General features: G+C 46.7%; 8 protein-coding genes across 34 annotated transcripts; 5 read left to right on the top strand and 3 right to left on the bottom strand.

Moving 5' to 3' along the window:
- Positions 1-15,746: 15,746 nt before the first annotated feature.
- Positions 15,747-21,578, bottom strand: UNG (uracil DNA glycosylase). Of its 4 annotated transcripts, XM_028703861.2 has the most exons (7): positions 21,446-21,578; positions 20,690-20,887; positions 19,174-19,269; positions 18,469-18,566; positions 18,203-18,291; positions 17,227-17,405; positions 15,747-16,888 (listed from the first exon to the last, which is right to left on the bottom strand). In XM_028703861.2, the coding sequence occupies exons 1-7, from the start codon at positions 21,533-21,535 to the stop codon at positions 16,748-16,750; spliced, it is 891 nt and encodes a 296-aa protein (XP_028559694.2). In that variant the 5' UTR covers positions 21,536-21,578; the 3' UTR covers positions 15,747-16,747. The 4 variants fall into 4 exon arrangements, with proteins under 4 accessions (XP_028559694.2, XP_028559693.2, XP_077773819.1 ...); XM_028703860.2 differs by lacking the exon at positions 21,446-21,578 and having other exon boundaries at positions 20,690-21,112; XM_077917693.1 differs by lacking the exons at positions 18,203-18,291; positions 21,446-21,578 and having other exon boundaries at positions 16,750-16,888; positions 20,690-21,112.
- On the top strand, positions 21,553-27,795 carry ALKBH2 (alkB homolog 2, alpha-ketoglutarate dependent dioxygenase). Of its 5 annotated transcripts, none has more exons than XM_077917695.1 (5): positions 21,553-21,683; positions 22,170-22,348; positions 22,784-23,116; positions 23,896-24,097; positions 27,317-27,795. In XM_077917695.1, exons 3-5 carry the CDS (start codon positions 22,828-22,830, stop codon positions 27,627-27,629), a joined length of 804 nt encoding a protein of 267 aa, XP_077773821.1. In that variant the 5' UTR covers positions 21,553-21,683; positions 22,170-22,348; positions 22,784-22,827; the 3' UTR covers positions 27,630-27,795. The 5 variants fall into 5 exon arrangements, with proteins under 5 accessions (XP_077773821.1, XP_077773822.1, XP_028559697.2 ...); XM_077917696.1 differs by having other exon boundaries at positions 21,593-21,683; positions 22,173-22,348; XM_028703864.2 differs by lacking the exon at positions 21,553-21,683 and adding an exon at positions 21,775-22,044 and having other exon boundaries at positions 22,173-22,348.
- Positions 27,796-30,141: 2,346 nt separating this feature from the next.
- On the bottom strand, positions 30,142-46,969 carry USP30 (ubiquitin specific peptidase 30). 8 transcript variants are annotated; one of them, XM_077917690.1, is made up of 14 exons: positions 43,646-43,768; positions 42,984-43,230; positions 42,782-42,891; positions 41,393-41,572; positions 39,624-39,727; positions 38,256-38,441; positions 37,721-37,763; positions 37,123-37,220; positions 36,582-36,641; positions 36,375-36,461; positions 35,344-35,421; positions 32,680-32,863; positions 31,551-31,659; positions 30,142-31,184 (listed from the first exon to the last, which is right to left on the bottom strand). In XM_077917690.1, exons 3-14 carry the CDS (start codon positions 42,879-42,881, stop codon positions 30,920-30,922), a joined length of 1,494 nt encoding a protein of 497 aa, XP_077773816.1. In that variant the 5' UTR covers positions 42,882-42,891; positions 42,984-43,230; positions 43,646-43,768; the 3' UTR covers positions 30,142-30,919. The 8 variants fall into 8 exon arrangements, with proteins under 8 accessions (XP_077773816.1, XP_077773815.1, XP_028559689.2 ...); XM_077917689.1 differs by lacking the exons at positions 42,984-43,230; positions 43,646-43,768 and adding an exon at positions 46,882-46,969; XM_028703856.2 differs by lacking the exon at positions 42,984-43,230 and having other exon boundaries at positions 38,343-38,441; positions 43,646-43,824.
- Positions 46,970-47,115: 146 nt separating this feature from the next.
- On the top strand, positions 47,116-70,293 carry SVOP (SV2 related protein). 2 transcript variants are annotated; one of them, XM_077917688.1, is made up of 16 exons: positions 47,116-47,562; positions 53,066-53,226; positions 53,480-53,565; positions 54,140-54,238; positions 56,825-56,896; positions 57,954-58,078; positions 59,461-59,524; positions 60,274-60,399; positions 60,828-60,956; positions 61,769-61,842; positions 63,158-63,234; positions 63,535-63,642; positions 64,436-64,547; positions 65,420-65,501; positions 66,519-66,608; positions 69,204-70,293. In XM_077917688.1, the coding sequence occupies exons 1-16, from the start codon at positions 47,528-47,530 to the stop codon at positions 69,219-69,221; spliced, it is 1,458 nt and encodes a 485-aa protein (XP_077773814.1). In that variant the 5' UTR covers positions 47,116-47,527; the 3' UTR covers positions 69,222-70,293. The 2 variants fall into 2 exon arrangements, with proteins under 2 accessions (XP_077773814.1, XP_028558667.1); XM_028702834.2 differs by having other exon boundaries at positions 67,172-70,293.
- Positions 70,294-72,110: 1,817 nt separating this feature from the next.
- DAO (D-amino acid oxidase) lies at positions 72,111-89,575 on the bottom strand. 3 transcript variants are annotated; one of them, XM_028702988.2, is made up of 12 exons: positions 89,436-89,575; positions 88,006-88,129; positions 86,330-86,545; positions 82,500-82,614; positions 82,002-82,078; positions 81,425-81,490; positions 80,895-80,949; positions 78,004-78,108; positions 77,607-77,689; positions 75,742-75,859; positions 72,795-72,893; positions 72,111-72,473 (listed from the first exon to the last, which is right to left on the bottom strand). In XM_028702988.2, the coding sequence occupies exons 3-12, from the start codon at positions 86,521-86,523 to the stop codon at positions 72,342-72,344; spliced, it is 1,044 nt and encodes a 347-aa protein (XP_028558821.2). In that variant the 5' UTR covers positions 86,524-86,545; positions 88,006-88,129; positions 89,436-89,575; the 3' UTR covers positions 72,111-72,341. The 3 variants fall into 3 exon arrangements, with proteins under 3 accessions (XP_028558821.2, XP_028558822.2, XP_077773820.1); XM_028702989.2 differs by lacking the exon at positions 88,006-88,129 and having other exon boundaries at positions 89,436-89,573; XM_077917694.1 differs by lacking the exon at positions 75,742-75,859 and having other exon boundaries at positions 72,335-72,473.
- Positions 89,576-93,654: 4,079 nt separating this feature from the next.
- SSH1 (slingshot protein phosphatase 1) lies at positions 93,655-140,278 on the top strand. Of its 5 annotated transcripts, none has more exons than XM_077917686.1 (15): positions 93,655-93,904; positions 103,335-103,375; positions 119,740-119,843; positions 121,836-121,900; positions 122,629-122,750; positions 123,328-123,396; positions 123,798-123,863; positions 126,204-126,398; positions 127,141-127,234; positions 128,422-128,550; positions 128,656-128,702; positions 130,083-130,154; positions 131,436-131,636; positions 132,509-133,100; positions 138,046-140,278. In XM_077917686.1, the coding sequence occupies exons 1-15, from the start codon at positions 93,836-93,838 to the stop codon at positions 139,303-139,305; spliced, it is 3,126 nt and encodes a 1,041-aa protein (XP_077773812.1). In that variant the 5' UTR covers positions 93,655-93,835; the 3' UTR covers positions 139,306-140,278. The 5 variants fall into 5 exon arrangements, with proteins under 5 accessions (XP_077773812.1, XP_077773811.1, XP_077773813.1 ...); XM_077917685.1 differs by having other exon boundaries at positions 93,722-93,904; positions 130,008-130,154; XM_077917687.1 differs by lacking the exon at positions 93,655-93,904 and adding an exon at positions 94,092-94,361 and having other exon boundaries at positions 130,008-130,154.
- An 11,535-nt stretch (positions 140,279-151,813) lies between these two features.
- On the top strand, positions 151,814-216,836 carry CORO1C (coronin 1C). 5 transcript variants are annotated; one of them, XM_077917683.1, is made up of 11 exons: positions 151,814-151,925; positions 179,849-180,048; positions 193,243-193,365; positions 206,248-206,377; positions 207,539-207,720; positions 208,525-208,644; positions 210,090-210,194; positions 211,848-211,993; positions 212,742-212,799; positions 212,894-213,139; positions 213,744-216,836. In XM_077917683.1, exons 2-11 carry the CDS (start codon positions 179,854-179,856, stop codon positions 213,861-213,863), a joined length of 1,425 nt encoding a protein of 474 aa, XP_077773809.1. In that variant the 5' UTR covers positions 151,814-151,925; positions 179,849-179,853; the 3' UTR covers positions 213,864-216,836. The 5 variants fall into 5 exon arrangements, with proteins under 5 accessions (XP_077773809.1, XP_077773808.1, XP_028557509.2 ...); XM_077917682.1 differs by lacking the exon at positions 151,814-151,925 and adding an exon at positions 152,000-153,609; XM_028701676.2 differs by lacking the exon at positions 151,814-151,925 and adding an exon at positions 157,191-157,290.
- A 4,642-nt stretch (positions 216,837-221,478) lies between these two features.
- Positions 221,479-227,463, top strand: SELPLG (selectin P ligand). Of its 2 annotated transcripts, none has more exons than XM_077917684.1 (2): positions 221,479-221,798; positions 223,798-227,463. In XM_077917684.1, exon 2 carries the CDS (start codon positions 223,803-223,805, stop codon positions 225,531-225,533), a length of 1,731 nt encoding a protein of 576 aa, XP_077773810.1. In that variant the 5' UTR covers positions 221,479-221,798; positions 223,798-223,802; the 3' UTR covers positions 225,534-227,463. The 2 variants fall into 2 exon arrangements, with proteins under 2 accessions (XP_077773810.1, XP_028557506.2); XM_028701673.2 differs by having other exon boundaries at positions 221,493-221,602.
- Positions 227,464-235,064: the final 7,601 nt, after the last annotated feature.

Here is a 235,064-nt window from a genome sequence, read left to right as displayed (position 1 = left end):
CACACATCGATGGGATGCTTGTAAATTGGTTGGGCAAAAATATCTTTCTTCTGCTGTATTTTATTGAAGATGATCAGAGCTACATTCATCCTATGTCACACTCTATCGTGTTTGTTTCCATTCACTGATGTTTTTACAGTGGTACCTCAGGTTACAGATGCTTCAGGTTACAGATGCTTCAGGTTACAGACTCCACTAACCCAGACATAGTACCTCAGGTTAAGAACTTTGCTTCAGGATGAGAACAGAAATCGTGCGGCGGCAGCGGGAGGCCCCATTAGCTAAAGTGGTACCTCTAGTTAAGAACAGTTTCAGGTTAAGAATGGACCTCCGGAACGAATTAAGTTCTTAACCCGAGGTACCACTGCATAACATGTTGCTCTGCTATGTGGTATCTCTGTGTGTAAGACATTTGTGCATAGCAAACACAGGTGCTGAGTGCCAACAGGACTGTAAAAACAAGGTTGGGCCACTGAGAAGCAAGAGGGGAAGTCAGCGCATGTTCAGAGGAACAACTGAGGTTTGCAGCAGTGCAAGAAAACTGCAGGTTCAGGGCTCGGGGTTCTTATGCTCGAATCCTGCCTGTGGGTTCCCCACAGGCACCTGTCTGGTTTGCCACTGTGAGAGCAGGATGCTGGATTAGATGGGCCTGATCCTGCACAGCTGTCCTTAACCCTTTCCTGTAGCCCTGCAGGGCAGCTCCCAGGATCTTCCTTGCCACAGCTGCTAGTTCCTGGGATGGGCCTCTGTCCTGGACTGCATGGAACTGGGCAGGCCAAAAAATGTAGTACAAACACCGACAACTGGGAAACACTGGCCTGCGAGTGCTCCAATTGGAGAACGGCCTTTACCAAAGGTGCCATGGGTTTTGAAGACGCTCAAACTCCAGACACAAGGGAGAAACGTGCTAAGAGGAAGGCACGCTTGGCAAACCCTCACCAAGATCAACACCCACCCGGAAACCTACGGTATGTCCCCACTGTGGAAGGACGTGTGGATCCAGAACTGGCCTCCACAGTCATGGACTCCCTGTTCAGACCATGTTCATGGAAGACCATCTTACTTGGCTCTGAAGGATCGCCAAAGAAGGAGGAGGAACTGGGCATGGCTGCATACGATACCTCTGGGAGAGTGACCCATGTGCTAGGACCACTGTGGGTGAAGGCAGAGGGAAGGGAAACTGACAAGCGGTGGGAGGGAGCAGCCAACAGTGGACAGGTGTTCCATGTCTCTGTAGGCGAGACTTCCCCAACCTGGTGCCCTCCATATGCTTTGGACTACAATTCCTATCAGCCTCAGCACTGTGCAGTAGGGTTCCCACCTGCCACGCTGATGGAAGTAGATGAGAGTTGTAGTCCAAAGCATCTGGAGGGCACCAGGTTGAGGGAGTCTGCTGTTGGCTTTGATTGAGTGGAGGATGAGACCCAAGGGGTGAGGCCAAAGGTGACTATCCAGGATGGGGTGGGAGGTCACAACCAGACTATATTTTGCCCCCTCTGTAGCCCCCAAGAACAATAATTCTTGTAGCTTGAAGTCTGTGAGAAAAAACATCTTACACAAGTTTAGTATAATCCACCTGGAAACTTGTGAAACTGCTACAGGGGTTTTACCCGTTATTCTGTGTTAGGTGGGTGCAGCCATATCATGACTCAGTTTTCTGCTATTTCCACTAACACTCACATGCCCAAGTAGCCAAGCTTTGCTTTAGTGTGGAGAAAAGGGCTTCCTGGGACAACACCCAAGCTCAGCATTTAACCACCTCCAGTGGCCCTGAAGGAAGAACTCCTTGTGTAACGGGGGCTAGGCCTGTGCCTGCCTTCCAGCCCCTCCGTTTTGGAAAGAAGAAGGCAGGCAGGCAAGAGAGGGAGGCTGGGCGTTGCTATGTGGGCGTCTTTATCAAGCGGATCTAACAGGGTAGGGCAAATGCAGGGGCTCATTAAGCCATCCTATCTGTATTAAAAATTTAGCAACATTCAATAATTCATGCCAGCTGGATGACAACACTTCTCAACGGACCTGGGAAGGGAATCACTGTTCCAAAAGGGAAGGAGGGATGGATGGACATTTGCTGGGGTTCGGGAAGTAGGGGGCAGTTTGACCTAATCCCCCTGATGATTCTGATTAAGTGGTATACATGCATTGCCAAAATAAAATACAAATTATCAGAAATTTATCAGAAATTGGCTAATTGCCTTTATGTATTTATTTTTCCAATTTCTGATAATTTGTATTTTATTTTGGCAATGCATGTATACCACTTAATCAGAATCATATTTAACCAGTGTGCAGTCAGCTTAACAAATATGACAGCGTTTTGTTTTGTCTTTTTAAAAAGCCTAACTATATAATCAGGACTGTCTTAAAATGCCTGCTAGGCACCAGAAGTTCAACAGAGAGAGGATCCTGTCTGATCTCAGCTCAGAGGGAGTTCCGCAGGGTTGGGCCCATGCTCCTGAACCTGCTGAATATGAGCTGTGAAGGACCACACACAGAGAGACTCCCCCTGAGACCTCAGGGATCAGGCAGAGGTCTAAGAAATCAGGTGGTCCTTAAGGCATCCTGGACCCAAGTTGTTAAGGGCCTTGAAAATCAATGCAAATACTTTGGGTTGGACTTAGCTATACAGTCGCCATAGTGGGGGCCAACACAAAGAGTCCCACAAGCACCACTGGGACTTTGTCTCCTCTTCTGCCCCACCCCAAAGTGGCTCAGGGGAGGGACCCAGGAGAGCACCCAGAACAGTGCAAGGGGGGTGGGGGAGAGATGATTCCATCAGGCGAGCGGAAATGCTTGCCCCAATGCAGCAAGTGTAATAGTGCGACATGGAGTTCTGCTCTTCCCCTGGCTGGCCCTGTAAGTGTCTGGGCAAGCTTTTAAGCTCAGGATAGTATTTCTCCATCAACTGTCTGGCCGCAGAGTTTTGCTCCAGCTGGAGCCTCCAGCCCAGGTGTGAGGGCAGTCCCACCTAGAGCTCATTCAACAACTCAAGGTTACTAAATAAAGAAATTGTCCAGTAGCACCTTGGAGACCAACTAAGTTTGTTCTGGGTATAAGCTTTCACTTTTTCAGATACACTGAAGCAAAAGCCACCAGACCCTTAGTGGGAGGGTTGGGAGGGGAAGGTTTTTCTCAGGAAAACACCACCTCACTGTCCCACTATATATAAGGGTCTGGTGGCTTCTCTTTCACTGTATCTGAAGAAGTGTGCCTGCACACGAAAGCTCATGCCAATAACTAACTTAGTTGATCTCTAAGGTGCTACTGGACTATTTATTTTTATGTTTATTTTGACTGCGTCAGACCAACACGGTTACCTACCTGAATCTAGAATCAAGGTGACTAGTGCATGAATCGTTGTGGCCTGACTACCCCCCTCCAAGAACAGCCACCATTGCTGGTACACCAGCCATATCTAGTAAAAGGCACTCAGCCACTGAGGCTGCCGGAGCCTCCAGCAACAAGGCCACCCCAAACTACAAAGCTGCTCTTTCACATGGAGGCAACTGACCAACCTCCCAGACATGAGAACCACCCACCCAGAGTGTCTCCATCTTCGCAGTCCAGCTCATTTATCCTCATCCTGTCCATTCTCGTGCTAAGACAGTGGTCCAGGTCATGCGCAGCCTCTCTTGACTCAGATGTCATGGAGAAGTATAGATGTGTGTCTTTGGCATGCTGGTGGCACGTTGCCCAAAACCTCTTAACACTGCACAACAACCATATCAAATACTGTAAAAGTATAAAACATGCCTAAGCCTGCAACTCTTTGCCCAGTTTCCTGGCAGTCTGCCACAGTGAACTTTGTGGGACTTACTTCTGAGCTGACATGTATAAGATGAACAACAAAGAATCTTAAGGCACTTTAAAAACAAAAAGATGTATTATGGTGTAAGCTTTGGTGGATTACAGCCCACTTCATCAAATGCATGGAGTGTTGTGTGGTTATCTTTTTGCGGGGGTTGCAAACAATGAGGTCAGATGAAGATAATATGTAGTATAGATAGCGATAATTGCATAATTCTCTGCTGTATTTCACACACAAAAAGATGATGGTAATGCAGCCGTCCTGGCATTTATATGCCAATCAACACATATAATGTGCCAAAGACCCTTTCTGTGTACATACAGCTTTGTGTTATATCATAACAATGGAAGTCTTGAAACACAAAAAGTAGTAAGCAAGACAGGAGTACCTCTAGGCATGTGCAGAATACCCTTTTCACACCACAACACTGAGGAACTGCTCTAGGGCAGAGGATATAAGCTGAAGTCTCAGCACCCCTCGTTTCCGGAGTTAAGTGTTCTTCTGCATTTGGGTCAGAATCAGATTCTTAACAAGGCCTGGTCTAGGGGTGTAGAAGAAATTTTTTACGTGTGGATAAACATACCAAAGCCCTTAATTGAGATGGCTTTAATTCCAGGGCAATGAATGGGACTTAATAATTCATGCTGGGGGGTCGACTTACAATGCAGGCGCCGCTCTGGCAGTTATGAGAAATCCAACTTTTGCAAATGCTTCCTCTTGGCAACACTATCCTTCCCCATTAAGCTTATCACTTGCAATGTAATGTTGCCAGGATGAAGGCAACAGTTGAATTCAGGACATTTAAAAAATGGATCTTGCTTGACTTCAGATGACTTTTACAGAAGAGACCTCCAAAACCTCGGTCAAATCACAGATCATATCCATTTCCACTGACTGAACTGTAAAATCTAGACAAAGTTTTTCCTGACATGGGCATTGCACAAAACCACGATTCCAAGTCACAGAGCCTCAAGGATTGCGAAAAGGCAATCGCAGTGAACAAACCCAGGAAGTCAATAGCTAAGAAAAGTCTATGGACTCAAATGCAATCTCCAGTAAACCCTGGTGATGATCAATGGTGTGTTGTCATAAGGAAGGATAAACAAGAAAAATCAAACAGTATTCAGGTTAAGAAGTCTCTCTCCGAGATAATAAAGGAAAGGAAAGCATCATAGAATTTATTTCTGTCAGTTTCATATTTCTTTCTTTTAATAAATAAATAAATTCATTTGCTTTTTTGTTGATACACTGAGAGAAAAGGAAGAAAACCAAAAATACAAATGAAAATAATAACGAACACAAAATTATTTACAGAACAATAAAGCAAGATTTGGTCTTTGAACTATAGACCCAACCTCACGTCTATTCCTTACTTCAATTATATATTACTTGTTGCCGGTACACACGTCTCTCATAATTTAACTAATCCTTAATTTGTCTTAGGTCTCATGTCTTTCTTAAAGCTACTACTGAAATTATTCGAATTATATTTCACTTTACAAGGTTGCCTTAATCCATCAGGCAGCAGCACAGCTGTGCATACACCGTCACAGGAAGGAAGGAAGGAAGGAAGGATCCAAGAGCATTTTGCTGGGGGTCTCAAGAGGGCCCTGTGTGGAATCAGGACCCGCTCCTGGGATCCACGCTTTGCATCACAGCCCGGCTGCTACAGAGCACCAGATCCAGGAAGGTTGCAGTTCAGTCAGCGGAGGCAGATGTGATCTGTGATGTGCTGGCCTTTTGGGGGAGATCTCCTGTGAAAATCACGCAAACCCAAGATGATCCATTTTCTATATCCAGCGTCCCCTTATGCTATGCCCCCCCAGCAGGACTGAGCGGGGTCGCCCAGGACTGCAGCCTGAGAGCCGTTCCAGCGGGAGAGGACTACACTTCCCAGCATGCCTCGGGAGGGAGGCATTTCCGGCAACCTCCCATCGGCATCTGTGTGGAAACCAGCCACTGGGAGGACTATGTTACCCAGCATGCACCGCTGGAAGAAGGGCTGAAGAACAAGCACGGAGCGCGCAAATGTATGCTGGGAGCAGTAGTCGCTGCTGCGCGACATCTTCTCTGGAACCTAGCGGCGCTCGACGTATACTTTTTTCAAAACTGTTACCAAAAATAGGTATTTGATACGGACCCCCGAGGTCCTCTAGCCCAACCCTTTGCAATGCAGGAATCAGAGCTAAAGCATCCAGGACAGAGGGCCGCCCAACCTCTGCTTAGAGACCTCCAAGGGAGGAGAGGCCACCGCCTCCCGAGGGAGTCTCTGCCACTGCCAAGCAGCTCTTACTGCCCGAAAGGTCTTCCGGATGTTTCGTCAAAATATTGCTTGTAACTTGAAGCCATTGTTTGAGTTCTCCCATCCAGAGCAGGAGAAAACAACCCCAACCCTAAGTCAGCCTCCCCTGCCCATGTTCCCGCTTGTCAATCTCCTCCGTAAAGTGTGGTGCCCAGAACTGGACACCGCATTCCAGGTGTCTTCTGACCAAGGCAGAAGAGAGTGGGACTATTCCTGTACTTCCCTTGATCTGCGTTAGATAGTGGGAATGACGCCACACTGACCCCAAACTGCAGCCCCACGGAGAGTGGATCGTCTGGGCCTTGGCAGTGGCGTCATCTACCGGCAGCTGTTGGTATGCCTGAGCAAGGTCGAGTTTCGCAAAAACCTTGCCCTCTCCCAGTGAGCGTAGTAAGTGCTGGATGACAGGGACGGGGTACGCATGCTGTTGGAGCGCCTTGTTTATTGTGCACTTATAGTCAGCACAGATGCGCACTGCTCCGTCAGGCTTGATGGGCGTCACGATGGGAGTCTCCCACTTAGCTTTGTCTACGGGTTCCAGGACTCCCTGTGTGATCAGCTTGTCCAGTTGTTCATCCACCTTAGGCTTGAGTGCAAATGGTACGCGTCAAGGCGTGACTCTGATGGGTTTGATTAGCGGATCAAGGTTAAAGGAGATGGGCGACCCCACGTACTGTCCCAAGGTTTCACCAAACACTTCCAAAAACTCTGTGATGATGGCGTCTATTTCTGACTGCGAAACACTGTGGATGCCTGTAATTTCCAACCCCAGGGACGCAAACCAGTCCAGTCCCAGCAACCTGGGCTGATTTCCATCGACCACAACTAACTTCAGCGGTCCCGAAAATTCCATAAAGGTCACTTTGAACTTGCCCACACCTACAACTGGAATGTTATTTCCCTGATAATCCCTCAAATGCAGGTAGGTGGAGTCCAGTTGTTTCTTAGATAATTTGGGAATCACCCTTTTGATGGTACTCCAAGAGACGATGGACATGGCAGAGCCCCTGTCAACTTCCATGTCACATGGTTTGCCCTCAATAGTCACGGTGACATAAATTTTCCTGTGTTCCGACCCGTCAGCCCGGCCAACTGTCAGCTCGGCTGAGCAACGGCAGTTGGTGACAGCGTGGCAGTCCTTGTTAGCATACCTTGCCGATGCCTTCTTGTTTCCCAGTGCTGGTAGAGTATCTGCTGGCATAGACGAGCAACAAACCCTCGCCATGTTTTCCCAGTGCCGGTTGAATGGTGAGGGATGGACGCTAGCTTGGGCGATATCTCAGCTCTTGAGTGTTCAGCTCAGCAGTTCAGCTCTGGCTGTGTCTTGTTTCATCTGATCCCACCTTCGTCGCCAGTGTTAAATAGTGGGAATGATGGATGAAGGACACAGCTCTTTATTGCAGCTGTTAGAGCTGCTCCTGGAGTCAGACTCGCTGCAGCCTAGCTGGCTGCTTTATATAATACTAAGTAACTTGTAACAGAAACAACTCCCAACTAGCTAACCAATAAGTGAGCAACAGTTCTCAATCCTTCATTTGCATACTGGTGGCCCTGAGTGAGAACTGCAGCTAATCTTAATACAGTGGTACCTCGGGTTACAGACGCTTCAGGTTACAGACTCCGCTAACCCAGAAATAGTACCCTGGGTTAAGAACTTTGCTTCAGGATGAGAACAGAAATCGTGCTCCAGCGGCGCGGCAGCAGCGGGAGGCCCTATTAGCTAAAGTGGTGCTTCAGGTTAAGAACAGTTTCAGGTTAAGAACAGACCTCTGGAACGAATAAAGTACTTAACCCGAGGTACCACTGTACATAACAATCTGGACACTATACTTCTGTTGAGGCAGCCTAGATTAGCAATAGCTTTTTCTTCTTCTTTTTCTGCTGCTGCATCACACTGTTGACTCATGTTGAGATTGTGGTCCTCTGTCCTTTTCACATGTACTGCTAGGTGTCCCCCACCTTATATATGTGCAGCTGGCTCTTCCTGCCCAAGCACAGAACCTGACATCTGCACCCACTGAAATTCATTTTGTTAGCTTGGGCCCAGTACTCCAGTCTGTCATCCACGCTTGTCTTGATGGTGTGGTGGTTGCTCTTTTATTGGCCTTTACAAAAAGCCTAAAAGGGGATAGTAATTGTTTTCCTTCTAGAGATAGTTTCTGATGGTTACAAGCACTGCTTGGGATGTATGTGTTGCAAATTGGGGTCTGCTTCCCCCTCAGCCACAGAAATCATTTTAGCTTCTTAAGGAAGAAGCATAGAGGAAGACAGAATTATTCATAGAAGCAAAACTAACTTAAAAACATTACTTCTTGTAGAAGGGATAGTGGCGATACATTGTAATAAATGTCATTTACAGTGAATATAACCCTGTGGACAGACCAAATTCATAAATAATACTTTGTACATTAACTTTTTGCTGCCATTTTTGTGGATTTTTTTTGTGCTGCTGAAAATTTAACAAATTCGGATGGTCCACCCCCGCCACTTAATGGATCCAAATAGTTTCCAGAGAGTGATGGAGATGTTTTATCCCATGTTGATGATTTTGCAAAGTTTTTTTGCAGATAGTTGCTCAGATTAGGAAGGAGGTAGACTCCACTGTGGGAGCAGGGCCTGGGGGTTCTGTCTAGTCAAGTTGCATGGGATCAATTCCAATCTGTTACCTCTGAGGATATGGACAGGCTGCTTGGACGAGTGAAACCGACCACCTGTCTCCTGGATCCTTGCGATCCTGGCTAATAAAAGCAAGCCTGGAAGGGCTGGGTGATGGGCTCTGCGGGATGGCGAATGTTTCCATCTGTGTCCTGCTGCGTGACATTGCCCTGTATTTCACTGGTAAACATTGCGTCCATAGCCTCATAAAACTTTCCCAAGTCCTGGAAGGCATTGTTTTCAGCTCACCCATTCCCTGGCGCCCCCCTCTAAATGAGCAACCACAAAGGCAACCCTCTCCTTGTCATTTTCAAACTCCCTCCTTTGCAAGTCCAGGGCGTATTTGATCTCAGTCTTAAAGGCAAGGTATTCCTGAGGGTTCCCACTAAATTTGCTCACCAGCGACAGTACCTATCTCCCCACCAGAGTGGCCCTGATTTGCTGGTCCTGCGCTCTGCACTCCTCCAGTCTGGCTCCGAGCCCTTCCAGGTCCGTGTTTCTCTGCCTCAGGGCTGCTACTTGGTGCGCAATTTCTTCATCCATTGTGCTGCTCTGCACTGCTACACGCAAGCAACCACAGTGACTCCCGGAATACTGTCAGGTTTGCAGGTGGTTGCTTGCGAGTAAACAGCCAGGACTCCAACCTGTATTTTACAGGTTTTATTTAGAGCAAACTATGTACAGTGCAGGAACCCAAAGTTCATATCTGTCTCAGTTACTTGCACATTCCGGGAGTGCCCCTTTCCAGTTCCCCCCAACATAAGAACTTGGCCACCCCAAATCTCCGCCTCTCCTCCTCCCGTTTCACCCCTCTGCGAAAACTGGGTGACTGAAGCGGCATGTCTGTTTCCTGACCAGCCTGGCTAAGCAAAGCGCTTGGGCTCACAGTAGCATTGTACTATGAGGCTGCTTATTTGGTATGGATTAGGGACTGGATAAAACTGGAAAAGCAAGAAGCTTTGGATTTGGAAGGCCATGACAACAGATTGGGATGGCACACATACTTATGGTATGGGAAAGGAAAAGTACATAAAAGTTTTTACAATCATATAATTAGGAAATCATTAATGAGAGTTTGGGAGAGATACAAATAGACCAGAAGACCCCTTGGTGGCTTTCACCACTTGAAGCTTTATTGCTCAAGCCACTTGGTAAAAAAGGAAAATGGCTTACATATAGGGATTTGCTAAAGGATCAAGAAGGAAAATGGAAATTAAAAGAGTATGAGGAAATAAAAGACTATTTTCATAGTTGGCTACATTACAGGCAACTACACGAGATATATAAAGAAGACAAGAAAGGATTTAGTTACACTACTTCTAGATTTTAAAAGGAAGTCATAGAAGGGAAAGTGAAGTTGCTGAAGGGTGCATATAGTATTTTGATAGAATGGGAAACAAAAGATGAAAAGGTGAAATCAGTCATGATTAAATGGGCACAAGATATAGATCATAACATACTATTTGAGGACTGGGAAAAATAGTGGAAAACAGATTTAAAACCTACAGATTGCTCTCTTTTGAAAGAAAATTATATGAAAATGATGTATAGATGGTATATAACACCAGTACAGATTGCAAGAATGTATAAAACTGGGTCAAATGCATGTTGGAAATGCAAAGAAAAAGAAGGGACTTTTTACCATATGTGGTGGGAATATAGAGAAATTAATTTTTTGGGGGAAATAATATATAATGAGTTGAAGAAAATGTTTAAACTAACATTTGTAAAAAAAAACAGAAGCATTCTCGTTAGGGATTGTAGGAAAAGACCTGCCGAGGAAATGAAAGAACTTATTTATGTATGTGACAACGGTGGCAAGAGTCTTGATAGCACAAGGATGGAAGAATGAAGAACAGTGGCAAGGGAAATTGATGGACTGTGCGGAACTGGCGAAATTGAAATAAACTGCGAGACAAGGAGAACTGTAGCTTTAAAGAAGAATGGGAACTTTTTACAAATTACTTAAAACAACAACAAAATGAATTGGACTCCTTGGCAGGTTTTGAATAAACATACACAAATTTATTATTGTTAGCATAATAGATAATTTAAGGATCTTTGCAATTTCTAATGGACATTGATTTCCAGGGGTCTCCTCTGAGTAGGACATAGTTGGCTACAACCCATAGTGCTGTACAGCAAGATAAAGGCAAAAGTGGCATCTTAGCTTCAGGCTTACACTCCAGTGATACTGGATAGAGCAGCCTTCCTGGTTCTTTTGGTTGTTAAGGTCCCAGTTATGGAAACAGCCATGGCAGATGACCACAGGCGGGAAAGAAATAGCTTGTTTCCTGCCTGTTACAAAGGTTAATGGAAATATGGTACATGCCACCATAACCAACCCACTCTGGGGAGCCCTTGGGGCAATTTCTGAGCCTCAGAAAAGGGGAGAGGGGTGTGGGTGACTCCTGGATACCTAGTCCTATATTTACTGACTTTGCAAGTCATGAAATAGCCATAGGAAGCTAAGGCTGGGCCTATGACCTCTCAGGGCTGTGCGGCAGAAGTTCACTCTGGCAGCACAAAGGAAACTTCTCATAGCCAAAAGGCAAAAGTTAAAATATGCAGCTCCTTGAAAAGCAGACTGGTAGATTTTCTGCCACATGGTATTGAAATGAGTAGTAAATCCAAGATCCTATTGTGACTAATTGCTGCTGCCCGTGAGAGTCATTGTGCTTGTAAACTACAGCACTTTGAAGGGGAAAGAATAATTGCCACAAATCGTAGCCTGAGAGTTTCTGGCAGACTGTGCTTCCACTACAGGTGCTAAGGCCAGGGATGCAGAGTAGCATAAGGGCAGAGAAGAAGAACCACCGCAGTTGTCAACACTGGGGTGTTCTCTTTAGGGTGCGTGACACACCTGTGTTTATTAGTACCAAGCCAAGGTCCTTTTAACTAGTTTTATGCAGCAACAAGACCAGTTCACATAGACGTGAACAGGTTTTCACTTATACCAACACAAAACTGTTTAAGCAAAAACAGCAGTCTACATTTGGCAGAAACCACCAAACTTAAGACTAGTTGTTTTGTTCTTCAACTAGTAGCCCATATTAATACATACAAATATAAGCATTGCTGAAGCATTTAAGATTACAGTGGTACCTCGGGTTACATACGCTTCAGGTTACAGACTCCACTATCCCAGAAATATTACCTCGGGTTCAGAACTTTCCTTCAGGATGAGAACACCATTTTCTTCATACCCTTCTTACACCTAGTCTGCTGGGCGAACTTGGATCCTCCTAGGTTTTGATCTTGTATAGGAGTGGTCACAGCAAACGGTGCAAGCTGTCACCATGATGGAAAGTACCGTGACTGAAAGGCAGAGAGAGCGCGAGAAAATATTAGCTTCTGGAATTGCTAGCCAGGAGTTAGAGCAACCCAACCTGCTAATACAATGAATAGACTCACCAGAAAGGGACAGATGTGGCTTTTAGATTTGTCTTGTGTCCTCTGGAATTACTTGAGGGCACAAGAGTTGCTAACAACAAGAGCTCTAGAACAAGCATGCCCAAACTATGCTCATTGTTTTTCATTGTTTTGCTTTTGGCACCTACAAAAAAAAAAGTAACCTGCGCTTTCCTGCTCTCCCAGCTGCACCCAGGCTTGGAGTGGAGAGTAGGCAGTCATGATCACTGTCAAGGTAATGGGTTCCTAGAAAATACAGGCAGGCGGAGGGAGTGAAAGGAAGAAGCAGCTGGTTCTCTGAGGCCTGGGAAGTGGAATGGATAAAGGACATAAACAACACTAGGGCTATAGCGGAGACTGGGAAAGGAAATTCTTGTAATAGGTTGGGGAGGGATTTTGCATGGCTTTCAAACTTGCAAACACTAACCCACTCCGCTGTACAATGACTATTACTCCTAGCACATCAGCGAGACAGAAATAATACTGACAGTTCTCAAAGGATGGTGTGAGCTGCACAATGATTATAAACCCCATTGCAAATCAGACAGAATATGAGTGGTAGTAGCTGTTCTTAAAGGTACAGCTGATTTCTAATGTAAAGAACTGGAGTACCAGCAGGTGAAGGGCAAAGGAAATAAAGCTTTAGTTCAGGCTAGCCCAGAGTTCTAGCTGAAAGAAGGCTAGGCTCATCTGGCTCTTTCCCAATTCCAACAGGGGGAGGATTTGTTGCAGTACACAAGCAGGCTTTTCTTCTTTGGAATTCAACAGAGGAAATATTACACGGTTGCTTTTATAGCTACCAGCTTTCTTTGGTATCTGTGGTTGTTAATTACCCCGTCACTTGTTTCAGGAACTGCTCCATGCCACCTGGTGTATCTTTGGACACATGCATGTTAATCACTTGATGACGGTTTCATATTTGAACATCTGTCACAGGCAGAGCTTTCATACTGCTTTGGATATGCTGCTTTGCAATGGATATGCACACTTCCTACATTTATCTCAGAATGCAAGTGATGAGAAGTTATGTGTGAATCGACCCTCATTCTCTTTATGCTGGGAGATTCCGCTGTTAGCTCTAAACTGTACATGCATAATCTTGTAGTACGGTAGCCCAAAGCAACACTACCATTTGACCCAGAGTTAACCATTTCTGTAAATGTTGACTCCCATGTCAAAGTTCAGTTTGAAACTTTAAGTGCTGTAGAACCTAGGGGCTGGCTGCCAGTCCTGATTCTGCCACACAAATATTCTCTCATGTATGTATGTATGTAGCATTTATATTGTATGGTGAAACTTAGCAGCATAGATCTGCACTGAATTATTACAAACCTTTACTTAAAGCCTGTCCTGAGCATCACAATTGCTGAGGAATCAGAAACCATGTAAAGAAAAGCTCAAAAAAAAAAAAGAATAGATTATTCATAGCTCCTGAATGACAAAATAGACCCATCTGACAAGCTCAGAAAGTTGCAAGCATGATTCATATGTACCAATGAACAAGATGATGAAGAAAAAGAACACAATCTCCCAAGGTTCAGCCTTGGGTAGTCCCTCGAGCTTGAGCCATAGCTTGCTACCAAGAGCATAGAGTTCATTCTGAAATGCCTTGGTAGACATCCTGCTTGGGTTAACACACGTTTTGTAACACTGGGGGACAGGACAGGGGGGGAGGGAGTACAAAAGAGAGAATTTGTCAGTTTCTACTGTTAACTTTCATAAACTGAACACCAAGAAGGAACTGCCTGTTCTGTGGTGCTAACTAAATTGAGATCACCAGCAAAACAAGTTTAGCAGGGCTCTGCCCTTGATTTTCTAGTCATGTGCACAGCAGTTCAGAAGGAGGCTTATTAGACACATCCAAACAGAATGTACATTCAGGACAATCAGAAATTGATTTCCCTAATTCTGACTCTCATTGTTTCAGAGGTTACAGCAATAATCTTGCTCTTCTTCCTGAAAAATTACTTCCTCCATCAAAATATTTGCCCATGTCAGGTATTTATTTAAAATATGTATAGCCCATCTTTCCACGGGGCAGACTACAAGTGTGTGTTTGTGTAAGTAAGTAAGTAAATAAGCCTTTTGCACAGACTTGTCCATAACTATTTTGTCCATAATAATTATCAAAGTTTATCAGTTTTTCTTGATCTTCCATCAAAGAAGAAACGGCTTGCGTCTCTACTCCTTTCACCTTCAGAAGAAAGTGTCTGGGTTCCACATGAAGTGCATAATGCTGCAGCATTCCATATTCCACTTTGTCATGTCATGTGTTCTAAAAGGTCAGGGGTCAGAAAACTTTTCCAGCAGGGGGCCGGCACACTGTCCTTCAGACCTTGGGGGGGGGGGACTATATGGGGGGGGGGGAATGAACGAATTCCTATGCTCCACAAATAACCCAGAGTTGCATTTTAAATCAAAGCACACATTCTACGCATGTAAAAACACAGATTCCCGGACCATCCGCAGGCCAGACTGATAAGGCAATTGGGCCGCATCCGGCCCCCGGGCCTTAGTTTGCCTACCTATGTACAGTGGTACCTCGGGTTAAGAACTTAATTCGTTCCGGAGGTCCGTTCTTAACCTGAAGCACCACTTTAGCTAATGGGGCCTCCCACTGTTGCCGGAGCATGATTTCTGTTCTCATCCTGAAGCAAAGTTCTTAACCCGAAGTAATATTTCTGGGTTAGCGGAGTCTGTAACCTGAAGCGTATGTAACCCGAGGTACCACTGCATTGCTGCATCATCTGCATAGATCAGAACAGGGATGCGTCTTCCAGCAAAGAAGGTGCCCAGCTGGGCACCCTACAAATGTTGTGCTATTGGCGATTATTCATAATTTCCTCCCACATCTTTTATAACACTCCAAGTCCTTTACCACTGCCATTATGTCCAGAATTCAACATTAAACTACAAGTGTTATTCCAATCCTACTAACGATTTTAACTATTTACAATCATCTTTAAGATACGTTATACATTTTCCCCATTCCTTATTAAAATTTTGGTCTTCCCGATTACTGATTCTTTTGGTCATTTTAGCCATTTCAGCATAGTTCAGTTTTCTCAGGAATGTGGACAGTAGCATTAATGGAGAAACTCGCCAGTCAAATGCTCCACCCAAGATGCTGGCAACCTCTTAGAAATATGGTATCTTATCCTAACCTTTTCAGTAGATAATACTATCTGGACCCCGCTACGCATGAACAACTCTGGTACAGTGTGTTTCGCTAACAGTCATTCTCATTTCAATAACTAATTGGAAACTTGCTGAGATTTATTGTAATTCAGTAAGTCTGCAGAACTCGGCTGTGGTGCTCCTTTCCCAGAGGTGCATCTGGCTGCCTCACTATAAAGTTTTTGGCGAGTGCTTAAAGTGCATTGCGTTACCCTGGCCTTTGGCGCCTGAAATCTGTGTTTTCAGGATCCACCTTATTCTTGCATATGCAATACATTTTAACTGTTTTTAATTCCCAATTTTAAATTGTTGCAACCCACCCTGGGAACTGCTGGTGAAATGTGGGTAATAAATTTAATAACACATATGCAAAAGAAGCAGTGGGGGGAGCCAACAAACAGCAAATAACAAATATGTTTATTTTTATAACAAATATACAGTGACTGTAAAAAAAATAATAGTTGCATTGTTGTCACCTAGTGGTACAAAGAGTAAAAAAACCACAAGTACAAGTCATAATTTGGTATTTAAAACATACCAGAACAGAATATCTTATTATGCAATTTGCACATAAAAAGGGTATGCCAGACTTTCTTATAATTTACAGAAGTTGATAATGACGGCTCCTACACGCCCAATACCTGCAACAGAAGTTTTGCTGCCAACTGTGGCTGAATAAGATTTTCATGTGTGATATTTTCCCTAACACAACCATCATTAGCACTGGGAACCCCATTTCTCCTATGGGTCAGGCAATGCTTTCCAACATCTGGCTCCATCCTTTCCCTATCCCAATAAGAAGAAAGCAACTGGAATCCTTTGACTTTGCCACAGCTGATCTAATTCCTGCAGACCTCAGAAAACAGTATGAAAACAGGGTCACAGTTCACAGCAACTGATGCAACTTTTAATTGACAACTGATAAAAGGACAAGCTTAGAAGACTAAATAAGACATTGATTTGTACATCATAAACAGTTTGCTAAATGGATACTTCACTGAGTGGGCCAAAAATGAAAAATTAGCTTCTTTGGTGTAAAAATATATATGAAAAGGTGCTTTCATTTCCCTCAACATGAGATGTACAAGATGAGGAGTAAAAACCAACAAGCCCATTTTACAATAGCTAATAACAGAATGGAATGCCTTCCTTGGCACTAGCTAGAGTGAACATAAAAAGGCTAACATCTCAGCCAATCTATTTTTGTCCCAAAATGCACCAAGAATGTGAAAAACACATTTTCAGGATTAATTCCATTAAATTCAAAGCTACTCCAAAATAAGAGATTTGGAGTAGACTCTTTGATCTGGCACATTCAATTAAAACAAATCCAAAGAATTATTCCCAAGTAGTGACTGTACTCTAAGAATCAAACACAGTTGGTTTCAAATTCTGTGTCACAGTGTGCTCCAATCAATGGGCTTCTTCCCAGACTTTTTCAGCAATTCATTTGTTTTAGAGAAATGCTTACAGCCAAAGAAACCCCTGTGCACTGACAGGGGTGAAGGGTGAGCTGTCTGTAGGACGTGGTGCCGTTTCTGCAAGAAATCAGAGATGTTAAGACATTGTAGTCATCCCGCCCCACTGAACTGCCACCACATTTGCAGAATCTTAGGTTTTGTACTGCTGTCCCATGGACCAATATCATTTAACAGAAACACTGACCAAACCTGAGCCCATCCTCTAATAATCCCAGTTCTGCAGTCCCAGAATACCCTTTTAAAACAATGTACTCTAATGGGTGCTGCATGAGGCCATAATCCAAGCTCAGGATTAGATTCCATGCTGCATACCACACAGACCAGCTTCCAGCCTTTTCCCCACTGTCCAGACTAGTGTCACTTCCAGAGGAATGGAAAAGTAACGGTGCACTTACCCTGTCAATAGAGCTGCCTTTCCTCTGAGCATAAGCCCCCCAAAGCATGAAGACCACACCATCCAAGTTGCTGTTTAGCCAGGAGACCACTGCGTCTGTGAACTGCTCCCAGCCCTTCTCTTTGTGGGAGTTGGCTTGGTGTGCTCGGACTGTAAGAACAGCATTGAGTAGCAGTACTCCTAGGTTGAAAATGAAACAGGAAAGGGTGAGCAAGCATGCAGAAAACATTAAATAAAAATATGCTGCTTTTGCTGCTAGGAAGGGCAAATGATCAATACTCTGCACACAAAATATGTTTATCCCAGCCAAATTCTGCAACACCAGAAGAGGTCAACCCCCACCTCCCAGCGTATTTGAGGGCATTTTATTGTAGCTTGTGTGTTTAATTTAATGCTAATGGCTGTATAAACTTATAATAAGCAGCTGTTCTGTAAGGGAGCTGCATGTAGCAGCAAAACTATCCACTGTTCTGTAAAGTCTGTACTGTACAGTCATACCTCGTGTTACGTTTGCTTCATGATACGTTTTTTCAGGTTGCGTCCTGCGGCGACCCGGAAATACTGGAAAGGGTTACTTCCGGGTTTTGCCGCTCGTGCATGCGTGCAAAATGACGTCACGCGCATGCGCAGAAGCGGGTTGCGTTCTGCTCATGTTGCGAACGGGGCTCCGGAACGGATCCCGTTCGCAACCAGAGTACCACTGTATTTGAGCTAAGTTTGCTCTTTTCACCAGGATCTAGCCTCTCTGAAGTAGGAGGAGGCTGGGATTGTGTTGGATGCTCAGGGGCTGTTTCCTTGCTAAAATCTGGGGTGTGCTGAAAGGAATTCTCCATCCACTGCTGCAAGTACTACCACTGGCTGCTGGAAAGAAGCAATCTGTATATCCAGAAGGTGAAACCAACACACATGATAGCAGCTGGGGGAAGCCCACCCACCACAGGGGGGAAAGCGCCCAACAAACTTTGATCCTGCTTCACCTTGTTTAGCCCACCCGGTCAAGTCTCCATGGCCAGGATGAGAAAAGCCTTCTATGTCTTCAGCCAGTTCTTTGTAGATGTTCTCTAGGCTACGATCAAAAATCAGAAAGGCTTTGACAGACTTCCTCTCATGCATTTGTATCATAGGGATTTCATTTATTACATAACAACATATTAGTGATAACTATGCAAATGAAAGACTAATGGAAAGGCAGTATTGCATATCTGGTCCTAATAGGACTACAAAGTTTAAAGCCTAATCTTACCTGGGTGGAGGTGGAACTGGTCTCTGGACGCTGAAACAGAGTCCGTGTGCTTGGTTGGGTCCATGATATGGGTCTTGGCCCAAGATGACAGCTTTTACCTGAACAAAGTTACAAAAGCGGAAATTTGTTCAATACAATCACTCCTGCTGTCATTCATCTCTGCCCAGTTTAATACATCCCTTTGGTAGGACACAGTATGTGGCTGGTTATCCCTTGCTCTTTCTCTCGTGTGTTCCAGAGAAGACCAATGGGACAACTATATAAACACCACAGTTCATGGGCAACCCAGTCAGATGGGGTACAAATAATAAATGATTATAAATTATTATTATGTAGCGTGCTTGATTAAAAGCTCCATGTTCAAATCTCAGAACATGGGTAGTTTTAAGGAAGCCCCACCATTCCATTCCATTCCACCCCTTTCAGCTTCACCTAGCATTTATCCAATTGGATTAACTAATAGTGGCCTCCCTTTACAGTCAGGACAACTTAGATACAGTTGTGTATGCAAAACATTCTGAGGCCAAAATGCAACTAGCAGCACCAAACATTATTGTTACTAGCCCATGGTTTTCAAAACAATGCAGACACAAAGTGCAACGCTTATCTAGAGGCGGAAAAAAGAGAAGATATCACTGACAACTTAGTGACTCCTGAAGGAAAAGGTAGAATAAATGTAGGGCTGATTGTACCAGGTTTACTCACATCACGGATACTGCACATCTGAGTCCAGGTGAAGACTTGATGCACAGCTGGATACACTGTGTAGCGTTTACGCTCTGCAGCAACAAAGTCCATTAGCTGTTTTGGGAAACAGAAGCAGACAGTTTCAAATCCTGGTTAAGGAGGGCCAGCAGGTTAAGTAGGTAGCGGTTTGAGTGCACACAAGCACCTAGGCATCACACACAATATAGTGTTTCAAGCAGTCATTTTAAAATTTCAACTCAGTTAACGCATTAAGCTTTCTTCTGTCAATACATCCCATTAATGCCCAAGGCTTTAAAGAGAGGCCAGCCAGCCAATTGTTTTTAAAGATGTGAAGAGTTTGCTTCACCCAGACTTGAAATTGGATCCCATGATATAAGCCAGGCGGCTGTGTTTTCAGAAAAGTTGTGATGAACTTTCAAGAGATACAGAAACTTGAGAAACATGCTTGAAAGTGAGGGGAACATTCCAAGGTGGAGCCTCCCATTTCAGGACAAGTGATGACCCTGGAGCCCCTCTCCAATTTTTAGCCACAGCTTCTTGCTTAACATCTATGGACTCCAACGTCAGTTGCAGCAAGATACATGCTCAATAATTAACAAAATACTTCTAGCCACCAGGAGCTTCTTGAGACAGGGTAGATCAAATCTAAATATTTTTGCATCTCTCTCGTATATAAAGGCTGATCAATAATGGTTTTGGAGGAACTGTTAATGCCACTTTGGGCCCGCAAGGTAGACAGGAATAACCACTTAATTATTCTGTAAATACAGTATACACAAGGAGAGTAAGACCACATCCTATGTAAATTTCCATGAGTGCTAGCTCCATGAAATATAGAAGGAACCGCTTCCATGCAAACATACAAAAGACCAGGTTGCAGGACTAGAACCCTACACACACAATTTCACCACCGCCCCTCCTCTCCCAAACCTTATACTGTACTCAACAATGTAACTGATCTGTAGAAAAGACTGTACAGCACAACTTGAAAAAAGAGACAAGGTGTTTAAGCCAAGGAAAACTTTAATCATAAATATATAAATAACCCTACACACACTTACTAGGAAGCCCTATTGAACCCAGCGGCACACTTGCGCGAGTAACAAGCATAGAAGTCTGCTACCAAGTACTGAATAAGCTATCGACGTGGCATAAAACAGAAAGGGAAGAAATGCATGTCTGTAAAGGAGGAAAGAGATAGGCACCAAGGCAGGCAAGTGTGCAGATTCTGGTACACTCCATTTAACACAGCACAGCAACAGCAGGTCTGTTTTCGATATAATAAATTAAGGGGGGGGTATCTATTAAAGTGGCCCGGACTGCAGCTCCGTGCGGGAGCACATCCTTTGCTCGCATCAGGTGCGTTGCATCGACCTTCTCTCCAGTTCAAAGGCCGTCAGGCAGGGCAGATGGGCTGAGACCCTTCTCCGCCTGACATCCCGGGGCGGCGCCGCCGCGTCCCCCTTGCCCTGCCCATGGCAGCCCCCCGCCTCCCTCTCCGCCTCTGGCCCACCTGGGCGAAGTAGGGCTTGGCGAACTCCCCGGCGAGCGCGAGCCTCCAGTCCGGCGCGACCTCCGGAGGAGCGAGGCTGCCGAGGCGGGAAGCGAGTCTCTGCAAGGCCGCCTCTTTGTTCCGGCGGATCCGCTCCAGCTGCTCCGGGCTGAGAGGCGGGGACGGAGCGCCAGCCTTCGACCTCTTCGGAGAGCCGGCCTGCGGGCGGAAGAAGCGCGTGAGGGGCGGCCAAGCGGCAGCAGCAGCAGCGAGGCAGCGGCGGAGCGACGCCAGACCACGGCCCGCCCTCCTCGCCGCCGCCATGAGAAAACAAAACACGGGCGACTTTCGCGCCCAATTGGCCAGCGACACCAAAAGCGCCGTGTATCGGCCTATCACCTGCGAGATAGCGCCCCCTTCCTTTCTCATTGGTTACGGGCCATCAAAACAGCTTCCTAATTGGCCGCCGGTCCCGAGCCCTGCAGCCCGCTCGCCCTATCGCAGTTCTGCTTGAAAGCCCCGGCCCTCAGTTGATCTGTGTTGCTAAGGTAGCCCTAGCAGCTCTTCTTGGTTAAGAGCACCGAGTCGGACTTAGTCCCACCCCCGGACGCTTCCCATTGGCTTGAGGGCGGCTAAAGCGCTTCCCATTGGCCGGTACCTCAGGAAGGCGCCTTTTTCTCCCCCGCTGGAAGGAGAAGGCGCCGGTACCTCAGGAAGGCGCCTTTTTCTCCCCCTGGCGCGAGCTCCCCGTCCCCTCTCGCCTGGCTCCCTTTGTACCTCAGCGGCCCCGACTGGCTCCGGGGAGCGGCTCCGCTTCTTGGCCTGCGCCGCCGAGAAGAACGAGAGCAGCGTCTTCTGGCCGATCATGGTGGCTCCGCTGGCAGACGGGCTCCGGCGCTGCAGCTCGGGAGAGAAGGGCGCCGAGGGAAAGGCAGCAGGCGCAGCAGCCGCTGGCTCAGCTCTTCTGCCCCCTCACGGCAAGACCCGCCGCCGCCGCCGCTCGCTCCCGCTTCAGGTAAGCTTTAAATTGGCGCCAAAGCCAGCGCGCATGCGCAGCCGAGGAGCGCCTGGGTCCCGCCCGCCCGCCCGCTCCCTGGGCGCATGCGCAGCGCCTGTTCTCGGAAGGCGGGTCCGCGGCGGCAAACGGAGGCTGGAGGAAATAGCGAGAAGGAGCGTCCTCCTCCTCGCAGCCGGGGCGTGCAGGCCTTCCATTGCACGCTATGTTTGCCGACTTGCGTGATTAACGTGCGCGTTAGGGGGAAAGTACCGTAGGAAGAGAGAGCAGTGTCTCCGCAGATCACCTCAAAGTAGAATCAACCTTACAAACAAAGTGTGATCAAAAATAATATTGGAAACTGCGCCTGTGCTGCTCCTAGGTTATGTTTTGCAATTTTGATTTTACATTCATGAGAAGCTTTTACGATGCTTGGGAAGAACTCGAGATGGAGCGAACAGACTTTGTCTTGTTCTGAATTAACAACACTACCATTTTTCTTTCTAGCAGGCAGGGCTCTCGGTTAGTACCTTTTGCAGGAAGGGAGGAGCTGCAAAGGAGACGAAGGTGGGACCTGGAGACTGGAAAGGAGACGAAGGTGGGACCTGAAACAGGATTCCGGCAGTGAGGCTCCCTGGCCTCGGTTCCAGGAGGAGCCTTGGAGAATATCCTGGGCATTGCAGGAGGTAAGACGGGCATTGGAGGGCAGCCATAGCATAGCATTTTAACCCTAAGGCATGAAAGAGCAGCCTTCCCCTACAATGTATCCCCGGCACCTGATATACAGGGGTACATTGCTTCTGAACTTGGAGGTTCCATTTTGCCAGCCTCCATAATTACAGGTGTCCAAGCCAGTGTTCCCCAGCCAGGTGCCAGCAGATGTTGTTGGACTGTGACCCCCGTTATCCCTGACTGTTGGTCATGCAAGCTAGAATTGATGGGAATTGGAATACAGCACCATCCAGCAGGCCAAAGGCTCCCCATCCCTTGGCTAAAGAGATCCTTTGCAGACACCACAAATAATAGTTTCCAGCTGCTGCAAGTATATTAGTAAAAAGAGCACTCCACAGCCAGGAGCGCCCCACTCCAGGCATATCTAATCTGGTTCTGGTCAATCACAGGCTTGCCCTCCTACAGCCTCGATTGAGGTGCGTAGCAACTGGCGATGGAGAAATTCATTGTCCGGGGGCCTCTTAAGACCACAGCAACAAAGAACAAGAGGAAGTCCCCTGGACCAGAGCGGGAGGAGGCTGACTCTGGTGCAGAAGGCAGTGGAAGAAGCAAGAAGAGGCCCAAGCTGGATGCATCCCACCAAAGCACGACTCCCTTGGTTGGTGCTTCATGGAAACACATCCGGGCAGAAGGGCTAAACTGCGATTATAGGATCCTTTTCAACAAAGCAGAGGCTGACAGGATCTTCCAGGAGCTTGAAAAGGAAGTGGAATATTTTGAAGGTAAACAGATCTGATCTTTGAATCTTTCATGAATTCTCTGTGCGGCAGGGCTATCTGGAGCATACTATAAATAGATTTCCTCATTTTTATGGCTATTATTATTTATTAAACTTATATACCACCCTTCACCAGAAGATCTCTGGGCAGTTCACAAGATAAAAGCACAAAATAACCCCCTCCAACAACACGTTTAAAAGGCTGTAGAATCTTAATTAGCCTGGCTGAAGAGGAATGTTTTTGCCTGGTGCCTAAAAATATATAATGAAGGCACCATGCAAACCTTCCTGGGGAGAGCATTCCACAAACAGCCATTACGTAGCTATTGTGGTCCTGAGCTGTTTAAGGCTTTATAGGTCAAAACCAGCACTTTGAATTGGACCCGGAAACTAACTGGCAGCCAGTGCAGTCAGGCCAGGATCAGTGTGAACGCTCAAACCGTCTTGCCCCAGTGACCAACCTGACTGTCAAATTCTGCACCAGCTGAAGCTTCCAAACCGTCTTCACGGCAAGAGGTTTTCTCCTCTACATCTGTCTCTCCTGCTTTCCCTTTCTCCTTTCCACACAAACACACACGGCATGGAAGGAAAAGCAATTTCTAGAGGGGTGGTGATGCAGGAAGCAGAGCTCAATCGCAGTGTCCAGAGGGCCCCATGAATTGAATCGGGGGGCCACCACAGGTTCCCCACCACTGCTCTCAGGGGAATTTTTTACTTGGTGGCATTTCTTCCCTGCATCTGGTTATGAAAGCCCATCTTGAGTTTGTCATCTTTTTTTCAAAGCAGGAGAGTTCACTAAACTCCACATATTTGGAAAGTGGCACAACATCCCAAGGAAACAAGTGACCTACGGGGATGCTGGCTTGACATACACATACTCAGGTGTCACTTTCTCACCCAAGCCATGGATTCCAGTTCTGGATCACATAAGAGACCAAATCCAGCTAACCACCGGGGACACCTTCAATTTTGTTCTCATTAACAGGTAACGTTGGGCAGGTGGTGGTCGTTAGTATGGCATTGAGCACCAGGGAACCAGTTCTCCATGCCCAGTCCCTTACACTAACTTGTGACTGCTGTTGTGACATACAGAGGGCAGTGCAGGAGGAGCTTGACATCCTACTGCAATTCTACAGGAGCTGCCCTTGACTACGTTTGCCAACTGCTGCTCTCCAGATGTTTTTGGACTACATTTCCCACCAGCCACTGCCAGCAGAGTTACATGATACTGAGTTTATGGGAACAAAAGGACATTCATTTTTGCATTTAACATTTACATTCAAATATCAGTCATAATCATAAAAAATAGGATTCTCTGAGTCCTTGGACTTCCTGCCACCCTTCCATGGGTTCCATTATTAATCTTTTCCCACCTGCATCCTATAAAGTTCTCTATCTTTAATATTCAATTTATACCATTGTTCATGTTACATCGGAAAACAACAGCTGGGCAGAGCTGAGTGGGGAACAGCTAGGAGAAGGAGAGAGAGAGAGAGAGAGAACGGACTCCCCTTTGCTGCAGAGTGTCCAGTTTTTATCTCCAAGGGCAAGTAGAGCTGATAAGCTTGCTATGCAGAAGGCTCAATGGTTGTGAGATGCCGGGGTGGGGGGGAGTAGGAGGGAAGCTTAATTGGGAGCACCTTTATCTCGGGAATGGATGCTTTGTTCTTTTCCTGTGATCATTAAAGACCCTTTAAATGGTAAGGGACTCTTGTCGCTTTGTCCTGCTTATCCGCAAAGGGGGGGGGGAGCCAAGCCCCCAGAGCCTGACAACAATCTTTTCTGCTCCCTTGGTATTTTTGTACCTAAAATTCCTTGAAAAAAAACCTTCTAGTTTTTTCACAAATGTTATTTTAAACATTTTTTTCCAACTCATTATAAATTATTTTCCAATGCTTTTGCTATCTTACACATCCACCACATATAGTAGAAGGTGCCTTCTTTCTCTTTACGCTTCCAACAAATATTTGTAGTAGTTCTATACATTTTGTTAATTTAGTAGGAGTTTAATACCAACAGTACATCATTTTCATAGTTTTCCTTCAATGTACAGCATGCTGTACATTTTAAGTCTTCCCTCCATAATTTTTCCCATGATGACAATTGTATATTATATCCAATATCCCTTGCCCATTGTATCAATACAGATTTAACAGTATACATTTTAGAAAGTATTTTCACTTTATTTTCCAACAAGTCTTTTTCAAACCTTAAAAATTCTTTACTAAAACCATTTATTTTATCCATTCTAAATGCATCTTTTAATTGGTGATACTGTAACCAGTCAGTTAATAAGTCTTATATCCTCAAATTTATCGTTTTCAATTGTTCTTCTTTTGTTAACAGCTCTTTATACGTTGCCTGTTCATTTTTTGCATTTAATTTTTCCACAGATTTCACCTCTAGCAGGGAAAGCAACCAAGGTGTTTTTTGGTCTAATAAATATTTATATTTCTCCCATACTACATAAATTGATTTTCTTACCAAATGGTTTAGGAAACCTTTATGCACTTTTGTCTTATCATACCAGAGATATGCATGCCACCCAAATCTGTTGTCATGACCTTCTAAATCTAGAATGCCTGCATTTTTTAACATTATCCACTCCCGAAGCCAGCAGAGACAGGACGCTTCATAATATAACCTCAAGTCCGGAAAAACCGCCTCTATCCTTTGCATCAGTTAACAATTTATATTTAATCCTTGGCTTCTTTCCTTGCCAGATAAATTCAGAAGTAACTTTTTGCCACTGCTTGAAGTGTCCTGCTCTACTGATAATGGGTACTGATTGAAATAAAAATAGCATTCTTGGCAATACATTCATTTTTATTACTGATATTCTTCCCCATAGTGATAAGCTCATCCTTCCCCATACCTTTAGGTTTTTCTTTTTTTCTTTCCAAGTGGCTATATAGTTGTCAACCATACCTCTAAATATTTCACCTTTTTTTCTATTGTCAATTCTGTTGTTCGATGTAAGTCTCTTTTTTATTGAACGGTCACATTTTTTACCAATACTTTCATTTTATTTTTATTCAACTTGAAAGCTGCTACCTGACCAAATTCAGCAATTATCTCTAAGACCCTTGATATACTTACCATCGGGTCTTCTACTGTTATCACAAGGTCATCCGCAAATGCTTTCAATTTATAAGCTCTGCACCCTACTGTTATACCTTTTATTCTATCACGCCAGGGTTTCTAGAATTGATATAAACAATAATGGTGACAGGAAACATCCCCTTCTTGTCCCTTTTGTTATATTTTTCCGTTATCACATTGTTCACTATCAACATAGCCTGTTGATCTGAATAAGTCGCGTCAATTCTCCAAAGGAATGACTCTCCAAAGTTCATCATTTCTATAGTTTTTTCCCATAAAAATCCATGGCACATTATTAAAGGCCTTCTCTGCATCTGCAGACATTAAAGCCGCTTGCTTTTCATTCATCTGGCGGCCAGGAAGAAAGCCAGCTTGATCTTGATGAATTAAATCTTTTAACACCATCTTCATATGATTTGCCATTATTGGCAAATAGTTTATAACCATTATTTAGCAGAGATACCTGCCTATAATTTTTTACTGATAGTAAATCTGTATCTTGTTTTGGAATTAATGTAATATATGCCTCTTTCCAAGAATCTGATACTTTCCCTGTATTCAAAATCTTATTCATTACATCTTTCAAAGGCTGTGCCAAAAGCTCTTATAGTTTTTATAGTACTTTGCTGATAGACCATCTGACCCCGGCAATTTACCTGTTTTTATCTGGTTAATTAACTGTTGTAATTCCATCACTGTTACTGGTGCATTTAAGTAATTAGTTTTCTCTTCCGAAATACTTAGCGGCCAATAGCCAGTCTAGTCCACCATCCTGTTCTTGCAGTGGCCAAAAAGATGCCTGTAGGAAATCCATATGGTATAGTACAGATTAAGTTGGAAAGGAGGAGAGATGTTGTGGATCTTCCCCTGTGGAACCATTGGGGCAGGACCTTCAGGGCAGAAGTCTAGTCGCTGCCCCCTGAACAGAAGGAGCAGGAGACCAGCACCCCAAACACAGCAGCAGGGCTGGCTTACTGCATTCTGAAGCAAGTGAAATCATGCACATCACTATCTAAAGAGTATAGATCTCCACTCTGCAAGCGCATTTGAGTCCATAGTCTAAAACTACCTCACTGCATCACTCATCTCCCCTCCCTGCCAGGTATAAGGACGGTCACGATCACATGGGGGAGCACAGAGATGATGAGCGAGAGCTGGCCCCTCGCAGCCCCATCGCATCCGTGTCCTTTGGAGCCTGCAGGGACTTTGTCTTCCGGCACAAGGATTCCCGAGGCAAAAACCCTTCGCGCTACATTGAGGCTGTCAAGTTGCAGCTGGAGCATGGGAGCTTGTTGATGATGAACTTCCCCACCAACCGTTACTGGTACCACAGCCTGCCCAGTCGCAAGAAACTCCTGGCTCCGAGAATCAACCTGACATTTCGAAATGTGATGGCGCTGACCCCAGGGCAGTGAGAGCGGGAGAGATGGCTCACTGACTTCCTTCCACACAGTGTTCGTTTGTCTCAAGAGTTTGGCCATCTGGTTTCTTTGTAGGCATGAATAGAGAGTGTTTCCAAGAGTGTTTTTTTGTTCCTTTTAGTGCCTTTGTGGTAAAAATAAAAAGGCATTTGGGGTCAAATACTTGGCTGATCATTGGATTTCAGATGTTAGTATGGCCATGGTTCATATGGTGAATGTCCAGGTGGAGTGGGGTGGGGGGGCTATGCTTGCTTTGTAAAATGCAGGGGGCTTGAGGATTTCCTAGGCGCTTTTGGCGTAAGTGGCTACAGGAAAGGGAGTGACCAGCAGGATGACCAGTAGCCCATGATCATTAGGCAAAAGCTGCTTCTATAATCTTCTCTGAAACAAAGCAGTAATGAAAGATAAACCTCCCCCGCCACCCTGATGTATATTTCCTTTGTAATACAGGGCTGGGGAGCCTGACCATAGGCCCTTCTGGTTGGTGGATCCAGGTCCCACCACACCTGGAGGGCCACAGGTTCCCCCAGCCTTGTATCACCAGAGCAACTCTTTAAAAATGTTAATTGGATTTTATAGCTTTACAAAAGTAAAAAATGAAGACAGTAAGACAAAAAAACCATCCTGTATTCCCCACCCTCCCACTTCCCTAGTCATCATCCAGAGCTATTCTTGAGTTTATAGAAACTGGCATGCAAATAACCAGTGAGTCTTGGTCCCTTGGAACCTACTCAGAGTTTAGTTTGCTTAGTAGTTATTGTAGATAGGTAGTAAAGGTAAAGGGACCCCTGACCATTAGGTCCAGTCGTGGCTGACTCTGGGGTTGCGGCGCTCATCTCGCTTTATTGGCCGAGGGAGCCGGCGTACAGCTTCCAGGTCATGTGGCCAGCATGACTAAGCCGCTTCTGGCGAACCAGAGCAGCGCACGGAAACGCTGTTTACCTTCCCGCCGGAGCGGTACCTATTTATCTACTTGCACTGGCGTGCTTTCAAACTGCTAGGTTGGCAGGAGCAGGGACCGAGCAACGGGAGCTCACCCCATCGTGGGGATTCAAACCGCTGACCTTCTTATCGGCAAGTCCTAGGTTCTGTGGTTTAACCCGCAGCGCCACCCGCGTCCCCTGTAGATGACAGTTAATCAGTTTTCTTGCTCCTATTGGGCTAAAAGTCTTAAGTCTTTAACTGAGGGATTCTTTGGATCTTTCCTTCTGTAGGACCATCCATTTATTTAGTATTTTCCAGACCATAAGGGAGCCAGTCCCCGGCCTCCTAAAAAGCAACCCCGGAAAGAAGCAAGTGGGTGATCAAGGAAGGAGGAGGAGAGGGGTGTTGCAAGAGGCAGTACCAGGCAAGGAGGGCGAAATCTTGCAGATCAATGGCTTTGTTATAGAATATCTCAAGACAGGGAGTTCTGTTCATCATCCACCTGACCTAGGAACAAAGGCTACAAAGGTCAGGTCCTCTTCTAATATTTCTGGTATGACTCCAAAAGCATAAGGGCTGTAGCTGGTGCTATATCTACTTACAGTAGTCCCATTTAAGTTAAAGCTCATGACTAATGGACATTGATTTCCATGGGTCTCCTCTGAGTAGGACATACAGTGGTACCTCGCAAGACGAATGCCTCGCAAGACGGAAAACTCGCAAGACGAAAGGGTTTTTTGTTTTTTGAGCTGCTTCACAAGGCGATTTTCCCTATGGGCTTGCTTCGCAAGACGGAAACGTCTTGCAAGTTTGTTTCCTTTTTCTTAACACCGTTAATACAGTTGCGACTTGACTTCGAGGAGCAACTCATAGAACGCGGTGTGGTAGCCTTTTTTGAGGTTTTTGAAGTCTTTGGTGATTTTTGAAGCTTTTCCAAAACTTTTCCGACACTGTGCTTTGCAAGACGAAAAAAATCGCAAGACGACAAAACTCACGGAACGAATTAATTTCGTCTTGCGAGGCACCACTGTAGTTGGCTGAGGGAGCCGGCGTACAGCTTCCAGGCTGGGCCCATGACCTCTCAGGGCTGTGCGGCAGAAGTTCACTCTGGCAGCACAAAGGAAACTTCTCATAGCCAAAAGGCAAAAGTTAAAATATGCAGCTCCTTGAAAAGCAGACTGGTAGATTTTCTGCCACATGGTATTGAAATGAGTAGTAAATCCAAGATCCTATTGTGACTAATTGCTGCTGCCCGTGAGAGTCATTGTGCTTGTAAACTACAGCACTTTGAAGGGGAAAGAATAATTGCCACAAATCGTAGCCTGAGAGTTTCTGGCAGACTGTGCTTCCACTACAGGTGCTAAGGCCAGGGATGCAGAGTAGCATAAGGGCAGAGAAGAAGAACCACCGCAGTTGTCAACACTGGGGTGTTCTCTTTAGGGTGCGTGACACACCTGTGTTTATTAGTACCAAGCCAAGGTCCTTTTAACTAGTTTTATGCAGCAACAAGACCAAGTTCACATAGACGTGAACAGGTTTTCACTTATACCAACACAAAACTGTTTAAGCAAAAACAGCAGTCTACATTTGGCAGAAACAGGTTTATTCTGTACAAAAGTTTGAAGACTTCAAATCAAGACACAGAGGAGGGTTTTTCCTGGGATGGTGCTAGAACCACCCAGAAACAGGAAAAGCTGTTCCATTCCTTGCCAAGCTGGACTCTCAAGAGAAAATGTGACATAATTATCAGCTCATTGCATCATCGTTTTGACAAAGTCATTAAAACATCACTGAAGGCAGAAAGAAGCTGGACACTTTCTGCTTTTCTCTTGCACACACATACTTGAGGCTGCCACGTGAAGAGTCAGCAGTAGATTCCCAGCTACACAGCCAAGTCACGCATTCTCACACCACCGCCTGCTCCCCCTTGGGAATTTTAGGTAAGCAGCCATGTGGTAAGTCCCCCGTCCCCCCGCTTGACACAGCCAGTTCTGTCTGGATTCAAAATACGATCAAGGCACTTGTAGGTTCTCTTCTTCACTAGGACAAGTTTTTTGCAACTGCTCATCTGACTGATTAGCGCAAAGAAATGCCCTCACAACACAGGAAGTGGGATGCTAGAAGGTCTTTAAGTCTGCTGAGAAGATTATTAACACTTAAAACACACTTTTCTAACGCTGCTGTGCATGGCCACAGGGGGTGAGGGGAGGGCACAATGTTTTGATACCAAGTGCTTGTTCCTGCCACGCAAACACAGACCACTGACCAGGAGTTTATAGGTAGGGGAAGACGTTTGCATGGCAAGACAGAGGGTGTGCCATTGTCCTCAGAAAAGCACACCAGCTGGATCTGCATTCATTTCACTCCTCAGCTCGATGCTCCTGGCTTTGGCGCTGCCGTCTAGAGTGGACACGTTCGTAAAAAAGTAAATAGGCGCTGGACGAAAGGACTTCCTGCAACGTGGTCTTGTGCACCACATCATCTGAAATCCACAACCACTGGTTGCTGGTGGCTAGCATGCTTTTGCAAGTCGGTGGAGATCGGCGATACGTGACAAAGTGTCCTGAGTGCATGTCCCCATGGTGGACCACAACGGCCATCAGGCGGTACAGATATGATGGAGAACTGCCAAATGAAGGAAAAACACAGGAAGGCTGGTTTAGTCCAAGGCAGCAATGGTGCCCTTTGTATTGCCATGAGCAAGAGCATTCTACGGAATGGACTACTAGGGGATCCAGCCTTGTTAAGCAACAACGGCTCCATTTGCTAATTGCTTTCCATGCTCCTGTAGCAGCATCCAGACTTGAGGTAAACCAAGCGGGCAAACGTATGCTGGGCCTGAATAGGTCAGGATTTCACTGCACTTTTGATACGGGAGACCCAGACAGCCAACAGAAAATATCAGTGGCATGATGGAACATTAGAACGACTCTGGAGATTTACTGGTCACTCCGGGAAAAGTTAGAAGTAGTTTCAAATGTTCTTACTTACCTACAGTCAGGTGCTGTCATGTACGGGAAAGCCACTGGGGATGTAAGGAAGGATGGAGAGCAGGTACCATTCATAAAAGAGGATTTGTTGTTGCCCGCCTGTTCCACATCTACGAAAAGACCCCAAAATCACAGTGCATCGTTGTTATTATTAAAACTGGTTGCTTGCTTATTACAGAAGGGGATGCTCCTGTGCCTGGTTTGTACGGTGTCCTTTATTTAAAACTCTGAAAGTTGGTTTGTAAACAGCTACATGGCTGCTTTCCTATGGCGACCAAGAATTGCCTCCAGGCAACTAGGCAGGGAAACTGATCCTTCTGTGGGGGTACAAAATGCTTTTCTGGACTGAGCTGCAAGGCGGCTTTAAACCAGGGGTGGCAACCCTTTAGCCAGAGGGCCACATTCCCTTCTGCTTGCTAGCAATGTGGAGAGCAGATGGCAAAGGGAGTGCAGCAGCAGATGTTCCTTTACCTTTGCACAGCTGGCTCCATTCCAGCCATGGAAAAGTTAGGTTTCTACACATAGCCCTCTCTGTCCAGGCAAGATCACATTCCCTCCAGACACAGAGCAGGGCCAGAAATGGGCCCCACACAAGCCCTCTTAGTTCTAGCTGGAAGAGAATCTTGTCCACACATCTTTCCCAGGCAAGCCACATGGAGGTGGACATTAAACCTTTTCATATCTGAGACTGGCATAAAGCTAGGTCTGGCTGGCCAGCCCAGTTGTCAATTCCAATATAAACACACACGTACGCCTTGACCTGCCCCATAGCTGAGGTTAGATGCCACATCTGGTGGAGGGCAGATGGGTGCAGCCTTGTTGACGTGGTCCTATGTATAGGAAGAGCCTGCTGGATCAGGCCAGTGGCCCATCTAGCCCAGCACCCTCTTCTCACAGTGGATGACCTCCCTCAGCAGAGGTTGGATGGCCATCTGCAGGGGGTTGGACTAGATGGCCCTCAGGGTCTCTTCCAATTCTATGATAAGGAGCCCAGGTGGGCCAATCATATTGACCCACAGTCTTCCACAGTCTTTCACCTCTTAGCTTCTGGAATGAACTGGCTTAGCACAAGGACTAACTCCCCTGCTGGCTCTCTCCCTTCCAAGTCCTCATTCACTTTGCTTGCCTACCGGCTTTTGGGTCCGGTGATGCCTGTGGGCTGCTTGCAGGGTTGGGTTTCTGGGCAGGGAAGCGGTGCTTGTAGACATCCATGATGAGGAACTCGCCAAATTGCACATGCTCGTTTCGTTTCAGGGGCATGCCATGGTTGGACCAGCTCAGCCTTTGTAGGTGGATACAGAGACACTGAGGTAGCTGTGGAGCAAAATGTAAGAAAGGGGTGGAAAGGTGGCTGTCCTAGTTCCAAGATGCGTGGTGGACGCCAGAGGCAGAGGGTTTCCAGCACAGAAGCCACAGAAGGCTTGATTGTTGCCTTCGTCAACCTTGTGCTCTCTAGATGCTTTGGACTACAACTGCCAAATCTTCTGCCTCCTTAGTTTCCGGAATACATGAACTACCCCATTTTCTCCACAACTATCTTGCATGGTAGGCCGCCATAGCTGCATAGGGGTTTGAAGCAAGGTCTTCCCACCCAATGAAACACCAACCGTGCCAAACTGAATCGCTCTTTAAAAGCTTTATTCAAAATCCACCAGTATTTCTAATTTTCCAGACATGGAATGAATGGTGTGCAAATCGATGTATGTGCACACATGGAATCAGAAATCAGGAGTCTAAGCACCACAAGCAGAAAGCTGGTTTTCGCACAAAGCCCAAAGGCAGGTTATGTTCCTCTGGCTATCCATCGCTTCTCACACAGGTGGGGAGGCCCACAGAAACCACTGTTACGCACTACAGATGTGTTTGAAAAACAAATAATTCTATAGGTTTCCAAAACCACCAAACTTAAGACTAGTTGTTTAGTTCTTCAACTAGTAGCCCATATTAATACATACAAATATAAGCATTGCCGAAGCATTTAAGATTACAGTGGTACCTCGGGTTACATACGCTTCAGGTTACAGACTCCACTAACCCAGAAATATTACCTCGGGTTAAGAACTTTGCTTCAGGATGAGAACAGAAATCATGCTCCGGCGGCGCAGCAGCAGCGGGAGGCCCCATTAGCTAAAGTGGTACTTCAGGTTAAGAACAGTTTCAGGTTAAGAACAGACCTCCGGCACGAATTAGGTACTTAACCCGAGGTACCACTGTACATTTATTTATCTGCTGGATCTCTCAGTGGCCTTTGATACCATCGACCATAAGATCCTTCTGGACCGTCTGGAGGGGCTGGGAGCTGGGGGCACTGCCATACAGTGGTTCCACTCCTTTATGCTGGGCAGGGTCCAGAAAGTGGTGTTGGGGGATGAGTGTTCAGACCCCTGGGCTCTCACTTGTGTGGTGCCTCAGTGTTCCACCCTATCCCCCATGCTTTTTAACATCTATATGAAGCTGCTGGGAGAGATCATCAGGGGGGTTGGGCTGGGTGTTCATCAGTATGGAGATGATACCCAGCTCTACCTCTCTTTCAAATCGGAACTAGTGAAGGTGGTGAAGGTCCTGTGTGAGTGCCTGGAGGCGGTTGGAGGATGGGTGGCAGCTAACAGATTGAGGTTGAATCCTGACAAGACAGAAGTACTGTTTTGGGGGGAACAGGAGGTGGGCAGGTGTGGGGGACTCCCTGGTCTTGTATGGGGTAACTGTGCCCCTGAAGGACCAGGTGCACAGCCTGGGAGTCATTAGAGGTGCAGGTCAATTCTGTGTCCAGGGCAGCTGTCTACCAGCTCCATCTGGTATGCAAGCTGAGACCCTCCCTGCCCGCTATCTTGCCAAAATGGTGCATGCTCTAGTTATCTCCCGTTTGGACTACTGCAATGCACTCTATGTGGGGCTACCTTTGAAGGTGGCTCGGAAACTGCAATTAATCCAGAATGTGGCAGCTAGACTGGTGACTGGGAGTAGCCGCCAAGACCATATAAAACCAGTCCTGAGAGACCTGCATCGGCTCCCAGTATGTTTCCGAGCACAGTTCAAAGTGTTGGTGCTGACCTTTAAAGCCCTGAACAGCCTCGGTCCTGTATACCTGAAGGAGTGTCCCCACCCCTATCGTTCAGCCCGGACACGGAGGTCTAGCTCTGAGGGCCTTCTGGAAGTTCCTTCACTGCAAGATGTGAGGTTACAGGGAACCAGCCAGAGGGCCTTCTCGGTGGTGGCCCCTGCCCTGTGGAACGCCATCCCATCAGATGTCAAGGAAATAAGCAACTATCCTACTTTTAAAAGACATTTGAAGGCAGTCCTGTTTAGGGATGTTTTTAATGTTTAATGCTGTATTGTGTTTTTTATATTTGATTGGGAGCCGCCCAGAGTGGCTGGAGATACCCAGCCAGACGGGCGGGGTATAAATAATAAATTATTATTATTATATATTATTATTTTATAATGATTTGAAATTCAAACTTGAACTGACTTGGTAAGTTGAGAATCTTATTTGGTAAACAAAGAAAGGGGGGAACATTTTATTTCTTTTCTTTTTCCCTCTTATATTTTAAAAGGCAAGCTGCATAAAGTGTGATATTGCAGCCGGCTGAATTTATTGACAGCATTTTGCTAATTTGGTGTAGTTTACATACATTATTTTGATTCTTGGTAAAGAAGACAGAAGTGCCTGGCGTGCTCTGGTCCATGGAGTCACGAAGAGTCGGACACGACTAAACGACTAAACAACAACAAAGAAAATAAGAAACTGCTCTTATGGTGATCTTGGAAACTCCATGCTAAGACGGTTTTCTTACCTTCCCCAGTTTTAGCTGTTTGACAAATGTTGTTCTCTGGTTCTCCATGATATGCCCAGTCCCTTCTTTGGCCTGAATCTGGGGGTGGGTGGAGGAAGCCAAAATGAATTATAAACCAACCACGTATGGTACAGGCACAGACCACTCTGAGAAATCTATAGTATGATCACATTTTACCTGTAATTAACTTGCACAATTTCAACCTTGTGCAGTTGAAAGCTGGCCAGCTGAAGTTGCGCAAATAAATTGCACACAAGGCAGAGAGCTTAAAAGGCCCTTTGTGCTGGGTTTTCCCAGCTCATCAAGAGCTTTGAAGCTCTCTGCCTTGCTTATCAGGCAAGTCCTGCTCAGTGTGCAGGCTCTGGGTGCTCTTGCAACATCTCATGGGGCTGCCCAAGTTTTTGCAAGCTCTCGCAAGAGCATCGTAGAGCCCAGGTTCTGTTTGGGGGTGGGTGGGAGTCCTGCCTGGTGCACCAGCTCCATAAGATAAGGATGGTTGCACAGGGGAGGTTTGAGTATACATGTTTTGGCATACATGCACCATCCCTGTGCAAGATGCGACCATACTGTACTACTTATTAAATGTACTACATTTGATGTATCCAGGTATAGCAATCCTGAAGCAGATGGCATAATTCACAAGCACTGTAAATTTTGCATTTTAAGCTTTACTCGGAGGTGGGGGAGAATCCTTTAAGCTGGTCTTTCGAACCATGGGCAGCTTACCCACATCGAAAAACCAGGATGGTGCCTAGAGTAAGACCATGGAAGGGTTGTCAGCCATTCTAAGAGCCGCAGGTGGGTCATAGTTCCTGCAACAGAAAAGGCTCCCCACAAAAACCATGAATGGGGCGCAGCATCTTTTGCAACTTCAAGATCCACAACATCAGCCAGAAACACAAAAAACCCAACCACCCTGTTTCTAAGCCCACAAGAGGACCAGGAAGAGAATGGAGTACCTAGGAAATAAAAGCATCTTTCAGATGTATCAAGGGGCAAGGGGAGGGGGTCACTGCAATCAAGAGGCTTACTTTTGTGCAATTGTCACACAAGACGTCCTTGACTGACTCGGTGGAGATGAAGTGGTGGAGGCACTGGTCCAGGGTCAGTGGGTGGCCCTGTGGAGGAGGGGTGGGGGAGTAAAACAGGAAGTGTTGGCACACGTCCTTAAACCCCGTGAGTCAGAAAAGGGCTGTGCTTGGGCAGCTGCAAGGGATTCCCACAGGAGGGTGCCTTACCCACACGGTGGCAGGGATGCTCAGGGAAAGGCTGTCAAAAGTGTCGTATCTGAGGGGACTCTGGAAGAAAAAGAGCCCAAATGTCTCAACGAAGATTTATAACATAAACACAGATGATGCTCTTTGCCTGCCTGGCCAGAGAATAAAGAGATGGGGGGAGGTCTAGGAAACCCTTTTGAAAAGAACCCTGCCGTACCAAAGAGCAGAGTCACATACACAACTCCACCAAGCTTACCTTCTACACCTTCCCACCACTGGAATGAGCCCCACCAACCCCACCCGAAGTTTAAAGAGTCTCCCCTCTCCTGCACTAAAGCACTACCAAGGACAACAACTCTTCAAAGCAGGCTGCCCACCCTGGAAGCAATAACACCCCCCAAGGAATAGTCTCAGTTGTGGGGAGCAGAGGGTCACCCCCTTGGCAGCTCCTCTTCAGCCCATCTACATGGGAAGTGACTCGGTCCTCCCTGGGTCTTAGCTCCACCCGCCCATTGATTTCCTGCAATCTGTATGCCTCTTTCTCTCACACAGACTTACGGACCTGGTGTTTGCAATGCTTGCAGACCATGTTGCTCGTTAACCTGCCATGAAAAGGATGCTGCAGCTTCCAGTGACTCAACACAGGAGGAGGAGGAGGCCCTACAAACCAAAATAAAGGTTGTTCCGTCTGACTCTTCTATTGTTTTGCCAGGCACTGTGACTGGTGCCCTCCTGATAATCTTGTATCTGGAAACACCAGGATAGGGTTAGGCTAGTTTAAAGACTTTAGGTGCCAGGCAAAAATGTTCCTCTTCAACAAGGCCTTTGGCCAATAGACATGCGATGCCCTTTTAAATGTGTTTGGGGGGGTGTATTGGTTTGTTGTTCTTATTTTTACTAAGTATTTTGTGGTTTTTATATTGCAATTTTATGTTGTGAAGCACACTGAGATCTGCGAATGAAGGGTGCTACACAAATTTAATAATGTCATTAGACAAGGTTAAAGAGTGATTCCAATAGCCAGACACCCTTTCAGCTCCTGTCACAGTCGCCCCATGCAGACAACAAAATCAGGCCATAGCCCAGAGGTGTTTGGGTTTTTATATCAGTAGTACAAATAGTATCTGCTACATTTCACCAAATCAGAAAAGTGTTTTTACCTCTTGTCCTGGAGCATATTTGCTTTTGTAGAATTTCTGGCTTCTATACAGACAAATACAAAATAAAGTTAGTTTTTAAAAAGAAAACACTTTCCACATGGTGATATCTTTACTACTGCACACTTAAGTGACAAGGGTGGTATCCAACTCAGTTATACTCAAGAGTAGATCCATTGACACTGATGTTAATTAACTTCAGTGAGTCCATTCGGAATTATACTTGGCTGAATACCACTCCAGCAGTACAGGGAAGCACAACTTTGAAAAAACAGCTTAAAAGCAGAATCTTACGTAGGTCTCTTCAGCTGGGCAGCCCACCAAATTATAAGAACATAATAGGAGCCTGCTGGATCAGGCCAATGGAGGCTCACCTAGTCCAACACCTTGTTCTCACAGCGGCCAACCAGATGCCTCTTTTGGAAAACCCAAAGGAGCACAAGAGCCCTCTCCCCTTCTGTGGTTTCCAGCAACTGGTATTCAGAAGCCTTGCTGCCTCCAACTAATTTTATAAACTTCCATGTCACCTCTTACTCACCTTTTCTCTAGATGAAAAGTCCCAAATGCTGCAGCCTTGCCTATAGGAAAGGTTGCTTTGCAGCCCCCGTGTCTCTTGAGTGCTCACCTCCAGAGAATGCACATCAAACAGATGCACGACCCGCAGCTGGCGGTCCCATTCATCTTCCAGCGAGGAGGTGAGGACATGGAACAGCTCGTGAGCATCCTACCGAAAGAGCACCAGAAAGCTCAGAATGCCAGGCCAAGCTCACCAGAAAAGTAGACAACAGGGGATAATGTATGTTGCCCTTGAGGTACATTTCTGCAGCTCCCAAGAAAAAAACTGAATCCTGAAAATTCAGCTTGCATTTTTAGATGGACCTTCAGCAAGGCAACATGGAAGATCAAGAGGCCAGGGTTCCTTCACAGCAGGTTAGGGGGAAATCTCTTGAATTTTCAAACATATTTCATGTCTACTGAGCAGATTTGTGTGCAGACGTTCCCAGATTCACACCTTACCATCCCCCATCAAAGGGATCTGAGGTGGCAGATCTGGGAAAGGCCTCCCTCTGACCTCAGAGAACCACTGATTGTCCAAGACAACAATGCAAAGCTGGGCGGTCTAATAGTCTGACTCACTATAAGGCAGCTTCCCACATATCTGCATGCAGGAGAAGAATTTTAAAAAAGGTAACACTAGAGTTGTGCCTCAGACAGAGATGCAGCGGGCAGGCAGTCTCCTTTGTGCACTGCATGGGGATGGTTAGCTTTCACGCAGCCTTCAGCAAGTTTCAAAAGTACTCAAGGAGTGTGTGGAAGAGGGCAGAAGTGGGGTGAGGTGTGGGGAGAGTCCTGAAGGCCAGACATGGGGGTCTTAAGGTCTGCATTCAGACCACAGACCACAGGTTCCCCACCCTTGCAGTGAGTATTCAGGCCTTTTCTCACCCACTTAAAAAGGCAGCGCAAAGCAGTTAAAATAAACTGGGAATGCCGTAAATCAAGGGTGAAGAACCAGTGGCCCTCCAGGGGCTGCTGATTCCAGCTCCCAGCAGTCCCAGCCAGGACAGCCAGCCATCATGGGTGATGCGAGTCATAATCCACTAAAATCTGGAGGGCAGCAGGCTCCCCACATCTGCTGTAAACAAAGCCACAATTCTTTAACAAGAGCCCTGCTGGATCAGACCAAAGGCCCATCTCGTCCAGCAACCTCCTTCCGACAGTGACCAACCAAATGCCTCTGGGAAGTATCTGGAAAGGCTGCAAGTAAGAGATGAGAGAGCAATAGTCTTCTCCCGCTCGTGTCCCCCAGCGACTGGCTTTTGCTTGTTATGTGCCAGATGTCAAGGCTGTAGAAAACAACAGCAACAGAGAAGCATACTCTGGTGCCTTACACCACTTGGGTAGCTACCTGCTCTTCGAAAGAGGAGATCTGCCACCTGTACATCCTCAGGACCTCCAACAAGCAGCTTGCATCCAGGAAGTCATCTTCGGTCACCTCTTGGCAGGATAAAGCTGAATGCATCAAACACAAAATAGTCAATGCAGACCACGCACAGAAATGAATTCACTCATCCTAAACATACGTTCCTCTTATTCTACAGAAAGTTCTCTCCACTTGTGTAAACGGAATTAAGTAAAACCATCTTGCCCAGCATTCTTCTTTCCACAGTGGCCTTTGGGAGGCCTCCAAGTGGGACACCAGCACAACAGCCCTCTCATGCTCCCCAGCAGCCACTACTTGAGGCACACAGCCCCCACCTAAGACTGGAGGCAGAGCAGTCTTCCTGCTTGACTAACAGCCTTATCCTCCATGAATTGCCAAATCCTCCTTTAAAGCTGTGCAATTTGGTGGCCATCACTACAACCAGTGGGAGCAAATTCCAGAAGTTTAACTGTGTGGAGAATCACCTCCTTTTGTCTGTCCTGAATCTTCCAGCATTGAGCTTTATGGGATAACGCCACTGGGTTCTAATATGATGAGATATGTTTTGGGCTCCATAGCACCTTTATAGGAAAGAACAGAGCAGTTCAGATAGATGCTGGCAATGTAATACTTATAATGCCTCTTGTGGGGATGTCCTGTGGTGTCTTCTGTTTGGACAGAAATTGTTGTTCATATTGACTGTTTTGGAAAAATTCTTGATACTTGTGAATGACCATACACAATTATATTCCTATGATGTGAGGACTATCAGATAGGCAACAAAAGTTAATCCTGTGAGCCCTTACAGTTGCAGAGACGTATGCTGGAAGGATAAACACTCACCATGCATTACTCAGTGGTCTGAAGATCTCATTGCCCTTTCTATGATTGGATGTGTATCTTATCTGGTCATTTGGATATCTTGTTGGGACATGTGGTCTACCTATGTTAATATATGTTTTGAAGAGGATTGATTGATTATTCTTATTGTTAATGAGACAGTTCAGGAAAGCGATTGCCAGTATTCTTGGTACAGTGGAACCTCGGGTTAAGTACTTAATTCATTCCGCAGGTCCGTACCTAACCTGAAACTGTTCTTAACCTGAAGACCACTTTAGCTAATGGGGCCTCCTGCTGCCGCCACGCGATTTCTGTTCTCATCCTGAAGCAAAGTTCTTAACCTGAAGCACTATTTCTGGGTTAGCGGAGTTTGTAACCTGAAGCGTATGTAACCCGAGGTATCTCATATAATATTTGTACATCATTTTACAATCTTAGCTTGGAGGTGCTTTTTCCCATAAGGTATGTGATGCTAAGTATTTGTAGGTCCCCTGTACTGTTTACCTTTAGTCTATTGTTCTTTTTTAAACATTGTTTTCTTGTTTTGAGGTTTGCAACTGTTTTCTCTACTTATGTAACAAATTAAATTAAGACATATAGTGGAACCTCGGTTGTCAAACGTAATCCGTTCTGGGAGACCGTTCAACTTCCACAACATTCGACAACTGAGGCACAATGGGAGGTCAGCAAAATCCTTTAAAAAATGGAGAAATGCACATCGGAAGCCATTTGACTTCCAAGGTGCGTTCGAAAACAGCAGCATTCACTTCCGGGTTGTCGGCATTCAAAAGTCAAAATGTTTGACTTCCGAAGTGTTTGACAACTGAGGTTCCACTGTGCTTGATAAAAGGAAAAGAAGTGGCTTGATTTATGCTTTGTGTTATGCACCCAAAATAACACAAAGGGACCTTTACCTTTCAGGAGGTGAAGCAAGGTCAGGGACAAATACTTCCCAGACGTCTCACTCTGGCTGACCTGGTACTGAACTGTGAATCCTTCCAGCCACTTGATGAAGGACGGACAAGCAGACAGCCCCTGGAGAAGTGAGTTCATGAAGCATGTGTTTCCCAGGTTGAGAAGACCTGGCACTAGCCCTGGGGGGGAAATACATCACTGCAATTGCTGCAACCTTCTGAACACAGCCTTCCTGCTTTTACTCTCCAGTACCTCTGCTCTGCCCTGCCCTAAATGCTGCTCCTTGTCCTGTCATTTGCAGAATGCCTTGTCTGACACCATCACCACACAGCTCTAGGCAGGAGACAGAAACACTCCTTTTCCACCAGCCCCTGGGCTCTTAATTATATGTGGTCTCCTGGAGTAGGTGGAATGTTTTAATCCTGCCTTTTAAAAATAGGATTGTCTTTTAGATTTTTCTTTGTTTTTCTTTTATGCTGGTTTTAATGTAAATGTTTCCTTTATTACATTGCAAGTAGTGTTGACTTATCTTGGTAAACAAGCTCCCAATGAATTTAATAAACAATTTTTCTGCATGTTGTTCTGACCTTATTCCTCCATTTGCACTCCCCGCCCTCCCGCTCCCAATTAAACTTCTTGGACTTACTTCCAAACATCTCTGTGGTCTTGCTCTTCCTTATTAATCTTCCCTTCTTTCTCTCTACCAGCAAAGGGAACCCGCAGCCCTCCAGATGTTGCTGTACTCCAACTCCCATCATCCCTGAGTGCTGGCCATGCTTGCTGGAGTTGATTGGAGTTGTGAGTACAAAAACCTTTGGAGGGTTTCAAATTCCCCATCCCTGCAGTTTACACTCCCATCATTCTGCACGTATCAGCTGCATCCTCCTATAGTTCAGGGATGGGGAACATCTGCAGCCCTCTAGGTGCTGTTGGTCTCCAACTGCAATCAGCATGGTCAGTGTCCAGGATGATGGGAGTTGGCAACGACACCAGTTTTCCCCATCGCCGTTTTAGTTGGAAACCCTTCCACCTGACATCAATCTTTCTTCCTGCTTTTGATTCTAGAGTGTCAAAAAGCATTTGTTCACTCTGTTTAGTCCCAATTGCTGTCTTCTTCCATTTTGCTTTCCTTCCTCAGGTTTTTAATTTTAAGACAATCATCCTGCAGACAGGGCCTCAGTTATGTTTTAGTTTTCTGTATGGCCACCACTAGCCATTTTAGGCACAACAACACACCTTCAAAAAAGACAAAAGGGCTCTCCTGTTGGGATTCAGTGGCCAAGGAAGACCCCAATTATTTATATGAGACTCTTTTTGTTGGGATCAGGAGATGCAAGGTGCAAACTCACCTGCCCCACTCACTCCTCCCTAGTCTCTCTTTCATTTACCTTTCCTGCGTTTTTTTCTCTCTGTGATGGGGCCCCATAAGACATAGATGCTCGCAGCAAGAGCAGCTGCAATCCCACCAATCACTCCCCAATTCTTCATTACTTTATACCTAAGAAGAAAAGAGAGGGGGGTGAACCCTATATACATCTGTAAACAAACAGCCCAAAATATTACACTGGAACTCCAGAATACAGCCAGTACCTTGGTCGTCAAATGGAATCCATTCTGGAAGTCCGTTCGACTTCCAAAAATGTTCGAAGACCAAGGCACAGCTTCCGATTGGCTGCAGGAGCTTCTTGCACTCAGTCGGAAGCCGCGGAAGCTACATCAGATGTCTGGCTTCCAAAGAACGTTCACAAACCAGAACACTCACTTCTGGGTTTGCGGTGTTCGGGAGCCAAAACGGACGCGTACCAAGGCATTCAACAACCAAGGTACGACTGCAGAGCTATAATTGGGGGCGGGGAGGATACACATTATTTGAGATTTTGGCAAGGACACTTTTTATATGACATTCCTTTATTGCATATGAAAGGGAACCATCATTTTCAATACAACCCTCATGACAATCCTGGCATATCTGGAACTATACTTGATAATCAGATAATGCTGATATTCTTGACTCGGCCATCATGAAGATCCCCGGGTCACCTAGGAGACCAGTCACGGCCTTCTCTCAGGGGATTAAATGAGGAGGGGGAGACGGGGCCGGGAAAGGTGGGAGATAAACGCAGAAAGCGGCGGCGACGAAGCGGGATGCTGCCCCTGAGCCCCGCGGGGCCTCCTGGATCCAGACCAGCATCGTGCTTCCAATGCCCCCTCCCCAGAAGCCTGCAGGCTCCATGCCGCCCCCGCCGACTGACCTGGCCGCCCCTCCGGCCCGGAAGAGCCGCCTGGCCGCCTTCCTGCCGAGCTCCTCCACCCCGCGGCGGCTCAGCAGCATCCCGCCCTCAAGCGCCCCGGGCGGAACGAAAGGCGTCGGGCGCGCGGGGAAGGGAGACGGCGGCGGGACGGAAGCGGGGCAGCCGGACCTCCCCAGCAACGGGCCCGCCCCGCCGCTCTCCGCGCGCCCGGGTTGCTAAGGCGTGCGCCGCTCTGAGGCTCCCGCCCGCCGCCCGGCCCCGCGCAGAGGGTTCCGGGGCACCAAGACAAGCCAAAGGCTGGCGCCAGGATCAGTGCCGGCTCTACCAATAAGCCAAACAAGCTGTAGCTTAGGGTACACTGTAGCTTGGATGTACACTTCCAAAATATAAGATAAAAAACAAATAAAACCTACATAATAATTATTACACTATTAATATACTTCTTAATTGTATTTCACTATTAATATACTTCTTCTTAATTGTATTTCAGTTCAACAATTACTTTGATAAAATACATATTTTTTTACGTGCAAATGGCTTGTAAAGGTTGTGTCAAGTGGTTGATATTTCTTCCGGCAATCTTAATTCCCGTTTGGGATTCATCCAGTCCAGCCTTTCGCATGATGAATTCTGCATATAAGTTAAATAAGCAGGGAGACAATATACAGCCTTGTCGTACTCCTTTCCCAATTTTGAACCAATCAGTTGTTCCATATCCAGTTCTAACTGTAGCTTCTTGTCCCACATAGAGATTTCTCAGGAGACAGATGAGGTGATCAGGCACTCCCATTTCTTTAAGAACTTGCCATAGTTTGCTGTGGTTGACACAGTCAAAGGCTTTTGCATAGTCAATGAAGCAGAAGTAGATGTCTTTCTGGAACTCTCTAGCTTTCTCCATAATCCAGCACATTGTTTCCAATTTGGTCTCTGGTTCCTCTGCCTCTTCTAAATCCAGCTTGCAATTCTGGGAGTTCTCGGTCCACATACTGCTTAAGCCTGCCTTGTAGAATTTTAAACATAACCTTGCTAGCGTGTGAAATGAGCGCAGTTGTGCGGTAGTTGGAGCATTCTTTGGCACTGCCCTTCTTTGGGATTGGACCACATCAGCAAGGGGGGGGGGATCTGGTCATCTGGGCAGCCCAAGACCTCCATCCACACTGCTCAGGCTTGCACCCCAGGGAGGTCACTTGAGTGCTGCTGACGCAGTGGTTTGACTTCACCCCTGGAGTGAAGTCCAAGACAGGTGCCAACAACTATGTAACAGCCATAACAGACTCACTAACACAGACCTTTCTCGTGCACCTCCAATTCCTCCTGCTCATGCACACACAGCACATGCTCAAACTATTTCCTTTTTTGTCAGCATTCGAAAACTGTCTTTGTTTGCTCTAACGTATCAGGAATGTAGAAGCAGCTGTGAAGTGTGGAGGGGGAGAAGACAAATGATAATTGTGTGCTTCACAACTGCAGCAATGTGCATGCCTTTCTAAAGGGGCCCAGGATGTAAGATTACCTGGCTGCACTCCCACTGCCTCGGTGGGTTCTCTCCCACACCCTGCACCCCCTCATAAGCTCTCAAACACCTGTTCAGCAGACACTCTTCCACAAAGCTAGTGAAGTTCAGCCACAACACCACAAATACCAGAAAGCAGTTTTGAAAGAGCCACCAAGGTCAATCCAGTAATTAGTTCTCAGAGGGCTGGAGAAAATGCATGTCATTCAAGGCCTTTACTCACTAGCAGCTCTTGCCCTCTCAAAACACCCCATAAAGTGCTATGTGTTGCGTATTTCTTTTATATACAAGGTTCCTGCTGCTTCCTTCTGTTGGCTTCTGTTTCACTCTCTGCTGGTTTTTACACCTATTTTCATCCCAGCAGCCAGGATTTTTAACCTAAGGTAGCTTTACCACCAGAAACAGATGAACTCCCCACCACCCTGCAAATCATCTTTTGTTCCCCACAATTTCTGAGGGGATTTGGAATGGACAGGATCTGGCATGTTTGCATTATCCCAGCAATACTTATGTTATCTTAACATTTTAGCAGCTAAAAAGATTCCTAGACACTGGCGGAGGAACGGGGGTGCGTAGGGAGCAGACCGCCCCTGGCACCACTATTCTGGTAGGGTGCCATCGTGATGCCCCCCCAGACACGTGCCGTGCACCCCTGCGCACCAGGCGCCATGCCCCCAGAACGTGTGCCACGCTCCTAGGATGCGCGCCATGCCCCCGCCTGCTCTCCGCCCCCCCCCCATAGCGGAGCATGCGGCTTCGCCACTGCTCCTAGATTGGTTTGCTTATCAATATAAACAGGAGAAGACTGTCTCAGAGCAAAAGGCAAAAAGGGACGGGGAGGGAGGAGATAAAAACAAAAGTAAACTCAGGGCCAAGTTACAGGTTGTTATAATAACTAGCTGGGATGGAAACTGTTCAGATGGTCTGATGGGATGGTTGCTGCTGTGTATTAATTGAGGCACAGCCAAAGGCAACTGGTATCTCAACAGAACATCCCTGTTTCCCTTCCCTCTCTCTACTCTGCAGCCTCATGGAAGGGCTCAACTAGCCACCTTGTAAGGTGCTTGGTATTCTGATCCTATTTTTTGTCAATGGAAAGGGGTAACATAGGCAGCTGCCTCAGATACCAGGTCATGCTATATGTCCATCTCACCCAGTATTGTCTACTTTGACTGACAGCAGCTCTCCATGATCTTAGGCAGGGACCTTCCATGCCACTTCCTACCTGACCCTTTTTAAAGATGCCCAAGTATTGGACTTTCATGCGCCTTCCACAACCACTCTGCTCATCTCTGGACTGTCACAGCAAGCCTATCTCATGGGTGGGGCACTTTTTATTTTACCTTTTTATGGTACTTTTAGAAAGACTTGACACATTTATGGTGGCAGAAGCTTTCAAAGACAGAAGGGTATAACTTCACTGGATATAACTTCATGAAACGAAGTGGACCTGAGCCCCAAAGAGAAAACTCTGATTTCTTCTTCATCAGCATTTCCCCCTACTTCTCTGAGCCTTGCAGGCTGAGCACAGTGACAGAGCAGCCGCTTTCCACATGAAAAAGTCCCAGTCCCAGATGGCACCTCCAGGTAGGGCTGGGAAGGAGTCCTGCCTCAAACCTTGGAGTGCTGCGACCAGTCAGTGTAGACAGTATTGAGCAAGGTGGACCACTGCTGAGGGTTCCCAGTTAAACCAGCCCTGGAGCAACAAGGACTGGACTCTTACCTTATTCTTAAGGGGAAGGACCATAGCTCAGAGGTAGAACACCTGCTTTGCATGCAGAAGTTCCACATTCAATTCCTGGCGACCAGACAAATTCGTGGAGGAGAAGGCCCTCCATAGCTACCAGGCACAAGGGCTCTGCTCCGCCACCACCTTCAAAGGCAGCAACGCGTCTGAATACCAATTGCTGGAAAACCACAAGAGGGCGTTTGGTTGGCCAGTGTGAGAACAGGATGCGGGGCTAGATGGGCCATTGGCCTGATCCAGCAGCTGCCTCTTCTGATGTTCTTACCAGTTTCCTAGCAAAAATTGGTATCGCACCTTGGAGCTTAGGGATAAAGATAAATGGGAAGGGAATTGGCCGATTCCTGTGGTCAGACAGAGGGAGTTGGCTGCTGCTGCAGCTCTCTGCTCTTTGTATTTCCTCCTCGTTTCCCTCCTCCTCCTCCTCTTTTCCCTCTCCTCCCCTTTCTCCTCCTCCTCCTCCTCCCCTCCGCCCCTCTTCGGCCTTCTCCCGGGTCTCCCCAGCTCAGCTCGGCTTGCAGAAACGGGAGCTGTCCAGCACGGAGACCTCCTGAAATCCTCGCGCCTCTCCTTCCTCCCACCATGTAAGAGAAATGAGCGAGGCTTCTCCAGCCCTGGCTTCGCAATGGAGGAAGATTTATTCCAGCTAAGACAGCTGCCGTGAGTAACCCGGGGAGGGAGAAGGGCTAGAGCTCTGCTGGGAAGAGGGAGGGGCGGGAAGAATAACCCAGGACCTCCAGGAGAATCGCAAGGCCCCCCCGCCCCCTCCCTGCAGCGAGGTTTCTCTTTCCAAAGGGGACCATTGGCCTCAAGGTCTCAGGGAAGCCAGCAATTTCCCTTGCTTCCTACGCAAGAGCCTCGCTTTATGAATGACTGTCACACCTTTTAAATCAAAACCAGGGGGTATTTTAAAGATTTCAGAAGGAACCATCCAACCCAGCCGATGCTTTTGCAACTAGGGGTGCTAAATATATTCATTCATTCTGGACACCCCCCCCACCGGCTTTTCCTTCTAACATGATGTCTCCATTCTGGAATGGGGAGGGGATCTTCCCTCCTCTTAAGATGAACTGGGCTCCACCAGGTCTGGTGTTGGACATTCTGAGGCTTGGAGAAGAGGGGCTTTGCATTGCCGCACAGGGTGGGGGTGGGGGAGGGTGCTCACTCCGTGGATATGTGCAGCCAACAGTGACACCCACACAAATGCAGGGGTTAAGGTTTCACTGCCTTCTGCTTCTCTGTGACTGCCTGGCTCTGTTTTTGTGGGGGGAGGGAAGATTATTCTTTTTTGCAGTCCAGGCACAGCTCGTGAGAGCAAATAAGATTTCTTCCTTGGCAGTCAGTGAAGACTTCTTTTAAGTATCTTTCAGGCGTTGGTATAATTAGTTCCATTTCGTGGGAAGCATGCGGTTCTGTAGTACACACAAGAGCACGGCCGTGAAACATTTCAGGAATCAAGACCTCCCTCCCCCACTTCAAGGCAAAGATCAGTAACTGTTCAATCTGATCCATGTCTACTCATAAATAAGTCCTGTTCAATGAATTCAGTGGGGCTGAAGAGCAGATCCACACCTTACATTTAAAGCAAATGACTACCCCTCCAAATCCTGGGAGCCATAGTTCCCCCACTCAGCTATATTGGCAGAAGCCACAAAGACATGGTGTTGCTAAAAACAAAGATCAGTTAGCCAGCTTCTTGCATCATGGACTACAATGCTTATGAAGAACTTGTGGATAAAATATGAATGGGCAAAGGGTGACAACCAATAGTAGAAGGAATGCACTACCAGCCTCCCCAGTTTCTGGATATGTTGACCAAGGACATTCACTCTTCCAAAGCAACACTACTAATTAGGAACACAGGAAGCTGCCTTCTACTGAGTCAGACCTTTGGTCCATCTAGGGCAGTACTGTCAACACTGACTGCCAGCTGCTCTCCGGGGTTTCAGGGCAGGCGATGTCAGGGAATGAACCTGGGATCTTCTGCATGCAAAACATGTGCCCTGCCATTGAGTCATCATCATCATCATCATATATTATTTATGCCCCACCCATCTGGCTGGGTTTCCCCAGCCACTCTGTGCGGCTTCCAACCGAATATTAAAAACAATACAGCATCAGACATTAAAAACGTCCCTAAACAGGGCCGCCTTCAGTTGTCTTTTAAAAGTAAAATAGTTGCTTATTGCCTTGACATCTGCTGGGAGGGCGTTCCACAGGGCAGGCGCCACTACCGAGAAGGCCCTCTGCCTGGTTTCCTGTAGCTTTGCTTCTCGCAATGAGGGAGCCGCCAGAAGGCCCTTGGAGCTGGACCTCAGCGTCTGGGCAGAATGATGGGGGTGGAGACGTGCCTTCATGCCTCTCCCCCCATTGCACTCTGGATAATATTGATACAGTGTTGCATTTCTTTGCAGGGGTAATTCTCAGTTTTAGTTGTGTGCTGGCAACCATGAGAGACAGAGAGATAGAGTCTCTTATGTGGTGGCTCCACACCTTTGGACCTGCCTTCCTCCTCGCAGTGCTGTGGGGGCAGCAACACTTCAGGCATCTTTGGACGGACTTAAAGCCTCATCCCTTTTTATTTGCCTTCCCTGTGTAACCTTTTTGCTCAGCTTGCTGCATGGGGGCTGGAATATTACGATGTCCTGGGAATTCTGAGTCTGTTTTTATTTATTTGAATCAGTTTTTATTCTTGGTTCTAGCTTGCTTTATTAATTATTTATTTTTAAAGACTTGTAGTTTTCCTCCCCCCATAATATTCTTTATTGATTTTCATTTACATACTCCACATACACATTTTGTATTACATTTTACATTTATATATGCTCCTAAGGGCCGACTTCCTTCTTTCCTTCCTTCTTCTGGCTTTTTATATCACATCTAAATTTTTCGCATTGTCTTCATCCTTTTTGTATATTATTGATCTTCTTTTGTATTTGGCCATAGAGTGTCTATAGCCAAATAAATCCTCCTGTATATACAATTCTTATTGTCTGTCTGTATTCATTTACAACTACCATTGGTTACATTAATCACATTATACATTTTACTTTTTATTATTTTCTTTATCCATAAATTTTCTTTGTATTTCACATTATGAGCTTCTACTGGTTTCACTATTTCACCTTATCCTTCCTATGTATGACATAAATTTTCCCCATTCTTTTTTAAATGTTTAATTGCCCTGTTGTCAAATTTCCCCCATTAATCTAGCTATTTCTACATATTCCATTACCTTCTGTCACCATTCTTCTACTGTTGGTAATTGCTGTTGTTTCCAAACCTGGGCTAACAACAACTTCTCTGCTGTTGTTGCATATAAGAACAATTTCTGGTCATTCTTAGTAATGTCTTCTCCTACCATTGCCAACAAGAATGTATCTGGCTTTTTCAAGAACATATGTCTAAATATCTTATTTAATTCATTATATATGTCTTCCCATTGTTGTAAGCAGCTTTGCGTTTTTTTAAACCTTTATAATAAAATAGAATCAAAAGTGGAGTCCGCTAATAACCATTTTCCACTGCATATCATATCGTCCTCTTTTTATCCTTAAAACTCTATTTATATCCATGGTTCTTTTCACATTGCAAGTGTAATTTCAGTCCTACTAATGGTTTTAGCTGCTTACAGTGTTCTCTCAAGTAAAATTTAAAAAAATTCCCAGTCCTTGTTAAAAAAATTAACATCCTGGTTCCTGACTTTTCCAGTCATTTTAGCCATTTAGTCCATAAATTTTGTTGTCCACTCTTCTCTTGTAGGTGTTTTGCCTTTCTTCCATCTTTGGGCTGCCGTCATCGCATACATGAGCAGTCTTTTGAAGTCCCTTGGTATCTCTGCACCTAAAATTCCTAATAAAAAGGGTTTTGGTTTTTTAACAAAGGTTATTTAAAAACTCATTGTATATCATTTCCCAATATGCTTTTATCACCTTACAGGTCCACCACATATGATAAAGGTGACCTCTTTTTCTTTACATTCCCAGCACGTATTTGAACTAGTCTTATACATTTTTGTTAACTTACTGGGAGTCAAATACCATCTATACATCATCTTCATATAATTTCCTTTCAGTGTTCTACATGTTGTAAATTTTAAGTCCTCTCTCAATAGCTTCTCCCAAGAGGAGAGTTGAATATTGTATCCAAAATCTCTTGCCCATTGTATCATTACCAAGTTAACCTCTTCATCCTTAGTATACCATTCTAACAACATCTTTTACATTTTAGACAGTGTTTTTACTTTATTTTCCAACAATTCCTTTTCAAACCTTGAGATTTCATTACTGAATCCATTTCTTTTATCCTTTTTAAATACATCATTTAATTGATGGTATTGTAACCAATCCGTTAAAAACTCTCTTATATCTTCAAAATTCTTTAGTTTCAGTTGGTTCTCTACCTCTGTTAACAGCTCTTTATAAGTTCCCATTTATTTTTCGCATCCAACTTTTTCAGTGGTATCACTTTTAGTGGGGAATGCCACCATGGTGTTTTCTGCACTAACAATTTTTTTATATTTCTCCCATACACCATAAATTGATTTTCTTACCAAATGTGTTAAAAATTATTTATGTACTTTTATCTTTTCATACCATAGATATGCATGCCAACCAAATCTGTTATCATGACCTTCCAAATCTAGAACAACTTGTAAGCAACTTTGGATGGACTTTTCCTGGAAAAACAGCACCAGTCCATTATATAATAATAATAATAAAATGTAGCCTCTCATCAGAACCACCAGTGAAAATTTCAGAACTATCCTGATGTCTTTTATTTTTTGATAAAGGAACTAAATTGGGGGGGTGAGGAAGAGGGGTTTGATATTTTCATATTGTCAAGACATTAGTGCCTCAAATTGCTTGCATTTAACTTTAGCCATAGGAAACAGTTGCAAGGGCCTCAGCACCCAGCTCTAACTAGCGAACAATGAGAAATTTTTCCAGGGCCAGTTTTATGATGAAGCAAAGCAATCACTTTGGGTAGAAAAGATGCTGTTTTCTTGCTTCCTATCTCAAAATGTCAATTTTAAAAAATGAAGTATCGTCCATTGTGTTTGCTGACGTGTTTACAGTATATCTAATGTGATTTTGCCTCTTTTGCTTGTGGGTTGCATTATATACGTGTCTACTCAAAAATAAGTCCCACTGAGTTCCGTGGGACTTGCTTCCAGGTATGTGGGCATAGGATAAAGGTGGGCTGGGTAAAGGTAACCTATCATGGATAGGCATGCAGGAGAAATTCACTTCAGCCGAATCTATGCAATTCACTTTCTGAAACACCATGCAAACTGGGACCATCCTTTGAAATGCAAACTTATCCCAATTTTGCAATGCAGTTCTCTGACCAGACAAGGTTTACAGAAATGCATGTACTGGGGAAAAGTGTACATAAAAACAAATATATTCGTGCCAATACAAGAGTGCATTATATTAGGATAAAATGCTTGCAAAATGTATATGTTGGTCAAAACTGCCTACAAAAATGTGTTTATTTGGAAAAAATTGCACTAAAATGCTGAAGAATTTTCATGTGAATTACAACTATTATTTTTTGCAAATTTCTGCAGAAATGTGAAGAACTAGATTTAAGATTGGAAAAATTAGAAACTGAGAGAAGGAAAATTGACAGTTCCTTCTATCCCTAGCTATTGCAACCTATTAGGTGTCATTCTCTTTTGCAGAAACAAACAGAATTTGGATTCTGTCAGGTGGTCAGGTGTCCTTCACCTTCAAGGAAAATTGCTGTGCATGTTTGTTGTCCAGGAAAATTGCTGTGCACCAGCTACAACTCACAAGGCTGAGCATGAGATCCCTTTTGGATGGGAGATTAATATAAAACTAGGCACAGGTGGAAACATTCACTTCAAGCCTGAAATGCAAGCCCACAAGAAACATTGCTGTGATTTCCAAAGAGAATAAGATGATCTAGGTGTTGCATTATTGGGGATGACACAAGCAGAGCCCCCAGAAGTTGGGCTCTGATTCCCAGCAGCCTCAGCAGCCAGCATGGCCAATGGTTAAGGGTGTTGGGAGCTCTAGTTTAACAACATCCAAAGGGCCACAGGTTCCTCACCCTTGAGGGAAAGCGTTTACGTGATGCACACCTGTTTCTTCTGTACATCCATGCCATGTATTCATTATGGTTCCCACACCACTAGGGTTGTCAAGTTCCGTCGCACAGGGGAAAGTTCACGGTCAGATGAAGATGTCATTTCAGGAGAGCATGAAGTCCAAATTGAGGGTGTCCAGACGCAGTTAGAGGCTGTGGAGCTGGAAGATGGAGGGATGGTGCCAAAGGAGTTTGCAAACCCAACTGATGGTGAGTTGTGTGGACATCTGCCCTCACTCCTGAGGAAGGAGCAAAATGTTAATATGCATTGTGAAAAAAATTAAATACCCCAAAACTTTTCATAGCTTTTCATAACTTCATTTTAACACTGTAAACACTTTTTGGTCTCTTTCAAATGGATTGTGGTTGCTGGCCCAAGGACCCCCCCTTTTGTCTTTTAGTGGGTATTGCTATTTTTTTAGTTATTGTTACATTGTAGTATTATATTGTTTTGTTGTTCTAGATACGTTTATGGTGGAAGATGCGGTGGAAGCCATCGGATTTGGCAGGTTCCAGTGGAAACTCTCCATCCTGACAGGCTTAGCATGGGCAAGTAGAGGTTGCTAGAAACAGCAAAGCCAAGGGAGGCCAGGGACAGGGAATGGTTGGCCCACAAACTGCAACTATTTCCCACCTTAATTTTCCTCAGTTTCCCTGGCCTGGATGACGGGAGGCATTGAGCCAGAAGAGACTGGCTTTGGGATATATGGCTTGATTTTAGGCAACTGCTGAGGCACACAGTTGCTCAAAGCCACCAGTACATGCAGTTGCCTGGCTCATTTAAGACTATACAGAACCTTTATTCTCAATAATGATGGAACTTACAGGTGGAGAATACTTTTATTTTTACATGTTTTTATTATTTGCAAAGGGGATCTTTTTATGAGTTAACACTTTATTATCGCTTTGGGCTGTGCTGTGTCTTTGTACTGTTATCCAGGCTGTGAGACTTTATGATGTACATGGTTGGCTCTTTATTTGCTTTCCTTGGGCTGTGTTTGCACTTTGTTGTTGTTGCTAACAAATCAATTATATATATACATATGAAGGCGAAGAGAAATCTGGTGAACTGTCAGGGCAGCTGGTGCTCTAACTAATGCCTTCTTCCTTCTTGCCCTTCTAGATGGCTGATGCCATGGAAATGATGATTCTGAGCATCCTTGCACCCCAGCTTCACTGTGAGTGGCGATTACCCACCTGGCAGGTTGCATTGCTAACCTCGGTAGGAAAATACCAGACAGCTCTTGTATTCTGTAAGGTTTTCCACTCGTTAACTGTGGGTTGCTCAAAGAGTCAAAAAACCCTTTCTGTCCAGCAAGCTCACCAGTTTGCAGAACTCCCAAGAGTGTTGAAGGAATCTATTTCTCCCACAAAGACACCTGCGTGTTACAGTCCCTCGCACTGTGGCTTGCTTCACGTTCACCGAATTTCAGCTCTAAACTCTAGCATTGCTTAGTGGTGGAGGTTATTCTTCCTTTGGGCAACCTTTTCACTACCCTTGAATTGCAGGAATCTGGGGCTTGGTTAAAGGTGCCTGTTGAGGCTACACACTGTTTTTGCCACGAGGCAAACTCCCTTAGCTTTAATCTCTCTGGAGATAAATCTACAAGGAGTTAGATATGATTGGTAGATTTATTGTCCACCATATTCCAGTGTAGGGTTGTGCTGATGTTTCCTGAACCCAAGTCACACCCACACCATATTTAAAGCACACTGCTTCCCACAAAGCATCATGGGAATTGTAGTTTGTCACCCTGGCTCTTTACCCGGTCCCTTTGACCATTGAGATAGCTAAATATTTTAGGACCTACTCTAGTTGTGATAGTAATTTGTTTTAATGCTTTATTTTATATTTCTGTAACCTGCCCTGAGACCTTCCAGTGAAGGGTGGCTAATGCATCTCATCATAGTAACAATAATAATGGCGCTGGGAATGGCAGCTTCATGAGGGGCGAACTACAGTTCCCAGGATTCTTTGGAGAAAGCCATGCGACTTAAAAAGTGTTTTAGATATATGGTGTGGACATGACCACAATGGTGTCATTAAAAGAAAAATTCTTTTACTCACTTTTCATAGCAAATTCCATTACTTGGTGTGTTACAAATTAAAACAAAACTAGATACCTCACCATTCAGATATGAAAAATAAGGCAGATGATTACAACCAGCCAACTAAAAGAAACCTCAAACATGACCCAAACCATTCACCCAAAGGCTGGCAAATAACGGGGCCTTCAGCTGGTGTCAAAAGGTTTTCAGGGTAGGCACCAGCTGAAATCTCAATGCACAGGGGGTTCCAAAGTTGGGGGGCCCCTGGTGGAAAGCCTCTCCCTCCTCCTGGCCTCAACTAAAGAAGACAGAGAGAGCCTCACAGGCAGATCTTCATAAACAGGCCAGTCTGCGCAGAAGGAGCCTCGCTGGGCTTTGTAAGTCCACAAAGGCGTAGGGTTGTAGAGCTGGAAGGGTCATCAAGTCCAAGCAGTGGTCACAACGGGGTGGTTGGGGGGGGCGGTAAGCCCCGGGTTCCATGACTGCGGGGGTGACAAGAAGTCACCCTGTGGGGGCTTGCTGCGGCGCACGCAGCCATTGCGCTGCTGCAGCTGCATGTGGAGGATCCTCCGTTCACGGCTGCAGCCACGAGCAGAGGATCCCGGCACCGTCCATATGGCGCTGGAGCAGCGCTGGCTGCAAACTGCTGTACAGCACATGTGTGGCATAACTACGTACAGCTCATGTGTGCAACGCTGCACATGCGCTGTACTTGGCGGTTTGCTGCGGCGCTGCTCCAGCGCCGTACGGACAGTGCCAGGATCCTCTGCTCGTTTGCGCTTGTAGCGGCAACAGAGGGCTCCTGGCACCGTCCATACGGCACTGGAGCGGCGCTGGCAGCAAGCCGCTATACAGCACATGTGCGGTGTCACTATATACGGCGCATGCATCGTAAGTAGCGACACCGCACATGCGCCCTCCGTAGTGACGCCCGCCCTGGGTGCCACAGCTCCTTCCTTTGCCCCTGAGTCCAAGGCAGGAATCACAGCTAAAGAATCCCCCGCAGGTGGCCATTCAACCTCCGTTTAAGTGCCTTGAAGCAGGTTCAGCAACCAGGACCATCCTTTCAGGGTTGGTGGTTCATTTCCCCCCAAAGAGCCACCCAGGAGAGACGCCAAGAGCTAGGGGCAGCTTCTGAACCAGCTCAGTGGGCAGCCCCACACAGAGTGCATTGCTGTAGTCCAAGAGTGTGTGGATCACTCTGGGAAGGCTCTCTCTGTCCTGAAATGGCCACAGCTGGCAAACCAGATGTGACTGGTAAAAGACACTCATTGGGCTGTATGACTGATTCCACCATGCAGTTAGCAGATGATTATAACAAAAATCTCTACATAACCCTCCCCATCTAGCCCCAATGTTACCAGGCCAAATGTTAGCAGGCCAAAGCTCTGAGGTCAGATTTCCCGCACCCCTCTCCCCTAAAAACGGAAAGATTGATATGAGGAATTTATGATGGATATATCTGTCTCTTACTCCTCACAATATTGCCGTTTTACTGTCAGCCTCTAAGATGCCGTCAGTCAACCATTATAACAGATCTCCCACACTCTGTGGGATCATCCAAAAACTGGACATTTTGTCAAGTTGTGGCTCAAAATTCAGATGTTTGTCTGCCAAATTCTAGTTCTGAGATCTTGCCAAACTTGGGCTAAGAATGTTTTCTTCTTCTTCTTCTTCGCTTTCTTTTCTAGATGGTTCTCTCAGAACACTCCCAGTTCAGCCTGTGAATTACAAATATCCTTTCTTTCACTTGATGCAGGTGGTGTTTATGGGAATGATGTTCAGTTCCACACTCTGGGGAAACATTTCAGACCAGTATGGCAGAAAAACAGTAAGTCTCCAGCCTTCCCCTGAAGTATTTGCCAGGCAGAAGTAGTTGCTGCCACCAAACTGAGTGCCACGAAGGCCCTCTGTGGTTAGGCAGTGGGGCTTCAAACCGGGTGGTGTACCTCTCTGCCACTACTCGGGACTAATCTTTCCAAGTCTGACTCGGTTTAAATTCAGTTCACTCCTCCCTTCCACATTCTTGGGTTGTAATTACCTTTCTGCTTTTCTTTTGAGTTACAGCAGGGAACCTGGGGCCACCAGATGATCATGGGACTACAACTCCCATCATCCCTCACTGTAGGTCATACTGGCAGGGGCTGCTGGGAATTGGTGTCCAACAATATCTGGAGGGCCACAGATTCATTTTCCTTGCTGTAAGATATAGTGGATATTTATTAATTAATTAATTAATTAATATAGCTATATACTACTAATTATTTTTTTGAAAAAATAATAGAGCAGTTTAGAACAGTTGTACATAAAACCATACAATAAAAACCATTTTTAAAAAATGTTTAAATCAGAAATCAGCTAACTATTGTGGCAAGATGCATTCTTAATCGCTGGTATAGGCCTGGAGGAATATATCCCCCCCCATCATGTTGAAACGGAAGGTGCCTGATGAATTTCTAGTGGCAGGGTGTTCCACAGGGCTGGGCCAATGACACTAAATGCTCAGTTTCTCATTGTTGTCAAATGAGTCTCACCAACTCGGGGAACAACCAACAATGCCCCAAAGTTGTTCAGGGTTTTATAGAGAAACACAAGGGCATGAACCTGGTTTAGTAGTAGATGGGCAGCCAGTGCTGACACTTCAAGAACGGGGTCACATGTTATGTGCCATCTGATAGGCGTATTCTGCGCCAGCTGGAGCTTCTGAACCAGGCCCAAGGGCAGCCCCAGCTAGAGCGCGTTGCAGTAATCCAGGCTTGAGATTGACAACACAGACTTTATGGTTGGCCCTGTAAGAGAAGGAGAATTGCTTTTGAGGTCAGGAAGAAGTTTGTCAGAGAGTATGGCAGTGGTCTTCTTTCAATTTTGTATTTCTTAATCCAATGCAGGGGTTAAAGATCAGTGTGCTCTGGACCTTATACTATGGTATTCTTAGCGGTTTTGCACCCGTTTACAGCTGGATCCTGGTGCTGAGGGGGCTGGTGGGCTTTGGCATCGGAGGAGTCCCTCAGTCGTAAGTCAATATTCCCATTCCTTGCCCCTCCCTTCCTGGTGGTTTTAGTGCTTTAGAGCCAGTGTGGTGTAGTGGTTAAGAGCAGTGGACTCGTAATCTGGGGAACCGGGTTTGCGTCTCCGCTCCTCCACATGCAGCTGCTGGGTGACCCTGGGCCAGTCACACTTCTCTGAAGTCTCTCAGCCCCACTCACCTCACAGAGTGTTTGTGGTGGGGGAGGAAGAGAAAGGAGAATGTTAGCCGCTTTGAGACTCCTTCGGGTAGTGATAAAGCGGGATATCAAATCCAAACTCTTCTTCTTCTTTTTCTTCAGTTGAAAAGCTGAGTATGTCCCAAACGTCTTTTGCATTTAGTAACTGCCTTCCATCTTCCCCACCCCAAAGCATTATGGCCATCTTCAAATATCTAAAGGAGCTCAGCTAAACTGCAAAGCACTTCCGTTTGGGAAGCCCAACCTTTTCAGCTGCTTACATTTAGCAGTGTGGATCCAGGTGCCTCTGGGAAGGCAAATGTGGCCCAGACAAGGGCAGAATTCAGAGATGAAAATGGCAGAAATAATTGGCGGGGCAGGAGAGACCAGTCCTGAATAAGGCATGAGCTCCTGAACTGGGAGGATGAGGCATCCCCAAGAGCTGTGCCCCTGGAATGACTCCAGGCCTGCTTTGCTCTGGTCAGGAGAAGCACTTTGCCTTCCTTCCTTCCTTCCTTCTCCCCATTCATTGGACCTGTGAACATGGATCCTCTGCCCCACAGGTGGGCTGTTTCAAAGCAGGTCTTTAATCAATGGCTAATGGGCTTCCTTCATAGGCACCAGCATCCACTTGAAAATAAAGCCAGCCCCCACCCCCACCCCTCAAGTTTTTTCAAGAGCCAGAACAAAATCAAACCAAAGCTTTCAGAACCATTACAGAGTGATGAATTTCCAAACCACAAATCCATGGGGAAACCACCAGTTTTGGACCCTGGACTCCACTATATCAGCTGCCAAGCACTGAGTTTGCCCAAGTCTGCCAAGCGATCCTTAGCAAGGGAATCTTATTAATGCCATTTGATTCAAACATGTTAGCTCTGCTCCTGGGATACTGTATGTTCCTTTTTCTGAGGATTTGTGTGATATATTTTTCCTTTGCATATTACATTTACTGAAGACATTTTTATATCACATTTAGAAGCCATCTGCCTCCCCAAAATAGATAATTTATATTTATAATATTTTGTGTGGTTGTGGTGTGTAGGTGTATCAGTTGTTTGGCCAGGGGAAATAAAGTTGTATTAAGTTCTTCCCGTGTCAGTTCCAGGAGGAAGGCCATCGGACTTCCAAACACCCCCCCCCCTCTGTGTCTTCCTTGTGACTTTGCCTCCTCTCTTTCCTTTCTCTTCAGGGTGACGCTGTATGCAGAATTCCTCCCAATGAAATCTAGAGCAAAATGCATTTTGTTAATTGAGGTAGGTGGAAAAACAAAGAGGCGTGAGGCTGTTGGCAGGAAAGGCAAGGCCATCCCAGGACAGAGAGCATCCCAAGCGAAGGTTCAGATGTGATCAGGAGATCAGTGGGAGCTCCTTCCTTCAAAGCCTTTCCTGGGGTGGGGGAAGGAGGCAGCTGGCCCTCAACCCATTGCTGCTGTGGTTCATGCTTTCGGCCTTCCCACAACTGGGGCTTTCCAGATGTTTTCGCTTCTAGCCCCATCAGTCGCAGTGAGCACAGTGAACTGCCAGGGATATTTTCAAGATGATTTTTAAAAAATCTATTTATTTTTTTAAACAAGAAATACATTTAAATAGCACACAATAACAAGCCCCTCTTGAAATGCGATGCTCCTCAGTCAAGTGCAAAGACCCTTGGAATCTCTCAGCAGAGATTGGGGTGGGTGGTAAGAAAAGAAAAACTGCAAAACTGAATGAAAGTTAAAATTAAGCATACCTGCAAATGTGGGTTATTTTGTTCACATTCCCTGGAAAAAATAAAAATTAATAATATTGGTGTTGGGGTAGTAACATTTTTTAAAAGGTTATGCTTTATTTATAAATATCAAGATATTGTCTTTGAGGTCTTATGACAGGGCCACTTAAAGCTGAAAGCTTACTAAGTATTCCAAATGCCTGCTCTTCAGGCAATAAACAGAGATTTATTGTTATTCACCTGTTGCGATGGGGCTGACATCTCCAAACCCGCTTCCGTCCTTCCACACGGGCAGGTCTTCTGGGCCATTGGGACCGTCTTTGAGGTTCTCCTGGCGGTCTTCGTGATGCCCACCCTGGGTTGGCGCTGGCTGCTCATCCTTTCGGCGGCCCCCCTTCTGCTCTTTGCCATCTTGTGTTTCGTAGGTATTCCTTCTGGCTTCCCAAAGTCTTGGGGAGGGAGGGGGGGGGACACGGCTTCAGATTAGTCCTGTCCATTTGGTTGGTCTCCTGCCTTTGCACAGAAAGCGATTGTAAGAAATCAATATTTTAGTGTGGCAGCACACACACTTGACATCAGGCAGACGCTTTCACTGTACCTGCCAAAAACATTTTTTGGGCGGGGCAAGACTATCCAGATATATACACTATTGACAAGTGTTTAATCAGGCTTTCAGCTTGTTGGGTTTTTTTTTTTTTAATGTTTTAGATAGTTTTTTTTTAAAAAAAATGAACTGATAATTTCATGTTTTGTTCTTTTTTTGTAAACCATTTTGAGGTGTATTTTTTGCGATCAATCAGTATATAATTTTTATGAAATGAATAAAATAAATTTATCATACCTTTACAGTGGTTACCAGAAAGTGCACGATACGATGTGCTATCTGGGAATCAGGAGAAAGCCTTTGCCACTTTGAAGCGGATAGCGACTGAGAATGGAGCTCCAATGCCTCTGGGGAAACTGATCATCTCCAGGCAGGTGAGTGCAGGCAGGCAGGCACCCCTGGGGGTGGGACTAGATGACCTTTGGGAGGCTTCCAACTCTACCATTCTAGGGTTCTATGAAACAACCACCCCAAAATCCAGCGAGCTTCAACAAAAGTGTGCATGGATCACTTGGCCCAGACCTGGTATTATTTATTTACTTCATTTGTCTGCAAGATTTGTATCTCACTTCATTAAAATGTCTGAGATGTCTTACAATAAATAATATGTACAACATCAGTAAAAAATATTAAAATAACATATGAAAACTAGCTAAAATAAAAGTGTATTTGCTGTAAGCAGGGGAGGGGAGGCAGGCATATTATGGGTGCCACCTCTGAAAAGGCCCCATCTCAGGTACTCAACTGGGCCATATCCACGCCCTGCACATAAAGTGCTATGATACCAAACAGTTATGTCTCCCCGCAAAGAATTATGGGAACTGTAGTTTGTTACAGGTGCTGAGAGTTGTGGAAGCCCCCCTTCCCCTCCCAGAGCCACAATTGCCAGAGTTCCCTGAGAAGAGGGACAGGTTGTTAAACCACTCTGGGAATTGCAGCTCTGAGAGGGGAATCAAGGATTCCTTGGGCAAAGCAACATTGATTTCAAGTGGTATCATAGTGTTTTAAATGTATGGTGTGAATGTGGCGCTGCTAATTTCTGACAGCGAGGAAGCTGCCACAGGGACTCATCAGAAGAATGAGGAATGCCAGGTAAACTCCTAAGAAATCCATGGTGCCCTTTGGCCAATGTTTTCAGACAGCGCCCAGCTTCCCTATCTCTATGTACATGTTTGTTTCCAAACAGGAAGACAGAGGGAAGATGAGGGACCTCTTCACCCCCCAGTTTAGATGGACAACACTCCTGCTTTGGTTTATATGGTAAGAGGAAGATAGAGAAGATTCAGGGTCAGCCTGCCTCTCTGAGATTTATTTATTTTATTTATTAGACCTACTGTATATAACCCCCTTTCATCATGGGATCTGGTGGCCTGAGGGCAAGTTGGCACATCAGTCAGGTGGCCCTGTGGCTTGGTTTGTGCCCTCGGGGCACAGATCTGGCAGCTTTATGGAGTCAGGTGGGATCTCAATTGGCTTCTCAAGCCCCACGATCCCCGCTGGATCTGACCAATGCAGTACCACCACCTGGCCACCTGACGTGGGGGCACTGCAATGCCTGGCTCCTTTTGCCAATATCCCTGATGCAATGAGAGGCTGGGGCAGCCAAGGCGGGGGGGACACTCACATGCAAAAGGGGGAATGCTCTTTAGTAAAAGTGCAAGAGACAAGGCTGTCACCTGATTAAAGACATCCTAGTTCTAGTCAATTAATTGATTAATGCAAATGCTTAAATAGCCAGAGGTGTAAATTAGTGCACCCCACTTATTCTGCTGATTAAAACTTGTGCAGTTAAATTCATATTTATTTAACCGAGCAACAGCCCCACTGCAATAAAAGTGTTTCCCTCTAGTGTGAAAGAGAAAAAAAGGAGAGCCCTTGAAAGCTGATTTTGTAAGTGCTTGTGTTAAAATTGATCAGGACCCCTCTCTATTTTTGGTCAAAAACATTAAAAGTGCAGCCCAAGGAAAAGGGAATTTAGCAGATGCTCTTTGCTAAATGCTGACCTGCAGGTCCCTTCTTCGACATGGTCAATGCGTTAAACAAGAGGCAAAGGGAATGGGACAGATTCACGGAGGAGGGGATCAGTGGCTCCGAGCCACAATGGCTATGCTCTGCCTCCAAAGCCTCTGCAGGCAGCTTTGCTTCTGCATAGCAGCTGCTGGAAGCCACGGGAGGGCGGAGGGCTCTTGTGCTCCTGTTCTGCTCCCTGCTTTCCCACAGGAAACTGGCTGACCACTGCAAGAACAGGATGCCGGACTAAATGGGCCATTGGCCTGATCCAGCAGGCTCTGCTTATGTTCTTATGTTCAGAGGACTAGTGACTGAATTTCTGACACTAAATTTGTACTGTGGCAAGCTAACTGCGAATTATGATGCGGACCAAGGTTGCCCCTGGCCACCCCAGCCGACTGTGAGCTTGAACCTAGCTGCACTATGCGCACACATGCACAATCCCCTTTCCCCCGTTGGATCCTGAGCCTGCAGCCCCTCCCCACCCCAGATTCAGGGCCATGCCATGTTCCTTTTCAATCCACCTGCCTGCCTGCAACACTCTCTCTGCTTCTCTTCACTCCAGGTTCTCCAATGCCTTTTCTTATTACGGCTTAGTTTTACTAACCACGGAGCTCTTTCAAGCAGGAGACCTCTGCAGCCGTGAGTACAACAGGCAGGGAGTTCCAGAGGGCGGCTGCTGCCAGACTAAAATACCATTTTCTTGCAAACGCTGTCACAGTTCCAGCTCCTTTGATCCAAGTGGTCAAGTGGGCATACATAGGGAGAGGGGATCTCGCAGGTGACACTCACAACTCGGCGGTTCACCTCGCAACTTAAAATTGCAGCAGGGGCACACCAGGCCCAAAGGTGCAAGGATGCATGCGCGCGTGGGGGTGTGTGTTGGAACGATTTCTTAAATTATCACATATTCACCCTCCTCCTCCTCTTGCTTCATCTAAGTATCCAGCAAGAGAAAAGCAGTGAAGGCCAAGTGCAGCCTGGCATGTGAATACCTGACTGAAAAGGACTACATCGACCTGCTGTGGACCACTCTCTCCGAGTTCCCAGGTAGACTGCTGGGAAATTAAAGGCTCTGATTAGCCGAGTGGGAAAACTTGTACATTCGTTCAGAATCTAATTAAAACTATGTAGCTTAATTAATTCAACAAAACTGATGAATGTGATCGAGTGACACCAGCTATTCCAAGTCATACCAGCACCCCTGCCTCCTTCTGCTCCCCTAGGAAATCCCACCCTCGCCCCCAGGGGGTGGGCAGCATCACCCACTTAGGGAACTGCTGGTGTCGACCATGCTGAGCAAGTTGGACTCATGATCTGACTCAATATAAGACAAATTCCTTTGTTTCTGGATTTGTGTCTCGTTCTTATGGTTAAAGTCTCAGCAATTCTCTTTCTCTCTCTGTTGCTGTAAACTGCCTTGAACATGTGCCAGAGAAACACCAGTTTTTTAAAGAAAGAAACAAGCAAGCAAGCAAGTGACCCACTAGATTTCATGCCTGTGCGCTAGTCCTATGGATGTTCAGAGCACACACTAACCCCGACCCCAGAATTGCCTCCATGACCCATCTGAATTGGGCGCTGCACAGCAGCCAGAGAGGCAGGGAAGGCTTTGAAAATAAGTTCAGAAAAGTTGCTAGCCAGAACAAACAAATCCACAAGCCCATTACCCCAGAAGAGCTTATGTTAGTCATTTATGGCCTGAACATAAAAAAGCAACAGCTTCCATAACTGCTGCTCTGCCTGCTTGACATGAAGGCTGTGGCCATGCACCACGGACGAGCAGAGAGCTACTCACAAGCCTGCTTCAATCAGTAACCTCCTCCTCCTCCTCCTCCTCCAGGTGTTCTAGTGACCTTGTGGGTTATTGATCGGATTGGGCGTAAGAAGACAATGGCCCTCTGCTTCTTTGTCTTTGCATTTTGCAGCCTCCTACTCTTTCTCTGCGTTGGAAGGTGAGCAAAGTGATCCAGACCGGCTGGTGGGGGGAACCCACCCAACCCTGCAAATGCCCCACCCCCACAAGGAAGGCACTGCAAAGCACTTCTGGGGGGGGGGGGGCTGGGGCATGCTCAAATTGTGCTACAAATGCTTTTACCTAACTGTGTGGAGGTTCTCCATACTGGTGTGAGGAGCAGGTAGTCTGCACACCTGGAAATTCTGAACTTTCAGGCAAACCTGGAGCAAAGTATTTCAGAGGTTCCACATGGGGGATACAGAAAGAGCATTATTCGTGGTAAAGGGAAGGTTGCAGACCAGTACAAAGAATTTAAATGGTAGCTTTAGTGATGCTTCTGCCCTCCACTTCCCATTTTTGGTCTTCCAAGAGACCACAGGAAAGACTAAGGATGGTCCTTAGCCTGGGTGACTAAGTCAGAGGCAGAAATGCTTCTGAATCCCAGTTGCTGGAGGGGAGAGTCCTCCCGTGCTTGGGTCCCGCTTGTGGGTTTCCCGTTGGGGCACCTGGCTGGCCACTGTGATCCAGCAGGAGGCTGTTATTGTTACACACCACCCCCATCTGCACAAATGGTGCAAGATCTCAGGGTTGGAGGCATGCTTACCAGGGGCTGTGTTCCCTTTTGGGACAATGAGGCACAGCAGAGACTGCAGTGTCTTCATGATGTAGGGTTTTATTTACGCTGACATACAACCTGCACCTAGATGCAGTGGCGTAGCTGGGGGGCGGGAACTGGAATTATGGGGAAGGGAATTTAGGGGAATCTGAACCCCAACAAACCCATAACATCATGTTCTTATGATACAGCAGTAGAATGAGTGTGTACCAGCATCTTCTCAAAACAAAAACTCTGTCCTTCTGTCCTTACAGGAAAGTTCTCACTGTGTTACTGTTCATTGCAAGGGCTTTTATTTCGGGAGGATTTCAAGCCGCCTACGTTTACACCCCTGAGGTAAGAAAACGAGAAGCCAAATATTCTGTGAGGAGGGGGCTTGCCCGGGACCAGGATTTGGGGCCGGCCTGAGCAAAGGAGCATCAGTAGCAAGGAGGTCCTGAAGGGGTGGGGCAGGAGCATCATGGTTGGCATGGAAGGGCAAGGCAGAGACTGTGAAGCCAAGCCCCCGTAGGGTCTCTGGGATCTCTCTGCTTCCATGGAGCACATGGGGAAGAGAGGCTTGTGCTGCTGCCTCCAGAGGGCTTGCTGCGGCCGTTGTGTTGTCTCTTTCACAACAATCCCTTGCAGTTCTGTGTAATTTTAGGGTTGTGGGGGGCCCAGAATGCACTACAGATTCTGAGTAAACATTAGGAAAGACTTTCTGATAGTAAGGGCTGTTGGACACCTCAGGAGGTGGTGGACTCTCCTTCCATGGAGGTTTTGAAGGAGAGGTTGGGAGACCATCTGTCAGGGATTCTTGAGCTGTGATTCCTGCATTGCAGGGGGTTGGACTAGATGACCCTTGGGGTCACTTCCAACTCTACAATTCTACAATCCTATGATTCATGAGATCCAGTAAGTACCGCCTCAGTTGGCAGCCGCCTCCACCTTTCCCGCTTGCCCAGTGGAACATGGAATGTGTGTGTGTGGTGATCCCAGGATCTCATGTTGTGTTTATATTAGCATATGGGACCTGCACACCCTTCTCAGCCATTAGCACCAGCTTTGAATGTCTGCTTTTGATCTGGAGGAATCCCTGCCCCCAAATCTCAAATGCTTGAGGGCAGTATGTGTTGGCCCATTGCTTGGGGGCTGCTTTCTGCATATGACCAGAGGCATCCTTTTCCTCCACTGCCCCTTATCACCTTTCTGGTGACTATTCAGAGATCCAGAGAAGTGAGGCATGTAGAATCATAGATTCATAGAGTTGGAAGAGACCCCACGGGTCATCTAGTCCAACCCCTTGCAGTGCAGTGCAGGAATCTCAGCGCAATATGTCCCCATGTGCCAATGCACGTATGAATTTCTCCTTAGGTTTACCCCACGGCCACTCGTGCTCTGGGTCTCGGGACCTGTAGCGGGGTAGCCAGAGTCGGCGCACTCATCACACCATTTATCGCTCAGGTAACAGTGTGTTAAATTCATTCCTTGATCAAGGTGGGTATTTCAGAATGTCCTGGGGTTGCTAGTTAGGGTCCCGGGATGAGGATTTTGGAGGGGAGAAAGAGCTGGGTTGTTGCTATACAGAGGCATAGAGTTTGGACATTAAATTCTGCATTTGCTGGGCCTGTTTTTGCATCCTGAACCTTATTCCTAAGAATTCCAGGTCCCCTGTGTCCTAAAGGGGAACCTGTGCTACTATGTGCAGCTGCCCCCCATCAAGTAAATAAATAAGAATACTTAACTAACTGACCAATTGCATCACAGATAACTCAGTTCTGCCCCCCTAACATAAAGCCTGCCCCCCCAATTAATCCATGCCCACAGGCATTTGGGTGGCCCCTGCGAGAAGATGTTGCTGGGCCAGATGGGCCCTTGGCCCCAACCAGAAGCCTCTTCTTATGCTCTTGAACATTCAGCTCATCTGCTCCAACCCTTAATGGTGAACCCAGGCAACTTGTATGTGCAGAACTCTCAGAGGCCCTTCTGTCTCTGCCTTTGCTGACTCCCCCCCCCCCCACTTCCAGGTGATGCTGGAGTCCTCTGTCTATTTGACGCTGATAGTCTACAGCGGCTGCTGCATCCTGGCCGCTCTCGCTTCTTGCTTGCTGCCCATCGAAACCAAAGGCCGCGGCCTGCAGGAGTCCACCCACAGGGAATGGGGGCAGGAGATGTTTGGGCGCGGAGTCCCACACTCAAACTCTGGGTCTCAGGGGTGATGAGGCGATGCGCTGTCCCAGCCACCAGGTCGTCCAAGGAGTTTCCGCCCCTCCAGCTCTGGCACCCAAAAAGCAGAATGTCTTGTCACTGCCGTGTGTGTCCAAAAGCAAGAACGCTCCACCTGTGTCCTGGGCGCCTTTTTTCACTCGCACCCATCACTGTCCACTTGTGCAAGGAGAGGTATTAAATCTGGAGAGTGAACGTGCGGGAGAGTGTTTCGGGAGAGGAATGTGATGCAGCCAGGGAGGAAGAGAAATGGGAGCCTTTGCCAAACTGTCTGCCCCTTCGTGTGGTTGATGACAAACAAGCTTAGTTTCTTGACGCCAAGTGCTCCATGCCAAGCAGGCAGATCGATGGACAGGATTTGGCTCTGCACAAATGCCCTCAATGCCAGGAAGTGGGCTTGCAGATCTGTGCCCCAGATCCCAGTGCAGCCCTCCATCAGTCTCATGCACTTGTGAATTAATCACTTGCCTTGCACTCCCATCAACATCCACGAACGACCATCAGCCTTTGAGAGCCTCTTTGCCAGAGAGGTTCTGAGTCTTAAAGAGCAGATGGGAACTTCAGCAAATGCTGCTCTGAGAGCTCTTCTACTAACCACAAAGAAACAAAGAAACCCACCACTTTGCTTGCCCTAGAGGTGAGGTCTTCAAACAGGGCCACGCATTTGGGCTGTTGTGCGCAAGCAGTCCTCATGGCAGCGCAGAAAGGGGCAGCTGAAGGACTTAAAGGATGTTCCTAAGAGGAACATTTAAGCATCTGAGGCTTTTTTGTTTAGAAACATGGCAACTTGAGGAGAGGACAGGAGAGAGTTCTATGAGATTATGGGTGGTGTGGATAAATTCAATAGCGAAAAGTTTCTCTCATAATATTTAAACTCAGGATCATCGAGAGAAACTGGGGGGCAGCAGATTCAGCACAGACAAAGGAAATTCATTCCTTAATTTAAAGACTTTGTTGATTTATGGGTTATATGGCTTCTGGCAAATTCATGGAAGAGGCTATTTGTCCTGATGACCTCATAGAACCTCCAGTTTCAGGGACAGTCTATGCCACCCAAAACAATTAGCTGGGGTGAACAAGAGCAGTGGAGAGGCTGTTGGCTTCAAGGCAAGTTTGTGGGCTTCCCAGAGGCATCTGGCTGGCCCCTGTGGAACAAAGGAACACTGGTCTACACAGATCTTTCTGTTCACCCATCAGAACAGGAAGCAGAATTTCATTTTCTTGGAGTTCATTTCCCTGTCAGTAAAGCCAGTGAGAACCTGCTATTGTGATTCCAGGTGTGTATGCATTCAGAAATACATGCTGTGGCTCTCTCTGTTGGGTCCCAGCCCCTGTAACACTTTGCTGGGGCTGTTTCTGCAGTTGTCTGGTCAGTCAGAGTGATCCAAGGAAAGTCAAGGAGCCCATGCATGATGGGGATGGAGTTTGGCCTCTATGCTTAATCCCTCATCTTGGAATTTTGAACAATGAAAAAAGTAGGAGTCCTTGCTCTCCAGGAAATGGGTTCCTCGGCCCAATTCATTTCATACTCCAAGATTTAGAAAACTCCCAAAATGAACAGGGCTGGAAACACATTGAATAAAACTACCCTATAAGGAGAAGCAGGTACAAATAAGAGCCCTGCTCAATTGGGCAAATGTCCATTCAGCCCAGCATCCTGCCTCTGTCAGTGGGCAGCCCATAACTGCTAGGAAGCAGGACATGAAGGCAACTGTTCTCCCTGCTGTTCCCCTCCCTGCTTGATGTTGCAGAGGTAAATTGCCTCCAGACAAGGTGGTGCCATTTAGTTGTCATCCATAGCCATTGATAAGTGTATCCCATGTGAATTTGTAGGTGCTTATTTGCATGTGAAAAGGGCTGTTAAGGATTGCAAGGAACATCCACTGACATCAGGGTCCCTTCCAACTCTACAATTCTATGATCAGATGGACTTCAAGAGGCAGAATCCATGAAGATGGTCTGCATTTGTGCAACTGGGCTGTGCCTGTTTCTGTGTGGGTGGTTCCAATCCTACTAATGGGGTTTTTTTTAAGTCCAAGAGGACTTGTAGGATGGAAACACATTGTGCAGCTTTCCCTTTCCCTGCTGCAGCCAACCTGAAGCTCTTGACCCTCATCTGGTCCCAGAGGCCTTTTGATCTGGGGCTTCTCATTTGGGAGAGAGTCCACCCCCCCAACACACATTAAAAGCTTCCTAGGCCCTTTAACTGCCTGCCTCAGGCAGGACATATGATATCATGGTGGCTGCTGAATTCAAAATATCTGTATGACAAAACCAACCTTCTTTGAATTAGGTATGCTTCTGCTTTATTCAGTCCTATGGAAAAGTATACTGTCACAAATTTTGTTTAACAGAGATGGCCATCAACGTGGGGGTTGTTCTGTTTGAATCCATAAGATTTCACTTCGGTAACAGAAACCAAGATTTAATTTAGTAAAAGCTCTTGACTCTTATGGAAATCTGTGTTGTTGTCTTTTCTGGAAAACTGATTCTCTATATAAAATCTGACATTGATGCCTTAGGGCTACAAACTCCTGGAAACCATTAAAAAATAAAAAAATCACCAATGTAAAAATATCACTTGGAACTGAACTTAATTGTGTGTTCAGAGTTCTGTTGGTTGTCCAGTTTGTTGATGTGCAAAGCTATTGTGGAGGAAAAGTGATTCTTTCCATACTCTGTGATGAATGGTCTTTGTGTATTGCTCAATGCTTGCTGGAATTGGGGTGGGGGGAGAACACTTGAATGTCTCTACTGCGTTATGTACAGTTTCTAAACTAGGTGTGCATTTATGTTGAAAATAAGACTTCTGTAAAACTGCGCTTCTTGTACTCAATTTTTGTTTCTCTGTTAATGATGCAAAATCAGATGATTTGATTCCACACTGGATATTTTATGTTGAATAAATGAATAGTTTCTACAATAGTGAGCTTTATGGGAGCTTTTGTGGCTACTCTGTGCCCAAAATGTGGGCCACCTCTCCTCCCTAGGTTTTCAGGACACACCATTCTCAAAAAGCCTATTTATGTCACCCAACATGGATGGACTTGGACCACAAACCACCCAAGAACTGGTGGTGTAGCCCTTCCTCTCATTTACTAGCTGTTCCTCTTTTTTCCATCCCTCTCAACAATGACCAGACATTTCCTTCTCCTGCCCCATTAAGTGTGGGGTGTCCACAGGCCATGTGCTTTGTGGTTAACTCCCCAGGTTAATTCTCAGCATCTCTAGTTAAAATGACCTCAGGGAGCAGAGTTGGCCAAGAGCTGAGGTCTAGGGGAAGCCCTGTCAGGTTCCATTTTTAACTCCAAGGTTAAGCAGATAGCCCTGGCCTGATGTAGAGAGTAGCCTCATGAGATGATGGAACAACCTGGCAGCTAAGTTTAGGCACAACAAGGTGCTGCTTCAGGAGGACCACATTTAGGGGCTTATCCAGACATGGGCTTGTCCTGTGTCTAGAAAGCAGGGATCCAAGCAGTTTTCTGCATGTCCCGCACTTTCTAGGCACAGGTCCTCATTGTTTTGTCCTTGCCTTGCTGCTTCCCTCCAGAAAACCTGCTCTTTAGCGATAAATTGGACCAAACATCAATCCAGAGAAAGCCTAATTGATGTTTGCTCCAATTCAGCAGTAAATATCAGGTTTCCTTGGGGGAAAGTGCTGGGGCAAGGGTAAGTCTGGATGAGCCCTGAGTTATTCTGCAACTAAGGAAGGCAAAGCAGGTTGTCTCAGGAGTGCATTGAAGTTTTATAGTCTGGGCTAGGTGACCACAGCGACTAAGGCCCTGCTCTCTGGTTACTGTGTCTTCCAGTTATCAGGGTGGTGCCTTTTCCTGCAGCCATTGGCTTTGTCTTGGCCACAGGGCTTCAAGCTGCCAGAGTATCTTTGGAGAAAACTCCTCAGGTCTTTCCTGAGCCTCTGAGGAGCATAAAATCCAGTCATTAGAGTCCAGTGGCAGAAGTGTCTCCTCAGGGTTCAAGGGATGAGATGTGGGGCTCTGGTGCCAGCAGACCCAAATGGTAACAACTGCACGTTTATTCAAAATCTAGTTGTAACTATTTAGTTCAATTAATTTGACAAAATCCAGTAACATGAACCAGTGACACCAGCTTTTCAAAGTCTGGTAGTTATTTACACTGCCAGTGCCCAGCTACTGCCCCCTTGCCTTTTAATACCTCTCTGGTAATCCCACTGACCCCCCAGGGGGTGGTACTGCCCAGTTTGGGAACCACTGCCATACAACATCAAAATGGCCTTGTTTTGTAACCCTCTTAGAACCCTCTTATGGTGGGTTAAATGCTCAGACAAGGCAATGTCCTGTACCCTCTCAAACCACCCATCCCTAGAGAGACCTGCTGCGCATTTCCAATGTTTGGCAATGTTGAGTCTGGCTATTGCAAAGAACAGTCTTAGCAGCTCCTTGTGAACAAGGGTGGGATTTAAGTCACTGTCAATGGCCAGGAGAGCTAATACCAGGACTGGGGTTAGAGACTGGTTTCTTATTGCAGAAAGGTCCATGAATATAGACCACGAATAAGCTGTTAATATTTCACACTGCCACCACATATGAAGGAAGGTGCGCTTGTGACCATAGGCTCTCCAGCATAGCCGTAAAGTATCTTTCAGGATGTGTAACAGTCTAACAAGCATCCAATACCAGCATAGTAAAAGCTTGAGGGATGCTGCCTTTATTTTGGCAGATATTGTCTTAATAGGTAGATAGGATCATACCTTCCGCTTGCTTCCTTGAATACTCTTTAAGAGTATTATTTCTTTATTTCATATAATTTATACACCAATAGATTGTAGGGAGGGGGGACTCCAAGAAGTTTACAAGAAGAACAAAGCAATACAAGAAAAACAAAGCAAAACAATCTATGAAAACAGTTAAAAACTAGGCTCCTTAATCCTGCAAAGGCAGATCCATCCTGCAAGTAAAGGTCAGCGAAGTGGCCTGAACTGTTGCCATGTGCTCAGAGGTTGGCATGGGGTGGCTTGGCCAACCTCTTGTCTTCTAGAATCTTCCCAAACAAATGGGCTACCTCCATGGCACAACCCCAGTGGATGGTGAGCCCAAAACCGCCATGGCCATAGTTGTGGATCACCTGAGAGAGAAGGAAAAGGCAAGAAGAGAGCTACTTCACCAAGGAAAACAGCAGGAAGGAAAACATTACTTCCTACGGCAACTGAATGTCAGGATCGATTAATGCACCATCCACACATCAAACACATTGCAAGAGAATTGCATTTTGTTTCACTAAATTTCAGTAGGGCTAGCTTACTCGTACACAGGACTGCAGCCTTAGAGTAACACCCCCCCCACAAGGATATATGAGAGTCCTAGCCGCAGCATGTGTGAGATACCATGCAAGGGCTGATCCTGTTCCACAAATCAATTCACACCATGCATACGGAAAGTTACCCACCTCTGATTGTAACATCCCATGGCGAACAGCCTGGTGTTCTAATCGGACTCTTGGCCGTACGGGACGATGACCACTCCATTCGTGGATGATTTTGGCTTTCTGGAAGCAGCAACATGCATGGTTATTCAGAGCAGGCAATTGTAAGAAGACATGGGAAGTAGGGACAGCAATCCACTTTGCCAGTGTTTATACTGAATCTTCCTGTGGAAGAGCCATAACACAGTGGTAGAAGACTGGGGTGTTGCATCTCAGCTCAAGGATAGGAAGCTGCAGCAGATGTGGGCCCTCCCCATCAGCACCAGCCAGCCTGCCTGCCATCAAGGGCAGTGATGGCCAAACTTGGCCCTCCAGCTGTTTTGGGACTACAATTCCCATCATCCCTGACCACTGGTCCTGTTGGCTAGGGATGATGGGAGTTGTAGTCCAAAAACAGCTGGAGGGCCAGGTTCGGCCATCACTGGTCAAGGGTGATGGGAGTTGTAGTTCAGCAACATCTGGAGGTCCCCTGCAAGTCCCCCATTTCTGGGCCACAGGGATGGGCACAGCCCTGTCTGAGATCTAGGGATGCCACCTTGGGTTGGGGAAAGTACAGGACGGGGCAGACAAAATAAAGGACAGGTGGGGGGAATGGGGGGGAGCTAAAAATTACTTTACCTGGTGCAGAAATGACTTCAAAGCACTACAATTATCAAATGGAAGCTATCAGTAACTGCAAACACTCCAACAGCAATATTGAAAGGAACTCTTCCCCAGCGGCTGAATTTCTGCCTGCCAGAATCATGATGAATATAGAAACCCAGCCAAAAAAGAAAAAAAGGCGCGCGGGGGGGGGGGGGGAGATAGCAACAAATTCTGCTTCTCTTCCTCATAGAGCTTTGCTTCCAGCATCCTAACAGGGTTCACATAACCCCTCATCCCCCTGAGAGCTCCAATATGATGCTTTAATGCCTAGGGATGGATAAATTATTATTATTATTATTATTATTATTATTATTATTATTATTATTATTATTTATTAAATTTATATACCACCCTTCATCCAGGCAATTTCAGTGACAGAACCCTAAATGTGTAAAGCCCTCCTCTGCAGACTCCATGCGATCTATTCTAGAGGTGGAAATAAGCCAAGAGACCCTTAAACACACAGTGAGACTGAGCTATGAGAATGTTGACCTGTGCTTTAGTTTGCTTTTTGGCTTATTGTTGGTTTTAATTTTTTTAATAACAGTAATAACTGTTTTTACTAACAATTTCATTGTTTTATTCTTTGTGGTTGCTGTATACAAATGTTATGAAACAGGTCTGCCACCGGATAGGCATGTCCTGCCACTGGCCTCCATTTATACATTACTTGTCTGTGCAAACACGGTACAAACTCTTTAAGACGCCAGGAACTCTTTTAACCCAGAGCAAGAGACTTTGGGTATAATATACAGTTTGCAGAATGGGGAAAAAAACAGTGCTTTCTTCTTTAAAATAATGTTTAGGGGTACTCTCATTTTGACTCAAGAATTCACCATTTTATAGTTCAAATCAGGAAAAATAAATACAGTAAATGGACAAAAGTACAAAAATTCACAATATGTTTAGGGGTGTGCATACTATTGCATCCCCCCACAAAAAAGCACTGGGAAAAACTATGGAGAGAGGATTTGAAATTTATGTGTTATACTTTAACAGAAAATGATGTATTGCTGATATTTAACCCCAAGTAAATTAGCAAAAATGTTTAGGACAAGTTCAAATATTTGTTGGAAATGTAAGGAAAAGGAAGGCACCTTTTATCATATGTGGTGGAATTGCAAAGGAATTCTGGGAAATGATATAAAATGAATTTTTAAAAAATTAAAAAAGTTAAAATAACTTTTGTTAAAAAAACAGAAACCTTTTTGTTAGGAATTGTAGGTGCAGAGATACTGAAGAAACTGAAATGACTTTATGTATGCTACAACAGCAGCAAAGATGCTTCTTACCCAGAGTTTGAAAGACGACAAGATATCTACTAGGGTGGACTGGCAGATGAAATTATTGGACTACGCAGAGAGGGCAAGATTAACCAGGGAAAATCAGAACTCAGGAGTGTCAGGGGCTGCCACCAAGGGAGGGGAGAGAGGCAGGAACGTCCAGAGAGCCTCCCCCTTTGTTGAGCAGCTGCACCCCCTTTTGTTGAGGGTCTGGTGAAGGCAAGGCCTCAGGAGAAACGGATGAAGAAAGAAGGGGGGGGGGGTTGCAAAGGCTCACTCAGCCTGAGATGAGCCACGACACGGCTCCCAAGGAGTTGTTTTCGCCAGGGGAATAAACGTAAGTAAAAGAGGCGGAGAGGGGGTTTTCCTGGGCTTTTGTACTGGAAGGCAAACCGGAAGAAACCACTTCTGGAATCTGCTAGTGATTGAGGCAGACGTGGATTTTGGACTTCTGCACTCTACATAATTTGCACTCAATAAAACCTGTAAAAGACAGGTCAGAGTCCTGGCTGTTATCTTTGTGAGCAACCACACACATTCCTCACAAGGAGGATCAAAACTTCAACAAAGAATGGGATAAATATATATTGTACATGAAAGACCACTGTAAACACTTGAACTTTAAATAACTCTTGCAATGATACAAGATTTTGGATACAATGGAGAATGGTAAATTAGATGGACTTGTAATATGCAGTTTAAAAAGTTATTTAAAGAACCCATGGAGGTGACGAGGGAAGACTTGAGATTTGGAAGAATTTTGTGTAAATTTTAATGTCTGTAATAATATTACTTGTGTGAATGAATTTGTACAATCAAATAAAATTATTTCAAAAAATAAAAAAGGAACTCCTTTAACCCAAGGGAAACTCAAAGCAGGTTGTGCTGCACCCGGAACTCCCCCCTGTGTGCAGGGAAGGCTTGGAGAGCAGGACGGCCTGCTCAGTCCCCGCAGCAGCACTGACCCACGCTGGTCACTGTACCTGGAGGCTAGGAAGCAGCTCACAGCACCCTTGCCAAATGCGCTGGTGGTCCTGGGGGCTGTTCTCTTGACTCCAGTTTCCCAGCTGAAATATTCCTCCCAATGTCACTGCGTTGCTCCTACAGCAGAAACAGAAAGGGAAGTGGCAGCGTGTGTGTGTGTGGAATTGGCCCTAACCCAGGTTGGAAGAAATGGTGTCAAGCAAGGGTGGAGGGCCCATGCCCAGGTCACACAAGTGTGCCAGGCTGGCTACTGCCAAGCCACAATGGCAGTCTATTGCATTTGGTATCAGTATCCTGCTCCTGCTCCTTTTGCCTGTGGGAGAAGTGACGCTCTGAGTCTCCCAAGCAATGCTTGTGTGCATCACACCACGAACGTCCCAGGGCTCCAGGATGGCCAGAGGCCCCAAGGAGGTGCTTTTTGGGCCTGTGATCATTTAGGCCACATCCACACCATTTAAAGTACATGGTTTCTTCCAAGGAATCCTGGGAACTGTCCTTTGTATGGGGGTTGTAGCTTCGGGGGGGGACAACTACAGTTCATGATTCTTTAGGGGAAGCCATGGACTTTAAATGCATGGTGTGGATGTGACCCATGATTACTGTCCTACCTGTTACCTGTGTGTGTTGTGGGTTGGGATGGGCAACAGATCCTGAAATGGCCACGTGAACAAGGGTTAAGAAATCACATAAAGCACGGGGGGTGGAAATGTTTCAGCCCAAAGGCCAATCACCCTCATAGGGGCCACATTCCAGTAGTGATTGGAGGCTGGGGATGAGGGAGAATTTCAATTCTGTTTGCATTTAAACTTGAATGTATCAAATCTGCACTTTCTGAAATAATATGAGAACCAGAGCACAGTCATCCTTCGAAATTTGCACTTAACTGAATCTTGCAATGCAGTTCTCCAGCAAATGTTTGCAGAAATGCGCTTATTAGGTGACAGCGTGCATAGAAATGAATATATTGTGAAAATAACATGCAAAAATCCACCACATGAGGGGAAAGAGTTTGCAAAAACGTGTAGTCAAAACTACAGAGAAAAATGTATTTGTTAGCAGAAATATACATGTAAAATGCTGAATAATTTTCATGAAGGGTTTTTTAAAATTGCAAAATGTGAACTGAACTTATGATTAGCAAAACCAGAAAGAGAGAGAACTGAAATGGACAGCTCCTTCTATCCCTAATGAAAAAAGTGTTAATTAGGAGAAATTTGCACATAAAAAGCTGAAGAATTTTTGTGAGAATTAAAAAAATAAATAAAAAATCAGACATTGCTGCAGAAATGTGGACAACTTAATCCAAGGCTGGAAAAATTAGAAACTGAGAGGACTCAGAAGGACAGATCTGTCCATCCCCACAAAGGCAAAAGTGGGCGAGATGCGACACTTATCTTTGTACATTAGGCTACATTCCAGTTGCACAAAAGTCAGAAATCTCTGCACCCGGCACCTCACACGCCCCTCCCTCCCTCCCTCCCTCCCTCCAGGCAAGCAAGCAGCATTGCCCCAGTGGAAGGACACATCCAAGCAGGTGAAAGCGCTTGAGGTGGGTGCCAGCAGGGCCACCGTGGGCAGATGGTGTGAAGTGAGGGTGCAGACCAAGAAGGGTCCTAAGCACCAAAGAGGCCTGGAAGGCTCACCCAGACCCTGGGCTTGAGATTCCCCAACCCTGAGCAAGCATTTATTTGGGTCCACAGCACAAATGCCATTGGGCTTCCCCAACGAGGAGTCCTCCAGATGTTTTGCAGTACAACTCATCAGCACACTGGCAGGGCCTGATGGGAGCTGGAGGAGCAAACATCTGGAAGGCATCCAATTGGGGAAGACGACATTCTGTCATAGTCAGTTGTGTTTTCCTTACCCAGGTATGATGTAAGGTGTGTTATAGATCTCAGTCTCAACATCATGGGTGATGATGAAATGCTTCACCCAGGGGGCCTCGACCTAGAGAGCCAAAACAAGCAGAGGCAACAGCAAGGCTGTATTGCTGCATTCACCCCAGCAGGAATCAGGTGACCTGAGGAACAAATCAAGCCCCATCTTTTTTTATTAGTATTCAAATCAAGCCCCATCTTGCCGTATAAAACTCCTGACTCTGGTCTGGATCCTCAGCTTGAGCATTGTCACGGATTTGCTGACCCATCAACCCCGTCATAAGCCCCACCAGGACTGCAGGTAGATATGTGCTTCTTCAGACACAGGCAGCTTCTTCCCTTCTTGCAAGGTAGCCAAAAGAACCCTAGAAAGCCTGGCCTTACCTTGATGACTTGCCCCCGGCCCGGGCATAACTCAGGGTCAGGTTGTAGCTCCCCAGCACGAACCCCTGTGCAGTTGATTATGATGTCCACGCCTTCAGCCATCAACTAAGCAAAAGACAGATTTGTGGTGTTACTGTCTCTGAAGGCAAATGGGGACTGGAATCCAAAAACATATGGAAGGCCAGAGGTTGGCCACCCTGGTTTTCTGTCCTGCTTAGCCAAAAATGGTTTGGAAAGTCCACCATATCTGCCTAAAGCAGGGCAGGAATTATTGGAGCCATACTCCAGAAATATCTAGAGAGAGGGCAGCTGGTTGGGGATTGTGACGTTAACATATGAGAGTGCTGGAGGTGAAATAGTTAAACAGGTTGCCCAATCAGAACCCAGGGGGTAGAGTCAGAGGAACTATAAAACCAGCTCTGGGAGGGGCAAAGGGAGGAGTTCGTTGGGAGTTGGGTGGTTGGTTGGTTGGTTGGAGTAGGAGTGAATTGGGATAGAGTCTGGGGGTAGGTTGAGTTAGTGTAGTGAAATAAGCTGAGTCAGGAACAGTTAGGGGCTAGGCAGACAGGTAAATATCTGAGAGGTGGTTTAGTGAGTGAGAGCAGGTAGCGGAAGTTATAGGTCTGGATAGGCACCCCATGATTGTAATGGACCGATGCCGTTTATGAAACCACACACTTGTTAAACTGCAATAAATAAACAGAAGTTTATGTTCCAATGTAACCCTGACGGGACTCAGTATTGTACCAGGTAGGGCCTGGGTGGTGGCAGCGAGAAATAAAGTGGTGGCACAGGGATCAATAGACGGTGAAACGTCCAGGGACCCTGTGTGATCGCCACAGGGATGTCTGGGCTTACAGTCACACCAAGCATTTAAAGCACTAGGTTGTCACTTTAAATAATCAAGGTTTCCCACAAGGAATTCTGGGAACTGTAGTGTGTTAAGGATGCTGAGAGTTGTTATGAAACCTCCAGAGCTATACGGTTCCCTGTGAAGAGGGATTGATTGTTATTTCGCTCTGGGAGTCATAGAATCTTAGAATTGTAGAGTTGGAAGGGACCCCAATGTTCATCTAGTCCAACCCCCTGCAATGCAGGAATCTCAGCTAAAGCATCCATGTAGCTCCGGGAGAGGAAGAGAGGCCTCTTCACACGTCTCAGTACCCTTAACAAACCACAGGTCCCATAATTCTTTGGGGGAAGCCGTGTCTGTTTAAAGTGGCATCATAATGTGTGGTGTGTATTGTTGGACTACAGTTCCCATCATCCCTGACTACTGGGCCATGCCGGCTGAGGCTGATGGGAGGAGTTGTAGTCCAACAATAGCTGGGACCCAAGGCTGGTCTAGTGTCTCAAAGTGGTTTCCCAACGCGGTTCCAAAATTTCCAAATATGCCCCGAGGGCTAAAAAAAAGTTTGGGACTCCTAGTCTGGATTATCCTATCATCTTTGATCCTGTGTTGTAGACGACACATTGTCCCTTGGCAATATTGAAGAATTTCAACTTTGTCTTTTGTAAACCTTTGTCAAAGATGCCAAAGTTCCAGAATGGCTTTTTACCAGCAACTGACATATTTCTATCCAAGCGTATTTAAGAAAACTCCAGGAGAGGATTGGAATGACCACTGGAGATGCTAGGGGGAACCTACTCCAGACTGGTGGAAAGGTTTTAAGGCTGGTCCCACCTTCCAGGGTTATGGCTAATCTGAGTAAAGGGAAGCAACTGGGCCACATTAATTCAGAGAAGCATAGAACGGCAGAGCTGGGAGGCAACCAAAGGGTCATCTAATTTTAATCCAAACCTGTGCTGTGCAATGCAAGAATCATAACTAATTTGTTTTTATATTGTGTTATTCAAAAAATTAAATACAGTTCATGTAAACATATATATGGGTGGGTTATTATTATGATTTTTACAATCTTGCAGGAATTCAGAATTTATTTATTGAAATTTTGTACAGTGGTGCCCCGCAAGACAAACGCCTCGCAAGACGGAAAACCCGCTAGACGAAAGGGTTTTCCGTTTTGGAGGCGCTTCCCAAAACGAATTTCCCTATGGGCTTCCTTCGCAATACGAAAGCCCATAGGGAAATCTCTGGGACAGCGGGGAAGCACAGCGCGTCTTCCCCACTGTCCTCGGACCTCCTCCGAAGCCTGGCGGCGGGGCGGGGACACCTCCTCCCGCCGCCCGGCTTCGGAAGGATGCTCCGAAGCCGGGCGGCGGGGGGGGGGGGGGAGAAACACCTCCTCCTGCCGCCCAGCTTCGGAAGGCTGCTCCGAAGCTGGGTGGTGGGGCGGGGACACCGCCTCCCGCCCCCGGCTTCGGAAGGCTGTCCTGAAGACTTGGGGTGGGAGAAGGGTTTTCCTTCCCACCGCCAACATTCAGAATGCTGTTCTGAATGTTGGCGGTGGGGAGGAAAAACCCTCCTCCCACGCAAGCCCCGGGAACAGAGGAAAAGCGCTGCATGCCTTCTCCTCTGTTCCCGTACCTGTCCTGAAGGCTTGCGGTGGGGAGAAAAGCCCTTCTCCACACCGCCAGCCTGGCAAGCGATTTCCATAGGAACGCATTAATTGATTTTCAATGCATTCCTATGGGAAACCGTGCTTCGCAAGACGAAAAACTCGCAAGAAGAAAAAACTTGCGGAACGAATTAATTTCGTCTTGCGAGGCACCACTGTATACCACTGGACTGTGAAAAACCTCAGACCTCAAAGCTTTCTCCTTCCCCCAAATTCCTTGCTCCAGTTCTGCTCAAAATGCAGCCATATTTAAAGCCTAACGATAGACTCCCCCCTCCCCTCCCCCTCTATCTAATCCTGTCCACAGCTGGTGGAGAAAAGAAATGCCTTTATCAATGCCCCTCCCAGAATACATTTAAATTCCCAACTAACCTCCTGGAAGGACTCAATTTTCCGATGAAAGAACTTGACGCTCTGCATCTTTAACCTGTAAGACAAATGTTGCCTTGTAAACAACAGGGCGAGCCACTGTGACTGATGGCTAACATTCTGACACTTCTCCAGTTCTGGTGACATCCCTAGAAAGAGCCCAGTGAGGTCTCCGCATGCTGGCTGACTGTTGGCACTGGATGCTGGGTGACTATTAGGGCAAGAGGAACCCTGAAAAGCCAGTCGGAGTAGGAGAAATGGAATGGAATGGAGTATCTTGACGGGAACCATGGCTGGCTGGCAGCCTCTTCCGGAGAAAGGGCACTTGCAGAGCACCTGCTATGCCTGTGGAAGGTTCCATGTTCCGTTCCCAAGGGCATCTCCGGGTGGGGCTGGGAGGGAACTGAAGAGCCAGTCAGTGTAGAGATAATACCGAGCTTGGCAGACCAATGGTCAAACTCTGACAAGGCACCTTCTCATGGTCAGTATGGATATTGTCAGAACAGAGAGAAGAAAGCAAATATCATACACACCTCTTTGTAAGCCAGGGTAGATATCGTTTGCCCTCCAGCATCAGAGCTGTGTTGAACCAACCATAGCTGAAACCAGGGAAATGAAAGATAAGGACATAGAAATGGGCTACCATCTGAAATACAGGGGTCCCTTCACTTATGCGGGGCTTTTGTTCCTGGGCTACATGCAGACATGTGAAATCACATAAAATGGAGAGGGCGTTGTTGAGAGGCTGGAAAGCAACTCTCTCTTGGTGGACTCCATCCATCCCATCCACCTTCCTCAAGTGGCAATGCACCCTTTCGAGCGCATGTCCTGCTTGCCTCTGGTGACTGGAATGTTGAGCTGGGAGTCAGAGGGTCAGTGGCACTCTCCCTGTTAGTCTTGGGAGGTGCTGGAGGAGGTTTCTGCAAGTCTATGATTCTATAATAACCGTCACATCCAGGGAGTGTCATTTATGCCACTGGAATTTACGTCTCCCCCTCCTCATTTTAGTCCTGCTCTAGATGGCCTCCTAGCCCACCAGAGAGGTCGTGTCAGCCTTATCTCACAAAGCAAACACCCAAAACCTAAAGGGAAGAGAGAATTGATCAATACCTGTAGCCAGGGAAGAGCTCAAGCTCTTTCTGTGACAAGGTCCTAAATCCCAAAACGATATTCTTCCATGATGGGTCCTGCAGAGGAGAAAGTATTGTGCCAGTTATAAGGCAACTGAGGGAAGAGTCCACATGTCTAAGAAGCTCTGGTCCAGTCACCTTGTTCTCTGTGAAAATTGATAATTTGTACCAAATGGCATCATTTAACTTGCACCACTTCTTGAGGAAGTCATTCAAGAAATTAGAATAGATTCCACTAACAAAGATACCGTAGATGCACCTGAGATGCATTTGGCCTCATGTTCCTACACCTATTGGTTGTGGGTTTCCCCCTCTGCTTTGCAGTGATGCAAAAATAGCCATATTGAGTGTCATACAAATAGGCCGTTGAAAGCAATCTCCCATTATCATCTGTCTATGCAATACTCCAGAACTCCTTCTACAAGGAAGACCAAACATCCTTTGAAATAATTGCTCTTATTTAACATCAGTTACTTACCGGAACTGGCTGTGTAAAGAGATTGTATCCAGAGAGCAGAAACAACCCCATCTCCTCAGCTTCTGGTGAATTAATGTGTTGAAGAAGATAATCAAAAGTCTCTTTATTCCAGAGCCTGTCATATTAAATAATACAGTCAGACAATCACACACTCTAGGATTGTACTGTAAATTTTCCTGCAACTTGATGGTCTACCAGAAAACAGAATGGATGAGTCTCTCGATGCAATGCCTCTCCCAAGACAAATATGCCAATACAATGCCTTTCCTGTAATGGTGGATTGTTTATTGTGCCAGGAATTAGTCCAACCCACCCCCACCGAGGCTGGCATGCTTCCCCTCTCCTCCCCTTCTCCAGTATGTCTGCAAGGAGGAGTTGGGAAGTATTTGCTTTTGATTTCAACTACCCACAGTTTAGCAACCCATTAAGACTCTAAACTGTGGTTAACCTTAGCTACAGTATCATGTGTTTCAACCAAATTCATAAAACAGTTTGATTAGCCACAGTTCTTTGTTTTTGGACAGCGTTGACATAGCCATGGTTAATCCAAAATGGCTTCCTGTCTGCTTCTCACAGATGCACTGAGAAAGGAAGGGAAACACATGGATCTGGGAAGAGGCCAGGCTCCTTCCCTTCATTTTCTTCCCTTTTTCTCCTGCCTTTCTTCCATCTGGGATGCCAAAGGGGTGTATGTGTGGGTTCCAGGCCTCCACCTATTCAGGCACTGACCCAACCCAGCTCTGCTTATGTGTCATCCATGGGAAACAATGACCCACTGAAACACTTCCAACTCCCTTCAAAATGGCTGACTGCCTTCAGCTTGAAGCATACTTCTGCTGCCTGCCTGTCTAGGCCTTCACAGAAAGAAGGCCTCACCAACCTCTCCACTGCTCTTATCCTTGGGAAGTTTTTTCTGAATATTTAGTTCAGATTTGCCTCTCTGCAGTTTAGTCCTCACTGAAGAGCCACACAGGCAGAGCAGGGAGACTGAACCAACAAGGCTCAGGGTAAGGACGAGCTACTCAGATGAGAACATATAGAGATGAAATTCCTCAATTATCAGGGAATCCAAAGCTTTTAGTCTTATGTTTGTTTGTTTTTATAAATAAATTGATTTTTATGGAATTTTTCTCAGACAAATAAAAAATATGTAATGGCAGACACAACCTGCTTAACAAAACTTGGCGTAACAAAACTTGTACACCTGTCACTGATGGTGTACAGAAAAAAATGTAAAGCAATCAGAGAGCACTATATTAAGTAAGGTGTAGAAACAGCAGTCTGGAAGGCCAAAGGAAGTAATTTATACATTTTTAAGCTAAAGGCCAAATATGTTTAGATATCATCATCATCATCATCATCATCATCATCATCATCATATTATTTATACCCTGCCTATCTGGCTGGGTTTCCCCAGCCACTCTGCGCGGCTTCCAACCGAATATTAAAAACAATACAGCATCAGACATTAAAAACATCCCTAAACAGGGCCATCTTCAGTTATCTTTTAAAAGTAAAATAGTTGCTTATTGCCTTGACACAGAATGAACTCTAAAGCACAGAATGAACTCAGGCTTGCTAGAGAGGTTAAAAGCAACAAAAAAGGCTTTTATGGGTATGTTCGTAGCAAAAGGAAGAACAAAGAAACAGTGGGGTCACTCAGAGGAGAAGATGGTGAAATGCAAACAGGGGACACAGAAAGGGCTGAACTCCTCAATGCCTTCTTTGCCTCAGTCTTCTCTGATAAAGAAAACAATGCCCGACCTGAAGAATTTGGAGCAAATGATTCAGCAGAGGAAACACAGCCCAGAATAACTAAGGAGATAGTACAAGAATACTTGGCTAGTCTAGATGTATTCAAGTCTCCAGGGCCAGATGAACTGCATCCAAGAGTATTAAAAGAACTGGCAGATGTGATTTCAGAACCACTGGCAGTCATCTTTGAGAATTCCTGGAGAACAGGCGAAGTCCCGGCAGACTGGAGGAGGGCAAATGTTGTCCCTATTTTCAAAAAGGGGAAAAGAGAGGACCCAAATAATTATCGCCCAGTCAATCTGACATCAATACCAGGGAAGATTCTGGAGCAGATCATTAAGCAAACAGTCTGTGAGCACCTAGAAAGGAATGCTGTGATCACCAATAGTCAGCATGGATTTCTGAAAAATAAGTCATGTCAGACTAACCTGATCTCGTTTTTTGACAGAATTACAAGCCTGGTAGATGAAGGGAACGCAGTGGATGTAGCCTACCTTGATTTCAGCAAGGCATTTGACAAGGTGCCCCATGATATTCTTGTAAAGAAGCTGGTAAAATGCGGTCTTGACTATGCTACCACTCAGTGGATTTGTAACTGGCTGACTGACCGAACCCAAAGGGTGCTCATCAATGGTTCCTCTTCATCCTGGAGAAGAGTGACTAGTGGGGTGCCAAAGGGTTCTGTCTTGGGCCCGGTCTTATTCAACATCTTTATCAACGACTTGGATGATGGACTCAAGGGCATCCTGATCAAATTTGCAGATGACACCAAACTGGGAGGGGTGGCTAACACCCCAGAGGACAGGATCACACTTCAAAACGACCTTGACAGATTAGAGAACTGGGCCAAAACAAACAAGATGAACTTTAACAGGGAGAAATGTAAAGTATTGCACTTGGGCAAAAAAAAATGAGAGGCACAAATACAAGATGGGTGACACCTGGCTTGAGAGCAGTACATGTGAAAAGGATCTAGGAGTCTTGGTTGACCACAAACTTGACATGAGCCAACAGTGTGACGCGGCAGCTAAAAAAGCCAATGCAATTCTGGGCTGCATCAATAGGAGTATAGCATCTAGATCAAGGGAAGTAATAGTGCCACTGTATTCTGCTCTGGTCAGACCTCACCTGGAGTACTGTGTCCAGTTCTGGGCACCACAGTTCAAGAAGGACACTGACAAACTGGAACGTGTCCAGAGGAGAGCAACCAAAATGGTCAAAGGCCTGGAAACGATGCCTTATGAGGAATGGCTAAGGGAGCTGTGCATGTTTAGCCTGGAGAAGAGGAGGTTAAGGGGTGATATGATAGTCATGTTCAAATATATAAAAGGATGTCACATAGAGGAGGGAGAAAGGTTGTTTTCTGCTGCTCCAGAGAAGCGGACACAGAGCAATGGATCCAAACTACAAGAAAGATTCCACCTAAACATTAGGAAGAACTTCCTGACAGTAAGAGCTGTTCGACAGTGGAATTTGCTGCCAAGGAGTGTGGTGGAGTCTCCTTCTTTGGAGGTCTTTAAGCAGAGGCTTGACAACCATATGTCAGGAGTGCTCTGATGGTGTTTCCTGCTTGGCAGGGGGTTGGACTCGATGGCCCTTGTGGTCTCTTCCAACTCTATGATTCTATGATTGACATCTGCTGGGAGGACGTTCCACAGGGCAGGCGCCACTACCGAGAAGGCCCTCTGCCTGGTTCCCTGTAAGCTCACTTCTCGCAGGTTAAAACAAAAAAAATTCCTTCCAGTAGCACCTTAAAGACCAACTAAGTTAGTTCTTGGTATGAGCTTTCGTGTGCATGCACACGAAAGCTCATACCAAGAACTAACTTAGTTGGTCTTTAAGGTGCTACTGGAAGGAATTTTTTTTTGTTTTGACTATGGCAGACCAACACGGCTACCTATCTGTAACTTCTCGCAGGTTGTCACAGAACAAATTCAACTAACCAAAACCAACCAACTGAGAATGATGTTTTGTCAAATGCCCCTCTAAGTTGTCTGTTATGTCCCGTGACATTTTCTACCACCGCCAAGTGCCAACCCTGACTCCACCGTCCTGTAGAGTGAAAGGGGTCTTACGTTTCTTGAGTGTTTCCCTTGTCATAGAGATATGGCTGCCAAAGACCCGCTGCCCCGTCGCTGGTGGTGTGAGGCGTAAACTGGTCGGCATAGATCTCTATTTCCAGGGGCTGATCTGCTGAGTGGTATCGGTCACGGATGCAGAGGGCTGTGGACAGTCCAATAATGCCGGCTCCAATCACAGCAACACGCATGGTGAGGGGCTTAAATTCTCTCCTGGGGGAAGAAAATGGCTACAGCTTTGTGCACCTGGCATTAAATCCCAACAAACATAGCAGAGGTCATCCCTGGGTGGCCATACCTAGGCTTGGTAACTCTATTTGCATCCCCTCCAACATTCCTCAGATTAAAATAAGGGCTTTTCTCACTTCCTTGTCCCTCCTTGACCTCCCCATTTTTTTGTCCCCCACTATAGAGCATTTCCTATCAGAAGAAGGGCAAGTGCTGCCACTGCTACACCAACAAGACAAAGCACACACACCATCCCCCATCCCAGGAAAACTCCTTGATCCCAATTTTATTTTATTTTTTGGTAGATTTACCAAAAAGCGCAACAACTTTTGGGGTGTCCTGGTTCTTCCTTTTTGAAATATGGCACCCCTAGGATTGGAAGGCACAAAAGCATGCAGGCTGGTGAGTTTCTAGGTCAGTGTGCCACACTCCGGCCGGGAGAGCCTGGCACACCCTCCAGATGCCGCTCCCTCTGCTTAGGGGTAACAATAGATCCCTCTGTGCACAGGAATGCCGGCATGAAAGGGCTGCTTCCCAGTTCTCAAAACTCTGCACCCACTGGCCAGAGAACTTGGCTTCCCTTGTGGCAGAGTCTTGAATGGCTATTCTGTCAGCACAGCCGCTTCTTTCAGAGAAAGACAGCAGAAAGAAACCCTGAAAGTGGCAGAAAAGCTTATTGCCAGAATAACAAAATGTGAGGGTTTTTTTTTGGGGGGGGGGGACTGTGCTAGCTTTAAAAAAAAGAATCTGCTTTCTTCCATAAGAACAGGAGAAGAGGCTGCTGGATCAGGCCAATGGCCCATCGGGTCCAGCCTCCTGTTCTCACAGGGGCCAAGCAGATGCCCCCAGGGGAAGCCAGCAGGCAGGAGCCAAGCCCAGGACCACTCTCCCCTCCTGCACTTGCCAGCAACTGGGATTCAGGAAGATTGCTGCAGAGCATAGCAGCCTTATCCTCCACCAACCATCAAACGTGAATATTCTTGGTAATGCTGAAGTTTGACACAAACAGAAAATGTGTTGCTCTCTTTTGAAAGATAGACTGGACGGTAGTTTATAACGGACTGCTGCAAACAAACAAACCAGCCAGGGACTGTCCCAGGGACTGGTCAAATGAAGCCTTTTCCCCTATGAGGAAAGGTGCAGCTTTGGGGACTGTGAGTAAGGATGAGTAAGAGGAAACATGATCAATAGTGTTTAAAATCATGCGGAGCAGAAAGACAGTAGATGGAGACCCCCCCCCATAACACTAGAACATGTGGACATCCAGTGAAGCTGAATTCAGGAGATGTCTAACAAGGATTTCTTCATGCAGCACAGAGCTAAACTGTGGAGCACCTTCCCACAGGGATGGCCACCAACTGAGATGGCTTTAAAAGAGGACTGAGAATTTGTGGAGGAGGAGAGGGCTACCTGTGGCTACTAACCACATGGCTCTGCTCCCTCACCTGAAGGATCTTGCTGGTGGGCTTCCAGTAGGCAACTGCTTCAGCACTGTGGGAACAGGATGCTGGGCTCAATGGGTCACTGGCCTGATCCAGCAGGCTCTTATGATTTATACAGGGCACCAGGCTGGGGAGGAAGGCACACATGTAAATTAATGCACATGAACTGTAAGGCATCCGCCCAGAACACAGGCTGCCCAGCCCCCACCCCCACAGCTGCCAAGGTGTATTTTGAACTGCTGACAACACACTGAGAAACAAGTATGGATTTTCTAGTAGATCTTTAACTCAAAGCGCACACACAGTGGAATGTGCACCCATGGGAAGCTGCTGCCAGTCAGTGCAGACAATACTGAGTTAGGTGAACTAATGGTCTGACTTGGGATAAGGCAGCTTCCTGCATTCACCTTTGTGGGTTTGTTCGTTTTTTAAAGTTAACAGAGAACCTCTTTAGTGCAGAGTACATGAGCACAGCATGCAACAAATGACAGCCTTCTTTAATGTGTGATGTAGGGGATGGGTGTCCAGGCAGTTTGGAATAAAGCAATATGAGGAGACAGCCCAGGGAGGCAGGATCCACAGGGGCAGCAGTTCCTGCCTCCAGGGTATGCACTGCCTGCTGCTGCTGCTGCCACCGCAGTTGCATGCTCCTTGGAGGTCAGATCCACCGCCTGCTTTACAACTCCCAGGGTGAATAGGAGGTGCTGCTGGCCTCCCACCCCTAGGGAGGAAATGGTGGAGGGCTGCCCTCTGGCATCTCCTGGGCTCTGCATCTGCCCTGCATGATTCATAGCTCCCCCCTCCCCCAGACCTTGATTCCCAGTTCAACCATTGGGTGAGGTTGATTTGAATGCCCCCCCCCCCCCCCCGTTTCCAGTGCAGATCTTCATGTACCCTTTTCCCTGGCAGCGGGGAGGTGCCATTTTGTGGTTTGACTCAGGTGCCAAAATGTCTTGGACTGACCTTGGGTGAAACTATGGGTATTTCAAGTGTTTCCTCATTTTAATCACTGAAATGCTGAGGTTATGCTGGCATTATCAACCAGATTTCCTCTGTCTTCCAAGGGTTTAGGGGAAACTAGCTTGCCATACACCATCATGTCTTGCTTGACAACTACAAAGACTCAGAAGCAGGGACTTCTAAAATTATTCACAATGGAAGCTGCAATTCTGAAAACTTAACATGTCAGAAGCCACATTTCACCAATTTGCAAAACAGCAGCAGCCCAGGAGATAATTGAATACGGAAAGCCCAGCCTGTTTTCAGTTCCTTTCAAGCCAGTTCTTTGCCAATTCCTACTGCTTTCAAGCCAATCCCCTCGAAGGGCAGAATTCAGAAACAATGAAAGAAAGCAATGTTTTCTGCAAGCACACACAACCACCAGGCAGGCACATTTGTTTTTAGCAAGTCAAAAGAAAGAAAATAAATGTTACCCTCTTGCTGACAAAACACACTTTCCAGAAATGCCTTTTCACCCAACCATGGCCCCAAGTTGTAGGCAGGCAGGCAGTCTCCAGACTGGATCCTGAGAACGACTTGCAAGGTGACTAGTCACAAACCTTATGTATTTCAGGAGCTTGGAAAGAGGGTTCAAAGTTCCCTGTAGAATGAACATGGGGGAGAATGAGGTGGAGTTTAACCTTCTGTGCTGCCAAAGCTGAAGAGTTGGCATTTTCTCGAGAGAACTCCCTGTTTCAAACTGGAACTCTGTGTCAGGCCTTGACAAGGTTCCATGACCTGAATTCAGGAATGGGAAGAGGGAAGAGCTGGCTGTCGGCTGAAGGGGAAGCAGGTGCCATGGTCTACAGTGACAGGAGCAAGTTCCAAAGCAGTACAGGTAGTAACAGACATGATAGCAGCTCGAGAATAGATTCTGTATGGATTTCCAAAGAACTGGAAACAAGAGTCAAAAAAATTGAAATCAATCCCAGAACCTTTCCAGACCACAATTCCCTGACTATGGAACTACAAAAAGAAAGCCAAATCTCTTTTAGATGGAGATTAAATGATGATTTATTAGATGATCAAAAAATTGTTGAAAAAGCAAAAAAGATCTTGACAGATTATTTTGAAATAAACAGTCAAGGGGAAACAAAGTTATAGACGGTCTGGGACGCAAGCAAGGCTGTAATGAGAGGACTCTTTATACAGCAAAACTCATTTAAATGGAAATTGAGAGAGAAAAAGAAAAAAGAAATATTAGAGGAAATTATGAAAAAGGAGAAACAGCTGCCAAACAAGGCAAATAAAGAGGCAGTGAAACAGGTGATCAAAACATTACAAACACAATATTCAATGATTATAAATGAGGAAATTAGCTGGAAAATAAAAAGAGAAAAACAAAAATACTTTGAGCACGCAAATAAACCGGGGAAGCTGTTAGCCTGGCAGTTGAAAAAAAGTGAACAAAGGAACTCCATAAATAAAATTAGCATAAATGGCAGAATTACAGACAAGCTGAAGGAAATAAGAGAAGGATTTGTTAAATATTTTTCTGAGTTGTATAGACAAGGGAAAGAAAAAACATTTAAGATAGAAGAGTACATCAGAAGTAGCAATATGCCATATTTAAAAGAAGAACAAAGGAACATTCTTAACTCCCAGATAACAATGAAAGAATGACTTGAGGCAATAAAAAGCTCTAAAAATGGCAAGTCTCCAGGTTCGGATGGCTTTACAGCAAAATATTACAAGAAATTAAATGAACAATTAGCGAACCCATTGAAAGATGTTATGAATGAAATATTGAACACAGGAGAAATCCCAGAAACATGGAAACAGGCCTATATAACAGTAATTGCAAAACAAGTTGCAGATTTCCTGCAGATTAAAAACTATAGGCCTATCTCCTTGTTAAATAATGATTACAAATTGTTTGCAAATATCCTAGCTAATAGATTTTAAAAAAATACTAAATGAATATATACATCAAGATCAAGCCGGGTTTTTAGCAGGAAGACAAATGAAGGAGAATATAAGGAATATTTTGAATATAATAGAATATTTGGAGGTTAACAATGAAAAGAAAGCGGCAATGATGTTTATAGATGCTGAAAAAGCCTTTGATAATGTTTCTTGGAAGTTCATGATAAAGCTGTTAGAACAAATCAGAAGTGGTTCTAAGTTTTTAAAAGGAATAGCAGTAATCTATTCAGAACAAAAAACCAAACTAATTATAAATCAAGTGATAATGGATGATTGTAAGATCCAAAAAGGAATGAGACTAGGATGCCCATTATCACCATTATTGTTTATCCTGGTCTTGGAAGTACTTGCCAAAAACATAAGAGCAGATAAAGAGACCACAGGTGTAAAAACTGGGAAAAGTGAATTCAAATTAAAAGCGTATGCAGATGACCTAGTGATAACAGTGGAAGAACCTAAAACTTCACTCCCTAAAGTAATAGAAAAAATTCAGAAATTTGGGGAAGTGGCAGGATTTAAGCTAAATAGGAATAAAACTAAATCAGTGGGGTCCTGTGAGGCTGGGGGTGGGGGGAATTTACCACTCCTGATTTAGAGGTATAGCTTATTCAATTCCACTGTGTAGATGACAAATAAATATGGTCAGAGCAATACAGGGTGAAAATCTCATCAGCTTATTATAACTTTTCTTGTATCCAAGAATGAACCAAACAACTATGTATTTTTAAAAATCTGTTCCCAGCATTCTGTCACTGTTCTTTGAGCAGGAAACAGAACCATGAGACCAAATGAGGTCTGTGTGCATGGACAGGGAGGGTGCATAAAGAGTTGTATGTGTTTTAATGTATGTGTTATTTATTTATTGTTGTAAGTTGCTTTGAGTTATACTGGTAAAAAAAGTGGCTAACAAGTTTAATAAATGCTAGGCATTTGGGCTTGTTTGTGGGAAACTCCTCAACCCAACTAGCTGCAATCGCTACAGCCCTTAGAGGTGAATCCCGCAGGTGAGTCTCTGCCATCAGTTATCTCCTTTGGGATGAGGGAGGAAAGTCGGTCACCTGAGGACCTCAGTGGCTAAGGACTTTATGGAGACTCAGCAAAGCCGATTACATTAATTACTCTATTACTTGCCTGTCTCTTGCTTTTAGCATTGCAGGCCCCTCACACTTTCACAGCCCAGCAGCTCCTTTGTATCTGCCTTTGGTGTGCATGCAGCTGTAGATGCCCAGCCCTCTTGGCACGGACGGTGTTGCTGTGGCATTCTGTACAATGTGCACCATCTGTGCAACTACAAACTCATTGTGGGAAGGTTCTTGAGACTAATTACTGTACTGCACTTTAACCTTCTCTGGGTAATCAAGCTGGTTAAAGGGAGCTAACAGTAGTATTCTACTGAGCTTTCTATGCATTTTTTATGTAGAATGTGAACAAATTATATTGACACACCAAGTTAATGTTACCTGGAAAAGAGGAGACTAAGAGGAGATATGATGATGATGATAATAATAATAATAATTTATTATTTATACCCCGCCCATCTGGCTGAGTTTCCCCAGCCACTCTGGGTGGCTCCCAATCAAGTGTTAAAAACAGTACAGCTTTACATATTAAAAGGGCTGCCTTAAGATGTCTTCTGAATGTCAGGTAGTTGTTTATCTCTTTGACATCTGAAGGGAGGGTGTTCCACAGGGCGGGCGCCACTCCAGAGAAGGCCCTCTGTCTGGTTCCCTGTAGCCTCACTTCTCGCAATGAGGGAACCGCCAGAAGGCCGTCGGTGCTGGATCTCAGTGTCCGGGCTGAACGATGGCTATCTTCAAATATCCTGCCACATGCAAGAGGGAACAAGCTTGTTTTTTCCTGCTTTGGAGGGTATGACTCAAACCGATGGATTCAATTTACAAGAAAGGAGATTTTGACTAAACATCAGGAAGAACTTTCTGACAGTAAGAGCTGTTCAACAGTGGAACGGTCTCCTTTGGGAGGCTGTGGACTCTCCTGCCTTGAAGGTCTTTAAGCAGAGGTTGGAGGGCCACCTGCCAGGGATGCTAGAGCTGAGATTCCTGCATTGCAGGGCTTTGACAACCATTGGGGTCCCTTCCAACTCCACAATCCTATGATTGGAATCTGGTGCATTCTTCCTAGCCTTGAAGGATATTTTTTAAAAAGAAACAAGTGGTTGAGGTGGGGATTTTTATTGTTGGGGTAACTTTTGGTGGGTTTATTATTATTATATATTAGTTCCTGTGATGTATGCTTTCCTAATTTTTCTTACTTCAATAAAAAATTCAATAAAAATAACATTAAAATCTTTTCACCTATTCCCATAAAAATTAGAAATAAAATTAAATTCCTTTCACGTTCCCATGAAATAAAAATACTTTCAACTATCCCAGTGAAGCAAAAAATAAAAATGAAATCCTTTCATATATCCCCATAAAGTAAAATATATGTCTATAGCTGTTCAACTGTTCTTATTTTTATCTGTAAACTGTCAGGGGGAAAGGTGGGGTATAAACAAACAAACCTCTTTCCTATTAAAAAAGGACAAAAATAAAACAAAAATCCTCTCGCATATTTTCGGGGGCGGGGCGGAATCCTCTCACAACTTCCCATATACGTAATAAAAATAAAGATCTTTTCACGACTTCGCACTGAAAGAGAAATAAAACGTATTCCCAAGCAAATATCAAATAAAAGCCCTGCGGCATCTCTCCCCCCTCCCGAGTGGCAGTCCTTCTCTCCGCCTCGCGGATCCCGGGCGCCGCCTGCGCTGCTCCGCCCGCCAGAGGAGGAGGAGGAGGCGGCGGCAGGAGGCGGAGGCCTCGCCTGGGAAGCCGCCGCGGGAGGAGCAGGAGGACCAAGAAGAAGAAGAAGAAGAGGAGGAGGAGGAGGCTCCGCCGCCGCCGCCATGGCGCTGGTGACCCTGCAGCGCTCGCCCACCCCCAGCGCCGCCTCCTCCTCGGCCAGCACCAGCGAGGTGAGGGGCTCCTCCTTCGGCCGGCGACGCCAGCCCCGCGGGCCTCGGCCTCTCCGCAGCGCCCGCCCCGCCGGCAGCCCGGCCCCGGCCGCCTTGGCAGGAGCCGCGAGGCCCCGCGCAGCCCCTCCGCGCAGCGTGGCCTGCCTGCCTGCCTCCCGGCCCGGCCTCCCCTCGCTGCCCCTCGCTGCCCTCCTCTCTGCCCCGGCCCGCCTGGCTCTGGCCCCCAGGCCCCCTCCTCTTCCAGGAGACGCTGCAAGGGGCGCCCGAGCCGCTCGCTGGGAAACCATTCGGGGCCGAAGCCCTCGCGGCCGGCAGCCGCCCCTTCCCGCGGCCACGAGGCGCCTTGGCGGGGCTGGGGCGATCTGCTCGGAATGCATTGCAGCCCTTAGAGAAGTTGATCATGTGCGCGAGGGGATGAAGTGGCAGGATGGATCGGGGCGCTTCATGACGAAGCCGGGTGATGTCCTATTTACCGTGACGTTGTGAAATGTTGTTGTTTTTATTTCTAAACACCCTTAAAACTTGCCTGGAAGTAGAAAACAAAGCCAGGAATGGGGAGAGGACTTTCTAGCCTAGAGAGCTCCTTTTCCACTTGTGAGGCTTAGCCCATGCAAGTCGCTGTAGTTAACTGGGCAGCCAAGGGATGCCTTGAACAGCTCAGAACCGAAATTTGGCCCCTGGGAGGCGATGTGGAGTGAGTGGGATAGACAAGAGAAGAGCCTAATCTCACCTGGTTCTCTACAGCAAGTCCACCATCCTGAGACTGAGACCCAAAATGCACCCACCATATTCTACACCATATTCTAGGGTTTATTCACCTGATCTGCCACCTGCCACTATATTGTGTGGGTTGTGGGATATTCTCAGATCCAAGCTTTCAGGTTAAAAAACTCATTTGCCACATCCAGGATCTGGTTGATCTCCTCCCCCACCCCCTGTCTCCAGGTGGCTCCTGAATAGTTGAAATGTTCTTCATGCCCAAAACAGTTTGTATGGTTGCATTCCATGGTTAGCTTTGGTGCTATTCTACCTTCTACAAGGACTTGCCTGGTGGTTGAGCTTGATCTGTGGTTTTCATCAGTGCAATCCGTGCATGTTTCCTCAGAAGTAACTCCCACTGTGTTCAATGGGCCTTACTTTCAGGGTGAGTGTGCATAGGAGTCCATGCTTTGTGTGAGCATTTAAAATGTTTCCACCAGTGTACAGAGCTTCAGTTTTAAATGCCCTACATTTGGCAGTTTTTCTGAGAGAAAAACATGAACTCATTGTGATCCCATTTACCCAGTAGTATATTGGGAATAATCCTGACTGAAGTTATTGGGATTAAATTTCTGTGCTTGTGAGTGGTGTGTTGGGTTTGTTGCATCTCATTCACGTTTCTTCTCTGCTATCTTTAGGTTGCCTGTTGTGTAAGATGGTGGCAGGGGTGGGGGAGCACTGCTCGTGAGCACCTCTTGCCTCTCATCTGTCGTTCAAAGTATCCTAGTGATTGGACTTTATTTAGAGCAGCCTAGTGAGGGGACGCGGGTGGCGCTGTGGGTTAAAGCCTCAGCGCCTAGGGCTTGCCGATCGAAAGGTCGGCGGTTCGAATCCCCGCGGCGGGGTGCGCTCCCATTGCTCGGTCCCAGCGCCTGCCAACCTAGCAGTTCGAAAGCACCCCTGGGTGCAAGTAGATAAATAGGGACCGCTTACTAGCGGGAAGGTAAACGGCGTTCCGTGTGCTGCGCTGGCTCGCCAGATGCAGCTTGTCACGCTGGCCACGTGACCCAGAAGTGTCTGCGGACAGCGCTGGCTCCCGACCTATAGAGTGAGATGAGCGCACAACCCTAGAGTCTGGCAAGACTGGCCCGTACGGGCAGGGGTACTGTGGTGGGATGATGAGCTGCTTGTGCGTAAAATGCAAGTCCCTCAGAGTTTGATCAGGTTTTCAAACCTCTGCCTGTGACGGAGCCCCTCCGGCATGGCTGCGTCAATCGCTAGTAGAATCCGAAAGTGGTTGCTTTCGGAAACGTTTCCAACATAAAAGCTCTTTCACGGAAACACGTCTTCTGGACTCTCTGCGTGACAGTTTCCGGCGAGGCGTGGGTGTCCCTATAGGAGGTCCTGAGACCTCTCCACTGTTTTCGCTGGAAACGTCTCTGAGCCACCCCTCCGACTCACTTTCCCTGGAAGTTCCTGCTCGCCCCCTACTGGTTCCCTCTTCAGCTGCTCCGTCTCTTTCAACCTGAGGGAGCCTTTGCACCTCCTGTCCTTCCGATGGCAGTTCCCTGACATCCACCTCCCCTCCAGGGCCCCCTTCACCCCCTCCCGTCTCCTCCCCTCCGGGCTGGGAGGAAGTAAAACCCCTGAAAGAACCTTCCTCATCGTCCGAAGTTTCGAACACTTCCCTCCACCTGCTACTGTCCCTCGTCTCTCGATACTCCTCGTCTTCGGAGTCTATTCCCTCTTCCAACTCCGACTCCGTGAATCCTTCCATTTCCTGTTCCTCGTCGGTGGTGCCGAAGTACTCCCTCCTAAACCTTTCTACCGGCTGTGGTTTCCTAGGGAATCTTTGGTGGAACGTTTCTGTTAAAACCTCGTCATTGACCTCCCCTGCAGTCACCCAGGTGTTTTCTGACTCCGGTTCCCCTTCCCACGCCACCAAATACTCTACCTGATTTCCCTTCCACCTGGAATCGAGGATTTCCGCTACATGGTTGCTGCGTTCCCTCTCTTCCAAGGCTGGTCCCCTGACGTGCTCCCCTTCACGTCCCCCCCTGTATGGTGACAGTAACGACCTGTGGAACACTGGGTGCAATTTCATGTGGTTGGGTAACCGGAGTTTGAAAGCCACCGGGTTGACCTGCTGAATGACCTCAAAGGGTCCCAATCTTCTGGGCCTCAATTTCTTACAACCCCCTTTGAACGGCAACCCTTGGGTTGACAGCCACACTTGATCCCCCACCCTTATGGTTTCACCTTCCCTTCTGTTCTTGTCTGCCTGCTTCTTATATTGTGCCTTGGCCCTTTCTAAGTTGAGCTGGAGCTGATGATGGATCGCTTCCATCTCTTCTACAAAATGTTCAGCCGCTGGAACGCTCCATCTCTCCCCTCCCTCCCCTGGAAATGCCCTGGGGTGACACCCGTAATTAGCCAAAAAGGGGCTCATCCCTGTGGACACATTCTCCGCATTATTGTAGGCAAATTCTGCCAGCGCCAACTTTTCGACCCAATCGTTCTCTCTGTCATTGACATAACACCTCAGATATTGTTGAAGAATGCCATTTGCTCTTTCCGCCTGCCCGTTGGTTTCAGGGTGCCGGGCCGTTGAAAAATTGACTTCCACGTGCAGCAAGCTCATGAGCTTCCTCCAGAACCTGGAAGTAAATTGTTTGCCGCGGTCTGAGATCACCCTCAAGGGAGCCCCGTGCAACCTAAAGATGTGTTCTACAAACAACTTCGCTGTTTCTTCCGCTGTGACTGCATGTGAGCATGCTACAAAGTGGCACATCTTTGTTAACAGGTCTACTACTACCATGATGGCTGTTTTCCCCTTGGACTTCGGCAGATCCGTCATAAAATCTATTGATACCGCTTCCCAAGGCCGTTCTGGTGTGGGTAATGGTTCTAATAACCCTGCCGGCGCCCGTCTTTCCCCTTTGGCTCGCTGACATTGGTCACACCCTCTTACATACTCCCTTACATCTTCCCTCACCTTGGGCCACCAGAATTCCCTGGTAACCAACCACATGGTCTTGTGTTGCCCAAAATGTCCCGCCGTGGGGCTATCGTGCAACTGCTTGAGTACTCTCCCCCTCAATTCACCTTCGGGTATATACAGTGCCCCTTTGTAATACAATGCCCCATTTCTTTCCTCAAAACCTTCGGGGCTCTCGCCCTCCCCCCTGAGTCCTCTGAGCTTATCCTGGGCATATTCATCATTTTCCGTTTCCTCTACCAGTTCTCGTTGCCCCACCAGCGCCGCCCCACACACCCAGCGGTCCTCAGGGATGACATGTCTCTCTTCAATCGCCCCCTCCCCCTCCCAATACTCTGGTTTGCGTGAGAGAGCGTCCGCCCTGACGTTTTCTGGACCTGGCACATAACAAATTTCAAAGTTGAATTTAGAGAATTCCTGTGCCCATCTCACTTGTCGTTGGTTGAGCACTCGAGCTGTTCTCCAATACTCTAAATTCTTGTGGTCGGTGCACACTTGCACCTTGTGTTGTGCCCCAATTAATAAATGTCTCCACCTCCGGAACGCTTCGTGAATGGCAAGTAGTTCCCTGTCATACACCGTGTAGTTCCTCTCGGATTTATTCAGCTTCCGCGAGAAGAAGGCACACGGTCTCCACTCTGACATACTCCTCCCCGGTTGAAGAAGTACCGCCCCTACCGCCCGGTCGGACGCATCGGTTTCCACTCTCATGGGTTTTCGTAAATCCACATGCAGAAGTTGTTCTTCCGAGGCGAAAGCCCTTTTCAGTTCTTCAAATGCTCGCTCCGCCTCCGCCGTCCAAACAAATTTCTTCTTGCTGCTGAGGCAGTCGGTGATGGGCGCCGTCAAGTGGGCAAAGTTCTTGATGAACTTCCGATAAAAGTTCCCAAACCCCAAGAATCTTTGCACATCCTTCTTGGTCTTCGGTGTCTTCCATTCCAGTACCGCTTGGACCTTGCCTGGATCCATGGCCAATCCCTTGTCTGACAAGCGGTACCCCAGGAATTCCACCTCCTTGGTATGAAACTGGCACTTCTCCAGTTTCACCCACAGCTGGTTGGCTTGCAGCCTGCCCAACACTTCTCGAACGTCCCTCACATGCTGCTCCTCATCCTCCGAATACACCAACACGTCGTCTAAAAAGGCCACACAGTTCTTGTAGAGCAAAGGCCCCAGAACGTGGTTAATAAACGCTTGAAAGCACGCGGAGCCTCCTTGTAGACCGAAGGGCATAACGAGGTATTCAAAGGCTCCCAAAGGGGTGAACATGGTGGTCTTCCATTCATCTCCCTTCCTTATGCGTATCAGATTGTACGCCCCCCGCAGGTCCAGCTTTGTAAAAATCTTTCCCTTCCTTACCCTGGTCAAAATGTCATCAATTCGGGGCATAGGGAAAGCCAGGGGTTCCGACACTGCATTCAAGGCCCTGAAGTCACACACAAGTCTCGGCTTATCTGTGTTTTTTTTGTCCACAAAAAACACTGGGCTGCCCCCCACCGCTCGGGACTCTCTGATGAAACCTCGCTTCAGGTTTTTGTCAATGAACTCCCTCAGCTCCTGCATCTCCCTGTCGGACATGGCGTACAGCTTGCCCACTGGGAGTTGGGCCCCAGGGAGTAGGTTGATTTGACAGTCAAAGGGTCTATGCGGCGGCAGTTTGTCTGCTTCCCTTTCGCTGAATACGTTGCTCAGATCTGCGTATTGCGGGGGCACCTTCCCTCTGCCCATTACTTCCATCCCGGCTAGGGTGACCCTGTCTCCGCCCTGAACCTTCCCCTGCTTGCAGTGTTCTAGGCAATGCGCTGACCCAAAGGAGACCACCCTCTGATGCCAGCCCACTAGCGGATCGTGTAGCGCCAGCCAGCTCATCCCCAAAATGATGGGAGCTCCTCCCAAGGTGGCCACATTAAACGCTATCCGTTCGGTGTGCCTTGCCACCCTCATTATCATCGGGACAGTCTGTTGGCTAACTTCTCCTCCCAACAGCTCTCTGCCATCAATCGTGGTCACCTGCAAGGGATTACTTAAAGGGATGGTCTGTATCTGGTGCTCAGCTGCAAACTCCTTACTCATAAAATTACAGGAGCTGCCTGAATCCAAAAGCGCCTTGACCTGTAGGGGGTGTCCATTTGGCAGCTCTAGTGACACTTCTATCACTAAAGCAGGTCTGGGTGGTTCTGGCGTGGGCACTTTCACTGCTCTTTGGCCTGGCTGCTGTGCCCCGACGGTGGCAGCCAGGCGTTGGCTTTTACTTGCTCCTTGTTTTCCTCCTCCCTTTCCCCCACAGCTCCTGCCATCCCTTGCCATTCCTTTCTTTGTGGGCAGACTCTGGCAAAGTGCCCTGGCTGTTGGCAGAGATAACATTTCTTGGCGCTCTTTCCCTCCTTCTTCCGCCCTTCACTGGGATTTGAAACTGCGCGCGCCCGCGCTGTTCCAACTTCCATCGGCTCTGCCGGCGGGAAAGGTGGCTCTGGAATGTCCGGAATGCGCAGTTCCCTCCAACGTTCTCCTTTCCCTTCCCGCCTTTCCAAAGCTCTCGCTTCCTGGCGCGCTCCTATGGCCAGCGCGGATTTGGTCAGCTGATCCATAGACTCCGCCCTTGGCCCCCGGGAAAGTTCATCTTTAACGGCCGAAGAAAGCCCCTCTTCAAAAAGCATTTGGATGGGTTCCGCCGATAGGTCCCACCCCAATTTATGAATCAGCATAGTAAACTCAGTCCAGTACTCACGGACAGATCGGCTCCCCTGTTTGCAAGCCATTAACTGCCTTCGTACCACCCCCTGCTCAATGTCACTGGAAAACATCAGGTCCATGGCACGAAAAAACTTCCTCGTGTCCTTTAGTATCTCATTATTCACTGCCATCAGGGGTCGAACCCAATCCTTCGCCCCCCCTTCGAGATGGCCAATTACAAAAGCCACTCGCGATTCCTCGTCGGGGAAGTCATCATACTGCAGGTTGAGAGCGTATTGCATCTCAGTTCTAAAGGCATGATAGTTTCTGGGATCTCCCCCGAATTTCTGCACCAATCCTGGCACCTTTCTGGCTATCGAGGTGGTTTTCTCCTTTCCCTTTTCTGCATCCTGAGCCCTCCTCTCCTCAAGCCTCGCCGTTTGCATGGCCAGCTGGATCTCCAACGCCCTGTACCTTTCTTCCAGGCTTGGACCTCCTCCAGCTGCTCCTGCTCCTCCGGTTCCGGCTGGGTCGCTCATGATGCCGCTGCTTGCACAAGCTGGCTTTCAGGGACTTTCGGATTGCTGTGGTGGGATGATGAGCTGCTTGTGCGTAAAATGCAAGTCCCTCAGAGTTTGATCAGGTTTTCAAACCTCTGCCTGTGACGGAGCCCCTCCGGCATGGCTGCGTCAATCGCTAGTAGAATCCGAAAGTGGTTGCTTTCGGAAACGTTTCCAACATAAAAGCTCTTTCACGGAAACACGTCTTCTGGACTCTCTGCGTGACAGTTTCCGGCGAGGCGTGGGTGTCCCTATAGGAGGTCCTGAGACCTCTCCACTGTTTTCGCTGGAAACGTCTCTGAGCCACCCCTCCGACTCACTTTCCCTGGAAGTTCCTGCTCCCCCCCTACTGGTTCCCTCTTCAGCTGCTCCGTCTCTTTCAACCTGAGGGAGCCTTTGCACCTCCTGTCCTTCCGATGGCAGTTCCCTGACAGGTACCTTTACCTTTACCTTAGTGATTGGATTCCAAAAGACAACGTGTATTTTTTTAGACAGCTTGCTTTGATCAGAGGAGGATAAAAACGTAACTGGAATGAAATGATATATACCAGTAGCTGCTTTCTAAAGCTCTTAATTGGTTCATCTGTAAAATTTTAAAGTGCATATAACCAAACGTCCATATAGGTGCCTTTTTGAAATATTAAATGAATATTTCCTTAATAATACATTCATATTGGTTGCATGTGGTTTGCAGGCTCTGACCAGCCCCAGTCCTGTTAACGTCAGCAACTAGCAGCCTCCTGTGCCTTAAGACCATTCCTTGGAAGCAGCTAGGGTTAGGAAACCTATGAAATCAAAACACAGGCTGCCACTTAGGAAAGGCCATCTATATTTGTTTCCTTTTCAGTCCCTATTCCAGTAAGACACCATCATCATAGTAGTAGTAGTATGTATGTATGTAGGTATTTATTTATTTATTTATTTATTTATTTATTATACCCCGCCCATCTGGCTGGATTTCCTCAGTCACTATGGGTGGCTCCCAACTGAATATTAAAAACACAACAAAACGTCAAACATTAAAAACTTCCCTAAACAGGGCTGCCTTCAGATGTCTTCTAAAAGTTAGATAGTTGTTTATTTCCTTGACATCTGATGGGAGGGTGTTCCACAGGCGGGTGCCACCACCGAGAAGGCCCTTTGCCTGGTTCCCTGTAACCTCACTTCTTGCAGTGAGGGAACTGCCAGAAGGCCCTTGGAGCTGGACCTCAATGTCCGGGCAGAACGATGGGGGGTGGGTATGCTCCTTCAGGTATACTGGGCCGAGGCTGTTTAGGGCTTTAAAGGTCAGCACCAACACTTTGAATTGTGCTCGGAAACGTACTGGGAGCCAATGTAGGTCCTTCAAGACCGGTGTTATATGGTCTCGGCGGCCGCCCCCAGTCTAGCTGCCGCATTCTGGATTAGTTGTAGTTTCCGGGTCACCTTCAAAGGTAGTCCCACACAGAGTGTATTGCAGTAGTCAAAGTGAGAGATTACTAGAGCAAGCACCACTCTGGTGAGACAGTCTGTGGGCAGGTAGGGTCTCAGCCTCCGTACCAGGTGGAGCTGGTAGACAGCTGCCCTGGACACAGAATTGACCTGCGCCTCCATGGTCAGCTGTGAGTCCAGAATGACTCCCAGGCTGTGCACCTGGTCCTTTAGGGGCACAGTTACCCCATTCAGGACCAGGGAGTCCTCCACACCTGTCTGCCCCCTGTCCCCCAAAAACAGCACAGTGGTACCTCGGGTTAAGAACTTAATTCATTCTGGAGGTCCTTTAACCTGAAACTGTTCTTAACCGGAGGTACCACTTTAGCTAATGGGGCCTCCCGCTGCTGCCGCGCAATTTCTGTTCTCATCCTGAAGCAAAGTTCTTAACCCAAGACGCTATTTCTGGCTTAGCCGAGTCTGTAACCTGAAGGGTCTGTAATCTGAAGCGTATGTAACCCAAGGTACCACTGTACTTCTGTCTTGTCAAGATTCAACCTCAGTCTGTTAGCCTCTCTCTCTTTTTCCTGTTATCTTCATTAGGTTAATCTGGTGATTAAAGCTTTTTTGGGGGGAAACCAACACATTTTTATTGGGAGTTTTTTACAAATACAATAACCATTAACTTTAAACCATTAGCTTTCAGCCCTAAAAGAGAGGCAAAGATCTAGTCCTTGTCCCCTGAAACCTGTAACATATTATTTCCCTTTTCATATTATTAAATGAAGCAACAAAGCCAGTGTGATGTTGTGCTGAGGTTGTGAACTCGGCACTTCAGTCTGAAGTTTGCTTGGGTGACCTGCCTTCTCTGTCTCCCTAACCTACCTCTCAGGGTTGTTGGGGGGAAATGGGGAAGGGGTGGCATATATGCCCCTCTTAAGCTCCTTGGAGAAAGCATGTGATGATAAGGCAATAAATGTATGCATGCTATTATTTTATTGAAGCTATTTTTAAAACTTGCACGAAAACCTTTTGAATCATATTATTTTGAGCCTTTAATGCTTAATGCTTCTTGCTCTTTCCCCTTCAGTTGGAGGTTGGCAGTGATGACGACCGCAAACTGAACCTGAGGTAAGCAGGAGCTATTTAAACCCTTGCTCCAAAAGTTGTTTCTGGCATCCCCTGCCCCCCTCGCTGGTTTATGTGATCCCATATAAGGTCTTGATTCTGTGTTCCAATTTCCAGGTGGATGGAAACTGCTGCTGGCTGGGTCCCTCTTACCCACCCCATGTTCATTGGTCTATTACTGCCATTTCTTCCATGTGAACCTTGGATACAAGTGTGGCCCAATATTAAATGTGACACAGGGCATTTAGGAAAAACATACCTTGGTGGTTACTACCTTTCAGCCTCAAAAAAAATAAAAAATAAAAATGCAGGTTAGAAGCCCAATGGGCTGATAGAATTTATATGGAGTGCTCCCTGTCTCCTACACTAGTTCACTTTCTTTTTATGTTGGCCAATGTAGGAAGGGCCTTATCTGTGGCCAGCATGGAAATGCAGCTGTTCGGCAGCAGAGGAGCAGATCTCTCTGTCTACCTGCTGCAAGCCTGCCATGATTCAGTGCTGGGTGTACAAAATGTTAGCTTGTCTAGCGCAGAATTTACCTTTAAAGCTCTCCCTGCCTTGGGACTAGCATACTTGAAGGGCCACCTGATTCCATATGTACCTGTACATTAGTGTCTTCAGTTGACAGCCTCTGAGGTAAGGTGATCGGCTTCCTGGTTCTGGTGCCTCAGGTGTTTAGACCATTCTGCAGAGAGGTTCCCTTTGCTGATCCTTTGAGTGCCAAGCAAAGACCTCTTCATTTCCCCCAGATTTTTGGATATAATTTTAATCCTGTTGCCTGTCTTTTGCTGCTTTTATGTTTTTGTGGTACAGTTCACATGACACTTTAATCCATAGTTTAAAATAAGTTGTGGTTTAAGGTGATTTGCTCCCCTCCTTTCTTCCTTCAGCATGTCAGGGAAGAAACAAACCAAAGACTGGCTTTGTGTGATGTGTAAACCAGCGGTTGTGGTTTGTTTCCACCTGAAAGGAACCATGAGCAGTAAGGCAAGGTTTGTTTGGGGAAAACAAATAATGAGCCCTGATTTGCATTTGATGCAAAGCCAGTATTTGGTTTCTTTCTTCCTGGCATGCTGAAGGAGTGGAAAAGGGGTGAAGCACATGTTCAACATGTTTATTATAAACCATAGCTTTAAAGTGATGTGCAAAACAGGCTTGCGGTTCTTAGCCAGTATTTACATTTTAATTGCTTTCTTCTTTGCATAAATGACCCTGGGAATATGATTGAAGGGTGTACGTTTGTGTGTATGTACAGTCGTACCTTGGTTTTTGAACACCTTAATTTTTGAATGTTTTGGCTCCTGAACACCGCACACCCGGAAGTGACTGTTCCAGTTTGCGAACTATTTTTGGAAGCCGAATGTCCGATTGGGCTTCCGCAGCTTCTGATTGGCTACAGGAGCTTCCTGAAGCCAATCAGAAGCTGCGCTTTGGTTTCCAAACGTTTTGGAAGTTGAACAGACTTCTGGAACAGATTCTGTTTGACTTCCAAGGTACGACTGTGTCTATCTATATTAATCTATCAATACAGTTTTCAGGGTGTGGAACAGGAAAACAAAGAAATTTCAGTTCCAAAACTTTCCAGTTTCCTAATGACCTTGTAGAATGACCACTTGTAGATGCCTTATTGAATGGCATTTGGTCATAACTGAGACAACAGAGTGAGCCTTCCATCTTCTTCTGAGGCAGTCAGGTGGAAGAATGGCTGCTGATAAATGAGTACACACAGCTTACAAAGTGAGTTCCCTGGGCTCAGGTTCCAGCCACATGAGGTCCCCATTTCAAACTACAGGATCCCAGTTAGGTTGCTGCCTTGAATGACTCCTCCTCTGCTGGGCAGCAATTGCCTCCTGGCTCCACTTCCGAGACAAGACAGCCAACCAGCTGCACCTTTATTCAGGGAAGATGGCTGGCAGTCCTTGTGCTGTACTGCCAAACAGCAACAAATGATGCTAATTAAGCATAGGAGCAGCCAACCTTCACTGGCAGAATTCAGTAATTACTGGTCCCTGTTGGCATTCAGGTGACTCGAAATTTTGCATCCTGGTTTGTTGTTCACCACCATTATTGGAGACGCTGTCAGATAGGTGGAGGACTCTGTGTCTCTTGAACAGAGAGAACTTAAAGGACAATTTGCTTGAAACTTATTAGTTTAGGGTAAAGACAAGTAAGTGGCATGATAGAAGTTTATAAAATGATGCATGGCATGGAGGAAGTGGACTGGAAAGTTATTCTCCCTCTCTCATAACACTATAACTCATGGACACCAAATGAAGCTGAGTGTTGGAAGCTGCAGGGCACATAAAATGAAGTGCTTCTTTATGTATCACAGAGCTAAACTGTGGAACTCATTCCTACATGAGACAGCCACGGCCACCAACTTGGATGGCTTTAAAGGGGAATTGGGCAGGTTCGTGGAGGAGAGGACTGTCAATGGCTACTAGCCATGATGGCTGTGCACTGAGGGAGAGGGCTCTTGTGCTAGAACCCTGCTTGTGCGCTTCCTGGAAGAGGCACCTGGGTGGCCACTGGGAGAACAGGATGCTGACCTGAAGGGAACATTGACCTGAGCCAGCAGGCTCTTGTTATGTTCCTATAGTTTGGAGTTGCTGTGTTGTGCTGTGAGTCCATTGGGGGGCACTCTCAGTCTGCTTCTTCTGAGATAACGCTCAGGCCCTTGTTTTCTCTGTGATACAGCTTTGTCTAGCTTTTACGTACATCAGAAGGCTGCTGCAGGAAAGATAGGGTCGTTCTAGTAGGCACAGAAGTTGGCTTGAAAGGCAGGCCCTTTCTGCTGCAGAAGTCAAGAGAGCAATTGGAACAGAGCAACACCTGCAGTTGCAAATATAATCTTTAAGACAGGAAAGCTCTGTCCAGGAGAGAGCAGAATAATTTGGGTTTCAGTCTTAATTTGGTGTATTTGTATTTAAAGTAAACCATGCTCACAAGATATAACCATGCAGTTTTCAATCTTTGCCAAGATTAAATCAGGTATGGGGGGAACCTAGATGTTGCTGAACTACAAGTCCCATCATCCTTGGCCATTGGCCATGCTAGCTGGGGCTGATGGGAGCCAAACAGTCTTTCGTCAAACATGGATGAAATTCATGGTGCATACAATTTTCTTTCTAGATTCTATTATTTATTTATTTTTAACTGTTTCTTTTTATGATAAGTCTCAAAGCAACTCATACATTAAAGAAAAAATGCTGCTTGTGTAGCAAGAATTGGAACCAATGATAGCAATGCTAAAAAGGACTAGTTTGTAGCAAAGATACCCTTTCCTTCTCACAACACAAAGGGATCACCAAACCTCCTAGTTAAAATAGCTGCAAAGACCATAGCAGTATTATCACTCTAGTTCCTGGGAGAATAGGAAAATAGGAATGTCTTCACTTTGTGCTGAAAGATGTCTGTGTTTGTGCCCAGCAAACTTCCCTGGGGAGAGCATTCCACAAATAAGGGGCTGCCACTAAAAAGGCCCATTCACTTTCTCTTGGAAGAATCAAAGAATTGTAGAGATGGAAGGGACACCAAGGCTCATCTAGTCCAACCCCCTGCAGAGCCTTGAAGTTTGCTGGGTGATCTTGGCCTGTTACTCACTCTTAGCCTAACCTACCTCACATAGCTGCTATGAGGATAAAATGGGGAGAAGTATGTAAGTCATCTTGAGCTCCTTGGAGGAAAAGTGGGATATAAATGCAATAAGTAAGTAAGGGCATCTGATGGTTTTGAGGTCCCTGACAAAGCAGTGCATGAGGGACTGCTGTCCTGAGCCATGTTTGGACCTGGAGATGAATTGACAGCCAGCATAGCTGGCCCAGAATTGGTACTGTATGTTTGAATCATCTGGTGTCTGTTGATAATCTGTCTGCAGAATTCTACACTAGCCATGGTTTTTGAACTGTCTCCAAAGTCAGCCCAGCATATAACACATTGCTACAATGCAACCTGGGCTTATGAGAGTACAGATCACTGAAGCCAGGATATCTCCACCCAGATATAGACATCAGCTGTAGTTGGTAGAAGGCACCCTTACCGTTGTGCCTGCTGTGCTGACAGTAATGGATCTGTGAGTACTCCCGAGCGGCTAACTTTAATCCTTCGTGGGGAGTGTGGTCACTTCTATATTTCATATACATCAGGTTTTTCATCCCCTTCCACATTACCTATTCACATAGCCAGCATCCCAATACATCTCTTATTGCCGAACTCGCAATTGGTAAGCCAGAGGTGGGAAAATATCCTGCTGGAAGGCAAGATCCAGAAGTGATCCACCCTCCACAGGTCACTTGGACGGTGAGTGGTGCTGGCCACCTGTTAATCACTTGACATATTATTATTTCTTAGCATTTCTATATTTAACGCAAAGGAAGATTCTTCCATGAACTTTGCTACGCTGATAAGCCCAAGAAAGGTAAATGCGGTTACCCCAAAATGGCCTGGCAGGATCAGGCCTGAGGACCACTGCACTAAATACACGTTAGAACTGAAACATAAGGAAATTAAGAATGGTGAAGGGCAAAACCACCTTTTTGCTACTTGCAAATCTTATCTGCATTTTTTAGCCAAAGAACCAGAGAAAAGCATTGGTTGGTTGTTTTGTCCACTGGTAGATGGCATTAGGGATTCAAGGTATGAGGAACAGAATATGGCAACAGCTGAACAGTGTCAAGCTAAATACAATATGTTCGCATCTTTCAACAACACATGGTTGGAGGCAGGCTGGTTGAAATTGCACAAATAAAATCCAAGCAAGGTGGAGAGCCTAGAAGCTCTTTTTGCACTAGGTCCACTTGGGGTTGCCCAGCATGGAAAAAGCTTTTAAGCTCCCCACCTTGCTTGCTGGGCAAGGCCCACTCAGCACACCTGTTCTGGGATGCTCTTGCAAGATCTCACAGGGCCATACGAGTTCCCGCAAGATCTTGCGCAAACATCCTAAGCCTTCCAGAGCCAGTGCCTTACCCTCCAAGCAAGGCAGAGAGCTTAAAAGCTCTTTTCATGCTAGGTCTGCTAGGGTTTCCTGGTGGTCAAGGAGCTTTTAAGCTCTCCGCCTTGCTTGCTGGGTGAGGCCCACATGGCACACGGGTTCTGGGAGTAAGGGGTTCAGACTGAATCATTGGGCAGCTGCACACTAGTGGCACAGGCTTGCTTGAATAAACAGAATTCTACACACTTAAAAGCACTGGAGAAATATTTGTAAGTGTATTATTACATTGCAAACAAAATGGAAAATTAGACCGGGCCATATGCTGTAGCATGAACTGGAGCGTTCCAGGCTACAGGGTGGGGTTGCCTGATCCAGGCCTCATTGCTAATTTACCCTTGCAGAGCAGGAGATTCCACCCCTTCCATTCCGGGTTCCCCTGCCCCCCAGCATTGCACAGAACACAGGCCTTGTGCTGGTTTCCCAGGCCACGCCCACGTGGCAGCCAGTTCCCAACCACTGTCAGGCTAACCAGATTGCCTCCTCCTTGCTCAGAGCACACTACAGTCAGGATACTGCAGCCTTGACAGGATGTGATTCAGCATCCTGTTTTTAAGTATCTGATAGAGTCAGCAGCTTCTGCCTCCACTTCTCCTTGCTGACTTCAGCTGCAAGACAACAAGGGATCACAGCCCGTGGGATGGCACAGCATGGCTATTGTCTTCAGGCGTAGCCCCCCCCCCCCCCCCGCAGGCTGCTAAAGCCTCCATTCACTCTACTTTAAGCACATTCACTCAAAGCCCTGTAATTGTGACTGACCTATAACTGTGACCCGAGTCATGGATTCCACACTATGCAACCCACATTTTCCATAATGTGTTCAGCTTCCTAGATTCAGCCTTGAAATGGAGGCAGTTGTTTTCCTGGAATGCTAGCACGTATTTGTTTGGTGCTTGTGTGGTAGTCTTGAAGGCTATTTTGTGGCTCCTCCTCCTCTTTTTCTCAGCTGTAGCGCTAAGCTGCGTAAATGTGGCTGGCCCTGGTTGTGTGGTGGACAGTGGATGGCATCAGATAGCCCCAGGGATAGGAAACCAGGTAGCGAGAGGCGGAGTTTGCACATACTTTCCCCCAATCTTTGCATGGGAAGATCGCCTAGCCTTTCTCTGGATACACTGTTGTGCCCAGATTACTTGAATTTGCCAGAGTCTTTCTCTTATAAGACTCATTAGAGCTAAATCCGTCTTCCTAAATGTTTGATGGAGTAGTGACTTGCCTCCATCTAGTGAAAACATGTCACTGTCTTGGACCAAGTGAGTTCCAACTGCTCCGACTCACCCCTTTGCCTCAGAGGCCATTGTTGGCCTTTGTTGCCTAGTGGGCAAAGGCCAAAGGGGCAACACCAAGGAGGAGGGCAGGATATGCCACCAGAATAACCCTGTTGCGATAGGGACACATCATGTAATTTCTGTTCCTCTTGAGTGAATGTGATTTTTAAAATTGCAAGCATGTTTTGTAAACAGCTTTGAGAGCCCTTTGAGACTGTAAAATGCAGTATAAGGCCCTTCTTTGTGTGCCTCCTCCGTGAGAGGTTTGGAGGGTGGCAGTACCAGAATGGGACTTTTCTGCAGTGGCTCCCCATGTGTGGAATGCTCTGCTCTCCCCAGGGAGGTTCGCCTGACACTTTCATTATACACCTTTAGGTACCAGATGTTCCTCTTTAACCAAGCCTTTGGTTGATTGACATTCAGTGCCCTTTTAAAATGTGTTGGGGCGTTACTGGGTTGTTCTTGTTTTTATTTTGATTATGTATTTTGTGTTTTCATATTATGATTTTATCCTGTGAACCGCTCTGAGAACTGCAGGTATAGGGTGGTATATAAATTTAATAAATAGAAGTAGTAGTAGTAAAAGTAAAGGTAAAGGTACCCCTGCCTGTACGGGCCAGTCGTGTCCGACTCTAGGGTTGCGCGCCCATCTCACTTAAGAGGCCAGGGGCCAGCGCTGTCCGGAGACACTTCCGGGTCACGTGGCCAGCGTGACATCGCTGCTCTGGCGAGCCAGCACCAGCACAGCACACGGAAACGCCATTTACCTTCCCGCTATAAAGCGATACCTATTTATCTACTTGCACTTAGGGGTGCTTTCGAACTGCTAGGTGGGCAGGAGCTGGGACCGAAAGACGGGAGCTCACCCTGCCATGGGGATTCGAACCGCCGACCATACAGTCAGCAAGTCCTAGGCACTGAGGTTTTACCCACAGCGCCACAAGTAGATAAATAGGTACCGCTCCGGCGGGAAGGTAAAAGGCGTTTCCATGTGCTGCTCTGGTTCGCCAGAAGCGGCTTAGTCATGCTGGCCGCATGACCCGGAAACTGTATGCCAGCTCCCTCGGCCAGTAAAGCGAGATGAGTCCTGCAACCCCAGAGTCGTTTGCAACTGGACCTAATGGCCAGGGGTCCCTTTACCTTTAGTAGTAGTAATAATAATATTCTAAATAAATAATTGGTGATCTCCTCTGCACAGGTAAAATATAGTACTTTTTCGCACAACACATCATTCCCTGGTCCTGAATGGGGTAACTGTGCCCCTGAAGGACCAGGTGCGCAGCCTGGGAGTCATTTTGGACTCACAGCTGTCCATGGAGGCACAGGTTAATTCTGTGTCCAGGGCAGCTGTTTACCAGCTCCACCTGGTACGCAGGCTAAGACCCTACCTGCCCGCAGACTGTCTTGCCAGAGTGGTGCATGCTCTAGTTATCTCCCGCTTAGACTACTGCAACGCGCTCTACGTGGGGCTACCTTTGAAGGTGACCCGGAAACTGCAATTAATGCAGAATGCGGCCGCTAGGCTGGTGACTGGGAGTGGCCGCTGGGACCACATAACACCAGTTCTGAGAGATCTGCATTGGCTCCCAGTACGTTTCCGAGCACAATTCAAAGTGTTGGTGCTGACCTTTAAAGCCCTAAACGGCCTCGGTCCAGTATACCTGAAGGAGCGTCTCCACCCCCATCGTTCAGCCCGGACACTGAGATCCAGCGCCGAGGGCCTTCTGGCGGTTCCCTCATTGCGAGAAGTAAGGTTACAGGGAACCAGGCAGAGGGCCTTCTCGGTAGTGGCTCCTGCCCTGTGGAACGCCCTCCCAGCAGATGTCAAAGCAATAAACAACTATTTTACTTTTAAAAGTCATCTGAAGGCGGCCCTCTTTAGGGAAGTTTTTAATGTTTGATGCTGTACTGTTTTTAATATTCAGTTGGAAGCCGCCCAGAGTGGCTGGGGAAACCCAGCCAGATGGGCGGGGTATAAATAATAAATTATTATTATTATTATTATCATTAACTGATACTGTTTTGTTACTGTAAGATGTTGTAATAGCCACTGGCTTAGATATTGGAAGAGAGGTTTGTCAAAGTAGGGCAGAGAAGTAAGCAGGATGCTTCAATACCATCAAATGAAAAAAATTTCTCTGCTGATGAAAATGAAGAACAAATAGCTGATGCCCAAGATGCAAATTATGGAAGTTATGAATGGACATTAGTGAAACCAAGTACACATTCCACTTCTAATAAAAAGTCAGAGTGTAACACATTATAAAAGAGCATCTGATAGATGATTGGCCTGCATGCCACAACTGCCACTGCTGGCTTGATTACTGAAGAGGACAAGAGGCTTGTAGTTGGATCACATAAAGTCAAGAGGGCCTAAGAAATATTTGTGAAAGCCCTGGATTAGGCATTGGATTATCTATGTCAGAAGGATGAGATGGACTGCATCTTCTTGATAGCCATGAATATACAAATAAAGTTACACTAAAAACAGACAGTTCAGATCAGCAGTTCCCCAGCATCATCATAGAACAGTATTATTTTATGTGCAGTGAACGAGGCGGAAGATAACTCCACCACTACTCTAGAGAAAGACTCGGGGGGGGGGGGACCAGTTGAAGTTATTACTCATAATCTTGTAGATTTTGTGAAGAAGGGCACTGATAAGAGCTTGCAGGCCATTGGAGGCGATACTACAAATGTTAACACTGGCTGTTGGGTAGAGGTCAAGCTTGGTCATAAGCTGATCTGGTTGGTTTGTGCCGTCCACACCAATGAGTTACCCCTGTGACAGCTTGATTACAGCAGTCAATGGGAAGACCTTGTCTATCAGCAAGTGGACAGTTAACATTCAAAATGCTAGATTCTGCTACAGAACTTGAAATTGATCCTTCATTCACCAAACTCTCAACTGAAGAGCCTATTGCTTCACTGAGTGACAGTGTTATAAAGGATATATCTACTGATCAAGCACTGCAAATGCTAAGCATGATCTTAATGTTCATGTTCTGTTGTGCACCCTCTTTTTGGAGTGCTTGTTCTCCTGGGGTGGTTCCACTTGCCCTCAGCAAGGCATAACCAGAAGACATTCCTTGTGGATTGTGCCTACGCTACTTAAGCCTGTCTGCTTGCTTGCATTCAAATGGCCATCCTTGAAAATGGGTCCTTTGTGTTTCTATCTAAGCCTGCTGCATGATGGGAGATGAGAGATTAAGCTCGACTCCCCCCAAGGTGGGCCTGGGACGCTGCACAGTGTGGCTTTTCTCCTTGTGTGGAACCCTCTCCTGTGGTGTGTGTGTGTCTTGCAGCTGACAGAAATGTGCAGATTGCAATCATGATGAAGCAAATCTGTGTCACCATGGCAGAGTTGGCTGGCATTGCTGGCAGTTTGTTCCTGCTGGGAAATCTGCCTTTGTGGGCTCCCTGTTTGATTTCCTCCTTCCTTGCCCTGAAAGAGCTTTTGCATCTGGCACCGTGAATGGCCTGCAGTCTCTGAAAACACTGCTTGGAATTCTTGGGTAGTGAACACAGCCTACGCCCTCTTGCTCAAACAATACCCTGCTCAGAAGATAACTTTTGTTGGCAGAGTGCTGCAAGCATTTGGAGCGAAACTTGCCAGCCGCTCTCGCTCGCCGCCTGCCCTTGTATCTGAAAGGCGCAGCGGAGGCCTCGCCAGATGTTACCTCCAGAAAGGGCGCTCACCCTCCTGGCCAAAGTGTCCGTGTGCTCCATCCTGTAACTGTCTTTGCTCCTTGTTTCAAACATCCCCAGGGAGGCATCAAGAGGCTGTTGGTTCTTCCCACAGAAATTTGACAGCAACTGCCGCTGGTCAGGAGTAAACCAGTGGCAAATTGATGGGTGGAATTGTGCTTCCTTTAAGAGAGGCTATGATGAGAATTCTCTGTGGGGCAGCCTGCCTTTGACACGACACATTCTTAATAAAACTATACTCATTTTGGTATAATCCAGCATTTAATGTTGATCATTTAATTCACACTCTTGAACTGTGTCAGACTACACAAAAAGCAACAAATTTTAGAGCTTGCTAAGCAGCATAAGACTAGGTCAGCTAGATCAGACCAAAGGGGCCTCCCTTGTGCTTGATCTGAAAGCTGCAGTTAGAGCATAATGCTGCAGCATGACTGCTGACAGGAGTGAGACCCCATCAGCATAGAACATCATTTTTGGAGGGGAAAAGTGCGTCCTATAGGGCGAAAAATACGGTAAGTCCTGTTGCTGCCAAAATCACAGCTAGTTGTGGTTTCTCTTTGGAAAGTGCAGGCCCAGCAGAGCTGAGGTTGTGATATGGTCTTGAGCCATGGCACAAGCATGAGCTTGACTTTCTCTCTCAGGTAGTTGATTATAGCACCTGTCTGAAACGCCTCTTGGGTGCCTTGACTCAGAAGACTGCTTCTGGCACTGGACTGCATGCTGCAGAAACACCATCAGGAATGCAAATGCCTTCCTTTCTTAATAGAAGTGTTGGGAATCTGCAGAATGGATATGTTGATTCACCATATCTTTGCTGAATGGATGGCATCTCTCTGAATGACAACGCAAAATCAGCAGCAAGCTTGGGATCCCACAGCAGTTTCTCTGGCAAGCTTAAAGGTGTCACAGCCAAATATGAGCTCTGGTAATTCAATCCTGGTATCTTAATTTCCTCTTGCAATTCCCATTAGATGTGGCCTTCCTTGCTTCCTGCTTCCCAGCTATTTGGGAGCTAGTTCATTGTGTCCTGGACTGGTAACTTCTCTCCAAAGAAAGTGGAGAGGAAGGTGTTTCTAGAAAAATGGACAGACTTTAAGAAAGGGAGCCAGTGACAGCTTCAGGATTTCTGACAATACCAAGGCGCATGTCCAGCTCTTTAGCCCCTCTCTACAAGTTAGGCTGCCTTAATGGGCACAGTCCTGTAAGTTGCCACCATATTTAAGCTCTTTGCCTTGCATGTGTTTAATTTGTGAATTTTCAGCTGGCTGGCTGCCAAGTGTGTAAAGCTGTGATTACACGAGTTAAATGTGTGCAAGTTGTGAGTTGAAGTGCTGTAGCCAAGATGGTGGATAAAAATGGTTTTCTGTTGCTCCAGAAGGTAAAACAAGAAAAATGATTTAGGTCAGGCATAGGCAAACTCGGCCCTCCAGGTTTTTTGGGACTACAACTTCCATCATCCCTAGCTAACAGGACCAGTTGTCAGGGGTGATGGGAATTGTAGTCTCAAAACATCTGGAGGGCCAAGTTTGCCTATCCCTGATTTAGGTTAAACTTATTTATTTAATTTCTTAAACACATTAGTCACCTTTTTTTGCCAATGCACCCCAAAGCAAGTTACAGCAATCTAGTCATCCATCAGTAAAACCACCATAAAACAAAACATAGAACAAATCAAAAGTACATTCTTATTTTTAAAAGGCAGGATTAAAATACCCCACCCACTAAAGGAGCCCACAGATAATTAAAATCCAAAAACTTTGTTTCTGCCTTGCGCCTAAAGATGAGGAGAGCATTTTTCGACAAGCAAGGAGCCACCAGTGAAAAGGCCCACTCTTGTGTGGCCACCCTCTAGAGCCCCTGTGGAGGGGGGCCCACAGAGAAGGGCCTCCAGTGATGATCACAGGGTCTGGGTCAGACTATAGGTTCAACGTCCTGCTTGACAGTGGAGCAGCCTGTGTTGGAAGGTGATGAGCCCTCCTTTGTTAGAGATTTCCAAGCAGAGGCTGGATTGTCACCTCTTTTCAAGGATCCTATAGCAACAGATCTCCTGCATCAGCAGGAGGAGGTTGGACCTTTGAGACCCTATCCAGCTGTACAATTCTAAATTGACTCTCCTTCCTTGGAGGTTTTTAAGCAGGGGTTGAATGACCACCTGTCATGGATGTTTTAGCTGAGATTCCTGCATTGTAGGGGGTTGGATTAGATGACCCTTGGGGTCCCTTCCAACTCTGCAATTCTATGATTCTATAAAATTGACCCAACAAGAAATAACAAGGCTGTTGTTTTCCATACAAAAGCCTAATTGTTTGTTTAAAAACAGCCTTATGTTCACCTATTTGCCCAGCAAGGAAGTATGTGAGGTGAAATCTTAACATAATGAGGCTGTTTCACTCTATATGCAGTGCAGAACTGGGGTTTGGGGGGGGAGAGTTTTACTTACTCATCTGTCAGTGTGACACTTCTTAATCTACTGAGGTTCAAATGAATTTGGAGTTCTTTTGGAGCCCAGCTGTTGGACTGTACTTTTCTTCCGAAAACAAGAGGTGCTGCTGCTGTTTTACAGAGCCTGAAAAGAAGAAAAGCCTGTAGGAGCTTAATGATTTGATGAGCTTCAGCTGGTTTTCTCCCGCCTCCGTTGCCCTTTCTTTTGAAAGGCCCTCTTTCATCAGGATATGTTAGGGCAAGTGCTTTCTGAGCCAGGATATGGTGGGGGGAGCACAGTGTTCCGTAAAAGCCACCCCTTCCTGGGTAGCATCAACAGGCTTGGAGAGTCCTCTCGCCTTCACTCAACAGTTGGTGGCCGTTTTCTCCTCTTCTCTTTTGTCTTGCCAAAAAAATAATAAAATTGAGTAGTGAGAGGATGCTGGTTATGAACCTTTCAGATTTTGCTGACTTCTGCCTCTCTTTTCGACCAGTGCAATGCTTCTGCTGCTCAAAGAAACCCCGTCCAAAATAGTACGTATGGAACGTTACCCCTCCCATTCCCCTCCATGGCTTTGCTTACTTGAGGTTTCTAGGTTCTGTTTAGGTTTCTTCTCCTTAAGTGAAATCTTCTGTGTCGTTGTGTTTATTTCAGATCTGATGTTTTGGTAACTAAAATGCAAATATGTAAGGTTTCTTTTTGTGTGTTGTTTGCAAAATTGCTAACACTTGCATTTTAAGGGAGCTGTATAGAAGCAAGCCTGATTTAAGTCGGTTGGGGGTTCATCTTTGCTTGTGCTGTCTTGGGGCAACAGCCAGAGAAGATACTTTGCAGGCAACTAGTGTGAGCGGAATATGGTTTGTGTGTGTGTTTGGGATGGGTGCTCAACACAGATGCTAGTGTGGTCCTTGAAAAGATGTTCATTTCCTCCTAAAAACAGTCATTGCAATACAGATTTGCTGGATTGCCCGATATTGCCATATTTGAGGGCAACTTTTATGATGTTTATGTCTGTGGCAGTGAAAATGCCATGTCATTTGCTTGTGAGGCAGCTGCTGAAATCCGGGAAGCACGCCTATTTTATTTTACATTTTTCGCTATCAACAAGCTTTTTGAAACATCTTGAGCGCCTTTGCCCTGTCCAGTGGTGACCGCATGGCCGCAGAATCAAGGCATCGTCTGTGGACTTCGCTTTCATTAGGCCTAGCTGTAGAATGATCTCATCAATGCTTTATAAAGCTGCTTGGAGTTTGCGGGCAGTTGGCAATTTCTCTCTCCTCTTTATCATAAACAGGAATTGTGTATTGCTGAGCTTAGAATGGCAGGAAATGTTAGGAGAGATTGCCTGTCGGGATTTGTGGCTAATGGGAGAAAGCACTCTTCATCGCTTGGCTTTTCTGACTTCAGCCTTTTTTTTATTTAAAAAACTGCCATTGTGCACCAACATATCTCCTTATGTGCTGTCCAGTTATTTTCCACAATTTTTTTTTTCATTGTTGGCCTGTCAATGAGATCATATTGGTGGGAGGTTGTTAGTTTCTGAGGCTGATCTTGAAGAATGAATTATAAATTTGGGGTGGGGACCTAAGTTCTTCCGGAATAAAAAAGATTGTGTGCTTATTTTTATTTTTATTGTGTTGCAAGTGTTGTCTGCTGAAATGCCCTCTTTTCTCATAAATCCCAGCTGTTTCCATTGAGGCTTCATTAGGGAAGTTCCCAGTCAATTAGAAATCTGTTTTTTTAAGAGGGAAGGAGTTGAATGTCCCCTCTATATTTGAAGGACCCCGGTTCAGTTCCTGGCATTTCCAACTTAAAAGATCTCAAAGTTGGGTAAACCCTTGTCAGAATAACACATTAGAACAGGGTTTCCTAAACTTGGGTCTCCAGCTGTTTTTGAACTACAATTCCCATAATCTCTGGTTTTGCTAGCTGGGGATGTCCAAAAACAGTTGGAGGCCCAAGTTTGGGAAATCCTGAATTAGAGGAACCTAAACGCTGGAGGTGTTTGAGAAAGGCTGCACTAGAGAGCTGCTACTAAGCACAGCAAGCCAGTCTAGGTTAGGCAGACCTCCTTTTTGTCTTGAGATCTTGAGATAGGACCATTCTTTTACAGCCTTTTAAAATGCAGAATCTCTCACACATGTGCAGTTTTGGCTAGCCAAGTCTGGCGAAATGAATGAGAAATGCACAACAGAACCAGCCTGCCCTTGCCGGCGTCCCAGTTTCTCTCAGTCGCAAAATTTGGGTTGTCCAAGCTTTATTTTTGTTCTTCCCTTTCATCCCATAATTTTTTTCAAAACGTGCTGTTGGAAGATGGCATGAAAAGGGGGTGGTAGCTTCCTCTCTAAATCCCAAAGAATCACCTGCAGTTGAAGTTTTTAAAGAGCAGCTTGAAACTGCATGCTAAGAAACAGATACAGTGGTACCTCAGGTTAAGTACTTAATTCGTTCCGGAGGTCCGTACTTAACCTGAAACTGTTCTTAACCTGAAGCACCACTTTAGCTAATGGGGCCTCCGCGCCGCCGGAGCACGATTTCTGTTCTTATCCTGAAGCAAAGTGCTTAACCTGAAGCACTATTTCTGGGTTAGTGTAGTGTGTAACCTGAAGCGTATGTAACCAAGTGTTGTTGAGTCACTGAATTGGAGGGTCACACGAAATTAAAAGACGCCTGCTCCTTGGGAGAAAGGCGATGGCAAACCTGGACAGCTTCTTAAAAAGCAAAGACATCACCTTGCCAACAAAGGTCCGTATAGTTAAAGCCATGGTTTTCCTAGTAGTGATGTATGGAAGTGAGAGCTGGACCATAAAGAAGGCCGATCGCCGAAGAATTGATGCTTTTGAATTATGGTGCTGGAGGAGACTCTTGAGAATCCCATGGACTGCAAGAAGATCAAACCTATCCATTCTTAAGGAGATCAGCCCTGAGTGCTCACTGGAAGGACAGATCGTGATGCTGAGGCTCCAAGACTTTGGCCACCTCATGAGAAGAGAAGACTCCCTGGAAAAGACCCTGATGTTGGGAAAGATTGAGGGCACAAGGAGAAGGGGGCGACAGAGGACGAGATGGTGGGACAGTGTTCTCGAAGCTACAAACATGAGTCTGACCAAACTGCGGGAGGCAGTGGGAGACAGGAGTGCCTGGCGTGCTCTGGTCCATGGGGTCACGAAGAGTCAGACACGACTAAACGACTAAACAACAACAACAACAACAATCCTCCCCTACAAAACAGCAGCCAAAGATGAAACCCAGTTGGAAAGTTACATAGAAGGCCCACACCTGCAGCCCTGCTGCCTTTAAAGTCCTCTGCCAGCAGCAAAGCATCACCAGCCCATTATGACAGCCAGCCGTTTAAAGCCTGGGACTTTGCTGCTGACTCTCTGGTCTAACAAGGGCTCAAGTGTTTTGAAGAACACAAGGCACAGTCCTTTCGTCACGGTAATTGTCTTGAGATTTCCAGAAACACTGGAAGCGCATGACACTCACTTTTTCCTCAAGGGGAGAGGAACTTTTTTGAGGAAAACAGATAAAAATATTTCCAATGTTTACTTGACTATTGGTATGTCATTTACTTGCTTTGTAGCCTTTGACTTGAGAAATGAATATATGAAATAAGCTTGTTACATATGTTATAGAAAGAAATTGGGAAAATGAAATCATCTTGGTTTATTCTCTCCCCAAGTATCCCCAAACAGGGCACAAATGAAATAATTATGCCATATTTCTAATACAAGAATTGGAATGGGGCTTTATTGTGAAGTCTGTAAATGATTTTCATTGCAATTCTGACAGTGTTTTACAAACCGGTGGGATTGGAGTTTTGGGACTGCCCCCCAGGCCAGTTTAGGTGGAGAACACGTGTGTTGCATGGATTTCGCCCTTGCTAGCATTACTGAGATAATCCAGACTTGCTATTTACCCTCATAGCCCTCCCTGTTGCACCTCCCTCCCCGAGCCTGATCTCCTGCATCTGTTTGTGTTCCAGCTTGAGTGAGAGTTTTTTTATGGTGAAAGGTGCTGCATTATTCCTCCAGCAAGGAAACAGCCCTCAAGGTCCACGAAGTCTTACTCACCTTCACAAACATGCTGGTAAGCATTGTCACAGCAAAATGTTTTTTTCTTGGGCAGTCCTCATGACTTGGGCATGATAACCTAGGAAAAATAAACCGGGGGGGGGGTACTAACTTAAGGCAGTGGTTTTCTGTAGCCTGATATGTTAAAAATGTTTCTCTCTGGGAGCCAGGGAAGGAGAGCTGGGTCCTGTTTAGGGGCAAACAGCCTGTAGGACAGGGCACCCCATGGTCGGTCCTGTGTGGCTGGGAGCTGAGACTTGTATTTCTCCAGATGTCAGCAGTTTCACAGACCCAGCTACCATCCCACAGTGTATCTTACTGCGCTTGCACCATCAAATCATTAAGCTGGGACTTGTATCCTTGGCTACATGCATCCATTTGCCTTCCTCATACACACTATAAGACCTCTCTGACTCTCAGTGCAAAATGCAAAATGGACCGTGGTGCAAATCTTAGGTCTGAGTTACAAGATTATGGTGTGAGTAATCATGCTTTGGGCCTGCCAAAGGGTCCAGAGACTATTCTGGGTGACATATCTTGTTTGTTTCACTTGGAAGCAGGGAAACTAGGCCAACCAGCAATTGACCTGAGGCCAAACTATTGGAACAGCTGGGTCATTTAGCCACCTAGAGTGAGCAGCATTTGGCAGCAAGTGAATTGTGGTTAGAGAGTAGACTTTACCTGTTGTAATCACACACTGAGATACGCTTGTGGAATAAGAAAATAACAAAAGTTGTTTATTATAGGAAGTAAATGACTTGCATAGAAAAGTTCCTAGTTCTAACCTAACATGCTATTCTAGAAATGACAAAGGCAATCATGCTTGCTGCTTTGCTCTCATAGTTCCAAGGTGACCCCTCAGCTTGAGGTCTGAGAGAGAAGTGTCAGGAGCAGGAGGAAGGTGTAAAACAGGATGCATCCTATCAGTCTAAAGTTAAACAACAAGGAGGTAAAGAAGTAAGCCAATAGGTTAAAGCAGTGGTTTTCAACCCGCTTGCCGTGGCACCCTGGGGTGCCTTGAATGATGGTCAGGGCTGCCGCAGGTAACACTGGCCTCCATCCCCCTTTCCTTCCCTCTCTCCTCTGATGCCCTCTTGCATCTCTGCCTCCCAAAGGCTTGCTCAGCTGTTTGTTGCACCAGCCGTAGCTACAAGCTCCATGGGCAAATGGTTCCTCTGGGGCTGGCCAGGGGGTGCTGGTTGCCAGGAGTTGAGGCGGCCTCTGAGTAAGCAAGCAAGCGGGCCGGGGAGCCTAGCCAGGCAGTCCGCCAGCCCTTGCTGTTGGGAGTGGACAGACAGGTCCCAGGCCCCTGTGGGGCAGTGTGAGGGAGGCCCCTCTCTTTGGGGCGGGGGGGGGGGCAGCTCAGAGACCAGGGGACTCCTAAGGAGAGGAGAGGAGGCCGAGGGAATACTCCACAAAGGAGGGTGTTCCCAAAAGGGTGAGAGGCTGCCAGCTCTGGAGGAAGGGGTTACATAACTGGGCTCCTGAGCCCCACAGGGGTGCCGCCGAAACAATGTAGTTGGTAAAGGGAGCTGGGGACTCAAAAAGGTTGGAAACCTCTGGGTTAAAGGTACAGCGATAGTCTGGGAATGTGGAGGTCCTTCACTTTTCCTGTCTACTCCATGCAAACCACTCTTCTGCAAGTTGAGTTGTACCCAAATGTCCAACACAAACCAACTCAGTGGTGGAACAGGGCAAGCATCCACCATGGAAAAGGATTCCGGCTGTTGGGCTGGAACAACGCCCCTTGGAGAGCAGTCGCTTCTCAGAGCAGTTGACGTGGTGTACAGTTGACCAGTGGTTTGCAGGGGCGGATCTAATATGAAGCTAACGAAGCTATGTTCTGCCATCTCTTAAACTCTCTGAGGCAGACTGGGGAAGTCTAAAGGAATGGGAAGCAAAACCAACGTAGTTTTATGCATACCATTCTTGAACCATGTGGACTTGACGTGGAATATCACACAGTTCAAAGCATCAGGCTAATCCATATCTACTTCTGGATCTGCAGGTGATTTGCCCCAACATCTTCAGGTGATGATCAACCTCCTTCGCTGTGAGGACAGGATCAAATTGGTAAGAGGCCTTGCTCATTCCGCAACCCCCATGTGTCTGGACCACAATCTCTGTGTGGTGCTTGATAAAGGACTCGTGAGAGAGTATGGCAGATCTGCAGATGGTGCTTAAAATCCAGGATGGTGAAGGCAGCATTTGAAGAAGAGCAGCCTTTGGAATCATTTTACTGGCACAGTAATCCAGCTTGAGCCACAAGCCAGCTCAAAGATGAGGGCAGTTTCTCCCATTGAAATCCAAGGGTGCTGCCTTGTTTGAGTTGTGGTTTGAGCACCTGCACTGGCTTCCTACTGTCTCTTGGGCTGCTTCCTAAAAGGCCCCAAGGAGCCTATTTCAGAGCAGGGGTGGGGAAGGTGTGGCCCTCCAGAGTTTGCTGAGCTCCCATCAGCCCCAGGCCAGTATGGCCAGTGGTTAGGAATGATGGGAGTTGTAGTCCAGCAGCAGTTGGCGGGCCACCACAGGTCTTCCACTGCTCCTTTAGAGAACATTTCCTCACTTCATTAACAGAGCAGGGCAATAGTATCAACCGCTTGGTGGGGTGCAAATCCATTTAAGTCACCCTCCCTTTTATCTCCTCAGAAACATACTTAGGTAAGCCAATACAGAGCTTGTGCAAAATCTGAGACATTGACTTGAAGAGGAACACCTGTAACTTTAATAGAACAGAATATGGGCCCTCAGAGGCTGGTGTGAAGGAAGTGGTCACTGAGAACTGTCTTGCTGGTTTTTAGGCTGTGCGTCTGGAAAGTGTCTGGACAGACCGGGTGAGGTACATGGTGGTTGTCTATAGCACCGGACGCCAAGACACGGAGGAGAATATCCTGCTGGGAGTAGACTTTTCAAGCAAGGAGAGGTGAGTGCAGGTTTGGGGGAAAAATGCCACCAGCCTGTTGTTTTCTGTGGGGGTCAGCGATCGTCCAAAAGAATTGCAGTAGAAACCACACACTTAAACATAGTCTTATTTTAATGCAAAGGCTTAGGGTGTCAATGACACTTGAGTTGACAATAAAATATAAAAGATGTTCAGGTGTCATGTGTAGGGGCAAACTCTGGATACCTACTCCCACCCACAGCAAGAACACTCACCAGAAATCTGTGGCTGTTTGCTAAGGTGTCCTTCTCTAGAACACCAGCCCGGGATGTTTGTGTGGGAATTGAAAGGCATCTTGAAGATGTTAAACAATTGTGAGAGGCCCGGAGTTTTGGACTTGAACCAGAGCCCCTAGTCTGCCAGCCAGTCACTTTTCTCCGCTTAACCTGCTTCACAAGGGAAAATAAAATGGAGGCATTGTGGCAGGAGAGAGGACCATATATGCCACCCCGACAGAATAAAAATGTAATTAACAAATGCATGAAATCTGGCCGTTGTTTTGTTGAGGTCCACCTGTGTTTGAAGCCTGTCAAACATGGTCATTTCTCTTTCTTGGTAGCAAAAGCTGCACCATCGGGATGGTTCTGCGCCTGTGGAGTGACACAAAGATCCATCTAGATGGTGATGGGTAAGAAACAAGAGCATTTTGGCGGCTAGCAAAACGAAGGCGATGTTAGACAGAGCAGGTCTGCTGGGAAAGGCCACTTCATTAAACTCCGAGTGTTTTGTATAGATATATTTTAGCTACTGTTAAGGGTGTGTCTTTTTGGTACGCGACCAAACCCTCAACTTCTTATTGAATATACAGCTCTGTAGTTAGCAAGACAACATTATATATACTTTATGAGAGCTTTGGTTATAAAGCAGTTTAAGAATGAATAGTATTACTAACAGCAACTTGTGATGCATATCCCGAAGAGTGTGAATGATTTCTTCTTCATAATAGTGATAACCGCAGCAACAATAGCTTGCTATGCATGGCCTCAGGAGCATAGAGTGATTTCTTCTCTCTGTTGGTCTCCTTGCTAGCGGGTTCAGCGTCAGCACTGCAGGGAGGATGCATATCTTCAAGCCCGTTTCAGTTCAAGCAATGTGGTGAGTAACTTTTTTCTTTGTCTTCAGCAGTTGACTCTTCTCATTCCCTTCTAGACAACAAAACGTAGCCTTTCACCTGCACTCCAGAGTGCCCCTGCCTGGCAAACAATCCCTGCCTTCCACCCCCCAGAACAACTCAATCACTCAGTTGGTGGAGGGGGAGGGGGGTCCTAGAAGGCTAGGCCAACTCTTGACCATCAATTATGATATAACTTAGCTCCTCCCTCTTTAGAAAAAGCACCAGAGGGAAACTAGATGGTTGAGATGAATAAATTGGAGCCATTCTTCCTTGTCCATCAAAACTGCCAGGCTGCAAACCCACCCTTACATTTTAGGTTTCTAAAGACAGGCTGGGAAATTGAATTTCTGTCCCATGGGAGAGTCTCAACACTCTTGGTGTCTTGCTGAACCAGAGCATGAAGTTGGACTGGTAAATGATTTAGGAAGGCTAATAATGTGAGGAACGGGAGTACCCAGCATGACGAAAAAGGTATATAAATTGTGCAGAAGCTTTGCAGTTGTAGAACACCAAGAAATGAAATCCATCCTTAAAACCTTTTCATAGAACTTCGCAGCTTCACCTTTCCCTAGAACCCTCTCCTTCACTCAGTCTTTTACAAAGCCTTCGTAGGATACAGCCTAGGGCAGAGGAGGGATCTCAAGTTATACCAACCCTAATGATGAAGAACATAGGAAGCACACTTTCTCAGGTCTGCATAGCCCAGCATTGCCTCTTCTGGCTGGCAGTGGCTCTCCTGGGCCTCAGGCAAAGAAGAGTCTTCCTGGAAAGTCTAGAGATTGAACCCAGCCCCTTCTGCCTGCAAGGGAGGCCCTTTCTAGCTTCTGTACCTCCCCATCTCTTCTTTTCACCTCTGCTCATGCATGTGTCCCTGGCTGCTTGCTAATGTATAATTGCCATGGGGGAGCAGAGGCCCTGATCTATGATGACTTGAGAACAGTTTTCACACTTTCAGGTTATTGAGTGATAACTGCAGCTGTCCTGTGAACGACTTGCTGTTTGACCCTACATGTTAATATCCTACACCCAGTCAAGTGTTTTGCCTGAGGCCAAGTGGAGCAGGGCCATCTTTAGCCATCTGTTATCTTGTCACCTAACAAGCTTCCACGGTGCTCACAGGGGACTTTTGCACATTGGCTTACTTTCTGTTGTGCTTCCAGTCCAGCTCAGCATGGCCTGTGCCTGTATTGCTCACATGCAAAAAGAGTGCCCAGAGGAGGCCTGGAGAGGGCACCCTCCCCCTTAGAATATTAAGGGCTGGCGCAGGCATGGGCCCAGCCACCAGTGGATTATGTTCTTGCCCTGCACTTAATCGCTTTTGCATGTTACCAAGGCCCAGTTTATAGACACAAACTATGTGGTGGTCCTGCTTGAAATGCAGGGGTGTGGAAACGGCTCTTTGTGGTGAAAGACTGGTGGGAAGGGCCTCCTGAAATTTCAACCCCACCAGTGCAGACAGCAGGGGGTGGGGCCAGCCATTGCCGCCATGTGGATGGTGTTTCTGGGAAGCATCCTTCCTGCCACCTGACGAAGGCACATGAAGCAGTAGTTCTTGCACAGGGATCCCCAGGAATGCCTCCTTGGGTTCCATGGTGCTACAGAGGAGAGAAATGTAATCAACAAATAACTCACTGTTCCTGCTACTTGGCCTCTGTCGTCCTGTGCCAGTGACAGGGATGGCACAACTCCTGTACCTTTATGGGATGGGAGAAAATTCAAAGTGTGAAACTTCTTCCACAATTATATCCCACTTCTGGGAAAGCATCACCTAATACTCTGCTTCAGATGCCTTAAACTGTTCATCTTGCATCTTAATTCAGTAAAACCAGTTAGCATGGATTCTGATTTCAAACCCATCTTTTTTTTGTTTCTTTTCGTTTTTGGTATTCTAGTTGTATTTATCATATGCTTGTAAACTGCATTGAGACTTATGTGAAGGTAATTAGAGGTTTTGACAAATTCATGGGGGAGATTAAGGATATCATTGGCTGTTAGCCAGGATTGCTATGCTCTGCCATCCACAGCTGGAGGCAGTAGATGCTTCTGAACATTAGTTGCTGGAAACTGCAGGAAGAAAGAGTGCTGTTGTGCTTGGGTTTCCATGGGAATCTGGCTGGCCACTGTGAGAACAGGGTGCTGGACTAGTTGGGCTCCCTTTTGTCTGATCTGGCAGGCTCTTTTATGTTCATAATTTATAAATTCAACAGCTCAACCGTAGTGAAACTTTGCCGCTGTTAATGTTTGTTCCTCTGCCTTCCCCCATTCCTGTGTTCTTGGCGCTTGGGCAATTTTTCTCTCTCTTTGGGTTTCCATGCTTGCAGGTCCGCCTTGCAGATCCTCCACAAGGCTTGTGAGGTGGCTCGGAGGCACAATTACTTCCCTGGCGGGATGGCGCTCGTCTGGGCCACGTACTACGAGAGCTGCATCGCCTCCGAGCAAAGCTGCATCAATGAGTGGAACGCCATGCAGGACTTGGAGTCCACACGCCCTGACTCGCCAGCTCTATATGTGGACACGTGAGTCCTCCCCTTTGGGTTTTGGTCTGAGGTGTTCTGACTAGAGAAATCCCACAAATAGAAGGGTTCTTATATTCATTGGGGAGAGCATATCTGTTACTGTTAGCCCCGTGAGCTATGCTCTGCCTTCACAGTCAGAATACCAGTTTCTCGAAGCCACAGAAGGGGAGAGGGCTCTTGTGCTGAGGTCCTGCTCGCATAATGGGCACCTAGTTGGCCACTGTGAGAAGAGGAGGCTGGACTAGATGGGCCATTCGCCTGATCCAGTGGGCTCTCCTCCTCAGAGTTAAATGTGAAAACCAATCCTGGGCATAAATTGTGCTTGGTGCTCTACAGTTCTGGGGGAAATTATGTGTTCTTTCCCCTCCCCCAGGATGGAACCGTGGAAAGCAAGAAGGGGATAGTATATGTAGGATTTTGATAGGTACTTGGGTGTATTTGGGGAAATACTGGGATGCTTCTCTATGGAGGAACAAGATGGTGGCCAAAGGGTATTTTCACTGCTTAGCTACTGAGAGCACCACGCATCCAGTCTGCTTGAATCTTCAGTAAACACTGACTTTGGAGCCTTAGTTTAGCTTTTCTTTCACATGAGCACTAGTAACTTGATTGCTTTTGCAATGAAAGCAGAAGTTCCTGGGTTCCCAGGGAACAGCTCTTCATTGGGAGTCAGGCTCCGTGGTTCGCAGCCTCACAGATTTCTTTGCTGGGAAACTCCCATCTCCCTTTCTTGCCTTTCCAGACCAACTGAGAGGGAGCGGGCAGAACGCCACATCAAGGCCAAACTCCGAAGTATTATGATGAGCAAAGATCTGGAGAACGTAACCTCTAAAGAAGTAAGCAGAGCCTCTGGTGGCCTGTCCTGAGACTGCCTTGCTTCCTTCGCTGCCTAGCAAACAAAATCGAAGGCCCTATATTGTTGTTGTTGTTGTTACTACTATTGTTGCAGTGTGATGCAGTGGTAGGAATGTCTGACTAGGACCTGGGAGAGACCAGGGTTCAAATCCCCATGTAGCCATGAAGTTCTCTGGCTGACCTTGGTCCAGTCACTGCCTCTCTCTCCAACCCACCTGAGGAGGTGGAGAACCATGGACACCTCCTTGTGCTCCCCCCCTCCCTTGCAGATAATTATGTTTAGATAGTTTGAACCTTGAGGATGACTCCGTGACTTACTCCCCCCCCCATGGCATTCTAACCTAGTTGTGTTGGTGATCCATTCCCACAGCTGAGGGGCTTCCCAGGATCTTGACCTTGGGGGGCCCTCCCTTTGGTATCAACTGTAAGGTGCCACCTCACTAATTGAAGGGTGTTCTGCTCCAGTAGCTCCGAGAACAGTTGCTCTCTCTGTGCAGGCCCCAGACTGCTGATGGGGGTCCTGGCTGAGAACCCATGACACCATAGTTGAGCATCTGCACTGACTGCCCATCTACAACAGCTTAAGTCCAGGGTACATCAGGGAGTGCCTGAACCCTGACATCCCAGTACGATCACTGGGAGCATCTGCAGGAGCAACGTCACTGGTCGTTCCCCAAGTTGGCGAGGCTCTTTTGACAACAAGAGGAAACTGAGTCTTTGGTGTCATTGGCCCAGCTGTGGGGAACACTAGAGATTCAGCCGGCGCTTTTCTATTCCATCAGGTCTATGCAGGCAATTAAGAAGACTTATTTCCATGATAGCCAGCTGATTTCTTATTTTAATTTTTTAATATCTCTTTTATGGTATGGTTTTTTGTACAATAGTTGTAAACTGCTTTTTATGAACAGCAGTATATAAATGTTTTTAAATAAATAAGTAAATGTGGTACATAAGAAGCTGCTCTTGTCCATCTAGCCCAGGTTCTCTCCTGAGGCCTCAGGAAGAGAAATGGCCTTTCTTGACTCATGGTGCCTGATCCTCTTAACAGGAGGTGCCAAAGGCTGGACCCGGGGCTTCCTTCACGCTGAGCAGTGACTCCCTTCATGGCCAGTCCGTGTTCGGGTGGATTGGCCACCTTCCTCACTCTGCTACTCTCTCGCCCGTCTAGATACGGAATGAGCTGGAGAAGCACATGAACTGCAACTTGAAGGAGTTCAAAGAGTTCATTGACAATGAGATGCTGCTAATCCTGGGGCAGATGGACAAGCCCTCTCTCATTTTTGACCATCTGTACCTGGTAAGTTGCCAAGCAGGTGAGCCCAGTCATTTGAAAGCCTTTGCCACGAACGCCTCTGTGGTGCTGCTTTTGTTGTGTGTCTTGACTCTAGTGTGGTTCTTCCAGGGTTCCGAGTGGAATGCCTCCAACCTGGAGGAGCTACGGGGCTCTGGGTGAGTACCATGTTTTCCAGCTCCTCAGTTAGCTGGTAATCCCTGGTCACTGAGGCTCTTCTTTTGAAACATCCGGGGAGGGGGGCAGGGAGGACATGTTGGCTCTGTGCCAAAGCCAGCTGCTGTGCATTTCATGCTGACTTGTCAAGGTTTGGTGCTGGTGTCTCCACCCTAACTTCGGATTGCAACTTAATACTCCAAGGTATGAACGCTGAGGCTCAACCAGGTTAATCTTTGTGTCTTCATCTAACTTTCACAATTGGTTCTAATCAAAACATTTTGAGTTCTGCTGCATTTTAAGGCAGCACAAAGGAGGCCTTGGCTAAGTCGAGGAGAGGTGGCAAATTGGCCAGTTTGATTTTTAACAGGTGGTTTATGAGAGAGAATTTCATCAAGTGCAGGTTCTCCTGTTGTGGTGTGGCAGCGCTGGGAGAAATTGCACGTGCTAAAATTCCTCATCCTGCACTGCTGATTTCAGTCCCAGGAGCCTTGTCCTCTCTTGGCAGTTGGCCTAGATGACCCTTGGAAGCCATTCCAACTCTGATTCACAGGGTGGCTAAGCGAGGCTTCTAGATCTCCAGGGAGAGTTTCAGTGCCCAGCACAGCTCTTTTTCCTAGCCCATAATAGAGTACATTATGCAAGCAAGTAAAATGGCAGAATAGCTTATGTGAAGTAAAGCGAAACAGGCAGATGTCTGCATATGTCATAAAAGATGCAGAACTTGAGGTTTTCCTGGTGCAGAATTTCTGTTGTTACAAACCAGGCAATGGCCTTGTGACAGGGAGAAATGCTGCTGTTTTCCCTGCCCCCACCATAACGATAAAACCACAGTCTCTTATAAAACTGTTGTTACAACAGTAAACAACAAATAACTTGCCCTGATAAAATTACTGACTTTTGTCATGCTATGTAACAAAGTTTCATTTGATTACTCTGAAAGATCACACCACACTTTCGCGTGAGTGTTGGGTGGATTCCTGCCACAGTCTGAACAATTTATGTATTCAATAAACATCTGCCATATGATATAAAAGGAATAGTTTGTGTTTGCCCTTTGCTGCTCTGACCTGGCATGTTAGTTGTTCAGCCAGTGCTAATGACCATACCAAGAATCACTGTTCAGCCCAATTCTGGTTTTCCAGCATCTGGCTGTCTCCATATGGGCAGCAGTCAATAGAAAGGCCAAGAGGTCATCATTTGGGTAATCTTGAGCGGGTGGGATTGTAAGTCCAAGTGGTGCCAGTGCAGGAGACATTTCATCTGTTTTGCACAAACATTGTCTTGATCTGTTCCTATGTTTGCAGCGTTGACTACATCTTAAACGTCACAAGGGAGATTGACAATTTTTTCCCTGGCTTGTTTGCATACCACAACATCAGGGTCTATGATGAAGAGACCACCGACCTCCTTGCCCACTGGAACGAGGCCTACCATTTCATCAACAAAGCCAAGTAAGCTGATGCACAGAAGGGACACTTTTTCCGCATGCCGTGTTCTGGCAGCGATGAGGGAAGCCCTCTTCTGGATGCTGGGAGAGCCTCAGTGTGGTGCGTACAGCCCAGGGCTCTGCCTCCAAACAGAAGGGCAGCTTCACCAGCAAAGTTTACAAGAAAGGCAGGGTGGCGGCAGCAGTCATGCCCAGGCAGCTCCATGTCCCTGGTGTCCTGCTGGTGAAAATAAAGCTTCCCTTGCTAACTGTTTTCACTGATGATACTTAGCATTCATATGGCACAAAGGAGTCTTCAAACAGCTTTGCAAACATGGTCTCAGTAATCCTTCCAACAGTCTTGTAAGGCAGGTCAGCAGTCTTCCTCCTGTGTTGCACCCAGCAGAGCCAGTGTTTTCCTGGGGAGTCCCTCAGCCACTAAGCTGCACCAGCCCAGAGAGAGCCACCAGCTGGCCTGTCCCCTAAATCACTGGTGTTGGTGTCTTGACAAAAATTGTATAAGCTAACTGTTTATTTATTGTATTTATAATCTGCCCTTCTCCTAAGTTGGGATTCAAGGTGGCTTACAACATTTAGAAGCATCATTATAAAATACAAAGGAAAACAAACTAGTTAAAAACCAAGTTATCAGAACACATTTAGAGCCAGCAGTTGAACTACAGTTTGCCTTGACGGCTGCCCAGCGATCAGCATTGTTTGCACCTCAGTTTCCAGAGGCCTTTTTGAGCAGGAAGCTCTCGGCCTGCCAATGGAAAGAGGGAGCCCATATAGCCTCTCAGGAGGGAATCCTTCAATATGGGAGCAGCCGCAGATAAGGCTCTCTCTCATGTCACCACCAGCCATGCCTCTGATGTGGATGGGACTATTTGTTGTGTTCTGGATAGCGCCTTATGACCCTCTGCTTCATTCATTCTCACACTTGCCCTGCAGAATGTGTTTGCATTATCCTTCTATACAGATGTGGAGCTGAGTTGGAGAGAGATGGATCTGCCTTAACACTCTCCCTCTCCCAACCAGTACGTAAGTGGGCTGGGATATGAGTTCAGAGCTCTTACTCACTCACAGAGGCTTCGTGGCCATTGCTATTATGAGCACCTGTGCTGTGCTGCCAGGCAGCCAAAGCTACTTTACCCATGCCCTAAAGAAATGCTTGTTTGTTGACAAATCAAAGAGGTGCTTGGAATCTTGATTCACAAAAGCTTTCGAGTGTCCCAGTTTGTGCTGCAGAACCAAGAATGGTTGTTTCCCCCAGCTGCCAATCTCCCTCCCTCCCTCCCCTCTACAGGAAAAACCGCTCCAAGTGTCTAGTCCATTGCAAAATGGGTGTGAGTCGCTCTGCCTCCACCGTCATCGCGTACGCCATGAAGGAATTTGGCTGGCCCCTGGAGAAAGCATACAATTACGTCAAGCAGAAGCGCAGCATCGCCAGACCCAATGCTGGCTTCATGAGGCAGCTCCTGGAGTACGAGGGCATTCTGGATGCCAGGTAGGGCGCTGGGGCTTGGGAGGGAAAGTGGAGGGAGCAAGGTCAGCATTGGCCCCCTGCTGCCACTGACCCCATTGTTCTTCTGTCTGAAATGGTGGAGCTCAGGACAGATCCACACATTCAGAAGAAGGAGGTGCTCATATGCCTCAGACTCCCTTTGCCTTACTCTTCTGCTTGACTTTATTTACATAGGGATGAAAGTTGTCTTCCTTCAGGTCATGCAGCGCAAGGTGCAGCTCTTCTTGTCTTGCCTGTGTCTTTTCTTAACTCTAAAATGGAAAAAAGCAACAGCCATACAAATTACTTTAAAAGAAGAGAAAAGAAAAGGCAGGTGATGAAGTCTTCATGGGCTGCCAGTCTGCTCTGAGCCTGACTCAAGGTTTTATTCATACATTAATTCATTCTCATTTAGGGCATTGGTACTCACCAAAAAGGCTACCAGAGGCTTCCATCCGTTAAAACAAAGACAGTCCCTGCCCCACAGGCTTGCAAACTAAAAAAAAAAGGAAAGAAATAAGAACAACATATAACACACAAGGGGAAAGGGACAGGGAGGGAAATCAAACTTAGGCACCCATTCCTAAACAGTTGTTCTTATAATGACCAGCTTGCAAATGCAGGGGGTGCCTGATGTTGTTGGACATTTCAGCAAAGTTTGATGGACAGAGCCCTGCTGCTTGCTGTCTCTTCCACTGAGGCAGTCCTATGGAATGGGCTGAGCTCCACAGTTGTGGAGTTGCTCCCAGGTGACACAGTTGCTCCCAGGTGACAGCTGAGAGAGAGGAGGCCTGGTGAGGAACTTTGAGAAACACATGATTAATTTATTCTCTCTCTCTCCCCCCCCCCCCAAACCCGGCTGCCTTGCCCCATAGCAAACAGCGTCATAACAAGCTATGGAAGCAACAGCCTGAGGACAGCCTCCCCCAGAACTTGGGCAGCTCTGGTGGGCCAAGTGACTATCTGCTTGACAGTCTGGATGTTGACCTGGGTGCTCCTTGCCAGCCCAGCTGTGCAGACCCCCGCACAAGCCAGGAGGCCGTGGGCTTCCACTACTGCTTCAGGCGCCTTTCTGACTCCTTGCCTGTGAACAGAGAGTCACTTTTCCAGCTGGAGGACCTGGAGAGGGACTTTCTGCTGGAGGAGGAGGAGGAGGAGGAGGCAGATTTGGCAGCAACAGAGCTGCCCTTCTTGGGGTTTGTTGATGAGCCTCCAGTGGAAAAGCTAAAGAGCGTGGAGAGAGCAGAGGTCTCTGGGGAGAAAACTGCGGAGGGGAATCCTGAGGTCAGCCTCCTGAAGGCCGGAGCTGTACCCAGGCTTGCTGTCCCGGAAGAAGGAGACCCTGCAGAGGAGAAGCTCATTGAGCGCTGGAAGCGTCACTCATCTGCGCAGGAGGAGGAGAGCCGGTGGAACTGTGAGAACCTGAACAACAACAACAGCAAGAGGAGCTGCCCTGAGGATTTTGAGGTGTGTGTTGGACTGAACTGTGGAGCTCAGTTGAGCACATCAGAGTGTTTGGTTGTGTGTATCACACCCACACCACACACACACACACACACGGATATTGTTGCATGTCTTGGCATGACCAAAGGCAGATCATGGTAGTTGCTCTTGTTTGGAGTCCTTCAGGAGGTCGTGTCATACTTTGTCGCTGGTCACCCTCTCCCTTAGTACGCAAGTCCATGCTTCATATTGTCCCCCAAAGCAGGATCTTCAGGGATGCATCATGTGATGGAATATCCCTCCCTGAACTGTGCTTTCCTTTCTGGGGTGTAAATAGCCCTTCTTTCCATAGGGGACACAGGCAGCCTGGGAGGGTTGGATGAGGCCCAACTATTAATATATAGCAGAAGAGAACATGTAAGCTGTCTCCGGGAAAGTTCACACGGAGAAATAGCAGTAGGAGTATGCTTTTCTTTTCTTAAAAAGAGAATAATAGAGTTGGAAGGGACCCAAGGGTCATCTAGTCCACCCCCTGCAATGCAGGAGTCACAGCGAAGAAATTCCTGACAGGTAGCCATCCAACTTCGGCTTAAATGCTTCTGGTGAAGTCCACCACCTCCCGAGGGAGTCCGTTCCACTGCTAAAAACCTCCTTCCACCAGAAAGATCTTTCTTATGTTTAGTTGGAATCTCCTTTCTTGTAACTTGAATTTATTGGTTTGGGTCCTGCCTTCCAGAGCAGGAGAAAGCAAGCTTGCTCCATTTCCCAAGCTAAACATCCCAAGCTCCTTCAACCGTTACTCATCAGGCTTGGTTTCCAGGCCCTTGATCATCTTGGTCACCCTCCTCTGCCCACATTTCAGCTTGTCAATATGCTTATTTAAATTGTGGCCTCCAAAACGACACCATATTCCAGGTGGTGTCTGACATAAGGCAGAATAGAAGGGGGACTAAGACTTCCCTTGATCTGGACACTCTGTTGAGAAAAGGATTGAATATTCCTATTCCCTTCTTATTTTGACACCTCCTCTGAAGTGAGGGTTAGAGCAACAGAGCTCACCACCCCTCCCTACATCTGTGTTCTCCACATATTAGGAATTGAGCAGAACCGGGCGAATAAGTCTCATGAACTCAGCAGCCAGCAACCCCTGGGACACTTGAGAGTTTTGCAGCTCACCTGACACAGGTTGGCTTACGCACTGAGCCTCTTCCTCAAACAAACCAGTTATGCTATATTCCCAAGATGCAGCCTGTGGATGGAAAACATCACAGCTTGTCAGAGTGGGAGGGTACGAGAAGGAAGGTCCCTTGCATCCATCCTTACTCACAATGCAGCAGGTAAAGCAGCTCATTAATGGTACACAGAACTATAGAAGAACATAAAAAGATGGATAAGGCCAATGGCCTGTCTAGTCCAGCATCCTCACAGTGGCCAACGAGATTCCTGTGGGAAACCAGAGAGCAGGATTTGAGCGCAAGAGCAGTCTCCTCTGACATGGCTTCCAGCGACTGGTATACAGAAGCAGAGCAGAGCCGTCCAGGTTGGGAGCCATTGATATCCCTCTCCTCCATGAATGTATTTACAGTGGTACCTTGGGTTGAGAACTTAATTCGTTCTGGAGGTCCGTTCTTAATCTGAAACGGTTCTTAACCTGAGGTACCACTTTAGCCAATGGGGCCTCCCGCTGCTGCCGCGCGATTTCTGTTCTCATCCTGAAGCAAAGTTCTTAACCCGAGGTACTATGTCTGGGTTAGCGGAGTCTGTAACCTGAAGCGTCTGTAACCCGAGGTACCACTGTAGTCCTCTTTTAAAGCAACCCAAGTTGGTGGCCATCTCTCCCTCCAGAGGGAGGAGTTCAGCTATGCGCTTTGAGTGACTGCTTCCCTCAAGCAGCTAAAGACTTCTCCAGTCGGCCTTCTCAGTCAGAAGCATCCTGCCTGGCCCCTCAAGCTCACCCCTTGTTTCCTTGCCCAAGCCAGGTGCAGGAGGAGGCCAGCAGCTGAGGAATCTCCCACAATGCTGACAAAGGCGGCTATTTCAATGAGGAAGCCCTCTGTGGCTTTGTCTGGCGGGAAGGAGGAAATCCTGACTCACAGGGAGGAAGCTGGGTGCTCTGACACTGGTTTTCTCCACCACTGTGAGTGGCGTGTGCCAGCCAAGAGGTCCCTTGGACCGTTGTCATCCGTTATTTTTAAAAGAGCAAGTTTCTCTTCAATTCTGCAGCTCCTTCTAGCACACTTAAAAACCAGAGAGGGACAGTAGGGAATTTGTTGTATTTTTGTCATCAGGGCAGAACTGAAAAATAGCCTCTTGCTGAGGTGGAGCTTGTGCTGTGAACCTGGTTCTCCTGAGTCATCCTCTCCCCAGAGGGCCCCCAGTAGTGGTGCTGTGTCACCAAGGTTCCCCCCACTTCTGAGCTGGGTTGGAAGCCCTCAGACCATGGGAAAATGGTGTTTATGATTCCCTCCTAACTTCCATAGCACCTCTAATTTTTGCTAAGCGCTTTACATCTTCACTTGCATTTGCCCTCCCAGGAAGGTGTGCTGGCATTATTCCTGCTGCATTAAGGGAGTCTAAGAGAGCCTGGTAGACCAGGTCTATGTCATGATTCCAAGGCAGAGATGAGGCTTGAACCTCTCTGGGCCACCACACTCCAGGTCCCAAGAAACTCTCCTCCCGGCCACAGCAACTCCTTGTGAATTTGGCTTCCCTGGTTCTGGAAGTTTCACTTTGAAATGCAGAAAGGGGCAGAAGTCCTGTAAGTCCCCCCACCTCAGTGGAACCACCCACCTGCCATCATCAGACGTTATAGTGACATATGGGGATAACTGACAGGTGGGTTGTCCTGCCCACCTGCCAGAGTTGGCCCTTGGGGCCCATGCAGAATTGAACTCCCTGCATATCAACTGATGGGCAGGGGCTTCGGTCCCTTTCCATACCCTTCACTTGGTCTGCCCCCATGCCTGACATCATGTGTTGTGGGCATGGCTTCAGGAAAGCAGCCTGGTGGCTTGCAGACCGAGGGTCTCTCATTCCTGGCAAAGTGTGTCCATGCATTTTGGGCTCCTAGATGGAAATGTAGTGGGGAATCTTTTCTCAGTGGCTGGCTTGCCATCCAGTTTTGTCCTTAACAAAAGAACAGCCCCACCGAATCCAGCCAGGGTCCCCAAGGACAGCTCCACGGTGCCCTTTCAGGAGACTGGGCTGCCAAGCCTAGTGGTAGGAGGCACAGGCCACCTCTAGCCTAGTCTGTTTCCGAGAGCAGCCAGCCAGATAGCCATAAGAAGTGTGAGCCACAGCCCTCCCTTGTTCTGATTCTGACTACGCATTAGGAAGAACATTCTGAGTGTAAGAGCTGTTGGACAATGGAATGGTCTCCCTCTGAAGGCGGTGGACCCTCCTTTGTTGGAGGCTTTTAAGCAGAGGTTGGATGGCAATCCGTCAGGAATTCTTTAGGTGTGATTCCGGCAATGTAGGGGGTTGGACTAGAAGACCCTTGTGATCCCTTCTAACTCTACAGTTCTATGATTCCCCCCCACTCCCCAAGCACCTGGTAATTCAGAGACACAGTGCCTTAGGACACAAAAGGTTCCAGTTACCTAGTAAGTAAAAGGGAAAGGGTAAAGGACCCCTGCATGGTTAAGTCCAGTCAAAGGTGGCTATGGGGTGCTGCGCTCATCTCGCTTTCAGGCTGAAGGAGCCAGCGTTTGTCCACAGACAGCTTTCTGGGTCATGTGGCCAGCATGACTAAACTGCTTCTGGCACAACGAACACTGTGACGGAAGCCAGAGCGCATTGAAATGCCTTTCCGCTGCAGCCGTACCTATTTATCTACTTGCACTGGTGTGCTTTTGAACTGCTAGGTTGGCAGGAGCTGGGACAGAGCAATGGGAGCTCACTCCGTCGCAGGGATTTAAACCATCGACCTTCTGATTGGCAAGCCCAAGAGACTCAGTAGTTTAGACCACAGTGCCACCCACATTTCCTAACCAGTTGGGCAAAGTCTTAAAAAAATTATTTTTAATACAAGTATTTATAAAAAGTGCAGACAACGTGTAGCATCATAACAGACTTTTGTCTGGTGCAGGAAAGTGGTGCAGAAGACTGCTTCTTCTAAAGCAGTCCAAAACCAACATTTGTGTTTTTCCCTTAGAACTTCTGTGGATTTGATGGACTGATTCAAGCTCATACACTTGATTGGCTAAGCTCTAGCCCTGATGTGCTGGCAGACCTGCTAAACAGCCACTGATAGACCTTCATTCATTCACAATTCATAATTTTATTTCTGTGCCACTTTTCTGTGCTCAAAGTGGCTTACAACCAAGAAAACAGGAACACATCTCACAACCAGTCATCACAAGAACAATTTCATAATAGCATAATAGAACAACAATGTATTAGGAAATATAACAAAAGCACAATATAACAAAAGCACTATAAATATAACACAGTTGCACTAAGCACATTACATCTCCTGGCAAGAGCAAAAACAAGAAGGGAGCTTGACCGTTTTACTTTGGTCCCAGAAACACCCCTCCAATTACCCTTATTTATTGCATTGCTCTCCCACCTTTTTCTCCACAGAGCTCAAGGTGGCGCACATGGTTTTCCCTCTCCTTGTTTAATCCCCCGCCAAGGTGACAGGCTGTGACTAGCCCAGGCTCCCTTGGTGAGTTCATGGCCAAGTGGAGGTTGGAACACACAAACCACTGTTATTACTATTGCTCTACTACACTGGCTCAGTCCCTCTCCTGCAGCATCAACTTGGGAGGCTTCCAGGGCAAGGAGTGGGGCGGCTGGAAGTGCCCCTCCCATGATGATGTGCCCAGGTCTGTGGAATGGTAGAGCTGGAAATAACCCCAAGGGCCATCTAGTTCAACCTCCCGCAATGCAGGGATTGCAGGTTCTGCTTTCCCATTTTTGTTCCACGCCTGGCACCTCTTAACCTGCCCTCTTTTGTCCCCTTCAGCACGATGCCATCTTTGGGATCCTCAGCAAAGTGAAGCCTTCCTACAAGTCTTGCGCCGACTGCGTGTATGCCAGTGCTGGTGCCTCAGCCGACGCTTTTGGGGAAGCATGTGAGCCCCTGCACCTGGCCTCCCCCTCCCGCAGTTCCACGGTCTGCACACAGCCGCCGTTCCTCCTGCACAGGACACCCGCGATTTTGGAGCAGGCATTCTGTGAGTCTCCCCCAAAAGAAATCCACACTGCAAAAAGCATCCGCTTGCCTCCGCTACTAGCGGGGAGTGACTTGCAGAGCGCTGATCCCAGCAAACCTGCAGCCGGCTGGCCCTGCAGTGCTTCCGAGAAGCCCAGAGATGGCCCTAGAGCTCCAGCTGGCCTGAGAAACTCTCTCTGTGAGAGGAGTCCCATCCTCAGCGATGGGATGAAAGAGGATTCCATGCCAAAAAGGGACGCCCGGCAGACCAAGGACCTGAAGTACTTGCTCTTCAGCAAGGATTTGGAGAAGCCGACCACCAATAGCTACCTGATGCAGCATCAGGAGTCGCTCCTGCAGCTCCAGAAAGCGGGCTTGGTCCGGAAGCACACGAAGGAGCTGGAGCGCCTCAAGAGCCTGCCAGCGCCTGAAGCAGCTGCTCCTGGGAGGGAGGGCCCTGGGGGCCTGGCGGACACCAGCATTCCGGAAGAGACGCAGGAGCTGGAGGTGACCCAGCAGGAGCAGCAGCCTCTTCCCATACCCAGGGGCATGAAAAATGAGACTGAGAAGCTGCAGAAAAGCCCCCTGGTAGGCGGGGCGTCTCAGAAGACCTCCACGCCTGTCCTGTGCCGGACGGTGGACCACACAAGCAGCTTCACAAAGGACTTTCTCAAGACCGTCTGCTACACACCGTCGTCGTCCCGGAGCTCCAACCTGACGCGGAGCTCCAGCAGCGACAGCATCCACAGCGTGCGAGGGAAGCCTGGCTTGGTGAAGCAACGGACCCAGGAGATTGAGACCAGGCTGCGGCTGGCTGGCCTGACGGTCTCCTCCCCGCTGAAGCGCTCCAACTCCCTGGCCAAGCTGGGCAGCCTCAACCTGTCCTCAGAGGACTTGGCGAGCGAGACGGACCTGTCCGCCCTGACGGACTCCAGGGAGACCAAGTCGAGCGAGTCCTCGGTGGTGCGCTGCCAGCCTTCCCTGAAGGCCACTGGAGAGCAAGCCATCTTGCCACCGGCAGAAGCCGCTCTGGCAAAGCTGAAGGGCAGGCTGTGGATGGGGGAGAGTTGACACATATTTATGACCTTTGTTAAAAAGAACTTGTTCCTTTTATAGCTGTCTCTACTAAATGCAGTTTTATCATTTTGCAAAAAGATGGTAAAGTTCTCTGCCCTCCCCCCATCCCTTCCCGTGTGATGCCACAAGTAGTGTGGGGAAAGGGGGAGACTTGACAGGGCTAGCAACCCAGTGGAAAAGGCGCTCGCAGCCTCCCGGCTCAGAAGGCGATGGTGGCATGTGTGACCTGGGCCTCTGCTTTCCTCGGGGGTGGGGTGCAGAGGGGCAGATTCTCTTCCCCTCCCATGCTGAAAAAGCAACAACTCTTTCTTGCAAGGTTTCCCTGGCGGCTCAAGTTGAGCACAATTTCCTAGTTCAAAGAGGCACTTGAGGTAAGAGCCTAAGAGGGAAACACCAAACATGCTACCTCCATTCTTCACGTATTTATACATGGGATTTTTCTTTTAAAAAACACACAAAAATCAATCTTGTTCCGAAATTGATGGTTCTCCTTTTGAACAGTTACAGTTCAGTCATTGTTGTTAACGCCATTGCACAGATCCCCATTCCTGCCGACTTTGAGTTTATGTGCCCCGAGTGACGGTCTTTCTGGTCTGACTCTACTTGCCTGGCTGAAGGAATCTTGAGTTTCTCCTGGGATGTGGGATGATCATCCTGTGGCTCCTGGCCTTCTCTTGTCATGTGGCTTTGCTAAGACAATTCCATCAATGCTGTTTGGGACGGCAACCTGGAGCCCCTGTTAAAAACAGCAGTAGCTGAATTCTGAGTTGTCAGCCTTTTGAGTTTGGAGCTTATCATAAAGCTATTGTGACACAAGAAGGGGGAGCCTGCCCCCCCCAGATGTTGCCCTGCTCCTGCTGCCACCCCTGAAGAGGGTTGTAGTCCAGCAACATCGGGGGCCCACAGGGCCCACAACCCTGATGTCCTAAGGGTGCTGATCACACGTGGAATAAAGGATTGGGTGGCAGTGGTTTGTTTGTTTTTCTACTGTTGACCTACCTTTGGAAATTGGGGAGAGTTTCTGTGGAATTGGGGTCTTTTTCGCTTTTGTCTTTTAATATTTTTGTAAAAATGAAGTGTGTGCTTTGCTCAGAAGGAAGCTGCATTTTGCCTCAGGAAGAGATGGTGCCTCCCTGCCAGGCTCCAGGGCTCTCGGGGGGACTGGGGCAGCAGCAGCAGCCTTTCTTTTATTGCCTGGGTGCCACGGGGGGGGGGGGGGACTTCTTCTTGGTGCTTTTCCCAGAGGTGCGTCTCACCAGTCACACAGGGGGTCAAAGGTTACTTGAATCTTGGACTGCTGTTGCTGCTGGTCTTGCTGACCGAGGCCAGAGTATCTTGGGGCTCAAGATTTGATTTCTGAGCTGTGCTGATTTCTGAGCACCACAAGGGAGGGGACTTGTGCAATAAGACCAGATGTGTGTGTGTGTGGGGGGGTCCTCTCTGCAATATTCATTGTAATTCAAAGGTCCAGGAGGGATTGTTCTTGGAGCACCCTCCCCCGTGCGCACACCAGGGTTCTCCAGACTTAGTTGGAACCTTCTGGGATGGAGTGCCAAGAGCAGAGGAGAGGAACCCTTCCTTCCCCTGGGAACCCTCACTTGGAGCCTTCCCCACACTGTTCTGGTCACAGGCCAGAGGTGAGTCTGGTGCAGGTCTTGGAGAACTTCTGAGGCCTCACACAGAGGCTCTCAAGCCAAGGGGAGGACTCTTGGCATTTCACTCTTCCTGAACACAGGTCTCGGGCCAGACAGAATATGGTCCATCCCAATCGCCAGTCCAGGGCCAAAGAGGGGATTGCCTCATGTCCCAGTTGATGAGCAAGTGCTACTGAGAACCCAGAGTGGGCTTGCCGCTTGCTGCTCTCCACATTTCATTAGGGCTGGCAAATATTTAGGATAGTCAGTGGGGTCACTCCTTGCGGCCCTTGGGACAGTTAAGAACAGTTGTGGAAGCCAGCATGCCAGCTCTTACCTTTTGAAGTCCACAGCAGAGCTTCCACGTGCATTGTGGGTATCTCCTACTCAGGTCATTGGGGCATCTTCCTTTGCCTGTTGACATGGTACAGATTTCTGCATTGCGGGGGGTTGGACTAGATGACCCTTGGGGTCCCTTCCAGCTCTACAATTCTATGGTTCTGTTGCTGGCTTAGGGACACCTCAGAAAGAGATTCTTCTCCAGGTCTCCTTGTCAATCAAGCCTGCAAGCGTGAGATGGTCGGCACCGATTTCTGTACTCTAGCCTCTGGTGTGAGTGAAGTTTTGTGGTGGAAACTGAGCAGGCACAAATGGCAAGTCAGACAAGGTGCCAACTGTTGGAACCCTTTCTCTGCAAATGCTGTAAGCCAGAAGCCTTGCTCTTTGCTTGGAAGTATAAGCTTGGAACAGACAAAGCTGTTTTGTGTGTATTCTGATTATAAGTATTGTTCCACGTGGCTTTTCCTATCCAGGTACAAAACAGATTTGCACAGGCCAGATGCCCAGCATTCACCCTTACCATGTTGGACCTGTTCCTCTGGAGCCCTTGGACCAGTGTTTCAGGGAGGAAGCCACAGGACTGCTCTGGAGGCCAAATTTGAATTTCAGAATCTTTTCGTGAGCTGTACTCAACATATTAATTAGCAGTCCTCCCAGTTCTCAAAAACCCATGGGTGTGTCTCCTCCCGATACAGAGGTCCTTGCTTCTGGTTGCGTCTGGGTGGCCAGCAGGTTCCATGCGGAGTGAATCTGTTGATTCATTAATTTTAGGGCTGGGGTGTTGATTTGTGCAACACTACTTTATGCCGACCATGTCAAAGTACTGTAGAAGACCTTTTCAGGGTTCAAGACTCTTGTAGCGTGCAGCATGAAATGCATTTTGTGTTTAGGGTTCCTTTTTCATTTTTGTCCACTGCTGAAAGTCGTTTCATTGCCACACTTGCTTCTTGCAGAAGTCGCCACCCGTGGGATTATTCAGCTTTGTCACCTGGCTTTTCTACCCAGTGTACTTTGTGACACCTGGTATCAAAAGGCGACTGCCACCCTCTTTCTTCTCCCCTCACTCACGTCCCAACGCCAACCCCCAAAAGCAGCCTGCCCCCATTTCTCTACAGCCCCAATCAGCTGTGAGTCAAGAGGGCAGCAGCTGCAGAAGGAGAGCAGAACACCAACTGACCTCTCATACCCGTGCCCTGACCCCAGTTGGCTCACTGGCCCCATACTTATTTGGATGAATTGCTGAGCCACCTTTGAACCATTTTTCCACAGTGAGGTAGCCACAGACCAGGGCCCACAGCCTTTCTCAAGAACCACCAGATTTGCCGGCCATTGCTGGGGCAACTGTGCATTCCCTGTGCAGCTGGTGTTGCTCCTGGTGGAGCAGTGGTAGTTTGCCTTTCTGGTTGCTTAGCTTCCTCCCTCCTCTAATGTATGATGCATTTTGGCAACAGCAGGTGCTGGGAACCACCCTGTCATTCTAATGCTTATTTGCAATATAGAACTTAAAACTTACAGCAATATACATTCTTGGAAGCCCTTAAGGCTGCCCAGTGGAGAATAAGAGCACAGCACAGCTTACCAATACACTTTTTAAACCAAACCTTAGCAGCCCTGCTGAAGAGTTCTATTTTGACTCATGAAAGGGGCTGCTGTCTCCTCCTCCTGTCCTGTTTATCCTCTCATTTCCAGGGAGTTAATTGTTAAGAATTTAGTTCATGGCCGAAATAGTTCTTTATTGCATATGTAAGACTGCAATATTTGATTTTACCCTGGAAAAGTTCAACTGGGGGTACAACCTTGCTTAGTATATCTCAGGTTGACATTGTCCTTTTTAAAAAAAACCACACATGCAAAGGTCTTTAAGCCAATAGCAAGCATCTAGCCCATAGCGTACCATTTCAAAGATTATTATTTTTTAAATCCGCAGGAGGTTGCTAGCTTATTTAGATGCATGGCATGGTAGCTGGTGGTACTTCTTTTACTTTCTTTTTAAATTGAGTGCCTTGTGGATAGTTTACAAATACTGTGTATTTATGTGAAGTTCTTACTCTTATTTGTCTTGGTACCTCTGATGTTCATGGTGCCCATAGAGCTCCGTCTATAATACTTTTAGTTGACATCATGCTTACATACCTGAAGTTACTTTTGTCATTTGGAATGGCTTGTTGACGTCCCATTTGCTACTTGAGAAATTGTCAACAGTGGTTTTGAGTTTTTAAAAAGAAAAAGCTCTTATACAAAGACCCTCCTTCCACACACACTGCACACTTGTTGGATTAATCTATGCAGCGCCAAAGGCAGGCAGGGACTCCACAAGGCATCTCAAAGACGGAAGGAATTTGTCCTCTCCACCAGGTGGATCTCCTGGAGCCTGTGCTCCCTGCCAACATATGTCCCAGCCTAAAATCTGAAATGCACAAATGGAGACCTTTTACTTCCTCCAGCTTATGCTCTTCCTGAACATTTTAAAAGAGATGGCCCCATTTTGATTCTTGTTTTTTCTTCTGTTTTGCAGTCCAAGTCAGCTTATCGTTTGTGTTGCCAATGTACATTGATGGGCTCATTGAAGCATAAATTGGAAGTCCATAGATGGAGCTGCTTCTTCGTAAAATCTTGGCTGGTCCAGATATTGACAGTCCCAGTTAGCACCCCACACTTGGTGCGCTACACCCACCACCAGACGTGGTAAAGGAGAGCAGAGCAAATGAAAGGGGGGGTTTATGTTTTGAAGGGCAAAGAATGGCCATTACTAATAGAAAGGCACCTGCTCCATGACACTTCATAAGTTGCATCCAAGAGCTAAGCTCACCCCCCAAAACCTCAACTGTCCACTGTTAGCAAAGCCCATCACCATCTGAACTGGCCTTATCAATGTGTGAAATAATTCAAGCTGACAAATATGTTCCTGGTACAATATACATCTTTTTTTATTCTAGGGTTGTTTTTTATTTTAAAAAACCAAACCCACCTATGTACACTGTGTTGTGTGTGTGAGAATGTATGTATGTATGTATGTATGTATGTATGTATGTATGTATGACTACATTCACAGTAGGGGATGCAATATGCACTTTTTTTTACTTGTTAGTAAAAGTGTACTGTATTATGTGCTTCTCATGAGGAAACAAATAATAAAAAATTCTTTACAAACTGCCTGTTTGCAGTCCTTGGAATGAAAATTCCCCTCTGCACTGTCTGCCTTTGAAAGCATGTTTTGCAACAATGGGCACTGCAGATTAGCAGCCCAGCCAAGAAGCCTACAACGAAAGGTTACTGTACCAGCCCACATGCAACCATACTGGCAGCATGAAAAGAAAGCTATAGAAAAGAACTGGGCCAAAATTAACAAAATGAATTTCAGTAGGGTTCTACACTTAGGCAGGAAGAACCAGCTGCATAAATATAAGATGCAGTACACCTGGTTTGTCAGTAGTACATGTGAAAAAAATCTAGGGATCTTAGTAGGCCGCAAGCTTAACTTGAGTCTACAGTGTGGTACAGCAACCAAAAAAAAAGTTAAGTTATTCTAGGCTGCATCCACAGAAGTCTAGTGTCCAGATCAAGGGAAGTCATATTCCCACTCTGTTCTGCCTTGGCCAAATCACACCTGGAACACTGTGTCCAGTTCTGGGTGCCACAATTTAAGGAGGATATTGACAAGCTAGAACGTGTGCAGAGGAGGATGACCAAGTTGATAAAGTATCAAGTGTCATATCACCTATCAGTCTCTCTCCTCTTTTCCAAGCTGTACATACCCAGCTCTTTCAACCATTTCTCATAAGGCTTGGGGTCCAGCCTCTTGATCATCTTGGTTGCTTCCTCTGCAGTTAGTTAAAATCTAATCATAAAGTTGGAAGGGACCCTGAGGATCATCCAGTCCACCCCCTTACAATGCAGGAATATGCAGCTGTCCAGACAGGGATTGAACTTGCAACCTTGGCGTTATCAGCACCCTGCTCTAACCAACTGGGCTTCTACATTCATTTTTGCCTGATCTCAGAGAGAGGGCAGTTTTAATAGTGATTTCATGTGTCTGCCTCATTTGCACTGTTTGTGACCTGAGAGTGGCGGCCACATCAACAGCTGGTGCCCAAAGGGGTCCAGTTCTGATGCAACCTCCCGCTTTTGAAGCCACTCCAGCCACAACAATGAAGCTAAAAGGGAATGCATTGCGCTTGCATAGAACCTGTTGTGTTACTTTCACATAACACCAGTGTACTTCAACGTGTGTGGAACCCCATTTGAAAGTGTGTCTAGACTCTAGCCAGAATAAACAACTGGCATTCTTGACTCTTTAGCTGTAAATCATGGGATTAAAAAACCTACTTGTAACAATTTCGGGATGAGTCAGCTTTGTTTCCATCTCACAGGGAGTCTGCCCTGTAAGAGCCCTACCAAATTTTGCCTTTAAAGGCGACCAGCCAGCCTTTGTCTCCAGGGCCTGGGTGAGGTTTTTTGGAATGCCTGAAATTCTCCTCATGCTGGAAGGATAGATACTCTCAGTGTTTATCTTAGCAGAGCAATCCAAGCCCAAGGATTGCCCTGGGCTTTGCCAGTCTCTTACTGACCATTTAAAAGTCATCAGCTGAAATGAGGAACGCTTTGAATTACCTTTTGGAGTTGACATGTTTCTGGGCTTTGGCCAGCTGTACAGGCTGCTCTTTGCTGTTGTTCCACAGAGCAAGTAGCCCCCTTTGGTGTGTGTTCACCTTCGCCTAGCGGGGTGAAGACCTGGGGATGGAGAGAAGCAGAGCAGAAGGTCAGTGCAGGCTCTGCAAGCACAAGGTCCCAGGTTTGATCTCTGCTGACATCTGCTGTTAACGTAAGAGCCTGAGAAGAGCCTGCTGGATGAGGCCAGTGGCCCACCTAGTCCAGCATCCTGTTCCCAACAGATCCCTATTGTGGAAAACCAGCAAGCAGCCCAAGAGCCCTCTTCCCTCCTGTGGTTTCCAGCAACTCGCATTCAGAAGCAGAGCCATCGTGGCAAGTAGCCATTGGTGGCCTCTATGAATACTCTAAAAGCCATCCAAGTTCGTGGCCATCACTGCCTCCTGGGGGAGCCATGCCCCATAGCTTAATGGCATGAAGAAAACTTCATTTATCTGTCCTGAATCTTCCAATTTTCAGCTTCATTTGATATACATGAGTTCTACTGTTATTGGGGGGGGGGGGTGTTATCTGTCCACCTTCTCCATGCCATGCAAAAATCATGTCGCCTCCCACTCACCATTTCTCTAAACTAAAAAGTCCCAAACAAAAGGAAACCTTCATGAGTCTTTCATTTAAAAAAAAAAACACAACCAAAACAGATTTCTAAATAAACCTTGATTCAAGGGTTCTTCTGTAATCCGCAGAATTAGCAGATGCAGAAGCTAGTTGAACTTTTGCATCATTGAAGGCATTTTTTCTTTTGTTTTGTTTTGCACTGGGGAGTAAAAACACTGTTCTCACCAGCCATTGTTAGACAGCATCATAAAACCTAGGATATTCCATGTATCCAACTGCTGGCAAGTTTTACTCTGTGTGTGCGCAACAGTTTATATCCTGTTATGAAGGTTTCCATGGCAAAGCCAGGCAACAATCAGCAGCCAAATATGTTTTAGTTGACTGGGCAGAGAGGGACTTTCCCCCTCTCCTCTTCTTGTTCTTGAACTGATCAAGGGAGAATTAGCCCACAAACTCTTGTTGGGGTCTTGCACTACTTGGGCTCCAGCTGATGCAGAAGTATTGCTGACACTTCTGGGGGTGTCCCGGTGCCCTCCCCAAGCAGCAGCAAGTGCAGCAACGCCATCCTGTTAACCCCCCCCCCCCGCAGGGATGGCCAGCTGGTGCCTCCTGGAACCATTTAAAATTCACTTATTGATCTATAATATACATAGCAATGCAATTCAGCAATAATCTTAGAGTGCTTTTTAACAATGAAATACAGTAATAAAATAATTTGAAAGCAATGAAACATGCAAGAAAAAAACCTGAAACATTATCAGCATCCCTCAGTCCTTAAAGGGCTCTGGACAGGAAACAGGCAGAATGCCACAAGGCATTACCCGCCTCCCCTCAGAAAGCTGCCTTAGACATTTATTGTCATGGTTTTATTTTCTTTCTTTTTTAAAAAGACTGTTGTGTCATTTATTATATACATTTCATGTGGGGCCACAAGTCCAGGAAGACTTCTTATTTCTGCTTCTACAACAGAGCCAAATAGGCTGCCTTATTCATTCTTCCATAGGCTGCAGCTGGACCCTCTTCAGACTTTCTGTTCTACATATTGCTGAAGTGCGAAACCCATTTGGCCATGGGGTTTGGTCCTCTACCATCAGTCATGTTTGCTTCAGTCCCCGTGCTACAAGGCCCCATAAATATTTGTCATTCTTCCTGACAAATATCTTTCCAAAATGTATTAGCATAACACTCCTTTTTCCTTCTCAAGACGTTCTTATGTGCACTTTGCCGGGCTAAGAAACTCCTAATTTGATCATCAGATTTGTCTGTCCTTAAAAGATCTAGCTGATTTTGCTTTCTGCACTCTGCGTCAAACCAAGACAGTACTGGAAATTTTGTATTTTACCAAATAGGGTCTGTGGTTCTCTAGCAGGGCCTGCTATAAACTAAGAGAGGCTCATACAACAAAAATATAATATTTGGAATATATTGGACCCCATTACATTTGTTTTAAAAAGGGCTATCTAAGGTATCTAACAGTTGGAGATGCAATAGGGATAATGCTTCTCTAAAACATATGTTTTTTCTTTGTCCTATATTGAAAGATTTTTGGCAGAAGGTAACTGAAACTATCAACAGAACTGTATGGAATAACCTTACATTTACAGAGCAAAATATCCTTTTGAATTATATACCCAGTACATGGAACCTTACAAAAGGACAATATGAATGGAGTCTCCATGCCCCTAACTAAAGCAAAAAGACATATTGATGAATTTGAAAAATAAAAATGTGGCGGCTCCCTTCTACGATTGGATTGAAGACGTATACAAGCTTGCAACATATGAACATATGGACAATCTATCCAGAAGATATTTGTATTTTGATGAGTTTTGCCCTATTCCTGCCCCCTGTTCCTTCATTTTCCTCCTCTCTAAGCTCTTTGATGGCTGAAGAACAGCCTTTAATTTCCTAGTCCTAATCTGTTGGAAGGAAGTGATAGCGCTGGGTACCTTCACCTTATCTGATGTTAGACATTGTTTGAAGAAAGTGAGGCACTGGGAGAGGTGGCTCATGAATACAGTGGTACCTCGCAAGATGAAATTAATTCGTTCCGCGAGTTTTTTCTTCTTGCGAGTTTTTTGTCTTGCGAAGCACAGTTTCCCATAGGAATGCATTGAAAATCAATCAATGCGTTCCTATGGAAACTGCCTTCAGACCAGGTCCGGGGACAGTCTGTCCCCCGACCTCTTCTGAAGGCTGGGGGGGGGGGGACAAGGGCTTTTCTTCCCACCGCCAGCCTTCAGAAGGCTGTTCTGAAGGCTGGCGGTGGGAAGAAAAGCCCTTCTCCCCACCTCCCGCCCCGCAAGCTCCGGGGACAGGAGGGCTTTGCTGCCGCCCGCCAGCATTTTAAAAGCCCCCGGGACAGCGGAGACTTCTCCGCTGTCCTGGGGCGATTTTAAAATGCTGGCGGGTGGCAGCAAAGCCTCCGCTGTCCTGGGGCGATTTTAAAATGCTGGCGGGCGGCAACGAAGGCTTCGCTGCCGCCCGCCAGCATTTTAAGATCGCCCGGGACAGCGGAGAAGTCTCCACTGTCCCGGGAAGGCAGGCGGGGGGGAGCAAAGACTTTTGCCCCCCGCCGGCCTTCAGAAGAGGTCCAGGACCTCTTCTGAAGGCCGGCGGTGGGCGAAAGTCTTTGCTCCCGACCGCCAGCATTTTAAAAGAGGTCCCCGGAGATTTCCCTATGGGCTTTCTTCTTGCGAAGCAAGCCCATAGGGAAATTCGTCTGGCGAAGCACCTCGAAAAACAGAAAACCCCTTCGTCTTGCGAGTTTTCCGTCTTGCGAGGCATTCATCTTGCGAGGTACCACTGTAATCTGTAGGCAGTCAGGCAAGCCACACAGGTTAGCTATCTATAAATCGGATGATGTTGGGCATAGTTTTGGGAGAAGCACCGGCTCCCTCGGCCAATAAAGCGAGATGAGCGCCGCAACCCCAGAGTCAGTCATGACTGGGCCTAATGGTCAGGGGTCCCTTTACCTTTACACGCACAAACTGATGGCCAGAGGGTCGTACAAAAACTGAAGACTGCCTGGGGGTGTCACTTCGCCACTTCTTGAGGGCTTCCCAGTGGCAGATAGAAGTGCTTGCTTGGTAATGGATATAATGCTTGCTGTTTAGAATAAAATCTATAAAATCTTCTCTCTCACTCACTCGTGTTTGCATTGCCTCTGAATCTCATTTTAAAAGAACCACCTTCCATTTGGCAAGACAACAACTTTCATATAAACTCAGGTATTTTTGGTACAGAGATTCCGAGAGAGCAGAAAAGACTTTTTATGTATGCGATGACGGCAGCGAGAATACTACTGGCCCAGAGATGGAAAGAAGGTAAAGTTCCAACCAGAGGAATGGTTGATGAAGGTGATGGACTACGCTGAAATGGCGAAATTGGCTAGGAAAATCAGAGACCAGGATGAGAAGAAGTTTAGGAAGGAATGGGAAAAATTTATAGTCTATTTAAGAGAACATTATAAACAAAAACTTTGGCAGGATTAGAGTAATACTTGTAAAAGACAAAATATAATGGAAAAAGTTAATAATAGATACTGTATTGGCCTGAATATAAGCCTCACTTTCCCCAAAAATTCCAACTGTGAAAAGTTAAAGTGCGTCTTAAATTCGCAACCTTACAAAAATTGGCTTTTACGATAGTGCTGCTAAAACAGACCTATGGTAAAACAGAACGGGTGTGAGTGCCTGCAGAATTTTAAGGGTACTGTATTTTAAGGGCTTATATTCAGATATTTTCTTATCTTCCCCACCCCCTTGAATTTTAAAGGTGCGGCTTATATTTGAGTGTGGCTTATATTTGGGCCAATACGGTATAACAAATTGGGAAGGGGGGGGGATAAGCTGAGAGAAAAGGGATTGACAATGAAACCAGAGAAGTGGGGGGGGGGGAGTCAAGGGATTCTGAGAATCCTAAATGTGAAGGTGAATGATATGTTTAAACTGAAATTTGTTATGTAAAACAATAAAAATATTTTATAAAAAGAAGAAGATGCTGAGGCCCTTGACCAAGGAACTGGTTGAGCTGGGTTAGCAAGATTCCTTGTTTATTGATTCTAGTCTCATATTCACAGGACCATAGGTATGGAAGAGAACCAGGGGTGTCGTCCAGACTGACACCAACGCCAACGCCATAGCAATACTCTGGTTTAGGGTTTGGAGTCATCTCCAAACTGCTTTAGCTAAGCAAGTGAAGGCGAAGGTGCGAAAGAAGAGACTCGCCCCTCCTTAGACCCCCCCCCAAAGCACCTCCAAATATTGCTGTGAGGCATTTTTCATTCCAAGCTGACTAAAGTGCTGAGCAGGAGCTGGGGAGGCACTGAGGCGTATTGCTGCAAGACCCTGCTTGTCATCGCCATCACGTCCCATGAAGAGGGGAAGGGGGGGGGGGTCCTCTGCTTGCTGGGCCCGGCCCAGATGCAGACCTGGGGGCCAGAGAACCAGCCTGGCTTCCCCAAACAGCAGCAGCCAGACCCCCTGCCAAGACGCTTGTGTTTCTGCTCTGCCCCTGCAAGGGAGTCTTGGAAGCCTCATCCCTAGCAAGCCATAAAAGGCGAGGAGTGGAGGGAGGCCTTTGGGGGGGGGTCTGGACAGCAGCCATTGCACACAGCCTTGCCCCCTCGTGGGCTGAAGGTGTCCAGCACCGAACCAGCTGATCTTTGGAGCTTTAACAACAACAACAGCAACAACAACAGCAACACTCTCCTTTGGGATAGATTTAAAGGACTTTATTATCAGCAGAGCATTGCTCCAAAGGGATGATACTGCAGGAAAGGCTTTGCAAATGCTCAGCATTTTTCCTCGTAAGTGTGGCATCCATGAGGAATCTTATTTCCAAGGCTGCTGCCAGGCTCTTTGTTTATCTCCTGTACACTTTTGATGGCACAGCCATTTGCTTAGCAGTAACACATCTCTGCAACACAGTTCCAGGCTCAATCTCTCTCCTTGCCTGAAAAATGCCTTCTCCCCCCTCCTTCTGATCACTGGGAGCCAGAGCAAGGTCCAGTCTTACACTGCCTGCGTGACACACCATCTAAGGAAGGGGTGTCTGCGTAAAAGGGGATTGGGACAAGGGAGGTCATCTTTAAAAATCAAACAAACCAGAAGTACCTAGCCGGAAGAGCACCCATGTGTGGGCTCCTCTGCTTTTCAGTCTTTCCAAAAAGCCACGGGCAAAGGGCCAGTTTCAGATGTGTAGAGATCTAACCATCTTGACCATAAATGACTGCAAAGGGAGGGCTGTGAATCGTCATTGTGAGGTTGGTCCCAAAAGACAAATCACTGGAAAAGCTTCTTGCAACCTGCTCTTGGGAAGGAGAAAGGCATTTGCTAGAATGTAATGCAGCCTTGTGACAAAGAAGTTTGCGGCTTGGAATCCACTGGACTTTTGGATGTGTCTTTTGCTCAGGTGGGGGAAAAATCCATGTTGTGCATTTTCTTTTAGTATATTTGTGTGTCCTGTTCTGGTAGAGAAACGCATGCTGTGACTCTCCAAGGGGTGACCCACCCTGGATGTTGTTAATGTTGATAATAGAGCTTCTGGTGATCCACAGAGAGAGGTTTCCAAGCTACTGGTGGGCTTGTGGGTGCATCGTCTGTCCCCCTCCCCCCCCCCAAAAAAAAATACAAGGGAAGCTGATGTGGAGGATTCTGAACTGAATGACATTTGGGGAACCGATTTTGTTGGGGTCTTGACTGCACAGGCATTGCCCCAGGTAATCCAGGTGGTGTGCTGCTTGCCATGGAAGCCCCTGCGTGGCAGCACTCGGGGTCTTCACTCGACAGCAAGAGCATCACAAAAAGGAAAGAGGCTCCCCACACCAGGAAAACGTCAAAGGTGAAATGTGATGGCTTGGCTTTGCCAACTGATGAGCAAATGGTGTGTGAGGGGACCAGGCCCAGGGATGGAGTCTGTGGAGTTCATGTCTCCACAAGACACCTGCAGATGAAGAGAGCCACAGGTGAGGCAGCTTCCACGGGGCAGCTGGCAGGGGAGCCCCTCCTCTCTGCGCATGGGAAGGGCCTGGAAAGTCCAGCCTCTGTGCAGGTGCTCCAAAGGCAGCGCTCAGAAGATGCAGAAGGCAGGAAGACCACGGCTCTCTGGTACAGGCTAGAGGAAAGCAAGCACAGCATCATGACCCAAGAGGGCGAAACCCACCCATTCGACTTTCCAGAATCTGAAAGGAAAAGGGAAATGACAGCGTGCAGTTGGCCACTGGTTCAAATAAATAACTTTGGCAGTCAAGAAAGTTTAGGAAGGGAGGCTGTGAGGGCAGATATGACTAGCACTTTCCAGGGGGTATTGAGGAGGCAGCTGACACGCTCAGATTCAGAGAGCAGCGCTGAGAACAGGCAAGTGAATAAGCTGATGCTGAACTCCCCTGGCGAGGAAACCAAGGCTGGCTTCCTGAGTTCCCTGGATTCTCCAGAGGAGCCAAGAAATGGAGAGATGGAAGGCCCTCCGCTACGAAACCATGGGGAAACTGGAGGCCCACTGATTGCTCTTCCCAATGGGCAAAGTGGAGACCACATGCAGATGGCGAGCTGCGCCTCTTGGCCTGAGAGAGCAGCAATCGGCTGCAGTCATGTTACCCTGACTGGTGTAGAAGAGGCAGCAAGGGAGGTTCATGGGAGCGATAAGGGAGGCAAGGGCCTTGAGATAAAGTTGCTGGCAGCTTCAAACCTTGCTTTGGTTTGGGGGGAGGCTGAAAGACATCCCAGGGAGAGAAGCCAACCCCGCAAGAGTGGGGAAGACCTCGGGGCCTGCAATGAACTGGGCTTTGAGTCAAACAGCCAAGCAGGTGGCTTGCCAAGCCCTGGGGAAGGGGCAGAAGCAGCAGAGAACCTCAAGCCCACGGCAGCCACGGCAGTCATGGTGGTGACCCTGCAAAACCCCTCTCACAGGACCAGCGAAAGTGGCAGAAGCAAAACCACTGGAGGAAAGCCCCCAGAAAATGGGGAATGTTGTCAGCTGCAGGAACAAAGGAAAACTAAACAAGAGGATGAAAAAGCCCTCAGAGTGGCAGACATGAAGAAGACGTTTGAGAAGCGGAAGCCGGCAGGGGAGAAGGCTGCCCCACCTGCTCGGAAAGGTGAGACAGGGGTACTGTGACTGGGGCAGGATTGCCTATCTAAGGAGGAGCATTTTAAAAAACTCTTGACTGCCATCTTGGTCTCAGAGCAGAAGAACACGGAACAGGTAAGAGAGCATCTCGTATTCAGATCGGCAGGTGTTCAAAAATTGCTGAAGTGGCACAGAGTTCTGCTTCAGAATGAATGTCCAGCAGCAGGAAGGAATAAATTTGTGGGTTGGGTTGGGAGAGAAGAGAGAGGTTGTTTGTGTGCTTTGCCTGTGAAGTTGACCAGGAAAGAAAGCTGGGACCACTGATGTGAGTTAAATCACTGATGTGAGTTAAATATCAAGGAAGGGAGAAAATAAATCAAATAAACCAGCAATACCATAGTACTGCTTAAACCTGCAAAGGACTGGGAATTTCACAGGGCTGTTAAATTTTAGCACCTGGACTTGATGGCCTTTTGCCCTCACCCATATTAGATCAGAGTATGTATTTCTTGGCTAACTGCAAAGTGTGTGTGTGTGTGTGTGGGTTCTTGCTCACTCTGCTGAACTGAGCCCAAGACTTTAGTCCTCAAACTCTGGCCTGATGACACCAGCCCTGCAGGCGGACAAAACCTCTGGCCCACTTTTCTGCTATGTCTGGTGGACTCAGCAAATGAGGCATTTTTATTTGTTTCAGCTGAGGAGCTGACTGCAAAGCTGCATCCCGTCCTTTTAGTCCCATGGTGTGACTCTCAGTGCAGCTTCCACATAAGCATCTTGTGGGATGGACGCTCCTCCTCAGGCCAGCACATTTTTGCAGCATCCATGTAACTGAGCTCAGTGGCAGAGCACCTGCTTTCCTGCAGAAGGTCCCTGGTTACCCCCCCATGGCATCTCCAGGGAGGGTGGGAGAGATCCCTGTTCCCCAAGAGCCCCTGCCAGTCAGTGCAGACAGTTCTGAGCTCAATGGACCAGCGGCCGGACTCAGCAGAAGGCAGCTCTCTGTATTTCTATAAAATGCCAGCCCATGTTCCTGCCTTCTGCATTTACCCTTTCCACAGAAAATCTGTTTAAAAAATCCATTGCTGACAGCCTGTTTGCAATACTAAGCCCATGTGAAGTGATGGACTGTCTGCTTTCAACTAGAATTTCCCCAATGTGGTATTTATTTAGCATCACACAGTTTGTAGCTGGGATGCTACAGATGTTCTATTATTCTGAGCATTTGATACTTGGGTTCTCATATGCAGAACTGGGTGCCCCCCCCTTCAGTTGCCTTGGTGATGAGAGAAGACAGCACATAGTGGTCTTGGGCAAAATTAGCAAAAGAATTTGCTGCCGCGCAGAGACATACCTAGGCTCCCTTGTGCCCCTGGAAAGGAGCTGTCTCAGAGCCCCTCCCTCTCTGCTGAGGCACCCAGAGCAGCAGGGCAGCCCCCCAGGGAGTGCGCAGGTGGGTGGGCGGGCCCTAGACACTCCAAGCTAGAGAGCGGATGCACGGTTTTTGTGCCCTCCTGGGCCTGCGCCCCTGGCAGGGGGCAACATAGCCAACCCCCTAGGTATGCCCCTGCTGCCAGGAGAAATTGGTCTGAACCTACAGGGCTCAGGTCAGAGGAATGGCCTTAAGCAACTTTCTTCCAGTCTCAGGATGTGCCTGCACCCGCGTAATTGCTGATAACCAATGTCCTGTGCCCACACCTTAAATCAGCCTTCCCCAATTTTGTGCCCTCCAGAGGCTGTGGACTACAGCTCTATCAGGCCTGCACATTGGCAACACTGGCTGTGGCAAATGGGAGCTGGGAATGCTAGGGCTCTTCTTGGGGTCTAATGACCCACAGCCCCTGTCTACATGGACCAGCAGCTCCTCTGCAGTTTGAGACAGGAGTCTTTCCCTGGGTGTAGCCAGGGTTTTTGTTAGTGGGGGCAGGCCTTTTGTTGGGGGGAGAACCTCAGTTGGCTATGTATTTATGTATTTATGTATTTATTTTTATTGATAGGGATAGCTGCCCCCCCCCCCCCGCTATGCCCATGAGTCTTTCCCCAAATCTACCAGAGAACACCAGAGATTGAAGCCGGGACTTTCAACCCCTGCCACTGAGCTGTAGCCACTGAGCTGGCTGCTGGCTCTCCTCCGTGTTGGCGGTGGGGTGAGCTGGGGTGCCTGGGAGGGGGCAGCGTCAATGGATGTTGCATCCCTGAGAAATCCTCTTTCATCCTTTGTAATCCTCTGTTGCTGCCCTCTTGCAATGATAGGCATTTCATTGGTACATAAATGGCTAATATTCACGAATCACATGTGATTTTCCCACACCACCACCTCTTTTTAAAAGCTAGATCTCAGCCCTGATAGTACTCCAGTTCTATAGCTCCCCTTAATGGTCAAAAGCTGAATGCAACAGCAAGTCACACGACTGTAACTATGATTCTTGCTATCGATTTCCCTAACCCAATCTCCCTAGACATAGGAGAGGGAGGTACTGAAGGCCAGGGTCAGTGTCCACCTGAATGAGACAACGACTCCAGCAAATATAAGCCAACTTTGGGGGGCATTTTGCTTATTTTAAATCTAATTTTGAAAGGTTATATAGGCACTCCTGTAGTCCAAGACCTCCTAAGTGGCTCCCAGTATTAACACAATTAAAGGTAGTTGCCCTGCAGATGACAGGCCCCAAAGTGGAACTGCTGCGGGGGTTCTTCACAACCCCAAACCAGAGAGCTTTGAACAAGGGCTGAAGAGGTTTTTGCTTTGCAATCAGATCAGCTGCAGTATGCAGGGTGCCTATGAACTGCTGGTCTTATTGATGGTGGTCCTCTCGCGGCTTAGAAGGGAGGAAGCCCAAGGCAAGCCCTGCCCGGCCAGCCTCTTTGGGCCTGGGGCCCGGCTGCAGAAAGGGCAAGCCCAGGGATGGAGCAGCTCTCCGGCCAAAGGCAGCTTAGGAAGACTTAGGGATTTTGGAGTGGCAATGTACACGATGCCATCCCCTTTACCAAATGGTTTTTTAAAAAAATAATACTCTAAGAGTCTCTTTTAATTTTACCCCAACCCATCTTTCCAAAAGCGCTGCTCTTTGCTGAATAACTACACAGACTGTGCAGGACTAGAGCGCTAAAGGTCTTTGCAAAAAACACAACCCCACAATATTTGAAATAGATTAAAACGTATCTACTGCTTAGAAATATTCATTTATGAACCATATTCCTAAGCCAGCCCTTCGCTCGAAGGTCTCAGGGAAGAAAGAGATCTAGGCCACGTCCGGGGACCATACACGAGTCTGACTCGGACACGTGAGAATGGGGAGTTGCGTGTGCGAGCGCGGGGGGGGAGCGAGCGGGGAGGCGGGGCCGCGGACAAGGGAGGCGCGTGCCCGCGCCCGGCGCTCGCTCCCCCCCCCCGCCGCGCCTCTCCTCGCTTCCCCTCGCGCCGCGCCAGCCCCGCCCTTCTCCTTTCCAGCGAGAGACGCTGGTTGGACGCCTTCCGTCCCGCGCTGCGCGGCGATTGGCTGCCTCGCCTCTCCCCTCCGCGAGGGCGGGACATGAGGTTGGCTGAGGCGACGCGAGTGGGCGGGGCGGCGCAGGGCGCGGCGGGGCGTGGTCGGGGGCGGGGCGTGGACCGGTCCCGCCCCCTGACGGCCGGTCTTCGCGCGTGTCCGTCAGTCAGTCGGAGTCGGGCGAGGAGGAAGGAGGCGCGCGGGCGGCGGCGGCGGAGGGCGAGGTAAGGGGAGGCGGACGCGTGTCCGTGTGCAGGCGCGCTCGCGTGTCCCTCGGGGGGGGGGGTCCTCGCTTCTTGGTGCCCGGCGACGCGCGTCGCTCTTCGGGGGCCGCTTCCTCGCTGCCGGCTCCGATCCAGGCCCCCCGGGAAAGCGGCGGGAGGTCGGCGGGGCTCCCCTTCCCCCCCCCGCCCGCCCCCCAGGTTGCCCTCCTGCCGCCCAAGGAAACGGGCATGACTTTCTATCTTCCTGCAGATTCCAGTGCCTGCACAAAACAAGGCATTTTTGTTTGCGCTTAAAGAAGAACAACAGATTATCGGTATGGCATATGTGGGTCTCGTGGGGGGAGGCTAAAAAAAGAGAGACATTTGCATCTTCCTCATTAAAAAAAATGCTGCGTGTCTGATACACAAAATATACATTTATAAATCTGTAACTGCAGGTGAGAGCATGCCAGGTTTGGAATTGGAGAAGGGAAGAGGAGGTTTGGAATTGTCAGGTGGTCCGAGTGGTTCTGTTCAAATAATGTCCATCTTTTGACTCAAGAGAAGGGGCTCTTGAAGCAGCTTATGTAAGCCGCAGTGAGATGCCATTTAAAAGAGCTGGGGAGGGAAAGAGCCTGGGCTTCTTTGGAAACAGAGGTGTCTTGAGGGTGTCGGGTTTAGTGGGATGTGGGGGCTGCAGATGTGGGGTTAGGATGAGAGGCCTGGGGGTTGTGTGAGCGGTGAGACCGTGGATGGGCGAGAAGGGAAGGCATGTGGGGTGACTGGGGAGGAACAGCTGAGGGGGACATAAAGGTTTGTTCATGTGAGAGACAACTCAAGGTGCTAAGTCCAGGCAGCCCAGGAATCTGATAAACGGTGGTGGGAAGCTTTCCAGTTTGGGGAGGGAGGTGTATCATTCAGGTGCAGGCGATGATGTTTCTGTGTTTGGGGGGGGGGGGTTGTCAGCAGGGTGTAGTTGAGACTTGGGTGCTGGTGACGGAGGAGGGACCTGGGTGTGTTGCTTTATGGCAGCAGTTAATTGCGGAGGGAGGGGAGGGTTAGGTCATGGGGAGAGCCAGTTGCTGGTTAGGGCAGGGTGCTCCCCAAGCTGCAGGCAGGTGTTTGGTGCTCTGTTGCAAACTGTGGAGAGGTCAGGGGAACAAGAAGGATGCCCATTTATGCGGGGCTGCAGGTGTTTGGGGTGGGGTATGTCTCCCTGTGATGGTTGAGGGAGAGCAGCGCCGCAGCAGTGGTTAAAAAGGAATTCTCAAGGAAATTTGCTTTTCTGTTTGGGGAAATTGTGCGTGTGCAATTTTCACAGCTGAATACTGGGAAATCATGGGTTAAATGAAGTGTAAAGAGAAATTTTAGGAACTCTGAAGAGCGTTTCATAATGGCTGTCTTCTGTAGATAGGATTCCTTCTAAAGAAGGAAGCTGTCACATACTGCTCGGCAACCCTTGAGAGAGGCTTGCAGTCGGATAAAAGTCTCCTTCAAATACCTCACGGAAGAATACAGCAGTATATTCTGTATGTGGGGGGAAGTGTTTTTAGAAGATAGCAATAAATGCCTTCAGTTGGCATGGGATACCTCTGTTGCAGGGCTGGACTAGGCAGCTGAGTCTGCTGCTCAAAGAATGGGCATCTTTTGCGGAGAAGAAATCTGTCGAGGTGCAAACTGTAATTCTTCCTCAGTATTGCACATTTTATGACTAAGAATAATGTGAGCACTTCTGTGTGGGATGGAATACAGTTCTTTTGTTCTTTAGATTGTTGACTATTTTTGAGGAGGGGAAAATATTAGTCAGTTGCATACAATGTGTGTGGCATGCAGTGGAACATGATGTCTAAGAAGAAGGGGGAAGGGTAGATGACTGTGCCTGCCATGCATGCTAGGGCTGTAAGTCCAGTGGAGTCCAGCAGGTCATAATTCATAGAATCAGAATTGCAGCGTTGGAAGGGACACCAAGGAACCTCAACTAGATCATACATGACAGGTGGCCATCTACCTCTGCTTGTAAACCTCCAAGGAAGGAAAGTCCACCACCTCTCGTGGGAGTCTTTTCCACTACTGAACAGCTCTTACTGTCCTAAAGTTCTTCCTGATGTTTACTCAAAATATCCTTTCATGTAACTTGAATCCATTGGTTTGGGTCCTACCCTCTGGAGCAGGAGAAAACAAGCTTGCTCCATGTGACAGCCCTTTCAATATTTGAAGATGTCTATCATATCTGTTCTCAGTCTCCTCTTCTTCAGGCTAAACATTCCCAACTCCCTCAGCCGTTCCTAAGGCTTGGTTTCCAGACACTTGATCATCTTGGTCACCCTCCTCTGCACAGGTTTCAGCTTGTCAATGTCCTTCTGAAATTGTGGCATCCAGAACGGGGCACAATATTCTGGGTGTGGTCTAACCATAGAATGGTACTATGATTTCCCTTGATGGGAACATTCTGTTGATGTAGCCTAGAATAGCATTAGCTTTTTTTGCTGCCGCATAACGCTGTTGACTCATGTTCAACTTGTGGTCTGCTAAGACCCCTAGATCTTTTTCACATGTACTGCTAGTAAGCCAGATGTTCCCCATTTTATATTTGTGCAGCAGGTTCTTCCTGCTTAAGTTGTCCCTATTGAAATGCAGCTCTCTCCTTGCCTTCTTTATCATTCTATCACCAGGTTGGGCATTACTCTCCTTTTGGGTGAAGACAGAGGTAAGGTAGATGTTGAGCAGTTCTGCCTCTGTCACACAGAAGCATTTCTTTGTCTTCACACAAAGTAATCATGGGATTGTATTGTAAATTTACATAACTCTTAATTATTTGCATATTTTGGTTCTGCCTTTCTCTCCATGCCCTGTTTCCTTCTGTCAAAATGTCATTTGTAGGATCCTCGGGGTTGGGACCTGCTTTTATGTTGTTCTTACCTTATTCACATGTTAATGGTAAGCCATAGATAATGGCCTACCATGAAGGACAACTTCAGCTTCTTTACTTTTCCTCGCTGGCATACAGGAGAGTCAGTTTCTACCTCAGAGTTATATCTGAAGCAGGGATTGTGGATTGTTTTGCTCCAATGAAATCTCAATCTGTAGCTAAGGTTTGTTCATTGCTTACTGATTGCTATTTTTATTACATTATTTATTTATACTTATTTATTGCACTTGTAAGTCATACTTTTAAAGAGAAATAAGCTCAGAACGACTTACAATGTAATACAAAAATTAAAACCAAACAAAAACAAAAACTTATACATATATAGGCCACAATATCTAAAACTCTCCTGAGCTAAAGGTCAAAAGTCCATTTAAAAAGAATCATTTTTGCCTGGCACCTAAACGTAGCCAATGATGGCACCAGGCAAGCCTCCCTGGGGAGAGCATTCCAAAAGTGGGGAGCCACCACTGAAAAGGCCCGTTCTCATGTTGCCACCATCTGCACCTCCCTCTGAGAGGGCACACAGAGAAAGAGCTCAGATGGTGAGTGCAGGGAGAGGTGGTCCTCGGCTTATTGCGGTCCTAAACTGCATAAGGCTTTAGAGGTCAGAACTAGCACTTTAAATTGACCCCTGAAGCAAATTGGTAGCCATTGCAGTCATGCCAGAATTGGTTTTATATGCTCAGACCATCTTGTACTGGTCAGCAATCTGTCCACTGAGGTTTGCACCAGCTGTAATTTCTGAATTGTCCTCAAAGGGGGCGGCATGCATACATGGTTCTCTCCCTCCTTTTTTTTTTTATCTGACCCTAATCCAACACTCTTGATCACCATATACCACTCTGACTCAGGTGTAACACTACAGCTGGGATCCTAGCTTGTTTCTTCTGTGCGGGAAGTGGGCGAAACAAAGTGGTCAGGTCTGTGCATACACAGTAAGCCGTTAACTATGGTTTGTCTTGGCATGGAAAATGGGCCTCTGTAAGATGCGACTTTCATTGAAAGTGGAGTAATTCTTAATTCTTAGAAGCTTTTCTTACCATTTGTGAAATGCTATATGGATTTTCTAACTCACAAAATGTAAGCTAATTACCTTTCTCAAGCATATGCATCGTTGTACTAATGTATAAGAAAATGATGAAGAAATCAGCTGCAAGCTGACTAGACATAGAAATAAAACTGACTAGCCTAGTAGGTCATCATAAAGTTGAGCTGCTCTGCATGTACAATAGAGCAGGTTTGCTCTGTGTGCCTATTTTTTCTCTGATTGGTTCAGAGATGGTATGGTAACCATCTGCTCATCTGCTTGCAAGGGCCTTCCCACGCGGAGGGTGCTCTTCATCTGTGACCCCCATGATCCCTTCGCACAACCCATGTATGTTTCCCTCTCCATCCATGTGGCAGATGCCAGACTTTAATGCTTTGCTTACTCCCTTTTTTGAAAACATTTCTTTTTGTGTATAAAACAAGGTAATTTACAATCAGGATCTAAAATATATTAAAACCTAAAACAACAAACGTTTATAAAACCACAGCTTAAAAACATGGGCTAAAAACATTTTACATTTTACAACGCTCAGTGAGTTGCACATTAAAGTGCAAGTCCTAGAACTCCAAAGAGGAGGTGGGGAGGGGGGGTATTGCAGGCTCACTTTGGGATGTGGTAATACCCATGCAGTGCCGCCCCCTCCCATTTCTCCTGGGCTGCTGTGTCCACTTGGGTTGGATGCAAATTCATGAACAGTCTGCTCCCTCTGGGTATACAATAAATTGGTTGAGAAAGAACTTGTAAGCAGAGTGCAAAGGTGGTCAAAAGCTGAGGTGGCACATGGGACACCTGAGTCTCTGGCTTAAGGGAACTGTGATGATAAATTGACTGAGGGTAGACCCATGGAGGAAAGCAGGGGGGTGGTCTAGGTATGCTGGAGGTGGGGAACAAAACAAATTGGGGCAATATAGCTTATCTTTTTATGTAAAAAAGGTTGCTATATATAACTTGCTGATGTTATTTTGTTACTTCATGTTTTTCAAAGGCTGTGTTTGCAGAGGTAAAAGATCAAAGTGCAAAAATCCCCAAATACACACCTGACTGCATGCGTTTTTGTGTCTTGCTACATAATCGTAAATTTTTAATGGATGGCTGTAGACTTTGAGTGGGAGAACTGCAATCCACATTGGTGCTTCCCCATACATACTGTGTTGGGATTGCTCTGTCTTCTGATGAACTGCCTTTTCAAACATCATTGGATTTTTCGAGTTAAATCTTCATGCTTATTGCATCTGTCACAGTTGGGCTGCATCCAAGCACGAGGCAGGGAGTAGCTGCAATGAAATGTAAGGCCAGAGAAATTAATATTGCATCATAGTGATATAGGCTAGAAGCGAGGGAGAAACGAATGGTGCTTAATAACTGCATATTTATTGCATGCATGTTAAAATTGGACATTTTTAATAATCACATAATTGAAGGAATCATTTGAGCATTACACGACAATTTGCCTCACTAAAAGTGCCTGGAGCTTTGTTTTAAAACACATTTTAAAAATTATCTTGCACTTCTATTGACTTAAAAAAAGGACCAGTTTAACTTTTGATTTGCTTTGAAAACTGAGCTGTGCACTTTTTCTAACAGAAGCTACATTGCATTGCTGCAGCTTTTGCCAACATAGTGTCCAGACATTTTGGACTACAGCTCCCATCAGTCCCAATCCCGCACCAGCTGGGGGTGATGGGAATTGTAGTCTGAGGCATCTGGAGAACACTCATTGGCAAAGGCTGGGTTGCCATGTTGCAGATGCTGCCATCTAGGGAGGTCTTACCCCGTATTCCAAGCACCATTCTAGAGTGCTCCCTTAGTGCACAACAGAAATGTATACCAGCAGATAATTCTGGGCTGGGACCTATAGTTGTAAAGAAGGTGGGATAATATTTTGACTAGGCTCCTTTGCAGAACTGCAGTTCTTGTGGTTCTTTGAGAACCATGACAATTCAGTAGTTTGCGTTTGTGATATGCTTACCTGCATAGTGTAACAATGGTTTTGAGACCTGTGTTGTTTACATAGGTGGGCAATAGATGGTGGGGTTGTCCTGCAACAAGTATCTGAGTTTAGTGTGAGATCTCTTGTTCAGTACACTTCTCTTTTACCTGTGGCTTTCAGAAGAAGCCATTATTGAGTCAAGGTAAAAATCCTGCGTAACAAGGTATGTCTGATTCAGAGTGAAAGCAAGGTAGCATACAGAGAAAATGTAGAAGTGTGAGGAGGGAAATGCAGTTCTTTGTGTGCTGGATAAACAACATTGTGGGATTGTTAGGTGGGAAGAATACTCCTGTACTTGAGGACTGCTTCAAAAAGTGCTAAGCTTCATCCTGACATTTTTGTCAGGATGAAGGGCTGCAAAAGAGGACTAAGAAGATCTTCATTATTCTTTGCATTGCAACAGATTTTAAAAGTAGTAAATCTTACGGAGGATGGAAAATTTGTTGGCATCAAGACTTGCAACCGTGTTCTGATATTTGCAGCTTCCTAGCTATGTTTAACGAACTACAAAGCCTGCGTGTCTCATATATGTGATAACATACACTGGGAGTGTGCACTGTATTTGCAGGGAGTTGTTGCAGTGAATTTTTAGGAAACCTTCATTCTGGTGGGGGCAGAGAATGCATCTGGTCAGAGTGTGGCAAGAGCATCCTCCAGCTGGCCCTTGGTGTCCTTTGATTAAGGAGCCATGGGTATTTGATTTGACAGTGAGCTTAATCTCTACTAATGTAATTAGTTTTCCCTTTCTTCACTGATGCAAGCCTTCCTCCCCTGCAATAATTCCATTTAAAAAGCAGGAGCAATGAAATTAAAATAATGCTAGCACAAACCCTAAACCGATTAAAATGGAGTATAATCAGGTGTCTAAAGGAGGGATTATGAGCCCTTGGATGGAATCTTCTGGCATTTGAGAAGAGTTAAGTTGCATGGAAATTCTCTTTCAAAAAACATCATGCCATGCAGACAGCACTTGTGAACACCAGGACTAATATTTTGGAAGAAACAAACAGGTTCTTCTATCTATTGACCCTGAGTTATAGCAACCAGTCTGATACTGAGCATGAGATGACTCCCACCCCTGCAAATCTCCTAATCCCACCATTCATGTACCAGCACCATTAATTGGCAGGTGATGTCCTGAACTTGCAAAAAACTGAACATGAATCATGTACATGTCTCTAACATTGATCAGTTGCACATATATAGTAGATGTAATTAAAGCTGGAAATTATCCAGAGATAAGTGGTTCACAGCACAGAGAGCGCTCTGTCCCAAGAGTGTTCACTGAGATTTGCAGGGGAGGCCCTCCTTTTTGTCCAGTGCAATGAGAGCAAGATAGGACTGTCTTTGTGGTGGACCCCATTTAATGGAAATCCCTTCCCTCAGACGTATTACTAGTGGCTTCATTCTTTGATTTCAGTGCCATTTAAAGATGTATCTCTTCATAGACTTTGGAACACAATCTAGATGAGCAATTGTAAAATTGTGCAGACTTGTCCTTTGAAATTGGCCTTTGAAAGGTGTAGGATGTTGACCAGGTGTCTGGCATCGTAGACCAGAAAGTGTTAAAGAAGGATAGAACTTTGTTTATGTATGTTACTACAGCAGCAAGAATTCTTATCGCAAAGTATTGGAAGACACAAGATTTACCCACACTGGAGGAGTGGCAGATGCAATTGATGGATTACATGGAACTGGCTGAGATGACTGGCAGAATCCGAGATTTGGGAGAGGAAACAATGGAAGAGGACTGGAAAAAATTTAAGGACTATTTGCAAAAACACTATAAGTTGTATGAATGTTAAGAATGTGCATGATTTGGAAACTTTAGCTTCAGCAACTCGATTTGGTGAATTGAAAATTAAGTTATAAGAAAGACGAGGTGGAAACATGAAATAACTAGATTATGTTTATTTTAAGGTACAAATAACTGAGATACAGTATTTTGAATTTAGAAACATAATATTTGAAAGATACAGTAAGACATGAAATAAGGTAACAAATTGCTGATGTTTTTATTGCAAAGAACGCAGGGTTCGGAAGATGTGGGGAAGTCCAGTTGGAATGGTAAAAATATTTTGGAAAGTTGGTTTTTTATATATTTCTTTTTCTCTTTGTTCTTTTCTTTTTTCTTTATTCTGTATATTTCTGACTGTTTGAAAGAAAATTTAATAAAATATTATATAAAATAAATGAAAGGTGTAGGATGTTGCAAGTGTTCTGACTTCAGTCTCTCAAACAATTCCCTCGCTTTCTGGGGTTTTCAGCAAGAAACGGGGGTTGATTTCTTTGAAGCCTGGTTGAGAAACTTTCTGAATATTCAATACTATAATATCTTTATGTTATCTCTGCATGTCGGGATTTTTTACTTGGCTGGGAATGTCACATTTTGCTCATTGAAACATGAATCCTAAATTCCTCCAGATGATTCCAGCTTCATTGCAGGAGTATGTGAGGTAGTTTTGCCCTCAGTTTGTATAGAACAACACAGTGTACAGTGGATGCTCGGGTTGCGAACGTGATCCATGCGGGATGGACGTTCGCAACCCGCAGTGGTCGCAGCCCGCGTCTGCGCACACGCGGGTTGCGATTTGGCGCTTCTGCGCATGCGCGACCGCTGAAACCCGGAAGTAACCCATTCCAGTACTTCTGGGTTTTGGAGGTCTGCAACCCAAAAAAATGCATCCTGAAGCGGCTGTAACCCGAGGTATGACTGTGCTTAATGATCTTGATAGAAAGCGGTTCCCTGCATAAAAAGTCACGTGACAAGTCATCTTATATTGGGAATCTTTTTCTTATGTGCAGAACCACCTCAACTACTGTCCATAATTACAGCAAATGTCCTTTGAGTCATGTTCCCCCCTCTGACTTTGCATCTTGTAAATGGGCTTATTCTGACACTAATGTTGAGTTGTGTGGACAACAGATACTTCTAGATTAAGATAGTGCTCTTCAGTAGCTCAAAACAGTGCCTCTGGGATGAAAAGGGATTAAGCTTGAAGATAAAGAACATCTGTACAAGAGAGAGGAAGTGTTGATCTTGAAAGCATTTGTTAAAACAGATGTTAGAGAGGCTATAATTGGTACCACAAGTGAGGGATTTGAAGTAAAATTATAAGACTGAAATATCTAGAAGTCAGTTCTTGGTTCCCCACTACAGGTTGCACTGTAGGGCAGAAGAGTGATCCTGTAGTTAGAAATTGTGCTCTACAGTGGTGCCTCGCAAGACGAAATTAATTCGTTCCGCAAGTTTTTTCTTCTTGCAAGTTTTTCGTCTTGCGAAGCACGGTTTCCCATAGGAATGCATTGAAAATCAATTAATGCGTTCCTAGGGAAACCGCTTGCCAGGCTGGCGGTGCGGAGAAGGGCTTTTCTCCCCACCGCAAGCCTTCAGGACAGGTACGGGAACAGAGGAGAAGGCGTGCAGCGCTTTTCCTCTGTTCCCGGGGCTTGCGTGGGAGGAGGGTTTTTCCTCCCCACCGCCAACATTCAGAACAGCATTCTGAATGTTGGCGGTGGGAAGGAAAACCCTCCTCCCACCCCAAGTCTTCAGGAAAGCCATCCGAAGCCGGGCGGCGGGAGGCGGTGTCCCCGCCCCGCCGCCCGGCATCGGAGCTTCGTTCCGATGCCGGGCGGCGGGAGGAGGCGGCCCCGCCCCGCCGCCCGGCCTCGGAGCTTCGTTCTGATGCCGGGTGGCGGGAGGAGGCGTTCCCGCCCCGCCGCCCGGCTTCGGAGCTTCGTTCCGATGCCGGGCGGCTGGAGGAGGTCCGAGGACAGTGGGGAAGACGCGCTGCGCTTCCCCGCTGTCCCGGAGATTTCCCTATGGGCTTTCGTCTTGCGAAGCAAGCCCATAGGGAAATTCGTTTTGCGAAGCGCCTCCAAAACGGAAAACCCTTTCGTCTAGCGGGTTTTCCGTCTTGCGAGGCGTTCGTCTTGCGGGGTACCACTGTAATTTACAGTGGCAATATTGGAGAAGTTAATACTGTGGGGGTTTGCACAGTTAACAATTTGAAGCGATTTACTGACTTGTGCAACAATTCAATGTGTTCTCTTTTCATTGAATTGCTGCCACAGGGGTGGCGGATAACTATCATAGAGCATGTGCAAATGCCCCAGCTTCTGTCCCTTGGATCCTCCCTTAAGGCTGCAGATGACGGCCTTCCAGAACTTCAGTAATCAGCAGAGCTACTGGGATCGATGGACCAATAGTCTGATCTGGAATAAGGAAGGTTCCCATGTTCCTAATGTCTTACACCAGGGTGTGGAACCTGCGGTCATCCAGATATTGGAGTCCAACTCCCACCAGCCCCATCCAGCATGAGCAGAGATGATGGAAGTAGTAGTCGAGGAACATCTTCATGGCCAAAGGTGCCTCACTCCCATTGCAACTGCTCAGTAAGGGATCATTCCAGATTCCTTGCTGGGGAGCAGTGGGGCTGAACGGAGCACAGAGCTACCACTGTACCCCAAACCCCAATGCTTGACCAGGATAAAAAGTGTGTGGGGGGGTATTTTAAAAAAAATTTTGGTGAACCAGCTTCAGGCTAGTTCAGCAGAGACACCTGGATCAGGCCCCTAACTATCTGTTGAATTGGCTTAGGCTTGCTCTCTGCTTCTGCCCCATTTCTGGGTCTTGCACTGTCTACTCTTGGGAGAAACACTGCCAGCAGCTGCCTGTCAATCGCCTGTGCAGTTGGCGAGTGCATTGGGGCCCTGTGTGGCAGCAGACCCTCCTCTCTCCAGCCTGCCCAGAGCAGTGTGGGAGTGGTGGGCTTTCTCTGCCCTTTGCATTTCATAGTCTCTGAATTTTAAGGAACACCCTTCTTTTGAGCCGAGTCTTCAGTGGACTGGGTGAGAGTTTATGGAGCTGAATTTTCTCTGAGCCATGTTTAGCAGTTAAGAACTGCTGCGCTGCTTTAAGGTGGCCTCCAGTTGCTCTGTTATCATTTTGCTCTTAGTAAACCTCACTTTACAAGGCCTGGAAAAATTCAGGCACTTAAGGAAAGACTCCCTCACACTTAGCAAAGCTTGTTTGTATGTGCTTCTCTTTCCATGTTCAACTCTGGCATCAGAATACGCAGCTAGCTGCTCACCTCTCCTTGGGGACTTGTTCTCATTCAATAGCAGTAGGAACTGATGTTGATTAAGTTTTGGTATCCATATATGGGGGTGGGGCAATGCGTTTACTGAAATGTGTTGCTTTTGAAGAAAGGCTATTTACCAACTTACATCTGCTAATGACTAAAGTGGAAATGATGAAATGTTAACACTTTGCCTTAACAGACTGGATTTGCAAGGGTAGAAAATAGTCTTCCATACCTGCTGTCTTCTGAAATGTTTCTAATGAATCTCATGAACAAATAGGGTAGTCACGCCTTCCCCAACCTGGTGCCCTCCAGATGTTTGGACTCCAGCTGGGACCGGTGGCAATTGTATTCTAGAACATCTGGAGGGCATTAGGTTGGGGAAGGCTGGGAAGCAATAAAATACTATGTTGTGGTGGTTTAAAAATAAATTTGGCTTGCGAATAATAATAATGATAATTTTAAAAAAGTGGCTTGTGAAATGGCATTGAAATAGCTAAGAAAAGCCAGTGAGAAACTGAAATGGATGTTTCTTCCTTATTAATCTTGTTGCACTGGTAAAGAAAATTAGGTTACCTCAAAAGGAAAACATGCAGAAAAGGCTTATCATTTGCATACCTATCTCCTGCCTTGAATTATGGGAATATTTCCCCCCTTGGCAGGATTGTGATTGGGTGATGTGTGGGCTGGTTGGGCTGGGTTCTGACCTGATTCTTCTGTTGAGTTTCTGCTGCAGAAAATGGGATCAGAATTCTAATCCTGAAGCTTTCTGCTTCCTACACTGCCAGCTGCTGTTTAGAAAAAGTGACAAGTCATTGTGTCCTTTGGGCTTTAAGTAGCGCTTTCTTTTTCTTAAGTAATCTCTGCTTCTGAATCTCAGGGCAGCCCAGACCACCCTCCAGACACGCTGCCCAGGCTTGCACCCTGGGGAAGTCACTTTGGTGCTGCTAACACAGCAAAAACAACACAGGAGGCAGCAGCTTCGAGGGATAAGCTCCACCTGATTGGCATAAGGTACAAGTACTACAGGTTGCCTCCATTGGTGGGAGAGATCATTGTTTCTCATGGGTCAGCTGTGCCTCTCTTAAGCTAGGCAGCCCCCCAGTCAATAAGTGCTGGTGAGTTGGAGCATGGCTTTAGGCCCAGTGATTTTGATACTTCCAAGCCCCTAAGAGAACCCTTTGCACATAAACTTGTTCACCCAGGAACCCTTGCGCATTGCAGTCAATTCTGTGGCACACAACTCAGTTCCGGAGTGGCTTGTTTCAGGTCTCTTACGCCTTGCCGCTCTTCTGCTTGTATTGAGATATGATTGTTTGCAGCATGGTAAGATTGGTAGTTGCAGGCAAAGGGTCCTTCAGGAAAATTTATTGAGCACTGCTGATCTTAATCTTAATCTGTGAGGCACCCAGGGTCCCCTGGAATGCAGCTTGGAAATGACTAGCTTAACCCATCCACATTTAAAGACACTCAACAGAAAAAGAAAAGTAATGTAAAGGATCATGAAGTGTAATCTTTGCACCACAGAAGACTGACCACATCTCAGTGGTAAAGCATGTACTTGGTGTGGGGAAGGTCCCAGGTCCAGTCTCTGGCATCTAGGTAGACTGGGAGAGAAACCTGTCTCAGAATCCTGTTCCCTTGCTCTGTGTAGACCAGGAGTCAGCAAACTATGGCCCAGGGGCCGGATGCGGCCCCCCAGGCTCGTAAATCTGGCCCGTGGACCCTGCCGCCTGCTCGGTCAGTCCCCGCACACTGTGGATGCCTCACTGCGCAGGGACTGACTTCCGCGACGCTGGCATGGCTTCTGGGTGGGCGGCGACCCTGCTGCGGCTTTGGATTGGCTGCAGGAAGTTCCTGCAACCAGTCTGAAGCCTCGCCTCATGCTGAGGTAAACCCAGCGCAGCCATGGACGAAGAGGGCTGGTGGGCGGCTGGCGGGTCTGGGCCATGCCATGGGCATTGTGATGGGCGTGTCGTGGGGCTTCAGCCGGAGCCTGGCGCGCCTGCTGGCCCCACGCTTGGCGCCCGTCTCGGTGCTGCTGGTGGTGGCGCACTCGGCTGCGCTGGAGCGAGAGCTGTGCGCCGTCTGGCCGGCACTTCGCGTTCACAGCCTGCCCGCTGACCTGGCCTCGGACGGCGGGCTGCAGTGCGTGGTGCACGCCACCTGGAAGCTCCGTGGGGACGGGCCGATGGAGCGGCTGCTGCTTGTCAACAACGCCGGTGAGCGGGCACTGCCAAGACGCGCTCCTGACCACGGGCAGAGTGCGTTCCTCCTCCAGGTCCAGAGGCAGCTGCAGGACCAGCTTGCAGGGCATTTATATTATTCAAAAATAGTCCAGCCCCCCAAAAGGTCTGAGGGACAGTAGACCGGCCCCCTGATGAAAAAGTTTGCTGACCCCTGGTGTAGACAGTGCTGATTGTGATAGGCCAAGGAATCTGACTCCATATAAGGCAGTTTCCTATGTCGTTATGTTAGCTTGTTTTATCCTAATAGCAAGAATTGATGTAACAGATGAACCTAGAAACTGTGTCCTTATTTTTATATTTGGAAGTGGTGTGTGGATGCTGCTGCAGCAGAACATACCAGACTTTCTTTTGGGTGAGTTTGATTTTTCTAATATTATATCACATCCTCCTCCTAACATTTTAGCCTGACAAAAAATCCAGGTGCTCCTGTTAACACACTGAATGGACAGATAACCCATAATATGGTATTAAGGGAGCAAGGTACTTCCTGGGAGTTCAGTGCACATCCACAGGGAATCAGGAATAAATAGCCAAAGTGCAATGCAGGACCATAGAATGCAAGAAGGGAAAGGCCTGCAGGCACTGGGATGATGTGGCAAAGGAGTGCTTTCCTTTGCCAAGCTGATCTGTAATTTGGATTGTCCAAATCATCATTCAAAGCGAAATACAGATTTTGAGTTTTTCGTTTTTCGCTTATCTCTGGCCCTGTGTAAACATCTCCCTTTTCAGAGGCAAAGCAGGATTTTTGCTCCTGTAGTGGCTTTTCCTGTAAGTGTTCCCTAGCAGGATGTATTTCCTCTTGCTTCCAAAATACATCTGTTTTCCTCTTTAGACAGTTCTTAAAAACAGGAAAATGTGCCAACTTTCAATCCATTTTTGTGACAAATGAGAACAACACTACAACCTAGAATCACAGAATCATAGAGTTGGAATAGACCACAAGGGCCATCGAGTCCAACCCCCGGCCAAGCAGGAAACACCATCAGAGCACTCCTGACATATGGTTGTCAATCCTTTGCTTAAAGACCTCCAAAGAAGGAGACTCCACCACACTCTTTGGCAGCAAATTCCACTGTCGAACAGCTCTTACTGTCAGGAAGTTCTTCCTAATGTTTAGGTGGAACCTATATGTTCAGATTGACAGTCCTCCAAGCCATAATTTGGAGGACCAGAGAATGCTGCAGGCCTGCATGCGCTCCCCTCCGCTCTCCATTTCCAGGTTGCCGCGATGTCTGAATTGGGCAAACTGTGATTAGCTTTAATCTCCAAATCATGGTTTTCAAACCCACTTTAAATAATGGTATGGAGGCTATTTGAAAGAAGAGTTTGGTTAGTACAATCCAAAAGGAGTGGTTTCCATGGCACATTCCTGACCCTCCAAACCATGGTGGAATACCTGAACTCTGGGCCTCCTGCCAGCAAAAGATAAAAGAGAATTAAAGTGAGTTTCATGTGAATGTAAAACCTGCTTTGGTTGGAAAGCTGATTGTCAAGCTAGGAATGGTTAAGAATGATGGGAGTTGAAGGGGAACACAAGGAGAGGTAAAGAACCTTTTTACTCCTTTCCTCCCACAATTACCTCTCAAGGTAGGCTGGTCGTAGGTTTCCACCACGCCACCTTAGCACCTTCTACCCCCTGACAGGAGAGATTATTAGTGGTTCAAGGCAGGTATCCAGTAGGGGAGACAGGGAGAGCACCTAGCCTACCTGCCCCACTCTGGGGATAGCCAAATTTTAAAAAGAATTTTAAAAGGTAAGAGGCAGAATGTTGCATCAGGAAAACAACAATAACAAAACCTTTTAGTTCAAATGCGGGTGGTGCTGTGGTCTAAACCACAGAGCCTAGAGCTTCTTGATCAGAAGGTCGGCGGTTTGAATCCCCGCGACGGGGTGAGCTCCCATTGTTTGGTCCCAGCTCCTGCCCACCTAGCAGTTCGAAAGCACGTCAAAGTGCAAGTAGATAAATAGGTACCACTCCAGCGGGAAGGTAAACGGCATTTCCGTGTGCTGCTCTGGTTCACCAGAAGCGGTTTAGTCATGCTGGCCACATGAACCAGAAGCTGTCTGCGGACAAATGCCGGCTCCCTCGGCCTATAGAGCGAGATGAGGCCGCAACCCCAGAGTTGTCTGCAGTCAGGGGTACCTTTACCTTTATCTTTAGCTATTCTAATAGTTCTACTTACAAAGAGTCTTCTGATCTCCTAAGTGTTTTGGAGACCCAGGTGGGACTTGATTGACAGTTGACTGTTTCCTGACAATCACAAGCTGTGGGTCAGTTCATCAGGTCAAAGTTTGACATCCTTTGGAAGTTGAGGAGATGTCTATCACAGTGTTAACTTGCAACCAGATGTGGATTCAGGAAGGGAATTGATTTCTCAGCTAAGGCAGAATGGAGAATAAGGATTTAGGATCATTTGGTGCCTACTGTTGTAAAAGGGGATCACAACTTGTGTGGATGCTCCCTGATAAAGAATTTTGTGTCTTATTGCCCCAGCAAATGGTGCAATGAAAAGTGTTTGCTTTGTATCTCTTTTTAGTTTATGCTATATAAAATGCAGTACTTATGAACAAAAGCACTTGGAATTCCTTTCATCTTCTCACTGAATATAGTTAAGGAAACATTAGCAAGTGTTATTTGCCAGGGACCAAGCTCCTTGTTCCAAATAGGAAGGGCCTTTACAATTCTCCCATCTGCTTCCTCCTCTCCCTTTTCTCTCAGATGCCCCACCCTCTGTAGCACATGGAACCATTTCATCTTGATAACTATGAACCAACCTTGGTGCCAGGGTGCCAGTGGCACTTGGGAAGTCAGCTGGCTCTTCACACACCCCTCCCTCTGTCATAATGGGGGAGGGCATATGTTTCGCAACATGAAAAACCTAATTAGGTTAGAAAAATTGTCTTCAGGGCTTAAAATGGAGGCAGCAAAACCCCTCTTGCTTTCAGACACTAGGTAACCTTTGTTTAATTTTTCATCTGAACTTTATTGGATGCATTTCAGGGGATCCATCATTCGTTCTTCTCATAACTGGAATCTGCATCTTTCTTCTGTCTGCTGCTCTGTACTTCTCATACACCTCCTTTGTTTTGAAAGGGAGCCAAATCAACATGACTGTGATTCAGAGCCAAGAATCAATCCCTTGGCTATGGAAATGAAGGCTTGGAGAGGCTGCTGAGCATGTGTGCGTTCATCTTGCACAGTTTCTGTTGAGAGTGCTGTGGCTTCATAACAAGAAAACCAAGGGAGAAAGGGGTGTGTAGGGGTGTGTGTGTGTGTGTGTGTGTGTGTGTGGAAAGGAAAATAGTCATTTTGTAAATTTTCTCCCCATTACTAGAAATGACACTTCCTCAGCCATTTTAAGATTATTAGGGGGTTTTTTGGGAGGGGCGGGTGGAAACATGGACAGGTGGCGTTTAATCAATTTAAAAATTGTAGTCTTACATATTCACATATAAGAAGTTTGTACCTACAACTAAAAAGGTCATGTATGAATGTGTGGTTTTTGAAAGGTCCTTTTTGAGGTAAGATGATATAGCCTTCTTACACAGGGCATCAGTACACCTTGGTTTTCCTATTTACTGAGATATTAGAGATTCTGGCCAACTTTCGCTCATTTCCTCCTTGTGCAGTGACTGTAAATATAGTTTTGGTGTGCAGGTTTAGTGTTGCTTGCGTGAGACAGCTTCATTTCTGACTTGCTTGTTGTAAAACATCAGATTTATATAGCTTTTGGCAAGCCTTGTGGGAGGAAATCTAACCAGTGGATGTTCTTGCAAAGCTGTTATGAAAATGTACTGGCCCAAGTACAGGTCTTGCCTTGCCTATCTTATCATGATGACAAAATGCATACATAAATGAGTCACCACAAACCAGGCAGCCAGAGCAAGAAGGGTGTTGCTGCAAGGGCGCAGTATCTGTCAAGTGAGTGTGTAGCTGAGTGGGAAGTAGGAGAGCCATTGTGCTTTGCCATTGCAACACCACAGGGCTGCATAGCGCTGTTTCCATTTCCCATCCTTTATTCCACTGGTTGAGTAGCTTGGAGAGCAGAGGCTGGGATTCTTCCTAGATTTTAATTTGGGAGAAATGGCTCAAAAGTCTGTCTTTTGGTTCCTGAAATTCATTCTGATTGTTCAGATAAAATATAATGGATAGAATTCTACAGGATGTGTTGCTAGTGTGTGAAAACAGTCAAGATCCAAAGATCTCCAGGCATGCACCTCCAGATGGTAGAGGTGTCAGACGCCATCCCGGCACCCAGGCATCTTCACTTGGTAGCAAGGGGCCGATATCCAGGTGCAAAATGCGCCTGACAGATTTCGAACACTGGAGGCAAGTTGCGTCCCAAGATGAATTTTTCAACATTGAGCCATGGGAGAAATGAACTAAAGACTTGTCTGTTAGTCAGCAGCAAATCTGATTGTTTTCAGCAGTGTCTATGCTTCTGACTACTAGACATGTGTGGGATTCTACTATTAGCCTCCCACATACCTTTAAATGAGAGAGTCCCAAGTAATGATTCTGAGTGAATTATAGATGTTAGTAATCATCAGCCCAAGACCATAGAAAGGATCTAATCTGAGCATATATCTACAGTGCAAAGTTCTATTGGTTTTAAACTGGTTTAACTACCATGGCTCCCTTTGTTCCTTCTCCAGAGAGTTGTGGGGATTGTGAGTGTTGAGTCACCGTGCTGAGAATTCTGCTTGTGATGTCTGGCCTCCTCCCACAGAACATACTAACATTCAATTGGTAGTGGGAATAACTGTTATTCCTCTAAATGCCTCTTCAAAACCCACCTTTTCCAAAGAGACTTCGACAGAACCCCTTCTTTTATTGGCTTACTAATCAAATTTATATCCCACCCTCCCAAAGGCACCTAGTGTGACAAACAAGTGATAAAACAATTTTCTTTAAAAAAAAACAATTCCAGTTCAGATACAGACGGAGAAAGATTTCAGTTTAAAGGTTTGTTGAAAGAGGAAGGTCTTTCAAGGGAAGGGAATTCCAAAAGGGCATTGAGTGGAACCTCCTGCTAAGGTGGTGTCTGCAAGGAGGCCCTCACTTGCAGAGTGCAGTGACACCTCATATCCCACAGCAACCAAGCATAAGTAGGTGCAACTGAAATAAATGCCTGTTCTTCCCCAGTTTGTCCCTGCCTCCCTCTCTTCACTTTCTTGCCTCCTTTACGGTATTGGTTGCTTAAAGCAGGGACATCTACTCTTCACACTTTGCAAAGAAGAGGAGAGGTCTGTGCTGTTAATGTGCCCATTGATTCTTTGCCTTATGAAAGGATGGTCTGAACTTCAGACATGCATCCCTAAGCAGTGTTTGAAATTCGCCAGGCGCGTTTTGCAACCGGCGTTTTGCAGGCCCAATTGCCACCACATGGAGATCTCTGTATGCCAGGTTAGCAACTGACATCTCTATCTGGCTGACTCCTCCAGCCTTCCTAAGCAGGTGAGCAGAAGTGTTTGTTTATTGCATTTATGTCCCACTTTTTGTCCATGGTTCACTCCCCTTCTCAATTAATCCCTCCAGCAACCCATTGAGGTAGGTTAAGAGGCTGTGGCTGGCCCAAGGTTACCCAGGGAGCTTCATGACTTGAGTGGGGATTTGAACCCTCATCTTCCAGGTCCTAATCTGACACACTAACCACTACACCCCATTGGCTTCCTAGAGTATTTCTGCTGTAGTATGAGCTAAATTAAGCGGGTAAATAAGTATGGGGAAAGCAAAATGTTACTTGGAGAAGGATCTGAAATACTTTCCTTGAAGATTGAATTTGTTTTGTTCTGAATTGTTTTATTTGATGTTTTCATGTGTTGTAAACCACTTTAAGATTTTTTTCTTTAAAATATAAAGTGGTATAGAAATGAAATTAATAACAAAAACAACACATTTCATTGGGTGGGGGGCGAGAATGGCGCCTAGACATTCAATTGTGGCTACCTAACCTAGGTTTCAGGCGCCTTTTGGCGATTAGGTTATGTATCTGAGTTTCTAACACTGTTAAGAAATACTTGACAGTGACTGAATTTACATATTTACATAGATGATGGTTTGCTGTGAACATGCAGATGGTTCCCACTTTGCTGCTCCTTTCATAGGAACAAGAAGCCAGGGTCCCTGGCCTAGCGTTACATTCGAACCAAGAACAAGGGTTTGTTTTGCTCCAGATAGCAACCCAAAGTTTGCTTTTGGCTTATCAGTCATGGTTTGTGAATTGTTGCTCCCATTAGCGGAGGAGCGAGGGAGGAGCCATCTGCACACTGAAGGCAGACTATTCACCCTGGTTTATTGTGATGGCCAGTCTGTCTTTCTGAAAACCTCCAAGGAAAGCAATTCCGAAGACTCAGTGTTTCATTACTCTTATTTAAACCATAACAAGGTGATGCCTGACGAAGAAAATGTCAGGCACATATACACATATATTGTATGCAGTAGTCCGTTCCTGCTTTGCCATCGTTTCCCCCCACAAGTAGTTTTGCTGTTGATAAAAGGTTTTTTGTGTGTGTGCTAATGAGCCATCTGCTCTGCTGTTTGTAAAAGTATAAAATTCCCACTAATGTAATTTTTTAAAAAACATGTCACCACGGAGTTGCCTAAGACTCTTGGATTAAGATAGAAGAAGAAGAAGAAGAAGAAGAGTTTGGATTTGATACCCCTCTATATCACTCCCTTTAAGGAGTCTCAAAGCGGCTCACATTCTCCTTTCCCTTCCTCCCTCACAACAAACACTCTGTGAGGTGAGTGGGGCTGAGAGACTTCAGAGAAGTGTGACTGGCCCAAGGTCACCCAGCAGCTGCAGGTGGAGGAGCGGAGACGCGAACCCGGTTCCCCAGATTAGGAGTCTACCGCTCTTAACCACTACACCACACTGGAATCTTTCACCTTTGGATCACTGTCTTGAACTCTATTCAGGTCACTACTAAATGTTTGTCCTTACAATTTGGCAGCTGTTTGGTCCATGTGGAATCAGCTGGTAGCCTATTCCCAGGTGGACCAACTGTACCTGAGACACACTCCATGATTGGCTCCTTGTTACCAGTCTCTGCAGAAAGGGTTGGGCAGTCCTCCGCCTAGCCATAGGACAGGGCTTTAGTAAGTTTCAGGTGCTTTGGAGAATTGCCTCCGTTGTAGTTGGCCTGGTAGCTTTAACAAGTTTTATTGTTTCAGGGTTAATGTTACAGTCTCTGTGTGTAGTATCAACACACTGTGTATAAAGATGTCTGACTTGGAACAAAGCTAGCTATAAGGCAGAGCACCTCTCAGAAACCTGGGTGCTTCAGAAATCGTGGCTGCATTTTTAGAACGCTACCAAAAATGTTGAGATTTTGCTGGAAGCTGATAGAACTCTAAAGCATTTTCTCTTGTTTATAATGCAGCGTGCACTGTAGATGAGCTTTTGCAATTTAGCATTTCCGTGTTTTGCTTAGTTGATTCACATTCTTAACTGTAGATGTACAGGCCATTAACTTCTCCACTCACAAACTTACCAAAAGCCAGTGTGGTGTAGTGGTTAAGAGCTGTAGACTCGTAATCTGGTGAACCGAGTTCGCATCTCCGCTCCTCCACCTGCAGCTGCTGGGTGACCTTGGGCCAGTCACACTTCTCTGAAGTCTCTCAGCCCCACTCATCTCACAGAGTGTTTGTGGTGGGGGAGGAAGGGAAAGGAGAATGTTAGCCGCTTTGAGACTCCTTAGGGTAGTGATAAAGCGGGATATCAAATCCAAACTCTTCTTCTTCTTCATCCCAAAACAGATTATCTTTGTTTAGGTTCAATCACACAAGCAGTTAAGGGTTGTTGTTTTTTTTTGTTTTGTTTTTAAAAAGGGGATCTGTGTGTGTCAAGGAACACTTCCCTAATCCTTATTTTCAGGCAGATTTGTGTGTAATGGCCCACACCTTACGTGGGTGGGAGGAGGCAGCATTTGATTTGATGGTTTGGTAACCAGAGGTTTCTGTCAAGGTCCTTGCGCTTAAGCACTTTTTTAGATCTTGCTTGGAATTTTGTGAAATCCTAATCAGGGGAAAGATCTTCCCAGTAGTTTTCCGCAGGGCTGGTGCTGAGGTCATTTGACATGTCAAATAGTATGACCGGTTGTTTGATGGTGGTCAGATATTCTATGCAGCCACAATGCCATGGCTAATCAGAGAACCTTACCTAACATTGAGTTAAAATAATTCAGTTAAATGTTTTGCTTCTGTTGCATCACAATAAGTTAGCTAATTTATAATTGTAATTAGTATAAGTATCATACTTGCTGATAATTCTATTTTTATTGTTCTGATAAAGATAAAGCTTTTTATGTACTCAACCAACACTGGACAATATTTGATCAGACAACCGATCATGGTTTGTTTTGCATGGAGTTTGTTTGTTTGTTGGTCTGGTCAAATGTCCAAACATAGTCTTAGGTGGTGACTTTGGAGAGTATCGTTTTTGGCAGCGTTCTTGATTCTCATGAGATTGTTGCCAGTCATGTTGACTAAATTGGATGTCCTCCCCCACATGCAATCATGGATACTTGTTCCTTCCTTCTTCTGAGTTTTGGCATATTTCTAGTGTTACTGCAATGTTTTTGGGAAAGGTTCCTATTCTGAAACATAATGAAGACAAATGAAGGGTGCAAGCATCAATGTGCTTACTCCACAGTAGCCCTGTTAAGCTTGGGTGTGTACTCAATAAATTTATATTCTGCTTGAATAGCTGAATAATAGGCTCCCAATTACAACAAACCATTCAATAAACTACAGTGAACTCAGAGAACCAAACAACAGTATTTAAACAAAATAGTTGATCTGGATTATGGGTTAGCTGGCACTGTTCCAGAGCTCAAAATTAGGTATTTGGAAGCACAGAATTGTGGAGTTGGAAGGGATCCCATGGGTCATCAGTCCAACCCGCTGTGATGCAGGAATCTCAACACACAGTCCTCCATCCAGTTTGAAACCATAGCAGACCCTGCTTAGCTTTGCAAATTATCTTGTCAGTGGAGCAAAGGAGTTACCTCGGCTGTTCCAGGGTCCTTCCAGATGGGTGTTTATTGGTGCTCATCATGTGTGCAAGGCGTTTTTTCCCCTCTGTCCACACAATGTCAAAATTTTAGTATGTATATTTTCCGTACTTAATCCAGAAAGGGATAATCTGATGTATTTTTATTTTTTTAAAAATTGTTGCCAACAACCCATTTGCGATATTAAACCTCCATCTGGAAACACCCTAACTGGAGGAATCAGAGAAACAGTAACCCATGCTGAATTTTCTTCTTCTGCAGAAACAATGAGACGAGTGGTACGACAGAGCAAGTTTCGGCACGTGTTTGGTCAAGCAGTGAAAAACGACCAGTGTTACGATGACATTAGAGTTTCTCGGGTGACGTGGGACAGTTCTTTTTGTGCAGTAAATCCCAACTTCGTTGCAATAATAATAGAGGCAAGCGGTGGTGGTGCATTCCTGGTTCTGCCTCTACACAAGGTAAGTGGTATTTTAAACAATAGTTTAAACATGGTCCTGTAGCTTCCTCTGCCCAATTATTACAATATTTTATTTTTCCTTCAGATTACGAAAAGTCCAGTAGACAGAAACATAGGTCGTGTGACTGCTAGAATTTGGTGTTGTTGGTAACGCATTCATTATAGTAATTTTGTATCTTAACAAGTACCAGTCTAATTCAGGAGAAGAACAAGTCGCTTGCTAGCTTAGAGGCCTCTCTCTCTCCAAACTAACAGCTCCCATCCATGGCACATTGTATTTGAAATTGCTTTCTTTTTTTTAATAGAAATGTGAAGACACACAAAATGGAAGAACAGCCCTATTCATGCTGCCACAATTATAAAGCGAACGTGTGTGTAGGAGTGGGACCCTGCTAACAGGCTCCACCTACTGACTTACTGCAAGTTCAGGTGGTTGTGTGAACACAATAGAAACATCAGGAGCTTCCTTATACTGAGCTTGGACCATTGGTTTATCTAACTTTCTTTTGTTTACATTGAGAGTGTGTTGTCCAGGGTTTCAGGCAGAGCTTCTCCCACCGTATGTGGAGCTGCTGGGGATTGAACACACCATCCGCCACTGAGCTGCAGTCATTTGGAATGTCCATACATAGCCTTAACTTTGCAGTCAGGGATCTTGCTTCTTGTATGTAGACTCAGAACCTGGGCTAAAATGAGTTAGTATTTTTGTAGGGGACCGGGTGGCGCTGTGGGTAAAAGCCTCAGTGCCTAGGGCTTGCCGATTGAAAGGTCAGCGGTTCAAATCCCCGCGGCTGGGTGCGCTCCCGTTGTTCGGTCCCAGCGCCTGCCAACCTAACAGTTCGAAAGCACTCCCGGGTGCAAGTAGATAAATAGGGACCGCTTACTGGCGGGAAGGTAAACGGCGTTTCCGTGTGCTGCGCTGGCTCGCCAGATGCAGCGATGTCACGCTGGCCACGTGACCCGGAAGTGTCTCTGGACAGCGCTGGCCCCCGGCCTCTTGAGTGAGATGGGCGCACAACCCTAGAGTCTGTCAAGACTGGCCCGTACCGGCAGGGGTACCTTTACCTTTTTAGGAGGCAAAAGGCCCTGATGGTTTATTTTGAATATTTGTATTCTGCCTTCTGGTTGACTTGTTTTCAGGGCAACTTACCACAGAATTCAAAAAAGCCCTGTCCCAGCGCAGCTGATAGTTGGATCAATGTGGCCTTTTTTGGCAGGAAAACCGTCTCCCCCCAGCTGCTCATTCTCTGACCAGTGGGACGAGACTGATCTGTCCCTTGACATGTTGATCTTCCTGGGAGGCAGGGAGCACAACCTCCTATGGCCCTTGTGCCTCTGAACCCAGTATGTGTGTTTGCTTCCCTTCAGTTCTGCAGTCTCTGGGTAAGTCAAGGACTGCAATAAAATGTTGCAGCATGAAGTAATATTTGGTCACTCTTTCTGTTTCTCAGCAACATTCAACATTTTGTTCCCACTAAACATACTCAGTCCTCATTGGATTGTTTTTGGGTCTCTTTCCTTAGGGTTTTTCCTGTAGGGTTTTTTTTTTGGGGGGGGGGTACTTTCACAAACCTTGAGGGTTCTCCCAAGCATGTTGATGTATCTCTGTTATGCATGGACGTTGTTGCTTTGGTTGCAGACTCTTGCAGTCTGAAAATTTTTAACAGAAGGAATAGTTGATAATTCAGGGGTATCTGTTAGATAAGCTAAGTACCAGAGGGTTTTCAGTATAATAAAAAACCAGCCCAGAACCTGTATGAATATTGTGAAATCCCATTCCTATGCAGTTCTGTTAGATTTCCTCACTTGTGATAAGTGAAGCTGTCAAACAGCACTTAATATGCCTTTCTTGCAGCAAGGGCTTGCTTGCACTGCGCCTCAGAGTAGACAATAGAATTTCAAGCACCCCTAGTCTTCTTGAATTTATCTGTTCCAGTCTCAGCCGGACAGGCTTCCTTCCTTCCTCTGTGTGGATACTCTTAAAACCACGTGTGTTTTAATGTTGAAGCCCTGCTGGTCTTTAGGTGGCTGTTGCTATCTGAAGCAGATATGGTACATTTCAGTGGCATTCAAAGGGTCTGTTAAGGCCATGTAAGATTTTGGGGAGCTGCTTTGTGGAGAACCTACCTCCCAACAGGCTGTTGCCTCCCAGCAGGGAGGGCACAGGCCTCCCTGTAACATTTCCTGCATGAACTGGGCTGGGGAGAGCAACAGTCCTGTTCTTCCATCCGCGTTCTGTAGCAACAAACAAATCAAATGCCTCTCTTTTTCTTCCTATGAAAGCTTTTCCCATATTCTCATAGCAGGAATAATAACTGTGATCAGAGTCCTGGTGTAGAAGCCCCCACAATATACTGAGTGGGTGTTTTCCTATGTGCTTTGTGGCCCTGATGCTGGCAGGGCAGAAGAGTGCCTATTTCCCACTCTCATTTAAGGGGGGGGGGGAGAGAGAGAGAGATGGAGGAAGCCGAGCTGCCTGTTCTTTGCATTTCTCTCTCTCTCTCTCTCTCTCTGCAGCCCTGCCTCCACCACGGCTGCTGCTGCAGCAGCATTTCCACAGCTGTCAGTGCAGGGCTCTGACAGTGGTTTTTACCATATATGGCCATTACAGCTCTTTGGGTTGGGAGGCAGGCTGAATAATTTCCACCCTTTGCTTTGATTGGCCACTGTGAGCCTGGAAGAAGGATGGGATAGGAGCTCTTCTGCAAAAAAGGGAGAAGCAGCTTTGAGTCAAGTGGAAAGGGCGGCTTAACTCTTTGCTGCCGGGTTTTTGTATCGCTCGTGCATGTGCCAGCTCAATTCTACCTGGCAGCTCCTCTCTCTCTTGGTTTCTGAGTGTGCAAGTGAGTGGGAGGTTTAAATAATTCTCATACGGTTATCTGGGGAGACATACCATGTGCACCTCTTGACAGCCCTGGCTGTAATGTGCTATGCATGGAATTAAAAAGCAGGGGGGAAACCAGTGCTGTTAAAGCACCTCTTCCTGATAGGAACCCTTTACAGCAAGGAAGGGGAAGGATGTGCCAAATGCCTGGGAGGGCAGAAAGTGCAGCAGTTTGGCTTCACGTGATCAATAAATTGCTTTTTTATTGCAGAGTACTTGAGAAGTCTGCACTTTTATTTTTAAAAAGCAACCTTAGATTAAAAAGTGAATATGAGGAAGTAGATATTCAAGCATTGCTCAGAGCCCACTCTTTCCCGCAGGGAATCAGAATTCAGGTGTAGGAGGTAAAGGACCCCTGGATGGTTAAGTTCAGTCAAAGGTGACTATGGGGTTGCGGCGCTCACCTCGCTTTTAGGCCTAGGGAGCCAGCGTTTGTCCACAGACAGCTTTCTGAGTCATGTGGCCAGCATGACTAAACCGCTTCTGGCGCAGTGGAACACCGTGACGGAAGCCAGAGCGTACGGAAACGCCATTTCCCTTCCCACTGCAGCGGTACCTATTTAACTACTTGCACTCTGACGTGCTTTCGAACTGCTAGGTTGGCAGGAGCTGGGACAGAGCAACAGGAGCTCACCCCATTGGTGCATTCAAACCTCCAACCTTCTGATCAGCAAGCCCAAGAGGTTCAGTGGTTTAGACCACAGCGCCACCCGCATGATATTTGTGGAGACTTGTGGCTACTGTATCTAGGCACCAGCAAAAGCCAGACTGCAACGTGAAGTGGGATTGTGCGTGCCTGAGAGCAGCCCTGCTCTCCTGCTCCCTGCTTTCTCCTTGGCAGAGGGCAGTGAGTGGCCCTGCTGAGAGCAGACATGTGGCAGGGCGAGCTGGGCTTTCAGCAGATGGACCTTCTTCATTTTGGCCATGACCTTTTACGAACAAGATGAAACTTTGGGAGGGGGTGGTGCTGTGTAATTCCTTGGGAATATTTGGCAGCTTGAATTAAAGGCTTTAACTAATTTTCCTGTTAAGCCAGATGTTCTGAATAAAACTGGGAAGTTCCTTATGTTTTTCCTTTCAGCCACGCAGTCTTTTCTTTAAGGGACCAACTTCTCTTAGTGAGTGTGTGTAACGGCAATCATTTGGAGCTCTTGTTCGGCAATGATGCTGGAAAAGGTATCAGAGGCAGATTGAAAAGCAGAAGTACTTTATGTCTGGAGTTCTAGTTCAGACAAATAGCAGCTGAAGTTTTTGGACCGCATCACTTCAGATTGTTTAAAGAAGATAATTTCCTTCACTAAGGATATCAGAAGAGTGTTTAAATTTCTGTGTTGGGGGAGCTAGTTTGTATGGGAAAGCGTTGAGCCCTGTATGAGCTGTTATCTGCATGCTGACATGGTGTGTCCTGCTTGCAGGAGGATCCGCATGGCCGCTGTGAGAACAGCAAGCGAGAGTAGAGAGTCCCCGGCAACTGGGCTTCCGTGGCTTCTGCTGAACATCAGTGGCTGAAATCAGTTGCTGGGGAGCAACAAGTTGGCTGTTGCCTTCACATATTTTTTTGAGGGCTTCGCAGAGGCACCAGGGTGGCCAGTGACAGAAGCAGGGTCCTGGACTAGTGGGGCCTTTTGGTTTGATCCAGCAGGGCTTTTCTTATCTTTACGTCCTAACTCTCGAAGGAGCTAAACATATTTCTTGACTAAGAACAATGAAAAAGAGCCCCAGAGGACCAGAAATTCTGAAACTGACCACCCAGGTGGCTCTGAGAAGTCCACAACCAGCACATGAAGGCAGCGGCCATCCCACTGTTGCCCCCAGAAACTAATATTCTGAGAATTCAGCCTCTTTGGGGTCATGACGCTTGTGGATGCTCTTCTGGAGGAAAGCCCCTTCTGCTTCTGAAGCTGATAGCAAAAGGGTTTTCCATTATAAAAAGCTTACAAGTTGTGGCCCTGCCCCTCAGAATGGCCTGTGGGAGCTCTGTTGGCTGCTGTGCTGCTCCACTCAACAGCTGGTGGGCAGAAAGCCGTTCCTGGCAGTGGCCTCATCTGTGCAGCTTCCCTGCCCTTTCTGGGGAGATTGAGGGGAGGAGGAAGGGGGTCTACGCTGCCCCTTAGATTACCCTTGTGATCTATGCTTCTGAATAGGTAAAACAGCTGTTTAGAGGGTGCTCCCCACATGTGCATTTCGCTTATGCATGTGGGGGTTTGGAAAGTGGGGAAGTTGCCTGTATAATCTAGGGCAGGTGGGCGAGACTTGGCCAGAATGGTCTGGTGGGTTCTCCACCCCCTGCTGCAAGGAATTTCATGCAATCCTTACCACTGATTGCAAAACATGTTCCTTTAAGGGGGGAAATGGCAACTAAAAAACCTAATGATGCACTTACATCCTTTATTTCTGGCTTTTTTGTCTTTTTGTAAGAATATGGGATATTCTCTCATCTTTGCATGAAGCTTAATCTTGCTTCTCTCCTGTTGTGGTTTCTGTTGCCTCTTCTCAAAAGCTAGCATTTTCACAGGAACAGTGTGCAAACCATAAAAGCCCACACCATATGTTGTATCCATAGTTGGTCTTTCCTGCCCTTCAATGTTCCTTCTGGGCATTCAGTTGTATCATCTCTGAGGGATATGGTGTTTCATCTTACTGCACAACTGAGAAATCAAGAAACCTGCAGTTGCTGGGGAATATGCCTATAGTTTGCACCTGTATAATCTGTATGAAACATTGGGCCCTTCCCCTCAACCTTTCCTGTTCCTAATTCCTCCAGGAAGACCCCTTTTTGAACTTACTTGCATGTGCTGACACCAGAAGCCTTCTCAGGCATCCCTTGAGGTCTTCCAGTGGCTGGGGTGGGGAGTGCTAACAGAAGTACGTTACTACTGTTTTCTTCTGTTGAGGGACTATCAGCACTTTCACTCATAAAACTTGCCTATGAAAATGTTGGTTTTAGTTTGAAACTTGGCGTGCAAATCTGAAGCTTGGGATCAAAATCCCTCCTCATTTTTGGAAGCTGCACTATTTGTTTTTCTGGGGAAAGACCAGAATTAAGAAACGGCATCTCTTGCTTGCTCCACGCAGCTGAACCTCTGCCAGCTAAATATGTCATTCCTGTCCTGAGAGCAGTGAGGAAGAAACTGCAAGTGTTGGGTTGCTGTAGAAGTTAAGGTCTGTGGACTATGTGGCATGGAGTGAGGCTGTGACTAACAGGGCAGGCCACCAGCCAGTAAACGGTCAAGCCACCAACCTAGGATTATCACGTTTCTTGTTCTTTGCCTTCTCTTTTATGCTCACAAGGAATTTGATGTGGAAGTGAAGCCTTCAAAATTCAGCCCCAGCATCTACTAAGTAGACAGTTTTGTGGCACAAGTTAATTTATCAGAAATGAGCAGCATCCCATTCTTTTGTGATTTCTCTAAATTCAACTCCTCCTCCTCATGCTAATATATACTTAATATATATTTGACTGAGGGCCTGTGTAGTGTAACTACAGAGGCAGTGTAACTAACAGAGCAGGGTGGTCCAACACACGGCCCGAGGGCCACATGCGGCCCTCGATGAATTTTTGTGTGGCTCTCAGCCTCATTTGCCTGCCCCCCCCCCCATGTTGCCTTCCCAAAGCCTGGTAAGTGCGGTGCTGGCTTTGGGAAGGAGGCATGAGGATTCTGACAGGGTCCTAGAGTCCTCCTTCCTCCTTCCCAAAACCTTGTTAGTACTTTCCCAGCTTACATACAACACAAAAAGAAATTGTACAACATTACTATAAAAACAGGATTTCAGCCATAGCTGCCAGTCTTGTAGGTCAGGGCTTCACGGATGACAGAGAGGAGGGCGTTCCTGAGGGCAGTCACAGTGGTTCAGAAGTAGTGACACAGAAAGGTATTCTGCTTCTTCTGGTTTCTAAGGAATGCAAGCTAGATACAGTGGTACCTCAGTTTACGAACTTAATCCATTCCGGAAGTCCGTTCTTAAACCGAAACCATTCTTAAACCAAGGCGCGCTTTCCCTGATGAGGCTTCCCGCCACCGGTGCCCTTCCACCATTCGGATTCCATTCTTAGACCGAGGTACAGTTCAGAAACCAGGACACTACTTCCAGTTTAGTGGAGTTCGTAAACTGAATTGTTCATAAACAGGACTGTTCTTAAACCGAGGTACCACTGTACTCTTCTAGATTTTGCCATTCTCCTCCCCTCCCAATACAGTAGGAGCAACAAACTGCTGTTCAGTACTTGAAATGCAGTAACTGTGCCAAGTACTCAGTTTCTTCCTCTGGCAAGCAAGTTGGCAGTTGTGTTCTGCCTGTATCTGTCACAGCTAATTTTGTGGTGAATTTCTGCGCATTGCCATAGATCTTTCCAGGGCAGATTTTCCATAGAAACTACTGCATTTTCAGGGCCCTTTGTTCTTGGACCTAGCACTTCTCTGTGTTCCGTTGTAAGCACATGGCACTGAGCAATGAAGTCATTTGGCTGCTTGGTTCGTAGTCTTCCCAGTGGGTTGAGATACCAGCCCTATTACTACCTCTTAGCTATTTGGATATTTGAAAAACTAATTGAGTCGCACAGGCCTGATGAGGCTCCTCATGCTTTCTAAAAAAAAAATCCTTGAGCCATAAATCATTTGAGTCCTGATAACAAATCACGTAGCTTTAAAGCTTGTCTCTTGCTGACCATGGCGGTCTCCAGCAAGAGTTTCTCCTGCACAACCTGCTTTGAGCTGAATGGAATGGGAGCAGGGAGAGCCTTGTGTTACTTCCGTTTACTCCAGTAGAGCCTGTGTGCTGGAGGAGTTTCTGTTGAATTGCAGCCTGTGGTCCATGGATCAGAATAAGTTAGTTTCCAGAGAAGAATATGGCAACCGGTTGTTTTACACACCATTTTTGTTTCTACCATTTCAAGATTTGGATCCTGCAAAGCAGGGCCCCACTTTCTAAGTGTGATGGTGCTCTGCGAAATGTAGAACTACAAACTGGATATTATTATTTATTAAATTATTATTTATTAAAGGTGTAAAAGGTGCTTTTCACAGCCAGTCCGTTGCTCTTCAAGACTTCCAAAGTACTTCTTTCAAATGGAACTATCTGTCAGAACCGCCCCTGATTACTATCAGCTCAACTCCAAACAGTGCTAAGTTATGTGTCCTGGGTGGTTGTGCTCTGGGCAAGATGTTTTTGATTCCAAAACCCCATATTCACGTTTCAATCATTAATTTTTCCACCTTGTTTCCCCACTCTTACACTCCCATAGGACTATAAAGACACAATTTATATGCACATCTTGCTTCTTACCCCCCACCCCCACCCCATGTTAGCTCATGAACATCTTACGTCTGCTACTGGTGCTGTGTAACAGGCTTAGGGGACTTTGAATGAGTTTTGCTCATCATCTGATAGCTGTTCATGTTTCAACCAGTTGCTTTGCTAGAACTTTCAGTTGCTAACCGATGTTACTTGAATGTATTCTGTGAGTTTTGATGGAAGGTACAAGCTTTGTGTCCCCAGAGCAACTTAAATGGCTCTGTGGCAGTCTTTTGGTGATGGTGGTGTTACTATATTCCCCGTTTCCTTATCTTAACAAGGGCTAGTCATGGAGAGCTTGGCCAGCTTTCTGGATGACTGATAGCCATTTGTCATGGTCTGCATCAACTCTATGGTCTTCATTTAAGTCTAGCACCTGGGTATAACCCATCTGGTGTTGGTAGATGTGGGTGCTCTATAGATGCAGCAGGTCTTGTTAAATGATGAGAGGTGGGACTGAGGTTTTGAACCTTGAGGTGGGAGTGAGTTGCTGCCAGGCCATAGGAGAAACTGTTTCTCTATGAAGGAGAGAGCTTCGTTTGCGTTTCAAACCCATTCTTTGTGATCCAGTCCCCCCCCCCCCCTGCTCCGTTCTTCAGCATACACAAAGCGGAATGTGCAAGTTGGTGCCACTTCCTTATTTCCAGCTGGGGTGATAACAGACATTCCTGAGGAAGTGGCTTTCTACATTCAGTTATCTAAGAAGTATATTTCTGCGATTAGCTGCCTCTTTCTATGAGAAAGACAGGGTTAGTCATGGTGGAAGACTGCCCATCCTATCAGGACTTTTACACAGAAATCTATTTTGGCCTGTGTGACTTCATTAAATGGTCTTATTTGGCAAACTTTAAGCCCTCTGGAAGGGTTTGTGTGAAAAGCTAGCTTATTTATTTTATTTATCAGCTAAATTTCCATACTGCTCTTCATCCAAGGATCACAGGGTGGTTTGCAAATATAAAAAGACAAAAGTATATAACATAGTAACAAAAGTATAACAAAAGTATATAACATAGTAACATAGTAACCCCCCCCCCCCAAAAAAAATAGCCCATAGATTGTGTAAATAGCCAAAGGCCTGAGAGAAAAGAAACAACAAAGGTAATCGTACAGGATGACCAAAGCAGTTTCTGTGCCAAAACTCAGCGTAAAGCCCAATTGAAATGGATCTGGAATATCAGTTTCCTCCAAGAGCATCTGGATCTGTTCCATGACCACCCACTCAAGAACCTTTCCCCAAAAAGGGAGAATAGCAACTGGCTGGTAGTTAGTTAGATTTTCAGAATCTAGGGAAGGTTTCTTGAGGAGTGGTTTTGCCACTGCCTCCTTCAAACAGGTAAGGACCACTCCCTTGCGTAAGGAGGCAGTGATCACCTACCTTCCTGGCCCAGCCAGATGTCCCTTTCCTGCTAGTTTTTATCACTCATGCGGGGCGAAGGTCCAGAGCACGTGGCCAGGCACCTTTTCTGCATCCTCAGGCCTTACCAGCTGAAACTCATCCAACACAACAGGACTAGACTGTGCTCTGGACACCCCTCGAGATTCATCTGCTTTAACAGTGGATTCAAGATCCCAGCAGATGCAAGCGATTTTGTAGTCAAAATGCTTTGCAAAACAAGTCAGTTAAGGGTTGTTTTAAGCATAATATCCCATACATCTACAGTGGTACTTCAGGTTACATACGCTTCAGGTTACAGACTCCACTAACCCAGAAATAGTACCTCGGGTTAAGAACTTTGCTTCAGGATGAGAACAGAAATCGTGTTCCAGCGGCATGGCGACAGCAGGAGGCCCCATTAGCTAAAGTGGTGCTTCAGGTTAACAGTTTCAGGTTAAGAACAGACCTCCGGAACGAATTAACTACTTAACCCGAGGTATCACTGTAATTGCTAGGAATTGTTCTGTGCTACAGCTGCTCATTTGTTTTTATCTTAGTTTTATCAACATCCATAATGATTGCTCTAAAGTGACCAGCCTACTTTTAGGCACTTAATTATTTTGTGGCATTTAACATTAAAAACAACACAAAACACTGTCATGATGCATATTGCAGAAAGTAGTACTAACATACTGTACATGTTCGCCCTAGTGAGGAACCAGGATTGTATTTTGGGATCTCTCCCACCCAATGAGCAGGTTTGCACATAACACTAAGCCATGGTTAGTGACCATAGTTTGCTCTCAAGCCATTCAAAACCAGGTTCTAATCTGGATTTCTCGATCTCTGATATGAGAGCAATTTGTAGCTAGCAGTAACTTTGTTTTGGACAACATAGTTAACCATAGTTACTGCAAATCAGGAGAAAGTGTTCTTATTTTTCCATGGATAGAGTAAGAAGCCTATGAATCTGCAGGGTTCAAGAATGGTTTGGTGGTTGGTGAGATGACACATAAACTGGGCAAATCAGAGGGTGATTCACATGATCCTAAAAGTAAGCTAAAATGTGAGTTGCAGTGAATTGTGCTTGTGGGTGCTCTGTTGCAGACCAAAGTCCCATTTGACTACAACTGACTCATTATTGGAAGCCTTTGTGGTGAGGAATTTAGTAGTTAATTTTCATAGCTGAAAGCCCATCTTTTCCATTCTGATGAACCTCTGTAGGTCTTAATCTGGTCTGTGACCACTGAGAGACCCTGCCAGTCTGATTGGTGAAGCTCATCAAACAAGAAAAACCCCATTTTGATTCTGAGATTGTTTACCAAGTTTTTAGTAAGCAGTCATTATATGTGAATAAAAGACTCCTGGTTACATCCCAAACTGTGACACACTTGCTGTAAGGGCCCATGCAATTATATTTGTTTTTCTCTTAAGTGTATAAAAGGGTAGTAAGATAATGACACGAAGAGAGTGATAATTGTAGGTCTGCGTCTTAGCAAATGAATTGCCATTTTAGATAACTAAAAAAATCATATGTTCCATTCATTTCACACAAGCTGCTGAGTGAGACTGAACACTCAGCTGTTTGTCTGAATGTTTGGTGTTTGGTTTTAATCTTGTTCATACAGACGGGAGGCATTTGCAAGTTTAATATGTAAGCACCAGCTAATTTTCCCCCTCTCAGTCAAAATCCTGATTGAGACATTAATACATGTCTGGATTACACAATGTTGGTTCTCTCTTAAGATAGTTCTGTATTTTTCTCTTTAAAATGTTCAAGTGTTCCATGTTAGAGGGTAAAATTTTTCACAAGCCCCTCAACCTGTTGATTTTGTATTCCTTAGATGTAGCACTTATCTCCCCCCGCCCAGACCACCCATCTACCACTCCATTTAGATTTTGGCATAGAGGAAATACGTTTTCCTTCCTCCCCACCTTCTTCAGTGTCTTGTATGCAAACTGGCAGGCAAAAAGTTGGGAAGCAGATGTGGGGGAACTTTTTCGGGCCAGGGCCCACATTTGCTTCTGGGCAGCCTTCCAGGGGGCAGAGGCAAAGTGGGCAAAGCAACAGGGGTCAGTTTTGTGCAGTTTCTACACACACTCACACAATCCTCTCTCTCCTGACAAGCAAGGGGCATGATCAGAGCACAGTGACACATCCCAGGCAGGGCTAGTGAAGGGCGTGGCCTAGAGGGAGTTGGGGGGACCAGATGGACACATTCAGCCCTTGCGCCTGAAGGACTCCACGCTGGTGTAGGGATGTCTTCCTCCGTAGGCTCACAGGCCTCTGAATCTTTGCCCTTTCTCCTCCTGAGTCATTTTCTTCCCCTCAGTCCGGTCCATGATGTTTCCTGTCGACAGGGGTGGAGAGCCTTGTCTTTCTGGATGGTGTTGAACTCCCAACTCCCCTCAGCCCTCAACGTTGGTGGGCTGGAGGATCACCACCCCTGCTTTAAGATAGTGTGTACATGCAGATAGAAGCTGCTGCCCAGGGGCTTGCATGGTCTGACACACCATTGGCCAGCAAACAGTTTGGTGGTTCCTTAAAGGTTGCAGTAGCAATTTGCTCTTTGATCAGAGGCTGTGCATATTCACCTCTCCATCCGGTCACAGGCACAAGATAAGCATTTAAGTGGCCATGCCCATGACATGTTCCTAGCTGTGAAGAAGAGATACCTCTCTATTCCCTTTCAGTGGAACTCTGTAAGGATTGCTTCTTGTTGCTGTGTCTCATAGGCCTTTAGGACTTGCCCCTCTCTCCTGATTTTGACAAGCAGGTTTAGGTCAGTCTGCAAGAGCTAATGGCTATCGCTGCTTCTGAAACCTTATGCACAGTCAACTATGAATTGGGGGGGGGGGACTCACTTCCCTGGAATTAGCAGTGCAGTAATTGGATGCATGATCCAGGGTTCAAGCAGCATAAGGAGCAAAGAGTAGCTTAGGAAACCCAGTCATAGGTGTTTGTGTCTGAAAAAGGCAGCTGTCATGGATCTGCCTACAGTTCAATAAATGGGGTGAGTTTTAAACACTTAAACAAGTGCAAATCTTTGGAGAAATACAGCTTAAAGGTTTTTCTGACATTACAGCCATGCAAACTTTGAAATAAGTTTGGAAAGCTGCCCTAGCTCCAGGGGAAAGCACCCCTGCTTGCATACAGAAGGCCTCAGCTTCACTCCTTGCCATTTCCATTCAGAGGATCTCTGGTAGCATCCTGGGAAAGGCCTCCCTCATCCCAACCTAGAGAGCTGTCAGTCAGAGTAGGCAACACTGGGATAGATGGCCAAACAGTCTGATGGAACCCCAGGAGAGCTGCCGCCAATGTTTGTCTATGTGAATTTGAGCAATTAACTTTGCCTATTACAGTCAAGGTGTGACTGTTAAAAAACCTTAGCACCATACATTTCTATATTTTGTGTGTAAGAGATAATTTACTGAACATGAAGTTCTGACTTTGAGGGTGTGGAAGTTGTGACCTCCAGAGGTTTGACTGCAGTTCCCATCATTCCTGACCATTGGCCTTCTGGCTGGGACGGATGGGAGTTGTTGTTCAGCAGCATTTGGAGAGAGGCAGGTCATCTATCCCTGGCTGTTTTGTATTTTGTTCCTTGTTCTGTACATTACAGCACTTTTTCCACTCTCTTCAGACAGGTAGAATTGACAAATCCTACCCCACAGTTTGTGGCCATACGGGACCTGTGCTGGACATCGATTGGTGTCCTCACAATGATCAAGTCATCGCCAGCGGCTCAGAAGACTGCACTGTCATGGTGAGTCGCTGCATTAAGCATCTCAAAAAGTTGTTTCTTGCTTTCACTTGGAAGTAGTTTTGTAGCCCTTCATTAAGTTAGCCGTATGGTAGTCATTTTAAACTGGCAGCCAGTCATCCTTGTTCCAGCTTTAAAATACAACTGCTGTGGGCTCATAGATGGTACACTGAAAGGCAGAAAATATTACTTGCATTGTCACAGCATGCAGAACTGGAGTGAATAACACTGAAAGGAAAATTGGCCTTCACTGCACTTGAAATGGTTCTGTGCTGAATTTTTGTTTGTCTAAAAATTGAATTAAAAAGCCACAATATCAAGATAGGTGGATTTAATTTTATATAGCACTAAGTTCATACCTGTGTGTTGCACCTCTTAATCCATCTGACTTCTGGATTTGTTTTCTATCTCATGGTGGCTTATCCTGCACCATCTCCTGTGATCTCACTTTGGAAGACGTTGACATTTAAAAAGAAGCAATTTGGGTTTGCAGAGTTCACCACTAAACAGGATTGTGTGCTAAAGGATGTTGGAACGTACTGTAAGAAACATAATTCAGAAGGCACATGAAATGTAATGAATGCCGTCTGGAGGTTCAATAGAAGTTAATTTGAGCTTCTTGACAGAGAGAGATATTTGCCTCTAACCCAAGTTGCTTGGAGAAACTTGTTTGGCATTGGAGGAGAGTGATTTTTTTTTTTTTTACAGAGCAGTTTGGAGTTTGGTGACAACTGATTTTCTAATGAGTATAGGGGGGGGAATGTCCAAAGCAGGGATCTTCTCCCCCCGCATTCATTTTACCAGTTGAGAGACAAGAGGAATCATGGGAAGTTTGAGTGTCTGTGGACATTTGCTGTCTGCTTACTGGGGAGAACTGTGAAGACCCTCATTTGCTGTCATCTACCGCTGCCTCAGAATGGTAAAGCCATTTGTTCATTAGGGACCTAAAGTATCTGAGGCTGTGTAGATACATAACTTGAGCAATGAGCTAGAAAATGGCATCTCTATCCTATTTTGTATTTAGGTATAGCCTTATCTTCAGGACTGACCCCAGGGAAAACCGGTTCTTCCTGTTGGATAGCTCAAGTTGACTCTAGTGATGTCACTTGCCTTTCCCTTCTCAGGACTGGTTTTTTTTTTAAAAAAAAAAAGTTAAGAGTTGATATGGTTTCTAACAAGATGTATGTTCAATTGAATGCCTTAAGAAGGTGGTTTTTTATTTTTAAGTGTCTTGAGGCTGGATCTCTCCCTCCTAATCAGGATTAAGCCCACATTTCAAACCTACCGCTTAGCACAGCTTCAGCACCTGGTGACATGTTACTCCAGGGTGAGGAGCCTTGGACAGGTGGGAGATCCTGCCATCTTCATCTGTTCCCTCCCCCCCCCCCCGACCCCTAACTTTGACAGGTGGCAGGAAAGCCAGCCTATCCATGTTCCTTGCACAGTGCTTCCCACTAGTTGTCGAGCACCACAGCACCAGGGGTTTGCCAGCCCAGTGCTTGGCAGCCCTGAACTTAGGGCTTGCAAAGCTTTCTGCAGGGCAGGGCAATTGAGTTCCCCACATATGGCATCGGGTGTGGAGCAGTTGGGCATGGTTTGAGGGGATTAACCTCACAGGCAATTTGGGACCCCTTCCAGGCAGTGTTTGAAATCCTCTGGCTGCCATGCTCCACTTGTGACCAAGTGAAGTTGTCTTGTTGCCAGGTTTGGTGACTGGCATCTTCACGATCCGGCTGACGCCGTGCAAGTTGGCTGGGGAGGAAGGAGCATGTGGCTCCATTCAGGGGCTTTGGTGGGGAGAGGAAGAGGCAGCATCTATGTGCTGCAGAAGAATCCCGGAGAGGAGAGGAGGAGGAGAAGGAGAAGAGAAATTGGGCAGCGTGCACATGCTGGGGTGCAGCCTTCAGCTACTACAGCCTGCCGTCATTGCCGAGAGGAGAGAGAGAGAGAGAGAGAGAGAGAGCGCAGTAGCAGTAGCAGCAAAGCAGAAGTCCAGTCTGTCTCCTGCTAAGGGAACAGCGGCAGGAGCAAGCGGCTTAACTGCCCTGCCTGGCGCTCATACCTGCCTCTCGTTCTATTTCCACCTATTCATTGTCCTCCCCCTGTTTTGTTCTTGTGTTTCTCTCTCATCTCAAGTGCATGGCTGGGATAAATGATAAACAATAGATAGTTCTATTAATATTATAATTGCCTTTTCTCTTTGGTCAAGTTGGAGGGGGCGGGATAAATTTCATACCCTTTTGGCCGTAAGCTTAATGTCCACGCCTCTCCCTGGCTTGGAACAGTGTCATGTGATTTGGCCCAACTTGTTGATTCCAGGTAGAGCCCTGAGACAAGAAAGCTGTATTAAGATGCAGTGCGGGGAAACAAACTTTTAAAAAATGACTTTTTATACTGATTTTAAGGTATCTGTTTTGTTTTTGGATTAAAATATTGTAAGTCACTTTCAGTTCCCATGGCAAAAAAGTAACAACAGTCATACCCTGGAAGTTCCGAAAGAGCTACAAGGAGAAATTAAACATTGGGAGGAATTTCACAGAGCTTAAGATTATTAGAATTTTATGTGGGAGATGGAAGGGGAACTAGGGAGAATGATCCAGAGAAGTGGTTTTCAAACTTCCCACCCACAGTTCACTTGAAAACTGCTGAGCATCTGGGTGGATTACTTAATGGTTTTTCTACCTGTGCCTTGCAATCTTATGGAATTCAAACTGTAGTACAATTAATACAAATCATTAGAAACAAAAGAAGCAATAGACATACAATTAAAATCAATGTGAATATTTATTGTGATGGATGTGCCGCTAATTCCAGGTTGAAATGGGCCTACTGGCTGTTCATTCCCCATCCCTACATTACATGCAGTTGGGAATTTCTTTCCCTGTTTTATTTTAAACTGAAAAGCAGCCTTGGGGACTGCAATTAAGGGGGGTGGAGGAAAAATAGGTTACTGAGCTATTTGCTCAAAATCATCCTCTCCCAGGTGTTTTTTCACCTTATGGAGGGGGATATGGGGAACCAAAGGAAAGTATGGTAAATGTGCGTGGGGATAGTGATCTTGGGCTGACATGCAGCACCAAGAGCGAAGATTAATAGCTTTTCTGCTATTAATAGTACCTTTCTAGGCTGCCTTTCAGTTTTTGAGATAACAGCTCCAAACTAAGAAATTTACACAATCACGTGGCTGAGGCCTGCTCCATGTCATAGAATCATAGAATCATAGAATCATAGAATCATAGAGTTGGAAGAGACCACAAGGGCCATCGAGTCCAACCCCCTGCCAAGCAGGAAACACCATCAGAGCACTCCTGACATATGGTTGTCAAGCCTCTGCTTAAAGACCTCCAAAGAAGGAGACTCCACCACACTCCTTGGCAGCAAATTCCACTGTCGAACAGCTCTTACTGTCAGGAAGTTCTTCCTAATGTTTAGGTGGAATCTTCTTTCTTGTAGTTTGGATCCATTGCTCCGTGTCCGCTTCTCTGGAGCAGCAGAAAACAGCCTTTCTCCCTCCTCTATGTGACATCCTTTTATATATTTGAACATGGCTATCATATCACCCCTTAACCTCCTCTTCTCCAGGCTAAACATGCCCAGCTCCCTTAGCCGTTCCTCATAAGGCATCATTTCCAGGCCTTTGACCATTTTGGTTGCCCTCCTCTGGACACGTTCCAGTTTGTCAGTGTCCTTCTTGAACTGTGGTGCCCAGAACTGGACACAGTACTCCAGGTGAGGTCTGACCAGAGCAGAATACAGTGGCACTATTACTTCCCTTGATCTAGATGCTATACTCCTATTGATGAGGCCCAGAATTGCATTGGCTTTTTTAGCTGCCGCGTCACACTGTTGGCTCATGTCAAGTTTGTGGTCAACCAAGACTCCTAGATCCTTTTCACATGTACTGCTCTCAAGCCAGGTGTCACCCATCTTGTATTTGTGCCTCTCATTTTTTTTGCCCAAGTGCAATACTTTACATTTCTCCCTGTTAAAATTCATCTTGTTTGTTTTGGCCCAGTTCTCTAATCTGTCAAGGTCGTTTTGAAGTGTGATCCTGTCCTCTGGGGTGTTAGCCACCCCTCCCAGTTTGGTGTCATCTGCAAATTTGATCAGGATGCCCTTGAGTCCATCATCCAAGTCATTGATAAAGATGTTGAATAAGACCGGGCCCAAGACAGAACCCTGTGGCACCCCACTAGTCACTCTTCTCCAGGATGAAGAGGAACCATTGATGAGCATTGATGTCCTCAGAGGTGATCACTTTTGAAGTCCAATAATTCCTCAGAGATTCTCCAAGCAGCTTCGCTTTGCTCATTTTGCCACCAGAGCAAAATACTTTTACGTTTTTAAAAGGTCTTCCTAAACACACTGATGGCAGTCAGTCTCTGATTGAGTTTCCCTTTTACCCTCTTCTTACATGGGGACCCCCACAGACTCCCATCCAGGTCCATTCAGACCCATGTCTGCTTAGCTTCAGCAGAGAGAGAAGACTTGCATGGTTTTTTTTAGATAAGACGTGTTTTTTCACAATGCAGAGAGGTGAGCAGTCCAGCCCTTTTGGCTTCTTTCTTGCTTAACTTCTAGAGGGGCTTGCTGTAAAATGCTGCCATGAGGCCGCCTAGTCTGAATGCTGACTTTGAAGAATGGTTTTTCTCATGCCAGGAAATAAGGAACTGCTTAAATGTGGATTCTTCAGAACCTTTTGAATGTTGGTAATGTACTGCAGGTTTTGCCTTCCTCAGCTGGAGAATGTTGGATTATATTAGGGTTTTGTGGAGGATGCCAAATGGCTCTTCTCAAATGGGAGGAATTAATTTCAGCCTGAGTCATTCAGTCTGTTCTGCTGGTTTGCTGGACATCCAGGATCTTCACAAAAGCAAAAGGTTTGAGTTGACAGTGATGCCAGTCATGACCATTGGCTTGCTAAGTGAATCCTTGAAGTTCCAGACAAATGCATTATGCTGATAGCTGTGGGTTTTCTCAGTAAGTCACTGGTGGCCTATAGTTCCCTTGAAGCACCTGGATGTCATGGGTGGTAGATGGGTGTGATATAAGACAGAACCCCAGCGAGACGAGAAATAATTATAACTAGATCCTGCCATGGAGGGATCTCAAAACTGAACTGGTAAACTCATTATGGACTCTGAGACAAAGCACTCTCTTGAGGCAGTGTAAAACCCAGGAGGGAAATGGAGAAAGCAGAGCTGAGGGGGTGAGGAATTTCTAACCAGGGTTGAGTTTGAGGCCAGGCTCACTTTGGTGCAGCGCTTCTTTGTACATGTGCAGAGAACATTTCCTTTGCCACCAAATTAACTACAGGTTCTTTCTACACAGTTGGAATTGGAGACCAGCCTCCCAGATCAGAGGATGTGGCTTCTCTTCAGCCCTAGAAATTCATCTTTGTAGAAATGAACAGCTGAAACCCCCCCCCTTCCCAAGTGGCTGCCTTTGTCATGTTTAGGGGCTGTTTTGCCAGATGTGGCTGCTTTAGTTTGTTCCTTGTGGACATTCATGTGGCAAATTGGTTTGGGAAAGGAAGAATACAAAAACATTGGAGCGATTCTATTCTAGAATTCTATCTTGGCATAGAATTCTAGAGTTGGAAGGGATCCCCAAGGGTCATCTATTCCAACCTTCTGTAAACTAAGCATCCATGACAGATAGCCACCCGACTTCTGCTTAAAAATCCACCACCTTCCAAGGGAGTCCATTCCACTATGGAACAGCTCTTACAGTCACAAAGTTCGTCCTGGTGTTTAGTCGGAATCACTTTTCTTGTAGCTTGAAGCTATTGGTCCTACCCTCCATCCTCCATGTGACAGCCCATCAGATATTTGAAGGTGGCCATCATATCTCCTCTCAGTCTCTTCTTCTCCACGTGAAACTTAGCCAGTTCTCTCAACCATTCTTCACAAGGCTTGGTTTCCAGACCCCTAGCATCTTGGTTGCCCTCACCTGCACACATTGCAGCTTGTCAATATCCTTCTTAAATTGTGGCGCCCAGAACAGGTGTGGTCTGAGCATGGCAGAATAAGAAGAGAAGAGTTTGGATTTGATATCCCGCCTTTCACTCCCCTTCAGGAGTCTCAAAGCGGCTAACATTCTCCTTTCCCTTCCTCCCCCACAACAAACCCTCTGTGAGGTGAGTGGGGCTGAGAGACTTCAAAGAAGTGTGACTGGCCCAAGGTCACCCAGCAGCTGCATGTGGAGGAGCGGGGAAGTGAACCCGGTTCCCCAGATTACGAGACTACCGCTCTTAACCACTACACCACACTGGCTCTCGAATAGAGTGGTACTACGACTTCCCTTGATTGGAACAATGTACTTTTCTTGATATAGCCTAGAATAGTATTAGCTTTTTTTGCTGCTGCATCACACTGTTGACTCATGTTCAGCTTGTGGTCTACTAAGACCCCAGAACCTTTTCACATGTACTACTGGCAAGTCAGGTGTCCCCCATCGTGTATTGGTGCAGCTACTTCTTCCTGCCTTAGTGTAGATCCTTACATTTGTCCCTATTGAAATTCATTTTGTTAGTTTGGGCCCAGTTCTCCAATTTGTTACAGTCATCTTGAATTCTGAGTCTATCTGTGACGTTGGCTATGCCTCCCAGTTTGGTGTCATCTACAAATTTGATGTGCATCCCCTGAATACTTTCGTCCAAGTCATTTATAAAGACGTTGAACAACTAGGGGCCCAGGACGGAACCCTGCAGAACCCCACTTGTCACTTTTTTCCTGGGTGATGAGGAACCATTAGTGAGCGCTCTTTGTAATTAATAAATGTTGCACACTGCCTTGAGGCCTCTTGTAGCTGAACAGTAGTATTTTATTCTTCTATAGATAAACAACCAACAACTTAGCAATCAGAGACATCACTGAAGACTACCCAACCTCCCTATAGACAGATCATAACAACTTGCTCAATAACCTCTGCATAGACTTTCTGCAAGCAAATTGGGATGAATATTCCAGAAACCGATTGTCTGAAGGAATCCTGTGAAGCTCTGCTGTTTTTTGAGGGCAGCTGTCAACGAAAATGGTTGCCAGAGGTGTCACTTATTGGAATGAATGCATCTGACATCATGTCAATTCTTGGCACCTAGACTTCTAGTGGCAGCCAAATCTAGGAATGCTTTTGTGGTCAGAATGTTTATGAATTATGGAAAAATGGGGCCGGTGTAAAACTAGGTATGTTTGACCCAATCTTGGTATTGCTTTAGTTACCTTATTTTGCATGACATTGAGGGCTTAGCTGACCGTATGTGTGTTTGGGTCTTCCTGGTCAAGTATGTCTTTTCTTGTAAGCATTCAAGTTGGCACATGTATTAGGTTCTCAGTTTGTGGACCTGGAGCAAAACTGGTAGTTGCTTGGGCATTTCCCATTATGTAATGTTTGGCCTCCTGAGTGTAGTCTCTCTGCAGTCAACAGAGCCCGACTGGTTGTGAATTTACCAGAGCGCAGTATTTCAAGAGAGCTGCAACTGAGAGGTCTGTAGGCTAACCCTTGCAAGCAAAGAAAGAGAGGCTGTGGCCTGTGTACACCATATATACCCCAGACCATACTTTGAGCACTCCTGCAGAAAAGGATTTGGACCTGTTTGTCTTTCTCCCATGCTTCATAGACCTAACTCAGGCCTGTCTTGGCTTCTGCTGCTGTGCTGTTATCTGATCTGTCTGTTAGTCCTCCTGCTTCCCCAATTACCTGTGGAAATCTTCCAGTAGTGTACTCTCCCACACTTCAATCCAGTTAAACAGCTCCGTTCATGTTAAAGGGTTGGCGTCTCTCCTTAAAGCCCTATACGGCCTAGGACCCTCGTACCTACGGGACTGCCTCTCCTGGTATGTCCCACAGAAGAACTTACGGTCTGCAGATAAAAACATCCTGAAGATCCCAGGCCACAGAGAGGTTAGGCTGGCCTCAACCAGAGCCAGGGCTTTCTCGGCCGCGGCTCCAATCTGGTGGAATGCTCTGTCACAAGAGACTAGGGCCCTGCGGGACTTGACATCCTTCCGCAGGGCCTGAAAGACAGAGCTGTTCCACCAGGCCTTTGGTCAGGGCACAGCCTCACCCCCTCCTCTGGCAATCTGCACAGAATTTTGCTTAATGGTTGCCATCAATTTGATTTTAATTAATTTTTATAATGAAAGGTTTTTAGAATGTTGGATTATTTTGATTGTTGTTAGCCGCCCTGAGCCCAGCTCCGGCTGGGGAGGGCGGGATATAAATAAAATTTATGATGATGATGATGATGATGTTGCAGGCCATATGGCTGCCTTGATATCATCAAGGCAAGTGGAGGAAAGATCCGAATGAATGCAACCAAACACTGGTAAGGGCTCATTATTGAGCCTACCTAGTGGCAGTGAAGGCAGCAAAGAAGGCATACTTCCTCATTATGTCGTCCAGCAGAGCTTTTCCGGGTTGTACGGGGCCTTTTACAGGCTGGCCCAAAGGAAGTGATAGGACCAATGGTAGCTCACTGTGACTTGTTTGCAAAGCATTTTGAGGATAAAATTGCTTGCATCCACCAAGACCTTGACTCTGCTGTTATAGCAGATGAATCTCATGGGCTGTCCAGAGCACAGTCTAGTCCTGTTGTGCTGGATGAGTTTCAGTTGGTAAGGCTTGAGGGGGTGGACAAGGTGCTTGGATCAGTCAGAGTGACCACTTGCGCTCCAGACCCTTGCCCCCCTTGGCTGCTAAAAACCAGCAGGGAGGGAACAGCTGGCTGGGCCAGGGAGGTGATCAGTGCCTCTTTTACGAGAGGGGGAGGTCCCTGCCTGTTTGAAGGAGGCAGTGGCAAAACCACTCCTTAAGAAACATTCCCTGGATTCGAAAAATCTAACTTCTAATTGCTAATCTCCCTTTCTTGAGCAAGGTTCTGGAGCAAGTGGTTGCAGACCAGATCCAGGCGCTTTTGGAAGAAACTGATTTTCGGGATTCATTTCAAACAGGGTTTAGGCCCGGTTTTGGCACAGAAAGTGCTATGGTCGCCCTGTATGATGACCTCTGTCGAGAGAGAGACAAGGGAAACACGTCCCTGTTAATTCTTCTCAACCTCTCAGCAGCTTTTGATACCATCAACCATGGCATCCTCCTGGAGCGACTCTCCAAACTAGGGGTGGCTGGCACCGCTTTGCGGTGGTTCCAGTCCTACTTGGATGGTTGTTCCCAGAGGGTGTGACTTGGGGAATGCTTTTCAGCCCCGTGGAACCTTCAATGTAGGGTTCCGCAGGGCTCAATCCTGTCCCCCATGTTGTTTAACTTCTACATGAAACCGCTGGGTGGGGTTATCCGGAGGACTGGAGTACGTTGTCAGCAGTATGCTGATGACACTCAGCTCTGTTTCTCCTTTACATCTGCAGTGGAAGTGCTGGACTGGATGAGAGCCAACAAAGTGAAGCTCAATCCAGATAAGATGGAGGCACTGTTAGTGGGTGGTTCCCTAGACCAGATGGGTGGGAGATCGCTTGCTCTTTTTTAAAAAAATAATTTTTATTGATTTTAACATATAAATTATAAAATGTACCTCAAAACCTATCACTTATACAATCTTTTTAGATTTCCATCAGCACCTCTGATGATCCTCTGTTTTAACCACTTCTTATGCATTTCTTAACTTTATATTGCCTTTACATCTCTTAACAAATCATCCTTCCCATTCTCCATTTTTCCAATACTTCCAATAATACTCCTTACAAAACTTCTTGCAAACCTACAAACGTTGTCTGATCTTCACAAATACTTTTCAAATAGTCCGTAAATTTACTCCAGTCTTCCGTGAATTTCTGGTCCCCCCAGTTTCGAATCCTTCCTGTTAGTTTATCTAGTTCTGCATAGTCCATTAACTTCATCCTCCATTCTTCAATCGTCGGTAATTCTTCTTGCTTCGATTTTTGGTCCAAGGAGATCACTTGCTCTTGATGAGATTACCCTCCCTCTGAAGGAGCAGGTTCGTAGCTTGGGGGTCCTCCTGGATCCTTGAGGCTCAGGTGGCCTCAGTGGCCCAGAGTGCCTTCCATTAGCTTCGGCTGGTGGCCCAGCTACGCCCCTATCTGGACAGGGACAGCTTAACTACTGTTGTCTATGCTCTGGTAACCTCAAGGTTAGATTACTAAGTAGGGCTGCCTCTGAAGACGGTTCGGAAACTTCAGTTAGTGCAGAATTCAGCGGCCAGGTTGCTCACCAGAGCAAGACGGTTTGAGCATCTTACACCGATCCTGGTCCAACTGCACTGGCTACCAATTAGTTTCTGGGCCAATTCAAAGTGCTGGTTTTGACCTATAAAGCCTTAAACGGCTCAGGACCACAATACCTCAAGGACCGCCTGTTTCCATAGGAACCTACCCGAACCCTGAGATCATCTTCTGAGGCCCTTCTTCATGTGCCTCCTCCTCAAGACGTCCAGAGGGTGGCAACACGAGAACAGGCCTTCTCTGCAGTGGCTCCCTGTCTGTGGAATACTCCCTGTGTTGTTCTCCCCACGTGAACAGTGACATTTCTGCACTTATCTAAATCTCAGCTCTCCACATATTTCTCATGCTTTTCAGAAAAAGCCCCAATAAATTCAGGAAACTGATTTGGACACACCAAAACACAGTTGGCTTACTACAAGAAACTGAGAGTACAAATAGTTTTTTCCCTTAATCTGGTTCTTAGTGTTGCAGAGTTTTAAATCCATTTCAAATTTTCAAGCACTATCATCTGTTTTAGCTGTCTGTGGCCTTTTCCAGCTCCCTAAGCTTCATGATCAGACTATTGCTTTGCTGTTTTGACTAGGCAAATTCCGCCCATTAAATTGGAACGGCTTGGGGTTCTTTTTGAATTACCTGCTTTGCTTTGAATGTTGGCTCAAACTTTTCAGTGGGCCCTCATGGGAAACTCTGAGGTGAGTGTTGCCTCTTCTGACCTTGGGAGGGGAATGGCCACTTGGCTTTGCTTGCTTTAGAGTCTTGGGTGTGAATTCTGCTGGAGCCTGTAATAATATACAGTGGTACCTCGGGTTAAGTACTTAATTCATTCCGGAGGTCCGTTCTTAACCTGAAACTGTTCTTAACCTGAAGCACCACTTTAGCTAACGGGGCCTCCTGCTGCTGCCACGCCGCCGGAGCACGATTTCTGTTCTTAACCTGAAGCACTATTTCTGGGTTAGCGGAGTCTGTAACCTGAAGCGTATGTAACCCGAGGTACCACTGTATTCTCATCAGAAGCAGGCAGTAAGAGACTATAGAGCAGGTTGTTACTTTGCTGCCATCTGCTGGTGGTTAATTCTGCTTCCTCAGCAGTTCTCCCCGCTTTTGTATGTAGGTCAGCGCTGGTTCAGAAAGCATGATTGGCCAGTGGTGACTCATGCAGAAGATGCCCAGGGGACACTTCCTTATTAGCCTTGCCGTCCCTGAAAGCCCTGTAAGGAGGATCCTGGGGTTCAAAGGCTGCTGTGGGTGGGTGTGCCGGTGGCCGTTGGTTCAGACTTTGTCCTTCAGCCCTGTAGGAATACATGCAAGCATCTTTAGGCACCAGGCAAAATGTTTCTCTCTAACCAGACCTTTGGCTAATTAAACATTCTATGGCCTTTAAAGGGGTGGGGTAATTGGTTTGCTTTTGTTTTTGGTTTATTACATATTTTGTGTTCTCGTTTTGTATGCTTACATCGTGAATCACTCTGTGATCTTCGGGATGGTGATGTAATAATAATAATAATAGTAATAATAATGACGATGATGATAATAATAATAATAATAATATATTTGGCAGATGCAGGGAGGGTTGGGGCTCTCTTTAGACCTTCTTGAGAACATGCCACCCTCCCTTGGTTGCTGATGCCTCCTGGAGCACTGAATGCCATTTGTGATAATAAAACAAATAAGAAATTGAGTTTGGACATAAAAATTAAGTACTCCCCTTTGCCTTTTGTGCTCTCTTAGGCTAAGAAAGAAAAGCATTTACCATATTGGCCCGAATATAATACACACTCACAAATCAGCTGCACCTTTAAAATTGAAGGAGGGAAAAGAAAAAAAGACAATACCCAGGCTGCTTCCTTGGGGGGGGGGGGCGCAGCAGTGCTTTGCCAGGGGCCTTCTCTCTTCTTCCTGGCGGCTTGGGGGAGGCTTGGGAGTGGCAGGTGGACAGTGTGCCATTGCCCTGCGCTCCCGGGCTGCTTCCTGGGGGCAGGGGGAGCCACACCGCTTTGCTGACGGCATAAGGTTGCGAATACAAGCTGCACTTTAACTTTTCACGGTTCAAATTTGGGGGGAAAGTGCGGCTTATAATTAGGCTAATGTGGTTGCTCGGCATGGGATCGTCCTACTCACTTTCAGAAGCCCCTAAGTAAGATGAATGCATCCTCACTGTGAGTGTAGACGGGGCAGGTGGTAAAGCAGAGTGTTCAGTGCATGGGAGAGTCCGTTTGGTGGGTCACAGATATTGTGTAGGCCCTGTGTAAGTTGAGGGTGGACAAGAAATCGCCCAGCTCTAATCATGTACATTACAGGATAATGCTTCTTGGTCATCTGTGTGTAAAATTCGATACCTACCCCGGTTGCACCTTGGCAAATGGTTCAGTCAGAATGGCTCCCTTTTGAAGAAGTTCACTGGCTTTTTGCCATGCCCTTCAGGTGATTTGCAGGGAACACATCTCTGGAAGCATGACTCAGACTACAGAAAGAAATCCTGAGCTGTTGGCTTGCCAGCTGGGAGGCCTCTGGCTAGTCAAGCAGCCAGCAGGAGGCATCATGGCTTCTGAAATGGACCTGGCACTTCATCTGAATGCCAGCTTGGCAAATCTCCAGCTAGCTATGGTTTTGTCCACCTTTTGGAAAGTGACAATATCCCAGTAACCACGGTTCCTCCCACCCCACCCTTCTCCCTTTTTCATTTTTGCAGGTCTGGCAGATCCCAGAGAATGGGCTTACGCTGCCCCTGACAGAGCCTGCGGTCATCTTGGAAGGCCATTCCAAAAGGGTGGGCATTGTGGCCTGGCACCCCACTGCGCACAATGTGCTGCTAAGTGCAGGTAGGCTGCCTGAGGATCCCTGAGGAAGAAAAGGAATTGGCTTCTCCCAGCTGCCTGGCCTTTAGCTCTTGCAAAGCCAGAAAAGCCTCTCCCAAAGCCACGAAGGGAAGTGTTCCTGTGGTTAAGAAAGGAGGCAAGGCCATACTCTGCTCACATGACCAGTTGGGCTAGATCCGCTTCCTGGAGGGTTTGGCCTTCCTTTTCCCCCTGTGTCATGTGTCACAGCTACTTCTTTTGAAAACCTACATTACCTTTCTAGTTTTCTTGCTCCTCACCAGGTGGTTTGCTCACTCTGCTCTATTTCCTAGTAAATTTCTAATCTGCATTAAGTTTTCTTAAAGCTGCTTATACTTTTGGAGTAAGTATTCCTGTTTCCCCCCCTCCCCCTTTCTTTTGACTCTAAACGAGCACCTATGAAAAGGCACAGTGCTTTCCCCCCAATTCTGTGCCAAACCTTGACTTTCAGATATGGAGTTTGGGGTATTATTTTTAGATGCATCACTGAACTCAGTGTGCAGGGTCGGTGATATTGGGGGGGAAAGGATAGAAGACCCATTAATGTGCTAATTTATTGGAAAATGGTTCTCCATATCCTAAGTGCTGATAGTGTTGTTTTAAGGATGTTCTTTATTGAACCAATCTAGGTTGACTTGGCCCTTTGCAAGCTAGTAATTGGCTTGCTTGATGAAGAATTCTTTGAGTCTTGAAAGCCTGCATTCTCTTATGTTGGCAAAGTTAAGGTTTCCTGTCTGTGTATTAAATAGAGACTTAAACTACTGACTTTCTTGTTTGAATTAAAATGTATCTCTGCCCACAAATGCGACCGCACAAGGCAACTAACACCCAAGAGGTGAAATAAAAAAGCAGTGAAATTGTCACAAAGAAATGCAGCACAGCTGAAATATTAAAAGCAGAATAATATCAGTTTTTCTCTGGTGCTTGAGCAGAGAGGGGTCAGAGGACCTTCTTGGGGTAGAAAGCTCCACCGTCTTCTCCTTCCTTTTTTTTCCTGGGGGGCAAAGCTGGAGCGACCTTGAGGCTCCTTTTAGAGAGTGCTGGCTGTAAGGATTTTCATACCTCAGGGAAGCGGAAAATATTAACAGGTAACCCTTAAAACACGCACAGGTAACGGGCTTTTATTTCTTAATTGCCTTTCTTCAGGCTGCGATAATGTTATCATCATCTGGAACGTGGGGACAGGTGAGCCCCTCATAAATCTGGACGACATGCATCAAGACATGATTTACAACGTGAGCTGGAATCGGAATGGGAGCCTCATCTGCACAGCATCCAAGGACAAGAAGATCCGAGTGATTGACCCCAGGAAACAAGAAATTGTTGCAGTGAGTATGTGCTGCATGTAGCCCAATATACCTGAAGGAGCATCTCCACCCCCATTGTCCAGCCTGGACATGGAGGTCCAGCTCCAAGGGCCTTCTGGCGGTTCCATCCCTGCAAGAAGTGAGGTTACAGGGAACCAGGCAGAGGGCCGTCTTTGTGGTGGCACCCGCCCTGTGGAACACCCTCCCAGCAGATGTCAAGAAAATAAACTACTGTCTGACTTTTAGAAGACACCTGAAGGCAGCCCTGTTTAGGGAAGTTTTTAATGCTTGATATTTTATCGCTTTTTAAATACTCTGTTGGGAGCCGCCCAGAGTGGCTGGGGAAATAATAATAATAATAATAATAATAATAATAATAATAATAATTGGCAAGTGGTGGTTTGTGAAGGAAGCTGTGCTGCTTATCCTCCCCCGTGCCCCCGGCGCCTTCCCTCACTTAAAGCCAAGTTCATTGTGCACCGGGAAGCTATTCATATTTCTATACTTGGGCCCTTTTCTTCCCGAAACTCAAGGCACCGTTGTGCCACGTGTGGCTTCATTTGGGGATTGGGTTTTATGTTCTGTTGTGTACATAATGCTTATGCATTCGTGCTTTGTCTGCTCATGCAGATTGGGGGTTGAAGGCTAGACATCATGAGTGGAGGGTGAATCCTTCCATTTGTAAGTACATTCATCTTTTTTTTGGTTTCAGATGCCCTCACAGCTTGCTTTGCAAGTCTCATTGGGGACGTTAGGAGATAATATCAGTGACTGTTGCTGCCATTTCCATCTCTTTCCTCTCTTGCTTCTCCTCCCCCAAACCAGGAGAAAGAGAAGGCTCACGAGGGAGCCCGACCCATGAGAGCCATCTTCCTCTCGGATGGGAACGTCTTCACCACGGGCTTCAGCCGGATGAGTGAAAGGCAGCTTGCACTCTGGAACCCTGTAAGTGTTTAGCTGCCATCAAACATTGCCATAGAGCTCAGCAAACAACAACAGCAGCAACACCCTATTCCAGGGGTAGGCAACCTAAGGACCGTGGGCTGCATGCGGCCCAATCGCCTTCTCAATCCGACCTGTGGACGGTCCGGGAATCAGTGTGTTTTTACATGAATGTGTGCTTTTATTTAAAATGCATCTCTGGGTTATTTGTGGGGCATAGGAATTTGTTCATTTTTTCTCCCAAAATATAGTCCAGCCCACAACATGGTCTGATGGACGGTGAACCGGCCCACGGCTGGAAAAGGTTGCTGACCCCTGCAGCCCATCCTGCCAACAAACGTGTTCACTCTGCAACTCTGTCTTGATGCTTCAGATGTTCCCTTAGGAAACAAACTTTGAAGTTAGAATCCTAGCATTGTAGAGTTGGAAGGGACCTAAAGGGTTAATTTACTTACTTTTATTTAATTCTGCAACTGCCTTTTACAGCCCAGGCCCTTCACACCTCAGGACAGAGGCAGGTGATAGGGTCTTTTTAGATAATTTGGTCAGGGCGGCTGTCTACCAGCTCCACCTGGTACACAGGCTGGGACCCTCCCTGCCCACGGACTGTCTCACCAGAGTGGTGCATGCTCTAGTTATCTCCCGCTTGGACTACTGCAATGCACGCTATGTGGGGCTACCTTTGAAGGTGGCTCGGAAACTGCAATTAATCCAGAATGTGGCAGCTAGACTGGTGACTGGGAGTGGCCACTGGGACCACATAACACCAGCCCTGAGAGATCTGCATTGGCTCCCAGTACGTTTCCGAGCACAATTCAAAGTGTTGGTGTTGACCTTTAAAGCCCTAAACAGCCTCGGCCCAGTATACCTGAAGGAGCGTCTCCACCCCCATCGTTCTGCCTGGACACTGAGGTCCAGCTCCGCGGGCCTTCTGATGGTTCCCTTACTGCGAGAAGTGAGGTTACAGGGAACCAGACATAGGGCCTTCTCGGTGGCGGCGCCCGCCCTGTGGAACGCCCTCCCATCAGATGTCAAGGAAATAAGCAGCTATCTTATTTTTAAAAGACATCTGAAGGCAGCCCTGTTTAGGGAAGTTTTTAATATTTAATGCTGTATTGTGATTGGAAACCGCCGAGAGTGGCTGGGGAAACTCAGCCAGATGGGTGGGGTATAAATAATAAATTACTACTATTATTATTATATTATTATTAGTATATGGCTTAATCTGAAACTCATTGCGACAAACTATATCAAACACCAAAATGCTCTGGAAGATGAGATCTGTCACATGTGACAACTGCAGCAAATTGTAGTTCTCAGATATTGTGCATTAAATTTTATTTTGGTGTTTGCACTCTGGGCAGCCAGCAACATCAATGTCATTCTGACTAGCAGGGTCACCAGAGTCCATGTCTTCCAAATGTAAGATGCCATTCTTCTCTCTGCAGAAAAGCATGGAAGAGCCCATTGCCCTCCATGAAATGGACACCAGCAATGGTGTGTTGCTACCCTTCTATGACCCAGACACCAACATCATTTACTTATGTGGAAAGGTAGGTCATGGCTGCTGTGCTGAAGAGAACGGTTGTCTGAGAAAAGCAGCCTGTTTGTGGCATTTCAGTGCTGCCTGCAAAGGTTGTCCTGGCTGCTACTCCATCTCCTCCTTCTTGGGGGAATTATTTATTCTTGCTCCCCCCCCCCTGCCCCCTGCTCTAGAGTGTGTGGATTCATGTGTGTATGTGTATAAAGAGAATGCAGAATTTCACATCATAAGCGACACATGATAGATACCAAAGGAGAGAACAAACCAGCTCCACTTCTTAACAGTTTTCAAATCATTTGTTTGCAAGTCCCTCAGGACCACTAGTCTGTCATAGGAATTTAGATACTGTACATATTTGTTTAGTTATTTACAAATATTTATACCTTATATTTACAAATATTTATAAATATAAATCCCAGAGTGACTAACAATTAAGCAACAGAAAACAGTAATGATCACATTTAAAACGGCAAAACTTAACATGAAACATTGAAACCACTCCATTCCCATACTGCTAAGATAAATCAGAGCATCTAAATAGCCCGAGCAAGAAGAGGCCTTCTTGACCCTGGGAAGACGACTCCTCTCTGTGGAATAAATTCCAAATATTAGACCTCTTTGATTGTGCCCCATCTCTGGTCACTCCTCACGTGTCAGTGGTGGCTTCCCCAGCCCAATGTTTTTAGCTGCTGATGTTATGGAATTTAGGCTGCCCTCAAGATATGGTGTGCACCACCCAGGGGTTCACAATGGTTTCATGGCCCCCTCTCAATCTATGGCTTAGGCATTTTAAAAAACCACAGGGTCACTGTTAAGTTTCACATGTGGTTTGAGAATCATTCTTTTTCTCACCTTGGATTTGGGGGGTGAGGCGAGACTGGTGCTGCATTGCATCCCATGTTATTTTGGTGGAGTCCTGAAAGGATAATCAGAACAGTCTGCCCAGGCTGCAGGTTTGAGCTGTCCTGGACAGACACCTGTTAGACTGATAAGTTGAGAATTTTGTCAGGCAGAATTAACTGAACAATGTGCTGTCGTCCATTGTGTGTGTGGGGGGGTGATTCTTGATTCTGCAGCCTTATATGTGAGGCTTTATGAAATCTTGAACATGCAGTAGGAAAAAAACACTACCTGCCCTCTTGTTTAAAAACTGCTTTGGGGCTATATGAAGAAGCCCAAGGAATGTGGCTAATGGTGAGGCTGCAGGGGGAGAGTGAAGCTTTTCTCCTCCTTTCCTAATACCAGCCCTCTAGTTAGCAGGTTTGGGAGAGGCAGAAGAAAGACCTGCTTAGCAAAACACCCAACTAAATTATGGAATTTTTAGATACAGTCAAGCCACGCTAACGCTTTGTTCAAAGGCATTGTGCCCCTTTGTATCCCCGTTGGTGGGGAGGGGGCCGCGGTGAGGAAAGGCTCATTGCTTGTAGGCTTCTGGCTACCACTGTGGGCAGCAGCAGGGTGGATGCGCAAACCTGTGCCTTGGTCCTGGACGTGTCAGTAGACATAATTCACACTGGAGGCTTCATGAATGTGCCAGAGACACCAGGTACCTGAAGGGTGGGCGTGTTGTACAAGGAATGGTCTGGGAGGACACACCTCCTCACCCCCGCGAGCAGGATTCCTGGCCCGTAGTCACTTGCTTGCCCTCCCCAATTTATTCCAGGGTGACAGCAGCATTCGCTACTTTGAGATCACAGATGAGTCGCCCTATGTGCACTACCTCAACACCTTCAGCAGCAAAGAGCCGCAGAGAGGGATGGGCTTCATGCCGAAGAGGGGCTTGGATGTGAACAAGTGCGAGATAGCAAGGTAACGAGAGGCCGGGAAGAGTGCCAGCGACCCCGAATGCAGCCCTGGGATCTCTAGCTTGGCACCCTAACATTCTGGGTCACAAGTCCACCACTTGGCGCTATACAATCTGAACTGTTTCAAAGGATGTAGGGATGGAAGATTTTGTAAAGGAAGTGATGTCTCAAGGCATGCTGGATGTCAGGGTAACTTGTCTACATCAGAAGAATAATCTGTTTAAAAGAAGGAATTGACAAATAAAGCAAGCCAGGTGGCATTCCCCTTGTCATAGCCCCAAATACTGACACTTCTAGGATCTCATCGGTCAGCAGCAAAATACTTTCCTGAAATGCATGTTGTGGCTTCCATATTTGGGAAGAAAAATCTACCCAACCTCAGGATTTTCTTAACAATGGAAAGTCCTTTTGGTTTCAGCTGCTCTTTTGAGGCCTAGAGAGGAAGAAAATTGGGCCATGCCTTAGCTTTGAGTTGAGTTGAGTTTTTAAAAGGACAGGGAATGAGTGGCTGCCGGTCACACTGGCCATATGTTCCCTCCAGCGTGGGAGGCAGTGTGCCTCTGAAGGCTAAAGGGAAGAGTGCTTGTGGCTTCCCACAGGAACCTGTCTGGTTGGTCAGACAGGATATTGATCTTAGAGGGGCCAGACTCAAAGCCAGATGAGCGCCGCAACCCCATAATCACCTTTGACTGGACTTAACCGTGCAGGGGTCCTTGACCTCTACCTCTACGTGTGCTTCTTTTCTTTCAAAGGTTCTTCAAACTGCATGAGCGAAAGTGCGAGCCCATTATCATGACTGTCCCTCGGAAGGTGAGTGTTTGCGTTGTTTCAGATATGTGAGCGTCTTGTAGGACTTTTCACAGCAGTTACTGATGTGGCATCTTCCCCCACCTCCCTTTTGCAGTCTGACCTTTTCCAGGATGATCTCTATCCTGACACGGCTGGTCCAGAGGCTTCCCTGGAAGCTGAGGAGTGGTTTGATGGAAAGAATGGCGACCCCATCCTTATCTCATTGAAGCATGGATACATTCCTGGCAAAAACAGGGATCTCAAGGTGGTCAAGAAGAACATACTAGACAACAAGCTGGCAGCAAATAAGAAAAGCGATCTCATCAGTGCCCCCAAAAAAGCAGCGGACACCTCAAACACCGTGAGTAAAAAAATAACTTCTTAGCTTTCAGTGTATAGAGTCTGAAATAGACTCATTTCCCCACTTGCATTAGATTATTGAGAAATTTGGAGCAGGAATTGCCTCTCCAGGCTCGCTCAGCATGCCCTGCTGGCTTGGCCTTCCTGTGGGATGCAGGTTTACATAAGCAGGCTTCTTATATTGGGATGGGCACTTAAAAGCAGAAGCGGCCTTTGGGGCAAAACCCAGCTCCCTGCCCCTTCCCTCGTTCAGCGGAGAGCCCATTCTGGGCACGGACCAGATTCCAGGTTCAGTTAGTGGCAGAGGATGGGAAAGACCTCTGCCTGAGACATCGGGCAGCCACTGCCAGTCAGAGCAGGCAGTCTAAGGCTAGATAGTGTAATGGTCCAGCCTGGAATATGGCAGCTTCCTTTGCTCTGTGCTGAAACCTCGGCTTCTTTTCGTGGGGTTAGATCAGTGTTCTTGCAATCCAGCCTTCTTGCCGTGTGAATAAATTGCATGTGTTGGTAGTCTTCCACTCTATTTCTACGTGGGATTTCTTCCTCCCATTATTATTCTACTATTCACTGTTTTCCATTTCTGTCTCTCTTTCTCACTGTTGTAGCAAAACGAAGCCAAATTGGATGAAATTTTGAAAGAGCTCAAATCTCTAAAAGGCACCATCACCCAACAAGACGAGCGCATTTCCAAGTTAGAACAGCAGATGGCAAAGATTGCAGTCTGAGAGCCCAGCGGCTGGGGGACCGGGGAGGGAAGGAAGGAAGGAAGCAGAACTCAAGCTGTGAGCCGACTGCAGGATGGGCGCTGGGGGGAGTCACTGCCATTGGGGAGGGCGATCATTTTCCAAAGCTGCCCCCGCACGACCACCTTGGGCGCTTCCCAGTCAAGACTTTCTCCTCCCAAATTCACAAGCGCCAGCTGAAGCCAATTTGAAGCCAAACCTTTTTAGTGATTTTTTTTTTTATTTCCTGATGTTCTTGGTGACTGTGTGGCCATTTCAAAACTGCTGCTGTTGTGACCTGTTTCCTCTCATTGATCTGAAAGCCAACCATTCCACCTCTCCAGTGAGGAGCCAATCTGTCAGACTTCCTAGGATTCAGGACCAAAATTACGTGGTTTTTTAAAAAAAATCCTTTTAGAAATTCCTTTTTTTAAAAAAACTTTAAAGTCATGATTTCCCCCTTTTTATTATTTTGCAGTATTTTTGCATTTTTAATCTAAAGGAACATTGCTTTGTGTGTATATGTGCCATTCAGAGAACAAAGGAATTTTGTGCAAGCCTTTTAATCCTTGAACAGTTGAAGTGGTGGGTCCACTGCCATGTCTGAAAGATCCAACCTTGAAAATAATTTCAGCTCTCTGACCTCTTACAAATGCATCCCAAACCCCTGATATCCATTCTTCTCCCCTCCCCTCCATACCATCACAGGGACTGAATGCTTTTTCCAGGGCTGAGTATTGAAGTCTGTGTTGCCATTATTCAAACTTACATTGTGTTTCTGGTTTAATCTTAATAGTGTCAAAACCTGGCATGTCGTGGTGGTTGCTAATTTTGGGTCCATGTTTCCCTTCCAATATTTGTTCTATTTATCATCTATATATAAAGTTTTAAGAATGACAGACAACCAACCATTAAGTTGTGCAAGCAGCTGAGTTGCCCTCTGGGAATATTCTCTGCCCTTCCTTCCATCCTGTGTCTAGAACTTTCATAGTTGGGTCCGGCCAGGGTTTCCTCATTCTTGCCACTAAGGTCTTCTGAAATGAATTGTGTGTGTGTGCTTTTAAGTACAGTATCTGTCCTGTCCCTTGAGGATTTTCAGTCCAAATTTGATTGTCCCAGGACACCCCCTTGATCTCGGTGGTGCAGGGCAACCACTCCTTGATTGTCACAGTGCCTTGGAGGCAGACAGGGAGTCAGTCTGAGCAGCTCAGTCAATGCCTGGGAAGAGCATTGGACTGGAGTCACCTGATTGATCTCTGTTAGGTTGGAAGCTGCACTTGCCACCTCCAGGCTGCCTTTAGTGAAGATGAAGCCCACAAGCTGCTCCAGTGAGCAAGTTCCAAGACATTCGCCCCACTAAGAATCTGCCATAATCTCTTGCAACATCAGCTGCAGCCAAGTTCCATCGCTAGTAAACAAGAGCTGCAGGATTCTCCCCCACCCCTCAGAGGCGTTCCTGAGCATTGGCACATAAATAGCCCCTGGCTCACTTGCTCCAGGGTGGCCTCAGGCTGCTCACAAAGGGCATGAACCACAACAGAAGAGGCCACGTCTCTCTTCGTATGAGTTCCTTAGCTGTTTTTGGTTGTGAGAATCTGAAGTGGGTCTTTCTGGCTTGGATGGATGAGGTCTTCTGCCCTTTCTTCTCTCTCCTCCTGCCACCCCACAGGGAACGTGAGGCTTTTTCATACCAAACAGGCATGGTCACATACTAGGGGCAAAGCTGGATGCTGCTGCCAAACACGTCCAGAGCCAGTCTGCATCCATGGCTGTGTCACCTTGATGCTTTGTGCTGCAGCACTTTAAAGCATCACTTCAAGAGGGGACTCTCTGCAGGAAAGTCTGCAGTTGGCTGTGCTGGATTTGCTTTGGCTAGTCAGGATTATTCACACTGTCCCCTCGCCCCTATGGCTTCCGAGTTTTGCAGGTGTGCTGAGATCAGCTGGCACCTGGGAAAACCCAGCATCTTGCAAAAGTGGTGTGGGCCAATGGATCCGTTTGGAAGCCTCTTTCTTTTAAAAGCTTTTGAGTACTGCATGCTTTTCTTTTTCTTGAAAACACACACCACACTCTCTACCCACCTGGTCTAAAGAAACTGCCTTTAGGCATGGCGGTCCTGCGCAGCTTCACCTGGGATCAAAATGTGTCTTTTCCGTCAGTAGTTGAAGATAGAATGTCTTAAGGTGGACCCCCCCCCCCCAATTGCATGTTCAAACCTCTCAGAACAAGAATGTTGTGGTCTGGGGAAGATATTTCATCCTGTGGTGGGAAATTATGCCACGGGGGACAGCGGAGTTAACTCTCGCTGCAAATGTGCTGTTGGGGCGATGGATGTGTGTTGTTGAACAGGATCAGGTGGTCAGATGTGTGTGAAAGAAGCACCAGGGCAATTGTGGCAAATACTGTGTCGGTGGGAGTCTGTAGTTGAGGTAGTTCTGAGGTAAGTGGATGTTTGGGGTGTTTTGCGCTTGGTGGCTGGTGGGGAGGTGTGAATTTTCAGAAGGAATAAGGGAACTCGCTCCCCGGCCCAAGGGTTATTACCTTGTCCGTCTGTAAATGTTGCTTCAGCCTTATGTCCTGGAGACCTTTTTGTTTTTAAATTGGTGAGGAGGAGAGATGAGCTTTTTCTTTCCAAACGCCAGGGGTCGTCCCCTCCCAGTTTCCCACTTCCCTCTGCCCACAGCAGCGCTGGCCTTCCTGGGTGTGCTTTCCTCTCCTTTTATTTCTGAAGGGAGGGGCGTGAGAAGGGCCTCCTTGGATGTGTAGCTTGTCTTTATTTAAAGGATCTGGTGATGCCTAACCAGGCTCAGAAGGAGTCAGTGCCTGCAGCTTCTTGCGAGCTGTGACATTCCCCCCACGAGACCCAGCAAAAGGTATTCAAGAGATGCGCTCTTATAGAGTGCCCAAAGTGTTCTCTCCAAATAATTGCTTCCAATTTCAGAGATTAAAAAAAACCATTGATTACAAAAACCCAAACCGTGTTGCGTTCTGTGGTCGTCTTTTCTTTTCCTCCGAAAGAGCCCAAGCGTGGGCTTCACCCCACATGTCATGCTGGAAGTAGACATTATGGCTCCTGCAGGGCTAACACAGAACACCAGAAGAGCCCCACTGGATCAGACCTCATCCATCACCCTGTGCGCCAGAAGCCTCTAGGAAGCTCACAAGCAGAACATGAGGGGAGCAGCCTTCTCTCACAACCCACAGCAGCTAGCATGAAGGGATAGACTTCCTCTGAACCTGGAGGTTCCATCTTTCTAGCAGGCCTTAGATATTCTCCATGAATTTGTCGAGCCTAAGACAAGCTCCCTCATGCTGCCTCTTCCAGCAACATTGGACAAAGCCATTGTACTGTGTGCAGCCTTCACATTCCGGTCCCGAGCTTCTGTGGGGGTGTAGAAACTTGGAAATAAAAACTCCACATTTTGTACTTGGAAGTTACCAGAGGTAAAGGGAGGTGGTTGCTTTCAGTTTGCAGTCGTGTGCGCTCCATAACCCTCAGCATTTGGTCCCAAATTCACAGAACCAGTCACTGGGCATTGGGAAAGGTGGTGCTTGGTTTAGAACTGGGTTGTGGAGCCTGAGACCCGCTGTGTGTGGACAGGCCACATTTCCCGCCATCTCTGCCTGTGGCTCATGTGGGGAGCCTGAGAGCATTTGGAAGGCCACAGGTGGCATAGCCCTGGTTGTCAAGGTCCGTAACTCAGGCAATCAATCTTGGAATTACAGAAGTGTGGCAATTAGGGTCTCAACTGGGCCAAACATCATCGAACCCATAAAAACCTGTTGCCTCTTCTCTAGAAAACAAGCACTACAGAGCAGAACACAGCATGATTTGGCTATTGATTTGTTTAAAGAACGTTCATCTCTATCTTCCAGCAGAAAAAGTTTCACACAGCAGCTTGTGAATCACACACAAAAGCCACATTCTCTCAACAGGCAAACTGCTGACCGTTTCAGAGTAAGCCACCAGTGCGGCACTGCCCTGAGAGCAAGAGATACGGGGGCTGGCCCAGGAGTGAGATCCCTCCCACCCCCCACATCTGTCGCATCATCTATTTGCATAAATAAGACAGGAAGTGGCATCAAAAGAGCTTGTGAAATAAATTCCTGTAAGTCCTACAGAAGCTGCCTCCCTGAAAAACAGTGGCTGTGGAAATGCAAGAGCGGAGGGGGATGACACATCGTTACTGGGGAACAATGTCTTCCTCCTTGTCTATTAAACAATCAGGCCTGGTGAGTTTACCAATCATAATGTGTACTAGGGCTGGGTGATATCAGCTTTTCAATGTGGTGGTATATCACCAGCCAAACATCACGGTCTGGTGATACACCGCAATGTTGAAAAAACAAGCTGCATGGGCCTCAGCCTGCCAGGCGCTGGGTGAAATTGCTGCACCTCTCACCACAGGAGCTGAGGCGGCTTCACCCCATGCCAAGCGGGCTGGGACAAGGCAGCTTGTTTGTACAGCTCAGCTGGGGTGCGGGAGGGCTCCCCATTCCCTGCAGAGCCATCCCCGGTGCTCTCCCCGCTTGCGCAGGAGCCAGGGCCGGGGATCCCTTAGCTCAGTGGTGGAGAACCTTTTAGAGATCAGGTGCCAAGACCGCAAGACAAAACCCACTTGTTTATTGCAAAGTGCCAACACAGCAAATTAACATGGAATTTACAGCAAAATCTTGACCCCGCAGGTTAGGGAACCGAGGGGACATTTTGTGGGGTGCTGTGAAATAGTGAGTTTTGATGAACAAACCTTGGAGGAGAAACCTTGTAAAGTTGACCTGAATAGTGAAATTGCCCAGGTGGGGCTTTAGCTTGGGAAGTAGGTGTGTGGTGCGTCAGCTGGAGTAGTCTCAGGGGAGGGTCAGATGCCTCGTAAAGCCCAGAGTATCTAACAGGCCTTCGTCCTGGGGGCCGCAGTGGGGGGTGGGGGTGGGAGCGGCTGCCCACTTTGCCAACCCCCAGCAATGGCCCTGCTGGGGCGATTGTGAAAGTGCCCACAGAGAGGGCGCCGAGTGCTCACCCTGGCACGTGGTTTGCCACCACTGCCTTAGCTGCTTGGCTGAGTGGAGTGGCAAGCACACACTCCTCAGCCGAGCGGCTTAAAGATGCAGAGGAAGGAACAAGGTGTATCGGCACAGCTTGCCAGCGCAGCTTTTTCCTCCCTCTGCGAGTGGGGTGGCGGTTTCACTGGGCAATATATCACTTGTGAAACCGCCACTGCTCCTGAGTCCCTCTGCTAGCAGCGCCGCTGGAAGAAGTCTACCTAAGATAAGGTATACCCAAAGAGTACCTCCATTAGAATTGTCCATTAGTCATTATGTCCATTAATTTCAGCAGGTTTCTGTGAGACAGGCTAACGTTGGGCACCACCCGATGTGCTAAAAATTTAGGTATACCAAAGCAATATTGAAATATACTCATCAAGACCATGAAAGCAAGTAGCCAGTCAAAAGTAATAAATGAATAGCAAAGAATCTACCCACATGATACTGACATAAAAACCTTTCATGAACTCCGTATAAAAGATCGAAAGTTCAATATCCCCCCATCTCTCTTCTCCCATCTCATCTTGTCCGTAACATTAGTGTCTCACATCAAATATGAGTGATCTGCAGAAAGGACTCTATGCATTGAAAGCAGAGACACTGTATGTACTTTTGTTACCCAAGAAAATCTTCAATAAAAACAATTTAAAACAACAACAAAAAGCAGACACAAGCAGCAATCCATGTGTGGAAGTTGCTTTTATTAAGGTGGAAAGCTATGTCCTCCTGCACAGTGAGATCTGCGGGTGTCAATTAGCATCAAGTTTGCAGCAGCAATCCTGCAACTTAACGGTTGCCTATGAAACCCGGCCAAGAGAGGCTCTCCCTGGTCCAACAGAAGCCCTCTCTGCCCAGAAGTGGGGCTTCAGCTCCTGCGGTGCCCGATTAAATGCCTTTGCCAAGCTGCCTCCCTTCAGGCGTTTTAGTTTAGAGAAGAGGCAAGCAAGAGGTGATGTGGAAAAAGTTTATAAAATGCTGCCTGGCACAGAGGAAGCAGAGAGAGAAGAGTTTTTCTCCCTCTCTCACGGCACTAGAACTCTCTGGAGCATCCAAAGAAGCTGAACGTTGAAAGATTTGGGACACATAAAAGGAAGTCCTCCTTCACGCAGCACAAAGGGAAACTATGGAGCTCCCCCAGGAGGCAGAGATGACCACCAATGTCTTTAAAGAAAGGTTTGGTGAATTCATGGTGGAGGAGAGGGCTATCAATGGCTACTAGCCAGGATGGCTTTTCTCTGCCTCCGCAGTTGAGGCAGCTAGGCTTCTGAATCCCAGTTGCTGAAGCAGCAGCAGGAACAGTTGCTTTTGTGCTGCTTGCGACTTTCCCACAGGGAATCGGGCATCAGGTTGGTCACTGTGAGAACAGGATCCTGGAGTGGATGGTCCACTGGCCTGATCCAGCAGGCGCTTACATTCTGGTATTCTAATAAGAGGACTGGGCCTTGCTCCGCTTCAAGCCCTCATGTGGACATAATCCTGGTCTGCCACAAACCACTGCAGCACCCTGGCCAGCCGAGCAAAAGACGACGTATAGGGAGCTCCTTGGTTGAGACTTGTTGCACAAGTGTAGGGAGTTTCGTGACAGCATTTCATGTAACACTACAGAAAGCCCTCATGCTTGAAGACAGAGGGCTGTATCCAATGTTAAGCCTCCTCTGAACAGACCTGTTGAAACAAAAGGGCATAAATAGCTTCAGTCTGTTCATTTGAGTGGGCCTACTCTGAGGAAAAGTTAGTTGGAAACACCCTCCAATATATATATATAAATGTCACAGCTTCCACCAGAGTTTCCAACTTTTCCAGATTTCTTACTTTGTATTGCAGGAGATAAACTGTCTTTTTGGAGCAGATATATGTCAGCTGGATCAATTTCACCTGGCTGCACATGACACCAGCCCCCCTGGGAAGACCTGCCTTGGCTTGCCACAAAGTAAACTCTCATTGGGCTGCCTGGTCCCTGTTGGGATACTGCCGGGACGATCTCGGTCTCCCGTGGAACAGCACCAGTCAGTCAGCGACACGAGCCTCAGATACGTTCCAAGACCCGTGCACGCTCTGTCATCAGAGTGTGTAAAACACCTCACAGTAGAAAAGGCGCAGAGAGAGATGTGCAAGCAAAGCGTACAGCATTTTATTCAGCATAGCTCAGGAACATAAGAAAACATGTCTGCTTGCCTCTGTGTCCAGCAAAGCAGCAGTAACACAAAAGCAACATACAAGGGAAGTTCCCAGCAGACTGTGCTGGACGTAAACAGGCATGTGATACACAACAGTCATGCCTGACCCTTTTAAGGTGGAAGGGAACTGTATCCTAACGGTCCCTAGTAGATTTCCCTTTGAAGTTGGAAATGAGCAGAAGGGACATCACTTGGTGGTGGAACAATCACAGGCCAATTTTTATATTAAAACAAATAAGTAAATGTAAATGAGTCCTGAATTGTCCCCTTCCTCCCTTTCTCTCGAGGAGGCAAACACAGAAGGTCCTTAAAGAAAAGCCCAGCATTCGGAGGCCTGGTCTTCTTCAGGTCCCCAGCCCATAGCCCCACCTCCCGCTGTTGCACACTGCACCCCCCCCCCCCCGCCGCCAAAGAAGAGGAAGCGGCATCATGTGTGTTCTCCAAAACCACCACAACTCTTCCGATTTCACCTCTCTTTCTCGTACTGCCTCACGGAAGGTTTCCTGTTTTGCCCCGCAGCAGGTAAGACAAATGGATGTGTGTGCATGGAAGTGGGCGGTTGCTTCTCTCTTTTGGGGAGCCTGAAGCCACAGACATTTGCCAAGTTCGGTCCCTTTTGCACCCGGTGCATGTCCTGTCTGTGCAACTGCCGGCTCCCCTGGCTCTGTGGACAAAGGAAGCTGCCTCCCTCTCTTCGCTGGGCTGTTCTGCGTTCAGGGTATGTATATTTTTGGGTGGGGTGATGAAGTTGCATTTGGGAGTCAGAAGAAAGAGGGTGGCCCAAAGCTGAACTGCGGAGCAGCTCGTTTTGAGGAGATGTCCAAACCCAGAGGGACCAGTGAGTGCCTCACTCAGAGATTCAGCCTCCGGGCTGACAGTAACTCATATGGTCTACTCTTTGACTTTTCCCCTGGACAATGCTTGCTCTTAAAGATTAACAAAACAGAACAAAATCCCACTGGCAGAGTTTGAGTGCATTTCAACAGTAGACTGACAGAAAGTAAAATTAAGCACTTGAAACACTTTATCTAGATGTGTATAATAGGGTGAAATGAAATAAAAGTAGCATAGAATAAAATAAAATGGGCAGCAACATCTTCAAACTTATAGACTTGTCATAAACTCCAAAGAGGAGAATTACAGAATGTCTCTGAGGTCAGTTGCTGGCGAGTTTTGCTTGCTGCAACAACTTGGCCACACTGAAGGTTATAGATGCATTTTGACTTGAAAGCAGTAAAATGACATCAAAAGCATCTGATTCTCCTGACATATTTGATAAAATGGGTTCAATGAAGATTATGTATAGATTTCAGTAAAAAGAGCCGTACAAGAGGACACAAGTCGCCAGTTTGACTTCTCCCGTGTCATTGCGGGGGCACTTGAGTTCATGGTAGGGGATTTCTAAGTAAACCCAATTTAAATGCACAGAGCAGAATTTATTCACATTCATACTTGTCTGCCTGCTTCTTCTCCTCCTCCGCCATCCTTGTCGATTTAAGATTGCAGGGGGTCTCTGAGGGCGGGCAGGAAGGCTCCTCACACATCTTCTTCATGCAGGAGGAGTACGATACGATAATCTTTATTGTCATTGTCCCATACAGAACAAAACTGAAAAAATCTACATCAGACATTCACTGTACATTGGACATAAGTAATTTATTTCCCAATCTGGCCTCCCTTAACCTTAAAAAACCATAAACAACCACCACCCAGCAACCATTTCGCTTTAGGGCTGGGCTCAGTTGCAAGAGAAAAATACGTAAGCATTTGTGGTTTGCTTGCTGCCCTTCCTGAAAGCGCTTTAGTGTGTATTAATTGACACAGGAAATGGGCAAAAGACTGCTCTGCTTCTAGGCATGCAGAAACTTTCATTCCTGCTTTGGGCATCCCAGCTAATTCAGGTGCTACAAAGCCTCATGGCATCTCAAAGCCTAACAGATTTGCAGTGGCAGCAACTCATGATGTGCTTGCATTTAAGCTTGTGTTGCAGAGTGGCTGCAGCCCATGCGCTGGCAAACTCGAGGCTGGATTGCTACCATGTGCTCTATGTGGTGCTGCCCTTGGGGCCGGTGCAGAAGGCCCAGCGGGTGTCGATTGCAGTGGCCAGGCTGCAGGTGGCGGCACTTGGCCTGCAACGCGTGATGCCATGCTGAAGAGTTTGCACGGGTGACATGATGGAAACATCTTAATTGTCTGAAGCGAAATGATTAAGAGAATTGAAAAATGCCCCCCACTTATGCTGTTCTCTCCAGAGAGACTTGCCTGACCCTGAATCTACTGCTGGTTGGCACTGGGCACCAGGGGCCATTTCATTTCCTTAATTTTAACCCTTTCAGTCATTTAATAATGTTAGGATTGATGCTTGCTCTTCCCCTCGGCTCTTGTGAGTCGGCTGCCATGTATTGATATCAGATCTCCCCCCCCCCCCCCACACACACCTCTACTTTCTCCCAGGATAGGGCAGAAGGGTGGGTTATTAAATGTTACAAACAAATTAAAAAGTAGCCAAGACAGACAATGCTCTGCCTGAGCCTTTAGAAGAGGGGCGAAGACCCCTCAATAACAGCCCCAAATGGCACCCCTGTTGCCCCCAATACTTAACCAAGAGTCTCTTGTGGCAGCCATTTTGAGGTGTAAGGTGGAGGGAGGTGGGGGGTTTGAGACTTGTGGACAAATATTAATATGTGTATTTGGCTCCCTTTCTCCACCCACCCCAGGTAAAATGGCTTCCTTCTGGCTCTCCCTCTGGATGGTTCTCTGGAGTCTCCTCACAGCTGGCAGTTTCAGGCTCCCAACCTTAAGACTCCTTATGCAAGATGGCGCTGCTGTTGAGGATGTGGAGTCATACAACCTCCCTGCCAACGCAGGCTCTCAGTTCGCTTCCCCAGGACAGTGGGTGTGGAAGAGAGCAGGAGATGATGGCCAGGAATCCCCTCCGTTACCTTGCGGAAAGAAGGATGGTAGCTGTAAGAACCCTCCTGCGGCCACCGCAGAAGAAGCCAGGAAAAGTCTCACAGTCGCAGAGGCTGCAGCAGAGAGTCACACATCTCTTGGGGACAATTACAATGGTGCCACTGCTGAAGTGCCTACTAATGCCACAACAACTCTAGATACCTTTGGGAAAGTATCCACAGAAGTTGGCACCACCAAAGAAGTAATCCATTTAAGTACCACAAAGAGCTCTCGTGCTCCAGTGCCCCGTGTCCGCCGTCTTGCTCCCACAGTGGGCAAAACTGTATCACAATCTATGCCTACTGAGACAGAAAAGGTTGCTACTGCCCTCCAAGAAACAATGATGGTTTTAGGGGTCCCTGAGAAACTGTTGGTTGGAGGAACAAGCTCTCAGTCCATGGTGGGCAGTTCAGATGTTTCCACAGCGAAGTTGAGGCAAGCCGTTGGCACAACCAGGCCTTCCTTCATAGCAAAGGGAAAGGTGAAATTTCCTCACTCGACTGAGAAGCCAAGCCCCACCACCGATTGGCCATTGTTGGATGATGTGACAAGTTCTCAGTCCATGGTGGGCAGTTCAGATGTTTCCACAGCGAAGTTGAGGCAAGCCATTGGCACAACCAGGCCTTCCTTCATAGCAAAGGGAAAGGTGAAATTTCCTCACTCGACTGAGAAGCCAAGCCCCACCACCGATTGGCCATTGTTGGATGATGTGACAAGTTCTCAGTCCATGGTGGGCAGTTCAGATGTTTCCACAGCGAAGTTGAGGAAAGCCGTTGGCACAACCAGGCCTTCCTTCATAGCAAAGGGAAAGGTGAAATTTCCTCACTCGACTGAGAAGCCAAGCCCCACCACCGATTGGCCATTGTTGGATGATGTGACAAGTTCTCAGTCCATGGTGGGCAGTTCAGATGTTTCCACAGTGAAGTTGAGGCAAGCCATTGGCACAACCAGGCCTTCCTTCATAGCAAAGGGAAAGGTGAAATTTCCTCACTCGACTGAGAAGCCAAGCCCCACCACCGATTGGCCATTGTTGGATGATGTGACAAGTTCTCAGTCCATGGTGGCCAGTTCAGATGTTTCCACAGCAAAGTTGAGGCAAGCCATTGGCACAACCAGGCCTTCCTTCATAGCAAAGGTTACTATCTCAGCCACCATCACCACCACCAAGGAGAAGCCCCGCTCAGTGACATCTCTCAGTGGCACCACCATCTTGGTAGGGAAGTGTTTACTGTGGATCTTCATCCTGGCCCTCATTGCTGGCATTTTCATAGTGGCCACTGGTGTCCTCGCCACCATGCTCTGGCGCCAGAAACGGGCCTACAAAATGAATGATCGCAACCACACAGAGATGGTGTGCATCTCATCCCTGCTAGCTGCTGAAGAAGCAGAAGAGGCTGGAGGGAGGCACCCCAGGGTGAAAAGGGTAAAGATGCTTGGGGAGAATGGATCAGAGGTGGATATGGACAACTTGACTCTGAACAGCTTCTTGCCGGAGCATTAATATGGTTCTCTGGTTCTTTCTAGAAACTCCTCACGTTCACCAGAGTTGTGTTTTACAATGCGAAGCACTTTCATGCCAGATCTACTCCACCCAGAACTATCTTTAAAATATATGTTCTGCTACACTCACGACACATCTCTCAGTGGTGAGCAGTTCAACAGGTGAAGCACTTGGCAAAGTCTAGTTTCCTTTGAAGGAGACCACTGTCCGAAATTTCCCTGACACATCAGGGATTCGTCCGTAGAAAGTAGCGGAATTTTAAAAAATTGGTTGGCAACCCATCTGGGAAGTGGGGTTGGCAATAAAAAGAAGATCCTCATTTTCACTTTTTGTAACATGGCAGCCCTAATTTACAACGATGTGGTGGCACGGATTTTGCACTCACACAGAAAACCAAGACCCCTCCTCTCACAGCAGATCTCCAGGGAGACTGCCAGTTGCCTAGCAGAGCCCAAAACGTGACTTTTTATTTCTCTGACTCAAAACTGCCAGTTACATTTAAACAGGTGAGGAAAGTTCTGTCCCCCTCCTCTAATTTACATTTTTCTCTTCAGAAGATGATCCTGTATCCAGAAACAACAGGGCCAGCCCCAGACATTATCTTGCCTGAGAGAAAGGAGCCGCTGCCAACCTCCTTATTCCCCAAACAGCAGCAGGAGGAGCAGAGAATTTAGTCTCACCTGGGCAAGGAGGCCACATCCTCTGCCACACCTGAAAGGAGCTAGTTGGGGCAGGAGGGCAGGCTGTGGGGCACACTGTGTCCCCACCAACATCTCTCACTGCCTGAGGCTGCTGCTTCACCTGGCCCAAAGAAGCCATGAACCAATTATTGACTTCCCCCGGCAACCCACCACTTGCAGTCTACCTAAGGAAAGGATGTGCCAGGCAGGATAAGGCTTCTGCCCCCCCCCCCCGCCACCTGTCTCAGTCATCCACTTTGATGAACAAGTACTATTTGCTTTTGTTTCAGGTTTGCTAGTCATAGGGCGCCGGGGGGGGGGGGGGAGGATGCTGGGCTCCCACTGCAACGGCTGACCATTTGATTCAGTCACCCATCTGATATAGGAAGATTTCTGCAGACATTTACCCCACCCCCAACTTTCATGTCCACATTTTTTAAACCATACTGCTACAAACACACAATTTGTTTTTTACTAAACCAAAAATGTTAGGATTATCAACAAGCACAAATAATGTGGGATTGCAGACAAGGAAATAAACAGTGCAAATACTGTTTGCGCTTGGAAAAGATTTGAAGCAGTTTCCAATCAGCGCATGTCCCGCAGGAGCAATCCTGTAAGTTTTCATTTAACAAAAGTGTGTCTTCTGCAAACCTCTCTGACTGCTGTATGGCATTCTTAGGGACAGTCTAATCCTGGGGCACCCAAGCCAAGCACCCATTACGCACAGCTGAAATCAGATGTTTATCCCCCTGGGGAGGGCTGCTCCCTCCATGTGATTCACCCACCGCAGGCTGAAATGTGAGTGAGCTCTATCTCTGCCGATAAACAGCGGCATGCCAAAGGATTGTGCTAAGAAGCACTATTTTGCAGAGAGGGGATCGAGCAGAGAGAATTTGCCAGCCATGCCAGACTATGGATTTTGCCCTCCCTCCTGCCCTTACTGGTGAGAAGGAGCCACGACCCCCTTGGCTCCCCACAGATGGACTACTTTGATCTTGTGAAGTTTCAGCTGTAAATCTGGGAGTGAAACATACAGGAAGGCAAAGATAGTGTCACATTAATGAAATCTAGAGAAAGCTAAGTCAGTTTATTTTTGCTGTGGTGTTTTTGGTGTGTTTACAACCTAGTAATTCTTTGGACTTCTTGAATGAATTTTGAATGTGTTTGGGGTCTGGATGTGGGTCCTAAAGATAATGTGTATTTCAAATGATGAAATATATTGAAATACAGAAGTGGCTCTAAGTTCATGCATAAGGCATTTTGGTTTTTTGGCATTCTCAATATTGGGGGTTCCTTTCCTTTCTAAGCTCACATTTCCTGAGGCATGCTTTAGAAATGCCTGCAGATGAGAGATCCAAAATTAGAAAATACACCCTTTAATAAAATGCAGTCAGGATGCACTGTCTGTCTGGCCAAATATATTGTTACAAAAGTCAGGTGCTTGCCCCTCTCTCTGCAAAGCGGTGTCAAAAGCCCAGGGGTCCCAGGCACCGCCACAGGGTCTGTGTCCCTTTGGAAAATAGAAAAGGCGGCCACTATCTGGCTTTAAGAAATATGATTTATTCACCTATCTACACCTTCAGTTTGCATGGAGAGAGTCCAGATCTTACGACATGGTTGTTGCAAGAGGCAGCAACGTAGGCAACCTGCAACTAGCAGCCTCCAAAGATGGATCTCAGCTCTTCTCTCTCCTCCTTCTTCCAAGAAACCCCTTGCCCTCTGCCCATACCCCAGGGCAGGAAGAAAGACGTTCTCTTGCACGGAATGGCTCTCTATGGTTCCCTTAATGGCCCTGGCTTGGGCAGGCTACCCAGGAATTCTGCTGCAATTTATATTTCTCCCTTCCCATCCCTAATTATCACAATCCTAGAATTCATTAATTTATAGGGTTTGGCGTACCCCCCCCCCCAAAAAAAACCTATACCACATATATATACAATCTGGACCCTATTCTGGAGTTCATGGGTGTCAAAGACCGCAGTGTGCTAGAATGGGGTAGGCAACCTAAGGCCCGTGGGCCGGATGCAGCCCAATCGCCTTCTCAATCTGGCCCGCGGACGGTCCGGGAATCAGCGTGTTTTTACATGAGTAGAATGTGCCCTTTTATTTAAGATGCATCTCTGGGTTATTTGTGGGGCACAGGGATTCATTCATTTCCCCCCAAAAAATATAGTCCAGCCCACCACATGGTCTGAGGGACGGTGGACCGGCCCACGGCTGAAAAAGGTTGCTGACCTCTGTGCTAGAAACTAAAATCTGTTAAAAAAACAAAAACGACCCCACCCCCTCGCTTAGGAGTTAAGGATACAAGCCTAGAGAATCCTAGTTTTCAGCTCCACCACAGTGGGATTTCACTCTACCTTAGCAGGGGACTTTTTAAGGGCCACAGGAAGCCAGAAACCTTGATTAAATCCCAATTTTGGGGAGGGAATAAAAAAGAAAAGAAAAAGAAAAGAAAAGAAAAGATTAATATATAGTTCCACACAGAAGAGACCAAACTAGTGGGGTATTCAGCTTAGAATTAGAAAAAGTAGACTTAGCTATCTGGTTGAACCCAGTTCAGGTTCTTCGGTTTTTAAAGTTTGGGCATTTTAGGTGGGAAGGAGTGGCATGAAAGCTTAAAGCCCAAGGGTCGGACTCAACGGGAAAAAGCACCTTTCAGTTCTGTTTAAAACCAGTGAAAGAGGACTTTAGTATTTAAAAAGTAGAGTATACCTTACAATTTAAAATGGAAGGTAACGGAAAAAACCCAGATCAAGGTGGTGTAGGCGTCATTTAACATTGTTAAGTGTGGTTTATGAATTACAGTCAACAGGCTTCAGTCCAAGTTTCAGCTTTCAGTTCAGTATAAAGCCAGTCAAAAGCTAGTTTCCTTTTTAAAATAAAACCCCCACAGGGAGTTCATCCCTACTTAATCACCTCTCTTGATTGATTCCCTAACAAATCTCCTGGGGGTCCTCCTGGATCCTTGAGACTCAGGTGGCCTCAGTGGCCCAGAGTGCCTTCCATCAGCTTCGGCTGGTGGCCCAGCTACGCCCCTATCTGGACAGGGATAGCCTAACTACTGTTCTCTATGTTCTGGTAACCTCAAGGTTAAGATTACTGAAATGTGTTATGAGTAGGGCTGCCTCTGAAGATGGTTTGGAAACTTCAGTTAGTGCAGAATTCAGGGGCCAGGTTGCTCACCAGAGCAAGACGGTTTGAGCATCTTACACCGATCCTGGTCCAACTGCACTGGCTACCAATTACAGTGGTACCTCGCAAGACGAATGCCTCGCAAGACAAAAAACTCGCAAGACGAAAGGGTTTTTGGTTTTTTGAGCTGCTTCGCAAGACGATTTTCCCTATGGGCTTGCTTCGCAAGACGGAAACATCTTGCAAGTTTGTTTCCTTTTTCTTAACACCGTTAATACAGTTGCGACTTGACTTCGAGGAGCAACTCATAGAACGCGGTGTGGTAGCCTTTTTTGAGGTTTTTGAAGACTTTGGTGATTTTTGAAGCTTTTCCAAAACTTTCCCGACACCGTGCTTCGCAAGACGAAGAAAATCGCAAGACGACAAAACTCGCGGAACAAATTAATTTCGTCTTGCGAGGCACCACTGTACTTTCCAGGCCCAATTCAAAGTGCTGGTTTTGACCTATAAAGCCTTAAACGGCTCAGGACCACAATACCTCCAGGACCGCTTCTTTCCATATGAGATCATAATCTGTGCTCACTCCCTGTGAGGTCAGGAGGGCAACGACACGAGAGTGGGCCTTTTCTGTGGTGGCTCCCCATTTGGAACGCTTGCCCCAGAGGTGTTCACCTGGTGCCTTCAATATACATCTTTAGGCAGCCAGCAAAAACATTCCTCTTTAACCAGACCTTTGGGTGATTGACATCCGATGCACTTTTAGAGGTGGTGTGGAAGGGGGGATTATTGGGTTGTTTTTGTTTTTATGTGTTTTGTATTTTTTATATTGTAATTTTACATTGTGAACCCTTAGGAGAAGAGGGGGCAATGAACCAACAAAAATAAGGTACCTGTTTACTTGATCCTGACACAAAAGCTTTATACTACTTTATACAAAGCTTTATACTTTATGTATTACTGCAATGTTGCTTGCATTCGTCTGTGTGAGGAACAACCAAGTGACCTCCCTGGGCGCAAACCTGGGCAGTGTGTCGGGGGGGGGCTGCCCAGACTACAATAAGCCCCCCCCCCGGCCTCACCAAAGGAAAGCACAGCCCAACATTTGGCACCAGCTTGGCCACATGAGTTGCCAGAAGGAGGCAAACCAGGCACCCTCTGCCTTAGAGTCTCCACCCTGGATTTGTGGAGGGTTTCCTCCTGAGCCTTTCTTCTCCTGAAGATATCCTGCCAGGCGGTGAAGGTTTAAGAGTTTTCCTTCTCCTAGATGGGCTCCTTTCCCAGGCGGACGAGCCCCATCTGCCCCTCACTTCCCTCTATGGCATGGGCAGAAACTGCTTTCTCGACCATTGGACCCACTCTTGGTCTCCTCTGCTCAATCCGCCAGAGCCTGTCTTCACATGCAGGGAAGTCCCTAACTCCCCGAGGGTTTGAGACCCATCAGCTCCTCCTCCCTCTCCCACATATCGATTCTGGGCTCTTCCTGCCAAGATCAAAAGTTACGGGGTTGTTGGGGACAGCGGCAAAGTCCCAAGGCAATCAGGTGTGAGGCCTGTGGGGAGGGACGGCTCAGGGTGGCCGAACAAAGCGAAGCTAGTCTGGGGCCAAGTGAGAGGCCAGGCATCTCTTCCAGGCCTGGGCTTTCTGTTCTCCCTTCAAGAGTGGAGATGGAGCGGAAGGGGAACCAGGAGCTGTGTAGCAGAAATGAAAGTGTGTTGGTTGCGTCAAAGTGGGAGCAAGGCTGTCTCTGCGTCATGGTGGGGTCACATGGCCAAGGGGGCCTTGGCCATCTCTCTCTCACCCCCTCTCTGATGCTCCTCTGAAGAGTCATGGCTCCCCCAAATGATTCTGGGAGCTGTCCTTTGTACTGAGCCAACTCCTAGGGGCCAAGGTCCCTTCAGCCCTCCAATAAAATAATTGAGGGGGTCACCCCCAAAGTTGACGGGCATTGCTGTTCAAATGGTGTGACCATGTCATGTGATCGATTATGCAGGGGGGCTTACCTGCCCCCTCCCCAATATTTTATTCAAGTGGGCACCCCTGGTTATTTACACAGGAGTGTGTGCCAATTCAAAGCGCCACTGTTGAAGGGATGGTGAGGGTTTGCAAACTCATGTATGGGTTTGTGTTTTTGTGGATGTGTATCAGTGCACTGATGTATGTGCATTTATTTTATGGGACTTTGATTTCTCTTACCAAAAGCAATGGCTATTTAAAGTGGCCTGAGCTGGCCCATTGGCACACCTAGCCCGGGAGGGTCTGTCACGCCATATTTTGCTGGGCTCCAACTTCCACTCCCCCCAGAAGGCTGGCTGCAGCTCCTGGGAGTTGAAGTCCAAGGTACCTGGAGGGCACCAGGCTGGCGATGATGGATTTAAAGCAGACTCAATCATCTTTAATCATATGTCATTAAATGTAATAATTCTTTAGTTTTTTCAGTTTGTGTATTAAAACAATACATGTATTTGGTACGTATTTCTGATGTTGCTGTGCTTGCTGAATATAAAACAAAGATTTAAAATGTTTTTTTGGGGAAAGAGCCCTTCCAGATCAGAACATAGGTTTGGCACCTGACTTCCTGTTGCAGCTAGCCTGGTACCTCTGCTAAGCCCTCAAGCAGAACAGGAAAGCCACCAAGGCTTCTGTTGCTGCTGCTCTCCCACAAAAGGTACTCACAGGTACAGTGACGTAGCGTGGGTGGTCAGCACCCAGGGCAAGGCAAGTAATTTGCGCCCCCTAACCCGTGGATTTGCGCCCCCTAACCCGTGGATTTGCCCTAACCCCAGATGTTGCGCCCGGTGCGGCCGGCCCCCCCTGCACCCCCCACGCTACGCCACTGCACAGGTAGACTTCCTCTGGAGCTGGAGGTTTCACTCAGCAATGGTGATTATTAACAGTGTTGATAATCCTCTCTGAAAATGAGGGAGGGCTTAGTGTGCATCAATGGCTTTCAAAGCAGTCATTCAGTAAGATGCTAAAAACTCTCATTGGCTTATTGGGATTGGCAGGTTTTATTCAAACAGATCCTTGCTGATAGGTGTGCGCACATTTTTATCATGGTTGCTTCCTTTTCTGTAGAAGAGGATCTTGGCTGCAACAGCCGAAGAGGGTCTTGCGTCTTTTTCTGGTATTTTGCAAGAGAAGTGAGATGAGTCATAGCCAAGACTCCCTTGTATCTGATGTGACGTTGGAGAGGGGGAAAAGGTTTCTCAGAATGACACAGGAAAGCCTCAGAGGCTTGTGGCTGAGTAGCCACCACGGCCCTGATCCTGCATTTACCAAAAACCCAACCCTTCAGCAATCAGCAATATCACCCCCACCCCCTGGCAATGCTTGCATTAGGAGAGGGACTTTCAGAGTATGTTTTTTTAAAGCAACAACGTCTTTCATCTCCAAGGTACACAGGGTTTGCATGCACACACCCAAGACCTCAGTGCTGAATACATTCTGCAATCTGAATGAATCATAACACCAGTGAATTTGCAATTCTCGGCTAGTACTTCACATTCTTTTTGGAGAGAGAGGTTTCAGTTTTGGAAGACAGATGCCTACTCTCCAGTAGCAGAGTTAAGCACAATGGCAATCGCGACCAAGCACATTAAAACTTAGATCTACATCTGCCCTCCTCCAACTTTAAACAAATGCTCCCCATGAAATGCTTAGGCTAGAATAAATCACAGACATGTAGCTCTGCAAATGTCTAAATTCTACTCACAGAGTGTCTGAAGTTCAGGAAACAAGTCTCCATGCTTGGCAATAAAACAATAAAAAACCCAAGGAAATAACTTGGTTTCCTTGTAAAAAAGATCATGCTGTCTTTAGGTTAGCAAAGATGCAAGCTGTAAAACCTCATTTTAGAAGGTTCTGTTCACTTGCAGGGAGCCATGACTGCATGGCTCCTTCTTTCCTTGTTCCAGGAAGTAGGAAGAGAAAAAAAGAATGAGAGGGAATAGATTTTTCATCCATGATCTATGAAATCTCTTGCAGTCTCCAGATTATTAAGAATATGAACAGCAGTTTCACCTTTCTTTGTTTGAATCATTTGAAATCTGAAATATTGTCCAAGACAACTGATACTGCCATATCATTCTGTCCATTCCACTTCTCTTTTCCTGCTGTGGCTTCTCACCTCCTTCCTCTTATGTATGGAAAAATGTGTTTATTTGAAATAATCTTGCTTCTAATCTTCTCCACTGGACCCTGTCGTCCTCTGTAAGAATGGACAGTTTAAGGTTTGCCTCAGAAATGAAATTCTCACTAGCCAGCTCAAAAAATCCAAAGCTGGAAAAATTCTCAAAGTTGGGAAATTGAGAAAAATCTGCCAAATTCAAATGTACTTCAAACTTAAACTTCAGAATGAAAATCTTCACTGCCCAACCACTGTTCTGCTGTGGGATTGATGTGGCGTGGGGGCGAGGATCCCTTTAAAATTGGAGACGTCATCATGCTCTTGCCAGGTGGTGCAACACCACCGCCTGGTGGCCAAAACTTCAAAATGCAGGATCTAACCCTTTAAACAAAGTAAGAACACAGAAGTCTGTAATGCAAGAAAATAAATATATTGTTTATTTACATAAAGCTGCAGGCTCGATTCAAGCACAAAATAGCAGTGAAATATTCAGGCCAAATATACTTCTAGATTACAAAACAGGTGGTTTAGCTCAAAGATGGAGCTGTGCTTGGGGGAGCACAGCCCCTGCAGCCTCTCCCTGCAGCTGCATGGCGAGGAAGAGAAAGCTCTGAGGACCTTTTCCCTGAGAGGGATGTGGATTTCAGCACTAAGATTTGAGTTCAGGACTCGGACTCTGCCTCTTATCAAGAGATCTCGTCCAGCTGCATATTCTGTACATTCACTTGGCCTTAGCTTTGGGAGCTGGTATCTCTTTACACTTTCAGTTGTTGATTTATTCCAAGTGCTGCAATTCAAACCAGATGTTCTCTGTTTAAGGAGGAGACCAAACTAAGCTTCCATTAACAGGGCAGACATGGAGTGAAGATTTTGAAAAAGCACCAGAAGAAGGTATGAGGCTTCTGTTCTTCCATCTTGGGGAGTGGCGTCCACAGAAGTCTAGTCTCCAGATCAAGGGAAGTAAAAGTCCCACTCTATTCTGCCTTTCTCAGACCACACTTGGAATACGGTGTCCGATTCTGGGCACCACAATTTAAGAAAGTGTGCAGAAGAGGGCAACTAAGATGGTCAAGGATCTGGAAACCAAGCCTTATGAGGAACGGTTGAAGGAGCTGGGGATGTTTATCCTAGAAAAGATGAAACTAAGAGGAATATGACAGCCATCTTCAAAAGTCTGAAGGGCTATATGGAAGACAGAGCAAGGTTTTTTTCCTCCTGCTCCCGAGAATAGGACTTAAACTAGTGGTTTCAAGTTACAAGAAAGGAGATTCCGACTAAACATTCAGAAAAACTTTAGCTGAGATTCCTGTATTGCAGGGGGTTGGACTAGATGACCCTTGGGGGTCCCTTCCAACTCTACGATTCTATGATTTCATGTAATAAGCCGCTTTCTTTCTTTCCTGGTGTGTGTAACTACTGTATGGGACATGATTATGGGTAAAAATGTCTTCATAACGGAAGCATGTTTGACTCCAACAACAGATCCTAAACTGCTTGGGAATGTGTGTAGAGGTATGTGGGAGTGATCAGCACACCTGTAGGTTCAAATGCACACCTCATGGCAAGGCCATTGGTGCGCCTGGTCCT

Source organism: Podarcis muralis, chromosome 13 (assembly GCF_964188315.1).
Source record: "Podarcis muralis chromosome 13, rPodMur119.hap1.1, whole genome shotgun sequence".
Classification (NCBI taxonomy): domain Eukaryota; kingdom Metazoa; phylum Chordata; class Lepidosauria; order Squamata; family Lacertidae; genus Podarcis; species Podarcis muralis.
The sequence above is the reverse complement of the archived record's forward strand: the minus strand, read 5'-3'. Positions and strand labels throughout refer to the sequence as shown.

What these genes read in the sequence shown, in the direction of transcription:
- UNG (XM_077917692.1), bottom strand. Translation starts at nt 21,097, where the DNA reads ATGAGAAAGGAAGGGGGCGCTATCTCGCAGGTGATAGGCCGATACACG. An exon ending in AGATGTGCAGTATCCGTGAT is followed by an intron (nt 18,567 to 19,173) that starts GTGAGTAAACCT and finishes AACTTTGTTCAG; the next exon opens with GTAAAAGCTGTCATCTTGGG. An exon ending in GACCGGGTGGGCTAAACAAG is followed by an intron (nt 17,406 to 18,202) that starts GTGAAGCAGGAT and finishes TTTTCAACCTAG; the next exon opens with GAGTACTGCTACTCAATGCT.
- ALKBH2 (XM_077917695.1), top strand. Translation starts at nt 22,828, where the DNA reads ATGGAGAAATTCATTGTCCGGGGGCCTCTTAAGACCACAGCAACAAAG. An exon ending in GGAAGTGGAATATTTTGAAG is followed by an intron (nt 23,117 to 23,895) that starts GTAAACAGATCT and finishes TTTTTTTCAAAG; the next exon opens with CAGGAGAGTTCACTAAACTC. An exon ending in AATTTTGTTCTCATTAACAG is followed by an intron (nt 24,098 to 27,316) that starts GTAACGTTGGGC and finishes CCTCCCTGCCAG; the next exon opens with GTATAAGGACGGTCACGATC.
- USP30 (XM_028703854.2), bottom strand. Translation starts at nt 43,725, where the DNA reads ATGCTGCTGAGCCGCCGCGGGGTGGAGGAGCTCGGCAGGAAGGCGGCC. An exon ending in GAGAAAAAAACGCAGGAAAG is followed by an intron (nt 41,573 to 42,781) that starts GTAAATGAAAGA and finishes TTTCCCCCCCAG; the next exon opens with GGCTAGTGCCAGGTCTTCTC. An exon ending in GCAAGCATTGCAAACACCAG is followed by an intron (nt 36,642 to 37,122) that starts GTCCGTAAGTCT and finishes TTTTTCTTCCAG; the next exon opens with AGTCCCCTCAGATACGACAC.
- SVOP (XM_028702834.2), top strand. Translation starts at nt 47,528, where the DNA reads ATGGAGGAAGATTTATTCCAGCTAAGACAGCTGCC. An exon ending in TCTTTGCCATCTTGTGTTTC is followed by an intron (nt 60,400 to 60,827) that starts GTAGGTATTCCT and finishes ATACCTTTACAG; the next exon opens with TGGTTACCAGAAAGTGCACG. An exon ending in CCTACGTTTACACCCCTGAG is followed by an intron (nt 65,502 to 66,518) that starts GTAAGAAAACGA and finishes ATTTCTCCTTAG; the next exon opens with GTTTACCCCACGGCCACTCG.
- DAO (XM_028702988.2), bottom strand. Translation starts at nt 86,523, where the DNA reads ATGCGTGTTGCTGTGATTGGAGCCGGCATTATTGGACTGTCCACAGCC. An exon ending in GAGCTCTTCCCTGGCTACAG is followed by an intron (nt 81,491 to 82,001) that starts GTATTGATCAAT and finishes CCCTGGTTTCAG; the next exon opens with CTATGGTTGGTTCAACACAG. An exon ending in AAATTGAGTCCTTCCAGGAG is followed by an intron (nt 78,109 to 80,894) that starts GTTAGTTGGGAA and finishes TCTTTTGCTTAG; the next exon opens with TTGATGGCTGAAGGCGTGGA.
- SSH1 (XM_077917685.1), top strand. Translation starts at nt 93,836, where the DNA reads ATGGCGCTGGTGACCCTGCAGCGCTCGCCCACCCCCAGCGCCGCCTCC. An exon ending in CCTCGGCCAGCACCAGCGAG is followed by an intron (nt 93,905 to 103,334) that starts GTGAGGGGCTCC and finishes TTTCCCCTTCAG; the next exon opens with TTGGAGGTTGGCAGTGATGA. An exon ending in CCAGCTCTATATGTGGACAC is followed by an intron (nt 126,399 to 127,140) that starts GTGAGTCCTCCC and finishes TTGCCTTTCCAG; the next exon opens with ACCAACTGAGAGGGAGCGGG.
- CORO1C (XM_077917682.1), top strand. Translation starts at nt 152,259, where the DNA reads ATGGAAGCCCCTGCGTGGCAGCACTCGGGGTCTTCACTCGACAGCAAG. An exon ending in CAGAAGACTGCACTGTCATG is followed by an intron (nt 193,366 to 206,247) that starts GTGAGTCGCTGC and finishes TCATTTTTGCAG; the next exon opens with GTCTGGCAGATCCCAGAGAA. An exon ending in CAATGTGCTGCTAAGTGCAG is followed by an intron (nt 206,378 to 207,538) that starts GTAGGCTGCCTG and finishes GCCTTTCTTCAG; the next exon opens with GCTGCGATAATGTTATCATC.
- SELPLG (XM_077917684.1), top strand. Translation starts at nt 223,803, where the DNA reads ATGGCTTCCTTCTGGCTCTCCCTCTGGATGGTTCTCTGGAGTCTCCTC.